Here is a 283,337-nt window from a genome sequence, read left to right as displayed (position 1 = left end):
CGCTCCTCGAGGAGCGCAGCGGTCGAGGGCGCGCGCGGAGGGGTGGCGCGCGGGTCTGGGAGGAGCGGGCAGGCTGGTGGGCTGGGCGGGCGGCAAGCGGCCGGGAGCGCGCGGTGGACTCGGCGGCGGCGAGTAGTTAGTTAGTTGTTGTTAGTCAGTGTCAGTTGCTCGGCGGCGACGGCCGCGATCACCAGGAAGGGAACGGGACGGGCGGCGATGGTGGTCACCGCAGGAGCGTGTGCGCCCCTCAGGTAACGGGAGCAGGGCTGTCCGCGTCCCCTCCGTTCCCTTCTCCTCACGCTCGGGTTGGTGGGATCGGGGTCGCCGCGGGGTGAGGGTGCTGACCTGGGGGAATCCAGGCAGGGCGGCGCCGTGGGGGCTCCGGCGGCCGGTGCGTCCTGCGGGGCGCGGGCTCTCAAGACCCGGCCACCCCCGCGCCCCGCCGGCGCCGCGCGCCCCCTCGCGCCCCCCCGCCGTCCCAGCCCCCTCCCGCGGCGGCGGCGGCGGCCCCGGTAGTGCAGCGCCCCCCAGAGGAGGGAAAGTTGGGACCTGGCGGTGACGGACGCCCCCGGGCGCGGCTGGGAAGCTGCCGGGGAAAGTGAAGCCTGGAGGAGCTGGACTCGGTGAGGCTGGAGCAGGAAGAGCTTCTCTCGCTCCTGCGAAGTCTACACCATCATCCCGCTCCCAAACCCGGGAGGATCCGGCGCAGCCTCGCCAGCAGCTTCAGGACCCGGTGGCTTTTCGTCTGCTCACTTCACGCAGTGGCTGGTGAGCCCCTTTCATGAGGGCTTGCTGGGGGGTTTGAGTGGTTCGGTTGGTCAGTTTGTTTCTTCTTTGCCCTTCGGCTCGTCGATTCATGTAACTTTTCTCCTTCAAAGAGGACTTGCAGTCTGAACCGCGTCCACCCCGCTTCCCTTTCCACATCCTATGCACCATCGGTCGGAGAGCTTGATTTTGTTTTTTCCTCCTTTGGCTAAAGACTGCTGACAGCAACAGGAGAGAGGCTACCTCCCTTTAAATGTTACTTCTGCAATCCTTGTTTTTGGAGATCCAAGTTTAGGAAGCAGAAATGTGGAATGGAGTTATTGGAAGACTGGCATTGAAAGGATAGTGATGAGTTAGAGGAAAACTATGATTTCATCTTTATTGGCCTTACTATAGAAAACTGAATGCGTTTTTTCTTCTGCCTTTATTGAATGTGGTAAGATTATATGTTGAATTAAGTACTAGGAGGCTTACATAAAGGTCTATTTTTAGGTCAATGGGTGATGTACGTGAACAGCTTTTCACCTGAATTGAGATTGCTTCGAAGATTCTGTTCTGGGGCCTACCTACAGATTTTTTTTTTTTTTTTTTTTTTTTTTTTTTTTTGGTTCAGCCACAGCATTCTTTCTTTCTTTTTTTTTCCCTGATAAATGAAGTGATGTAGTAATAGGTATAGTCAGAGAACCCATATTGCTCTATGCAGTGTGAAAGTGAAAAAAAAAAACGTGAATTATCCACAAGGGTAAAACTTTCCAAGAGCAATCTTGGATACTCATTTCATGATGGCTTCTTTAATCTCAGAGCATTTCGAGATTGCTCAGTTCATTGCCTATACTAATTACTTTCCAAAGTGCTTGGCATTTCTTTTCTTTGGTGGCTCATTTAGTAAACTATAAAGGCAGGTATGGTACATTTTCTTTTGGTTTCAAAGATGGAAGTTAATAGCTTCAGTACAGAGATTAACAGTTAACAATGGAAAGAGAACTCATATCACTGCTAGTGAGTTTTGGCTATGACCAACTCAAACTATGCGAAAAAGCAAACATCCCTTTCCCATAGATGTCAAAGGGGAAGAGGAGAAAATATTTTATCATGTCTTTATTTTGGAGACTAACATGATCATAAAATGTTTGTGTGTGTCAGGAGGGAATGTCAGATTATTTTCTTTAAAGCTTTTTGATGCATGGTCCACCTCCTCTCAACTCCCCATGTAGGGGCTGACATTTATGTTTGGCTGATTTCCAGGGTTGGAAGAGAAGTGTTTTGGTGAAAGGAAAAGATAAGATTGCTTTAAACTGTTATAATACTATTACTATTCATTTTGCCCAGTGATAGTGCAGAGAAACTTCCAGGATGATGTTTGTACCCCATTAACATTCTGTCAGAATTCATTTTTAAGAGTCTAACTTGAGGCCCATAAAGAAATAATACCACTTCATAACTGTTTCCTAACTATCACATTAAAAAGTGTGTTCCAGAAATGCATTATATGTGTAGTCATATAAACATTTATCTTTGTACATTTATGGTAATGTAAATATTTAAGTCTAAGAACTTAAAAACTTTTATTTGCGTATTTGCATGCATGCTTTTCAATATCTAGCTGTGCCAACCATATTTGCCAAATAAGCATCAGCCATAAATTCATGCTTTGGCACATTTCATATAATATAACTCTTCTAAATTGCTCCATGGTGAAGCATCATGAGATTAGCATTTGCTTCATGAGAGAGATTTGTTGTTTTTAACTGTAATGATGTGCTGTTTAAATGGAACAGGTGCTGGGCTCTAGCTGTTTGTGTTGAAACCTGCCAAATCATACTCTTTTGTTGGATGGGTTGTTTAAGCAATTTAGGAATCAAACTGTGGCCCCTGGCATGCTAACTGTGAGTTCAAGGCTCCATATCACTGTTGCAAATCCCTAGTTTCACTGTAAGAGGCAGGTGCGTGTAATATGCTCTGTCATTTGCTGATTTCTTTATTAGGATTCCTACTTCTATACCCTATGCCCCAGTCCTTTTCTTACTAGATCTCCTGGTAAGTTTTAGGCTCCTTCCCTGTTGGTTGGTTTTCCTTGGAGAACAAGAAATTCTGTTAACTTCTAGACTAGGTATGTAGTTCTCATTTTTCTGACAAATGTTTGAGTGTACAGTGTTATTTATTTATTTATTTTATTTGCAAGGAGCTTAGAGTTTAGGAGAAGATAGTTGATAACCAGTACATTTTGGTGTGTTGTACATAGGTTCTCATGAATAGGAGCACAGAGGAGAGTACTGACTCAGACTTGGATTCTTGGTGGCGGGGAATGTCCTGGAATCTAGTGGGTTATCTGAGCTAATCTTGAATGATATATAAATTTGTTAGGTTCAGAAAGAGGGGAAGTACATTGTATACCAGTGTTGTCATATTGAAATACAAGCCACAAATATGTCACATGTATAATTTTAAAAAATTTAATAGCCACATTTTAAAAATAAAAAAATTAAAATTTAATTTTATAATATGATTTGACTTAATATATGAAAAACATTGCAATTTCAACATATAATCAAAATGAAACAGTGATAAAGACATATTTGGCATTCTGTTTTTAATACTACTACATTTTCAGAATCTGGTGTGTATTTTATACTTACAACACATTTCAGTTTGTGCTATCTGTATTCATGTATTCATGTGAACAGTACACCTTTAGAATGGGGCAAGTGAAATAATATGCCAAATCATTGTTTGGGAACCCTGTTTGAGTATTTTAACTTCATCCTGAAGGCTCCAAGGATTTAGTTTAAAAAAAAAGAAAAGAAAAGCCATGCTGTGAAACAATCAGATTTGTGTTTTACACATCATTTTGGCAGGGATGTTAAAGCTGGATTAGAGAGGGGCAAAACTAGAAGACCAGTTAGAAAGCTGTTCCTGGTGAGAGATGATGAGGGGTGTAGAGGAGGGGGTGGATGGATGAGAGATTTGAGGAGTATTATCAAGGAGATAGGATGATTAATCAGATTATAGAATTGAGAAAGATAGAAGATTTAGGATGAGTCCCACATGTAACTTGTGAACTGCTAGGTAGATGGGGCCAGCGATGGGAGAGAAGCCAACCATCTGTGCCAGACTGACCAAAGATGAAAAAAGGAAACAGATTTGTTGGAAACTGAGGGAGGAGAATATTTCAAGGACTAGGAGTGGTCAATACTGTATCCTGCTCTGAAAAGGACAAGTAAGATAAGGACTGAATAAAGTCTCTGAGACTTGGTGATTAAGATGTCTTAATATAACTTCCCCTGGAGCAGTTAGCTACATTGTAATGGCATTGAGGAGGTTGAAGAGTGAATGACAGCTGGAAGTGTAGCTAATTGAGAGGGATACAGTGTTTTCAAGAAAGGACTGCAAAGGGAAGTATAATGAGAGAAGGAGATGTGGTGGATTTGGGGAAGTTTGCTTTATTCTTTTTCTTTTTTAACTTAAAGTAAGAGGGTCTTGGGCATGCTTATACAGGGCTGAAAAGAACCAAAGAAGAGAAATTGAAGGAAGGAGGGAGGAAGAGAGTAAAAACAACTCACACATGAAAAAAAAAAAAAAGAATGAGAATGACAAGTGTATATATGTGTGTGAGTGAGTGATGAGGGGTGGGACGTGATTGGAGGCAAATAAGAGGGGCTGAAATCTAGAGCATGGGTAGAGAAATTGACCTTGAGGGGAAGGTAGTCTTACTTTTCAGTGAGCAGTAAAAAATAAGGTAACGATGGATAGTAGGATAAATAAGTTTGGAACTGATGAGCAGGAATGAGGAGTTGACATGTCTTCTATCATTTTTGATCATGTGCTAAGAAGGAAGGGAAGATGGTAGAATAAAGAGTATGTGAGTTTATAACAGCTTAGGAGGGAATGGCTTGGGGAGTGGAGAGGCAGACAGACACATGACTAGAAAACTGAAGAAGCATTGAAGAACTATTTGAGGTTTTAGACCTTGGATTTGTAGTGGTACCAGTTTGCATGGTTGTTTGATTTTCTCTAGCAGTGGTCAGTTTAAGTATATCTGAAGAAGCTATTTAATCCTAACAAGAACTCTGTTTTACTGTTCTGTCCTTGTGTGTAAGATGAACCTCTGGGATTCAAACCTTAGCGGTCAATTCCAGACCCCAGGCTATTATACACTGCTTTGCAGATGTCTGTCTGGTAGAGATACCTGAAATAGAATTGCTCAAGGGAATTAATAATATTGAGGATTCCGACTCTACTAAAGAACTGTGGAATTCAATTGGATCATGAGCAGAATAGCTGGAAAGGGTGATCTGATTGGGAGAAAATGAAGGATATGAAAGGCTGGAGGTCAGGGTGATGTTGAAGAGCCAGTGAGGAGGAGTAATAGTAATAGTTCCTACTTATGGAGTACCTGCAATATGCTATACCCTTGAATACCTTATTTCTCCTAATGCTAACTCTGCAATGTGCTGTTATCCTTATATTCTCCCATTAGTCATTCTCTTTTAATGAAGAAACTGAGGATTAGAGAGGTTAAATAACATGTTCGGAGACCCACACACTATCAAGTAATGGAACCAGGATCCAAAACCTATTCTTTATTCTCCAAATCATAGCCTTCTCAAGTAAGATATGATAGAAAATGTAGTAATGATGACAGATGATAGAAGGATACTGACATTTAATTTAAAATTTCCAAGGTTTATCAATTTAACAAATGTTTGTTGAGCACCAAATATGTGCCAGGTGTTGTTTTATTTGCAGAGGTTATAATAGTGAACCAAACAGACAAAATATGTTACTGTTATAATATAGTAGAAGGTGATAGTACTGCAGAGAAAAATAAAGCAAGGAAAGGGGACAGGAATGCCAAGGAGTATGTGTATTTATAAGAATGATGTCTGGGAAGGACTTGGGGAGAGTAAAGACTTGAAGGAGATAAGGGGTCACACTGTGTAGAAGAAACCTTTTGCATAGGTCCTGAAGCAGAAGCATACTTGCTGTATCCCCAGAATTTTAAGAGAATAGCGGGCCTGAACTGGAGTGAATAGGAGAAGAGTAGAACTAGATAAGGTCAGAGAAATAACTGGATCCAAATCATGTAGAACCTGTAGGCCATTGCAAGGACTTGAGTTTTTACTTTGTGAGACAGGAACTATTATAATAATGGCTTTGAGCAGAGGAATGACATGATATAGATTTATACTTTTAAAAACTTCATTTTTGAGCTAGGCATAGTGGTACATGCCTGTAATCCTAGCTACTTGGAGGCTGAGGCATAAGGATTACAAGTTTGAGGCCAGCCTGGGTAGCTTAATGAGACCCTGACTCAAAACACACACACACACAAACAGTGGAGGGTAGCTGGGATGTACCTAAGTGGTAGACCACTTGTCTAGCACACAGAAAATTCTGGGTTCAGTCCATGGTCCCTGTATCAGTGTGTCTCAACCTCAGCACTATTGAAATTTTGGATCAGATAATCCTTTGTTTTGGGACTTGTCAATGTATTGTAGGAGATAAGCAGCATTCCTGGATTCTATTCACTAGATGCCAGTGTCATCTCCCAACTATGACAGTCAGAAATATATCCAGACATTGTGGAGTCAAAATGCTCTCAGAAACTACTGCCGTATTCCCTTTACCTTTACCCTGTTTCCTCTAATGTTGACATACATAATTACAGCAAATTTATTATGCTAAGAAATTAACATTGGAACAATTCTTCAAGCAAATTTCAGATTTTAATTGCATTTCACTACTTTTTCCACTAATGTCCCTTTCCCATTCCATTACCCAAACCAGGCTACTACAATGCTTTAGTTGTTGGGTTTCCTTTGTCTCTTTCAATGTGATGCCACCACTGCTGCTGCTTCCTCCTCCTCCCCTGTCCCCTCCCCATTTCTTCATTCTTCCTCATCCTCCTTCCTTTTTTCTTCTCTTTTCTTCTCCTCTTCCTTTCTCCCTCCTTTTCCCCTTCTCCATTTTTTTTTTTTTTGTACTAGAGATTGAATCCAGAGGCATTCTACCACTGAGCCACATTCTCATCCTTTTTAAAATTTTGAGATAGGATCTTGCTAAGTTGTCATGTCTGTCCTGGAATTTGGAATCCTCCTGCCTCAGCCTCCCAAAGTCTGGGATTAGATGCATGTGCTATTAAATAACTTGGCTGGTCTTTTCTTTTAAAGAGTCTGGTCAGGTATTTTGCAGATGTTCTTCAAGTTAACTTTCCCTGATGCTTTCTCATTAGACCAGGGTTATAGATTTTGGGGAAGAAGACCACAGAGGTGAAGTGTACTTCTTATCACATCATATGAGAAGCACATGCTATCAAATAACAGGTCAACACTTTGTTAAGGTGATTTCTCCTCTGTATAAATTACTGTTTTTCCTTTACATACTCTGGTCATGAGAAGCACTTACTAAGTCCAGCCCACACTCCAGGGGAGGAGAATTAAACTTCACTTTCTGGAGGGAGGAGTATCAAAGAATTTGTGGACGTATATTAAAACTTCCACAGTAGTTGGTAAGTATTTGGGGAAAGCTACATTGAGACTTTGCCAGTGTCCTTTTTTCTGCCTAGTACTTGTAGCATTCATCAGTTGATCTTGCTTGCAGTAGTTATTGCTATAGTATTTTGAAGATACTTTTAAAATTTATCTTATTCATCATGTTTATTAATTGGAATTCTTCTATAAGGAAGGGTTGTTCTTCATCTGTTCAATCATTTTTATCAGTTCAAGTTCTTGGGTACTTGTTTTATTCTTAGGGTTATAATTTTATACCATCTTTATTTACTTATTTATTGTGTATTGGGGATTTAATCCAAGGGTGCTTAACCACTGAGTCACATTCCCAGTCCTTTTTATTTTTTTATTTAGAGACAGGGTTTCACCATGTTTCTTAGGGCCTCTCTAAATATCTAAGGCTGGCTTTAAACTTGCACTCCTCCTGCCTCAGCCTTCTGAGTTATTGGGATTACAAGCATGCACCACTGCACCTGGCTATCATTATTTATTTTGTTGCTCAGATTATTTTGACTTTGTCCATTGGGAGCTCTTAGATTCTGTGTTCTTTTGATATGCTCCTATCCTTTGCATAGGTAGGTGTATACTTCTTTACTCTCTGGCACTGCTAGATGCTTCAGGCTCATCTTGTTCTTTCCCCAGTCCTAGAATCAGTTATTTCTTTAGGGAACCTGGTTCTTTTTATTGGAGAATGGTATTTTGAAGCCATGTTCTGAGTGCTATGCGTGGTCCTTGCTACTGCAGTATCACTGCTTTTTCTCAGTGAACAGAACTACAGAGAAAAACATCAAATTATATATATTATATATAATACACACACACACACACACACATGCATGTACACACACATCTGTATTTATTTCTGTATATAAAAATATGCATTCATGCTGATATCTCTTACTCTAACTTATGTATGTTTTGATCCAGGTAGGTTTGCTGATAGATTGGGTATGGAATATTAAAAGGTTTCATACAAAGTTACTCTAACCATCATTCTACCCTCTGTCCTGCTTATAAATGTATCAACCCTTATAACCCAACAATTCACATGATTACTTCTACTAATATTAACTTTAGCAATAATGTGATTTATTTTAGCACTAGCACAAACAAATTGAGCTCCTTTTGACCTAACAGAAGGAGATCAGAACTCATATCAGGATTCAAAGGAGAATATGCTGCAGGTCCATTCACCCTAAATTTTATAGCTGATTATACCAACTTTATCATAATAAATGCTTTAATGACAACCCTATGTATAGGCACACTCCTTAACCCACCAATCCCTGAAACTTACATTCAGGTTTGCTCTCAAAACCCTAGTCCTTACTTCAGCATTCCTGTGAATTTGAGCATCATATCCATGATTCCGATATGACCAACTCATGCATCTATTGTGAAAAAATTTTTTACCTCTAAACTAGCCTTATGCATATCACATTTCCCTATCTATTATTATAGCTTGTGTACCTCCTCAAACCTAAAGAAATATGTCTGATAAAAGAGTTACTTTGATAGAGTAAATAATAGAGGTTTAAATCCTCTTGTTTCTAGAACTATAGGAATTGAACCTAACCATGAGAATCCAGAATTCTCCGTGCTACTTTGTACACCATTTCCTATTAGTAAGGTCAGCTAAATAAACTGTCAAGCACATACCCCGAAAATGTTGGTTTATATCCTTCTTTGTGGTCTCTTTTTGTTTATTTAAGCAACTGGAAGGATGGAGTTGACATTGGTTCAGGCTAGAGCAGTTTCTGAGAGAGTTCAAGAGTTCTGTTCCAGGCTGATTAAGTTTTTGAGATGCCTAATAGACATGCTATAGAGATGTCAAATCAGCAGTTGAATATATGAATCTAGAATTCAGAGGCGAATGGTCTAGGCTGGATACATTTGGGACTTGTCAGTGTACAGATCACTTGAGGGATGAGTGTAGCTAAGAGAAGAGATTTAAGAACTGACACATGGGCATGCTTGTAATCCTAGCAACTCAGGAGGCCGAGGCAGGAGGATCTCATGTTCAAAGGCCAGCCTCAGTAACTGAGTGAGGGCCTAAGCAACTTAAGGAGACCCTGTCTTAAAATATAATAATACGGGCTGGGAATGTGACTCAGTGGTTAAGCTAAGCTCCTGTTCAATCCCCAATACCAAAAAAATTTAAAAAACCCAAAAAATAAAAAACCACTGACCCCATGGGTCATTCTGTTCAGAGAGATGAGGAGCAGTTGTGCATAATGATAAGAACTGGATGGAGTTCTAGGGTGGATTTCATATTTATCATTAATCAATACTTATTCAGTGCTTATTATTTGCAAGATACTGAGCTATGTTTAGGGTTAACATTGCTCCTTTCCTTTACACATTTGAAATCTAGGATGAGGCAAATCACAGAGTTAAGAAGAATAGTGGAAGAAGGGAAATACCAGATAATGATACAAATATAAAGTACTAGTGAAGCTTGCAAGAAGACATAGACATAAGAAATGATGAGCTCAACCATGGCGCCAGTAAAATTTAAACACTGACAAACGTATATGTTAGCCAAGAAACATTTCAGGGTTTCATGTATACACTAGTTAAGTATCAACCAGCTAAAGTTCCTCCATATTTTGACCTTGGCTTCTTAGGTTGCTTCTGTTCTTGCTCCTTTTCCCTTATAAGGTCTTGGGTTGATAATTATCCCTGGTTATCAATTGGACTACTCGAACTGAATAGGAGTGTTTCTGTTGCACTTTTTAACTTTTGGCTCTCTAATGCCTTTTCACAGTCAGTAGGATTTGATTTAAGACAGGATACAATCAAATATTGCCATGTAAAATCTAGCAGTAGTGACCTTACCATCCATTGTCTGTGAATGTACTTATGTTAAATTTAAATTTATTTTTTAATTTTAAAAAACTACTTCTTTTGCAGTATACCTTTTAGACATTAACATTTATCATTTGGTTATTAAAGTTCAATCCAAAATATAATTTAAAATTTTTTAAAGTAATTTAAATATGTAACTTAGTAAACCGAGGTTTTAGTGACACATTTAGATTTTAGTTCCTTTGTACTAAAAATGGGTAGGTTTTCTTTGCCAGCTGCTAAGAAGTAGTATAGCATGAGGCAGGCAAATAGCACCTATCTAGTAATTACTTAGGTGTCAGTTACTCTTCAGGAACTGTAAGAAAAATAAGGGGTTTATGTACTTTGTAGGATAGGGGTCAGATAATCACAGTATTCCATTTTTCAATGCTATCCCTGAGTGGTTGGCAAAGCTGTTATCCATGCTTATGTTCCAGAGTGTTGAATTTATTAGTTGTGAGAAACCTGTGCATATTTATTTGCTGAATGGGATGAGCCTTTGTGTTGAGTGCAAAGATTGTGTGTTAGCTTGGTCCCTGTTGCATAGTAGATACTCATGTTTGCTGAGTGAAGGAATCGCTTAAGATACTTGACCCTTATAAAATAGAACTTGAAGATTTATTTAACGTTTTCAAGAAAGCATAAGATACTAAAAACTTTAGTTGTCTAAGTCAGGGAAAAATAAAATACATCTGTGTGGTAATATCTTTATTTTAGATTAAGCCAAATACTACTACTCTGTAAAAACATGATTACTATCTTTTGAGTAGCTCATAAACTTACCCTCCAGGAATAGTCAAGAATTCTAATTTCAGGAGTCAAACTGCCAGATTTGAATCCCGACTCAGCTATTTACAACTTGTGTGACCTTAAGTTAGTTTTAAAACTGTGCTTCAGTTTTCTCATTTGTAAATGGGGGTAATACTTACATGTATACTATATGGGTTTGTAAGGTAAAATTAGAATATCATGCACATAAACATAAATGTTTGATATACTAGTGTTAATTTAAACTGTTACTCTAAAAGTGCTGAGAGACTCGTACCTTTATAGTTTTTTCCTAGAAAATATATATGTTGAATGTTAATTAAGGAAAAGAAATCCCTTTGTGAACAAGAAAAAACACTGATAGGAAGTATACAGTATATTTATAAATCACATGTTGGAATTGTTTTGTCTTCATTTTCCCTCTTACTTGTTTAGTTTCTCCCTTCTCTCTCTGTTTTCCCCCTTCTTTCTTGCAGTTCTTAAGGATTAGACCCAGGGCCTTGTGTATACTAGGCAAGCACTCTACCACTAAGCTACACCCCAGCTCATTGTTTAGCACATTTTTATTAAATGCTTCACTGTGAGCTCTCATGAGCATATTACTTTCTGAGAGTAAGTGTAGCATTGTGGTTAAGAGCATGGCTTTTGAACCCAGGCTGTCTGGGTTTGAATCTCGTATCTGTCACTTACAAGCTGTATTATGTTGGGGAAGTTATTGTTTTTTCTTTACCTCAGTTTTCTTATCTATAAAATGGGGATAATGAAAGTATTTACCCTGAGCATTTTTAATGAGATGATATTTGAGAAGTGCTTAGAATGATGTCTGAAGCATTGTGGAATTTTTTTCTTTTTTTTCTTTCCATATTTTAAAAATTGATGCATCATAGTTGCACGAAATGGGATTTGTTGTTACATATTCGTAATGCACACAACTATAACAATTTGGCCAGTATCACTTCCCAGTGTGATATATAAAGGATTGTAGAAATATTACATTTAAAAATAAGTGAAAGTTTATAGTTTTCTAGTATTATTTACACTTTCAACAGGAGCACATTGTTTAGAGTTAGGGCCCCCGGTCTTAATTTTCAAAGTAGATTTGGTTACTTTTCTTATTATAAGGTAAGATGCCATGGTATAAGTCTTAAATAATGAGTTGAATATTTCAAATGGTGAAAAACTCACAGGTGTGTAACAGTATTTTTGGATTTTATTTGAGTATGCAGTAGGTGTAATTGTGGGAGTTTGTGTGAAGATTTAAGGTATTAGAGAAGCTGTAGAAAGTATTTTCCTAATGCCATTTCTCTCCTTTACTTGAAAAAGTATTTTTTTCAGCAGTATCTCTAGACTATTTTTTATCATTTGCTTTTTGGGGACTTACCACATGCACAGTGCTAAACCTCACAACTAAATATTTCAAGTAATATTTCAAGTAAACTGCTAGATCTTAATTCAACCTTTGATCCTGAAATTGAAAGAGCCATTGGTTCCCAGATTCAGTGAGGAAGTGAGTACACTTTAAATGAGAGGGAAAGAGATGAAACCCGTTGTTTTGATAACCTTATTTTTCTTTCTCTACAGTGTAAGAGCAAATTTAAATTGTTTCTTTAAACTACTTTCTATTCAAATGCAACTTGTGGAATGAGCATTTGTGAATATGTAATCCCATCATCAGTAGCATAGAAATAGTCTTTAGGTACAATAGTTTCTAATTTAGGAGCTGAACTTTTGAGTTCTTTAATTTTTTTTTTGGGTACTGGGGATCGAACCCAGGGCCTTGTGTTTGCTAGGTGAGCACTCTACCAACTGAGCTATATCCCCAGCCCCGAGTTCTTTAATTTTTGTCTTTTTTTTTAAACTGGGTGTTGAACCCAGGGTTTTTGCAAATGGGAGGCAGACGCTTTGCCTCTGAGCTACATCCCGGCCGTTGAGTTCTTTAATTTTATTTCACGTTTTTTATTGAATATATACAAATAAAATTTGAAGCCTATTATAATGCAACTTCTAGTTCTCTTGTCAATTTTGCATTCCAGATGTCTAGCAAAAAATCTTGTCATCTGGGAAAGGATATATTTTGTCTTCTATAAAAGGCAACTACAGAGCTTTACAAATGAACAAATGCTTATCTTCTCTTATCTTCTATAGGTCTGCATGATCTGGTTTTTTATGGACTTGCTGTCTGACTAGTACACTGGGTCCTTCTGTACACAATGACTTAACTTCCAGTTTTCTCTGTCCTTTTTGGTTGAAGATCTCGAGTGTAGTTTGACATATATTATACCATGCATCTTTAAACAATTTTTTATGATAGGAATAAGTTAACTTTTATAGTAGGGAGTATATGTAAGTTAAAATGAAAAAATATGTTCTACCATTCAGAGGTAAATAGTACTAATAATTGGTTCCTTTTAATTTATTTATTTATGTGTGTATATACATTTCAAAATATCTAATTGATATTATACTAAATATAGTAGGGACATAGTTTATCTGCCAGTTAATGATCAGTGCAGTAAGCTAGTCACACTGTTAGAGACATGCAGAAAATTGACTGGCAGAAGAGACAGCAGATTCATGCTCATTGTAGGAGATGCTCTTCATTTAGAGAAGTTGGTATTTCTCTTTTTTCATACTACTAAACTACATTTGATTAGCATATTTGAAGTAACTCCCACTTGTCAATACTCTGATGAAACCTGCCTTTTCTTACAATATAGCTTGGGTTTTTGCTGTATCATTAAAAGAAATCCTCCCTCCCTGCTCCACGATCACTCTAATGCATTGAGAACTGTCTACCACATAGTATATATTATTAGAGTATGCCTTTCATAGTTTCAAAGAATTGCTAATCTCTAGTGCTATTTAATAGAAATAATGCAAGCCAAATATATAATTTAAAGTTTTCTAGTGGCCACGTTTCAAAAAGAAAAAAATAGGCAAAGATAATTTTCATGGTACATTTTTTTAATCTTACACAAAATGTTATCGTTGCAACATGTGATCAATATGAACAATTATCCAAATGCTTTACATTTTTTTCTATGTCTTCAAAATCTTGTGTATATTTTCTAATTACAGCACATCTTAGTCCACACTAGCTACATTTTAACTACTAAGTAACTACATGTAGTTACTAAGAGCACAGTTCTAGAACATGTAATTTCTAGTATAAGATGCAATAAAACATCATTTTGCAGGTACTATGGGGGGTTATGGTGAGAAAACAGCAAAATCAAGTTGCCCTATGAAGACTGAGCACTCATTTTTTGTCTCATGAGATTATAAACCTTTGTCTTAATAAAATTACATATTTCTGTATTTATAGACCTTCATGTCACACAATAGTGTTAAATTTGTAGTAGTTTAATTATCAGAACAGTCAATAAAATCAAATGTATTTTGGAAATCTAAGAGTTCACAAATATACCTTGTGGTTTAAGACCCGAGGACAAAAAAATGTTATCCTTCCTTGGAGAGATTTTTTTTGTTGTTTTATTTAATTATACATGACAGCAGAATGCATTTCAATTCATTGTACACAAATGAAGTACAACTTTTCATTTCTCTGTACATGGTGTAGAGTCACACCATTCGTGCAATCATACATGTTCATAGGATAATGATGTCCGTCTCATTCCATCATCTTTCTTACCCCCACCCCCGCCCTATTATGTGTCAGCATCCACTTATCAGAGAAAACATTTGGCCTTTGGTTTTTTGGGATTGGCTTATTTTGCTTAGCATGATATTCTCCAACTCCATCCATTTACCTGCAGATGCCATAATTATATTATTCTTTAAGGCTGACTAATACTCTATTGTGTATATATACCACAGTTTCTTTATCCATTCATCTGTTGAAGGGTACCGAGGTTGGTTCCACAGTTTAGCTATTATGAATTGAGCTGTTATAAACATTGATGTGGCTGTATCAATGTAGTATGCTGATTTTAAGTCCTTTGGGAGTGAGCACTCATTCAGCCCAAGGAGTGGGATAGCTGGGTCAAATGGTGGTTGGAGAGAATATGAGTAATAACACACACACACACACACATACACACATACACACAATACACTAAGAAATTTGTGGCAAGATCATAAAAATCTCAAGATTAATGATGTAGACTAAATATTTATAGTTTAATAGGAGATTATTGAAAAAGCTTTGCCTTTAATTTAGTTTGTGGTCATGTGAAGTAATTCCTTAACATCTCTAAGCTTTATTTTGTTCTGTAAGATGGAGATAATCATGCTTTTTCCTTAATATAGTTTCAATTATGAAATGAGATGAATGGAAACTAAAGGGATATTTTACTTATCTTTATGTCCCTAGGACTTAATATAAGGCCTGACTTATGGAAACTACATAAATACTGAATTCAAAAGCTGACTATGTATAAAAGAATTTTCTAAGCTAAAAGAGCAACCAGTGAAAGCTATTATGTTTATTGTACTATACTTGTTTAAATTTTTTTAAGAATACAATATATTTTATTAATAGCAAACATATTGTGTAAGAGATTTTTCTTTTTTAAAAATTTTTAAATTTTATTTGTTCTAATTAGTTGTACATCACAGTAGAGTGCATTTATACATTTTGATAGATCATACATAAATAGAGTGTAATCTCTCATTTTTCTAATTTTACATAATATTGCGGGATCACATCGGTAATGCAGTCATATATGTTCTTGAGTTCTTGTTTAAATTCTTTACCTTTACTGGAATATAAGAACTCTTTGCATCAAACACCATTACCCTATGTAAATGTATGTTACACAAATGGTATGCCTTTACTCCATGTACAAACAGAGAAACAACATGTATCCTATTTGTTTACAATAAAAATAAATTAAAAAAAGAACTCTTTGATAATTATTTGCCCATGTAATCAATAAATAAGATTGTCTGTCATAGTAGTATTTTTACTTACCATTAGTATTTTGTGTGTCACATCTTGGCTGTAAATAAATGTTTCTAAAAATGTTATATTTATCTTATTTTAAAAGATGTTTAGTACTTAAATGATTTATTTGTTTATTTATTTTTGGTACTGGGGATTGAACCCTGGAGCATATAACCCATATAATGAGCCACATCCTCAGTCCTTTTTATTTTGACGCAGGATCTTACTAAATTGTTGAGGGCCTCACCAAGTTGCTGAGACAGGCCTCAAACTTGTGATCCTACTGTCTCAGCCTCCTGAGTCACTGGGATTACAGGTATGCACCAGTGCACCCAGCATAACACTTAAATGTTTCTACGTCTGTTTAAATGATTAAAATTCTTTTGTTAAATGACTCTACTTCTGTTTAAACAGTTAAAATCTTTTTTGTTGGTAGTGGGAGATAGACTTGACTGCTTTCATTGTACTCAATCTTTATCACTTTAAAAATTAGCAGTATTTGAAAGACAAAATGTTGTAGGCAAAGTAGCAATATTTTAATTGACAGAATATAGCTCTAGTAATCAGAAAAGAACCCAAGTAAAAATAAAAATGACTTTTTTTATTTCTATAATAATGAGAGAAGCTCCATCTTTTTTCTCTGTAAGGTATCAGTACTTCATAAGTGCTTACAGTAAAAGTAAAACAAAATCATAATGCAAGAGCAAATAATGTTCACCCAGAACAGCATTTCAAAGTGATCTTCATGAAAACACTAGCTTTTTCTAGCATCAGCTATGAATTTCTGTAACTGCCCACTCACTGAGTCATCTGTAGCAATTGAATATTTGGATATTTCCCATTTGTTAGGTTTGCTTTATAAAGTAAGTAAACCTCATATAAAAGCTGTGTGAAAGTATGCTTTATTGTTTCCTGGGAGTAAGTGAGGAACTTAAGGGGAGTTGAATGTGTTCAGTGTACTAGGACACCATTAACTAAACCATATACTCTAGGAGTAGTTGGCACAGTTTCCCATTTTTGTGATATTTCCTTTTCTACCTACAACCCAGACCTTTTAATATTTTTCAGTATTTGCGACAGAAAATCAGACTAATCTTTATATTTTTGTTGTCTTCTCTTTTTCCCAACATTTTTTTTAATTGATGCATTATGGTTGTACATACTGATGGGAATTGTTGTTACATACTCATACATGCACACTTTTGTCTTTCTTGACAGTAAATACTAAAAGTGTCAGTATGAGGAAATATAGCACATATTACTAAAAAAGGTATATGCAGTGACAATGTATACCACTTGACCAAATTAAAAACAAATAAGATGTTGATGGAATAGAATGACTGGCCTCACTTAAAGGAAGAGAAGAGGGAACTTATTTCTTCTTGTTGATTTTGCCTTCCTTGGTCTTCTTTTCTCCCTGATGGTTAGCATTACTGAAAATACTCTGCTTGTTTTGATCCCATTTTGAATTTCGCTGTTTGTCACTGGGCTCAGGCACAAGGGAAAGAGGATTGAAATCTTGTCCTTTTTCCTTAATTCTGCTGCTTTTGTATCCTGCGTCTGTTCATCCGTAGCAAAGAAAATACTAATAATAGTTGGTTAAAGCAAGTTGCTCCTGATGACTACTTATTGTAATCTAGTTCTAAATAATATTTATTAGTAGACTTTTTAAACTCCAATCCAAATCAGCAAAACCTCCCTAGGAAAGTAAAACTGGCACCTTTGGTATATACCAAATCATAACTAATTATAGTACATGCAATTTGACAGTATGCTCATTATTAATATGTGGTTCTTTCATGTCAGTTTGATGAGAAGTTCAAATAAACAATAATCTATGAAAAATAAAAAAGACATGTTCTTTTTTATTGGGGAATTTATTTGAGCCATGAGTTACAACTTTTGTGTTGAATTTTTTAAGAAAAAAGAAGGGAATATGATTTTAGTTACATAAGTACTTCTCATACCCGTAACAGTCATATTATGTACATACTAGTATAGGTTGACTGTCATGGTGTTTGGTCCTTGGGTATCCAGGAAATTGTTGAGAGAAAAGAATATATTCTTAAGTTTTAGTGCTAATGTTGAGCCACTGGTTAATTTGCCAGTCAGTTGAACTTTTAGGAGGAGTGGAAATGTTGTGTATAGCAAAATTTCTCTCCAAGGAAGAAAAAAAGAGTTGTTCATATATATGATGATGATTTTGGAAGCAGTAGTGTGAGAATATTTTTGTGAATGTTTAAAACACACTTATTATGAATGAGTTATAAGGTACATATGAAAGCTGGTATCCAGCCTAGTTCCAATGGCTTATGAGTTTTGACAGTATAAGACTTTTTTCTTCTGACCTACTCCTTTTAAAATTAAAAAGAAGCTGGAAGCTGGGCATGGTGGTGCATGCCTGTTGTTCTATTAAAAGGAAGGCTGAGACAGAATGATCCCAAGTTTGAGGCCAGCTTCAGCAACTTTGCAAGATCCTCAGCAATTTAGTGAGACCCTATCTCAAAATAAAAAGGACTGGGGATGTGGCTCAGTGATCGTTAGTTTAAAAAAAAAAATCTAAATTCATTCCAACACTTAGAATAGTGCCAGGTATTTAACAGTCTTGTAAATATTATTGAATCAATGATTCAAATCCCTGCCCAGAAGACTTTGTAAATCTTTAGTGCACAGATCTTGTTTTAGAGCAAGGGATGATATTCTTATTTTGATATAAAACTATGTTGATTCTGTATACTCTAGCACTAGTATCACAGGATTAAACTGCCTCATAATCAGTATCACTCGCAAGGGTTACTAAGATGATTTCTACTGCTAAGCTTACCCAGAGATAAGGAGAGACACTGTAAATGAAGTCTTCTGAGCCTGCGGGCAATTAGGGTATCCAAGATCCCTGTTGGCTTTAAACCTAAATCCTGGTGGGTAGAGTAGACCCTTACAGTCCCAGGAAGCCTTTTTAACTTATCCTAGAGAGGCAAAAGTTCTTATCTTTGTGATTGTGGCATCTTGCAAGAAGTTGCTGAAAGTCCCAGGGTACCTATCTACTGGGTCATGTCCCAGGGAAAATCTAGAGACAGTTTATTGTCCTGTTTAAAAGTCAGAGATCTGCAACGAGACTTCGTTGTTGGGATCTTGGCACTGCCATTTCCCTTATTTGTAGTCTTCAGCAAATCACTTGTTTTTAAGTTACCTCATCTGTAAAATGGAAATAAAATAGTACATTATTAATAGTATCATTTTTGAATTAATGTAGGCAAAGGGCTTAGAAGACAGTAGTATTGTTCAATAATGTTAATATTTACTTAGTTGATAAAAATTCATACCTATTTTTCTCATTTCCATTTTAATATGCTTCCCTGAGAAAGATGAGGAGATACAGAGAAGCAGCCAGTACTCTGGGAATTCCATGCAGGCTTACCTGTGACCATGGAGGTATGTTGAGCACATGATGGAACACAGCATCGGCTTCTGATGCCCTCATCCATCACCATATGTCAGGTAGAAAATAGGTGGAGGGCCTTTGCTCTGGAGAGCTCAAATTATTCCCCAAACAGGCCATATTCAACTTGGCAGTGTGATGATTTTTAATAAAAAATTCTAGAATTGGAACTATGAGATGTAACCCTTTCTTCTACCTCCTTCTTGCTTTTGCTTGTACTGTTGAGTGAATTTGATGCTGTACTTCCCACACAGATACCCAAATAGCTCTGCCTGCTGAAATATTAGGTGTCTTACTTGTTAGCACATAACCTGTTGCTGTGTTATTGGATGTTTGAAATCTTCACTATTATTTGGGTTTGAATCCTAGATCTGCCAAGCTTCAGTTTTTTCATTTGTCAAATTGGACAAAGGAATCCACTTCCTCGCATGGTTAATAGGATTAATAATGATTACAAAACAGCATGGTGCCTGGCATATAATAAGTCTCAAGTATTATAAAGTTAATATACCTATCTTCATCATCATCAAAATTGTTATCCTGTTTCAAGTGAGTGATGAAATATAAACTACACTAACCCTCATTTCCGCTTGGAACTGTGAGTCTTGTAGCAGTTTCCCACTTGAAATATATTGTAACCTTCCTATTGCTGTCAAGATTCTACTACCTTCTAGGGTATACAGGATTGCCAGAACACAGTGAACATTGAGATTTGGCTTTCCTGGCCTTGTATTCCAGTTCCTCTCTGCCCAAATGTTGTATTCCAGATTTCCATTACCCACTCTCCTTAAGGCCTCCCTCCTCCAGTAAAATTGGAATGCAATTTATACTCTGTTCTTAGATTGAGAACAGAATTACGAAGTACCTTTAGTGCTCTTGCTAGCAAAGTTCTAAACTGGCCTTTAAGCTCATTACTCATAATAGCATACAAAATTTCATGTATAACCATTAGTTACCAAATCACTGTTCACAAGTTATCACAGATTTGTTATGTTTTTTCCTTTAATTTGAAAAATATCCCTGCATAACAGGGTGGTATTATCTTCCATTTATGAATGAGGAAATTGAGGGTCAGATAGGTTAAATAACTTGCCTAATATTGCACCGCTATTCAGTGATTTACTCCTTGGCTTTTGCCTTAAAATTAAAAAGTTGAATCATGGGCCATAAGTGTAGCTCAGTGATACAGTGCTTGTCTAGCATGCATGAAACCCTGGGTTTGGACCTAGCACCATAGAAAAATACTAGGCCCAAAATTTTCCTGAAAAACTTATAAATGATATTACTAAATAAAAGGAATAGGCAAAATAAGGTTAACAGGTAGAAAGAAGGTGTGAAGAAGGTTAAATTGACAAGAATGGGCCAATTATAAAAAAAATGGAAACAGCAGAAAATACCATTCAACACCTTTGATATTGAAAACATTCATAGAAGACCTGTTTGATGGGGCACCCCCACCCCTGGGGTGTGAACTTTGTTAATTTTGAGACTCAGAATTCATACTGAAACTATATCTAAAAGAGAAGATGAAGAGGATATTAGCAGCGGAAAGAGAAATATAAAAATAGAAATGTTATGTATATTTAACAGAAAACAATAATCAAGGACTGGCATGTAACTCAGTGGCAAAGTGTCTGCCTTGCATTCACAAAGCCTTCGGTTCAACCCCAATTCAAAAAAACAAGATGAGGTATTAAGGATATATGTGCTAAGTGGTGGTTTAATGTAGATATAGTTCAAAGAAAGTTAATTGCAAGTATCTTTGATGCAGAGAGAAGATTCAGATAAGCATCCTGGAGTTTGTTGCCATAGTATTAAATTATATCTTTCTAGAAATGTGATCCCAGTGTGAAGCTTCCATCTTTTATTTGGAATGTTCAAGCAAGGGGCAAGGAGGCAAACACTAAGTAATTATTTCAACTATCTAAGGAAGTGTTCAGATATGAATTTCATGAGCTGCGTGTTAGCATGTCTTATCTGTTACTCTGAAACTTTAGTTTTTATCCAAGAAGTCCACCTGGGTGGACTTTAACATTTCACATGTTTAAACCCCAGCAAGAGGCACAAACACTGCACCTTCAATTTACCTATGATCCAGCTGCATATACCTACAATACTTTTAAAATATACTCACTTGCTAACATGCACTTCAACAGGATAAAACTGGCCTTATCTCCCTTCTCCATCCACCAGCTGTCCTCTAACTTCTGGGCTTGTTGAGGAGGCCATCACCCATGTAGTTGCCCAGGAACCAAAATATTGAGATCTTTTTTTTTTCCTTCACAGTACTGGGGACCTAATTCAGGGCCTCTCACATGGGAGGTAAGCATTCTATCCCCGAGCTATGCCTCTAGCCCCTGAAATAATTTTTGATTTGTTGACCCTTTCATAATCTAGCCAAGTCTGGTAGTTCTTCCTTTGGAATATATTTGTTTCTTTCTCTTCATTACTACTATTTTATTTTATTTTATTTTTTCTGTAGAGGAAAAGAAAATTATTGCTTGTTTTTTGAGAATTCTCATAAGCCTTCCCAAGTAATTTTTTAAGACATTTGTCTGTGTAGGTCCTTTTCATTTGTTTAATTTACCTATTTCATCTCAGCTTTGCTACTAGATGTTGCACTGGAGAATTTAGTCCTTATGAGAGCCATAGTGCAGATCTTCTAGAAGAAGAGATCATACTTATTAGTCAGGGTTGGCATAAAAAGAGTTGAAAACATCAGCTGTTAACAGGTAATAAAATCACTTTCCATGTGTGATTGTTTTGAATTTGAGCAACAAATCTATCTGTTTTGCCTTAAACAGAAGGTAAGATATGTTTGAAGATAAATATTTGTAACCTACTATCAGAGGATTCCTACCCTACAAAATTATTTTAGGTGCAAGCTAATTGTGTTTATACCTGGACATTGAAAACCCATTTTCCAAGAGCGTGGTAAAGCATTTGATAACTCACTATTATAAGTGTGTGTGTGTGTGTGTGTGTGTGAAGGAAGAGGGGGTTTTATAAATCATATAACTTAAGTGGAAAAGATCATTATAAGGTCCTAGTGGCAGGTTTCTTGTAGGGTATAGCAGCATGGAGGAGATAATTTCTGATGGAGGTTTATGTTGAGAGCACAGAAACACTTTAGAAGAGCATTAGGAATGTTTCCACATTTATGCCTGCATTTTGTTCAGATTTAACAGGTTTACTATATATTGTTCAAATACATTCTTTAATGTATTTAAAGGAGCTTTGATAAGAGGATCCCTCTCCATCTGCTGATTTCCCATGTACTTCTGTTGTACAGCAACCTATGTATGGCTTTTCATTTGAGGTGGTCTGTAAATGTGGTGCTGAGTTTGCAGTTCAGTAGGAATCTAGACCAAGTGGTCTGTGGTGGAAAAGTCATCTTGCACCTGGACTAACATGATTGATGACTAACCTTGGGACAAGGAGAGAACTACACTTCTCTCTTGGCTTTATTTTTCACTTTGTAAAATAAGAGAGTTAGACCAAAGACCCTTTTAGCTGTGAAACTGTCATTCTATGATGCCACCCAAATCCCTTCTAAGCTATTTTGTTTCATAATCATTTTCTTTTCTCTGATGGGTGTGGGCAAAGCCTGCTAATGTGTTCTGGGGTCTAGGTAAACTTTTTCCCTCCGTTTGAAGTTAGATGACCTAAACAGGTATTGAACTTACAACAATAGTGTCATTAGGTTTGTGTTTCCAATGGCACTTTAACAATAGAGCAGGGTCATTTCTAAACTAAAAATCTATTAAAATGCAAATGTCGATAAAGAAGGCTGAACGCTTTGTTTTACACAAAACCATTCTTAAGAATACCTCTGATGCTGATTCTAATAATAAGCAGAATGCAATAGTTGAGAGCATACTTGCTGGAGTTGCACTATCTGGATCTATATCTGTCTCTGCCATTGCTAGTTTTGTGACCTTAAGCAAGTTATAATAGTAGTCCCAACCTACTAGGTTTTCTGAGGAATATATGTCTGGCCTATAGTTTTGTATGTGTTTAGCTGCTATTCTTAATTACTTTTACATTCCAGGGGTCAGACCCTCCTAAGATATCTTATTTAATTGTCATAATAATTCTATGAAAGTAGTTCCATTGTAATCTTCACAAAGAGATTGAGTGTCTGAAAAAAAAAAAAAAGACTCCTTTGCTAGATAGATCTATTTTCTTAACTTTGGAGAGAGAAAATTGTAACATATAATAATTGCAATGATGGTAACAACTTGAGCATCCATATTACTCCCTTTATTCTCAATATTTATTCAATGTCTAAGTATACAACATTTTAATCTGGAATTTAATCCTTGGTTTTATCACTTAAAAATTCAAAAATGGCTTTGCAGTCAAAAAATGTTATTGAAGATGTAATACTAGTTTTTTTTTTTATTTACAAAACTTTGAAGTGCATTCATTTTAACCACCTCTAGCCATTTTTTTCCCCACTTGAAAGTCTTTTGGTAGAAACAATGGTACACAAATAGGTTTCTGTAATTACTCAGCCTCTTTATGACAATACTATACTTATTGCTGAGTAACAGTAGGGTGGTGCTGGGTCTAGACATATTACATTTTGAGTCCCAGAAGGTTTTTGCTTCACCTAAGTGGTTGAGTCAACTCTACTTGGTTTAGTAATTCAGGAAGCTATCTTATTCATGAGATCCAAGTAGTATAAATATTAAAAAGTTAATTACATATAAGAATCTTTAATAAATTCAGTAGCACTGTCACTATCATAGATAAACAGTGAAGACAATGATAAGGGATGATAATGTTTCTATGAAAATAAAAGCAGTGATTTGAAATATCACAACTATTAAGGGCCACTCTCATAGTTGTTTCCAAAATGGCAAAATTTTGTCCTTGGTGTATGTTTAACAGGTTTTGTTTAATGTATTATTAATTTGTTCAGCTATATGTGCAGATTTTTAGCTTTTTTGTATATTTGAAAATGATAAATGGAAAATGCAGTACCATTCAAGGGAGGAAATGCTTAATACTTAAAGAGCTACTTGCCAAATCACATTTTGGGTTCAGTTTCTATTTTTAACTGACATACTGCCTTAAGTTTGCCAAAACCTGGTTGCATTTGGAAGGAAAATGGCATTGTTGCTATTTCTTCTGCATGAGAACATGTAAAACAGGTGGCTAGCAGCAGGGAGAGAGTGAAGGTAAAGGACAAAAATATAGTATGTTGTGAGCTTGTTTTTTTGTACTGAATTTCAAGTCTACTTAATATTGCTTTTGTTTATTCTGATCTGTTGAATACCTAATTTATTTTCTACATTTCATACCCTCCCTCAAGAAGGGAAATTTCATTGAATTACAATTAGTATTGAATTTACTAACATTTTTATTATCGATGTTAATTATTTTGTTAAAATTTTACATTTTGATTCAAGTTGATTAGTGTTTTTATATGCAATCTGTATTTTACAATGTTTAATTCTAAGTATGTTCCTATAAATGTATGTTCCTATAAATGTTTGATTTTAGAGCTGAAGTAACTGATTGAAGGTGTACCAAGTGGCTTAGAAAATGTTTTAAGGTAGTGAATTTTCACTTAATGAAATTTTGGTCTTAAAAAATAGAAAAGTTTAGACTGAGTGTAGTTGCACATGCCTATAATCCCAGCAACTCAAGAGACTGTGGCAGGAGGATTCCAGTTCAAGGTCAGCCTTGGCAACTTAGCAAGGCTCTAAGCAATTTAGGCAGACCCTATCTCAAAATAATAAATAAAAAGACCTGAGAATATGACTCAGTGGCTAAGAACTTCTGAGTTCAATCTACAGTACCAAAAAAAAAAAAAAAAAAAAAAAATTGACCAAAGTCATTTTAAAAGGCAAAAGAAGTATTTTATATTTTATCTTAGATTGCATTTATATGCTTTTATTAGAACCATTGATTTGGTAGTATCCTATTAAGTATTATAAAAATGGTTGTATATGGGACATTTGGGGGCTGTAACTGGCTGTGGTGGTTGTTTTGTTTAAAGCTGACTTTTGTTTTTCACACTACTTGTATGAGGACACCGTGCAACTCCCAATATGATCCCTTGTAGAAGAGTTTTGAACAGGGTTCTGAAAAGTACGATTATCAGATTTTGATATATCCTTTAACAGTTATCTAAAAAGATTCACGAAAAATGGAACTGAATGTTCTGTGATTATTTTTTCTCAAGGCAGGTTTTCCCTATTACAATGTGAATAGCATTCTCTATTTAAAATAATATAAACTGATTTCATATTTCAACTTTTTGATCATTCAGAAATTGGCATATGAATGTATTTTCCAAATAAAATAAACATTTAAAATTTTTTAAAAATTTGTTTTAGCAGCATTATGAATATTCATAAATGTTCATTTTGGAGGTCAGATGAATCCATTGGAGTTCTATATGGGAAAAATTTCCTGTATATTTAATATTAGTTGGATTCACTTTTAAGAAGCTAATAGCTACAATCCAAATGTGCTTTAAACTGTAAGGTTTATAGGAAGAATACTTAGCTGTCTTAGATAAAATAGAAGAAAAATAAGAGAAAAACAGCTGTGCTATAGGAAGAATATAGAATTGGAAACCAGTGATAATTTTGATGCCTATAAAATGATTGACACTCATTAGTTTTGGAATTGACAACACCCTTTGAGAAGTTTGATAGAGTTTTGTATAAAGGAGGAACCTTTGTTAAACTTGGTGAGGGTTTCTCAGAGGAAAGATGTTAGACATTTCTGAAAGAAGAACTTGAGCTTAACCTACCAGACATGTAAAGAAGAAGAGTAATCTGTGAAGAAAAATGTAATGAACTGGAAGGTCTGGGGGTGTGAGATGGTGTTGAATACTGGAGATATGTAGATATTCAGTAGAAATAGCTGGTGAATGAGGGAGTGGAAAGTGGTATGGTAAAGGATGAAGTTGGAAAGGATTATTGGGTTTCAAATATTGAAGACCTTATATTCCAAGACTATTGAGTCAGAACTTTGCCCTAATAGTGGCAGGGAGATCTTGAAGGAAGCTTGGGTTGTATCCTCTTTGATTTATTAGGTGTGTCTTTGTTAACCTTTTTTTTTTTTTTTTTGTGGTGCTGGGGGGATTGTACCCAGGGCCTCATGCTTGACAGGCAAGCACTCTACCAACTGAACTATTTCCCCAGCCCTGTTAGCCATTTTTGATCCACTAAGAGCAAACAAACTTCTGGGTTTTTTTTTTTTTTTTTGTTGTTGTTATATTAAAAATTTTTTTTAAATATATATAAGGCAAAGAATATATGGAGATTATCTTAAAGCTCTGACATTAGGAGTTTAAAACTCTTCACTTTGATTTTGGTTTCATTAACTACTTTTGGCATCTAATCTCATTCAGTCTCTCTTACAGATCAGATAAAATTATGTTCTTAGACCTTTGTTTTTCTCCTGGCCCTTTTTATCAAGGTGTGGGTAGGGTGTAGGGGTGGAGGTGGGAGTGCCCAGGGAAGGTAGGTAAACAAGCAAGCCGATTGTCATCAAAGCAGCAATAATAGCTAAATGAGTTCTTCTTAAATTGCTCCTCCTAGGGCATGTTGGGAGAAAATGCCAGGAGAGTGTTATAATTGAAAAGGATGATTTCCTGGTGGTTGAATTTCAGGCATTCTGTAATCTGGGTAGAGGAAGATGAACCTTTATCTCACATGTGAATTTTTAAGACCCCTTTTCTGCCATTAGGCAAATTAGAAAAATAATTACTGTACTTGTGCCCACCTGTTTCCAGGATAAACTCAGTTTGTAATAGAAGATTGTTGGTAATGTCAGATTCAGCTCATCTTTATATAATTCTTAAAGCCACTGCATTATTCTTTATGGACTAATCATCACATCAGGTTGACTTGGTTACCTTGCTTCTATTGTCTACCAACTGTAGTACTCGAGTATTTTTGTGATATTATCAATCTTCTTAAAACATTGTTTTTTCAACATGTGGCTCCCTTTTTGTGGTTCCAAAAAAATGTCTGGGAAATTCTCTGTGACTAAGGGGAGACAGGGAGACTGGGGATGCGCTTGGTAATTTAATCTGATCAATAAGGCAAATTATATTATTAATTTGTATAATCTAAAAAAACCCTTTTTTTAATTTGGCAACTATCATCCACTTTGAGGTTATCTAAGGAAGTCCCTTGTGAAAGACTGTAATTTGGTAGTTATAGCTTGGTGAAAGTAGCGTACCACAGTTTCTTACAACATACCTTTCTATCTGCCATTGTACTAGTATGGGGATGCCTGTCTTTGAGAAAAAAATTGTTAATTATTTTCTCTTATCTATTTGATGGAGGACTATATATGTGATAAATCAATAGAATAAAAAGGGAACTTGCTTTCAAAATCAGTCGTGTCTTACCTCCCAACATTGTTCTGGTCAGCATCACCATTCAGTGTTCAGAGAGTTGATGTTTTTGCTGAAGTGGTGATTCTAATTGTCTGGCAGATTTTCAGGTTCACACGGGGCATGACCTAACCATCAATCAGACCTATGAGCTTTCCCAGTCTGTGACAAGGGCTGCTGTGCTGTTGACCAATACTAACTCTCAGGCTATTATTTATTTGGCTTTTTTTTTTTCTTTTTGGTGAGGGAAAGGGGATGAAAATATTCTTGAAAAGTTAGTATTGTTAAAGAACATAACAAAGTGGAACTAGAAAGAAAACAAGACAAAGTGCTGAGGTTTTTTTTTTTTTTCTCTTTTGTTTTAAACCAACATTTAAATTGAGGAAATGCAATTATTCAGTAAAGATAACTGAGTAATTGTTAAGGAAGAAAAACCTGGCTTTTAGAACTTGAAAAGACAGGGCTGGTGGTTATCCTAATTAAGGATTGCAAAGTAGCATTTTGGATAGGATAGAATGAATTCATGGATCTATATGAGATTGGTTGAAATAGGTACCATTAAAGTGAAATAGCATTTGGTTTTGTTATCCCCTAGTTAAGTGCTGTTCTAAGTGTAAAAGTTTCCTTTTATAAGAACTTCTGCCACCTTTCCAAGCTGATCAAACCTGGTTAAGAAGGTTCTAGATCCAGCCAGTCCTCTCAAGGGTCTCTTGGTGTGGTCTAATGTTGATGAGTCCCTGCTTCAGCAGTGAACAGTTCAATCATGGCTCTTGGACACACTCTTACAACATGCCCAGTAAACCCACCTGCCTATGTTGGATGTAGGGAATCTTATCCTAGTATGTCCAGTTTGAATATGACTTCCCTTCACACGTGCTATTCTTCCCAGAGGGTACAGAATTGTAAGTAGGAGGGTGTTTGATAAGTGTTATTTTTGTTAAGTTGTACAAAACTTGGGACATGTATATATTTCTAGATAGTTTCTTCAGTTTCTCCTTAATACTTGAAATGTTTTGCATTTAATTTTCATGGAGGTCTTCAGAAGTGACTCACATTCTATCATGACTTTTAGTTTTGTGGAGAATGCTAATCAGTGACCTCTCCAAAGAACTGCTAGAAAATTGTACTCGTTATAGGAAGATTTATGAACACCCCCAAATTCTTGAGTTTCCATTTTTATATACATGATGCTCACTACTTTTGTTTCATTGGAGAAATGTTTGTATTTCCTCAGGTTTTCAGCATTATTTTAGGTTGCCTTTTTCCTTCTTTCTTGTAACCTAACTGAACAGAGTTAATTCATTACCAATATAATTTGTAATCCCACTGGAGAGGACTGCAGTGCTTTTAGGCAAGTACCATTTAAACTGGTAGAACTCTTTAAAAACAAACCAATTAAAGACAGGCTCAACTGAGCTACAGTTGTTTCTCGCAGATCAAGGAAAAGATGAGGTGGGGAAAGCAGAATCCTTTGACTTTAACAGTCCATCTCAGCAAACATGTTTCTGCTTGACTAAAGACATGCCGATTACCTCTTTTCTGTGAATAGTACGTGAATGAATCAACAGAATTCTTCTTGGTAGTAGAGATTGAGGGTCTTTATGTAGTTTAACCCAGACTTGGTCTTCAGGATCATTTCATATGCATCTTGATTTATTTGTGTCCAGTTTAGTTTTTGACATGTTTATTTCCTGGGGCCAGGCAGAATTGGAAATGTAATTATTAAAAGAATTTATTTATTTCACAAGTATGCAATAGTATTAGCATTCCACAAACTACTAAGACATAAAATTTATTGTTATGAGCTTTTAGTGCATAGTAAAGTTAGAAGTGCATTAGTGTCAGCAAAGGAAATGACTGTCTTATTTTTCATTAACTTTAAAATGTAACAAACTAATTAAATGTGATTTGTAATTGTGTAAAGAATAGCTTAAAATTTCAAGATTCCTGGCAGCTGGACCACTGAATTCCTTACTCTGTAAGAAATAATTAACCTTTGCTCATGCCTTACATTGTCCATATCTGTCAAAGAAAGGTAGATCATCTTTTAATAATTTGCTAAAGAAATGAGATGCTTTATAAACTCATTATGTGGCTGGCCTTTTCCCAAATGAAATAAGAATTACAAATTATTTGCTTAATTTTTATGGATTGTACATAGTGTTGCTACAGAATCAGTACATTCCTCAGAAGCTTATTGTTTTAGGAAATACGGCAGGCAGACACGTTTTTCTTTTTAAACTCATACCTAAAATAATAGCGTATTCAAATTATAGGGTAGGTGTTTGGTGTAGTGGAAGGAAGAGGTCAGTTTGTCTCATCTTGCCCAGCCTGAAAGATATTGTTGTGCTAGGTGGGGGAAGAAAGATAGATACTATGTATAGTGCCCAGAGTTGAACCCAGGGACTTGTGCATGCTAGGTACTTTATCACTGAGCTATATCCCAGCCCCACTAAGTTTTATGCGTTCAAGTAAAAAGATTTGGGTTGTAAAGTGATTTTTGAATCAGGTGATACAGTAAATATGTGGGAGGTTATTCTAGTGTTCACAAACAAAACGAGAGTGGAAATAATGGTTTTTGGAGGCTTTTTTTTTTTTTTTTTTAATAGGTAGAAAATAACTCATGTAAAAAGACCTTTAAGAAAAATTTTGGGTTCTGGGAAGTAACTTAGTGGTAAGCACTTGCTTAGTATGCACAAGGACCTGGGTTCAGTCCCCAGCACTCCAGAACAAAGCAAAATTCTTTGCAAATAGTTTGCAGATGTAGAAGGATTGAAAATATTTCTAGAAAGAGGCTTTTCAGGATAACAGAGGATGTCATTTTTGATATAAGACCCTTACTTAGGAAAGTAGTAGTTTCTTTGGACACGATATGAGAAGGAGATTTCTCCCAGGGCAAGTGAATTCAGAAGGACTGTTTGTTTCAAAATAATTATCGTATTATTGAACATTTAATTTTTAAATTATAAAGATAACTTAAACTCTGATTTTACATAGTCAGTATATTCCTGTGATTAGAAAATTCTATCATGGTGTTCTATTTATAATTAATATATCAAGTAAAACTAATTAGAAGTAACTGAAGCCCCTAGCAAAATCTGTAATTAGACATGCCATTTATAATTAACTGACTCTTCTTATTATTGCCTTTTCCTCTCCATTTGAATTAATCACTTGTGTTCATCCTGGGTGATACCTGTCTCCCTCACCAAGATGCTAATCACTGTGGTATTGTTATGGAGACTATGGTTTCATAGGAACTTTATATTTTTAAATTAATTAATTAATTTTCTTTTGTTGGTGATTGAACCCTGTAGTGCTTTACCACTGAGCTACATCCCCACCCCTTTTTATATTTTTTCTTTCTTTCTTTCTTTCTTTCTTTTTTTTGTGGTGCTGGGGATTGAATCCAGGGCCTTGTGCTTGTGAAGCAAACACTCTACCAACTGATCTATATCCCCAGCCCTGCTTTTTCTTTTTTATTTGGAGACAGGGTCTCTAAATTGCTGTAGCTGACCTTGAATTTGCAATCCTTCTGTCTTAGGCTCTGAGTTGCTGGGATTACAGGTATCTGTAAGCCTGGCCACAGGAAGTTTCTTTTTAAACTGTTTAAAAACAAACAAACAAACAAACAAAAAACCTTGAGTTATATGCTCTATATTGAAGATTTTTGTCCACATTACCAAAGTAAGTACTTAGTTTATCAGAGGCTGAAGGCAAACAGAAAATAGGTAGAATTGACCATTTTTCTTCTTTAGTACTTAAGGACCTGAATTAATCTTTTCAATCTGATTATCGGTATCATTTTTGAAAGCATACTATTGACCTTGGGCCATTGATAGAGTATGTCCTCAGTTATTTTGACGAAGAGCTTAAGGTCTACTCTAAGTTAGATATTTTCCTGTACTTTGGATACAAAGAAGCTCAAGTGATAATTTACCAGTCAGTACAACACAGGTACCAACTAATCAAGATGGCAAAGCAATGGATTAGTATCTTAAAGGACCTCTCTATTCTTTATTCCGTGCCATGCTTTCCTATTAGTTGCTGGATTATGCTGGTGGTGGGAGATTGGGCCATGAGCAGGTACCTTAGGGCTGGTGGAGTTTGAGGCAATGACAGTTAACCAGACTACATTACACAAATATTTCAGTACTTCAGTACAGTTTTCAGTATGTGTTGGTGTGTTAGCTCTGCCAAGAGGTGTTAAGTCACTTCCTGCAGAGAGCTTACAGGTCTCTCTAAGAAGCAGTTATAATGCATTTTAAGAAGTACTTAATGAAAGTATGAAAAAGCACATAGGGCAAGAATTATTTGAGTCTTTTTTTTTTTTTTTTTTAAACCAGGTACGACTTACATGAGTGGAAATTTGCCAGGCAGATTTGGGGAGATACTAAATAAGGACAGTTTGAGAAAACAGGATTTGCAAAGTCATAGGAGCATAAGAGTGCATAGGAGATTCAGAGATTAATAAGTAGGAGCAGTACAAGATGAAGATTTCTTTTTTTTAACACTTGCTTTTTAGGATGAATGAATATATATTAAGATCTCATTTGTCCTTTGAAATTGTTCTATTTTGGATAGAAAACTGTTGGACCTATATCTAAATTATTTAGACATGGGAAAAGAAGGAGGTTGTATAGGAATTTGTTATAGTTTAAGGGTATACTAAACATTGATAGAGCAAGAATGCAATTAAAACCTCTCTTCTGATTCACTGAAAGGCTTCTAATGAGCAAACACAGATTCAAACAGATTGAAGATGGTAGTTTTTTTAATGACATAAAACTGTTGCCATGGGGTTTTTTGGCTGACATCATGAAACTAATTTTGCTTAATGGCTATGGAGGCCTACAAATTCAAATGTGCAGAAAATGCAGTAAATTACTGGCCTGTCAGATTCTGGTTGCCTGTCATTTTTATCTGAATAGCAGCCTTTGTTTCCAGACTGTCAGGAGCAAGTTATGTGGACCCCTTCAAGGTTGTATTTGTACATGCTTGAATAATTCAATTCAAAGCCATCTAAATATAGCAAATTGACAACAGTGAAACAATGCATCTTTTTATATTCTTTACTTATGGAATCAGGAAACACATCTATGGATGTCTCTTCTCATTTTGGAGAGCTCTTAAGACATGTCAAGCATTTTTAGTGGTATAAATTCTGGTTTTATTGCCAGAATTGATGACTCACACCTTTGAAATATATCAGAGTCATATGGAGAGCAGAGAAAACATTTTCTCTATGACTTTTCAACCCAATGAATGATTCCTAGCACCCACTTTGTGCTAGGAATTGTGTGGAATAGAAAGGTGAACAAGTAGCATTTTTATGGGTATCAAACTGTGATTTTTCCTCCTTTAGGTTATATTTAGTAAAAATGACTTTGTGTGTACATGCTGTGTAGTGTTAAAAGCTATAGTAAAGATTCTAGATACTTGTTAACAGGTTGTTTCAAAGGTGGTTTTGAAATAGTAATCATTTAATTTTTTGATGACCTCATTTTATAACTCTTTCAATTAATGTTACTTATCTCCTACTCTTCTACTCTTTAATTATTGCTCTGAATAATTAAAAAAGAATATTTTCAGTGACATGTATATCATTCCAATATTATTAACTCATCAGTTATTTAGATGGCATCTACTAGACCCTAGATTTGGAATAAACAAAATATCAACCATTGCTATCCATGGAATAAAAGTACACAGCAAAAGGAAATCAAAATAACAATGCTTAATGTTATCAAAATAACAAAATTCAACCTTAAATGCACAGAATTTATATTTGGTTTTGTGGGTGTATTGTGTTTTTATGTTTACAAAGGCTATCTGAAAACTTATGCAGGAATAGACCATTTGCTTTGAATATTGATTACCTAATTAGCATATTTAAATCTCTGGGTTTTCATGACTTCTTATTCTGTATCATGAGTGATCAAGGGAGTTTAGGAATTAAAGTGTTCTGGGGCTGGGGCTGTAACTCAGTGGTAGAATGCATGGAGACCCTGGGTTCAAGCCCTAGCATCAAAAGAAGGGGAATTATGGACATTTGTATGTCTTTCCATCACATGATGAGAACCAATCTAGAGAAACAAAAAGGCCCTGAGAAGCCCTGTCATAACAAATTGTTCTTTTTTTTTTGGGTGCTGGGGATCGAACCCAGGGCCTTGTGCTTACAAGGCAAGCACTCTACCGACTGAGCTATCTCCCCAGCCCCCAAATTGTTCTTTTAGTATCCTTGATCATTCCATTTTCACTGCCTGAAAGCCCCTTTTTCTTCTCTCTGTCCTTTAATTACTTACTCAAAGACTGCCCAAAGCCATTCCTAAACATTTTCTCCAGAGGTAACATTTTACTTCTGGAATTTTTATAATTTTGTTTGTTACATCTGAGAATATTTTCTATATTTTTGTGTGTACCTGAGTTATGTTTTCTATTGTATTATAATTTTCTCAGTCTCTCTCTCTCTCTCTTTCTCTTTTCCCCTTTGGTACTGGGAATTGAACCCAGGACTTTACCACTGAGCGATATCCTTCAGTCCTTGTTATTTTGAGGCAGGGTTTCACTAAATTGCTGAGGGTCTTGATCAGTTGCTGAGGTGGACCTTGAACTTGTGATCCTCCCACCTTAGGCCTCCTGAGTTATAGGGATTACAGGTGTGCCTTGGATTATAAATTTCTTGAAGGTATCATGGATGTTGAGTTGAACCATGAAGAATGGTAAGAATTTGAATAGGTGGAAAACTTGTCCATAGGCGGGAAACTGCGTAAACCACAGTTCTTATGATAAAAAGAACAAGATGCCAAATAGAATTTTTTTGGTTATCTTAAAGAAACAGAAGTGAAATAGAGGGTGATGAAGTTGGGAAAATAAGAAATTACTGTTTTTGTTTATTTTTTTGGTACTGAGCTACATCCCTAACCCTTTTAAAAATTTCTTATAGAGACAGGGTCTTGCTAAGTTACTTAGGGCCTTACTAAATTGCTGAGACTGATTTGCTGAGATTACAGGTATGCACCACCATGCCTGGCCAGCTCACTTTGTTAAGCCAATTAGTTCTGTTTAGGAAGGGCTCAGTAGAGAATTGGAGCAGAGAGCACTTGTTCTACCATACCTCCCTTTTATTGTTATATTACTCCACTAGAGGAGAACAGTACCAATATCATGATGGGATGTAAAGTGCCAGTTCTAATATACTATGATGCCTGTGGTACACTTTTAAATCTCCAGAATTGAGCCATCACTACAACCTGTTTCATCTGTTTATGAATTATTTAGTTAGAGGTCAGTAAACTTTTTGTAAAGGACCAGATAGTAAATATTTGAAGTTTTGTGGCCACAGAATGCCTCTGTTGCATATTCTTATTTATTTGTTTACAACCTTTAAAAAATAAAGCGTTCTTAGCTCAAGGGCCAGACGAAAACGTTCCATGAACTGGATTTGGTCTCCAAAATGTAGTTCCATTCCTGATTTAGTTGACTGGGGTAGTTATTACTGAGCTTAAAACTTCTAGAATTTAGAAATCAAGACTGGTTTGATGATGGTGTTTTCCCATCTGCCTGTATTTTCATTGTCTACTCACAGGTTATATTTTCTATGGTCAAGAAGCTAATAGTTTGTAATGCGGATGCTGACTCACAATGTGATGGGGAGTGGAGGTTCACTGGATTGTGGGGGGAATTGGGAGAAGGGAGTGGGGAATGGAAAAGACAATAGAATGAATTGGACATAACTCTTCTATGTTTATGTATGAATACACTACCAGTGTAACTACACATCATGTACAACCACAAAAAAGGGAAATTATACTCCATGTATGTATGATATGTCAACATTCTGTCACATATAACTAAAAAGAACAAATAAAAAAGTAAAGATAAAGAAACTAATAGTTACTGAGAATTCTCCATTCTCTTTCCTACAATCTTGATAGTTTTGTGTTTCAGGTTGTCTTCCATTTCTAAATGCTTTGAAAACTTTCTGATGTCTGAAACTATTTTACTCCTCTTTACTAACTATATACTCATTAACGAATTGTTCTTGAGGATCTTAATGGTTATTATAAATAACATACTTTATTTGTATTTTATTATAAATTATGAACAATTTAATACCTTTTTATGACAACAAGAGTTCAAATATTAGGCTTGAGAAAAAACAACATATAAACTGTGATTTAATCTCAGTGCTCATTGGTTTAAACACATTTCTGGATTAGATGCTCCTATATGTTCTCTTGTTTTTGCTTTACATATATTCTCTGTAATCAAGGAGGTATTTCAGATTTTTTTTATCGTTCAATTTATATTGTAAACAAATGGGGTACAAAGTGTTTCTCCGGTTGTACATGAAGTAGAGGCGTACCATTTGTGTAATCATACATTTACATAGGGTAATGGTGTTTGATTCATTCTGTTATTTTTCCCTTCCCCCCCACCCCTCCCACCCCTCCCACCCCTCTTTTCCCTCTATACCGTTCCTCCTTCCTCCATTCTTGGCTCCCTCCCACCCCCGTTATGTATCATCATCCGCTTATCAGCAAGATCATTCGTCCTTTGGTTTATTGAGATTTGCTTATCTCACTTAGCATAATATTCTCCAATTTCATCCATGTGCCTGAGAATGCCATAATTTTACTATTCTTTATGTCTGAGTAATATTCCATTGTATGTATATACCACAGTTTCTTTATCCATTCATCAATTGAGGGGCATCTAGATTCACAATCTAGGTTCCACAATCTGGTTATTGTGAATTGAGCAGCTATGAACATTGGTGTGGCTGCATCACTGTAGTATGCTGATTTTAGGTCCTTTGGGTATAGACCTAGGAGTGGAATAGCTGGGTCAAATGGTGATTCCATTCCAAGTTTTCTAAGGAATCTCCACACTGCTTTCCAGAGTGGCTGCACTAATTTGCAATCCTACCAGCAATGTATGAGTTTACCTTTTTCCCACATCCTCACCAACACCTATTATTGCTTGTATTCTTGATAATCTCCATTCTAACTGGGGTGAGATGGAATCTTAGGGTAGTTTTGATTTGCATTTCTTTTATTACTAGAGATGTTGAACACTTTTTCATATATCTGTTGATTGCTTGTAGATCTTCTTCTGTGAAGTGTCTATTCATTTCCTTAGCCCTTTTGTTGATTGGGTTATTTGTATTCTTGGTGTAAAGTTTTTTGAGTTCTTTATATATTCTGGAAATTAGTGCTCTATATTTCAGATTTTTCTGTCATGAGAAGTTTCAGCTGCATACAGGAATCCCCAATACACACTACCTTCAGCACTAAAATATGCACAATCATAAATGCACATACACACTTGTACACATCTGTACTGTTACATACAGGAAAACATAACACTCTTACACATACAGATACATACACAAATAAACACTACACACATACAGACATACACATGTTCCAGTATCGTGACTTGCAATGCTCACTGCTGAAACTAGTCTTTTCTATACCGTGTCCTTCTTCATTGATTAGTTTGTTAATTGCATTTATCTATATTTCTATTTGATTAACGTAACACTTCTTGCTTCTCTTTGTTTAATGGTTTTATTGTCATTTTTATTGCATTCTGCATTTCATTTATTTTTTCTGTAATTTCTTAGAGTTTTAAATCCTTCAGCCATTTTTACAGTCATAAAAGCTTTTAATCCTTTAAGTAAGCAAACACTCCAAACTCACAAAAATTTTAAATGAATAATCAATGCATATCATCCTTGTAAACACATTTTCACATTTGCAGTACATTCAAAATATGTGATATGTATTCAGTGTTAAACACTGGAAATTTTAAGCTTATTTTCAGGAAGATTAGGTAAACAAATAATCATTAATGCAAACAGATCTTATAAATAGTCACAACTTACCTGTCATTTTTTTGGCATAAAAAGTATAAACAAACAGATGTGGTTTACAGGTGATTGGTGGTGCTTGCACATGCACTGGTTACAGATGCAAGCTGAACTTTGGGGGAAACACATCCAAGTGTAGAGGCATCCTTCTTTCTCTGAGCTACACCCTTAGACCTTTTTATTTATTTTGAGACAGGGCCTTGCTAAATTTTCTAGGCTGGCCTTTAATTTGAGTTCCTTCTGCTTAGGCCTCCTGAGTAGCTGGATTATAGGTGTGTGCTGCCAAGTGTTGATAGAACTTGAATTTTTTAAGGTTCTTGTTGCATATTGCAAAATTGCTTTCTAGAAAAATTTTACCAGTTTATGCTATCATAAGTAGTGTGCAAAGATGCCTGTTATATTATGTTGTTATAATAGTATCATATTACATTATCATTTGTAGCCGCCATTATAGTCTAGATTATGCTGTAGTTACAGTCTTGAAAGACTCTGTGGCTTAATACAATAAAACTTATTTCTTGTTTATGCTATATGTCTAATGTATATCATTGGAAGTCTCACTTTTCCAGAGTCATTTATTTAATCATCCTCACCAGAAGTTCCATCTCATCACTTGCATATATAACCACTGTAGCAGTGGGTAGTTCTTCCAGCTATGTACTGGTTCTTGAAGATATTTTTAGAAATGTCTCATAGCTACACATATTTCAGTAATTAAAACAGGTAATGTAGCCATACCTAACTTGAAAGAAGGCAGCAAATTACGATCCTGCCATGAGTCTGGCAAAGAGAAAAAAATGTACTAATGACTTAACATCTTATTTTTAAAGTAACTCCAATTTCATTGATGAAATGATAGTTCATTTTAATTTTTTTTGCTAATGTAGAGAAACATTTTTTATATTTATTAGATGTTTGTTTTATTTAACTTTCCCTTTTACTTAGGCTTTATAAATATGTGCTATTGGTTTACTGTTACAGTTCCAGATTTTTAAATTTTATATTTTTTTGTGGGAGTGGGTGGTCAGGGTAGTGATATTATAGGGAGTGCAGACTTTTAGAAAATAATTTGTTGAGCTAGTAAAAGAAGTTGACTTTTTTCTCCTTTAATGTACTGTATATTTTGATGTATTTCAAGAATTGTCGTTAATATTTAATAATCAAAGTTAAATCCCAGCAGAAGTTGTTAATTCTCAATATTCTAAAGATTTCTAAAGAGCAACTTAAACACAAAAATTTGGGAGTAAACAATCAAGTTAGAATTCTTCTATTGGAAGAATTAAATTACTCAGTCAGATTTAGTTGTATTGACTACATCTTATTTTTTTTCTTCTTTAATTCAGGTATCTGCCTAAACTGGAACTTATGCTGTAGACATTTCTTTGTGGTTTGTCTAAGGTGAGATACTTTATGGATGCATTTGCATTTTAAAATATATTTTATAATAAGAAAGAATTGTTTCTGAAAAATTTAAGGCAACACCAAATGTCTTTACCTTTGAGTGTTTTAATAGGAATCATATATTTATAATAAAGCTACATATATAGTGTGCTTACTCTTTCTTTGTGGGGCATTTTTCTGAAAGAAATAAAACTGGTACTAGCAATAAAATACTTTTGAGTGTATTTTTCCATAGTTTTTATACCAAAAAATGGAGTCACACTGATGTTCTCTGACACACTTGAGAAAGATGTTGGCCTTATGATTTTATAGTCTTGAAGACAAATCCTTGATTAATTAATCATAGATTAAAACAGAACTGCTTTTAATAGGCCAGTAGGTAAGAGTTTTCTCTACTTTCTTGGACTTGATTATTTCTATAATTCCCTCTATTTGTGGGGCTTATGTAATAAAGATATATCCATTAGTATGTTAATAGTTGCTTTCTATAGAAAGGTTCCCTTCTATTGAAAGCTTCTATAAATAGCATTCTGCTATGAAGGTAAGGTTATAGCCCTGTCCCTATTCTTACCTGTCTTAATGCAAGTTTTCTTTATTTTTTAAATTCCTCTTTTAAAAAAATTTTAGATGGGCGATTTTAAGTTTCTCTTTTGGTATTTCCACCTGAGTCCAGCTGCTCTCTTAACTATTCTTGTCATTGTCAGTGGGTGTTTTTTTCCCTTAAAGATAAATGTCAGCACAGAAATTCAGTATTCAGAATCATTCAATATCTCTACATGGCTTAACGGATGATTTACAAACTCTTTTATAGAACATTATAATTTTTTCCCATTGTTTCATCTTACTACTGCCCGAGGCATGATTGTTCAATTCATATGATACCTTTACTGAGAAATAATTTACATACCATAAAATCACCCATTTAAAGTATACCATTTAGTGGTTTTTATTGTATTTACAGAGATGTGCAACCATTACTACAATCTAATTTTGGAATATTTTCATCATTCTTAAAAGTACTCATTTAGTAGTCACTACTCATCTCCCCTCACCCCCTGCCTCTATCACCTATTAATCTACTTGCTGTCTTTATAGGACAAATGAAATTGTACAATATATGGGTCTTCTGTGACTTATCTTTCACATAGCAAAAAGTTTTTTAAGGTTCATCCATGTTGTAGCATTTTTCAATAATTCATTACTTTTTATTACTGAATAATATTCCATTTTCTGTGACTGGAGTTGAAGTGGAGAAAGAGCTGAACTTCTAGGTATCTGGGTAGTCAGTTTTAAGAAAAGGGCAAAAATGAAAGTAATAGTCAAGCCTTTAATCATTTACTGCATTAGGATAGGAGGTTAAGCCTGAGAAAATGTAGGCTCCCTGAGGTTGGGGTGGTCTCACTGCTGAGGAAGCCTCCAACAAAAGTTTCCTGCCTTTTATGGATCCAGGGACAAGGTGAATGGGCTAGGAGTGGGAAAGTCCAGAGTCAGTCTGGGGAGAATAACTTCCGTATTTCCTAACCTCAGGCTGGGGATATAACTCAGCTGGTAGAGTGCTTGTCTCACATTTACAAGGTTTGGGGTTCAATCCCCAAAACCATTAAAAAAAAATTTTTTTTTTCCTGGCCTCTTCAAAGGGCCTGAGGAAAGGCCTCAGCCAAAGGCCATGAAGAGCTTTCTGGATGAAGTCACCTGGGCTAGGAAAATGCTGAAATGTTTAATTAAGAGCATGGTGAGCTGGGGCCCAAGTCTTTATGTGTTGCTACACACTGGCTGTGTCAAGTCTGGTCAGGAGAACCTGCTACCCCTGTGAAGCCTTTAAATTGTAAATTGTTTATGGTTGGGCTGGAAAAAACATGCATAGGTATTTTTATGGCGAGGAGCTGGACTTGATATATACAGGCCATATTTTATTTTCCAAAATTCGTTAGTTAGTGGACATTGGGTTGCTTGCATTTTTTGGCTATTATGAAAGTTTTCTATGAATATATGATTATGTGTAAGTTTTCATGTGGATGTATTGTGCTGTTTTTTCCTGAGGTAAGTGATGACCCTGTTTTCAGGTGTTTCCTATTTTCAACAGTGCCACAAGAAACATTCTTCTATATGACTCTTGCAGTACATGTGAAAGAGATTCTCTTGGGTATTTATACCTGTGAATGTAATTGCTGGGTCATAGGGTAGTAATGTTAAGCTTAAATAGATAAAATAAAATTTATTTTCAGGAGTTGTATCATTTTACCGTCCTACCTTCAATGTATAAGAAATCCTGTTGTTCTACAGTCCCTCCAATATGTGATATTTTTTAGACTTTTTAATTTTGCTAATTGAACAATACAAAGTTGTATCTATTGTGATCTTTTAAGACAAACTTAAAAAAACTGAGGTGTAATTTCTGATTTACAATAAAATGCAAATCTTAAATATATAGTTCAGTGACTTTTGATAAATGCTTATACTCATGAAATCCACTCCCCTATTAAACTTTAGAACATTTTTTTACTTCTTAAGTTCCCTTGGACTCCTTGATATTCTTTTCTCTTACCACAGGGAACTACCAAAGGGTTTTTGTCACTTTTAAAATTGGGGTGTTGACTTGCTTAGAAGCATTCTTTATACATTCTGGGTATGAGTCTCATGTCAGTACAATATTGAATAGAAATGGTAGGGCAAACATTTTTGGCTTGCTCCTGATTTTAGGGGATACATTTTCAGTTTTTCACAGTGAAACCTAATGTTATCCTCAGATTAATGATGCTTTTATTGCTGAGAGGTGTCTTTCCCCCCTCACATAAAAAGATAATGTTGAATTCTAAGTGTGGTGTTAAAGGATAATTTTTAGGAGAGGGTATGATCATGATTCTCTTATAGATAAGAAATGAGCACTTGTCAACCCTTTTAAGATGTTAAAACCATTTTGGAGTAAAATATAAACAGCTATTCATTTATGTGCAATAAAGGAATGGTGAAATAAAATTTTCAAATAAGTACAAAACTAGCCTCTCTACTGGACAAATACCAATTTTATTCCATTGGACACAACTAATTTGCTTTCTGTAGACAAGAATAATTTGCATTATTACTAGTGTTCTCCATCTTATAGAATTGAAAGTTTGAAAGATGGAAGTAGTGGATGCTTGAACTAGGGCTAGTCTTTTTTTCTTTTTAAGTTCACTTCAAAGGCGTTTACTATTTTTCCTGAAAAGTATGGTCTCTCTTTAAACTTCCCTGATCCCTAGTGATATTGAATGTTTTTTGTGTATTTATTGGTTTAATGTATGTATTGTGTGTGAAATGTCTCTTGTCTTTTGTATACTTTCCATGTTTTTCTTGGTGTGTGTTAATGATTTATATGTTTTTGATAATGCATTATAGATTGTATGTATTATGAACATTTTTCCTGGTTTATAACTTGTATTTTCTCTTTCTTTTGATGGGGTGGTACTGGGATTGAACCCAGGAGTGCTTTACCCCTGAGACTTTATCTCCTTTCTATTTTTCATTTTGAAACAGGGTCTCACTAAGTTGCCAGGACTGGCCTCAAACTTGTGATCCTCCTGCCTCAGGCTCCCGAGTCACTGGGATTATGGGCATGTGGTACCATCACACCTGGCCAAGGTGTTTTTAAAATGAACAAATGACTTTTAGTTTTAACAAGTCAAATTTATCTTAAGAAATGTTTTTGACTGGGGTTGTGGCTCAGTGGTAGAGTGCTTGCCTGGCACGTGTGAGGCCCTGGGTTTGAGCGCAGCATCTCATATAAGTAAATAAATAAAATAAAGGTTTATTGACAACTAAAAAAATATTTTAAAAAATGTTTTGTTTATTTTTTTACTCAAGGTAAAAGATACTCTTTTTTCCATTAAGCTTTTTAAAGTTGTCATGCATTAAAGACCTTAATCTATCTGGTATTGATTTTTTTCATGTGGTACGATATTAGTATTCAGTTTAACTTTTTGTTTGAGATGAGTAACTTATGTTACTTATGTTATGTAACTTATGTTACTCAGGCTGTACTTGAACTCTTGGACTCAAGTCTCAGCCTCCTGAGTAACTGGGACTGTAGGCAGGTGCTGCTGTGCCTGGCCCAAATTTCACTTAAAAAAAAAATACATCTTTTGCTCTGGAGATGGCCCACATTCTGCCTTGAATGTGTCTGTGCTTTTGTAAATAAACCCCATCTCTTAAAAAATATATATAGATGTTATGGACTAAATGTTTGAGTCCCTGAAAGTTCATATGTTTAAGCTCTAACTCTTAGTGTGATAATATTTGGAGATGGGGCCTTTGGAAGACAACTAGGGTTAGGTGAGATCATGAAGATGGGGCCTGGTCCAGTGGCATTCATTCTCTTATAAGAAGAGACACCAGGGAGCTTGCTTTCCTTCTTTCCCTCCCATGAGTGGACACAGTGAGAAGGTGGCCATCTGCAAGCCAGAAAGAGAGCCTTCACTAAAAACTGACCATGCTGTCTCCTTATCTTGTACATTTTGCCTTCAGAAATGTAGGAAAATGTATTTCTGTGTTTAAGCCACACTCTATGGTATTTTGTTATGATAGCCCAAGCAGACTAATATGTCTTGTTTTACATTTATCCTTTGGTATTTGATGTTTTATTTGTTAGACACTGCTTGTGTAGAGAGTCAGGAACAAGAATTAGAGAACCCAGGCTTCGGACAGCTTACATCAAAATGCCTTACCCCACACAGGATTACCCCAGATCACTTTAAAACTTTCTTTTGAGGAAAAAGCTGCTTTATGAGGAGGCACTCCTCAGATTATGGTTACAAAAATCTGGGGTTTGTATTGGAGGAGAGAGGGATGTAAAGCAGCAGTCAGGAAAGATTAGTGTGTAGCCAGCTCTTTTATTCAGCTCCTAATTTTCCTGAAGATTCAAAAAGACCAGACATTTGAGTAATGTACATATGTGTCCAGCTTGTATACACATGGGTGCTGAGATACAAGAGAAGCAAAACAACTTCAGCAGTTCTTTTTCTGACTTGTTATTCCAGGGTGTTGGCTGGGCTGGCTCTTGCCTCAGGCCCAAACCACCGTCTCACACATAGCATATCAACATGGATCCTGGATGCCCTAGCACTCTCTCATAGTTCTGTCTTTTCGTGTATATTTTCTGCAGGGCAAATAGTCTAGGAGGGAATCAGCAATTTTGCTAATTTAGCATCTTTGAAGGAAATAGAACCAGTGTAAACTTTTTGTCTACCTTCTTAAAGACTTCCTTTATCTAATTACAGGTAGCTATTCTGGTCCCCAAAATGGGTGGGTTCAAGACTTCTCAGATATGTGTGAGATCTGTAAAACGTTTTCCTCTATGGAGGTTGTATAGAGTATTGCCTGACTTTATTAGCAAAAGATTCTATGCAATCTTTGTAACTAACTATCCAATGGTGCTTCACTGAAGTTCATTCAGCCAGAGTTGACTTTTTGGATAAGTGGAGTCAAAAGCTCCTCAAGATGTTCTGACTTGGTCAGTTCTAAGAGGGTCTCTGACTTAACGTGGCTCCTCTTTTGCTTGGTAATGTTCCTTTAACTTCAAACTCTGGACAGTTATTCTCGCCCAGAATGGCCCATGAATTTTAAGTCTTTCATGTAAATTTGTATTCTACTTAAAATAGGCATATTAGTACTCTATTAAATATTTGAAATTGTTTACATCAAGAAAACTTGCTGTTTCAGGAGAAGTACTGTATTTATTGTTGCTTTGTGTATTGCCTCTCATACCTCTGCCTCCTCCGGAGAATCAGTCTATCACACCATGCTCTTTTTCCATCATAAATTTTTTTGTTGTACTTATGTATTTTCTTTTGGCTGTGTGTTTCTAGAGGAAAGATAGTTCCTATTTCTCATTTATTTTGCCACAGAGTAGATGCTCTGTAGTTCTTGTATTAAATTAATGCATAGAAAAGTACTTAATGTTCATTGTAGGAGATATTGCATACTAGGTCAAAAAAAAAAAGTCTGTACTCCTAACGATCATGGGTATGAGTCTTATAATTTTTTTATATGGTTGGGATAAATGGTATGTGGCGGCAATTTGTAAGAAGGGCCAGATCACAAAGTACCTACATATGAGCTATGTCAGGGGGTTTAATTGTTTATTTTTTATAAGATGAGGTCTTACTTTGTTGCCAAGGTTGGCCTTGAACTCCTAGGCCTGGGGAATCTTTTTCTGGGTTATCTCACAGTGTTACTGGACTGGCTTTTGCCTCTGACCCAAACCACCATTTTACATATACCATATCAACATGGATCCTAGATGCCTCAGTAATTTTTCGTAGTTCTATTTTTCTTGTGTACTTTCTCCAGGGCCAGTAGTCTAGGAGGGTCCAAATAGTCTAGACTATAGGAACACCCAGTTGTCAAAGGGTTTTTAAATTTTTTGTTGTTTTGACGGTGCTTGAATTTGAATCTGACTCTATTACTGAGTTACATCCCCAGCCACTTTTTTCCCTTCTTTTCTACATTTTTCATTGGTACATTATAGTTGTACATAATGATGGGATTTTTTGTTACATATTCGTACATACACAAAATATAACAATATAATTTGACCATTATTACTCCCCAGCCCTTTTAGTTTTATTTTGATGCAGACTCTCACTAAGTTGCCCAGGCTGGCCTTGAATTTGGTGATCCTCCTGCCTCAGCCTCCTTAGTAGCTGGGGTTGCAGGTGTATGCATTACCACACCCAGCTATTAAAGGGTTTTGATAGAGTTATTGAGTGATCTTAAGCAGAGGATTAAAATGGCTATTTATTTTAGGATGGTTTTTATAGTAGAATGAAAGATATTTTGGAAGCTGGGTGTGATGATGCTTGCCTATAAACTCAGCTACTTGGGAAGCTAAGGCAGGAAAATCACAAGTTTGAGGTCAACCTGGGCAACTTAGTGAGACCCTGTCTGAAGAAAAGGGGGGTGAGCTATGGATATAGCTCAGTGTTAGAGCACCCTTGGGTTCAATTCTCAGTACCATCAAAAAAAAAAAAAAGTTATTTTGCGATGGAGAGATCATTCAGAAGACTACGTAGTCCAGGCAAGAAATAACTTGAAGAGGACTAGACTCCAGAGAAGTACAGACTCTGATAGAATCTGTAGAAATTGATCATTGATTAGATCTTGCTGTGGAAAAGGGAGGAAAGAAGCAGAAATCAAGGATGATTCCCAAGTTGGGCATTTGAGTGAATAGTGGGGCTATTGATTTCCAGCACATGTTTAGGTATAGAAAGAACTATAGGGTAGAAGATAGGATTTTGAAATGTTTAGTTTGAGTTTTCTCTGACCTGGTCAAGTGGAGATGTATAGATATGTCTGCAGTCCTTAGAGGGAGGTAGAGGAGAGAGAGAGAGAGATTGAGTTTAATAGAATTTCAGGAGTGGTTAAAGAAAGATTTGGATCAATTTTGAGGACAAACATCTCTGGGGACATCTAGACTTAGTGGATGTGTACAGGAAAGGGCACTGGGAAAAAGATCAGGAAGAAGAAACCACAAGAGAAACTGTTAGCAAAGGATTTCACAACAGCAGCCTTGGCTTCATCTCTACCTTGAGACCAGACTTTCCGTTTTGCATCCTGTATTTGATCTCTGTCCTCGGACCTTTTCTTACTGAGCATTCTGCTGGGAGAGATTGTAGATGAGAAATAGTTTATTTTTGAATCCAGAAATTGCTGGCTTTTTTTTTTTTATTTCCTCTAAATTCTGCTTGAAAACAAGTACTTCATTTTTTAGGTCATCTCCATTTGCCCCTTTTACTTTACATGTAAAAGAAACCAGTTGACTCTTTGGACATTTTGCTTGGAAATTACCTTAGTTAGAAGTAACAGTTTATTTTCAACATTTTCTGTTTTCTGTCTTACTATAGGCAGTGGTTTTGCTAGGTTTTTTGCAATTTTATAACAAGGGTCTTCTTTTTTCCAGCTTCTGAGATAACATTTTACTTGCTCTTGAGTCCTTTCCAATAGCCTCCTCAAGGCTCATTGGGCTCTTGTTAGTGAGATCCTCCAGGCCCTTCCATCTTGTACCCACAATCCTGTCTTGAAACTAGTGTTACAAGTTTTAAGTTTTTGTTATGTCAGCACCCCAGTTTTATGTACCATATTCTATTCTGGCAGCTGTTGCTGTGTAACAAGCCACCCTAAACCTAGTACCAGAACCTGCATGTCTTCTCCTGGCTTTGTCGTGGAAGTCAGTCAGTGTCATTTCCATCACCTTCCCTTGGTCATAACAAGTAAATGTCAACCTGGATACATGGAGAAGGGACTTAGACTTCTCATGTTTATGGGGGAGTGGTAAATTCACATTATAGAAGATTATGTGAAATTGAAAATATTTTTGCAGCATCTTTGAAAAATAGTCTGTCACGGATGGATAGAATAAAATGTATAGGATTGCAAAAGAAACCCATTATATTAAAATATTGTTATAAATTAATTATAATCAAGTAGTATAGGCTTATTTAACATAATATACAAGTTATAGTGGCAGTCCTAAAATCTATTAGTAATTTAGAGGTTGGAGAAAATAATTTATTTTCCCATCAAGGTTTTTCTCCTAAATTCTATCCACAGATTCAATGGCCTCTGGACTAAAAACCCTTATGTTAGTGTAATTGTGTTAGCAGAAGTCATATTGCTGCGGACTGGGGAGTGTATTTGCATGAGGAAAGGAGGGTGAGAAGGCAGAGCCTAACAGGGAGGCCACCATAGAGTAAATTCAACATACAAGCATTTATTTTCCTTTCAAGATAAGGGTTTGTTTTTGTTTTTTTTAGATAGATACTAAATGTGTTTATGTAATGAGGGAAAGAACCAATGAAGAAATTTGAATATTTAGGAAAGGTAAAGGGCATTTGATGTTTCTGAGAAGGCAGAAGAGAGTCTAGTCTGGAGGCTAGGTGAAAGCATTTATCTTGGACAGGAGGAGAGGCCAGAGGAAAGGCTTAGGTAATGGAAGGATGTTTGTGAGTGCTATTCATTTATTAGGTCATGTGGCATTCTGAGAAAAATGTAGGCATAATACATTTCAACACAGGAGCAAGGGAGATCAGGACAAGTAGAGAACATTGAAGCAGAGTGCTGGACAATATGAAACTGTTGGGAAGGGAATGGGGTGGGGAGGAAAAGAAATAATGAAATAGGGGACCAAAAAAGTAATATATGTAAGTGATTGGGTGATTGGATGTAGAAGACAAGCTTTTCCTAGTTTGTAGTTTTTGGTTTTTGTTTTTAATGCCTTCCTTAGACCAACTATTTTCCTTCCCATGAATATTGATACAAAGAACAGTGGAATGAAAATAAAATGTATTTATATATTTTGACTTCTGCCTTTTTAGATTTAGCTTTTTCTGAGTGTCTTTTTAGCATACATGACTAATACTTGGAATGCCATTGCCACAAAAAAATGTAAAAACATTGGAGCTTCTTTTTCTTAGCTATTTGGGTTGATACTGAAAAGCACTACCTATGTTTGTTGCTTCCACACTTACAACCGGATGGAAATTGGCCACAAAGTCTTCATAGTTTTCTTTGTCATTAACCAACAGATGCCTGCTACAGTGTTTTTTTGCTCACTGTAATGTGAGGGCAGTGCATCTGTGTATGCTAATGAGAAGAGTAGTATGATACAGTCACTCTTTTTTTTAAATAATAAATAACTGCCTTTGGGCCACACATTGATCTTGTACTACATGATCTGATTTTTTTTAAAAAAGGTTTTTTTTTAGTTGTAGGTGGACACAGTACCTTTATTTTGTTTATTTTTATGTGGTGCTGAGGATTGAACCCAGTGCATCACACATGCTAGGCAAGTGCTCCACCACTGAACCCTCTGGTTTGTTTTTAATCAAGCTGTTATTAGCATCTGGCAAATCTAACATCAAATTGCTTCAACTGTCTAATGCATTAATTCTGACTTTGCTGTGTCTCATATAATGCAGATACTTTTTATCTGTCAAAGAATTGTTTCATATCTTCTTGAAATGTTAACAAATTTTAAACTGCAGGTCACTACTATAAATCATAGATGACCTTAGGTGTCTAGGCACAAATAATAATTATGCACATATATGATATGAAATTGTTAACTCTTAAAATATGTATATATTTTAAAATTTTTAATTAAAATATATTATTTTAAATTGTGGTTAAATGTCCAAGCTCTCTCCACAGTCCCCATCTCTCCCCAGCAGCTGTCCCCATCTCCTCTTTAGGCTTAGCAGTATACGTGCCTTCCTGAGAACTTGTCCTGGGAGAGGACTCAGGGTCATTTGAGCAGGAAGTCCTATGTGTCTGGACAGTCTCTAGACGTGAGATGCACCGAGGCATTTCCTATTGGCCTTTTGCACTCTTCACCACTTTGGGAGAGGTGTGGCTACAGGAGGACCAATTCTTATTGCCTTGATCTAAGAATAGTAGTGATTTTAATAATCTTTTAATGGGTCCTCCAGACTTAATTGCCCCAAACTTTATTCTTTCCAGTCTGTTGTTCTATTGTATGGCTGGAAATATTTCTCTAAAACTCTTGCTCAAAAAGTTTCAGTGCTTCACAATTTTCATGGAGATTTAGGTTCAAACTTCCTCACATGGCCTTTTAAAAAATAACTTATTTTATTTTATTTGTTCTAATTAGTTGTACATTACAGTAGAATGCATTTATACATTTTGATAGATGATACATAAATAGAGTGTGATCTCATTTTTCTGATTATACATATTGCAGGATCACATCGGTCATGTAGTCATACATGTACATGAGGTAATAATGTCTGTTTCACTCTACTATCATTCCTTCCCCCATACCCCTTCCCCTCCCTTCACTCCCCTCTACCTAATATAAAGTAACTCTATTCTTTCCTATCCCTCCCCTTATTGTGAATTAAGGATGAAAAAGCAAGCAGTGGTCAGGACAAGGCACAAAGGACCCACAAGACCTTTTAAAGGTCCTTTGTGCCTTGTTGTGACCACTGCTTGCTTTTTCATCCTTATCTGTTTTTTGAACTCTGTTGTTACTATGCCTGGTACTCTTTCCCACCTCTTCAACTTTGCACACAAATATTAATTAGATGTGTATTTTCTTGATGACATTTAAATGCATGACCTGTCTTATAAGTATGACTATTATTTAAATGCTTTATTGTTCACTTGGCTCATCTCCACTTGAATCCATTAAATCAGTTTCCCAGCCTACCTATCCCTTCAGCTGCATAGTAATGCAGTATTTGTAACGTAATTATTATTTGAAAGTGAATCATCTTAAGTACGAAGAACTGATTGACCTATTTGCAGAAGGGTTAGCTTGAAAATGAAAGAAAAGAACAACTTAAAGGATTGTTAAATATGTGAGTAATGATAGAAATAATAGGTTACTTGATTATGATAAAATATCAGCAACTCAATAACCCAGCTATCTATCCTATCATGAAATAATCTGTGTACAAACAGAATAAAAATAATTTTTGTTATCTTGTTCTAAGCCAACATTAATTAATTTTAGTTTGGGAACTTTGTTAAAAAACTTGTCTTTGGAAACTGAATTCACTTTTACTATGAACGTTTTTATTTGAGAAACTGATTCTGTTAAATATGGCATGGATATATATCTTTGTATATGACTGGAAAATTATTAACTGAATAAAAGAACGACACTTGCTAAGGCATCCTTTTTTATATTAGCCAAATTACGAGTAAGAATGGCTTTCAATCTGTTTTAAGAGATAAAGTATTGGGTTGGGGGGTGTGGCTCAGTGGTAGAGAGCTTGCCTAGCACATGTGAGGCATATGTGAGGAACTGGGTTCAATTCTCAGCACCAAATAAAAATAAATAAATAATGTATATAGGAGATATATATATAAGATATATATATATATATGAGATACAATATTGTCATAAGTTTTAGTCATTGTTCTAGTCAAGCTGGCTAGTGTTAGTGCCTTAGGTTTTTCTCACAAGTCAAATGAAGAATCTTATTGTAAAGATCAATTGGATTTTATTTATGAAAGTGCTTTATAAAGGTGTACCACATGTAGATGTAAAGCAAGATTTTTGTCCTTTTGCTGCCAACTTTTTAACTCTAGGATGGTGACTTCACTCCCTGAGATTTTGTGTATAGGTAGGTACTATTTACATTGTGTTCAGCTCTTACAATCTATGATCAGTTATTATTTTTACTTTTTTTCTTTCATCTGCTTACCTTCATTCCCCTTGCTGATGTTATTATCAATAGTAAGGCTGGATTCATTCATTTGCACCTATTTTATTTAATTTTTATAAGGGCAGAGAGTATTAGCCTCATTTTACTGATAAGGAAAACTGAGACTAAGGGAGGTTACACAGTTAATTATTGCTAGAGGTAGGATTCCAATTCAGGTTTCTGATGCCAAGATTCCTTTTTTGAAAAGCATGTGCCCAAAGTAAAGACACATTGCCATATACCTCAATTAAAGGAAGCTTTTGTTCTTTGTTGTTTTCCCTTTGCTTTTTAAAAAATCTCTGGACTATCTGAAATATGTAGGTCAAGTAAGGATTAAGACAAACACATCCAGAAATATTAATTTATTTCCTATTGAAAGCCTCAGACACCTCCTTGTCCAGGCATGCCAACCTTAGATATTGACCTTACTTAGAACACCTTGCTTTTGGTATGATTGACAGTGCTGATTTAGCTAGGACTCTGATGCTGATCCTTTCTGATTTAAAAACCTCTGTCCTGGTGCCATTTTTTAAAACTCATATTTCTCTTTTTTTCTGTTGAAAGTTTCCTATCGTCATTATTTGTCTAAAAATGAGTTCCCATGACTAGATCATTGGTCATAGTTTAATTTTTTTTCCCCAAGCGATGAAATTTGAAATGGCTGTGGCACTTTGAGATCTCATTTGCTGCCCTTCTTGAAAACACTCAAGTGTACAAAACTGCAGCCATGTTTTCCTTTTCTCTGAATATATCAAGTTAATTGTGGCTATAGGGTCTTCTACTACTTACTTGTCCCTTTGTGGGGAATGGTCTTCCCCCAGCCTACTGGTTTGCTAAATTCTTTTTCCTCCTTGTCTCCTTCCTCCTTCTCCCCACCTTCTCCTCTTCCTCCTCCTCCTTTCCTTCCTTTTTTTTTTTTTAAATGTTTTTTTAGTTGTCAATGGATCTTTTATTTATTTTTATGTGGTGTTGAGTATCAAACCCAGGGCCTCACACATGCCAGGCGAGCTCTTTACCACCAATGTACAACGCCAGCCCCTCCTTCCTTTTCATTTTCCTCTTCCTCTTTCTTCATGGTACTGGCAATTGAACCCAGAGGCACTCTTATCACTGAACTACATCCCCAGTCCCCTTGTATTTTTTATTTTGTGACAGAGTCTTACTAAGTTGCCCAGGCTGGCTTTGAACTTGTGATCCTCAGCATCCTGACTGTTCTCTATTACTATTTCTAGTTACTATTTCTCATTTAAGTCTCAGCATAAATGTTCCCTTCACAAAGAGATTTTGCAACCCTCTTAGTTACATGACTGTTTTGTTTTCTTCTTAGCACCTAAATCACTAATTGATATTTATTTCTCATTCATCTCCAGTGGGGAAAAGGACAATCTGTCTTGTTTACTGCTGAATCTCCAGAACTTAGAACAGTGTTCACCATAATAGGCATTCCATTTTTGTTGAGTAACCAAATGAATGAAAACTTTTTCTATTGGCTACTCTTTTTTTTTTTTTTGCGGTACTAGGGATTGAACCCAGGGCCTTGTGCTTGCCAGGCAAGCACTCTACCAACTGAGCTATACCCCCAGCCCTATTGACTACTCTTAAAAATTTTTTTTGTTCTTTTTTTTTCTTTTCCCCCGCCCCTTTTTGGTAAGTCAGGAAGGTACAGTTAATGTTTTTGCAACTTTTATGTATTTTTGATATTTTTCTTTTTCTTTGCTGTTCTATGTCCTAGTAGAATTCTTTTGGAGGAAGGGGAAAACTTCGTAATTGCAAACTCTTGAGATATGACTATTTTAATCTATCTACTGCTTGCCAGATAGGTGCCAGAGCTGGTACGTCTAGTCATAGAAGCAGTTAACAGGTAGGAAAGCTGGCTCCTAACAACTGTTTCAGACCTGCTTGAGTTGGGTTCTCCCCCAAGGGACTGTTACTGTCTACCTAGGAAAATGAAATTGCCTTTCCATAAATATTTTTCTGTAAAGCAGAAACAAATTCTAGGTTTATAAAATGAATTAAGAGTGTGTCAACAGAATAGAGCAGAGTAATGACCTGCTGCTGCAATTTGAATTCAAGTCAAGGTAGCAATGTTTATTTTCAGAAGAGATAACATTGAAATGGTGGCACTTTTAGTTGTATTGAAATGACTTTATTATGCTGGAAGGGTAGATTTAATAACTTACCAGTATTGTTGAGGAAAGCGATGGTTGTATAAAATATAATTCTGACCCTCAAAGCTTTGGTTTATGTGATAGTCCTTGAGTCCTTGCTTCTTTAATTCACTTTATGGAATGGGGCAAGCATTTTTGAATAAATGCTACTCGATTTCTTTTCTATTTCATTCTTCCACTTGTTAATTCATTCAGTATGGATTGTTTTCAACCATGATAGACCTTAACCATGGTTATGTGCCATGATCAGTGTATACACAAAGGCTTTTAAAAACGGATTTAAATAAGTTTTATATTAATACTCTATCAGTTCTGGGTTGTATATTGATATGCATTAATGATATCAAATGTGGTATTGGTTTTCCTTGATCCTTTCTGGTAAGTCTTATTTGATGTGATTTCCAGTCTGAGCTAGTCATGAAATGTGTTTTCTTTGAAAGTTGCCTTCTAATTAGTATCCTCTTCTTTAGAACCTCTGGCCTTTCGTAAAACTCAGAGAATTTGTGTCATTAAATTCTGCTTTAAGCATTTTGTTATAAAAATTAAGAGAAGCTCCATGCAAAATGAGGATATTAACTTTTTGAATGAATGAGAGATGCCTTAGAAAACTCAGGTTGTTTAATGAAGAACAAAAATCACATAATCACCTCAATTGATTCCAGAAAAATATTATACAAGATTTAACACTCTTTCATGATAAAACAGTCAACAAAGTAGCAATAGAAGAGAACTACCTTAAATAATGAAGACCATTTATGAAAAGCCACAGCTAACCTTACACTCAATGTGAAGAATTGTAAGTTTTTCTTTTAACATTAAGAACAAAGCAAGAATACCCATTCTTGCAACTTCTGTTTAACACAGTATTGGAAGTGCTAGCCAGAGCAATTAGCAAAAGAAAAAAAAAAAGTTATCCAAACTGGAAAAGAAAAAGTAAAATTATCTGTTTGTAGATGAGATGATCTTATATGTCAAAAACCCTAAAGATTACACCAAAAAATTGTTAGAACTAATAAATTCAGCAAAGTTCACAAATACAAAATCAACTCACAAAAATTAGTTACATTTCTATATGCTAACAATGATCAGTCCAAAAAGGAAATTAAAACAATTTCATCAAAAAGAATAATTACTAACAAACAAATTTGACCATGGAGGCCAAAAATGTAATGAAAATTACAATGCTTGTTGAAAGAAATTAAAGAAGACATAAGTAAATGGAGACACATATTTACAGATTCAAAGACATAACATTAAGATACTACCCAAAGCAATTTATAGATTCCATAACTTTCAAAATCCCAATAACTTCATTGTAGAAGCAGAAAGATTTATCCTAAAATTCATATGGAATCTCAATGGGTCCCAAATAGTCAAAACAATACTGAAAAAGGTAAAGTTGGAGACCTCGCACTTTGTTATTTCAAAACTTATGACAAAACTGTGGTAATACACATAATGACAAACTTATAGACCAGAGGAATAGAAGATCCCAGGAATAAGCCTTTTCACATATAGTCAACTGTTTTTCAAAAAGGGTGGCAAAACCATTCAATGGGGAAAGGACAGTTTATTTTTAACATATGACTCTGGAAAAACTGGATATCCTTAAGCAAAAAAGCAAAATTGAATCCTTATACTTTATGTAAAAATTAGTTCAACATGAATCGAAGACCTACATTTAAGAGGTAAACTTATAAAACTCTTAGAAGAAAATGTAGGTGAAAACCAACCTCATGACATTAGGTTTGGCAGTTACTTTTTGACACCCAAAACACAGGCAATAAAAGATAAAATGAATGTATGGGACTTAATCAAAATTAAAACTTTGGTTAGTCAAAGGTCACCATCAGTGGAGTTAAAAGGCAACTTATAAAATGGGAGGAGATATTTGCAAATCATATACCTGATAAGGAATTGTTATCCAGAATATATAAAAAATTTAGCCTACATGTTCATATGACTTAACATTAGCCTATAGTCAGGCATAGTCATCTACCACAAAGCCTATTTTATAATAGTGTTGAATATCTCAGACACACAGATGGGTGTTTCATAGACATCATGGGATGTGAAAATACAATGTCCAAAAGATGCTGGCCACACAGTACTCTGTAGAGTATTGGTTATGTACCCTGGTAATCCTGTTGCTGACTGGGAGCTGTGATTCACTGCCACTGCCCAAAGTCATCAGAGAGTAGTATCATACTATATATTGATAGTCTGAGAAATGATCAAAATTATAAATCTGCTTTCTATTAAATGTAGATCACTTTTTCCTTACCATAAAATCAAAAAATTATATGTCAAACCATCGTAAGTTGGGGATTGTCTGTATTACCTGTATTTCTGCGACTTGCCTTATTTAAATCTCAGAATTATTATTATTATTTTTTTTTATTTTTTTGTGCTACTGGGGATTGAACTCAGGGCCTTGTGCTTTCGAGGCAAGCACTCTACCAGATGAGCTATCTCCCAAGCCCCAGAATTATTTTTGAAATTTAGAGAATTTTTTTCATAAGGCAAGAATATATATATGTATATATTTTTATGTATGATTCTTTTTTAATTTTTTTTATTGTAAACATTTGTTTACAACTTGTACAACTTGGTACAACTTATTTCTCTGTACATGAAGTAGAAGCATACCATTTGTGTAATCATACATTTACATAGGGTAATGATGTTTGATTCATTGTTATTTTTTCCTCCCCACACCCCTCCCACTGCTCTTTTCTCTCTATACAATCCCTCCTTCCTCCATGCTTGCCTCCTTCCCACCCCCCCCCATTATGTATCATCATCTGCTTATCAGCAAGATCATTCATCCTTTGGTTTTTTGAGATTTGCTTAATCTCACTTAGCATGGTATTCTCCAATTTCATCCATTTGCCTGCAAATGCCATAATTTTACTATTCTTTATGTCTGAGTAATATTCCATTGTATATATATATACCACAGTTTCTTTATCCATTCATCAATTGAGGGGCATCTAGGTTGGTCCACAATCTGGCCATTGTGAATTGAGCAGCTATGAACATTGATGTGGCTGCATCACTGTAGTATGCTGATTTTAGGTCCTTTGGGTATAGGCCGAGGAGTGGGATAGCTGGGTCAAATGTTGGTTCCATTCCAAGTTTTCTAAGGAAGAATATATATTTTAAAGCAACTTAATCTTAATTAATTTATTATAAGTGTTAATTTTATGTTTGCACAGATATTTAGGTTTCCTAATTTAGCTTAGATAGACATTCCATTGTCTTCTGGAATCTACTATGATTTAGTTCTGACCTGATGATTTTAAATTTGTAGGGAGTGTTTTTTTTTTTGTTTTTTTTTTAAGAGGTTTACTAAATTGATTATTAAGAGTTATTTTTTGTTTTAGGAATTTCTTTTTGGTAGGAATTTTTAGATGCACACATAATTGAGGTTAATTTTGTAGTGTTCCTCTTAAGGATACTCAACAGAAGTTAGAAAGGCTTAGTTATTTAAAATATGCTACTAGTTGGAGAGCATACCTTTTATTGATTTCTTTCTGGGTCTTCTTTTCAAGTTACAGATTTTCTTAATTATAGGCATCAGTTTCTGAAAGAGCACACATAAGTTTAATAAGCTGATCTGTATGATTCAAGATGGGGTAAAGCTGTTGTTTTCCTTCCTCAGTATAATGAAAGTGACTTAATTTTGCTTGGGATAGAGAAGGTTGAGCCTAATTATTTATGCTGATGAATTCAAGAAATTTCATCTGGGAAAAGCAGAAGCTGTCAGATCTTTGCAGAATTTTCTGTGTCCTAAATTAAATCTGTACTATACAGGATTGCAGTCTTCAGAGAAGACTCCTTCCATTGTCTGCTGTGTTAATTGTGTATGCTCACTTGTCACTGCTGATTTGATTATCATTGCTCATTTTATATCCTTTGGAGTGTAGTTTGAGTCAAGTAGCAAAACAATAACAAAGCAAAACAAATACCCCCAAACCCTTGAATTTCTACTGTTTTACACATTTGAAAAATAATGTCCTCCCTCTTCTCCCAAGATCATTTATTATAGGTTCCAGAAAACTATGTAATGGCACTTCCTATCCAGAATATTTTTCAATGAACACCTGGAAATTTTTCTTATATTTTAAAGCATCATTGACAAATTCATTTGTAATTTAATGAGAACAGATTAATATGCCAAGGGAATTGATTTTTAAGACCTGACTCTTCCTGCTTAGCTCTGTTGGATCAAATGCTAGAGTGGTTTCTTCCCCATCTCCCTCAAGGATGCATGTTCCAGATTTTTCTTCCCCCATTCCTTCTAGTGAGACTGTTTTCACAACTGTGCTATAATAAAAGGGTTACTGATAAATGATGTTTTCTTCCTACTGAGTTTTCTAGAATTCACTTTTTGCATGATGCCATGTTTTTTTTTTTTGTTTTTGTTTTTGTTTTTTTCCCACGCAAGAGACTTTATTAAGCAGACAGGCAGAGTGCCTCCCTGCAGGGTGAGAGAGAGAGAGAGAAAGAGAGAGAGAGAGAGAGAGAGAGTGCAAGAGTGAGAAGAGAGAGAGTGAAAGCAAGGAGGAGAGACAATGCCATGGTTTTAAGATGTCATTTCTTTCACAAGAATTAGTCCATCTATGGTAAAGGTCTTGTAACATGGTCCATAAGGCAAGTGTATAAGTTAAAAATTGAGCTGGTGTAGAACCTCTGTGCAAGACTATATTTAATCTATATCTTTTCTCCTGTTTGGGATTTTGTGTTCAGGATCTATATATGCCAGAATGATGTTCTCATATTAATCTCAGGATGTGCTACAGACCTATTAATTTCAAACAAGTCATCACATTCTCTCTAGGCAGGTAGTTACTTTATTGATTATGATCTTTAGTGATTATTCTTCCTTATTTTAAAATAAATATTCACTGAGGTTTTCTCAAATAAATGACATATTATTCTTGGCTTCTTTAAAAATAAGGTATATTGCTGGGCACAGTCGCTCATGCCTGTAATCCCAGCAGCTCCGGAGGCTGAGGCAGGAGGATCACGAGTTCAAAGCCAACTTCAGCAAAAGTGGAGTGCTAAGCAACTCAGTGAGACCCAATCTCTGGGATGGGGAGTGAGAGAATGGAGGAACTTTAGATCATGTAGAAGGAAATAAGATGGAGGGGGGTATGAAAAATGGAATGAGACATACATCATTACCCTAGGTACATGTATGATTACACTAATGGTATGAATCTACATTGTGTACAACCATAGAAACGAATGATGTACCCCATTTGTGTACAATGAATCAAAATGCAGTCTGTAAAAAATTTTAAAAAATAATTAATTAAAAAAAATAAAATACAAAAATAGGGCTGGGGATGTGGATCAGTGGTCAAATGCCCCTGAGTTCAGTTCCCAGTACACCCCCCAAAAACTTTATTAATTTTTTCTTAGCATACCTAGAAGATTCTTTTTATAAATGGAGTTTTTATGACTATATTATCTTGCCCAATTGAATTTATTTGGCCTTTTTTTACTCCCCTATCTGCTTCCCCAACTGTAGGGGTAAAATATAACCATACCTCTTACCTAAGGTAAGTCTTACCTAAGGCAACCTAAGGGCCAGACTGACCTCTTCATTGATTATTTTGTTGTCTTTTTTCTCTCATTTTTCTATCTTCACTTAATGTTGCTCTCTCCCATAAGCATATACTCTTATCTAATTTTTTGTCTTTGGATTTTGTGTGCATCTGGAAAATACATTGTGTTTCCTGTGCATATAAGTTTATAATTTGCATAAAGGCCTCCAATTGTACACCCTATTTTCTTTTTTCAATTCAGTCCCATGTTTAAATGATCTATCCCTGCTGCTGTATACAATTCTGTTAATTCTGACTGCTATAGAAGAATGTATCATGTGCTTGCTTTTATCTATATATACTGTGTATCCATCTTATTCATAAACTCTCCTACACATGGCTAAGTATATTCAACTCCATGTACCATTAAAAATACTGTGGTAGAGGCTGGTGATATAGCTCAGTTGGTAGAGTGCCTGCCTCACATATACAAGGTCCTGGGTTCAATTCACAACACTACACAAAAGAAAAAAAAAAAAAAGAAAAATACTCTGACAATTGTATTCTCTTTATCTTATGATGATAAATATTCAAGAATGTGATTGGTAGATTGTTGGGTGTCTTATAAAGTTCTCTTAAGTGTTGCCAGATATTTCTTTAGAATAGCTAGTTTATTCTCCTTTGAAATACTTGAGGATTCAGTCTCTATTTTTCATGTAAGCAGCTGGGCAACCAAATTAGACTGAAGAGTTTATTTTATAGATATGATTAACAAATTATCAAATTGTTTGTTTATTAATAAAATAAAATCAGAGTACTGTACATTATAATTAACTCTTTACTCATAAGGAGCGCATATATTGAAACTACCTATAAAGAGTGCTATTTGGTGAGAGAATATGAGGTTGAGCCCTCATGGCCAAATAACTGCCCACCAGCCTTGTGGACATTTTAGCTCTGCAAGCTGTGAATGATTTGATTCTTTGTGCCCACTAAGGTCCTTGGAAACGCAAACATGAATGAGGCTGATTCTCTACCCCTGAAGCTCTGTGGTTGTAGGATAAGTGGTTGTAAGACTTGTGTTCATTTGCCCTTTCAGGAGACTTCTTTACTTTGTTTCTGAGAAGTTGACCCTTGCTATGCAGTCTTTCATGACAACCTTCCTTAAGTCACTGTTTTTCTTCCTATTTTGCTTTCTAAAATTAAAACACATAGGGACATGGGCCTATTATGTGACATGGGTCACATGGGATCCTGAATGGTCACAGGAGTTACATCATCGTAACTAACATGGTAAGGATTCCTCAGAAAGGAGTATTGTTAGTATAGCATTTGTTTCTTGAAGTGTGCTGATTGGAGTGGGAGGGAAGGCATGTTGGTAAATACCTTTGAATTGGCAAAATGGAAATTGGAAAATATTACTCAAAACATGGAATAATCAAAATTAATAAGCAATATGCATACAGATAAATAGGTATAGATATGTAGATAAGAGTATAGATAATAGTGTTGGGCAAAATAGAAGAATAAATGTAGTATCCAATCTTTACATATCTAAATTCCCACTAAAAAGACTAATAGATGATTTGGGGGTGGTGGTGGTGGAAATCCTTCATATGCATTTGAAATTAAAACTGATGGTACTTATGCCAGAAAGCCCAGGATAATTTTTATTAGGCAGCATTGCCAATGGGCCTATAATGAAAGAAGTAATTGGGGGCACGTCTCATGAGAACCTTTCTAAGAATCCTTATTTGGGCGGGTGGTTGTACAAGGCATAGCACTTAAACTTCTCTCTTGCCTCTCAGACCAGAAGCATCGATATTTTGCAAAAAGTGTTCATAATCCAGAGTTTGCTCATAGTACCTCCCTAGAAGAAGCCTGTTCATGTAAGTGGTTTAGTCACCAAGCTCCCACTTCACAACATCTTTGCCTCAAACACTTCAGGTTGCATCTCAGCTAGCAATCTGTTAAGGTTTTTGTTGTCAAAAAGATTCCGTCATTAAAGCTGTGAAAGCTGGATGTCAGTAATGAAAAGGGAGCAAGATGATAGGATTCTGAATGCAGGGAAAACATAGTCCCTAAATTAAAATTTATGCATGCAGTGAATAGCAAATTAGAAAACTACAGAAAGAAGAACTTATGAAATCTTTTCCTGACTACAAAGGGAAAAGATGGGTAAATGAAAGTAATGAGAAAAGAAGACAAAAGGAAGATAGGTTAGGCGATATGATGTCAAATAGTAGGAATATCAGAAAGAAACAGAACACATGCATTGTTCAAAGAAACAATAGAAGGGATTGGGGGTGTGGCTCAGCGGAAGAATGCTTGCCTAGCATGCGTGAGGCATTGGGTTGGATCCTTAGCACCACATATAAATAAATAAAATAAAGATCCATTGACAACGAAAAAGAAAGGAAGGAAGGAAGAAGATAAAGAAGGAAAGAAAAGAAAGAAAAAGAAACAATAGAAGAAAACATTGCTGACCTGAAATTAATACAAAGAGAAACATGAAAACATTTCCTACTGGACTTTTAAAAATTGAAGGCATTTTTGCTACAGACAGTATGAAAGGAACTGAATTGTCAAAGGCACAGAGAGAGCGAACCAACTCATAAGTTCTCCCATGAAAGAGCACACTACCTAGGTCATGGGAACAGATACCAAATAAATCAGTGTGTATGGTCCACTCTGAGAAACAAGAGCAAGCCAGCACAACAAAGTAGAAAGTTGGCAAGGAGGGAAGGCTTGGAATAAAGGATAGCCAGGACTAAGAGACTGCATGATGGAGGACAGTCCTTACAAAAGGTAAGGTGGGATTATTGTTATTCACAGATGATATTATCTACCTAAAAATCTTATGGAAATTACCTTGAAACCTATTTGAAGTAATATTAAGTTATGTAGTTGGTTACAATCTAAATATCTAAAATCAGTAATTTTATTCAGTATTCAAGCAATACATAATTAGATACTATAATGAAAAAAAACCCCTAAGTATTTTGAAAGAAACAAAGTACAGATATTAATTTTTTAAAAAAACATAATTTTACAGCAGAACATAAAGATACTTGAGTAGAGAGATCAAACATATTTCTGAAAAGGAAGATCCATTCTTATATGAATTTTTCCTTACTCTGAATTTAATACAATTAAGTGAAAATCCTAATTAACTTTTTTGATTCAGAGGTGGGATAGAATAGAGAATTTTAATAAAATTTGTCTGAAATAGATCTAGAATAAGTTTAAAAGAATATCATAGAAAAATTATCAGAGCCGTGCAAGAAGTCATTTAGCCAGTATTGCCTGCCTGAAATCCCAGTGACTTGGCAGACTGAGGCAGGAGGATTACAAGTTTGAAGCCAGCATCTCTAACTCAGGGAAACCCTGTCTCAAAATAAAAAATAAAAAGGACTGAGGATTAATAGTTCAGTAGAAGAATGATCGTGAACCTAATTTCCAGTACTATCAGAAAAAAAGAGACATATTCAAATTTATACAAGTGTATATAAAGACACTTATGATAATATGCATATATATTTTGTCATTTATTTAGAAACACCTAAATATTCAAAATAGAAAATAGATTGAATATACTAAAGTATGTATCTAAAATAGGATGCTATGCAACAGTTAGGGATGCTTTACCAGATAATAGTAAATGATAAGAATTGAGTTTAAGTTTTAAATACACTCCGATCTCAATTACTCATGAAGTCATTCAGACATTCACACAAGAATAATTAGTCCCCCACATCAGGCATTAGAACCCACATTAGGACCTAGAGATACAGGTACAGTGTAGGGGGAGAAAAATGGGCCATTTGCTTATCTTTGCAGAAATTAACATTGTAGAACTTATGTTCTCCTTGGTAGAGATGTAACAATAAACAATTTGTCAATTGGTGATAAGTACTATGGAGAAAAATATAACAGAGTAAGGGTGCTAAAGTGCGCTTAGTGAGGGTAAAGGGGAAGATTAGTATTTTATATAAGGTTGATCAGAGAAGTCTCTGAAAAAGGAAATTTGATTAGAGATTTAAAAGAAGGTGGGGAGGACGAAAGTAATGTTGATTTCTGGGGGAAGTGTATTCCTTGTGGAGGGAACTGTGTTCCAGCAGGAGCATGATGTCAGCTTAGCTCATGCAGATTAAGCTGAGCATGTGTGTAAGAAATAGAGAAAGCTGAGTGGAAGTTGGGGGCTTAACCTGGAGAGCCTTTCTGGCCATCATAAGCACTTTAGCCTTTACTTTCTGATGAAAAGAGAAGCCATTGTAGAATATTGAGGAGAATAATGAAATATAATATTTAAAAAGATTGTTTTGGCTCTTTGGGATAGAATAGACTGGAGAAGAGCAGGAATGAAAGCATAGAGATAGGAGGCCTTTATAATAACTCTAAGAGATAATGGTAGCTTGGACCAATTAGTAGTAGTTTGATTCTGGATTTGTACCTCCTACAACAAATCTTTAGTTGAGGAAATTACGTTAACCTGTCAGTAGTTATCAACATGGTGGCAGGTATCTCTCTTTGGTATCATTACTGCTGATTTGTCTTTTCTTTATGCAGGCCAGTATTTTTCAAATTCTCTATAATTATTTTAAAATAAAAATATTAAAAGTAACTTCTACTTTAACTGTATTTTCCTGATTTCAAACTATTCAATGCACTTAAAAATTTAACAATTGTTTCTTTTGTGTGTGTTATGCATTTCCACTCCTTAATTCATAGGTTGAATCAGCCCAACCCTTAGATTAGAACCAAAATGTAGTTGACTGACAAGTGGAATTAAGGAAGGAAATCATACTTTTTTTTTTCAAGCTAAGGAAGACTGTATCCAGCATTTTCCCTACAATCTTTGTTTTCTATTATAAAAGTCAACTGTACAAATCTGGTTTGTTACATCATTGATATATTTGGTACTATAAAGATACATGTTGACTGAAGTATTCTGTTGTACTTACCCTCATCACTAATGCAGAATAACTCAGTGATAAAAAACTGTGCAGTATAGTTTAACAGAATGTTCATTCACGTCAGGTCCTTCTTATTAATGAAGAAGAGTTATTTTGTTGATTTCCTGAAAATCATTTGTATGTGTCAATAGAATGTACTAATGTTTCTCTCCTCTTACTTATCCTTCTGATTTTCTTGATAATATCAAATAGTAAAACACTTATAAACCAGTTTACTCTTCCTTAGGTGGGAAGTGCCGTGGTCCAAAATGTGTTGGCTGGCAGAGTAGGGGTGGCAGGAAAAATCAGGCTGGAATTCAGATGTGGCTAAAGACAATCTGGAATTGATTCAGTTCCTAAACAACAATAAAAACGAAGTTCCTTCATTATTTGGAATCATAACTTGAATAGTCTTTGTCAAGAATAATAACCCTTGCTTTGTTTATGAGTGTTTATATCTCTAACATTAGCTAGAAAGTGGAGATTCTTTGAGTTTTTGCTCTGAGGAGAACCTTTCCAAGTGATTTGTGAGTGCATTGGCCAAGATAAAATTTTGCCTCTAGTATTATGCCTATTACTTTGTCCTGTTTCCCTTATTTTATATTTTAGATTTGTCTCACTGAACAGAACCTTTGGTGATTTTGTTACAGTTTTAAGGTAATTTTTATAAAGGGCACTTTGATGGTGAGTGAAAAGAATGTCACTTCTCTAAATTTAGTTTGCATGAATCAGATCTTCAGTTGAGGTCTTGTTTCTTTCATTCTTTTTGAAGATGTTTATTGTGCAACTTTATGGTATATTCAAAATATGTAATTGTGCCAGAAACCCTGCAGGATCCCTGTGTATATTTTGTCTTTATTCCTTACAATTGGATAAGGTAGATATACTTTTTTTTGTTCATCGAAGAGGAAATTGAACATTGTTTAGGAAAGCGTTTTAAAAATGTGTATGTACTAATGGACCAATCAGTGGATTAAAGTCCTTGTGGTATATTGTAAAGTGATCTTTTGCCATGTTACTGGAGAGGGAAGGTTCCATTATCAGATTAGAGTCATTTCCCTTGGGACTGCAGAATAGTGGTTGTAAAGAAACTGTGAGGGAGTTGAGCCGTTGTTTGTGACGTTGTTTGTGACGTTAAAGCATTCTTGAAATTGGTGTGAACTGTTGCTGTTTGCTGATGCTGTGACCAAGGTGTGTGTTTCTCTTTCTTTTTCAATAATGTTCTTATCAGTTTGATTCTTAAATTGTCAAAGCATTAGTACTTTCCTTCATTTTAATCATTTTATCTTTGGCTTTTGTAATGTTGTATTTTTTTCTTAAACAGGTTTTTGAGTTCTGATCATATCAAAAGAAAAATCCATCATTTGTATGAATTTTATTTTTTACTCTTGGTATGGTGTTTTAGTTATTTAGAATTCACATAAAAGAATCCAAGAATAATCCAAACCTAGTTTTTTCTTTTCTGTTAAATAGGAATATTTAGTTATGGTCTTAGTGTACTTTATTATAAAAATAATTTGCATAATGCTCCACTAATGCTTAAATTAAAATTGGCCAGTGTCACATATATGTTGCAAAAAGAAATTTGTTTCATAATTATGTGTTCTTTATGTGAAATATGAATGATAAGGAAATATAGAAAAATGTTTAGAATATGTTAGAGCCAAGTTTGAGTTTTTATCTTATTGGCATAGGAATTTAAAATGAGACATTGGATTACTTCTTTATTTTTTTTTTTATTTATTTATTTTTATTTTTTTACATTTACATAGGGTAATGATGTTTATTTTATTTTTCCCCTCCCCCCACCCCTCCCACCCCTCTTTTCCCTCTACACAGTCCTTCTTTCCTTCATTCTTGCCGCTCTCCTTAGCCTAACTCTAAACCTAACCCTAAACCTAATGCTAGCCCCTCCCACCCCCCATTATATGTCCTCATCCGCTTATCAGCGAGATCATTCGTCCTTTAGTTTTTTGAGATTGGCTTATCTCACTTAGCATGATATTCTCCAATTTTGACCATTTGCCTACAAATGCCATAATTTTATCATTCTTCATTGCGGAGTAATATTCCATTGTATAAATATGCCACAGTTTCTTTATCCATTCATCAACTGAAGGGCATCTAGGTTGGTTCCACAATCTGGCTATGGTGAATTGAGCAGCAATGAACATTGATGTGGCTGTATCTCTGTAGTATGCTGATTTTAAGTCCTTTGGGTATAGGCCAAGGAGTGGGATAGCTGGGTCAAATGGTGTTTCCATTCCAAGCTTTCTGAGGAATCTCCACACTGCTTTCCAGAGTGGCTGCACTAATTTGCAACCCCACCAGCAATGTATGAGTGTTCTTTTTTCACCACATCCTCGCCAACACCTATTGTTGCTTGTATTCTTGATAATCGCCATTCTAATTGGGGTGAGATGAAATCTTAGGGTAGTTTTGATTTGCATTTCCCTTATTACTAGGGATGTTGAACATTTTTTCATATATCTGTTGATTACTTGTACATCTTCTTCTGTGAAGTGTCTGTTCATTTCCTTAGCCCATTTGTTGATTGGATTATTTGTATTCTTGGTGTAGAGTTTTTTGAGTTCTTTATATATTCTGGAAATTAGCGCTCTATCTGAGTTATGGTTGGCAAAGATATTCTCCCACTCTGTAGGCTCTCTCTTCACATTTCTGATAGTTTCCTTTGCTGAGAGAAAGCTTTTAAGTTTGAATCTATCCCAGTTGTTGATTCTTGCTTTTATTTCTTGTGCTATGGGAGTCCTGTTAAGGAAATCTGATCCTGAGCCAACAAGTTGAAGATTTGGACCTACATTTCTTCTATAAGATGCAGGGTCTCTTGTCTGATTCCGAGGTCCTTGATCCATTTTGAGTTGAGTTTTGTGTAGGGTGAGAGATAGGGGTTTAATTTCATTCTATTGCATATGGTTTTCCAGTTTTCCCAGCACCATTTGTTGAAGAGGCTATCTTTTCTCCATTGCATATTGTTGGAACCTTTGTCTAGTATGAGAAAATTGTATTTATTTGGATTTGTGTCCATGTCCTCTATTCTGTACCATTGATCTACCTGTCTATTTTGGTACCAATACCATGCCGTTTTTGTTATTATTGCTTTGTAGTAGAGTTGAAGATCTGGTATTGCAATACCCCCTGCTTCGCTCTTGCTACTGAGGATTGCTTTAGCTATTCTAGGTTTTTTATTCTTCCAGATGAATTTCATAATTGCTTGCTCTATTTCTGCAAGGTACATCTTTGGGATTTTAATTGGAATTGCATTGAATCTGTATAGCACTTTAGGTAGTATAGCCATTTTGACAATATTAATTCTTCCTATCCAGGAACATGGGAGATCTTTCCATCTTCTAAGGTTTTCTTGAATTTCTTTCTTTAGTGTTCTGTAGTTCTCATTGTAGAGGTCTTTCACCTCTTTTGTGAGATTGATTCCCAAGTATTTTATTTTTTTCGATGCTATTGTGAATGGGGTAGTTTTCCTAATTTCTCTTTCTGAAGATTCATCACTTATGTATAAAAATGCATTGGATTTATGAGCATTGATCTTGTAACCTGCTACTTTACTGAATTCACTTATGAGTTCTAAAAGTTTTCTGGTGGAATTTCCAGGTTCCTCTAAATATATAATCATGTCATCAGCGAACAGGGATAGTTTGAGTTCTTCTTTTCCTATTCGTATCCCTTTAATTTCTTTGGTTTGTCTGATTGCTCTGGCTAGAGTCTCAAGGACGATGTCGAATAGAAGCGGTGAAAGAGGGCATCCCTGCCTTGTTCCAGTTTTTAGGGGGAACGCTTTCAGTTTTTCACCATTTAGAATGATATTAGCCATGGGCTTAGCGTAGATTGCCTTTATAATGTTTAGGAATGTTCCCACTACCCCAATTTTTTCTAGTGTTTTCAGCATGAAGGGATGCTGTATTTTATCAAATGCTTTTTCTGCATCTATTGAAATAATCATGTGATTCTTAACTTTAAGTCTGTTGATATGGTGAATGACATTTATTGATTTCCGAATGTTGAACCAACCTTGCATCCCTGGGATAAAACCCACTTGATCGTGGTGCACTATCTTTTTAATATATATTTGTATGCGATTTGCTAAAATTTTGTTGAGAATTTTTGCATCAATATTCATTAAGGATATTGGTCTGAAATTTTCTTTCCTCGATGTGTCTCTGTCTGGTTTAGGTATCAGGGTGATATTGGCTTCATAGAATGAGTTTGGGAGGGTTCCCTCCTCTTCTATTTCATGGAATAGTTTGAGGAGTATTGGAATGAGCTCTTCTTTAAAGGTTTTGTAGAACTCGGCTGAGAACCCATCTGGTCCTGGACTTTTCTTTGTTGGTAGGCTTTTGATGACCTCTTCTATTTCATTGCTTGAAATTGGTTTATTTAAGTTGTGTATGTCCTCCTCGTTCAGTTTAGGTAGTTCATATGTCTCTAGAAATTTGTTGATGTCTTCGAGGTTTTCTGTTTTGTTGGAGTATAGATTTTCGAAATAGCTTCTAATTATGTTTTGTATTTCACTTGTGTCTGTTGTGATGTTTCCTTGTTCATTCCGAATTTTAGTAATTTGAGTTTTCTCCCTCTTTCTCTTTGTTAGTGTGGCTAAGGGTTTATCAATTTTATTTATTTTTTCAAAGAACCAACTATTTATTTTGTTAATTTTTCCAATTGTTTCTTTTGTTTCGATTTCGTTGCTTTCGGCTCTGATTTTAACTATTTCCTGTCTTCTACTACTTTTGGTATTGGTCTGCTCTTCTTTTTCTAGTGCTTTGAGCTGTAGTGTTAAGTCGTTTATTTGTTGATTTCTACTTCTTTTTTTGAATGCACCCCATGAAATAAATCTTCCTCTAAGTACTGCTTTCATAGTGTCCCAGAGATTTTGATATGATGTGTCTTTGTTCTCGTTTACTTCTAAGAATTTTTTTATTTCCCTCCTGATGTCTTCTGTTATCCATTCATCATATAATAGTGTATTATTTAGTCTCCAGGTATTGGAGAAGTTTCTGTTTTTTATTCTGTCATTTATTTCTAATTTCAATCCATTATGATCTGATAGAGTACAAGGTAGTATCTCTATCTTCTTGTATTTGCTAACAGTAGCTTTGTGGCATAAAATATGGTCTATTTTAGAGAAGGATCCATGTGCTGCTGAGAAGAAAGTGTATTCGTTCTTTGTTGTATGGTATATTCTATATATGTCCGTTAAGTCTAAATTGCTGATTGTGTTGTTGAGATCTATAGTTTCTTTATTCAATTTTTGTTTGGACGATCTATCCAGTGGTGAGAGAGGTGTGTTAAAATCGCCTAGTATTATTGTGTTGTGGTCTATTTGAATTCTGTAATTGAGAAGGATTTGTTTGACGTACGTGGATGAGCCAATGTTCGGGGCATAGATATTTATGATTGTTATGTCTTGCTGATTTATGCTTCCCTTAAGCAGCATGTAATGTCCTTCTTTATCCCTTCTGATTAGTTTTGGTTTGAAGTCCACATTATCTGAGATGAGGATGGATACTCCAGCTTTTTTGCTGTGTCCGTGTGCATGGTATGTTTTTCCCCATCCTTTCACCTTTAGTCTATGGGTGTCTCTTTCTATGAGGTGAGTCTCTTGCAGGCAGCATATTGTTGGATTTTTCTTTTTAATCCAATCTGCCAGTCTGTGTCTTTTGATTGATGAATTCAGGCCATTAACATTCAGGGTTATTATTGTGATATGATTTGTATTCCCAGTCAATTGACTCATATTTGTTTTTGACATGATTTGGTTTCTCCTTTATTTGGCTATTCCTTTAGGCTAGCGCCTCCTGTTGCTGATTTGCATCGTTGTTTTTCATCTCTTCCTCATGGAATATTTTGCTGAGAATGTTCTGTAATGCTGGCTTTCTTTTTGTAAATTCCTTTAGCTTTTGTTTATCATGGAAGGATCTTATTTCATCGTCAAATTTGAAGCTAAGTTTTGCTGGGTATAAGATTCTTGGTTGGCATCCGTTTTCTTTCAGCGCTTGAAAAATGTTGTTCCAGGCCCTTCTAGCTTTTAGGGTCTGGATTGAAAAATCTGCTGATATTCTTATTGGTTTCCCTCTGAATGTAATTTGATTCTTTTCTCTCGCGGCCTTTAAAATTCTGTCTTTATTTTGTATGTTAGGTATTTTCATAATAATGTGCCTTGGTGTGGGTCTGTTGTAATTTTGTATGTTTGGAGTTCTATAAGCCTCTTGTACTTGGTTTTCCATTTCATTCTTCAGATTCGGGAAATTTTCTGTTATTATTTCATTGAATAGATTGTTCATTCCTTTGGTTTGTTTCTCTAAGCCTTCCTCAATCCCAATAATTCTTAAATTTGGCCTTTTCATGATATCCCATAATTCTTGTAGATTCTGTTCATGATTTCTTACCATCTTTTCTGTTTGGCCAACTTTGCTTTCAAGATTAAATAATTTGTCTTCAATGTCTGAGGTTCTGTCTTCCAGGTGTTCTATCCTATTGGTTATGCTTTCTATGGAGTTTTTAACTTGGTTTATTGTTTCCTTCATTTCAAGTATTTCAGTTTGTTTTTTTTTTCAGTATCTCTAACTCTTTATTGAAATGATCTCTTGCTTCCCGTATTTGGTCTTTTAACTGTTGATTGGTGCGATCATTTAATGCCTGCATTTGCTCTTTCATCTCCTCCTTCAATGCCTGCATTTGCTCTTTCATCTCCTCATTAGCTTCCCTGATCGTTTTAATTAAGTACATTCTGAACTCCCTTTCTGACATTTCTTCTGCTGTGCTGTCATTGGGTTTTATTGATCTAGGTTTGTTTGGGACATTTTCTTCCCTTGTTTTCTCATATTGGTCATTTGTCAGTGGGACCCTGAGATATTGCAGTTTTCCGCTACTGGCTTATAGTGTCCCGGTAGATTTCCAGTGTATCACCTCCCAGCCTTCAGTAGCCTGATGTCTTGGAGGAATCTGATAAAGCAGCTCATCCGAAGAAAACTGCCCCTAGCCCCCTACTGGTTCCACGGTTTGGAACTGGCTCTGTGCGGAAATGCTCTCACTGTGGGCCTGCGCCGTGCAGCTGGCCGTGTGGGAGGAGCCCACTGCCGGAGTGTGGAAGGCTACCTTGGGAAGACTCTAGCTGCCCTGCCCGGCTCCAATAAGCCACCTCTATCTGGGCCTGCCACCCGGGCCGAGCTTTACCCAGTGGGCAGACTCACCTGTGGCTCTATTTCAGTCCGAGTCTCTCAATGCCTCCCCTTCTTAACTCCTGGGTTCTGGAGCGACTAGGGGTGCAGTCTCCCTCTAGGCCGCCATCTTGGATCGGCCCGTGAAGAGAGCCTGCAGCCGGAGTGGGCAGAGCCGCCTGAAGAGGTCTCTGGCTGCCCTGCCCTAATCCCAGAGGCTGCTTGCTGATCCCGGCTCTCCGCTGGTTCGTTGCCGGAGTACGCTGCGCTGCAGTGGCTCCGGGACTCGGAGCTTGTTCTGGTCAGAAAGGCTCTCACTAGCGGGCCAGTTCTGTTCGGAGAACCTGGAGAAGCTGGCTGTGTGGGCGGGGCCCACCGCCGGAGTGCGCAGGGCTGCCTGTGAATGACTCTAGCTGCCCTGCCCGGCTCCGATAAGCCACCTCTATCTGGGCCTGCCACCCGGGCCGAGCTTTACCCAGTGGGCAGACTCACCCGTGGCTCTATTTCAGTCCGAGTCTCTCAATGCCTCCCCTTCTTAACTCCAGGGTTCTGGAGCGACTGGGGGTGCAGTCTCCCTCTAGGCCGCCATCTTGGATCGCCGGATTACTTCTTTAACTGACTGGTTTCAGTTTATATGTATTTACCTTTGCCCCAATGATGATTTACTTCATTTAGAATCAGTCTGATGAGTACAGAGACCAAGTTAATCTAACATCCAAATATTTGATTCTGTATTTATTAACATATCACTATATTATAATACATCATGCTGGTAATAGTTTGGGAATGCTTTCGTTATTTTTCAGTTTCTAAAATCTGCATTGATTATTTTGTTTTTCACAGTACAGTTTGTCTAGTGACATTAATTACTGTGGAAAACAGAGCCACATAAGAAATGCTTGGATTTTCTTTGTGTATTCTCCTCTTTATACTTAAATAATAGCCAAATTATTTTTTGATAAGATTTCTTGGATGTAGTTTGTTGTTGAATGTTTGCTTGAAGTAATAATAGTGATCCCAATTAGGATTGTTTTACTTTACTAAACTTAATTTCTAAAGATTTTCAAAATTTAGTATATGAAATAGCTTTTCTTCTATCTGCTTATGGTATGAGCTCATTTGCCACTAGTAATTTTTTATACATTTCACATGTCAAGCTGTTTCCTACATAGAATAATATTAAGAATATAGATTCTCATTCTCTGTTGGGAGAAAATGAGAGACTGGCAGTTTCAGAATCATCTTAACATCTTACTTAGGGAGTTGTCTTTCCACATAGCTGGATCCAGGAGCCAAGAATGATTTATTTATTTATTTTTCAAAAATTATTTATTTATTTATTTTTATTTATTACTTTGTAGAGATTACAAAGTAGAAACTCTCTGTGACAAAGGAAATATTCCTCCTATTCAGTTAATGCTGTCATGAGGTGGAACTGCAGATTGAAACAAGGAAAAGGAACCCTTGGAACAGAGCTTTATAACCACTTCATTAACGATAGGAGAAAATATAGATTAATTTTCATTCTTAGGAAATGGGCAGAACTGTTTTAAAGTGATTCTGGCATTTTTGCTTCTATTGGATATTTCTGTGCTTTTTTATTTCTCCTGATTTAAAGTTTCCATGTTTACCCTTCTGTTTGAAAGATTATAAAGATCTAAGGTGATGGTTTGTCATCACAGGATAGTAATTTGAAAGTGTTGATTATTGATGTTTTTGAGGGTCTTCTTTATCAAAGATAATAAACCACTAATGTTGGAGTTCTTGTGTCATTCATTAAAATCCAAAGATGAATCTGTGTTTCTGTGTGTGTGTGTGTGTAAGTAGGAGGGAGATGTTAAGTGCTTAAGGTACATGGGTAAAATCGCTTAACCAATGGAATAGTACTTTGCCTATGGTCTATATAGAATATTTTGAGGTCATATTTCTCTTCCAACTTAGAATGTTTAGTAAACAATTTGAAATTATGTAGGTTTAGATTTCTAAACTGCAGAAGTTAGTCAGTTGGGTGTAGTGGTACATGCCTGTAATCCCAGCAGCTCAGGAGGCTGAGGCAGAAGGATTACAAGTTCAAAGCTAGCCTCTCAACTTAAGAGTCCCTAAGCAATTTAGTGAGACCCTGTCTCAAAACATAAAAAGGGCTGGGGATGTAACTCAATGGTCAAATGCCTCTGGGTTCAATCCCGTTTTTTTAAAAAAAGAAACACATTAGATTTGTCTGCTGTTATAGTTTATTTTTAAATTACAGATTGTGCCAGTTCTCTCAATACATTCATGCTGTTACCTTAATTTGTGATTGGGTTTTTCTTTTTAGTCCATTCTTTCAAGCTAATCTAACATCATATAACGTAACTAAAATTTATGTTGATTATATTTCAGGATGAACCAAGTTCATGTCCAAGAATCTTAGTCACTGTGTGGGAGAGGCATTAAAAAGCAGAGGGTAGGACACAGCTGGATTTTCATATCCTAGTAAGAAAAATCATCATTCAATATACAAGCTAAGAAAATTTGATTTATATATATTATCGAGGGAAAGTAAATCCAAAGACCTCACAAACATCTTTTAAAAATCAGTTCCAAAATAGAAATGTAGCAGTTCTTCTTGGGAACATAAATTTGCCAAGAACATGTGGACTTTACAAGGAGGTTAACTACTTCTGACTTTTCAGTGCCCCTATCACTGTTCATAAAATTTATCCTTCCTATATGAAAGTGCTTGACAGCTCAGGTCCACCTGTTTTCCATAGTCACACTAAAGGAAGAGTTTTCAGAGAATATATAGTTTTTTATTTTTTATTTTATAAAAAATTTTACAATTTCAGTGATGATTGTCAGGAGAAAAATAAAATTATACTGTAAAGGCATAAGAATATTTTTGTTACAAAGAAGACATTTTGGTATTTATAATAAAACCTCATGTTGGCCCTGCTTTGTAGTTGATCTTTCACAATATTTTCCATTGGGAACAACTTCCCTTTTGCTAATGAATAAAGTAAATAAAGGAAGAATAAAGGATCATCCATAGCAATACTGCCAGAAATGGCAGTCAGTTTGCTCTGCTCTGATTGGGGTCATCTGTATATTTGGAATAGGAAGGTTATAACATTAAGACAGATAGCCTTCTGGGTTAGAAATAACTATTTGAGAGGGATTGACAATGCATAGCATTACAAAGATCCACATCCAGTATCTTTATTTCATATGTTGGGCAGTTAAAGTGGATGATATTATCTTTTCTTATTCCCTAAAGCATCTTAAAAAGTGAAATACTTCAAGAACTCTTTTATCTCTACGCTCTACGTCTATTAGCTAAAGTGCACTTTTCCATTAGTATCATGAGCTACTCCTAGAGTCCTCTGTGTATCCAACAAAAGTTTCTTGTGTGGTAGTTACAAACAGTTTTGTTTTCCCTTACTTTCTTTTATCTAGAAACTTTCAAAATCAGTGATTAATTCTGGTTATTTCAGAAACAATGATTGTAGTTACTTAATATACACATATTTTTCATTATATAAATATTTTCTTCAACAATTCCTTTTGAAATTAAAGGTGCTTGTAAATCACTCAAAAGATTCAAAGCCTTGAGTTTTACAAGTGTTTGCTGTATGCAAATGATTCTTTACCTTCCATTTACTAGAAATGCACTTGTCCACTTTTTCTGTAAGAGTAGAAGAGGGGCTAGAGATGCAGCTCATGGTAAAGCATGAGGCCCTGTGTTTGGATCCCCAGCATGGTCTTCCCCCACTCAAAAAAAAAAAAAAAAAAAAGTTTAGAAGGTGAATCTAATTTTATTAAGAGTGATGAAGTGCTAGTAGGTCATTAGATCAGAGTAGCTATTAAATTTCACAGTCTTACACCATAGTGATTATGATTTCTGTTGCAGCTGGAGGCAATCTTCTCTGGAACCTATTAGGTTATTAATCTTGGTTCTAGATCAAAGCTTGGTAAAGCTTTTCATTTTGAATTTGGGTTACTTATGCCATATATTTGCTGAATTCATAAAGGGGCTGTAAAATAAGTATTTAGTCCATTTTATGAATTATTGAGTGTGATATCCTTTTTAAGAAAATCCCTTTTAAGAAAATCATCTTTTCTGTTCAGAGCCCTTTGTTGGGGAGTTCTCTGCCTATGTGAGACCCCACTCTGTTTGGACAGCTCCTCTAAGAATTCTCTCCTATATTATACTGTGTACTATACTCTCCTATACTGTATACTAACCCTAACCTTCCCCATCCAGTTATTAGTCTGATTGAAACCCTAATATAAGGGGTTTCTTGGTAAGGGTAAATTATGAGATTTTAATTTTTTTATAAATATACATGTATTTTTGGTTGTAGGTGGACACAATAACTTTATTTTATTTTTATGTGATGCTGAGGCTTGAACCCAGTACCTCACACTTGGGAGGCAAGCGCTGTACCACTGAGTCACACCCCCAGTCTGAGCTTTTAATGTTTTTTATCCTGAAATTTTGCCCATTTAAAAACATCATATTTCAAAATAAATATTCACAGGAATGCCAAAATGCTAGTTTCCATCAGCACTCCCATTATTTTCCATCAATGGTAACATTGTACAACACTGTTTTGTATTAATAACAAAACCATGAAATTGACTTTGATATAATCCACAAAGCTTATTCAGATTTCACTATTTTTATACCTGAAGCCCCAACCCCACCCCATGGATGTAGTTCTACATCTGTAGATTTTCTAGAACTATCATAGATACAGAATTATTCCATACCCACAAGATCTCTCTCATAGTACCCTTTTATAGTAATCCTTAATCTTGTCCCCCATCATGCATGAATCCCTGGCAGCTACTACTCTGCTCTCCATTTCTGAAATATTTCTCATTTTGAGAATGCTCTATGAATGGAATCATGTAGTATATTAACCTTTGAACTTCTTTTTTCACCCACTGTACTTCCCTTGAGATCCACCCAAGTTGTTCAATGTATCAGTAGTTACGCTTTAAAAAAAAAAAATTACTGATATATTTCTTTCTTAAGGCCATAACAAATATTTGTCTATGAAAACATTTTAAATATTCTAAAATGATTAAAGTTGTAGAGCTATTTAACTTGAATTCACTTGTTACATAGTACATATGACATCTCAGCTTTGATAACTTGTTGCTGAACTGTTAGCTCTAATGAGAAGTGAGTGTAAGAGTCAGGAGGTGCCTTTCTTCTGTCTGCCTCTGACCAATACTGCGACCTCACACTCATCAGTCAAGTCTCTTTGTACCACTTCTTCTGTGGCTAGGGGTTTGTCTGCCTGGCAGGGTGATTGTAAGAATGAAATGATATGTAAAAGTCAAAATACAAATTTCTATGCTATGTTAAAAATAAATATGTAAGCTAGGCACGGTGGTGGCAAGCCTGTGATCCTAGTGACTTGGGAAGTTGAGGCAGGAGAATCAAGAGTTCAAAACCAGCCTCAATGACAGTGAGGTGCTAATCAGTGAGACCCTGTCTCTAAATAAAATACACAATAGGGCTGGGGATGTTGCTCAGTGGTCAAGTGTCCCTGTGTTCAATCCCTGGTACAAATAAATCAATATGTAAGTTACAAATTAAAAGGAAAATATACTGAAATGTTAGCTGTATTTGTATCTGATGTAATGAAGTTGACAATAAGAGATTTTTAAAAAAGAACTTGGTTTTATTTTTTAATTTTTCTATAATTAATACATATTTTATCTTTGTTTTTGCTTGTAAAAATAATGCATACTTATTAAAAATTGAAACATGGCAAATACATGCACTGGAAAGAGAAAATCTATGACCCCTCCCACCCAGAATTAACTACTATGAATTGTTTGTTGTATGTTCTATTTATTTTTGTATGTACAAAGATAGCTTTTACTGTTAATTATTGAAATAAAATTTAGGAATCTGCTGTGTACCTTGTTTTGCATTTGCTTCTTCACTAAGATACCTTAAACATTTTCCTGTAGCTATACATACTGTTTTAATAGCAATATAATTACTGCATGTCTATTCATTCACTTATTGACCATTCATCAAAGCCTGCTGTGTTGAAGGTACCATGTGAGAAACCTACAATGAATAGTGTATGATGCTGTGTTTTCGTGGAAAGACATACATTCATAATGATTCATTTTTGAATTATTTGATTACAAATGTGATCAACACTAGGAAAGAGCAGCATGGGGAGCTACACAATTGCCTGTCAGAAGGACTTAACCTGGATTGGGAAGCAGGGAAGATTTCCCAGAAAAAAATAAATTTGAGGTGAAATCTAAGGATGCCTGTGTGAATTAGGAAATGGATGATGAATGAGTTGTATATAGAGGAATAGATATGTACATATATGACTGGAAGGCAGCAGATCAAAATGATAAACATTATTTGTGGATGGTAGTACTGCACAAGTTTTTCTAAATTTATATTTTTTAATTTACCTACAGTGAACATGTACTTACCATTTAACTAAAATAAAAAGAAAAAATTATAAAACAACCTGTTGGATGTTTGCTTGCTCATGGAAGAAAACAAAATGGATAAAATATACCTTAAATTGGTAATACTCTGATGGTGTTACAGGTAGCTTTTGATTTTTTTGAAAACGGATTTTTTAAAAAGCAGTTTTAGATTTACAAAAAATGACTAAGGTGGCTGAGAGTTTCTCTCTCTCTCTCTCTCTCCCTCTCTCTCTCTCTCTCACACACACACACACACACACACACACACACACACACATCAGTTTCCCCTGTTAAAAACATCTTACATAGTATGGTGCATTTATTGCAGTTAATAAACCAATATTGATACATTATTATTAGCTGAGATCCATAGGTGATTCAAATTGCCTTAGTTTTCACCTGTATCCTTTTCTATTTCAGCCTCCCATCCAGGATGCCACATTAAATTTAGTTTCAGGTCTCCTTATGCTCATTTTGGCTGTGACAATTTCTAGATTTTTTTTTTCAAATGTCCTTGGTAGTTTTAAGGAGTACTGGTAAAATATGTTTGTAGGATATCTCTATTGGAATCTGTTGCTGGGGATTGAACCCAGGGCCTTGTGCATACCAAGCACACATTGTACCACTGAACTATACTTTTAGTCCCTCCCTTGAGAAAGTGAATAAATTATTAGGAATTCAGCAGAGGATATTTGTCTGTTCTCCCCCATTTATTTACTTAATCACATATATGTGATGTCACATTTGGTATGAATTCATGGAGCTTTATTTTATACTTTGGGTTTTAATCCAGTATTACTTCACTTTATTGTTCACATTGTTCCAGTTGTGGCCATTGAATGTTCTTTCATTTGCTTCCTGTACCCCTTTGACATATCCCATCAACAAGGTTTTCTGATATTATGTGTGTGTACTTGCTTTTAAGTATTTCTTTATTTCTTATCAGTATAAGATGTTCCAGGCACATTTATTTTCCATCATAACCCCATAAGGAGACATTTTTCTCAAGGAGTCCTTCTTTTTATTGGAAAATAGTGTTAGAAATCAAGATCTGGTGTTATTTTTTTTCTTACTATTCTGGTTTATTTCTTATTATTCATCTTCTTTTAAAAGACTTCTGTTAAACCAAATATAAATTCTGCCATGCCAAATATATGCTGAGTAATTTAATGTCCATTTCTAACTATTTAGTTCCTGCTCATCTTTCTCCTTTAGACATCTTTCAGGGTTGTCCTTGTGATGTACGTTAGCCAGGGAAATCTAATGCAAGTCTCCTGGAAGGACTTTTTTTCCATAATCAGAAGTCAAGGAGGAACCAGGAGTAGTGGTGCACACCTATAATCCCAGGGGTTTGGGAGGCTGAGGCAGGAGGATCTTAAGTTCAAAGCCAGCCTCAGCAACTTAGCAAGGCCCTAAGGAACTCAGTGAGAACCTATCTCTAAATAAAATACAAGAAAGGGCTGAGATGTGGCTCAGTGGTTAAGTGTCCCTGGATTCAATTCCTAGTACCTCCTCAAAGCGGGGATATAGCTCAGTGGTAAAGTCCCATCCCCATCCCGCCACCCCACCCCCTCGCCACTCCATTTCAATCTCTAGTATTAAAAAGAAAAAAGAAAAAAAAAAAAAAGGAGGATATCTTTGGACCCTTCATCTTCTTCCTGCCAGGAATATGGAATTAATGCCTGGAGGTTTTAGCTTGAGTTGTTCTGTGATGTCATTGCTGACCTGCACTTGAACCATCCCTAGTCTGCCCAACTCCAGACTTCTTGCTGCCCTGATCAAAGTAAACTGTGTTTAAACAATTGTTACCAGACTTCTCTGTAATTGTTGCCCAGTACTCTGTCTTAGCCAATTTAGATACCAACTTGGTTGATGGAATTACTGCTCATTTATTTACAAAACATTTGTTGAGGACCTGCTTAAGGTTCTATAAAATAGAGCACGAACAAAGAAACTCTACTGATATCACCTGTTCCCTCTGAACCCAGGTTTAATTGTGGTATACAGAATCAAATAATTATGAAACTATAATTAAAAATGTCATGTAGTAAATATTGTCATTTATTTCTCTTGTATTCCTTGTATCAACAAAAGATTTCACTGTTTGCTTAGTTCCAGAACAGATACTAGATTTTTCCTTTTCTCTGACTCTTCACATCCATTTGGTTTTCACCCCATTTTCCAACCTTATAAATATTTTTTGCCCAATTTTTTATTTCCATTGTTCCTCCACTCAATTTATGAGTTTTGACCCTCATAAATTTCTCATATAGTTTATACACTTTTACACATCTCATCTCCTAAAGATTCTTTCTAGAAGTCAGATTTAAAGTCTTTTCTTTCCTGTAAATTTTTGTATTAACTCCACATAGTCTGTAAAGTTAATTTTTTCTCTCTATCTCTTGAAAGCCCTTCAGGATCAGACCCTGCCTCTCCACCCAGCTCCATCTCGTGGTAATGTTCCTACACAAAACCCACTCCACCAGACACACCCTGACTTCATTCCAAACATTTAACAACTTCTGTCTTTGGTTTTCTGGGTCCTCATTTATCTCAAAACATTCCTTTAAGCCTGAAATTCTTACTATTTTCAATACCCTTTAGTTTTTAAGACTTGGAGTTTGTCTTTAGAAGACTTTCCTGAATTCTCAGCCTATCTCTTTGAAGAGCGCTGTATTCAACCTCTTATCACCCAGCTGTGGCAGTTATCATATTGGGAATACCTCTTGAATTCTTATATTTTTTTATCTGTGCTACCGCCACTTGCTGTTTTAGGCTGCCATTGTAACAATCTATTTCAGTGGTCTCTCTGCTCCTACTTCGATAACTTGTAAAATATTTTACTATTTTTATTTTTAATTGACACATAATTGTACATATTTGTGGGGGTACTGTGTGATAACGCTATACAAGTATAGTATGTATTGAACAAATGAGTAATTATCATTTCCCTCTTCTTAAATATTTATCATTTCTTAGCACATGCCTGTATTCTCAACTACATGGGAGACTCAAATTTGAGACCAACCTGGGCAATTATAGCAAAACCCTGCCTCAGAATGAAAGTTAAAAAGGGATGAAGATGTAGTTCAGTGGTCAAGCACTTAAATAGCATGCGGCAGGTCCCTGGGTTTGATCCCTAGTACTGCCTCCACCCCAAATCATTTATTTGTGTTGGGACACTTCAAACTCCTGTTTTTTTAGTTCTTTATAAAGTATATAAGGTATGTGAACTGTAATCACCCTGCTGTGCTGGAGAACATTAGAACTTACTTCTCCTGTTTGTACATCAGTACTCATTACCAGACTTCCCTCAATCCTTCCTTACCCTACTTTTCCTTAGTTCTAGAGATGATTATTCTACTCTCTATTTCTATGAAATCAACTTTGTTAGGTTCCACATATGAATGATATTATATAGTATTTTTCTCTCTTTGTGTGGGTTATTTCACTTAGCACAATGTTCTCTGATTCCATCTATGTTGCTGGAAATGACAGGATTTCATTCTTTTATGACTAAATAATATTCCATAAAATCTATTCTTTATATAGTATCAAGTTGTTTTTTCAAACACTGGATGGATCTGATCATTATAACCATGTGTTTAAAAACGGTCCTCTGGTTCCCTAAGAATATTGGGCTATAAACTGAAACCTAACATGGCCTATAATGCCCAGCATTAGGTTTGCTCCTGCTTATCTACTTCTTGAGCTTCAATTGTTTTCTTTTCATTCTTCAAATATATCATACTTCATGTCATCCCAGGGCCTTTTCACATGATATTCCCATCTGAAACATTCATCATTTAGATTTCATCCTTCACCTTCCAGCACTTCCTCAGAATATCCCTAACCCAGGTCTAGGTCAGGTTCCTTTTTAATGTAAGTCTCCCTCATCGTTTTTTTTTTTGTTTGTTTGTTTGTTTGTTTGTTTTTATTTTTTATTAGAGCTTTATAGTTACACATAGTAATTTGGTTCATCCTGACAAACTCATACATGCATGGAAATCTATTTCAGTTTATGACCCCCCCTTGCCATTCCCATTTTCTCTTCTGTCCTCCTCCCTTTCCCCTTTCTCTACTCTACTAGACTTCCTTTTATTTGTCTATTAACTTATATTTGATCCTCACCCTGTTTTTTTGCATAAACTTGTGAGGTTGAGCAAATTGGAGAGCATATAATTGCATTTATTTTTCAACCCTGATTATAGCTCTTATCTTTAAAAGTAGCTTTTCTGCATCTACCCTTTTAGAAATCTTTATTTATATACAGCAGCTCATTTCCCATTAGATCACTGTCCCTTCTGGAATTTATGGTCAATTCCTTAAATATGGCTCTTATCAGTGTCCTAGATTCCTTTGCTTAAAACTCTTTACAGTCCAACGCATTTTTCTCTCATACTTGTAGTTCTGGTTTCTTCATTCTGTTTTTAATGTTTTGGTAAAAAATCCCACAAGAGAATGCAATTATCACTTTGTTCAGAAAAGTTCTGAGTAATGTAAGCGCTGCTTAAATGTGTGCTACAACCAAACTAGGAACATAAGGGATTTGTAAAAGGAGAAACTCAGGGACCCCCAGACCCAAATCTTCCCTTTAGTTCTTTATGTAATTTCATGAACTCCTGAAAAACATACAGATTTTATTATAAGTTTAAACATGTATTACAAAATCATAGACTCAATGGTTTTAAAGAGACTTTAGATTCATTTAGTTTTAGTCCTGATTTCTCTGTTCAGTGTCACTTGATTTCTGAGTGTTCTTTATCACTATATATGTAAGAGATAGTTTTCCATACAAAGAACTGAAACCACTTTCCAACAGTTTTCATGCACTGGCTTTTGTTCTCCGCACTGTTTGAGGAATGATAGCTGACATATTTGAAGACAGCACCCCAAGCCCTCCTCCCTGAGTTGTTTTTCTCCCAGAAAAACTATACATATAGGCCTTGTTATCCTATATTATGGCCTGAAGTTCTTTTGTTATCCTATTTGAATATATAAAATGTTGAGTTTTTTGAATGTTTTGGATTATTTATCACTATGTCCCCTTTCCCATCAGTATAAGTAATAACAGTGAGGTTATATGAAGCAAGTTAATAGGTTTTATGGCAAATCAAAAATATACAAGATAAATTAGTTGAAGGAACCTAGAGATACTATTTGATATTTAGCTCATAGATCAGAAAAAGATATTTATCCAGTTTTTTTTTTTTAAATGTGTGTGTGTCAAAATGGGAGTGGGAATAGAGGACAGTGGGATGATAGAAACTAGTATAGGTGATGATTTATCTGCTCTGTGACCACTTCCTTCACTTTATTATATCATTTGGTACTAGTTACTGTTACTATCATTGATTAGCTGCTCATTTCATAAATACAGTTTTCAATATTTTGTCACCTTCCACATGTAGATTGTTATTGTTTAGCTGTAAAAAGGTGGATTTTTCTCCTTGCTGGAAAACACACTTTGTTATTAATGATAACTTGCAGTAGCTTTATGATCATTCTTCCTGTCTGTATGGAAGTACAGATCTATCATTTGCTGCTTGAATTAGGAGAGTCAAAAGTAGTGGTGACTGTTGAATTTTATGAACCATAAAACCTTAAGGATAATTTGTCAGCGATTTTTAAGGTTTTTCCTTTAACTTTTCTTTTATCTTACTCTGAGATAAATGAGACAAGATACATTCGTCTCTGGTAATGATATACACTGGTGCCCTTCTGCTCTTTTGTTACTCAGTTGCTGACATGCTCATATCAAATGAAAATTATAAAATGACTTTATAACTAAGTATTTTATTTCCAACGAAAAATTGGAAAGGAAATATTCTCCTCCTTTTACTTGATATTTGTGGTTTTACTCTTCTTTTGAAACTTAAACATTTCAACTAGAATTGTTATCTTTCCAAGGGACAGCTTTTTCTAGATTTTTTTTTTCTTTGATTTTGTCTTTTAAAATATAGAACTTTTGCATGATGTGATTTTGTTGACCCAGCTTTTCAATCCCCCCCACTACTATCCTCCTCATTATAACCTTTGTTGAAAGGTGCAGGCCAGAAAGGGTTCTTGTGTAACATAAATAAATATTTAATTTAGGGGTAATGCCAGCAGTACCAGAGTATCTGAAGTGAAACAGAGATGCTTAATCAGCCACAAAAGCTATTTACTGCTTCGTAAACTTCAGTGTTCAGGGTCACAAATATTATTACTATTCTAGGACTTCAGAAAAGCAATGAAATACGAAAATTGATTTTTCTACACTTATAGTATGGAAGGTTTTCCTTCCAGTAGAACTTGAAGTGAAGCTGATATTTGGGAGAAGCATACATAACTGAAATTTATTAACTGAAATGTGTTCTGAAGGGACTTAAATACAAATGAGGAGTATATTGAAAATGAAGCAAGGAAGAAAAGGCTTTGTCTCTAGAAAGTCTGAAGTTATACCTGTGAGTAAGTAGCAAAATACTGCCCTATATTTATTGAGCACCTACTGTGAACTTGGGCTAGTAGATGCATTCCATACATTAGCTTTGTTCTTTGTAGCCGTCATGTAAAATGAAGTGATTTCAGTTTTACACATGAGGATTTGGAGGCTGAGAGAGATTAAGTCACAAGGTATGCTTATTATGCCTGTGCTTTCCAGTGCTTCAAACTGTTTATTAGATGGAAGTTTACATTAAAATAGCCGTTTTATAGTCATTCTGCTAAATATCTGTTTGCATACTTGACAAGTTAAATTGTGCCATGTTCTTAAAATTTCAACCTTTTATTTATTTTCTGTTTAATAGGTATTAATGAGCTAGCATATTCCTAACACTTGGAAGTATTATGAGGGAGGTAACCAAATAAGAAGATCCAGTATTCCTCCTCAGGGTTTATAAATGAAATATTTCAGTCTTATTTGAGGGCAGAATCAGAGAGCAAGGTTCCATTTTCTAGTATTTTGTCAGACCTTTTCCAAATTGTTCCCCTTCTGTTGGGATGGGGAAGGGCATATGCAAGTTAAAATACACAATCCAAATACAAGGACCAGTGTGGAAAAAGGAGCTCATAATCTGGTTGAAATGCTTTGATTAAGATGAAATTGTGGGCTGGGGAGATAGCTCAGTCGGTAGAGTGCTTGCCTTGCATGCACAAGGCCCTGGGTTCGATCCCCAGCACTGCCAAAAAAAAAAAAAAAAAAAAGATGAAATTGTATACAGTGGGAACCTAGAAGTAGTTATTAGGAATGTCATGTCATCTAAGCCAAGGTAAAGGAAAACTGGTTTGCACAAAATATAAGGGAAGGATTTTATGATACTAACATATGCTTGAATCTTCAGATTGCTAACATAACTGTTTCCTTCATGATCTCTACTATGACTGTAGATCTTTTATTTTGGTAATATTTTCAAAAGGACCCTATGTTCTTTGAAAAAATGTCAGCATCAAGTGTTAAAAAGTTTGGATTGTTGATGCTTACTTAAGATACTTTACTGACCATCAGGTTCAGTTTCCTCATTTCACACATGAAACAGTTAAGGCCCAGATGGACCATGATATGCTTAATATCAGATACTGTAAGCATCAGGCCTGGGTGTGGCTTGGCTATTAATCATGATATCTATTCTAATGTCTAGTTGAAAAAGGCATGGAGAGGAGTAGTGGTTTAATAATAAAAATAATTTATATTTTTATTATTTTTCTTCATTGGCTGTGGGAGGGAAGTGATTGAGGAAATATGTAGTAATAGAAGTATCCAAGATAGAATATGGACAACAATTTACTTAAGTGGTGCATGTGGAACTTTTACTTCAGAAAATTCAGCTTTATAAAGTGAAATCACTTAATTTCTGAAGATATTTATAATGTATAATATAGTATGAAAACAGCAAATTTAATAAAAAGCCATATTGTGTGAGGCAATGGTGGCAATAAAATTTGTAAACTCAGATTTATTCGTACATTCTTTCTTTAACTGGCCTTTCAACTCAAGTGACATTGATGGGAAAGCATGAAGTTGTGGAGAGTTTGGAATTTGGTTGACTCTAATTATCATCACCTTGAAATTGAACCCTGGATGACAGAGGAAAACAACTGAGATGTAAGAAAATGCTAGAAAGACAAAATAACCTTCAACTAGTCTATAAAAGGAATAATGAAGTGGTTCAAAATATAAATGCCAAATTCTATCACAAAACCATATCCTGGGATTTTAAATCTCTGTTTTTTTCTCCCCTGAATCCAGAAATGCCCTTCAATTTCTAATGCTATTGGAAAGTATTTTATGTCTGTTGTTAGTGTTCTTCTGGTTGCCTCACACAGACTATAGAGTGCATACAGATAAACCAAATAATTTCTGAAAAGCAATGCAAATGATATAAAAATGAAAGAACACAAGGTATCTTCAGAATTCCAAACTTAAGTCCGAGAGTTTAGACTTGAAATATTTAAGAGGTCTTATTGATTCCTACTTTTACTCCCTTAAACTCTAACTAGTTGTTCTTCCGCCCTCACCTTTCTTAAAAATGCTCTGAAAAATTCAGGATCAGGACCAAAAAGAGAAATGGCTGAGCAAAAATGTGCATGTTAACTGCCATTATAAGGAGAGCAAAGTGGGTAGTGCCATATATACTTGCTGGTAAGCATAATCAACAGTAAATATAAAAAAAAAAAATTAAAGTGCATTATAAAAAGAAAAAAACAAGAAACAAAAACAGTAAATATAGAGTGAGAGCATAGGTTAGATTATTTCCAAGTTCCTTTCCTGTTCTAAAATTCCTGCCAGGGCCCTATTTCATAGTTCTTCCTGCTGTCTACCCATTTTCTATTTATTCTACTCTATCCATCAGTCATATTTCCAGAAAACTCAGTAGTAATTATTTCTTCTTTTGTCTTGTTCAAGAACTTTAATGACTCTTCATTACATGTAGATTTCAGTCCAAACTCTGTTTCTGAGTACCTTCCTAACCCTCTTTATGGGCTTTCTCCTCTGCCCACTTTTGTTTATTTAATATAATTCTACTTTGCTATGAGTATTCTCAATTGTTGCATACCCCAATAAAATTTTGTTAAGCAACATAACTTATTAGGAATTTAGTTTCTTTACCTTTATGTGGAAGATAATTAATGTCCCTTATGTATTTACTTAGTGATTTTCAATTTACATACCGTTTCCCCATATAGTTTCATTTTATCTTTCTAATTTATAGTAATGGGAAAGGAATTACACACACTGTACACAAAGTACCTATAAAAAAACCCTGGTCCAAATAGATGAGGTGATTTGTATATGACGGTTGTTCTCAAACTTTGTAATCTCAGGAAGTACCATTCCAGTAGTACCCCACAAAAGAAATATTTAGGAGGAAATCTAATAGAATATTTACAGAATCTATAGGTGGAACACTACAAAACACTGATAAAACAAAAATCAAAGATCAAAATAAATGTAGGGAGATATTGTGTTCATGGTTTGGAAACTCAATATTGTATATTAATTCTTTTCAGTTTGGTCTGTAGATTAAACACAGTCTTATTTAAAATCTCAGCAAATTATTTTATAGATGTCAACAACCTGATTCTAAAGTTTCTATGTACTGCAAAAGACCTAGTATAGCTCAGTATAATTCTGAAAAAAAATTAACAAAGTTAGAGTACCTGACTTCAAACTTACTATAAGGCAATAGTAATCAAGACTTTGTGGTATAGTGAAAGAATAATTTATAGATTAGTAGAACAGAATAGAAAGTCCAAAATAAATCCACACAAATATAGTCAACAGATATTTTTAGAAATATTTTTAGTTGTAGAGGGACACAATACCTTTATTTTATTTATTTATTTTTATGTGGTGCTGAGAATTGAACCCAGAGCTTCACACGTGCTAGGCAAGTGCGCTACTACTGAGGTACAACCCCAGCACTAGCCAACTAATTTTTAACAAAAGAGCAAATGGAGAATGGATAGTCTTTTCAATGGTGTTGAAACAAAAACAATTGGATGTCCATATGCAAAACAGACATAGATTTAACTTAGACATAGATTTTATAGTTTATATAATAATTCACTAAAAATGGATCATAGATATAAATGTGAAATGCAAAATTATGAAACCTATTTAAGAAAATGGGAAATCTATAAGTTCTTAGCTTTGGTGATGAATTTTAAAATACATTTATGCAAGGAAAAAATTGGTTATGTTGAGGCTTTTAGTTATAATTAAAACTTCTGCTCTGTGAAGGACAGTTAAGAAAATAAAGAAAAGCCATAGATAGGGGGAAAATATTTGCAAAACACCTATCTGATAAAGGATTTGAGTCCAAAATATACAAAGAACTCTTAAGACTCTACAAGAAGAAAACCCAGTTTAAAATAGGTGAAAGAAGGTTAGGGCTGTAGCTGAGTGGCAGAGAGCACTTGCCTAGCACCTTTGAGGAACTGGGTTCAATCCTCAGAACCTCATAAAAATAAGTAAAATAAAGGCATGCTGTCCATTTACAACTACAGAAAATTTTTAAAAAATGGGTGAAAGATCTGAAGAAACTGCTTCTTCAGAGAAGGTATAAAGGTGCCAAAGAAGCAGATAAAAAGACGTTCGATATAATATGTCATTAAGGAATCACAAATTAAAACAATAATGAAATACTAGATAACCACCTCTTAGAATGGCTAAAATCCAAAACACTGACATACCACATTTTGGTGAGAATGTGGAGCAATAGGATCTCTCATTCCATGTTGGCATGAGTGCAAAATGGCATAACCACTTTGCAAAATAGATTCTTCCCAAACTAAACATAGTATTATCATACACATAGCAGTCATGCTTCAAGGTAACTATTCAGCTAGTTTGAAAACTTATATTTCCATAAAACCCGCACACAAATGTTTATAGCAACTTTATTCATAATTACCCCAAACTTGGAAGCACCCAAGATGTCCTTGAGTAAGTTAATGGATAAACTGTAGTAGGTTAATGGTTAAACTGTGATATATCAATGCAATGGAATATTGTTTGGTACTAAAAAAGAAATGAGCTATAAAGCCTTGAAAAGACCTGGGGACGTCTCATATATAGTTTTTTTTTTTTTTTTAATTGTAGGCAGACACAAAATCTTTATTTTATTTTTATGTGGTGCTGAGGATCCAACTCCAGACCTCACACATGCTAGACAAGTGTTCCACCACTGAGTCACAACCCCAGGCCCCTGGGTAAGTCTTAAATGTGTATTTCTGAGTTAAAGGAGCCAGTCTGAAAAGGCTGTATGAATCCAATAATATGATATTTTGGAAAAGGCAAAATTAGGAGAATTGGTAAAAAGATAAATGGTTTCCAAGCACTCATGGGAACTGGTAGTTGGGGGTAGATTACAAAGGAGAAACAAGGGGCTTCTAAGAGTGGTGAGTATGAGACTGTAAGGGTAAATATAAGACATTAAGCCTTTGTCAAAACCATTAGAACTTTGTAGCAGAAAGTGGAACTTGATGTGTACAAATTTTTAAAAATTCATTTAGGAGGTCAGGGATTCCAGGATATAATGCAAAATGTGGGAAAAGAATTTAAGTATATCACAAATGTGAAGCAAACTTATTGAATGGGGTGTAGAAATAAGATGCTGTTCTAAGTAACTTTAGAAATGGGTGAAGTCTGTAAGATTGAATGTCAGAAAAAACTGTGTAAGCACTATACTAGATAAAGTTGTATCCTATGGGAGACAGGGTATGGGTTAATAATTCTGAAACTACTATACACGAGTAGTGGAATTGAACAGTTATGGAAGTGGATGGCAATTAATGGAAGCTAGATTTCTCACTGTTGTAAGAAGTTACAACAAGGAAAAGAGACTAAAATAATCCATATGGTAATGGATTAGAGTTGAAGAGAGTTGAAGACATTAGTAGGAACTCATGTTTAGCTTAATATATAGATATAGATAATTACATATAGAAATGTTTTCATGTTTATATATACAAGTTAATATACACATTTTAATCTCCTGTCAGCTGAGAGGGCAAGAAGCAATGAAACCCTAGTATAAATGACCACAACTAATGCTGGTTTCTAATACTTTTATCCAATATTAAGAATCATGGCTTCTTGGCGAAGTGACTCAGTCTAGCATTGGGACAGGAAATATACAAGATGAGCTTGGAGCATCTCCTAGTTCCAGAAATTAAGACACCCCCCCCCTGCCCCACACATATTGATTGGGATATGTCAAAGGAATAAAGATATTATCAAAAGATCTTCAATGATCAAGGCTGGAACAATTTGAGCAACAAAATAAAGTAGTATCGAGCTAAAATTCTAAGTGTAAATGTTCCCAAGTCTATACTATATAAACAAATGATTGATGTTGACCTTGGGAGGAATAGGCAAATCTCCAATGAAGAAAATGTCTAAATAATTTAGTTTTTCCACCCTCAAGAAGTGGGACATAACTCCTCATTCCTTAGTCAAGTAGCTTACAGTGACTTTTCTTCAAATAATACAGTACAGAAAGGGTAACATTACAATGGAAAAACCCAACACACTATCTCAAGCCAAATTATCAAGGTCAACATCAATAGTGATAAATTACATATCCTCAATATGATGAAAATAGCCCTTCATTTGTGTAATCTTCCTTTCTAGAACACATCCCAGTCTAATGAGAAACCAATTAAATCACAGTTTTACAAAATATCTGACCAATAATTCTCATAACTGTCAAGGTCATTAAAGTGGGTTGAATGACAACACTGCCCCCTCTGAAGATACTTACACATCCTAACCTCCAGAGCCTGTGAGGGGACCTTAGTTGGAAAAGGGTCTTTGTAGATAGATTTAGGTTAAGGATTTTGAGATGCAATTATTCTGGATTATCTAATAAGCTCCAAATACAATGGGAAATGTTCTTATAAGATGCAGAAAAGAAGATACACAGAGGAGAAGGCCATGTGAAGACCCCCAGAGATTAGAATGAGGCAGCTTCAAGTCAAGGGAGCCCTGTAACCATCAGGAACTAGAAGAGTCAAGGAATGATTCTCCCCTGGAGACTTCTGAGAGATTGCAGTCCTGCTGTTAACTTTACTTTGTAATTTTGTGTCCTCTTCAACTGTATGAGAATGACTTTTTGTTTCCTTTTTTCTGTTTTCTTTTTTTATTTTTATAGACTGCATTTTGATTCATTGTACACAAATGTGGTACAACTTTTTGTTTCAATGGTTGTACATGATGTAGATTCACACCATTCATGTAATCATACGTGTACATAGGGTAATGATGTCTGCCTCCTTCCACTATCTTTTCTATCCCTGCCTCCTCCCCCATCTCATTTCCCTCTACACAATCCAAAGTTGACTTTTTGTTTTCTAAGCCATTGAATTTTTGGTGATTTGTTAATAGTAGCCACAGGAAACTAATACAGTTATCAAAATCAAAAAAGGTCTGAGAAACCATCACAATCAAGAGTAGCCTAAGAAGAGAGAGTGTAATTACCAAATGTAATGTGATGTCCTGGCTAGGATCCAGAAACTGAAAAAGGACATTAGGGGAAAACTGATGATATTTAAATAAAACATGGGTTTTAGTTAGCAATAATGTGTTTATGTTGGCTAATTAATTGTGACAAAGATATCCAATCAATATAAGATGTTAATGGGGGAAACTGTGTATGAGACACAACCCCTGTACTATCTGCACAATTGTACATCTAAAATAAAGTGTATATTTTAAAAAGAAAAGGAAAATGCACTCTTCCTCAGAATAAAATAAACCCAGAATATTCTACCTCCAGAAAGGGAGGATCTCCTTCTTTGACAGTTGTGTGGTAGGCAAAGTTTACATGTTAACGGTACTTCTCTCTTTCTTAAAATGAGCCTGGCTAGGCAAGGTGGTGAATGCCTTTAATCCCAGAAGCTTGGGAGGCTGAGGATTGCAAGTTCAAAGCTAACCCCAGCAACTTTGTGAAGCCCTGAGCAACTTAGCGAGACCCTGTCTCAAAATGAAAAATAAAAAAGGGCTGAGGATGTGGCTCAATGGCTAAATGGCCCTGGTTCAATCCCCAGTACCCTCTCCACGCACCCCCCAAAGCCTTGCCATTCATTAAGAAAACAAAATCAGTGTAAAGACCATTAGTGTAAGCAATCCATTCTTAATATTAACAAAGTAGCCCTTTGGGTTTCTTAAGTACTCTCCTCCTTAAATAATTCTAAAAGTTGTGAGGTGGGACCTGAAAGTAGGTGTCTGTGTTAGCTCCTTGGAGAAGTGGCTGATTCCAGGACTGGGGCAGGGAAAGAATAGGACAAGATGTGCTGGACAAATCTTCCTATACCAGGAAGCAAGGAAGATTTCAAAGAAGGAAGGACTTATATCTAAAGAACACAGAAGCCTCCTTGAAGGGGCACTCATTGGCCAATTCTTGGAACAGTTTGAGCATCAAACTAAATAGTTACATTGTCAAAGTATAGATCATTGAATAAAATAGGAGTCTTTGAGTCCATATTGATATAAAAATTAATGGGGAGAAGAAAAGGAATAATGGAATTAGAAAAATTATCATTTGGAAACAATTGTAATCAGTTTATCCATGAAATTTAAGTAGATATTAAAATTAGTTGGTAAATGTTTGAGGAACAAGACACTTGCAGAGTCTTATCTTCTCACAATATACCAATTATGAAAGAAGAAAAAGGAATTTTGCTGAGAGAAAACCTGACAGATACCACAATCAGGTGATGAGAGATGCCATTAATAGTAACAAGACAAAATACAATCATATATTTGTAAAAGGACGCAGTGAGAGGAACATAGTGTCATTTCTGCGATACTTTTGCCTGAAAATGCATAACCAAAATCTAATCTTGAAGAAACGTTAGAGAGTTCCAGGTTGAAGTTACTTAACCTGTAACCTTCAAATTTGTAAAGATTATGAAAGTCAAGGGAAATTTTAAGATGATAAATGCAACCTGACCAGATCCTTTTGCTACAGAAGACATTAGTGGGATAATTGGTGAAACTCATAGGGGAATATAGATTATAGGATAGTAATGCAGTATTGTTAATTTGTTGATTTTGATGGTTATGTCTTGGTTATTTGGGAGACTATCTTTACTGGAAGAATTACAAACCTAAGACTGTCCAGTGGTTCAGGATTAAAAAAATTCTTCATACTTTGTATGAAATCTTCATACTCTTAAACTTTTTGTAAACTTAAAATTATTTTGAAAGTTTTTAATAAAAACCATTGTGACTTGGGATACAAAGGGGAATTCATTTAATATCTCTGATGAAGAAAGATCCTAGAACTTGAGGAAAATTGGAGACATTAAAGGGTAATAATAAGACAATACAAAAATCAATTCTAGAAGAAAGAGATTGTAGGATGAATTTTTGTAAGAAAAAAATTCATAATTTTTGAAATTTGGTATTGGGTAAGTTTTGGTAGTTACAGTTTTTTGTTGGCCTACTGCATTGCCAAGGGTGGAAAAAGAAGTTTAGCTCCCTGTTGGGTCCCACTGGCATGGCGGAACAGGAGGGGTAGAGGAGAAGGGAAAGTGAGGCACCAGCAAGCACAACCTTATACCCTCTTGTTGTGCTGAGGTGCTGCTCAATGGGTCAGAGGTTTAGCTTCCAGTAGACCCTGCTAACACCAGAGAAATTTGTAGAAGGGGCAATTCTTTGGAGGCATGAAGGAATTTGATTTTGTTAACTGACGATGCCAATAATGAAAAAAAGGAAGAAATTCTGAGCCGAGTGTAGTGTTGCATGCATGTAACCCCTGTGACTTGGGAGACTGAGGTGAGAGGATTCCAAGTTCAAAGGCCAGCCTCAGCAATTTAGGAAAGCCCTAAGTGATTCAGACCCTATTGCAGAATAAAAAATAAAAGGGGTGGGGATATGGCTCAGTGGTTAAGTGCCTAAGGATTAAATACCTGGTGTCAAAAAAAAAAAATATGTGTATAATCTTTAGGAAAAAGTTCAAACATAACATTTCCCTACTCTAAACTATGATCCCTCATATATCATGGCAAATAGATTCTTTACACAGTTTGAATTTGGTGTTTTATAAAGAATAATTTGTAAAGGACCATTTTATCTGTTACATTCCATCTGGCAATGAAGAGTCTAGGTAAGACGTGGTTAAGAAGAGTTATTGAAGGAAAGATAGTAGATAGACTGAGACAGTATTACCCTACGTATATGTATGATTACATGAATGGTGTGAATCTACATTGTGTACCACCATAGAAATGAAAAGTTGTCCCCCATTTGTATATAATGAATCAAAATGCAGTCTGTAAAAATAAAAAAAAAATTAATAAATAAAAAAAATAAAGAACAGTTATTGGGTCTCCTCAAAGTTGGAATTAAGGTTGCCAAACAGGAGACATAGGGCATTTTTCATTAATAATAAGTATAATTTTAAAAAGTATAGAGGGCATATTGTTTACTGTAACTTGACATAAAGTATTGTGACATTATTATTTTTTCCTTCATACTAGAAAAACTGCTGAAAATTTATGGTCTCTCCTAATTACTATTAAACCTTGAATATATCCTGGCTCCATATTAGTTTTGTTCAGCTAAAATTAAAGATGGGTAGCATCTCTGACAAATAGGAACAGTACTGTTATTAAACTGTTTTTAAATGGCTGAGTTTTCATTGAAAGTAGAAAGCCTAAAACATAACAATAAAAATAAAACTATCTCTTTAAAATCATGTAATGAACAATGTCTTAATATTTTAAAAATATGGTCCTTATGTTCTTATGTTCTTTGGATGATTGAAGAAACAAAGTACCTAGAGCACAGTAGATTCAATAAATATTTGTCATGAAATAAATGTCAAATAATAGAAAGATTGACATTAATTTCTCTTAGAGAGAAAATTAACTGTCTTACCTGTGTTATTCAATTTTCATTCTCACTGGAGAGTTTGGGTTGTGATAGAAATGGAGTATGCTCACATTAATCCTACACTAAAATCACATAGAGGGGAGAGAACCTAACCTATTCTTTAAACAGTCTGATCAATTTCCTTTTTCTTTGCCACAATTAAAAAAAGTAGCATGCAATGTAGTTGCAGTGATCACTGCCATTTTAAAAGGGACTCTTAAAATCTAGGAGCATTTGAAAAACTGTTACTATATCCACTATCTGCAAGTGACTGGTTGCAAAGTAGAGAGTGATTGACATGATATATTGCCTAGTTTACATTTTTGGTTCATAAGAGAAATCCTTTCCAACTCAGAGATTTTTTTTTTATATTGTTAAATTTCCCAAGGATGCTGGAAAAATGCAAAATTCTACCTATTTATAGCAGAATTCCTCCCCTGCAATCAATTTTCTTTTTACTCAAACTAACCTCCCCAGCCCCATCCCAAGCCAATATTATGAGAAGACTGGTACATCTGAACTTCTAAGACATAAAATCTTTTTGCAGTCTCCCAAACCAGGTGCATGGGTATCTTAGTTACAGGAAATGATGGTTGCTTCAAGTCATGTTAATACTTTCTTATAGGAGATGAAATATAGCAAAATAATTCAGTGTAAAAAGTGAATAAGACATGACAAAGACGTTTTTCATTTTCCAAGGGAAAAACTCCTTTATCTTCAGAGTTCGATCATTCAAGTGCCCAAAGAAGAAGCAGCAGCAAATACTCCTCTGCTTCATTTGTTGTTAGGGATTCTTTGTGATTTTTAGTTCTACTACCTGATTTAATTATTCTGTAATGTTCAGGTTTGTGATTACAAAAGATATGTATACAAAACCTTAAAAGAAATCTGTACTCTTTCATAAATATTATTTTTATTTAAAGGTGTAGAAGAGAAATCATGGACTGTTTCTTAATAAATCAGCAACTACAGGATTTTAAAAAATATCTGAACCAAAGGTCATTATCAGGTTACAATTTACAGAGCTTGAATTTTTAGAACCCAGTGCATTTTGTAGTTAGTAAAGCAGTGACATTGGTCCTTTTGAGGTAAAAACCTAGTAGGTTTTTTCCCATTCTCTTTTCAGATTTCATGTGCCTACAGAGTTTAAAGAGTTATGGGAACATATTACTGTGCTAAGAGAATCCCCTGTGAGAAATACTTTCACCTGCTTGATCAGCACTATTGACAAGGCAGAGCTGTTTTGTCAGCTCAAGTGACACATGCTTTAGGGAGGAAGCAGTCACAGGTGTTAGTAACACGTGCTTTGCTGTACTGCTAGCACAAGTTTATAAGAAAATACACTTTTAAAATGTTCAGCTTTAGAGTAAGTTTGAAATTGAAATATTTCACTTCTCTTAACTGTTAAAAGCAGTGAAAATGTTGATTTTAGGTAGATGCTGTGAAGCATGTGCATTTTTCTGTGAATGGCAGTAGTACTTCCCCCATGGCATCCATTAAGTCAGCTGCTCCAGGGAGTATTTCACATTCTGTGTCTCTTGAGACTTAATTTTAGCAAATACAAATCATCTAAACTCTTCCAAATTTAATTTGATATCCTAACAGGGAATGACAGTGAAATAGTCTGGACCTTTCAGATCTTCATTTTTTACAGTTGATTACTTCTGATTAAGTTCAATTTTGGTCATTTTAGACTAAGCTGGAATTTTGATCTTTGATGTCATAATATGACAGTGATTGATCTCCTGGGGTATTATTTATGCTGCAGTACTTGGTACTTGAGCCAGGGTTCAAAGTCTGTGCATGTGTGTGTGTGTGAGAGTGTGTTCCTTCCTTCTTTATATTTTTCTAATATTTTCAATTTTAAGAAGAAAAAATTCAACCCTTTGAACATGAGGCCTTCCAATAGCTATCAAAGTTAATAGTAATCTGTTAAAAGGTAAACTTATTTTTCTCTACCATTTCAAATCTTTACCTGAGAAGGATAACTTGTGTACCAAAAAGCATGGCAGTCTTAACTCATTCTCTAGTGGTCCACTGGTTTTATCTTGCTCTGTCTCCCTCTTCCCCTCCCTCCCTCTATGTACATATGTTATGTGTATATGTGTCTAGTAGTAGGGATTAAATACCACTGAGTGTATCCCCAGCCCTTTTACATTTTTATTTTGAGTCAGGGTCTCACTAAGTTGCTGAGGCTAGTCTGAAACTTGCCATCCTCCTGCCTCAACTTCTCAAGTTGCTTCCTTCTCTCATCTTAGATTTTGTATGTGTGTGGTGCTAGCAATCCGCCCAGGGCCTCACATCTGATAGATAAGCACCATATCACTGAGCTATATCCCTAGCCACTCTTCTTAGTTTTTAATGAGATAAAATAAAAATGTTTCAAAAACTATGTCTTTAAACTAATGTACTTTTTCTATATGCAAAATTAAATATTTTAAAACTCCTTATGATGTGTTACTTACAACTTTTAATTTTATAAATGCTGACACATTGACAAGTAATTTGCTGCTTATTTGAGGTACCCCAAATTATCTTTGTAGGAAAAACTTTCACTGTTTAACTTTTAGCTGATGAAGCTATGAACACAGGTAGAACAGGAAGAGAAATTTTCTCCTCCTGCTAAAAACCAAAAATCTCTATAGTTGAAACTGGATAGCTATTGCTAAAAAACATAAACTCATTCTTACCATGCTGACAATTTTTACTTCTTGTTGGAATTGATGCCCTTCTTGTATCCATAACTGTAAGATAAGTCTGATCCTCTTTCAGTTGTGTCTATGGCCTCATGATGCTTTATGTGGTGCTGTGCTCTAATTTACCAGCTTACAGTCTTAAGGCAGTATTTTGCATGGAGAATGGTTTCTGCTTAAATGAATTAGAATATGGTGAGTCTTTAATAATAAGGTTAAGGTTGTTGAATGTCTGAGAAATTAGGGTTAATTAAATGGACTTGACAGAAGATCATGTTCTTCTTGAAAGCATCTGTTGTCTCCAGGAAAAGTGAAGATGCATCAGTTCTCACTATAATATTCCATAGAGATTTTATTGACTTGGAACTGTCATTTTTTTCTTCCTTAGTATTAGTTAGTTGCTGTTTCATGTCATACATACTGTGCTTATTTTAATATAATACTCTTTTGGATCAAGAAATATACAGCTTAGTTAATTTTTTTTTTTTTTTTTTTTTTTTGAGTACCTGGAATTGAACTAAGGGGCACTCGACTACCGAGCCACATCCCTAGCCCCACCTCCTTCTTTTTTTTTAAAATATTTTGTTTAGAGACAGGGTCTCACTGAGTTGCTTAGTGCCTTTGCTGTTGCTGGGACTGGTTTGAACTCCTGATCCTCCTGCCTCAGCCTTCTAAGTCGCTGGAATTACAGGCGTGCCCCATTGCCCAGCTAAGTTAATATTTGCTGAACAGACCATTCAGGTTTCATTTTTAGAAATACTTTTGACTACCAGTATGGTTTGTTCATTTGAGTCATAAGGTCATCCTGAAGGTTACTCTTTGTAAGTTCAATCAAGGATTGTAAAGCCAGAGGAAAACTAATATTTAATGCTCCTACTCTTTGATGTATCATTTGATTTAACTCAGAAATTACTTTAAGCTGGGTGTGGTGGTGCACACCTGTAATCCCAGCAGCTTGGGAGGCTGAGACAGGAGGATTTTGAATTCAAAGCCAGCCTCAGCAACAGTGAGGCACTAAGCAACTAATGAGACCCTGTCTCTAAATACAATACAAAAAATAGGGCTGGGGATGTGGCTTAGTGGTTGAGTGCCCCTGAGTTCAATCCCCAGGACCGAAAGAGAAAGAGAGAGAGAGAGAGAGAGAGAAATACTTTAGGATCTTGGCTTGCTTTAGTACTGTTGAATCATTTGGTAGTACTTATTAATTAATGAATTGGGACTTGACATCACTGTTCTCTGTTAACCTCTTTTGTTTTTCATATCCTGCTTCAAATTGTGTATATCCTATAAATGCCACAAGATACCTGCTTTATTTTATAAGGCATTTTTTTTTTTTTTTTTTTTTAGTGAAGTGTAAGTATTAGTTTCTGATAGCAATGTAACAACACAGATCAAGACCAAAACCTCATTTAACCATGAACTAATGTCCAGCATCGTAGGAGGTATTGATAGTGTTTAATTATTTGTGTGCCAGATGCCCTGTACATACTATAAGATTGTAGGCTTTGTTGTAGTACTTCATAGGGCAATCATGTTTATAATATTTTATACATTTCAATGTATATTCATATCATTTGTGTTTCCTTTATTCTCAGAACAGCCTTGGAAAGCAAACAACCACTGTCTTCTAGGCAAATGAATTCAGCAAGATTTTTTTGCTTAGAAAAAAAAATTAGTCCTTTTGATTCCTTGGTAGTGTTCTGTCTGGTACTATACAGAGAAAGCAGTTATCACGTATCATATTTCATGATAACGTAAGGAAAAAAGAAAATTAGGAAAGCAGAATTTTTATATTATTACTTCAGTTTCCTTTATGAAACTCATATATTCAGTAGATACAAAGTACCTCTCTATGTATATGTGTAGGTACCCTATTGGTTGCTAAAGAACAAAAACAATCTCAGCCCTTAAGGCTGCGAGTCCATCAAGACACTGTTGCCTTGCTCAACAGATGTGGACATTGTGATATAAGCCAAGTTTAAAGAAGGCATTGTTAAAAGGCCATTTCTTTTTCCTCTAAGAGAGTAATTGTGTGACTGCCACTGTCCTTTGTTCTGCTGTGATTACAAAGGTAATGCCTGCATCTATGGCAAGCAGCCTTAAGTACCAAATCAACACACTTGGATGAGCAAAAAGAGAGAGCCATGGACTTAATAACCCCCCTGAGCCTTTGTACCAAATCTTAGAGTACCTATCTCTTGTTATCTTGTATGGGGAAAAATGTAGTGCCCTATTTATTTTTGCCACATATAAATCTGACTTTTAGTTCATTGTAGTCTGTCTTGCTTGAATTTTTTAAAAATTTTATAATGGAAATTTAGTATACACTAGAGTACATAATGGTATAATGAATCCATATCACCCAACTCTAATAATAATCAGCACTTAGCCAATCTGTAAGGAAAGAAGTACATTCTTGTACTTTATCTCTTAGTCATTATAACTAAATTTAAGTAACTCTGTAACAGAATTGTGTGAAAATACTGAGGAAGCACAGGGAAGAAGGGACTAAGTGGGTCTGTGATGGAAGCTATAAGGAAAGACTTCACAGAGGAAGTAACACCTGCAGAAGTTTTAAGGGCAAATAGAGAATAGAAAAAAGAGTATTCCTAGTAGAAGGACTAACATGGTAAAAGACCCTTTAAAAGCATGGAATATCCCAGAAATGGGAAGTGGATTACTGTGGCTGGAATACATTTTATTAGGGACAGGTGTTTGGAGATGAACATACAAAGGTAGCTTGGTACCAAATCATGAATGCACATACATACCATACCAAGAAATTTAAGCTAAAATATGGGTACCGGGAAATGAGGAGTGTGGTTAGGTTTGGGTTGTAGAAAGAAAATACTGATGGTAATGCAGCCTGTGATTTTGGAATATTGGATAGAGAGGGAAGATGGTAAACTGTGCCAGTGGTCCAAGTGGTAGTAGGACCCTTGGTGATAACTTGGGAAAGGGAGATAACTTCTGATTATTCATAGGCATACACAGAGAGTCAGAAAATTTGAGTCACCAACACGGCGTATTCTCAGCCAAGGTTGAACTAAGCCTTCTGCTTGAGATCTCATACTATAAACAAGTGTCTTTTTACAGTCTTCTTAAGTCTTGTTTTCACCCTGTTTTGTGCTTTATGTTGGTGATTTTGCTGTATAAGATGGCCTCTAAGTGTTGTGCTGAAATGCCATGTAGTGTTCTGAAGTGCAAGAAGCCTAGGAGATATTTATTGAGGAAATATGTATATTACGTAATAAGTTTTGCTCATTACTGAATTAGACTCTTGGCTGTGAGTTCATTGTTAATCATTAGCAATATATTAATTATGATGTCTTTAATCAGAAATTTTCATAAAACTAGGTTACATATTGATTGGTTGTTGATAATGTTGTGGTCAGAGACGAAGGAATCTAGTTCCCTATTTCCCCTTTCCCAAAGTCAGTGACTCAGTATTTACTAATTCAGTGTTTGTGGCAACTTAATAGAATATAACTACTACAAATAATGAGAATTGACTGTATATAAAATTTACTACTTTTTTATCAGTAATCCTTATATTTGTACATTGCAGCCATTAGTTCTAATTTATACTTGAGATTATGATCATAAGAAATATATAATTCAGTAAAAAATCAATGCATACAAGATGAAAACAGTTTGCTGTTTTAGATCAGACCGATGATTGCATATTCCCCAAGTTGGAGGGTTTTTCATAAATAGAGTATTGAAGAAATATAGGTGACGTTGACTGATGGCATCTAAATGATCATCTACAGCACACTCGAGCATAACATGGTTGTCAGGATTATATTGGTGGACTGCCAGTTTCTTTATGCTTGATGGTTATTCTCTTTAGCAAGACTGTAATATTATCAGGCCCTCTTCTCTTAGAGTAAAATTTTTATAATGGTATTTATGTGTGAGGAGATTTCATAATCGAAGACTGGTGTGTATGCATTCATATCTGTCAATTTGCTTGAATGCAACAGCTTAAAAGCATTTTTTAGCCTCTCATTCACAAATATTGGTTTATATCGGTGGAGGTGTTTTAAAATGACAGGTATTGTGTAAGAACGAGAATTACTCATACCTTCTGACATATCTATGTTATAAAAATTAACATTCAGCTTTGTTACTTACATTTTATGTTCTGCAAACCTGAAAGCAAAGAATTGGCATTCACAGAATCAAGGACAAGAAGACACAAAAACCCATGCAATGACTTTTAGACTCCAAAGTGATCCTGTGCTTGTTAGCATTGTCTATTTTCCAATTGCCTTTCCTCTTTGTGTAGAAGATGTGCCGTGGGTATTATACAGGCATACAGTTAAATGTTTAACATAAAAATGATACAAACCTACATTTAGAGGTGCTTCAATTTCAATTGGCTGATTTATTTGCCTGCATAGCCTTCTGACTTGATCCTCTTTGATTCTGTGGCCTTCTAAGTAAGGTACGAGGGCATATACTTTCTGTTTTTATATCAAGTTGCAGATTTTATGCCATTAAGAGTGGTTATGACATCTTTCGTTTTCTCTCTTTATTTTTGGTAAATAGCCTCAATCTCCACTCTTCATATGGAAGTAACCCATAGATTTATTATTATTCTGTATTGTGGCTAGTGTATTTAAGTTTAAGGATTGATACTCTTTAATTATACTGCATTCAGATCAAAAATTTTTTTATTGTAAACAAATGGGATAGATCTTGTATCTTTGTATATGAAGTAGAGGCATACCATTTGTGTAATCATACGTTTACCTAGGGTCAAATTACTTGCAGTTGTAAGTCCTCTGTAAATTGAACATTAAGTGTTCTATCTCTCCATGTGTATATCTACCACTGAGCTATATACCCAGTCCTTGCTTACTATATTTTTATTTACTATATTTTATTTACTATATTTTTATTTTCCCTGCTGATTTAGAGCTCCCTAATTTTGTAATATTACTGATTATTTTGTAAGATTTATCAGCCCTTAACTTACCTGAGTCTGTTACCTTTTTCCAATGTAAAGTTCTCCATTAAGTACAAATTAAGTGGGAATACCTTGTGCCTATGAGAATGCAGGGGTTGACTAAAAGATGGAAATCTTTCTTTAAATTAATATATTTCAAATGAAAGTGCAGGGTATTGTCCAGTTGGCAACTATACCATATAGTTTCAGAGAAGATTCTTTGGAAGTCTTTGGTGAGCTATTAGTTTTGATTCTTAATCTCTTTATAAGGGTAGCAACATATTTGAGTTTGTATTTGCTGTTTACTATCCCTCCAGGCCTTGTCACACATGTCTCCTTTGCTTCTTCTGAATGTGTTCATTTCCATTTCCATTTTACTCTATTTCCTCTCTTCAATAATCTGTACATAATTACTCCTTGGATACCCCAGACCAAGACGTTTTATCTAGTGAAACTTACTAAACACCATCTAGTTTCCCTTCTCACTGGCTTTATATGTATAAATTATATGCTGATTTGTCACTAGTGTGTTTAGTTTCATATTTATTCAGATTAACAAATATCTCCTGAGTGTGTGTTGCAATGATGTGTGAACTTAGTGAGGTAGAGAATACGCTTTGGTCAGGATTTCCAGAGGAAGTGATCCTGGGCCTGAAGTTTAAAGAACAAGTAACAATTTCCCGTGTGTGGAAGGAGTATAAGGATATACTAGCAAAGAGGACAGCTTGAGAATATATAAGACTGACAGTTCAATATGGCTGTGGTATGATGAAACAGGAGATAGGAAATGAAACTGAAGAGAGAGGTACAGACCAGCTCATTGAGGAATTTATATGTCATACTTGAACATTTATTCTATAAATGAACTTAGACTTTATTCTGTGAGAGGTTGCCATTGAAGGTTTTGACATATGAGGGTTTGACACTTGATATGGCAGAATTTTCATGTTTAAGCCAATCATTTTGGCAGTAGTATAGTAAATAAATTTGAGATAGGATAAGAGTAGCAATGGTGTGTGACAAAATACCTGAAAAGTCAACTTAAAGGAGCAAAGATTTTACTTTGGCTTGCGATTTTAGAGGTTTCGGTTGTTGGTGGGCTGGCTCCATTGTTGTGGGCCTGGGTGAGGCAGAGCATCATGGCAGAGAGGGCACTTTATAGCGAGCTGCTTGCCTCATGGCCATTGGGAAGCAAAAAGAGAGGAAGAGGCTGGAAACAAAATATTTCCAGGGGAACCCCTCTGTGACCTACTTCTGTCAAGTGGGCCCCACCTCCTACACTTTCCACCACCTCCCAATAATGCCATCGAATTATGAATCCTTCTATGAATTAATCCACTGATAAGTGTAGAGCCCTTATAATCCATTTACCTTCCCAAAGGCCCCACCTCTGAACACTGCTGCATTGGGGAACAAACCTCCAATACATGAACCTCTGGTGGACATTCCAGATCCAAATTATAACAGATGAGCAGATGAATTAAATTGCTGACTTTGTTGTATTGGAAGATAATAACCTGGATTGGATACTGATAATAGAGATGGAGTTGAGGAAGTGGACTGGCAGTGCTTACAGTAGAAGGCAATACATATTGAAGGTGGTTGGCAAAATGTGAGATGATTGCCAAAGTTTTGACTTGCATGGGCAAGTGGTTGTGGGTGTTGCTAGTTAAGAGTAATAGACTTTACAAAATGTGAGCAGCTCCGTGTTTGCTTACGGTGTCTTCATATGGAAACATCTGACAAGTGGATATAGGGTCTGAGGCTCACATGAAGGGTCAGGATTGGGGTTATTGCAGTCCTGGTGGGAGCACAGACTATGTGTTTTGTATGAAGTAGGCAAAACACTGAACCCTAAAAAGAAAAAGGAGTAAGAGGAACCCAAGAAGGAAACTGAAAAAGAAAAAAGCTCAGTGTCTTTAATTACTTGTCAAAGGAGAGCAACTTTATCCTTCTTATATGATTACTAATATCTTGAGAATGTGATATTAAATAGTATTAAGTAATAGATATACAATAACTGTCTAAGTTTGACATTTATTTTGTTCAGCCAGAAAACATTGTATTCACTTCAAGATTTTATTTCATGTTTCTTCAATTCTATAACTTGATTAGAACTATTTTTTAATTCATACAATTTCTTTCTTTTTTTTTTTTTTGTGGTACTGGGGATCGAACTCAGGTCCTTGTGCTTGCTTGCAAGGCAAGCACTCTTAACAGTTGAGCTATCTCCCCAGCCCCATACAATTTCTTGAGCACTTACTATGTACTAGGCACTGTGTTAAACTTTATTCATGTTATCTCATTTTATTCTTAAAATAATCTTGCAAGGATAGGTTTTATTATTTCCATTCGTATTTGAAGAACCAGAGGATAAGAAAGATTAAGGACTTAATCAACTTTTTCACACATCTGTGTAACTCCAAAATTTATTCTCTTAATCACTGATGATCTATTTGTTTAGACCAGTACAAAAACAAAAAATCCAAACCAAAACAAAACAGTTTAAATTCTAATATTCTAGTTCCATTGTGAAAATTACTCTGACCCCAAAGCACTGAATTATACTGAATTCTGTGTTGTCAGTCTCATGTGGATTGCATGGTGTTTGGATACGTTTCTGTTCTTAAATACAGTGAGGCCTTACTATTCTTTTCATCTTCCTGGGTCAGTCTGTCTTCATTTTTCTCCCAGCAGTTTGTCACAGATGATTCCTAAATTGCCTGCTTGTCTCTAAAATCCTTTAAGTCTATACATTTTAAAAAATTCAAGAACACAAGTTACTAACAGGTTTTACAGATCCACAGGGTATATGACTAGGTTTAATGACTACACTAATTTTTTTTTTTTAATTTTCATAGTTTGGTATTCACCCTCCACCCAAAAAGTTGAGAAATATGGGTCCAGAAGTATTTACTACAGCACTTCATGCAATCCCTGGGTAGTTAAGTCATCTTTAACAGAGGTATTGTCATTCTCTGTGTGTGTGTGTGTGGCACTGGAGATTAACCCAGGACCTAGCACATGGTGGGCAAGTGCTATACCATTGAGCTGTATCCCTAGCCCAGAAAGTAATTTTTTGAAGTAAAGAACAAATTTATTTATTATTAAAGGATAGTTACTTTTTTGGTTACTTAAACCTATTATGTTTTCTATTATATTAACCAACTAAAACACCTATTGGTTATTTTATTGATTAAAAACAAAACCTATCAAATAGAATAAAAGTTTGATTCTGTCATATGATGAATTTAAAAATGCTCTGTTTTAAAGAGTGATTCAAATGTCCTTCACTAATATATATTCCCCACTTTGCATCTTTCTATAGGAAAAGAATATTTGAGTGTCATTCTTAAAGAAAGAAAAGAAAGCAAGGATATAATGCCTAGAATTGGAGCCAGTTAAACTAGGTTTGTATGTTTTATTTCCCTAATGTAACATATTTCTTCTACACTTGTATCCCTTTTATCAACTTCCTGAATTATTCCAGTAGCAAATCTTCTCATTTTGAACCTTGCCATAGTAGTATGGAAGAGATAAAGAAGACATGCCCTTTCGAAGTATTTGCACTGCAACTGTGAATATGAAAGACAGAAGGATGAAAAACCTAAATAATATTCTCATTTTAAGATGAGAAATTTTAAGTTTAAAAGCTTGTAGACAGGAGTTGGGGTTGTGGCTCAGTGGTAGAGTGCTTGCCTAGCACGTTTGAGACCCTGGGTTTGCTCCTCAGCACCACATAAAAAGATAAATAAATAAAATAAAGATATTGTGTCCATCTACAACTAATAATAATAATAAGAGCTTATAGACAGTGAAGCGGGGATTCAGTCTCAGATGTGTTGTCTCCAAACCACATTTACTTTCTAAAAAAGTCCCTTGTTTTATTTAGGTTTAGTTCATTTTACAACTATTGATTACTTATATGTATTTCCCTTAAGGAAGCTTTCTGAGAAAATAAAAGGGAAAATCATACACAATTCTCCTAAAGTTTAGAAGATTAGATAAAGGAACTAACATTTGTAAGTACTTTCTGTGTACCAGACACTATTGTAAGGCCTTAACTGAAATAACTCATGTGATTCACAATAGCCTGGTGATGTTCTTGGTACTATCCTTCTTCTTTAAAATAGAAGTAAGTAAATTGCCCAAAGTAACAAAAGGAGAATTGAAGTCCTTTATTAAGAAAGATTATATAGGGTTTCTATCATGCCTATTAACTTAAAATTTAATATCACACAAACCAAACAAACAGCTAGACTGTTTAGTCCAAGCATGCTTGACTGTTAGTGTCATTTGGAAACATTCTTCCAATTTGACAATTAGTAGTTGAATCATCTCACCAAAATAGTTACATACATTTTCTTAATAAGCCTTTCATTGTAACCAGTCATTAAAGCTACATGATCCTAAGAAGAGAGATTTAAAATTCACAGAATAATGAGTATAACAGACATAGCTACAGATGAGAGGAATGACTTTGAGGTGGGAGTCATGTCTAAGTCCTTTTGTCTCCCTGCTTCCTTGCTGACTTATATGCTCTACAGGTCTCTTACCTTGTGTTCACACACGATTTTTTTTTTTTTTTTTTTAAGATGGGAGAGGTGGCAGGGGAGAGTTGGTGCAGTGTAATTGTACATAATGGTAGGATTCATTGTTACATACATGTACATGCCTATCATTTTATATACCTCAAATATAAATATCAAATAATTTTTAGAGATATCTAGAGATATTTTAGTTGAATGCTTGTATGACAGATGAGGGAAGTGAGACCCTCACATTTGTAGGGTAGTTTAAACATTTCAAAGATTTCTCACATATATTAACAAACCTCACCACACTTTGGTGGCTTAAATATTATTTTCATTGTACACATGACCAAATTGAATTGGCTCAGGGTCCCACAGCTGGGCTTAATTGAGTGAATCTGTAACTCTCAACCTAAAGTTTCCCATGTTTTCTTGCTTTAGAGAACTAATTACACCTTTGTGATGCAGTCTTATTATGTGAAGAAATGAGAGTACAGTGTTTCATAAAACAAATCTAAGCAGGAGAAGTAAATGTTTCCTCTGTGAAAGTAGTAATGGCTACAACAGAAGAAATAGCAGAAACAAAGAAGTCAGGAAGGGGCAGAAACTAGGGCCTATGTGTTAATTTAATATTTGTTTTCATTTATTCCTGGATTAAGAATAAGTATAATTGACTTTTTTAAAAAAAACTTTATTTTATTTATTTATTTTTCTATGTGGTTTTGAGGATTGAATCCAGTGCTTCACAAGTGCTAGGCGAGTGCTATTCTGCTGAGCTACAACCCAGCCCATAACAGAGTTTTAATACCCTTGTATTTATCAATAGCTTTTGAGTTGCTTTATCCTTAGCAAAATATTCAAGGAGATCATACTTTTTATAATGAAATATTTATAAATTATAGTTGAATTAAGGAGAATTTAAAACAGTTAATTCAAAAGGATGCCCTAAAAAATAATGAATAAATAAGTATGAGAAACTAAACTTTACACAAAATTGTTACATTGCCTTTATTGACTTGGGTTTTCCTCCAGTTGTGGAGATATTACTTAGAAACAGTATTTGTCTCCATGCCCTTGATCTTGCTGGGCAGAACAAATTGCTTAACCTTGCTAAGTTTCTGTAAATGATATTCTTTTCAATCAGAAAGAAAAGTATCTTAAAATTGGTATGTGGACATAAGCAGTTTTTCTTTTAGTTTTAATATCCGGGTTGTCCTTCCTTTAAAAAAGAATTGATTTTCTAGATTATGTGATACAATGGTTCTTTCTCTGCAAATATGAAAATTTGATCTTTTAAAGAATCTCTACTTTTTATTCTGTATTTTTTAAGATGATAAACTAAAAATATTCTATAGAACTAAAAAATGAAAGGAGGCTTTCCAAGATGGCTCTAATCAAATAAGAGAAACAATAAAGGATAGAGTTGTAAAACAAAATTTGAAAGCAACATGATAAGATTTGACTTAAAGAAGAAAAATTATCAAACAGAGAAACAAGATGTATACCATTTGTTTACAATAAAAATGAATTAAGAAAAACGAAGAAAAATTATGTCCTTCCTGAAGTCCATTTTTAAGAGTCCTTTTTGAGATTCTCTTGCCCAACTAGTAATGTTCTTTCCACAAGCTCTGCCCTGCAGAGCCCAGTCTGGCGTCCTACTCCCATTCTCATTCCATCACAGATCCTTGGAATTCAGGAAAATTATGTTTGATACAGACTTGTATAGAGCTGGTTTTCAGTTCTCACTTTGCATTTGACCTCAAAACACGTACAAGGGGTTTTTTTTAGCCATTGCTTTATGGCACTTTAAAGTAAAAATACGAAAACGCCACTACACAGCAGTTAGTTTTTAGTTTTCATTTTGAAATTAGTTTAAACAGTTTCATTATTATTATATCTACTGTAAATATGATTAGGTTCTGCTTCCCAAGCTCTGTAGTCAGTTTTAAGGACTACTGTTAGCGACTCATTGGCCAGTTGTGATTTAGTGATCTTAATAAAGTTGTGACTTTTAGCAGAGGGCTTAGAGTTTTTAAAGATGACTGAGTTTTTTTCTGTAATTTGTGTTTTCCTTGTTTGGCTTGAGTATTAAAGAATTCTTCATTAGAGTCAGCTGCAAGCCAGTCATGTTTGTAGGCTGCTGTCTCACTCATATTTAAAACATTCCCTTGGTACATGTGTGCCATCTATATGCCCTGTGATTCAGAAGGCATGATTTTAATACACAGTCTTTTAATTTCTTAAACTACTTATTTCTATAAAGAAATTACTGAAATATTTAACTTTTGATTTTATCTCATTGACAAATCCGCTAGTATTAAACAAAGTGATTTACCTGGAGTATTGTTATGGGTTTATTTCTCTGTGCTAGGGTACTTTCTACAAGTGATTTCATTTCCTAATAGATATATGGAAATTTGAGGAACTCTCATATCCTTTTTTTTGTCAAGTTCAGTAAATCTCAGGTTGACAATATGGGAAACATAGAGATGTTGACTTCTGTGTATATAGGTGTATGCATGTTTCTATGTGAGCTGAACACCCGGAAATGAAATAAATTTATTCAATTACAGCTTCCTTCCTGAAAAGGTTAAAGTTTAACATGGTGATGGAGAAATCTTGATTAGTTTTTCTCTTTCAGATGTATCACTACTTAACAATGAAATGATTAAATGTTGCTCAGAACTTCACTCTGTATCTTAGTACTATATTTGAAAGAATAAAATGGGTTGGTTTGTATACATGACAATAGAATGACTTTATGCACTTTGATATATCATACATAAATTTATTGTACATGTTGTAGAATCACAAAAGTCATGCAGTCATATATGTACATATGGTAATCATGTCTCTTTCATTCTACTCTCTTTCCTCTCTTCATATCCCCTCCCCTCCCATCACTCCCCTCTACCTAATCTAAAGTAACTCTATTATTCCCTATTGCACCCACCCCTTTATTGTGAATTAGCATCCATATATCAGAGAAAACATTCGGCCTTTGGCTTTTGGCGATTGACTTATTTCACTTGGCATGATACTCTCCAACTCTATCCATTTACTGGCAAATGCCATAATTTCATTCTTATTTATGACTGAATAATATTCCATTGTGTGTATGTACCACATTTTCTTTATCCATTCATCTGTTAAAGGGCACCTAGGTTGATTCCATAGTTTAGCTATTATGAATTGAACTGCTATAAACATTGAAGTGGTCATGTCACTGTAATATGCTGATTTTAATTTCTTTGGGTATTAATCGAGGAGTGGGATAGCTAGGTCAAATGGTGGTTCCATTCCAAGTTTTCTGAGGAATCTCCATACTGCTTTCCACAGTGGTTGCACCAATTTGCAGTTCTATCAGCAATGTACGAGTGTACCTTTTACCCCACGTCCTTGCCAACATTTATTGTTGCCTGTATTCTTGATAATTGCCATTCTGACTAGAGTGAGATGAAATCTTAGAGTTGTTTTGATTTACTTTTCTCTAATTGCTAGAGATGTTGAATATTTTTTCATGTATTTGTTGATCAGTTGTATTTCTTCTTGTGTGAAGTGTCTGTTCAGTTCCTTAGCCCATTTATTGATTGGCTTCTTTGTGTTTTTGGTGTTAAGTTTTTTGAGTTCTTTATATATCCTAGAGATTAATGCTTTACCTGAGGAGCATGTAGTAAAGATTTTCTCCCAATCTGTAGGATCTCACTTCACATTATTGATTGTTTCTTTTGCTGAGAAGAAGCTTTTTAGTTTGAATCCATCCCATTTATTGATCCTTGATTTTGCTTCTTATGCTTTAGGGGTCTTGTTAAGGAAGTTAGATCCTAGGCCAATATGGTGAAGATTCAGGTCTACATTTTCTTCTATTAGGTACAGGGTCTCTGTTCTAGTGCATAACTCTTTGATCCACTTTGAGTTGAGTTTTGTGCAGGTTGAGAGATAGAGGTTTAATTTCATTTTGTTACATGTGTGTGGCTTACATTTATAAGATCAGTACATCACTATTTGACCTATTTATTGAATCTGTCAAAGAAAAGTATCAAGCAAATATAAATATTCAAAATATTAATTAAATATTTTCTTAGCACATGTATACATATATGTGTGTGTATGTCACCTTTATTTTTCTTATTTTTTAAGGTGAGAAGCCTGAATAATTTTCATAAGTATTCAAAAATCATCCTGCTGGATGAAATTGAGAATATTATTGAAATAATTATTTGCTTCGGGCCTTAAATCTATCTCCAAAATATAAAAACAAACAACAACAAAATTCAAAGGCAACTTTCTTTGAAAAAGGAATGAATTTGTTCTTAAAATGGTATGAACTGACTTACTAGCATTGCTTGTTCTTACATATAAATGGAACATTGTAATGTAATATTTGATAGTCCAAGATGTTAATCTGCAGATCTTCTGTAGGAATAGTGAAAGATTGCAAAAGAATTAGGGAGTCTAGATTGTCCAGACATTTGATTGTGTTGAGTGAATAGTAAAAATGATTTTCTCATCTCCAGTAATATAAATATCATGTCTTATAAAATTAAAAATCACATTCATCATTTTGCTAGCAGGAATGCTGGTTCACAGACTTTTTAAATAGCAAACTATAGAGAAAATCTGATGTTGTAAAGGGGGTAGAAAGCTTATATACTCTTTACTGTGTGAGACTTGATTATTCTGAAGAGGAGAGACTACTTTCCAAAGATCATCTGTTCAAAGTAAGGTAAGCTGTTCAGAGCCCTTAAAGAGAAGACATAAAACTAATGACAGAGAATATTGGAAACCAGTCATACTGCCTGAAGCCAAGTTTATAGAATCCACTTGAGTGCATAGAAATGTATTGTTTATTTTTGAGATAAAAATTCGACAGACATGTGGAAGATAAATAGGTTTTAGAATAGGAAGAGGCTTCAGAATCATTTGATTATCCCCTTTCATTTCACACAGAGAAATCAAGGGTGAGAGGATGAATTACTTATTTGGCATCATATAGATAATATCAGAAGTAAGACTAATATTCTTTACTTTTCTTTGAAATAATTCATTGAAGTTAGAACTTCAAGAATTGTGATGGAAAATGATTTTTATTATTGCTATTAATATTTAAAATTTAAGTTTGTGAGCCAGGTGTGGTGACGCATGTCTGTAATCCCAGCGACTTGGGAGTCTGAGGGAGGAAGATTGCAAATTTGAGGGAGACTAAACAACTTACTAGAGACCCTGTCCCAAGATAAAAAGTAAAAAGAGCTGGAGATGTGGCTCAGTGGTAAAACACCTCTGGAATCAATCCCCAGGACCAAAATAATAATAATAATAATAATAATAATAATAGGAATAGCAATAATAATAATAATAAATAAATTCTGTGAGCTTTAACACATGCACAGATTCATGTAACTGCCACTGCAAACAAGGGACAAATAGTCCCATTGCCCCCAGAAAACTCCTTCAGGCTTTTCCATTTGTGCTAAAAACCTCTCCCTAAACTTCACCTGAGGTACTTGCTGATCTGAATGCCACCACTAAGGTTTTACCTACCCCAACATATTGTATAAATGGAAGTATTTAGTAAGTACTCTTTGGAGTGTAACTTTTTCTCTCAAGTTAGCATTTTTGAGATTCATCCAGGTTTGTGTAAATTGCTGAGTAGTATTCCATTCTATCACAATTTGCTTATTTACTGGTTAATGAGCATTTGGTTGTTTCTAGTTTAAGAATTTTTTTAAAGAGCACAACAAAATTAAGAGAAAATTAAGACATCCCTGTCCCTTTAAGTATATAGCCTCCCCCACTAATAATATCCCCCACCAGAGTGGTACCTTTGTTGTAATTGATAAAACTACATCGAGACACTACAGTCTCCCAAAGTCCATACTTTACATTAGGATTTAATCCTGGTGGGTTTGGATAATGGTACACCATTAAGAGTATCATACCGAGTTTTTCACTGGCCTAAAAATCCTGTGTTCTGACTATTCTTTTCCCTCTCTTCAATTTCTGGTAATCCACTGGTCTTTTTACTGTTTACATAGTTTTGCCTTTTTCTGAATGTCATTCATTTAGAATCATACAATATGTAGTCTATTCAGTTTGACTTCCTGTTTACAGGTTTTAGCTATTATGAATAAAAATGCTAAGATTTTATTTTTTTAGCGAAAAGGAAAAAACTTACAGATAGCAGAGACCTGATAGAATGTTCCTAAAGAATTCACAAAGTTAACTCACTTTTTAAACTTTTTAAGATAATTATAAATTCACAGGAAGTTGCAAACATAGTACAAAGAAATCCATTCACCCAGTTTCTTTTATTTTTTATGTCTTACATAGCTATAGAACAATATCAAAACCAGAAAACTGATATTAGTGTAAAAAGAGTATATAGTTCTATGTAATCTATATAATAACTGTAGTAACTATAATAACTGTAACTGTATTTATGTTACAGAATTATTCTTCACTGTAATATTATTTCACAAGCTACTGGGAATTAAAACCAGGGGCACTCTTCTACTGAGTTAATCCCCAGACTTTTTTTTTTTTTTTTTTTTTTGGGGGGTGCTTTACAAGGCAAGCACTCTACCGACTCATCTATCTCCCCAGCCACCCCCCCCCTTTTTTTTTTTGGAGACATTGTCTTACCAATTGGCTGAGGCTGGCTTTGAACTTGTGTTTCTTCTGTCTTAGCCTCCCAAGTAACTGGTATTACAGGCCTGCAATACCTCCACTGGCAGGCTACATCTATGTTTATAGTAGTGCCCCCCCCCCCCAACCCTATCCACAGAGGTTATTGCCCAGCACCCATAGTGGATGCCTAAAACTGTGGAAAGTACTGAACTGAGTATATATCATATTTTGTTCTTATCGTAGATTGTAGCAATATCAGTAAATGACTTTTTTTTTCTTTTCTTTATGTAATTGAGACTTCCCGCTTTTCATTGAGGAAAGCAGTTTGTAGCTACTCTGGTATATCTGAATTACTAGTGTCACTACTATTCCCTGTCTCTTCTTTATCCCTTACATTGGTGATTTCTATCTTCTCCTGTTCAGTCTACCTAGAGGTTTATCAGTTTTATTAATGTTTTTTCAAAGAACCAGTTGGTGCCTTCATTGATTTTTCTCTGTTTTTCAGGTGTCTATTTTATTGATTTCTTTGTTATTTTGTTACTGTCCACTTGCTTAGGCTTAATTTACTCTCCCTCCTGCCCCTAGTTTGTATGGTAGAAGCTTAGATAATTGCCTTTAGGCCTTTTATTCCCTAATAAAAACAGAAAACTCTAAATGTGCTCAAAGCATCTTTTTAGCATCATCTTACAAATTTTTATATGTTGAGGTTTTTTATTTGACTTAAAATATTTTCTGCTTTTATCTGTACATTATTTTGGAATATATTGTTTGATTTCTTCAGGAACTTTTCAGTTATGTTACTGGTCTCTAATTCCATTGCCACAGGAGAATGCACTGTGTATAGTTCCAATTCTTTTAATTTGTAAAGACTTATTCCTGGTTCAGCAGATTGTTTGTCTTGAACAATGTTTCTTGAGCATTGAAAAAAATTATTTTTTGCTACTGTGGATTGGAGTGCTCTATAAATCTCAGTTTAGCAGCTCACATCTTCTTTGTCTGTGCTTTTGGTGTATCTGTTCTTTCAATTACTGAGAGAAGAATGTCTATCTCCAGCTGTAATTGTGTGTGTATCTCCCATCATTTCTGTCAGTTTTTGCTTCATGTATTTTGTGTCTAAGATGTATCCATACATATTTAGAATTGTTCCATCTTCTGAATGAATTAACCTCCCGTCACTACGGCATGTCTTTTATTCTGTTTGATAATATTCTTTGCTTTGTCTTCTACCTTACTTAGTATAAATACAGCTTTTCCAACTTTCTTAATATTTCAGTTTTCTATCCTCTATTAAACTATTTCCTTATTTTTAGTGAGCAATTGTTATAGACAGCATATATTTGGGTCTTGCTTACTTATATGTCTTTTTTAAATTTTTAGATTCAAGATATTTTATTAACAGCTACTACAAACAGTAAAATAGCTCAGTTAGATTACCAATTACAAAATCAACATACAAAAATCAGTAGTTTACATATATTCAAATAATCTTTTGGAAGATTTCATGCAAGAAAATATTTCATATATTAATATGGTTGTCAATAAAAATGTGAGACCTATTAAAAATAAAATAAAATGCCACTGAAGCAAAAAAAAAAATAGCCTTCCTACAAATAGAAGAACCATATTATTGTGTAAATTAATTTGTAAGTTGAACATAATCTCAGTGAAAACTTAACAGTTTTAAGCTATATCACCTGATGCTAAATTTAATGAAGCAAATAAACACAGAAGTAGGACCAGCACTAAAACACATTAAGGCATTTTTAAAGGCCTCAATAATTTAAGAGTATCATACTGGTCTATTAGCAAAACAGAATGCCCAGATGTAAGTACACTCAGATACATATAGAAATTGATCGTCTAAAGAGAACATCATCTCACATCACTGGGAAAAAGTAGTCAATAAACATTATAGGGATAAGTAAAGTAATATCCCTGCCCTACCTCATATACCATGATAAATTCCATATGTACCAAAGATATTTTTTAATTAACACAACCATTAAATGAAGAAAACTTGAAAATTTTTTCTTTACAAATCTGGAGTTAGCAAGAACTATCTAAACTTTCATGACTCAGAATCCCCAAGTCAAAATTGTTTCACTGGTGCTTTTTGTTACATAAAAATCAATTTTTTATGGAAAGAAGCATCATACACAAACTTTTTTAAAAAAGACAACTAAGGGAGATATTTACAGCTCATATCATGAAGAACTATCTTTCCTAACATGTAAATTGACAAAATCATTACCCTTTGAAACACAGAAAAAAGGAAATAAAATTTGCTTTTAATAAACAATAAGATAGTTAATTTCACTCATTAAAAAAGAGAAATGTAGATTAAAACTGCAGGTGAAATACCGTTTTCTCTCTCTCCATTGGCAAAAATCCAAAGTTAGCCAACATACTCAGGACTCTGGAGGGGAAAGCATTTTTTCATGCATTCTGACAGCGGTGTGTTAAAGTCACCCAGAATTATTGTATTGTGGTCTATCTGATTCCTGTAACTGAGAAGGATTTGTTTGATATACATAGATGTGTTGTTGTTTGGGGCATAAATATTCTTGATTGTTATGTCTTCCTGATTTATGTTTCCCTTAAGCAGTATGAAATGTCCTTCTTTATCCCTTCTGACTAACTTTGACTTGAAGTCCACTTTATCTGATATAAGAATGTCAACCTCCACTTTTTTACTGAGTCCGGTGCGTGGTATGTTTTTTTACCATCCTTTCACCTTTAGTCTGTGGATGTCTTTTCCTATGAGATGGGTCTCTTGAAGACAGCATATTGTTGGGTCTTGCTTTTTAATTCAATCTGCCAGTCTATGTCTTTTGATTGAGGAGTTTAGGCCATTAACATTCAGGATTATTATTGAATTATTGATTATTATCTCTGAAACCATGAGTCCCAAATACACTTTTCTTCCTCTAAGTTGTTCTCTTTGGGTATTTTGGTCACAACAATGAAAACTGACAAAAACAATGTGATTGACTGAAAAAGTGAAAGTGTGTTTATTGTATGATTTGTAGAGATACCTGAAATGCTAACATGTTTTGTGAATTTTCTTTTTTTTTTTTTTTTTTTTTTTTTTTTTTTTTTTTTTGGGTGCTGGGGATCGAACCCAGGGCCTTGTGCTTACAAGGCAAGCACTCTACCAACTGAGCTATCTCCCCAGCCCCTTTGTGAATTTTCAAAAAAGAATAGTGAGATAATTTTACCCATTGATTTCACCTCAGATCTACTTTTTCTTTGAGTATTTAGCTATATTCCAGTTGTGCAGAAGTAATTTTAGAAATGATAGATCTATTGATACTTTTAATTTTTTCTTTTATTTTATCTTACAGACAAGTTAAAAGAATAGTACAGATAATTTTTCCAAATTATTTATGAGTATTTTAGTAACATTGTACCCTTTTAACTCTAAATATTTTAGAACATATTTTGTACAAAGACATTATCATACATAGCCAAGATAATGTGATAAAAATCAGGAATTCAACATTGATAGGTTACTGCTGTCTAATGAACAGCCCTATTCAAATTATGCCAGTTGTTCTGTCATTCAGTAGTGGAAATTTCCAGTGAAAGGGGAGCCTCAAAATCTGCGTGTGTGTGTGTGTGTGTGTGTGTGTGTGTGTGTGTATTCCTTTCAGTTCCTTAGCTGACTCCTAACTTCACATGTAATAGAGAGAACTTCATCGAATCTACTGGAAAATAGCATCTGCAATGGGAAGTTGTTGAGCTGATATTTCTGATCAAGTTTGGAGTTTAAAGTCCTACCAAGATAAAGGGTTGTATAAAAACACATCAGGGTTTCTACTGAAATTTCAGAAAGGTTCTGCCTTACAAGTAAAGACTGTGTCCAAGGTTTAAGAGATTTGTTTCAGGACTAATGGCAAAACTGAAATGTACTGTACATAACAAAGTGTAGAACTAAGCATCCAGAAGTTTAAGATATCAGCCAGTATTTATTTTAACTGTATATTAGTAGTGAAATCAACATTCCTCAAAGAAAGATAAAACACAGAGTGTCTACAGTATATCAACCATATTGTCTAGCATACGATGAAAAATGATTATGCAATTGGAAAAAAAAAAGTTACCTGTACTTAAGAGAAAAAGAAGTTGGTACAGATGTTGGAGTTAGCAGGCAATAATCAAAAATAAGTTATTATAAATATTGTTAAGGAACTTAAAGAGAAAAGGGGACATAATGAATAAAAATAGTTTATCTACAGAGAGAAGTAGAAACTTTTTAAAAAGAATAACAAATCATATTATAGAACTGAAAATATAATACCTAAAATGAAAAGTGGGTATGCAGATGCGAAATAGCAGAAGAAAAGGACATTGAACTTGATAACAAATCATTTTGAATGTTCTACCTAAAAGAAAGAGAGAGAGAGAGAGAGAGATTTCAAAAAAGAAGACTAGGTCATTGAAAAACAACTTGGAAGATAACATTAGAACTTCTGTATATTGGAATCCCAGAGGAGAAGAAAGTGGGAAGGAAAAAATAAAAAAAAAGATTTTTGAAGAAATTAGGGCTTAAAATTTCTCAAGTTTGGTAAAAAAACTTACAAAACCCAGTAACTCAGTGAACTCCAAGTAGAATTAATGAAAAGAAAAACAAATCTAGATAGTCATTATGCTATTGAAAAACCAAAGAGAAAACTTAGAAAACAAAAGAATATTTGCATTTCCTCATATTTGGTGTTAAATGCAAATTGGTGCTGTTTTTTTTTTTTCCCCCTCCCCTACAGGGTATTGAACCCAAGGCACTCTACCACTGAACTCCATCCTTAGCCCTTAGTGAGACAGGGTATCACTAAGTTTCTGCGCAGGGTTGGGGGGTCTCATTAAGTTGCGGGGCTGGCCTCAAGCTTGTTATCCTCCCCACTAAACCTTCTGAGTCACTTTGATTACACATGGGATCCAATTTTGAACACTTCTATCTTGGTGCCCAACAATCAGAAATAGTAAATAAATTTTAGTGACTTTTAGAATTTGTTGAATTTTAAGCCAAATTGTATACTTGAGTCTAAACTCAAACTGCTAAGTGGCAGGTGAAATATTTGTACCTGTCGATAACTACTTTCATATGTTACACAGGCCATATCAAAGTTGTACTTTATGACTTTCAGAATGATATATTTCAGATGAAGTACAGTTTAATGATTTGTCATTCAATTAATATCCATATGCTTCTAGCAAAATAATTCTACAAGGACAATCAAATGAAGTCTTAGAAAATCTCAAGTATCTTATGCTTTTTTGGTTCTTGTAAGTTATGTGATTCCTAGTTCTCAAGTGCGTGAGGCCCTATCTGTGTGTTCACCTAAGTAAAAAAGTTACTTCGTAATAAATTAATCAATTACAACTATTGGATGAGGGTCAAATTAGGAATATTCCAAAAGGAAAGAAAGATATCCAATACACTAGAAAATAATTTAGCTATATACATATACATATATGTGTATAATTTTTTTTCTCTTGCAGTAAGAATGTAATTTAAGGAATGAGAGACAAGGAAGAAAGACCATTCATCTTGGAAAGATCCCAAGCACTTTGAAATTTTGAAGGAATGTAATACTAGCTGCTAAAATCACCAGAATGGATGAAGTTCTTCAAATTTAAATGGTAACCAGAATTCTGCTATTATAGTGTGTTTCCACTAAGAATTTTAGATGGCTTGGAAAGATTTCTTTTTAAGTTTAAAGTTAGTTTGTCTTAAAAATTCAAAACTGTACATAAAGCTGATTGTTTTATAACTTAATATTATCAGGCTTTATTTTGGTCCTTAGTGTTTGTTTAAAAGAATTATTTTTACCCCAGCTTAACTGGAACTTACTTGGAAATGAATAGGCATATAATGGACTTACATTTGTAAGTTCATTTTTCACAAAATATTTTTTCTTTTGTAGAAATAAACCAAGCAACATAAGTAGTAGTTATTTTTATGTATAAAAAAGGATATTTGGTCTTTTCTGAGTTTTATTTCATGTTATTTTTAGTTTCCCTACTTGACATATGGTCTCTTTTTCTCCTTTCATATCTGACATCTTATTTCATCTTTATTTTCTCCTTTTCTCTTTTATACCCTAGAAGAAAATAAAATCAGCCTGTAGGAATTGAGTTACAAAAAAAAAAATGTTTAGTATATATATATATTTATACTTAGAAAACATATACCAAGAATGAAAAAAAAAGGATCCAGAATAGAAAAGGACAGAGAAATTAGAAAAGATTATAAAATTTTTCATCTCATAAAATTGCAAGGACTGTTAGATTTCAAGTACAGTGGAAAGCAATTATTTACAAATTTAAGATTATTAGTCTTCTTAAATCTTCTTGATCTTAGGTCAAATCATTTCAGTGCATGTTTCTGTATAGATTCAAATATCTGCAATTTTTAAATGGCATCCTAGTACACAATTTTGTCTTTTACTCATTGGCTATTGTTAATTTAATTTTGAAGAATAATCACTTGTTTGCTTGAGTCACTATATATTAGTAGTGAACAGGTATAACTGACTAACACTAGTTCCTTGCTGTGAATGCTGAAGATATGAGAAGTCAAGTCACAGCATCATGTAGTAGTCCTAATGATTCTAAGGAATATAGGACTTGTTTTAAGGAAACAATTCAAGTTCATTAAGTGTAATCCAGGATAAACATATACCAAGAATGAATGTTCTACTTACTCTTCCCTGTAGTAACATTAACCTTGATAAAAATATCAGTGATTTAAAGAAAAAAATTCTCCACTTGTAGGCTAAACCTCTATTTACAGCATAATTAGAGCTTTTCTTTGATTTTATCATAGTCACATAGTCATATTCAGCCTTTTTTCAATGTCCAGTAAATTCTTCCTAGTCCTCAACCATTAAAACAAAAAAACAAAACAGTAGCTGGGTGTGATGGCATAAGTCTAAAACCCCATTGACTCAGGAGGTTGAGGCAGGAGGATCATGAGTCTGAGCCTCAGCAATTTAGTGAGGCCCTAAGCACCTTAACAAGGCCCTGTTTTAAAATTAAAAAATGAAAGGTAAAAAGGACTGAGGATATAACTCAGTGATAAAGTATCCCTGGTCCAATCTCCAGTACTGTGAAAATTTTTTTCTTTTAAATAAATTCAAGAAAGCAAATTTTGAAATACAGCAGAAATTAAAGCACTAAGTGTTCCTTTGTTAAGGTGTAATAATATATAGAAAGCCACCAAAATTCCTTGTCTTCTCCTTTAATTACCTAAGTTTACTCATTTAATTATATCTGCTTTATAATCTTGTATAATCAGTTTCATTGTAGAACTAAAACCAAACAATATTGTCAGAATTTTTATTGGGATGCATTTACCATACTTTATAAATTGCCTAATCCCACTTAAATTCATGTCTTTGGTGATTTTGGTTACTGTGGATAGGATCATTGAAATTCATAGAAAGCATGACAGTATTTTTCTAATGCTTAATTTCCACTTTTTTTTTTAACCTCTGAATTTGTTTTCAGGGTTATGTTATCAAAGGACTGACTAGACTAGGATTTCACCTCTCTACAAAATAAAACAAAAGAACTATGTTGATTCTACTACCTATAATAGTTCAGAAGTCATGTAACACATCCATGAGGTACATAGAGTCCTTCTATCTTTACACATTATTTTTCTGGCTCCATTTAAGCTAAGTGTCTCCAGAATCCCAAATCTCTGCCTTTGAAGAGGGAATAGAATTTTAGTGGTGTAATTCACAGAATTTCTAACTTGTACAACTAGAAACTTTCAAATTGCACGAGCTATCATGGCCACTTTGAAGAAGTTAAAATTTAAAGGATAGCATTTTAGCTAAGTAACACTAAGGTTAAGTCAAATACCTAGTTTTATTTAAGTTCATTTCATTAACTGTATAATCTATGACCCTTGTGAATGTGAGCATATTTTTGCAGGCAAAAAGACCACTGAACAATTTGATCTCTCTCTAGAATAAACTCAGAAAGTTTGATAGGGCTTTTAAAGCATTCATTACATTATCTTAATGTAGGAAAACAGTACTTATGGGGGGAAGCCTATGTGTAATTTGCCCAGACAGAGCTGACTTTAAAGTAATAGTAATTAATCTGTGTTGAATGTCAACCATGTGCCAAGTATTGAGATTAGCTTTTAATATGCTGTCTTAGTCCATTTGGGCTACTGTAATAAAAATACTTTAAACTGGACGACTTAAAAACAACAGAAATTATTTCTCACAGTTTTGGAGCCTGGGAAGTCCAAGATGAAGGCATTGGCACATTTAGTGTTTAGTGAGGGCCTCCTTCCTGACTCATAAATGGTGTCTTTTCTCTGTGTCCTCACATGGCAGAAAGGGTAAATTAGGTTTCTGGGGTTTCTTTAATAAAGGCACCAATCCCATTCATGAAAAATTTACCCCTATGACCCAACAACCTACCAAAGACTTCACGCCCAAATGCTAACAATCAACATAGGAATTGAAGGGCAGGGCACAGACATTTTATTGCATTTGCATTATCTTTAAGCCTCACAATTCTGTTTGACATAGGTCTTATTATTAAAAATATCCATTTAACATGAGGAAACTGATTCTCAAAGAAGCTAAGTAATTGCCTAACATCAAGAGGCTAATTGGAGGTGGGGCTCGATCTGACTACAAAGCCTAATATCTTAACCAGCAATTTGTTTCTGTTCTAGCTTACAAAGACTTAAACAGAACCTGTTGAAATTGTTTCTTCTTCATATAGTGAAAATAGGGCGAAGGTCTTTTTATTAGCAGTATTCTTCTTGTAACTCTGAAATTATGCTCCCTCAAGATGTATGTTTCTTCTGCATCATCAATTTTGTTTCATCGATAATTTGATTTTTTTTTTTTTTTATACCAGAGATTGAACTCAGAGGCACTTAACCACTGAGCCACATCCCCAGCCCTATTTTCTATTTTAGAGACAGGGTCTCACTGAGTTGCTTAGTGCCTCACTTTTGCTGAGGCTGACTTTGAACTCTCCATCCTCCTGCCTCAGTTTCCTGAGCCACTGGGATTACAGGTGTGTGCCAGCACACAGGGCTTTGGTTATGTTCTTAATGCATTAGCATTAAGGAAAGGTATAATCATGAAACATTAATTTGACTGTTTAAAAAGATAATTTACCACTATGTAAAGTTAAGTTACTTGAAGATAAAAATGGTAGTCCCCACATGTTATTTAAGATAAAGACACAGGAAAAAGAGAATAAGATATGGATGAGGAAAAAATACAAACAGAATTTTACACTTCTCTGCCTTCCCTTGAAATCTTATTTACCTTTCTCCTTTCTCTTTATTCCTAGAAAAATTTCCAATGTTTTTCAATCTCAGAAGGTGATACTACCATTCAGAGAGCAGTTAATCCTAATGATAAAAATCAATTCAGAGACCAGTTAATCCCAATGGCAAAGATTTTCTTTTCAATTTATATATAGTCCCTTTGAAATAGGTACTTCTTATTCTATTAATTGTAGAAAATTAAGTATAGTAACACCAAGATTCAACATAGTAAATCTTTCTGTTGATATGCCAGTTTAACTCAGTTCCTGAACTCCCACCAAGACTTTTTGTAGATATATTGATATGTCTATATTTATTATGTTTATATATTTATGATAATGCATATATATATATAATTATTCTAAAATGCATAGCCAAGGGATTTAGAATCAGTAATTTTGAAAGAAAGAATAACATAGAATCACTTTACCTATTACAAGACATCATGTAGCCTCAGTAATAAAGATTGATATTGTCAGTGGGATAGATATATAAATTAATGGATTAGAATGGATAACCCAAAAATAGCCCTGTACAAGTATAACCAGCTGATTTAGTTTCACAGAAGTATAAAGGCAGTTCCAGGAAGGCTATCTATTCAACATATGTGCAGGAAAAATCAAATACTAATAGGCAAACAAAAAACCCTCAAGATAAGTTTCACACCTTATATAAAAATTAACTTATAATTGGACCTAGAATTAAATGGAAAAGGTAAAAGTATAGAACTTTAGAAGAAAACATAAGAAAAGTCTTTATGGCTTTGGGCTTGGTAAATAATAATTAGATATGATACCAAAGCATAATCTACAAGTGTTGTCAGCCTTCCATTATTATAACAAAATATCAGAGATAATCAACTGAAAAAGAGGGAAGTTTTATGTTGGCTCACAGTTTGGGAGATTTCAGTCCATGGTCACTTGGCCCTGTTGCTTTGGGGCCTGTCAAGGCTGTAAATCATGATGGGGAGTAGTATGGTGGAACAAGCTGCTCATCTCAGGGTGACCAGGAGACAAAAGACAGAGAGGAATAGGAAGTGCCTGAGTCCCACAGTCCTCTTATAGGGCACATCCCCAGTGACTTAAGACTTCGCAGTAAACCCTACTTCTTAAAGTTTCCACCACCTCCCAATAATGCCAAGCTGAAAACTAAGCTTTTAACACATGGGTCATTGTAGAAATTTAAGATCCAAACCATAGCACCATAAAAGGAAAAAAAAAAAAAAAAGTCAGTAAGTTAGTTAGGCTTCATGAAACTTAAAACTTTTGATCTCCAAAATAAACCTATTAAGGGTGGATTCTGGGAAGATGGCAGAGTAGGAAGTATCAGGAATCTGACTCATGTATAGGCAACAATTGTACGAGTAAAATCTATATAAGCAATTATTTTGGGACTCTCAAGCATATTAAAGGCTTACAACATTCAGGGGAACATTTGGAAGATAAATTGTGTTTGATTTTCAATTTCAGCTTTTAGAACAGTAGCAGCTCTCCACCCTCCACAACCACCCCAGCCCAGTGACAGGTAACCATGCATGTATTTCCAGAGCAGCTTACACACAGCTTACAGGGTAGGTCAAAGGCACCTTCTGCTCTACATATAAAGAATCTATTCACTTAATCATGCTTCTCATAACAGAGGTCAAGAAAAAGAAGCAAGTACTTCTTCCCATCATTTCAAGTCCCCTACCCTCCCCTCTAGCTGAAGTACTTTGAAGGAGTTTAGAGGACCAATAGACTTTTTTCTCCCTTTTATTTCTCTCTTTCCCCCCTTTTGTAATCCAAACATTAAGCACTAAGACATGTAAAATCAAATGCATAAATGCAGAAAGTTAGAAAGTAACCATGTATGTTCAGGGAAAGGTTCAGGCTCAGCAAGATCTGACATTTACACTTCAGACTGGTATTTGCCGTAAAGATTGTCTGCAATTAAAACAGCAAACCCTGGGAAAGGGGGATTCCTGAGAGACTAGTTGTATTAGTCAGTTTTCCATCACTATAGTTAATACTTGACAAAGGCTACTCATTAACGAAAGAGAGGTTTATTTTTGCTAATTATTCTGGAGATTCGAGTCCAAGATCAGGCACCTCCCACTAGCTCTACCTCTTAAAGAATCACAGGACTTCCCAGTCCTGCCAGTATGGGAACAAATTTTACATATGGACCTTTGGGAGACACTCATTCAAACCATAGCTTCTGCCCATGGCCTCCATTCTCACAGTGCAAAGTACATTCACTCTATTCCCAGGAGCCCCAGAGTTAACCATTGCAGCATTGCACAAAATCCGAGTTCAAAGTTTCTTTCAAGCTGGATGTGGTAGCATACTTGTAATTCCAGTGATTCAGTAGACTGAGGCAGAAGGATCACAAGTTCCTCAACAAGTCTCAGCACATAGTGAGACCTTGTTTCAAAATAAAAAGGACTTACAGATGTAACTCAGTGGTAGTGCATCCCAGGATTCAATCCCAAGTACCAAGAAAAGAAAAAAAAAAAGAAAAAAAAAAAAGGCATATGAAGAAATAACTCCACTTTGTTTTCTGTATGATTTAAGAGTTCAGTATGTTTTAAAACATTAATATGAAAACTAATATTACAACTTTGGTCTAAAACTCCTCATTTTGCATTCTACAATTTTTAAGAGACTAATTTATTTAAAAGAATTATTAGTTGGTGTGTTGGGGTACACAGTTTATAAAGATAAATTTTTTTAGCCTTGACAATCAAGGAAAGTGGAACTTAAGCTATCAAGGAGCAGAGGTTTCATGTGTTATTGAAGTTAAGATGGCATAAATTCAAATTAGAGTGCCATAATTTTAGGATGTTAAATGTAATCATATGATAACCACAAAGAATAGCTTTAAGAATATGAACAAATGGAATTTAACAGTAAGGCAAGAAATAGAAATAAAGGCATATAAATTAGAACTGAAAAATAGTAAAATTTCTCTGCAGATAATATAATCTTAGATGCAGAAAACACTAAGGATTCCATAAAAATAAAAACAAAACCTTGCTGGAATTAATAAATTATTTCAACAAAGTATCAGGATATAAAGTCAATACACATATCAGTTGCATTTCTATACGCTAAGAACTTAAACAATCTGGAAAGGAAAAGATAATTTCATTTATAATAGTATGAAAAGAATAAGATACATAAACATTGAAATCTCTTTTTTTTGAATATATAATGCATGTTTATTTTCTAGCAACCACTTTAAAAATGCAAAGAAACGTGAAATTAATTAGTGAATAGGGTGGATTTCCTGGTGTCCCCAAATCTCATCATTCAAAATGTAATTTATTTAAACATACACAAAATATCAATCCAATAAGTGACACTAACCACAGTTCCAATGGTCAGTAGTCACATGTGGCTAGTGACAATCGTATTGCAGAGAACGGCTGTAGGACGAAAACTGCATGTTTCATACTATGCATAAACTTCAACATAAATAAATGTTGTAGAGAAATGAAAACTTTGTATCTGAACTCTGGCTCTTCTTAGCTGGGTGACTTTAAGGAAGTTACTTAACTTTTTTGAAATCTTAAAATACTGCTGAGAGAAATTAAAGACTTATATAAATGGAGGTAAATTCCATGTTCATGGGTTGAAAGGCTTATATTTTTAAGATGTCAGTACTACATGAAGTGATTTATAGATTCAATGTGATCTTTCTCAAAATCCTACTGATTTTTTTTTCTAGAATTAGGAAAAGTTATTCTAATACTCATATGCAATCTCAGGAGACCTTAAATAGTCAAAACAATCTTGACAAAGAATAACATTGGAAGAGTTATACTTCCTGATTTTAGAATGTACTGCAAAGATAGATGATAATCAAGACAGTGTGTTACTACTGTAAAGCCAGACCAGTGAAATATAATCATGGACACAAAATAAACCCTCACATATATGATGAAATTATTTTTGAAAGGGTGCTGATACCATTCAATGGGGAAAGGACAAATTGTAAAGGGAAAACTGGATTTCCAATACAAAGAACAAAGTTGTACTCTTAACCTAATACCATAAACAGAAATTAACTGAAAATGGATAAAAGACCTAAACGTAAGGCCTACCAACTATAAACTCTTAGAAGAATACTTAGGGCCAAAGCTTCATGACATTGGATTTGACAATCATTTCTTGGCTATGACAGCAAAGATATAAGAAACATAAGAAATAGACAAATTGGATTTCATGAAAAATTTTGAAATTGTATATCAAAAGACACTATCAACCTAGTAAAAAGGAAACCCACAGGATGTGGTAAAATATCCCTGGGTTCAATCTCCAGTGCCAATAAATAAATAAAACCCACAAAATGAGAAAAATATTTGTAAATCATGTATCTGATAAGCAATTAATATCCTAAATATATAGGGAACTTGTAAAACTCAACAACACAAAGCAGATACCTGCTTCAAAAATGGGAAAATGAGTTGAATACATGTTTCTCCAAAGAATATGTACAGATATAAGCACAAAAGAAGATTATCTCATCATTAGGAAAATGAAGATCAAAATTACACTGGATACCACTTGTCACTCATTAGGATGACTGCTATCAATAATAAAAAAAAAAATAACCAATGATGAGGATGTGAGGAAATGGGAACCCTTGTGCACTATTGGTAGAAATGTAAAATGGAAGCACTGCTGTGGAAAACAAGGAAGTTCTTCAGAAAATGAATAGAATTACCATATGACTTGCCAGGCCGTTCCACCTCTGGTGGAACTCTAAAGTGGTACTCTGGTACTCTAAAGAATCAACAGTAGGATCGCGAAGAAATATCTGTACATTTATATTCATAGCAGCATTATTCACAATAGCTAACTTGTAGAAGGAACCTAAGTGTCCACTGATGGATGAATAAATAAGCAAAATGTGGTATATAAATTTGTTGAAGTACTGTTCAGCTCGAGAAAAGAAGGAAACTATGACATCCTATAATATGAATGAACCTTGAGAACATTTTTCTCATTGAAATAAACCACACACAAAAAGACAAATATTGTATGATTCTAATTATGTGGCATACTTAAAATAGTGAAAATCATAGACACATAAAGTAGAATAGTGGTTACCAGGGACTGGAGGAAAGGGGAAATTGGAATTATTAAAGGGTTATTAAGTCACTTTTATAAAATGAAAGTTCTAGAGATGGATGGTGGTAAGATTGCACAGCCTAGTAAATACATATATTCCCACTGAACTGTATACTTAAAAATAGTTAAGATGGTAAATATGTTGTGTTAGTTTTACTTCAATATTTTAAAACTTGGGGAAAATAGGTGTGTGTGTGTGTGTGTGTGTGTGTGTGTGTGTGTGTGTGTGTGTTTTAAATGAGGATGACTGGGGTGAGGAGATTTACCAAAATGTCAATAGTAGTTCTGAGTAGTGAGTCTTTGGTCAATTTTATATTCTTCATTCTGTTAAGGAATTTTCAAAAGTTTTGTAGCCAGCTTGCATTAAAATCAGAAAATTAATGTTATTTTTATTTCAAAGGCAATGTATGTGTATATAGATATTGATATATCATAGAAGAATAGGTGATATTCTCTAGTCAGTAGTGGAGATATGCTGTTGTGTTGGGGTTTTGTTCTTGCTAAGCATTATACCACTGTTAAATCTGTATTGTATTTTGGAAGAATGTGATTCCATTATTCTTTAGTTTTCAAATGCATTTTTAAGACTTGTTGGAAAACAATTATTTCTGTGAGCTTATATCTACTCTAATGTCAGATTTTTAAAATTGGTTACTGTTGAGATAATTGCAGCAGAAATATTCTGTGATAGAGTAAATGACCAAAAAATGAACGTATCATGTGGCAGAAATTCTCTTTCCACACTTGTGTTGCCAGTAAGACAATACTGCTGTGTAGTAAGATTCCAATCATTTTATGTGTTTGAGTTCACCTCTGAAAACACTATGAGGAGATGACCCAGAAAGAGGATGTTTAGCTGGACAATTCTGTTTTGTTTTGTTTTTGGGCTTTTTTTGTTTGTTTGTTTGTTTTTTGAGGTGCTGTGGATTGAACCCAGGGTCTTGTGCTTGCTGTTTTGTTTTTTAAAAGAAATAGTTTCACCTAGGACGTGGCCATGGACTGAGTGATGATGGAAGAAGAAATAAGGACCTGTAACAGTTGTGATGGAGAAAAAGAATATGGTGCCAAGAACACATTCTTACTCCTCAGTTCAACTATAATTAGCAATGAATGTTTTAAATGCAATCACTACACGTGAGTGATTGCAGAACATAATAAATGCAGATACTCTCCTTGTTTCTGTTTCTAGATAGGAAGTTCACTCACTGTGTTCTTAAAACAATGAAAAACTAGAAATCTGAAAAAGTCCTTTAATTCTGAAGTAATTGTCATCATGTGCTAGCAACAAAATAGTGGAGGAAAAAAATAGTTTTATCATTCTGTCTTACACCTTTTGAAGATTAACAATTCTGGTATATGGTCACAGGAAAATTTTGATCTAAAAATGCCAAATAAAAACGAAAGCAAACTTCAACACTAAAGAAATTTAGTCTTCTTGAGTCAGGCCCAGCTTTTGTTTCCTTCCATTAGTCTGACTTGTAAAAAAGGAAGGAAAACAAAACTATTCTTGTGCGATAGCACACTGATGATATATTGTGGCCATTGTATGCCTTGTGTGTACCAGGTGTGTTTGGTGTGGGGACTGTTAAAGGAAACAAGACACAGATTCTTTGTTTAGATGCAAAAGGGGGAAATGTACAGTCAGTACCTCTATTTCCAGATATATTTCTTGACTAGTATTTCTTCTCCACTCCATTGTACATCTGCCAAGAATGGAAAATCCCCAGGACTCTTAGACTCTTACACATTCTACCCAAATCATCAGGCAAGATTTCAACAAACAAACCAAAAAAGCTACCAACCACAGTAAGATACCACTTCATACTCATGAGGATGGCTATAACAGCAGTTGGGGGTCAGGAAAAGAAGTGTTAGTAAGTATACAGAGAAATTGGAGCCTCATTTATTGCTGTTGGATATGTGAAATATTTCAGTCATTGTGAAAAAGTTTGCTGGTTCCTCAAAAAGTTAAAACATAGAATTATCATATAATAGTTTCTAATCTAGGTATACACCCAAAAGTGGTGAAAACAGGGTCTCAGACAGATATTTGTACACAAGTGTTTATAGCAGCACTGTTCACAGTAGCCAAAAGGTAGGAACAGTCATCAGCAGATGAATGGATAAATCAGTTGTGGTAAATCAGCAAGAGAAAAATGTCTGAAAAACTCCCAGATATTTAGAAATAAAATAAGCAACACACTTCTAAATGGCATATAGGTCAAAGTGTAACTCAGAAGGGAAATTTTAAAATATTTTAATTTAATGAAAATGAAATCATAGCATATCAAAAATTCTGGAATGCTGCTGAAGCTTAATTAGAAAAGAAAAAGGTACTCAAATTAACTTAAGCTTTTACTTTGTGAAAGCAGAAAAAGTTGAACAAATTAAACCAAAATAAACATAAGAAAGGAATTAAAAACAGAATCATTGGAATGGAAAACAGAAGTGGAGAAATTAAATGTAACCAAGAGTTTGTTCTTGAGAAGATGAATAAGTTAATAACCCTTTAACTGGGCAGATAAGGAAAACAAAGAATTCTTAAATTACTTTGTTAGTAATTCATAAATTAATAATGTTAGGGATAGGGATGGGGAGATAGCTCAGTCGGTAGAGTGCTTGCCTTGCAAGCACAAGGCCCTGGGTTTGATCCCCAGCACCAAAAAAAAAAAAATAATAATGTTAGGGATAAATGGGGAACATTACCACAGTTCTTATAGCTATGAAAAGGACACGAAGGAAATAATATTAACAAAATATTATCCCCATAAATTTAAAACCTTAAGTGGAAAAATTTCTTGATAGAGTCCAGCTGCAGAAGCTAAGTCAAGAAAAAATAGGTAACCTGAATAGTCTTGTATGCATTAAAGAAATTGAAATTGGAATTTAAAACTTTCCATTAAAGAAAACTCCAGGCCCAGGTGCCTTCCACTGGCAAATACAATCAATGAATGTTTAATGAAGAAATAATATCAATTCTATGCAAACTCTGCCAACAAATGAAAGAAGACAGAATTCTCCCAATTCATTTAATGAAGTCATTGTTATAATATCAAAACAAGTAAAATAGGTTACCAGAAAGAAAACTAAAGACATAGACACAAAAATCCTCAAGAAAATATTAGCCAGTCAAAACTAGTAATATGTGAAAATGATAATATAGTATGTCTAAATTTAATTTATTCTGAGAATACAAGGTGGTTTTAATGTTTAGAATGAATTGGTGCAATTCTCCATATCAAAAAGTTAAATGGACAGGATCCTGTATGATTATCTCAATAACTAGATACTGCATCAATCCATAATAAAGATATCTCAGCAAACTAGGAATAGAAGGAATTTTCTCAACCTGGTAAAGGGCAGATATAAATATTCCATGAATAACATCTTACTTGAGGATGCAAGAATGACAAAAGGCCAGAAAAGTAAATAAAAGGAATGCAGATTGAACAGGAAGAAATGAAGTTCTCTGTATTTACAAATTGAATTACTTTCTATGCAGAAAATCTCAAAATCTACAAAAAAAAAAAAAAAAAAAAGAAACCCTCCTTGAACTGAAAACTGAGCTAGCAAGGTCACATGATTCAAAATCACTATAAAAATTAATCATATTTCTGTATTCTATTAATTAGAAATTGAAATTATAAAAAGCACTATTTACAATAGCACTATGAAACATGAAATACTTAGGTCTGAATCAAACAATATGTGCAATATCTATGGTAAAAACCTACAAAACACTGACAAAAGTAATCAAAGATCCTAATAAATAAAGACACTGTGTTCAGTGGTAAAAAAATCCCTGTCAAGAACTTAGTAGGATTTTTTTAAGTAGTCAGCAAGTTGATTCTAAAATCTATTTGGAATGATGAAGGAAATAGAAAAGGGGAAAGAAATAAATAGAAATGAAGTTGAGGACTCTACTACCTGACTCAAGAACTACTTAAAAATCTGCAGTTATCAAATAGTGTATTACTGCTTTAAAAAAATAGCTGCATATATCTATGGGAAAGAATAAACCATCTAAAAACTAAACACACCATCAGTTGAATTTTCACAAAAGTGCTAAGGTAATCCAATGGGGGAAAAAATTGGCCTTTCCAACAAATGAAAAGTTACGCATCCATTTAAAAGCAAAAAGAAAGCAAAGATCCTTGGCCCATAGGTTGGCATAAACCTTGGAGATAAGTGAAAAAAGAAAAAAAAAGATGGGAAGAGATTCACTTCGTACAAGTAGGAAAATAACAATTGCTTAGTGAATTGAAGCAAGGAAATTGAAGCAAAGGAAATATTGGAATTAATTAAATCTTTTGACTGAAGAACATCATATATTTTATAATTTTTTTTCACTAGCTTATTAAGCATCATATTGTTCATAGAGTATTTTGTTAGATTGGGGGGCATTGAAAGTCCTGTTGAGGGAATCACATATAAATAATAACAAAATAAGTGTTAAGTGCTACCTTATTAGTACCAAGAGAAACCAGTGGAGGGAGCAGCAAGGACCAAGAGCTGAAGTATTCTGAGCAGTAAATAATATTAATTGATACAGTGCCCCTTTTAAACTGAGAAATTATTGTTAATTTGATAGCTAAAATCCAGTATGGGATCTCTTCCATCTGTTGCAGCTTTAATCTGTGATGGTTATCTCAGACTCAAAGAATAGACAAAGCAATGGAACCTTATGTGGTTTCCTTTTACCTTTCCTTTTTGCTGTTTCTTGCTTTGTCTTAAAATGAGTAGTCTTTCTCTTGCCCTAGACCTAGCCATTTTGTATAGTCTATTACACAAAGAAATCAACCAAAGATTTTTTTTTCAAAAAGTTTCAAAATTGTAGGATCGAAAGTTATTTTTCCCCCATAAAGGAGTCTCCATACTCCATGCACCCACCTCCAGTGGGTTTCTAATGCACATTTGTCATCTCTTTGAAGGATTACCCATTGCAACATGTTCTCACACTTTCCTTAAGTACTCTTATTCTCCTCCAGTCTTCTATCACATAGCAAGAGCGTTGGTGGAAATTGCTCTTCCATAAAAAGAACTATGCCACCTACTCTTCAAATGCTGATTAAGAAATCATTGATCGATTTTTTTCCCTTGGGAATAAATGAGGCTTTCCCCTGAGAGTGGAAAAAATGAAATAATGGGATGTAAAGAATGAAGATGACTCTGTGTTATGAGGAAAATGTTTATGCAGTTGCCATGGAAACAACATGTAGTCATTCAAAACAGGAGCTTATATCTCAGTATTTGTCAAATATAAATAAGATACGGTTTGCATTTATTCTCTTTCTTGGCCTAAATTTAGTCTGACACATATGGTTATGTAAAATATGCTCCTGCTTTAGTATATTTGCTTAATGCTTGCAGGAATCTAGCAATACATGGGCTGCTATGATTTAAAATCATATGCTTGAGTCATAGAAATAAAATTAGGAAGCAACTCTCAGCAAAGAATTTCTAAAAACAAATGACAGTATATTCACAGTGCCCACTGCTGGGCTCTCCTGTGACTTTCATAATTAACAGAACTTAATTTTTTTAATTGAAATGTATTACAGTGTTAGACATAATTGGTACAAGCTAATTCTTTGTAAGTGATGTCAAATGCAGAAAATACATAGTTTGATAGTTTATTCTTATTTAATGCGTGTGATTTCATTTCTCAAGTGGAATAAGGCACAATAGACCATGTTTTTGTATGGTTACTAGATTTTTCTGTCACAAAACATCAGTTGCCTTCAATTTCTTACTTTATAAGTGAGGCATGATAGAAATCTTGAGAGGACAGACACACATGAGTTTTGAGGATTTGGAAAATTTGACAAATATATTCAGAGCTTGCACTTTCATCAGTAACTAATTCCAAAGATAATATAGAAAATGCAAACCTTGCACACTGCTATTGCCTTTTAATGGGGACACTAAGTGGAACAATAGGAGAATCTAAAAACAATTAGAATAGGCTTCTTTCTTGGAAAACTGTTCTACTTAATTCCAGTACCTTATTCATTTATGCCAACTTTGTTAGCCATTTCATAGCTCATCAGTTTATCACCCTATGTATTTTCTCTTTTCTTAGATTTCCATAAAGACTTTCAGTGAGCAGATAGCCTAGAGGCATAATGTCTTTTTAAAGCAGTAATTGCTTATAGTCCAATAAATGTAACAGTAATTTAATGAGATTACACACAGATTAAACTGTAGGAAAAGGCTAAGACTTTTATAGAGCAGATAAATTTTAAGTCAGAGTTGAAAGGTTAAAGATTTTTCTATTTTTGATGATATTAAAAATTTTAAAGATATGTATGCTCTTTAATCCAAAAATTTTATTTCCAAGAATTTATCTTAAGGAAATAAAGATATATGTGAAGATTGTGGAGAATGTTTACTAATCCCTGTTTATAATAGAGAAATATTGAAATGGATAAATAATTTTAAGATAAATACAGAAAATGAAAGTAAGTAGCCATTTAAAACAGTGTTATAGAGGAATATTTACTGATTTAAAATATTTGTGATGTTCAATAAAAAAAAACAAATTTGATTGAAATTATATTAAATCTATAGATCAGTTTAGGGAAAATATGCATCATTACTATGTTGGGTCTTTTAAACAAAGAACACTATATGTTTCTCCATTTACTTAGGCTTGACTTTTTTTTAACTAGTGTTTTATATTTCTCAGCATACAGCTCCTGTACCTGGTTTTTTTTTTTTTTTTTTTTTAGATTTATATACAGCAGTTTTTCTTATTTTCTTTTTTGAGATAATCTGAAAGATATTTTTAAATTTGCAGTTTTCATTAATATATTGCTTGTATATAGAGATGCAGTTGATTTTTTTTATGTCAACCTGGTATCTTACAATCTTCAAAAAATAATCTTTAAAAAAATCTTTAAAATTATTTTGTAGATTTTTTTGGGATTTTTTGTGTGCATAATCATGCCATATATAAATGGCACAGTTTCATTTCTTCCTTTCCAATCCATATATCTTTTATTTCTTTTTCTTGCCTTTTTACACTTTCTAAAACATTTGGGATATGTAGAACAGGAAACATATGAGTGTAGGCCTCCCTACCTTGTTACCTTCTTTGCAGAAAAACAGTCAGTGTTTCATAATTATATGATGCTACCTATAGATCTTTTTTTGAAGATGCCCTTGAATCATGTGGAAGAATTTCCCTTCTACTCCTAGTTTGCTGAGCATTTTCATTATGATGGATGTTGGCTTTCATGAAACAAATTTTCTGTATCAATTGTTGCAATCACGTGGATTTTCTTCTTTGAGCTGTTAATAGGTTTATTTTTTAACATTGAACTTCTATTCCTGAGGTGAACCCCACTTGGTTGTATATGTTATTCTTTTTACATACTTCTGGAAAATCTCAGGGGATTTTTGTGCTTATGATGTAGGGATATTGGTCTATAGTTTTGATTAACTGATATTTTATGTTCATTTACTTGGTTTGGGCATCAGGGTAAAGCAGATCTCATAAAATACAAGTATTTCTTATTTGATTTCTGGGATAGATTATCCAGAATTAGTGTAATTACTTCTTTAAATGTTTGATAGAATTTGCCAGTGAAACCATCTAGTCCTAGAAATTGCATATAATAGGGTTAAAAGGGAGAGAGGTTATTTGGTTTGGTTGGCTTTTAAATTCTTTTAGTGCAAAGATTTATTTATTTTTAGAGTAGTTTTAAGTTCACTGTAAAGTTAAAAGTGAAGTACAGAGATTTCCCATGTACTCTCTACCCCCACCCATGCACAACGTCCATCATTATTGACATCTCTGTCAGATTGGTATATTTTTTATAATCGATGAGCCTATATTGATACATCATAATCACTCAAAGTTCATAGTTTAGGGATTTGCTCTTGATGAAGAATATTCTGTGGGTTTGGACAAGTGTGTAAGAAATAGCCAGCTGGGCATGGTGGCACACGCCTGTAGTTTCAGCAGCTCAAGAAACTGAGGCAGGAGGATTGAAAGTTCAAAGCTAGCCTCAGCAACTTAGTGAAACCCTAAGCAACTTAGCAAGACCCTATTTCAAAAAGGGGGGAGGGACTGGGGATGTGGCCTCTGTTCTCTACTCTTCAAATTTCCCTTCTCTTCAATCCCTGGAAATCATTGATATTTTTACTGTTTGCATGATTTGGCCTTCTCCAGAATGTCTTATATTTGGAATCATATAATATGTAGCCTTTGCAGGTTGGCTTCCTTCACTTAGCATAATATGCATTTAAGTTTTCTCCACATCTTTCCATGGCTTGATAGCTGTTTTTTTTTTAATGCTAAGTAATATTCCATTACTTAGATATACTCTAGTTTATCCATTAACCTATTGAGAGACATCTGTGGTTGCGCCCATGTTTTGGCAGTTATGGATAAAATTACTATAAATATTCATGTTCAAGTTTTTGTGTGTACATCAGTTTTTTGTTTTTGTTTGTTTATTTTTGCTTTATGCAGTACTGGGGGATTTTATGCAGTACCAAGGGCCTCATGCATGTTAGGCAAGTACTTTAACTACTGAGCTATACCCCTCACTCCTGGACATTAGTTTTCAACTCTTTTGGGAGCATGATTGCTGGGTCATATGGTAAGAATATATTTAGGTTTTTAAGAATCTGCCAAACTATCTTTCAATATGACTATACCATTTTGCATTCCCACCGTAATGAATAAAAGTTGTTGCTGTATATCCTTGCCAGCATTTGTTCTTTTATCATTAAGAACTTTGGCCATTCTAATAAGTATGTAGTGGTATCTTATTATTTTATTTTGCATTTCCTTGGTATCATCTGATTCAGAGCATCTTTTGAATAATGCTTACTTTTGTATTATCTTTGGTGAGGTATATATTAGGGTTTTGGTTCACTTTTTAATCAGATTGTTTTATTGTTGAGAGTTAAGAGTTTTTTGTATATTTTGGATAGTGGTCCTTTTTCTGATATGTCTTTTGCAGATATTTTTCTACCATTGTGTGTCTGTGTTCTTATTCTCTTCACAGTGTGTTTTGTTGAACAGGAGTTTTTAATTTTTAATGAAGACCAGTTTATCAGTACTTTCTGCAATTAATCATATCTTTAGTGTCATAATCTAATAAGTCATCATCAAACCCAAAGTTAACTAGACTTTCTGCAGTGTTTGTTGCCTTCTAGATGTTTTATAGTTTTGCATTTTACAGTTAGATCTGAATCATTTTGACTTATTTTTTGTGTGAAGTGTCTAAGGTTTCTGTCTAGATTCACTCTTCTGCATGGGGATATACAATTATTCTAGCATCTTTTTGTTGAAAACAATATATTTTCTCCATTGTATTCCTTTCTCTCCTTTCCTAAAGATCACTTTACTATATATTTGTGGGTCTTTTTCTGGGTTTCCAATTCTGTTCTGTTGATTTTTTTTTTTTTTTTTTTTTTTTTGGCTAGTACCACATTATCTTGATTATTGTAGTTTTGTAAGTCTCACTGTCTGATAATGTCAGTACTTGAACTTTATTCTTCTTCAATATTATATTAGTTTTTCTGGATCTTTTGCTTCTTCAAATAAACATATTATGATTTAAATCTTAAATGTCTCCCAAGGTGCTAAAGCCTTGGTCTCTGGAGCTAGTGGCACTTTTGGGAAATGGTAGAAACTTTAGGAGGTGGGACATATTTGGAGAAAGTAGGTCACTAGGGGCATGCCCTTGAAGGGTGTCTCTTTGTCCTGCAACCCCTTCCCATCTGCTTCCCAGCCATGAAGTGAACACCTCTGATCAACCATGTGCTCCCCATCATGATATTCTGTCTTGGCAAAGGAGCAAAACAACGGAACCAAGTGACCATGAACTGAAACTTCTGAAATCATGAGCAAAAAGAAATCTTTTCTCCTTTAAATTGATTCCTGCAGGTATTTTGTCACAGTGATGAAAATGATGAAAAGTTGACCAAAACAGAACTGTAGAATTCATTTGACAAAATCCACAATTTAACGTGGGATTTTGATTGGGAAGACTTCACATCTTAACAATGTTGAATCTTTCTATTCATAAATATGGAATATCCATTTAGTTCTTTGATTTCTTTTCTCAGTGTTTTGTGATTTTCCTGATATAGATCTTATACATATTTTGTTAGACTTATACCCAAGTATTTAATTTTTAGAGCTACTGATATAAATGGTTGTGATTCTCTGTATCTGCCTTTCTCTCCAGTTTTGCAGGCAGCATTTTGCCCTGAGACCTCACTTCTCTTACACGTCTGAGAAGTTATTGATTTTCCAGTTAGTCCAACCTTTTACCTGTCAGGGCAGCTCTTCACCAGTTGATCTGGAAACTGTAACCTCTTGTGAAGGGTCTATAACTACAAAACTATTTCTTTCATAGCAATAGTGCTATTTAATTTGTCTAGTCCACCTTGGGTGAATTTAGGTAATTAGCAATTTTAATGAATTGAACTTTTATCCAGTTTGTCAAATTTAAGTAAGGTTTTTTTTGTTTTTCTGTCTTCTACTTTGTTGTTGTGTCTGCCTGTATCTTATTGTTTTCTTTCTTCTGTTTGTTTTGAGTTGTCATTTTCTCATCAAATTTTAAAAGTTCCTTATATGTTCTGAATATTAATCTGTTATTGGGTACATAATTTGCAAATACTTTCTATTTCTGTTGTCTTTTTACTTTCATAATAGTGTCTTTTGAGCATCAAAATGTTAATTCAGTGGAGTCTTGCATATAGACTTTATTGTGCCATTGCCAGACTCAAGGTCATAAAGCTTTCCCCTGTGTTTTCTTCTAAAAATTTTGTAGTTTTCATTACATTTGTAACTTTGATCCATTTTTAGTTAATCCTTGTATATGGTGTGAAGGTGAGCTCCAACTCTTTTGTGTGTGCTTATCTAATTACTGCACCATTGTATGTTGATAAAAACTGCACTTTCTCCCAGTAAACGGACTTGGCATCCTTGTTGAAACCTTGTTGACTGTAAATGTGTATATTTATTTTTGGAGTCTAAGTTCTCTTCCATATGTCTATCCTTCTGCCTGTGCCATACTGTTTTGATTACTGTAGCATTGCAATTAAGTTTGGAATTTAAGCATGAGCCTTCCAACTTTCAATTTTTTTAAAAAGATTGTTTTGGTTTTTCAGGATTCCTGGATATTCAATATGCATTTTGCAGTGGACTTGTCAATTTCTATATAAAGGCAATTACAATTATTTTTTTTAGGGATTAAATCCAGGGCCTTGTGCATGCTCAGCAAGCAGACGCTCTACCACTGAACTACATATACAGCCCTAGCAACTGCAATTTTGATAGAAATTTCGTTGACTCACAAGATCAGCTTAGAGTATGGTTATCTCAATAATATTGTCTTCCTATCCGTGAGCATAGGATTTTTTTATTTATTTAGTTTCCTTTAATGTCTTTCATTACTGTTTTGTAGCTTTTTAAAATTTACATTAAATGTATTTTAACTGATGCATAGAACATAAATTATACATATTAATAGGATAGCATATAATGTTTCAATACATGTATACATGTGTAAACATAGTAAACATATCTAGCTCCTCTAACGTTTATCACTACTTTATGGAGAAAACACTAAAAATCCTTCCTTCTAACTTTTTTATATGTACCATATACAATTGTTATCTATAGTCACCTTATGGTGCAATAACACACCAGAACTTCTTATTACTATCCAGTTGCAACTTAGTAAATATTGATCAGCCTTTCTCCATCCCTCCCTCCCACCTACTCTCCCCAGCCTCCCTATTCTAAATGTCTACTAGATCAACTTTTTTAGATTCCACATGCAAGTGAGATCATGTAGGATTTGTCTTTCTACCTAGCTTATTTCACTTAATATAGTTCCAGTTCCTTCCATCTTCTACCAAATGGCAGGATTTTATTTTTTAAGGCCTAATAGTATTCCATTGTATATTTTTATACTACATTTTCTTTTTGTATTCTTCAAGTAGACACTTGGCTATTGTGAATAGTGCTGCAATAAATGTTAGAGTGCAGGTGTCTTTTCAACATTCTGATTTCATTTCCTTTGGATATATACCCAGGGAGGAATGACTGGATCATATGTTGGTTCTGTTTTTAATTTTTTGAGGAACTTTCATACTCTTTTCCATAATAACTATGCTGATTTACATTCTTACTACCAGTGTGCCAGGATTCACTTTTCTCCAGCACTTGTTAACTTCTGTCTTTTTGGTAATAGCCATTTTACTGGAGTGAGATGATATCTCACTGTCGTTTTAATTTACATTTCCCTCATTCTTAGTGATGTCAAGTATTTTTTCATACTAGCCTCTGTATGTCTTCTTTTGAGAAATGTGTGTTTAGATCCATTGCTGATATTTTAACTGGGGATATTTGGTTTTTTGCTATTGAGTTTTTGGAGTTCTTATATGTTCTGGATGTTAACCCCTTCTCAGCTGTATAGTTTACAAATATTTTTCCCATTCTGTGAGTTGTCTCTGTACATAAGCTTTTTAATGTGATTAGGTGATTGTTTTGTAGTTTTTAGTGTATAGTCTTGCATCCTCTTGGTTAAATTTATTCCAAAGCAATTTATTTTTTTTGATACTAGTGTAAATGGAATTGTTTTCTTCTTTTTCTTTTCAGGTTGCTCATTGATAGTGGATAGACAGTCAACTGATTTTTTATTGTCGTTGACCTTTTTTTTGGTATGGGGGGTACCTGGGATTGAACTTGGGCATTCAACCACTGAGCCACATCCCCAGCCCTTTTTTGTATTTCATTTAGAGACAGGATTTCACTGAGTTACTTAGCACCTCAGTGTTGCTGAGGTTGGCTTTGAACTTGCCATCCTCCTGCCTCAGCCTCCCAAGCCCCTGGGATTACAGTCATGTGCTACTGCACTCAGCTTTTTTGTTGATCTTGTATCCTGAATCTTTGTTCAATTCATTTATTAACTCTAATGTTTCTTGTGTATATGTGAATTCTCTATGATTTTCTGTGAGATCATATAATGCACAAATAAGGATATTTTCCTTCTTCCTTTCCCATTTGAATGCCTTTTATTTTTTTCTTCCCTAATTTGCTGTGACTAGAATATCCAGGACTGCATTGAATTGAAGTGGTAAAGTGGGAGTCCTGATCTCATTCCTGATCTTATAGAGGAAGTTTTAGTCTTTCATTATTTGGTATAATAGCTGTGCATCATGCATTTCACTGACACCCTTAAGCTATGAGAGTTCCACTTACTCCACATCCTTTCCATCCTTTGATATTGTTATACTTTATCATTTTAGCCATCATAGTTGGTGCGAACTGATATCTAATTGGGATTTTAATTTGCATGTCACTGATGACTAATGACATCAAACACTTTTCTGTGTGCTTGTTGGCCACAGAATTTGTTTTTGAGGGGTTCTTTTACATTGAAAGTCAATGCTAGATCATTTATCATGAAAATGTATATTGAATGCAGATGGAGTCAAGGCCCTTAGTGTTTGTTTAGTTTAGACCCATAAGTTGTTCTTGTCAGTTTTACAATTATTACTGCTATGGATTGACTTTTATAATAGAGATTTGAAAAATGAAGTCTTATTATGTAATGTATATGCTTAATAGTAATTTATAAGCACTTAAATGGTTGTTTTGTTTGTTCTTTTTTTTTTTTTTTTTTTTTGGTACTAAGGATTGAACCCAGGGGCATTTACCACTGAATTACAGCCCCAATTCCTTTTATTTTTTCATTTGAAGACAGAGTTTTGCTAAGTTGCTGAGGCTGGACTCAAACTTGCCATCCTCCTGCTTTAACCTCCCTAGTCACTGGGATTATAGGCATGTGCCATGGCACCTGGCTCACCTAAGTGTTGGAGAAAATGTTTTTGCTACTGTTGAAATGATAAAGTATTAGGGTTGTATTTAGAAATGAATTAAAACTTTTTTAAAGAATTCAGTTGATACTGTTTATCAAGAAACTGTATTTTACCAAGTGGCATACTGATGATTCTGAATGATATAAACAATAAAGATCTGAGCATTTACTTGTCAGCAAGTGGGTCTTACTTGTGTTTTGCTAATGATCTAAGCATCCCTAGAAATGAAGCTGTATCCAGCTGGATGTGATTAGGGTTGGATTATTTCATGGATGGGAGACACTGAAATTTCTTCAATTCCTGGGATCCTCATCTTTCTAGTTATTCTGCTCATTTCCTGCAATTTTAAAAGTGCTGGTCTATTTCTCTCTAAATATTCAAATGAATACAAACAAATATAATCAGTTTGCTATTGTTTTCACTTTCTGATTTGGAAATGAAGTATTGAAGAATGATTCAGAATTCTTATGATAGTCTATAGATTGACCTTTGTCAAATGTATTGAAATAAGAATGAAAAAAAAAAAAAAAAAACCCAGGAGATACCATAAAATGTGACAGAAAAACTCCATAAATCTCAGTCACACTCAGTTTGGAATAGCTGGTAATGACAGTTCCTATAATTTGGAATTAAATTTTAGTCATTGTAAGATTTTAGCATATGAAGGAATGTCCTGTTTTATTTGATGTCCTCTTTTAATATCATATTATTTGTCTACTTACTCATATGTGACTTTAGAAGAACTAACTTTAATAAGTATTTGCTATCTGCCTTACCAGCTGCTAGTCTCTCTTCTTATAGTCTCTCTAGTCTTCATCACAATCTTGGAAATTCAATTCCAATTGAAGAAACTAAGGCTCAAGGAACTCAAGAAACTAAGACTCTTCTCTAAGGTCACAGAGCTTAGTAAGTGGTGATTTTAACTCAAATTTATATAATCCCCAAACCTGCAGGTTTTCTACTGTGCTAGTGTTTCTTACCCTAGTCCAATTAAAATAAAATTTCTGAGCTTAGATGATATTTGAGCAGTTGCTCAAGTCAGTAATATGTAACTACTCTTCGAACCACTGGATAAATATTCCATGCTTACTATTTGAGATCACACTTCAGTAGAAAGAATAGTATAGTAAAAGCACACATTTTCCTTTACAAGTATGAGCAATATTGTCCATTTCTCTTTGCCAAAGCATATCTGTTTGAAACTCTGGTATAAGATGGTACACTGAGAACATACTGCAACCTCCCTTTACTACACATTCCTAAAAATAATCTTCCATTCCTCCTCCAAAGAATATGTAGTATGAAACATAACTGTTAAGGAAACAAAAAGCAAAATGGGCCAAAACCCATGAATAACCCCAGAAAAAGGAACCAGAATGCAGATGAGAACTACAAAGTATGCATAGAAGTGGAATGTTATAAAAGTTATGAGTGACTAAAGGGGTACTTCATGTTTAGCCTGCTGGACAAGCAGATGTGTGAATCTGCCTCTCCCTGCCATTATTTTTTCCTTGCTGTTTAAGGTGCAAAAACAGGAATGTTGTTGTCAATATCCAAAAAGGACAGGAAACACCCAATGGCACATTTTGCCCCCCCTCTTAATGCTGCTATACTTACAATCAGTCATAGACTAATAAGATATTTCTAAAGTCCAAACAAAAATAAACTCACAACCTATAATCACAAACTATTTGAAGAAAACTTAATAGGAATGAGGAGGACATCAAACTATACAAACAGAAAAACTAACACCCAGGATCAAGACTTAATAAAGAAAGCAGATCAGGATTAAAGAATTCTCAAAGATGTGCAAAATGACACTGTATTCCTTGTAAAAGAATTGAGGGGTTTTTGAAATGAACAGTTCAAAAAGACAGAATAACTAGGAAGCAAAAAGAGTAAGTTGAGTGACATTGAAAATAGGAAAGAAAGAGTGGTAGTCCTATGATTATATTGATAATTATACTTTTCACAACAGTATTAGAGCAAAAAGACAGTAGAATAGTATCTTCAAAATTATTGAGAAAACTAATTTTGATCCTAGAGTTCAGTACCTGCCCAAATTATATGTATAAATATATATATTTGAATAGAGCAATTAACACACTTGATTTAATAGATAGATATACAGAGACAAACATTTATTTCAAACATAGGAGACATTCACAAATTTTATCAGATATTAATAACATCTAAACAAATTTTAAAATTATACAGTCATGTTTACAGACCACATAGGTTAAACAAGAAATTTAAAAAAATAAAAGCCCTTCTAATTTCTAGGAATAAGATAAAAATTGAATTAATCAACATTTTAGAAATTAACGATACCAAGACCCCCACACATCAAAAGCTGTGGGGATGTTGTTGAAATTTACTCAAGGAAAATTATCATTTTAGTTCATTTATTAGAATATTAGAGAAATTTAAACTTAATCATTTCATAACCCTTTTATTTAACCTTACAGAAATATTGTAGGATTAGTAATCTCTTCTGATGAAAGAAACACATTCTCTTAAAAGTGTTTTCATACTTTTACAAGTGTTAACTTTTTCTTTCTGTTCAACTAAGTAAAATTCTACTTATTTTTTAATTATATTCATAGTATTATGTAGATATGTGGTCTATATATTAAATCAGCTTATTAATTGCTATATTGAAACATACATATACATATATATGTATATTTTTCCCACTTCGTCTCTTTGTTCTGTAACTTTCTCAAGAAGAGATGCAAAAATCTCCCACTATGGTAATGGTTTTTATCAATTTTTTTTGTTTTCTTTTTTGCAGGTCTTGGGGTTGAACCCAGGGCCTTGCTCATGCCAGGCAAGTGCTCTACCACTGAGCTACATCCCCAGTCCCACGTTGTGTGTGTGTGTGTGTGTGTCAATAGCTTTTTTTCTTTATGTCAAAATTTCATTTTTTAAAAATTCTTTTCTACAATTTCAGTATCTCTGCAATTCTATCTATATTCTCCCATTTATCTCCACATATACCTGGATGTAGAGAATGATACTCAACCAATGTTAATATTTTATTTCTGAATACTAGAATATTGGTTAATTTGTTATATCAACTATTTTGTATTCCTTTTGTTTGAGACAGTGTCTCATTTTGTTGCCCATACTGGCTTATCAGATGCCTGGGCTCAAGGGATTCTCCCATCAAAACCGTGAGCCACTGCAGTTATTTTGTGTTGTTATATATTATATTCTCATTTTATAAATTTAGATTTTTTGCTTAAATAAAATAAGTGAATTAAATAGTTGCATTAAAGATTTGAGAATGTTAAAACAGTGATGAAAATAAAGAACCAAACTAAAAAAGGATAAAAGTAGAAATCTAATAGCAATGTAGATTAAAGATATGTTAGCAAAAGATAAATAAAATTGATAAATGTTCACAAGTCTGAAAAAGAAAATATACTAATCAATTATTAGAAATTAAAAAGGAAGGACTGGGGCTGTAGCTCAATGGTGCAGTGCTTGCCTTGCACATGTGAGGCACTGGGTTCAATCCTCAGCACCGCATAAAAATAAAGATATTGTGTCCATCTACACAATTAAAAAATATTTTTTAAAAAAGGAAGCATGACTAAAATTACCAAGATTTGTAAAATAACAACTCTGGACAAGTTTATACTAATAAATGTGAAAGCCTAGACATAAATGGGTAATTTTCAGGAAAATATGGTTTATTCAGATTGCCACAAGGAAACCTAACAACCCTTAATTATCTAGTAATTATGAGAAAGAACTGAAGAGAAGTTTAAAATTGTGTGCCTACAATGGCATAGGTTTTTATAAACTTGCATCATGTTTAAAAAAAAATATAGGATCCTACCCAGTTTGCTTTATGATGCTAATGTAACATTAATACCAAAATCAGAGAAATGCATATGGAAAAAAAAGAAGGACAAGGAGAAGAAGAACAAAGGAAAGAAGAAAAACTATGAGTCTTTTTCACTTATGGTGATAAGACTCAAAATCATAAATAAAATATTAGCAAATTGTGTCCACCAATGTATTGTTTACGGAGAATTTATCCTAGGAATGAAAGTGTGGTTTTGAGCATTATAAAATCTATTTGTGTAATTTACCATTAGTTATTAAAGATAAAATTATGCAATCATCTCAGTAATGCACCTAAAATGCATTCAGTAAAATGCAACAGTATGGTTTTGGCATAGAGAAAAATGTCTAGATCAATAGAACAGAGTAAACATTCTGAGACTGGCCTGAGTACATCTAACAAATAAAGTGAATAATAATGTGGTATTTAGAATCAATATTTAAGAATGGACTACCCAATAAATGGTGTGCATTCAAAAAATCTCTCACACCATTCATAAAAACATGTTCTAAAGATAATAAAAATCCAAATATAAAAAATGCTTTTAAATGTTAGAAAAAAGTATTATTTATGACCATGAGGTATAAGGAAGACCTTCTTATGTGAGATATCAAGCTCAAAATTCATGAAAATTTTAATTGATAAATTTAGATATACCAAAATAAAAAAAAACTTTCTTATGACAAGATAACCTTTAATAAGTTAAAAATGTAAGTGCCACCAGACTTTAAAAACTATTTTCATTGGATCAAAGAAAGTATTTATTTATATCTACCTGTAATGAGAAAAGCAAAGTAAGGGAGGAAAATGGGGATAGAATATAAATAAGGAATTCATAGAAAAGAAAGAAATTATTAAGTATTGGGAAAGATACTTAATCTCACTAATAGTCCGAGATCGGTGAGTTTTAAAAACAATAAAATTGTTCTAATGTACCAGATTAGAAGATGTATTTTAAGTTGATCTATCTAGTGTGAGCAAGAGTTTGTTGGAGATAAATTTTACTTGCCTCCTAATTCCACTGCAATATTCTTTGTACTCCATGATTATTGTTCAGGTAAAGGAAAAACATGAGCCAAAACTTAAAGGCAAGTCAGTACATATCATATTTAGGGAATGGTTATATAGTTCTTCAAGATTAGAGATTGGTTGAAGGGACTGAGAGATACAACTAAAAAGGTAAGTTGAGTTAAAATAATGGAGAGTTTTGAATATCCTAACAATTAGGTTTTTATCCATGAATGTTGAGGTTCTATCAAAGGTTTCTGATCTGTGTGATGAGTGGTTTAGAAGGAGAGACATTTGGAGCAGGAAAACCAGTTAGATGTCAGAGGCAGTTGTTTAAATATGACCTAAAACTAGTGAATGTAAACTTGTCAAAGAGAAGGCAGGGACAAAAAGCATGGAAGCAGAGTTGACCTGGAATACAGAATGTGACATCAGGCACTTAAAAGGGACTATTTCCAGCTTGCCCTGTTTAAATTTGAGATCTATATTAGAGTTAGAATAGTAAGATTTAACTGATGGACTGGATTAGAGGAGAGGCACTGAGAGTGAGAAAGAAGAATAAAAAATTACTCCTAGTTTTTCTTTGGGCAAGTAGATGAATGGTGGTATCTTTCACTGGAATAGGAAGACTGCATGTAAAGATACTGGATGCCAGTAGTTGTTTTGAGACCGTGTTAAGTATGAGATGCCTCTTAGTCAAGAAGGCAGTTGCATAAAGGAAGCTAGAATTCAAAAAAAAGGTATGGTCTAGAGATGAAATTTGAGGGGAACAAGAATGTAAATTCCAAAGCCATAGGACTGGACAAAGTCAGGGAGAAAGAATGGAAAAAGAAGAAGGGAAAAGGCTAAGGAACGTTCATGGTCACTTCAACATTGAGAAATCTAGTATTCAAGAAGCCAGTGAAACATAATGAGAAGGAGGTGGCCAGTGATGGAGAAAGAAAACCAAAAGAGTAAGGTGTCCCAGAAGTTCGAGAAGGACGTATTCCAGGAAGGACAGGCTGGCTTTGGGGGAAATGCAGTCCTTGGTGACCTTAACTCACAGAGTTTCAGCAAACCGATAGAAACAAGTTCCAGGATGGAGTGGATTGAGAAGAAAAATGGATGGGGAGTAATTGAAAGTAATCTTTTAAAGTATTTTTGCTCTGGAAGGTAACTGCACAAATGCAGTGGTACCTAGAGGGGAACATGAGTACAAGGAGATTATGATACATTCACATGCCAATGGGAATTATCTGGAATGAAGAAATCAGTGATGCTGAACAGAAAAGAGGTATTGCAGGAACAGTCCTTGAGAAGTCACAAGTAAATGGGATCCTGGCCAGAAGTTGTGTTAGTCAACTTTCTGTTGCTGTGACAAAATACCAGATATAAACAACTTCAAGGAGGAAAAATTTATTTTGGCTCATAGTTTCAGAGGTTTCAGTCCATGATCTGCTGGTTTGGGGCCTGTGGCAAAGCAGTACATCACAGTGGGGAGTACATGGTGAAGTAAAGCTGCTAATCTTATGGTGTGTGGAAAGCAAATAAAAAGAAATGGGACCTGGGTCTTAATATCCCCTTCAAGGGCATGCCACTAAGTGACTTAACTTCTTCCAACTGGGCCCCACCTGTCAAATGTTCCACTAGCTCCCATAGCTCCACAGGCGTGATCAAGCCTATATATAGCACATAGCTTTTGGGAGACATGTAAGGTTCAAGCCATAATAGAAGGATTGACTTTATAAAGGAACAGTGAACACTTCTTCCATTGTCAAGCTAGAGAAGACAAAGTGTGTGAGAGTACACTGTTAGGTTGATAAAATTCCTGGGAAGATGAGATAAAATTCATCTGGATGGATCTATTTTCCCACTAAAGTATGAGGAAAGGTTATCAGTAGTTAAGTCACATGGGGAAGGGATGTTGAATAGAGAAGACAAGTAAATTTGTTAAATTGTTATAAATTGGCAAAGTAAGTATATAAAAAGAAATGACTGGATTGTGTGTCTGACAGTGTTAAATCCCCATTTGAGATTTGTGGCAATAGATTTTAAATGATCACAGTTGGCACAGTTGTGTGGTTTGTCCATGCACTGTTCATCTGCTCAGAAGCAGACTTAGGGTAAGCGGACAGTTGAGTTGTCATTTTACAAGCAGAGGGAAGAAGGAGCAAGAGAGTGTCTTCAACTTGGAAAACATAATTATTTGTAGGAATTTAGTCTGGGTAAAGAGGAAGGATAAGAATAATGATTAAAGTGATAAGGGCAGTGATTTTATCTTGCTGAGATCCAAGAATTGTTGAAGGAATTGTATTCTAAGCGAGTATACCAGGTAAATCTGATACATGTGGGCTAATATCTGTTTTCATTCAAATTTCACATGTGTCTGTTTAAACACAGGTAGATGTGGATATAAGAAAATGAATTTGAGTATATAGGAAACTATTGATCATCAAGACTGTACCAAACAAAGGAAATGGATATAGCAATTGTTCTATTATAGGTTTAGCTTTTAAAACATTAAATGAACAACTCTTGTATTACACCTGCGTGCATTACAATTTTTCTGCAGTTATATTGCTCAAATAGATAATCCATTTCTGACATTTTTTAATCTATAGCATATATTTTAATTTGACTATTTTATGCAAGTGTGAAAGTTATTCTATAAAAATGTTTTACTAAAAGAAAATTTCTGATTTTTCAGTTTAATTTGGGCAGTTTATCAAACAAGATGTCATCTTCAACTTCCTCTGTTATACCTAATTTTATATTTGAAGCATGTTCTCAATGGAACTTTGTCTTTAATTTTAGCTGCCTCCATTTACTTGGAAAGCCATTATGGTTTCCTGTATTAAATTAGTTCTGTACCTTAGAAGACTTGAGGAAAAGTGGACTGAGTAGAATAAACCATTTAGATTCTTTTTCATTGAAACTTACATGTAGCTTTTCACACAGTTTATTTCTAAGCTTCATTGAAAAAAAAAGTCATGAAATTAGTGGGGCCAATTGCAGTTTTTCAAACCATTGAATTTATATTATGAGAAGGGGTAGAATGTTTTCCCCAAAATCTATTCTCAATTAGTAATAGCTGTTTTATAATGAATTTGGTGGGAATTTTTTTCAAGTAACTTATATCATTGTAGATTTACAGTAATGATTAGATTCCTTTGAATAGGAACCTTGGGATTATTGCGTGTATTGTTGATGCTTTTTCTGGGAATTTAAATCAATTTCTAAATATTATATATGAGCAATCTGGGCTGGACTTACAGTGAATACAAACAAAGCACATAACAAAGTACCAGATCTTAGTTTTCTTTTTTTTGGTGGTACTGGGGATTGAACTCAGGGCCTTGTACTTGCAAAGCAAGCACTCTACCAGCTGAGCTGTCTCCCCAACCCTTAGTTTTCTTGTTTATATTTTGCTTTTCATTTTATACTAATATTGCATGCCATCAACCAAATTATGCTTCTGACTGTTTTATAAACTGTATTATATACTTTGTTTCTATCTTTTCTATGCTATTTCTCTTCCAGCTTCTTTCCAGTTCTGAGTAATCTTCCCTCAGTAAGAGTCCTCTCCAGTGCGCCACCTATATGGCATCTTTGCAGATACCTTCTTCACCCATGATAAGTACCCTATAATGGTACTTATAATGTTGTGTCCTGTTTAAATGTTGATATATTTTATATTATTCTCTCCCTTACTTAAAAATTACTCAAGAGCAATATCTTATTTTAATAATTTGTGTATACTATGCTATACCAGGCAAATAGTAGTCACAAAATAATACATTAAATTTAATGATCAGAAACAGCTAAAGAAAAAGAAGGTATGACAAAAATGGTCAAGAGTAAGAAAACAGATAATGATAGTGATAATGATCAGTTATTGAAGAAAATAGAATTTTGCATTGAGCCTCATACATGGGGATACTAAAGTAAAACCAATCAGAGTAGGGGCTATGAGAATAATAAATACCATTTTAAAATGGCAGTTTTCTTTTAAATAGTTTGATATCAGAGGAGATTGGACATTCTTTTTGTGCCCTCCCTTCATCCATTATAATAGAGTTATACTTTATTTTGTTTTGTGAATGCAATATTCTTTTCACACCACAAATGTACTAGAAACAAAAACATATCTAGTCCAGAAAAATTCTTGAATGTTCTTAGAGTAAGGATGTCTCTGTAGGTAATAACTAGCCACAGTATGAAAGATAGTAAACATCAAGGAAGTATTCTGCCCAATAGTCTTTTTAAGTGTAGTATAAAGGACTTAAGAAAGGTATATCTCATTTGGGACCCTGGAGATTGTTTTCTTTTCCAGCTGCTTGGCAGCTGATCTTTGTTAAGTACTCTAGACTCTCTTGGAATGGTTTTCTAAGGACTGCCTGTTTCAGAATGAGGAAGTAGGTTCTGAAGGGTTGCTAGAATGAGAATCTTTGGAATAATTTGATCATAAAAGGCTGTGCTTTCTAAGTCGTGAGTCATATCCTGAGTCAGAGAGAAGCCTCACACGTATTCCCTTCCGCAGACCCAAGTTGCCTAGAGGGGAGTACAACTGTTTAGACTATCAAATGAAGGACCTGGAACCAGGGCTAACCTCTGCCGTTGGACCTACGTTGTTCTTTGGCTTTCAGGGACCCACAAAAATGTTTTAATGTCTTTTAAAATCAGAAGAAAAATATCATTTAGTATTGAACAAAATGTTTTAAAATCAGAAGAAAAATATCATTTAATGTTGAACAAAGCGTTTTAATGTGTGACATTAACATATTTGTCTTCATACCAAAGCAATCAAAATGAAATTTTTAAATCTTTTTTCTGGAGGTAGACAAAAGTGTCCAAACACAAAAATGCCATTAATGGGGTCCTGCCTGAGACTTATTCATCCTCTTAGGGTTGGTATTAGACTGTGAACTTCTGGGCAGATGTGAGGTATTTTAATCCAGTTCTCTCTCTCTGCACCTCAGTGTCTTTATCTGTATGACGAGGAGTTTGGATCAGGGAACCTGGTAAGGTCTATGTAGGTCAGACTTTCTTTTTTAAAAATTTAAAAAAAAATTGTCATCATAAATGGACAGTATGCCTTTTATTTTATTTATTTATTTTTATGCAGTGCTAAGGATTGAACCTAGTACCTCACACTCGCTAGGCAAGTGTTCTGCCACTGAGCTATATATAACCCCAGCCACCAAAGTCAGACTTTCTTAAAAGAAGTTATGTATCAGAAGCTCTGGCCAAGTTCCAGGCTAAAACAGATTATCTAACATTGTGAACTTAGGTCTGTAATAACCTGTATAGACACAGAATCAGCCTGCTCACCCTCTACACAAGATCAGAAATGCTACATCAGGAATATGATAGAATAATGTAACTGGAAAAAGATTTGAGGTAGTACAATGCCTTGTATATTGTAACTGCCCAACATATATTGATGGAATGGGTAAAATAATGATGTATATAGAACATTAGCTTATTTTCTGCATCAAGAGAGAAATATATTTACTAGAAAAACTATTAAACTAGGAGAGGGTTTTTTTTTCCTTATTTATTCTTCACAGAAAAATACCATAAAATATTTTGGAAATGGTTATATCTCAAAGTGTTTAAATTTCATTTCTACAAATGAAAGATTAAGCCTAGAGGTCTTTAAATTATGTTTTCTACTTATTTATGTAGTTTTACTTTTCTCTAATACAAAATATGTGCTATATGACTATATTAGAGCAATAGTTCTCTTCTTCTGCCTGTAAATTGTCTATTTTTGATTGTCTATGTGCTTTTGCATCACTTTTACTACCCCAACCCTCTTATCTGCTTAGGGATTTTATACTGATGGAAAATGGGAAGATTTAGTGGTTACCCGCAAAATCTATAGTTTGAAAGAAATTTGTTGAAAAACAAGCACAGTCATATGCCACATAATGATGTTTCTGACAGTAACAGACTGCATATATGGCAGTGGTTCCATAAGATTATATTGCCTAGTGATGTCCTGACCTTCTCAGTTTGTGGACCACTCTGTGCACCTAACAACACATTTCTGAAGGTGCAGCCCTGTCATTAAACCATGTATGCCTGTATTACAAAATGACAAAGAAATTGCTTCTAGATTGTCCTGTTTTTCTTTATTCAATCTAGTACACATTCTCAGGCTGAAGATGTAGTTCAGAGGTAGTGAACATGCCTGGCATGAGCTAGACCCTGGGTTCATTCCCCAGTACTGAAACAATAACAACAACAACAACAAAAACCTTCTCCCCTTTTGGTATACTTTAGGAACACCTGTACTGCTTCTTAAACATAAGGGTGTTTTAGCTCCATCTCAGACCTGCTGCCTTAGGACTTATGGGGATATGGTCCATTTGTCTGTATTTTGAAAAAGATCTCAGATGATTGTGAGAAGCACTAATGGTTGAGAACTACTGCAGTGTAGTAAAATAGAAACGCAGGCTCTGAAGTTATATATATCTGGATCCAGAGTTCAGATCTGCAATGATCTATATGTATGATCCAGACCTAAGTCAAGGGTACAGGTCAAATTACTTAATCTCTCTGAGCTTCATTTTCCTTGCTATAAATAGGAATGGCAATATTTTATAAAGTAGTGGGGGGGATTAAAGGAGATAGTAAATGAAAAGTACTTGTCATACATTAAGTGGCAACTATTGTTATTCCAGTAGAATGAAGTCTTCCTCAGTTTTCATCTTGAGGTGTTTCTCAGAAATCCTTTTTCTACATCCAAAAGAATATTCATGTATAACTTCCTTAAGGTACCTTTATATATTTTTTAATTTTATTATATTTATTTACATATATATATAAATACACACACTTTTTTAATGTGGTGCTGAGGATCAAATCCAGTGCCTCACATGCGCTAGGCAAGTGCTCCACCACTGAGCCACAATCCCTCCCTTCAAGATACCTTTTAATTAGAGTGATTTACTTTGGGCATTGAACTTTCCTCAGGTTTACATTTGGACTACTCAGAATATAGTGGCAGAGAAAGTACGAGGCCTCTTGGTCTTCAGTTCTTTAGTGTCTTCCGAGTAGCTGATTATTTCTGGAGCCAGTTTCAAACTTATTCTTTGTCTTATTTTAAAAACAGGTATATTGATGTATCATGAACTTGGGACAAAACTTGCTAGTTGCAAAACCATAAAACAATGGATTTTTGTCAATGAAAGAAGATATGAATGCCTAATTATCCATCATCATATGCTTATGTGGTCAATCACTGGATTTGTAAATGACAGTGTTTCAGGTTTCTTTATAAACATCTCAGATCAAAGACAGGTTTCATTTTGTTTTACTTGAAATATCTTCAGAATATTTAACTAGCAGTGTAATGAAAAAAAAAAAAAACCCACAAGAGAAAAGGAGAAGAAAGAACTACTGTTCTGTTTCCCAGTAATGGTCTTTCCTGTCTGTATAACTTTACCCACATAGCCTTTTGTTTTCAGTTGCTACAAACTTTACAGAATTGAAATGAAAGTGTTGGTTTCTTTTTTCTTAAAGATTGATTGAATACTTAAAGCATAATGCTAGACACAAGTATTTAATTTACATGATCCTTGCCTAGCATTTATCAAGACCATAAATGGCTTAATTTTCTCATGAAATGGGCATTCACATTATCTTCTTATCAAAGAAACTTTTTAAATTCACTTTGTTGGGTTTCATCACAGAGTACAGTGAGTATACTAAATATAAACTTTGCAAGATTATATGTAATCTCCAACATCATGCTTGATGTAGACCCTCTATTTCTTTTATTTCTAGGATTGCCATTTATGTAAATTTCACACACACACACGCACAGACTGAGCATCCCAAATCCAAAATCTTCAGTACTCCAAAATTTAAAATTTTTTGAGAACTGACAATATACCATAAGAAGAAAATTCTATGCCTTGAAACTTTGTTTCATGTATAAAATTATTTAAAATATGGTATAAAATTGCCTTCAGCCTATAAGATATAAATATGAAGCATAAATGAATTTTGTATTTAAACTTGGGTTGCATCCCCAAGTTACCTCATTATACATATGTAAATATTCCAAAGTCCAAACCAATCTAAAATTCAAAATTCTTTCATTCTGAAGTATTTTAGGTAAGAGATGCTTAACCTGCATGTGTATATATTTTTCTCTCTACCTCAGATTGCAGCATTGCATATTTGTGGGTCAGAACACTTTCTAGGAAAATCGATGCCACCACTGTTTTTAAGTAGAAACTACAATAGACAAGTATATAACTAGATGGAAACAATTTTAGTGACCTGTATCTTAAGAGATCTTTTGACTCCAAGAAGTTGGAATCTTGGCGTTATGGTTTATCTGCATAACCATGTTAGTATAACACTAGTCAGTGAATTATATTATTAAGTGTCTACTATGGCAAGCTCCATGTTAACATACAAACAAAAAGTGTGTTTGAATAATGTAGGTGAAAAATTATCAGGAGAATGCAATTGCAAGGTAATAGTCACACACTAACAGGGGCAATGTAGTGTGATGCTCTAGAGCTCAAACTCTAGAATCAGATCAGCAGACCTGAAATCTAACTCTTCTAACTCTGTGATCCTGGGAGAGTTACTTCAAAGAATTTCCATTTTCTCATCTATAAAATAAATATAATCATTGATTTGAAGTGTAGAAAATTTTGCAACCCAAAAGCTAAGAAATTTGGATTTGATATAGTGAAAAATAGGGAACCACTGTAAATTTTTGAACAGTGGTTTGAAATTTCATCATGTAAGCTATATGAAGAACATGACTGCATATGGATGGAGTATGAGGGTATAGTGGCAGAGATACCAGCTGGGAGTCTACCAGAGCAATCTAGACGGGAAAGGTGCAACTATGGAAATGGAAAGAGATGGTTGAGACCAAAAGGGAAAAAAAATCACTATGAAAAAGAAATCATCCACATTTCATGATGGTTTGGATATTTTAAAACATCCCTCTCCCAACAGAAGGCATCATTTAGCAAAAAATCTTAGAAAATGCTGGTGTGGCAACTCAGTGAAAGTCTTCTATAAATGTTGTCAGAAATTATAAACTCTTGGGACTCCAGCTGGTAATGTGTCCATTTACTTAGAGCTTCCTTTGCCCCTTTGTACACTAGAGCACAACAGGAAATATTGGCTTATCCCTGTAGGAAGTATCTCTATAGGAGATGCTTACTGAATGAATGCTTTTGTTTAGAACTAATTGACCCTTCTTAAAACAGCATTTTTTAGAACTTACTCAATTAGGCAGACTTTACCCATATGATAAGTCAGAGACAAATCAAGGTCAGAGTCGTATTTGAGAAGAAAAGCACAGAAGGAAGGCACTATTATACAAAAGAACAACGTATCCCTAAAAAGTAGGCAATTAAGAAAATGTTATTATAATTTGAACTTTGAATTGCATCACTGATCCTTTTCCTGTATTATGTTAGCAGGCTAAACCAGTCTTTATTCAGTCCTTTTTGTAATGGAGTGTAAGAATGTTCATAAATTGGAAAAGAGTCTGGAATTAGAAACCAGAAAGTATCCCCAGTCTCTTGATCTACTTTAAATTCATATCAGTGATAAATCAAGAAAATGACTTAAAATTGGTTTTTGAGAATTCTCTTAAGACATAACTGAAGAAATGGACTTTAATTCAGAAATAGTCTTCATTGTTGTTCCATGAGTGTTTGATGTAAACAAATAAGTAAAACCAAGAAATCTCTGAAGTGAGACTCTTATTTTCTTTTTAAAATTAACACATTGAATAGCTGGGTAGGAATCTGAAGCAGGAGGACCACAAGTTCAAGGCCAGCCTCTGCAATTTAGTAAGACCCTCTCTCAAAAAATAGAAAGGGCCAGGGATATAACTCAGTGGTAGAGCACTCCTGGGTTCAATCCCCAGTACCCTAAAAATAAACACACACATTGTCATCTTATCAGATAAGTTCCAGCAGATCTTTTTTGTTGTTGTTGTTTTTAAATTTTTTTTCAATTTGTTCAAATTAGTTATATGTGACAACATTTTGACACATCATACATAGATGAAATATAACTTCTCATTCTTCTGGTTGTACATGATGTAGAGTTACACCAGTCATGTAATCATATATGCACATACAGCAATAATGTCCCATTCATTCTACTATCATTCCTACTCCCATATCCATTTCCTTCCCTTCACTCCCCCTCCGTCTAATCCAAAGTACCTCTATTCTTCCATAGAACTCCCCTTATTGTGAATTAGTGTCTGCATATCAGAGAAAACACTTAGCCTTTGGTTCTTTGGGATTAGCTTATTTCACTTAGCATGATATTCTCCAACTTCATCCATTTAACAGCAAATGCCATAATTTCATTCTTCTTTAAGGCTGAGTAATATTCCATTGTGTATTTATACCACAATTTCTTTGTCCATTCATCTGTTGAAGGGCATCTAGGTTGGTTCCATAGTTCAGCTCTTGTGAATTGAGCTGCTATGAACATTGATGTGACTTCATCACTGTAGTATGCTGATTTAAAATCCTTTAGGTATAAACTGAGTGGGATAACTGGATCAAATGGTGGTTCCAAGTTTTCTGAGGAATTGCCATACTGCTTTCCAAAGTGGTTGTGCCAATTTGCAGAAAAATGTTCCCCACATCCTCACTACCATAATATTGTCAGCAGATCATTCTTTAAGTATCTGGCAGAGTTACTGTTTTCAGTGAAGAAAGGAATATGTCTAGTTTTGTTTTAGTTTATATAACTGAATAGTGGTAATATCAATTAACAGATTTAAATAAGTATTCTATGAGAAAATGCATTACTACTCTTCCTACTGGTCTTCTTTGAGTAGTGACTCCCAATATGAGAGAAGTTACTTTCAGAAGATCTTTTGTCTTGACACAAGAATTCATAATTCCCTTCTGTTTGCTAAATATTAAAGACCACTGCAGACATCAAAAACAAAACAAACAAAAATGTGTTTTGTGAAGTAGTATCCAGGTCACTTGCTTTGGAAGTTAAATCCTAAGGAAAACCTTGCTTATAAGTGCATTTCATCCCCATGGAACTTATCTTGGCTCTCATCACTCTAAAGCAAAATTCTGTGAAGGTGTGTGCTGCTGTTCTTCTGTTGATACTCAGAAGGTAAAAATAAGGTAGTGAAAGGCACACGGTAAAACCAGGTCCTCTATAGGTTGAATTGAAAAAATGAAAATGAGGTAGTGAAAGGCACAAGGTAAAATCAGGTTCTTTACAGGTTGAATTGAAAGAATGGAGTAATGACTTCAAAGTTTGCTACAAAAGTAAAAGTAACTATTAACAATTTACAGTATTAATCAAATGATGAAAATGCATAAAATATTTTGTTTCCGAAAGCTTTGTTGGCTGTAGGATAATTTCTACCTCTTTATACCAGTTTTGGCAATCATTTAATCACAATTAGCTTCGTTATTATTGGACCTGGGTATGTAGCTCAAGTGGTAGAGTGCTTAGCATATACAAGGGCCTGGGCTCAATCCCCAGCATCAAAAAAGAAAAGAGAGATTACTTCTCAAACTTTCTTGTACATACTGAACCATACTAATTCAGTAGTTCTAAAATGGGACCTGAGACACTGCTTTCCTTTTCCTTTTTTTTGCAGTACTAGGGATTAAATTTAGGGGTACTCTACCAACGAACTGCACCCTCAGCACCCCCACCTTTTTTTTTTTTTTTTTTTTTTTTTAAGAAACAGGATCTCACTAAATTGCTGAGACTGGCCTCAAACTTGTGATCCTTTTGCCTCAGTCTCACAAAATGCTGGGATTACAGGCAAGTGCCATCATGTCCTGTGAGACACTGCAGTTCTAACAAGCTCACATGCTTACAGGTGTCACTGATGCTATATATAGTGGATTATATTTTTTTAATAATTTTTTTTTTAGTCGTAGAAGGACACAATACCTTTATTTTATTTATTTATTTTTATGTGGTATTAAGGATTGAACCCAGTGCCTCACGCATGCTAGGCAAGTGCTCTACTACTGAGCTACAGCCCCAGCCTCTAGCGGGGTATATTTTGAGTAGCAAATCTAAATGGTTGTTCTTGTTACTTGTAGCACCTGTCTCCTTACTCTGACTTTTTTGCCTATAAGATTATCTCTGTGTACCGTTTACTTTGCCACTTTAAACTGTTTTATAATGCTTATTCTTTCTTGGCAAAGAAAATTGCCTCTGAAAGACACATCTTTTATTAGTGGAAACTCCATACTTTGTTTCAGGGCTTATAGTGGTATGCCCCAGAAGAGCCTTTTGTTGCTTCTCTTTGCAAAATATTGACTCACAAAGACCAGTTGATTAACAGAGATTTTCCCATTTGACCAGGCTTAACTCTGAAACATGGGTTTTATAGTAGGACCTGGACTGTGTGACCTTGGGCAAGTTACTTAATTTCTTTGACTTTTAGTTTCTTAGTCTGAAGTAAAAATAAAATGAAAAATTTCTTAATAAAATGCTAATGTTGTTGGAATAATTAGTGATTGCAACAATTTATATTTAACACCTGGTATAGTATACTGCATCCCTACAGTATAATAGGAATTTAACAGTTAATAGTTAAGTATTGTTGCCAGTGAATGGAATAAAGCAAGCATTAAAAACTATTTAATTTTTGCTATGTCAGGCATTTCATTAGCAATGTAGTTAGTTGCTAATTAACAGAGGAAAAAAATTGTGAATTGTTTTCTCTGAAAGAAAGTTTTTATTTTTACTTTATGTTTTTGCTCTATTTTATTTTTCAAAAAAAATTCATTTGATTACTTTGGAAGACTAAGAGTCACATCACCTTTCTTTCCATTAAAACCCTTGTGATTCAAAAGAGATTAAATTTTAGAATCTCAACTTTATTTTTTAAAAGGAAAATTAATTCCATTCTATCCTAACTCACCTGAATTTTTTAGGCCAAATAGTGGCATTGTTGCTGTATATTTTTCCTGAGTACTTTAGTATAGAGGAGAATCATCAGGAACAACACAGCTGGTACCTTGAGGAACATGACATAAAATTGGCATTACATGTAAGCTTATGAAAGCCAACAGTTGTTTGGTTACTAATCTTTTCAGACAGAGCCTTTGATTTGGCCTCAAACTACTTCAAGTTATCATACAAGTATTTTTATTTGCTGCCAAAATCCTTCACAAAACTTCTAGTGCATTCTGAAATGCAAGGATAAGAGGCTATAATGGTTTTTTTATTCCCTTTACTCCCTCACATTAGATAGTTTTCTTATAGTGGGCTTAAAATGTTTGCTCAGTTAGATGCTGCATAACAGAGATTCTTTCTAATAGCACATGTGTTCCAGGATAACCTATTAGCTATATTATATCAATGAGAACTCTAGCTGATAGGGTATTCATCTGTAAGAAAATATTCTCTCAGTACCCCTGGGCTTAGCAGTGCAGATCCTCACTATCATTTGTCTCACTTCAAAGCTAATTGAAATCAGCCAGCCTATGTCTCAAAATATCCTACACATATTACCAACCATCTGGCTGCTCACAAATGATGAAGACATTTAATATAAAACCTGGTTAATGCACTACCTTCTCACCTCTAGAGAACAAATCTTGCCTAGGACACACATAGTCTTACTTTAATATCAGTCTGTAACGGGGCAGTCATTTGGGTCCCCAAACTCATAACAATTTGGTATAATCCTTCCCAAGTGACTGACCATGTGATAGATATTCAGAATGATCTTTACCAGGCTCGTTCAGAATGACAGTGACAGAGCAGAAGATTCATATGTGACCGTCAGATCTAGAATATCTAGAGTACATTGCATGTGGGTAAATAGCATATGCAACTGTTTTTAGTAACTTGGTGTTATTTTCTCTGATTCTATAAAAATAGATATTGAATGAAATATATGTCTATGGTAGGAAATTTGAAAAATAAACATTTTCACTTAACATTTTGTTGTTATTAGTGTTTAATTCTTTAAACATTAGGTACATGTGTATTTTTAGCAAAATTGGGATTATTCTATAAGTAGTTTTTAATCTTCTTTTTAAACCTAGTAATATTTTACAAAATTTTTTTTAATACTAGGAATTGAATTTGGGGTGCTCAACCACTGACCTACATCCTCAGCCCTTTTTATGTATTTTTAAATTTTGAGACAGGGTCTCTCTAACTTGCTGAGGCTGGCCTTGAATTTGTAATCCTTTCGCCTCGGCCTCCTGAGTCTATGGGATTACAGGAGTGTGCCACTGTATCTGGTGAAAATTTTTCATTTATGTAATCGTCCCTACTTTATTAGCTGTTATTGTATACCATCTTAAGTTAAGCTGTTCCCTAGTGTGGGAGATTGAGGTCATCTCTCTTTTGCCTATCGTAACTAACACTGTTGGAACATTAGTAGAAACTTAACTGTGCATATAGATTAATCATTGAGCAGATTATTGCTTTTCTTAAAGATAAATTTTTAGAAATTAATTACAAGATCAAAAGACATAATGTTTAATGTGCTTTTGTTTGCTTTTATTTTGTTTCATTGTATGTTTTGGGAATAGGTTCACACATATTGCTTTATCCTTGAAAAAAATCACATTCTTTTTGTACATTCCTTAGAATGTGTAGAATAGTCCACTGCCTAACCAACAGTTAAGTGTGAACTATTTTTTCACATTTTAGAACAATTTAACAGATGGTTAACTGGTTTCTCACTATTGTTTTAATTTCAAATTCTATTTGTAAGGTAGAGTACTGATAAAACAAAAATCATTTTTGCTAAGATGTTTAGGGTATATTTCTCATATACCTGTTAGTCGTAACCATACATTAATAAAAGGGACATCTTCCTTAATCCAGTAACATGTTCTAGGTGATAATGTCTTTATTACAGGGGTTTGAGGTCTCTCCAGAGGCAGTGGAAACCTCTACTTGGAACTCCCAGGCCCTTGATACTTTACAGAAAAGAATTTAAGGACACATCAGATTTTAGCAAAGAGGAAGAACTTTATTAAAAAGGGAATGGTGTATAGCGCTTTTGGTAGTATGACCATTTTGACAATATTAATTCTGCCTATCCAATAACATGGAAGATCTTTCCATCTTCTAAGGTTTTCTTTAATTTCTTTCTTTAGTGTTTTGTAATTCTCATTGTAGAGGTCTTTCACCTCTTTTGTTAGATTGATTCCCAAGTATTTTATTTTCTTTGAGGCTATTGTGAATGGGGTAGTTTTCCTAATTTCTCTTTCAGAGGATTCATCACATTTTAACAAATAAAAATGCATTAGATTTATGAGTGTTGGTTTTATATCCTGCTACTTTACTGAATTCATTTTTGAGTTCTATAAGTTTTCTGGTGGAATTTTTTTTCTCCTCTAAATATAGAATCATGTCATCGGTAAATAGTGATAGTTTGAGTTCTTCCTTTCCTGTTCATATCCCTTTAATTTCTTTGGTCTGTCTAATTTCTCTGGCTAGTACTTCAAGCACAATATTGAATAGAAGTGGTGAAAGAGAGCATCCCTGCCTTGTTCCAGTTTTTATGGGGAATGCTTTCAGTTTTTCTCCATTTAGAATGATGTTGGCCCTGGGCTTAGCATAGATAGCCTTTACAATGTAGCATAGTACGTTCCTACTATCCCTGTTTTTTCTAGTGTTTTGAACATGAAAGGGTGCTGTATTTAATCAAATGCTTTTTCTGCTCTATTGAAATAATCATATGATTCTTAACTTTAAGTCTTTGATGTGATGAATTACATTTATTGATTTATGGCTGTTGAACCAACCTTGCATCCCTGGGATGAACCCCACTTGATCATGGTGCACTATCTTTTAAATACATTTTTGTATGTGATTTGCCAGTATTTTTTAAAGATTTTTTATGTCTATGTTCATTAGGGATATTGGTCTGAAATTTTCTTTCCTCGATGTGTCTTTGTCTGGTTTTGGTATCTGCTATTAGCTTCATAGAATAAGTTTGGAAGAGTTCCCTCCTTTTCTATTTCATGGAATACTTTGAGAAGTATTGGAGTGAGTTCTTCTTTGAAGGTCTTGTAGAACTCAGCTATCAATCCATCTGGTCCTGGACTTTTCTTGGTTGGTAGGTGCCAAAATCGACAGATCTGTGGTACAAAATAGAGGACACAGAGACAAACCCACATAAATGCAGTTATCTCAGACAAAGGTGTCAAAAACATACAAGGGAGAAAATATAGCAAATGGTGCTGGGAAAACTGGAAATCCATATGCAGCAAAATGAAACTAAACCCCTATCTCCCACCCTGCACAAAACTCAACTCAAAATGAATCAAGGACCTCGGAATTAGAACAGAGACCCTGCACCTAACAGAAGAAAAAGTAGGTCCAAATCTTCATCATGACCTTAAAATGACTCCCAAAGCACAAGAAATAAAAACAGGAATCAATAATTGGGATAGATTCAAACTAAAAAGCTTTTTCTCAGCAAAGGAAACAATCAACAATGTGAAGAAAGAGCCTACAGAGTGGGAGAAAAACTTTTCCACACACACTTCAGATAGAGCACTAATCTCCAGACTCTATAAAGAACTCAAAAAACTTTACCCCAAGAATAAAAATAACCCAGTCAACAAATGGGCTAAGGAAATTAGTAGACACTTAACAGAAGGAGATCTACAAGCAATCAACAGATATATGAAAATATGTTCAACATCTCTAGTAATAAGAGAAACGCAAAGCAAAACTACCCTGAGATTTTATCTCACCCCAATTAGAATGGCGATTATCAAGAATACAAGCAACAATAGGTGCTGGCGAGGATGTGGGGAGAAAGGTACACTCATACATTGCTGGTGGGGTTTCAAATTGGGGCAGCCACTCTGGAAAGTAGTATGGGATTCCTTAGAAAACTTGGAATGGAACCACCATTCACTCAGCTGACCCACTCCTTTGCCTATACCCAAAGGACTTAAAATCAGCATACTACAGTGATGCAGCCACATTAATGTTTACAGCTGCTTAATTCACAATAGCTAGATTGTGGAACCAACTTATATGCCCTTCAATAGATGAATGGATAAAGACACTGTGGTTTATATACACAGTGGAATATTATTCAGCCACAAAGAAGAATAAAATTATGGCATTTGCAGTCAAATGGAAGAAGTTGGAGAATATCATGCTAAGTGAGATAAACCAGTCCCAGAAAACCAAAGGAGGAATGATCTCGCTGATAAGTGGATGGTGATACATAATGGGGCGTGGGAGGGAGGAGGGACTTTATAGAGGGAAAAGAGGGGTGGGAGGGATGGGGGGAAAGGAAAAAAACAGAATGAGACAAACATCATTACCCTATGTACGTGTACAATTATGCAAATGGTGTGACTCTACTTCGTGTACAACCAGAGAAATGAAAGTAGTACCCCATTTGTGTATAATGAATCAAAATTTAAATAAATAAAAGGGAATGGTGAAGATATGCATTCTCAGAACAGAATGAAATCTCCAGATCTCCAGAATGAAATCTACCTCCAGGGCTTAAGGTCGGAATCCTTATTAGCTTACATGATTAAGTAGAATGTGCATGATCCAAAGGGTCTGGACTTTTCTCAGAATTAGGAAGTATTAAGCAAGATCATGTTTCCCCATTAGGGGGTCTGGTCTGGCGCAAAGCTTTCAGCCCACATCAGTGTCTCTGCTGGTCAGGTGGTGAGTTTGACAGTCAGACCAGAGAGTCATGGTCCAATCAAATGTTAGCCCCTAGATTCACAGGGGTAATGATCTCTTTCTACCCTTAAGCTCATTTGTCCAACTTATGGCTCAGGAGTCCAGGAGTCACCCATTCCGTATTCCAAAAGGGACATTCTCCTTTACAGATTCTTTTTTTTTTTTCCTTTTCCCCAAATTTCTATCTCAGTAATAAGCAGTAGGATTATAGCTTTTTAATGACTTTACGTTTGTTATGCTTCCTTGACACTTCTGAGTAAAAGTTGAACTTTTTAAACCAAATCTCTCTTCATAGTACATTTTTATTAACCATATCTTTAAAAACCAAACAATTTTACCAAGCTCTCCATCATCTTTTACCAAATTTCTCATGAAGAATTTCTATTGCCAGTATTTTCACTGAAGAACATTTCTTTTACCCATTTATCTTACTAGCTAATCATGGCCATCTCTTCCTATTCTACCACAAGCCTTTATTTTTTCCTTCTGTGGCCATTCTTGGTAGTTAAACTCAGGACCCCCATCCTCCTTTGAAAAACAAAAATCCAATTACATTTTGCTCTTGTCATACTTAAATGCTAACCTCTGAGAATGTATTAATTTTGTAGAGAAGAGAAGGAATGTTGATATCTACATTCTTCTCAATATGTAAGAAAAATATTTACATGAATCAAAAAATTATTTAACAGAATAATAAAAGGATTGCCTATTAATAAATGAATTTAGTATATAAAATTAGGGTAGTTTAAAATTATAGTAGAACCACTGAATTAAGACTCTTAATTGGTTAACGAGGGTAAAGTACTTTGAAGATAATGAGCACTCTTTAAGTGTTATATATTGTTTTTGATAGAGCTTTATTCTTTGTGGTAATGATGGCTTGTAAGTCATTTTCACGTTTTTAGTATCTTAACCAAAAAAATTTTAGTCCTTTTCTGGTCTTCACAGTCCAGACCCTTTGTTGTGTAAGAGAACTGTGGAGAATGTAGCATGGAGAGCCCTATAATTAGGTTTGCATTAATGGCACCTTTGTCCTCAACTTATTTACCAAGTAGATTTGGCAGATAAGATTGGTTTTAATTTCTTGCATGTATAAGATGTAGCTCTTATAATAAAGAGCACTTATTTTAAGGTACCTGATGTTAGAGCCCTTAGAGCCACAATCTATAATTGCACTCACCAAACAAACCAGTTTCATACATACAAAGAAATAATATTACATTGATTTATTTTTATGATAGCTCTCACTATTAAATAGTGGGTATATTTCCTGCCTAATAATAGTAAATTTTAATATTTTTGTCATAATTCAGATTGTTGAAGGATTTCAGGATCATCAATCAGTCATTTGCTGAATCAGTTCCATTGCCTTCTTTCTATTCCCTCTGCCACTAACCTCATTACTCCCACCTGCACTTCTGGAACTGCCTACTTGTTAATATCCCTACCTCCAGTCATTCTCTATATTGCAGTTCATTTTATATAGTGTACACAGATTTATCTTAATCTAAAATATAGATATGATTATATTATTCTGCTTAAAATATATTTAATTGACCATATTTCTAAATCTAGCTGTCATTTAACAATTTACATTATTTGAGCCTACCCTAGCATTACAGCATTATTTCCCATCTCACTGTATTTCACTGTTCATGATTTCTTACTTTCAGAGCTTTCCTTAACTAACCTAGGTTGTCCTCTACTCCTCTCTTCTTAGCACCCCACACTCAGAGCCCTGGACTAAATGCAGTCTGTGCTTTGTTAAATGGGTGGCAGTGGGTCATATGGGAAAATCTGTAGCCTTTCTGGTCTAGTGAACCAGAAAAGAGAAACTGGAAAATTGCGAATGCGGCCTACAAGAAAAAGAGCCAGTTGGGAAATCCTCAGTTTTTTGTCTAACTTATCACTGACTAACTCTTGAACCATACATGCTCAGAATAGACTCAGAGCAGTCCGAATAAAAACAAAACATCTGCTGCATGAGAAGTATGTTTGCACTCAGGTCTTAGTCAAGAAAATCATCTACTGAAACAAAGGAAACACTACCCACTAGAGAAAAATAACAGAATCATGAATCTCCACAACTCAGCGTACAATCCAAAATTACTTGCTCTCCAAAGAACGAAGAAAATGGAACACATTTCTCAGCTGAAAGATGATCAATTGATTCCAACCCTAAGATGAACCAGATGTTGGAATTAACAAACAAGAGTTTTAACATAACTTATAGATAATGTCAGTGAAGCAAAACAAGACATGTTTTCAATGCCTGAAAATCTCAGTAGAAAAATGAAGTCTTAGCAGGGAAATAGAAACAATAAAAAGCAAAGGAACATTCTAGAATTGAAAAATACTGTTTCTGGAATGAAAAAGTCAGTAGATGAACTTAATAGTTGAGTTGCGCAACAGAGGAAGGAATAAGTGATCTCAAAAGGATCAATATTAATTTTCCAAATTGAAAACAAGAAGGAAGAAAGATTGGAGGTGTCTGGGGAATGAACAGACACTCAGAGATCTATTAGATGACATTTGACCTGCAGTTGGAATGCCAAAAAGAGAGGAATAAAAGAATGGAGCAAAAAGAATATCTGAGTGACTAATAGTTGAAAATTCCCCAAATCTGGTAAAAGACAACAGTTTGCAAACACAAAATGCTAAACTAAACCAAGCCAAATAAACACAAGAAAGCCCTTACCAAGCCACCTCGTGGTCAGAATGTTGAAAAACAAAATAGCAACAAGAGAAAAATGACATGTTACCTGTGAAAGAATAGCAATCAGCTTAATGATTGATTGACTTCACTTCAGAAACCTTGAAGGACTGAAGAGAGAAGAACGGCATCTTCAAAATGCTGAAAGAAAAACTGATGCCCTGGACCTGTAGGCCTAGTGAAAGTATTGTTCAAGAATGGAGACAAAATAAAGACATTTTTACATAAAATAAAGCAAAGAGAATTTGCTACCATAGATCTTATCTGCAAGAAATGCTAAAGAAAGCTCTTCAGGCCAAAGATAAATGATTCTAGTAGTGAAATTCAATCTTTAGTGAAGAATGAAGAACATCAGAAATGCTATGTGTAAGTCAAGGGCATCCCCCCCCTTTTAACCTTTTTCCTCTTAATTTCTTTATAGACTATAACCATTTAAAAATTACAACATTATCTTGTGGAGTTTATGCTGTGTGTATGGAAAAGAAGGCATGTGGACCTATAAGATACAAATCTTTATTTTATGTGAAATAGACCGTTATTAACTATATATATGTAGTTAATATTTAGTGTATATATACATACATGTGTGTGTATTTATATCCATCCATCCTAGGGACAACTATTATAAAAAAAAATGCAAAATATAATAGAAATCTAACAGGAAAATTAAACAAATTCAACAGGAACATATAACAAACAATGTGTGCCTGATATTAGAGCTTCAAAATACATGAAGCAAAAATTGACAGAATTAAAGGGCAAAACAGTTTTACAATCATAGTTGATTTAACACCATCCACTTGTCAATCCAATAGATACATAGATTATCCTAATAACATTTTCAGCCTCCTAGCCTTAATTGATATTCATAGAACATTACAACAAACAATGGCAGAATACACATGCAAGTGCACATGGTACATTTACCAGAATATGCTATAGTCTGCCTCCACTTCTTGGCAGCCAAAAAAAAAAAAACAACCTCAGATTTTAAAAGATTAGAACCATACAGAGTTTATTTTCTGACCACAATGAAGTTAAATCAACAGGATAATCAAAAACACACCTGTAAATTATCGTTGGGTCAGAAGAAATTATAAGAATTATAAAATATCTTAAACTGATAATGAAAATGCAACATTGAGATTTGTAGGATGCTGCAAAATTTGTACCTGGAGAGATATCAGTAGCTTTAAATGTCTGTATTTTAGAAGAAGAAAGGTCTCAAATCAATGTCTAATTGATAAGCAGATCCTAAAATTTATATTGAAATGCCAAAGAACTAGAAAAACCAAAACAACATTGAAAAAGACAACAAAGTTGGAGGACTTAAACCACTTGCTCTGTAAGGCTACAGTAATCAAAAGTGTAGAGAGAGACAAATAGATCCAATAGAAAAGAACAGGGTATCCAGAAATAGACACACTCCTGCATCATCTGTTTGTTTTAAATAAATGTGCCAGGTTAATTCAATGGGCAAAACATAATCTTTTCAACAAATGGTTCTGGAAACCATGTTGCTATGTGTAAAAAAAAGAGAGAGAGAAAGAAAGAAGAAAGGAAATCAATCTCTGCTTTTACCTCTCACTGTATACAAAAATTAACTCAAGTGGATCATACATCTCAATCTAAGAGTGCATTACTGCTCTTAAGTTTGCTGAAAAGTTCTAAATCAAACTCAGTAAGTACCACATCTTTTTAAAATACAAAAAAAAAAAAACCTGTATGCTATCAAATCAATAATCTGAGCCAGAGATCAATAAATTATGTTACTGCGGGCCAAACCCAGCCTGCCTCTTTGTTTTTAGAAATAGAGGTGGGGGATGACAAGCCAGTGGGAAGGAAGGGTATGCTGTCATGCTCATCTGTTTACATATCAACTGTGGCTGAATTCACACCACAGTGACAGGGCTGGGTATGGAGATAACTAGCCCTACAAAACCTGTGCTGAGTATCCAGCTTTTTCCAGAAAATGTTTGCCAAACTCTAAACTTTTAGTTTTAAGAAACTAAAAAAGAAAAAGTTCAATGCAAAGCAAATAGAAAGAAGGAAATAAAAATAAATTACTTTGAGGGGGAAGAAAAAAATGAAATAAAAGACTGGGTCTTTGAAGGAAAAAAATTAATGAGAGAAGATATAAGTTATCAATATTGAATAAAAAAGGGACATCATTTCAAACCCTTCTGATATTAAAAGCATAATAAAGGAATACAGTCCCTGCTTACAGCAGTTCATTTACAATTTTTCAATTTTAAGATGATGTAAAAGCAATACATATTCAGTAGAAACTGTACTCCAGTTTTTGAATTTTGATCTTTTCCCAGGCTAGCAACAGTTCAGTACAATACTTTTCATGATATTTAGTGGGAGCAGATCAAGTGCAAAGGGGCACAGGGTTGTTGTTTTTATCTGAGTGAGGAAACTCTCATATCTTCCGTGATGTGTTGGTTGCACAGTTGTGTACAAATAACAAAAATCAAACTATACACTTGAAATTCGTGGATTGTATTATATGTAAATGATGCCTTAATAAACAAGGGGAAAATAAATCCTGTTCATCCTTTAAGCCTAGGTTTATGCCACCTATTGATAAGAGCTTCCTTTTATTTTTTTCTACCAGAAGCAATGTTCCATTTCTCACAACTCCCAGAATTCTCTATTCTATATCTTAGGCTGCTACTTATCATTTTCTGTTTTGTCGTTTTGTTTGTGTATTTTCATTCCTCTACTTGTGTCATTTTTTTGAGTGTAGGAAACATTTCTAATTTACCCTGGTTTCCCCAAAGCCTGATTTTTACATATCTTGCTATTTCTTTGCTCTCAAAAGCATGGATAGAAAGAACATCATTCCAGTTGATGAAGGGTTCGAGTTAATTGAATTTCAGTTTTTTTCTGACTGCAAAAAATGTACTACTTTAGAAATACAAAGAGCATAGGGAATTGTGATCACTTAGAATTTCCTTCATCCAAATAAATAATTTTCTTTCTACCCCAGAAGCCAAGCTTCTGTGTTCCTTTAAAAAGTTTGATTTTTGCTGTCAGTGAACTTTAGGAGTTATCTCTTGCATGTAAGGGACATTGGGTAAATAATTCAGACTGGGGTCTTGCAAAAGAGTTAGGTATTTTCTCTGATTATATGTGTTCTCCATATGATTTTTTATTTAAAAAAAAACAGGCTCATGACATTTAAATGGGGATCGAACTCAGGGCCTTGTGCTTGCGAGGCAAGCACTCTACCAGCTGAGCTATCTCCCCAGCCCCAGTTGATGACTTTTTGATAGGATCTATCTTTCTATCTTATCTTTCTATCTTTGTGGTACTGGGTATTAAACCCAGGACCTTGCACATTCTAGGCACACACTGTACCACTGAACTACATATGTAGCCCTTTTTTTAACTTTTTAAAAATTATTTAATTTACTTATTTAAGTTATTTTTAAAAAGGGTTCAGTAAATTGCCCAACCTGGCTTTGAACTTGTGATCCTCCTGCCTCAGACTCCCAGGTAGTTGTTAGCATTACAGGTATACACCACTATACTCAGCTTCACAGGATTTTTGAGATAGCATTGCCCTGGTTTGTTGCTTACATTTGATCTACAAACAAGTATAGAGTTTACTGAAGACAGCAAGTAGCTATGCCAAATATACCAAAGAGGTCATTGCATCTGAAGACACTATAAAATAGAAAAAATAATGAAAAGAACCTTGGAGACTGAAAACCAGAGCAGAAGTCCCAGTTCTGCTGCCCAATAGTTCTAATGATGTAACCTTGGAGAGAATGTTTTATCTTCTCAGACATTCATTTCTTTATCTCTAAAAATGGAAATGCAAAGTCTTTTTTCATACATTTATTTTAAAAATTCAGGGCAGGGATTATAATTCAGTGGTAGAGTACAAGGATCTGGGTTTAAACCCCAGCACTGAAAAAATAAACAAAAATGCAATGGTTATATATTTTAGTTCCTGGAATATCTTCATACCTAATAATTATTAGTTTTTCCCCATTTCTCGGTCATAAGAAAATCGTAAGTCTTATAAAAGATATAATCTTGCTTAGAATGAGGACCTAAGTAAATAAAAATGAATAAATATTTTGTGTAAACACTAGAAAAAGAACATTTTATATTATTTTTAATTATCAATTTTCAGTACAAATTATGATCAAACATGTTTTACAGTAGTTTTATTGAATAATGATGATAGCAATAGTAATTCATTATTTTGCTTGACATTTGTATGCTAAGTAATTTTGTTGTTATTAAGTCAACATTTTTTAGCCAAAATTGAAATCACCTCCATGATATTTTTGTGGAGCCACAGAACCTGCACTACACAGAATTTCATCCATTTTTAATATTATATGATACATTAAACCATAGTATTCCTTTAGTTCTTTTTTTTACCATGTACTCAGTAGCACTCAATTATGCTATGTGATCTGTGTAATAGAGATTGTTATTATTGCTAATCCCCATATGATAGGTGGAAACTAAAGTTCAGAGGTATAAATAACTGGCCCAAAGACACATAGGCAGGATGTCAAAACTGAGATTGAATCCAGTGTATTTATTTCCTATTGCTGCTATAACAAACTGTCACAGATTTAGTAGTTTAAAACAAACACAGATTTATTATCTCACAGTTCTGAAGGTCAGAAATCTGAAATAAGTTGGGCCTTATTTCAAGCTAGTATCAAGATAATAATTTCACAGGTTTGGGGATTTAGGGTGTGGACATCTTTAGAGATCATTATTCTGCCTCCCATACCCAGTAAAAGAAAAAAATTTTTCCATTTTGTCCTCAGCATCTTAAAGAATGAACTAGTTATCGTCATCCCATTGTGCAGATAAAGGATCCTAGGTAGAAAGAGTCTGTGACTTTGCCTGAGTTTTGTAACTAGTTAGCCTGAGGGGATCTTTTAAGTTCCAGAAAACTTTCTACCAGATCATACTTCCATAACATTTTTATCAGTATTAGACATTTGATGCTAATATAGGTATATTGCCTTCATGTCTCCAGATAATCAAACTTGAATTCAACCCAAATTAGACTTGATTCAATGTGCTTGCCATCTGTTAGCTTGTTTGATAGTTTCTGGTATAAAAGACATCTCTTCTTGAAGGGTAAAGAAATAAGCTTAGGATAAAATGGATGCAGTGTCTTGATTTTAATCAAGTATTTTGAAAATCTCTTGTTGTTAGTGTTTTAACTCAATAGTTTAAGGTTTGTGGAAATCTTGGACATATAGATATATTCTGTCTTATACATCAAACAATTTTCAAATTTTCTATTAAAAAGACATAAAAGGGTTATCTTAGACTAGATATTTTTTAAGATCTACTTCCAATTTCTTTTTCTTTTATAATTTCTCAACACTTACTTCCTGTCTTTCCATTGTACCAGTAAGTAACTGAATATATACTATAAATTTACTTGTTAGTCTGTAGACCTTTAGGTCTTTTCTTCAAAAATGGTAGCTATAGAGAGAAAATAGTCCTTCAGAATGAATAATAGTTAAAAGGAACCCTTTAGATAACCTGTATAGCTGCTATACAATGTAGTAGTAAAGGCAGTAAAAGACTTGTACTATTCTTTAGTAATTGCTTATGACTTCTTGTTTTTTTCTAAGGCCATTCCTTCAGTTTTTCACCAGTTAGTGCTTCATAGTCAGATGTTTCAGAATCCATCATTTTTATTGTTTTATTTTAAATAGGAGGATTTTTGTTTGTTTGTTATTTTCCTAGCTTTGCTTCCTGGTGGTGGAGGACAGGGTTTTTCACTATACTTCTTTACCTAGAAATCACATTTACTCTAGTTAATATAAGTGTCTCAACTAAGAAGAGCTACTGGTCGCTTTAGCCAAGTACAGAGTAGAATGGGATGTGCTGAGATCAGACCAAAGAAGCCATGTGATGGTTGCCAAAGAGTTTAGAAGCAGCATAATTTAACAGAGTTGTGTGGAGCTTTTTAGTGAGTCAAGCTTAAGTTCAAATCCCAGTGTATCCACTTAAGGCATTAGGCAAGGATTTCAGTACCTTCAATCTTTCATTTCATCATTTGTTAAAAGGCAACATATTGTAATATAATATATTAAAATGAACATTTAAACACACTGTATGAAAACAACAGACCAGAAGGAGAGCAGAGTTTGTTTGACATTGGATTTTCTCCCCAACTCTGATTAAAGTCTCAGGGGAAGAAGGTTCACTTAGAGCCTTCTACCTTTTATCATAGTAGCACAGATCCATTTTTAGCTCAACCTGATCCCAGGCCTACACTGAGCCTGAAGCTGAGGAGGGACAGTGTGAGAGTCTTGAAAGGAAAATTAAAAACGTAAGCAGAAATGGAAAATAACAGTGCTCTTTGTTAGAAACCCTCCATAAACCCTACATGTTCTCTTCTAACAGCCAGACCACTACTCAGGGAATCCCTGTTAAGGACCCCTGCTGTTGAAGAAAGGACTCCCCTTTGCCTAGTCAATCATTCATTCAGTACCTGTTTAGAATTAAAATCTCTTTTAAAATTCCAAATTCAAGATGTGTATGTGTTTTCTTGTATATACCCAGATAATTTTACTAGTTTAGCCATGGAAATTATTCATGCTAACCAGTAAGCTTTTTCTATAAGCATCAGATAAATAGGTGCTCTTGATTTTTTTTTTTTTTAAATCACAGCCTTTATTTCTTAGAGCAGTTTTAGATTCACTGTAAAATTGAAAGTACAGATTTTCTATATACCTCCTAATCCCACCCCCAAACACACCATCTCCCCCACTATCAACACTCCACACTAGTGTGGAACATTTGTTACTGCCAGTGAACCAACAATGGCATGTTATCAGTGGAAGTCCACAGTTTACATTAGAGTCTAATCTTTGTGTTATATATTCTATGAATTGACATGTACAATGACGTGTATTTGTCATTATAGTATCATACAGACTATTTTCAGTGGTCTAAAATTGCCCTATGCTCTGCCTTTTTATTCCTCTCACTGATCTTTCTACTATCTCCATCATTTTGCATTTTCCAGAATATCATGTACTTTTAATCACACAAGCTATAACCCTTTCAGATAGACTTCTTCCACTTAATAAGGCACATCTAAGGTTCTTCCATGTCTTTTCTTTGCATAATTACTTAATTTTTTATTCCCATTGTATGGCTACTATGGTTTGAATAGGGTTTTTCAACACCAAAATTCATGTTGAAATTTGGTTGCCAATATTGTTAGGAGGTGACTAGACTAGTTCTCAAGGGAACAGGTCTTTTGTTTGATTGGTTTTTGGTACTGAGAAGTGAACCCAGGGTCTCTCTACCACCGAGCTACATCCCTAGCCCTTATTTGTTTGTTTGTTTTTTTAAAGGTTTTTCTTCTTCTTCTTTTTTAATTGGCTAAGAACCTTTATTTTATTTATTTATATGTGGTGCTGAGAATCAAACCCCGTTGCCTCACACCTGCTAGGCAAGTGCTCTGCCACTGAACCACAACCCCAGCCCTATTTGTTTATTTTTATTTCGCTAAGTTGCTTAAGTCCCCACTAATTTGCTGAGGTTGGCCTCAAATTTGCAATCCTCCTTCCTCAGTCTCCCAAGTTGTGTGCCACCGTGCCTGACTGAGACTAGTGTTTTATGAGTGTACATTGTTATAAAGTGGATCAGCTCCTTTGTGCCATCCCTCACTTCTATATGCATCTGCTTGTCACTTGCACATATTCCTGTCATGTGTTGTGTCTGTCATGTTATGACATAGCTTGAAGTTCTCACCAAACACAGCCACCCAATCCTGAACTTCCTGTCTCCAGAACCTGAAGTGGAATAAACCTCTATTCTTTTTAAATTATCCAGTCTTAGGTATTCTGCTATAACAATAGAAAATGGACCAGACAATGACTGTAGCACAGTTTATTTATCCATTTACCTTTCAAAGGACATCTTATTTACTTTAAGTTTTGGCAATTATGAATAAAGCTACTGTTAACATTTGTGTGCAGGTTTTGCCTAGACATAAGTTTTCAAGTCCTTTGGGCAAATACCAAGGATTGATGGATTTTATGTTAAGAGAATGTTTCTTTTTTTTTTTTTTAATAAACTGCCTTTCAATGTGACTGTGCATTTTTGCATTTGCAACAGTGATGAATGAGAGTTTCTGTTGCTTCATATCCTTGCCTAGCATTTGACTTTGTTGGTGTTTTGGATTTTAGCCATTCTAATAGGTGTATAATGCTGTCTTACTCTTTTAGTTTGTAATACCCCAATGACACATGATGTAGCATCTTTTCATATGCTTATTTGCCATCAGTACATCTTCTTTATCATCTCTCCAGATCTTTTGCTCATTTTAAAATTGGATTGTTTTCTGATGTTCAGAGTTACAAGTTCTTTGTAAATTTTGGATAATAGTCCTTTATCACATAAGTCTTTTGCAAATATATTCCACCAATATGTGACTTACATTCTAATTTTCTTCATAGTATCCTTCATTGAGCAGGAGTTTTTAAATTTAATGAAGTCCAGTCTGTCAGTTCTTTTGTGAATTGTTTTAGTGTCATATCTAATAAGTTATCACCAAATCCAAGGTTAACTAGATTTTCTCCTGTGTTAGCTTCTAGATGTAAAGTTTGGCATTTTATGTTTAGGTTTTTTTTTTACCTTATTTTTTTGGTGGGGTTCTTTTTATCTTTTTTGGAACTGGTGGTCGAACCCAAGGCTTTGCAAATGCAAGGCAGACACTTTGCCACTGAGATACATCCCAGCCCACATTTAGGTTTGTGACTCATTTTGTGTTGATTTTTGTGAAGATTGTAAGGTCTGTGTTTAGAGGAGATTTTTGTTGTTTTTGTTTGTTTGTTTTGTATGTGAATGTAGTTATTCTAATACTATATGTAGAATAGAGTGTACTCTCTCACTGTGTAACCTTTGCCCCTTTGTCAAAGATCAATTGACTATATTTGTATGAATCTATTTCTGGACCCTATTGCCTTCCATTGATCTGTTTGTCTATTGTTTTGCCAATACTGCACTGTCTCACTGTCTTATAGTAACTTGATGTCTGGTTAATGTCAGTTCTACAATTTTGTTCTTCAGAATTGCATTTGTTCTTCTGGGTTGTGTTCCTAGGAATTCCATAGATTATGCTGTGTAATACAAGAATAAAACTTCATCCTTATATTCTGTTTTAGCTACACATCTAAGGAATAATATAAGGAATTTTTTTTTCCTGTTCTATGGATCAAACCCATGGTCTCATACAAGCTAGGCAGGCAAGTGCTGAGCTATATCCCAAGCCCCAGTGTAAGAGGAGGGGAGGTTGGTGATTTCTTAATTTTCATAACTACAGTTCCCCAGCTTTCTTTCATCCCCGCGTGTTATGTATATTTTATTTTTTTAATTTGTTCTTTTAGATATACATGACAGTAGATTATATTTTGGCATTACACATACATGGAGAATAACCATTCTTGTGGTTGTACATGATGTGGAGTTACCTGGTTGTGTATTCAAATACAAGATAGGAAAGTTATGTCGGATTCATCCTACTGTCTTTCCTATGCCCATCCCCCTCTCTTCCCTTTATTCCCCTTTGTCTAATCCAGTGAACTTCTGTTCTTCCCACCTCCCACCCCTTATTGTGTGTTAGCATCTGCAAATCAGAGAGAAAATTTGGCCCTTAGTTTTTTGGGATTGGTTTATTTGACTTAGCATGGTTTGCCTCTAGTTCCATCCATTTACTGGCAGATGCCATCATTTCATTCTTCTTTATGACTGAGTAATATTCCATGGTGTGTATATATCACAATTTCTTTATCCATTCATCTGTTAAGGGGCACCTAGGTTGGTACCATAGCTTAACTCTTGTGAACTGAGCAGCTATAAACATTGATGTGGCTGTGTCATGGTAATATGCTAATTTTAAGTCCTTTGGATATAAACCTAGGAGTGGGATACTGGATCAAATGGTGGTGCCATTCCAAGTTTTCTGAGGAATCTTCATACTGCTTTCCAGAGTAATTGCTGTTGTGTATATTTTAAAAACTGCTGCTCAAAGTATGATCTGTGGCCTCAGACCTACTGAATTAGGATCTACATGTGTACAGTATGCACAGGTACTTTGTAAGCATATTAAAATTTCAGAAGCCCACCACTAAAAACAGCATATTTTATGTAACTGTGAATATGACATCATAACTTCATTTTATTTTCTTTTTTTAATAATTTGAAAGTCACCTCACAATTTGAAAACTGCATTCAGCATCTGAAAGATTTTTCTTTCTTCATTTATTCTGAGAATCTGCTCATTTCTGAACTTCTGGTTAGATAATTATAGACAAGTGGTAAAACTGAATAAAGGGCATTCTCAATAGAAACTTTCATGTTAACAGGTGATTGTTTCATGCTTGAAAGATTTTCAGTAGGGTTTAATATGTTTCATGTCTTCTGCTTTATATTGAAATTGTTCAATTTTTTTCTTTTCGTACTGCTCCTTTTGACCAACTTTAGACAGTTATCACAAATAGAATCCTACAACTTACCTTTGGAGTAACATATTTGACAAATGCTCTTATTGTTTTTGAAGTCAGAGAGGCCTGGGTTCTTGTATTAACTCCACTGTAGTGTGATTAGAACAATTTGATGGGGTGACATATTTAGTTTTTGGTACAGTGATACTACGTCAGCAAATGTTGGGGTTTTTCCTTGCCTCCAACCCTCAAAAGTCAAATTAAATTTCCTATCTATACCCATACTGTGATGTCAGCTTTTGTTGTTATCAATTATGTTGATGCTAATAAATATTTAGTATTCTCCTCAGATTTACATATCCAGCAGCAAATGTAAGAAGTTTAATTCAAGCGACTCAAGATTATTGTTACTGATTTCAGGTAACGGCCTCTTAAACAGAGATTTCACCACACTGTCTTTTATAAGATCTATATATTAACCCCAAATTTTATTGTATAAATTGATAAACCTTTCATGTTTTAGCACTACCACTTCCCCATTCCAGACATCATCTTTTTTTTTTTCTGAAAGAAATGATCAGTTCTGCCTTCCTTTGATCAGTCAAGGCTCTTTCTAATGTTGAAAGTACTGCATGAAGTGTAGCATATTCTAAATATTGTCTTTTCATCATTTTTGGTGTGTCATCAGGGAAAAACTAATTCAGAATCTGTTTTTATATTAATTTATTCATGGCCCCCTTCCAAGGGATTTCAGGCACCTTAGAAGTAGCCTGACATTTAGCCAAAGGCATAAATGACTAATTCAGAGTTGTATCTTAAAGACAGAAGCAGAAGTAGAATCCCTAACTCTGTTAGACGTCATACTTAGACCACACTGTCTCCCTTTGTGCAACTGATTCATCTGCTTTTTGTCAAACTTGGTATTTATTTTTGACTCTGATGTTGTTCCAAATCAGGCTAGGATCTAATATTAATGCAGTCTTCTGGGTAGAGCTGCCTGTAACCTAAGAGTGGGTGCTGTGCTCTTTTTCATGTAACTATTCACATTAAGCTATTCACAACCTCTGTGTTCAAGACGCATCATGTTTTCTGGGTTTTTTTGACTAGATGTGTGGGGTAGTGATCAATTGTGCTTTTCAAAAATAAAGGATTGTTTTTCAGAATAGTTTGAAAGTTGTCTTAGTCTACTTATGTTGTTATAAATCATCGCTTTCCATTCAACTAGTCAGGGTTCTAAGTTTTCCAGCTTGATTCTTTTAGATGTTTGAGTTAAGAATTATGGCTAGGGCTGGGGAGATAGCTCAGTTGGTAGAGTGCTTGCCTTGCAAGCCCAAGGCCATGGGTTCAATCCCCAGCACCACATCAAAAAAAAAAAGAAAAAAAAAATGCCTAAAAAAAAAAAAAAAAAAGAATTATGGCTAGCTTTTTGTTGTTGTTTTTTGCTTTTTATTTTTTTTTTCTTTTGCTTTGCTGGGGCTGGAACCCAGGATCTCATTAGGGTTAGTTTTGATTTCTTGTCTTAGTGGGTTTTATGCTACCTCAGAACATGTAACTTATAAGAACCTACTTGCATGCTGAATAATCTACCTCAGAATATTATTTTGTTTAAGGAAGGGAGCATAGAAACAATTTTATAAATAATAGAAATCTACCAAAAATTATCAAACCAAAGTAATAGAAATTCTCAAAAGATTATTCAACCATTGCAGAGAGACATCGCAATGAAATTGTTCAGTTATTTTGGTCTTTTAATTATGTCCAAATTAATTAAGTTCTTTTGAATAATACATAAATTCTACCTCTTATTTTTAGGCAAAAGTTCAGCGCAAGTAATAAAAAAAAATCACTCTTGCCACTAGGGACGCTTTTTCTGGTCTATAACTTCAAATTTTGTTGTTTCTATTATTGGTTTACCCTTCCCTAAAGATTCTTTGGGTAATACTCTGATTTTAAGCAATAACCATTGTCATACATCATAAACAAGCACAGATTTTTCAGAATTTTGTCCTCTAGGCTTATTTTAGAAGGTAAAATATATTGTCTTATATGTTAAAGTTATGCTGCCAAATCACATTTTCTACCACAATCTGAAAATTCTCCAAAGTAATCATGTTTAGTTGTATCTTCAGTTAGGTTTCCCTTTGAGTTGGTTTTTGAAAGAGTGAATAGAAAATTCACCACTATCTGTTATTATCTGGGGGAGAAAACCAATATGTGTCACTGCTTGCCATGTACAGGACAACATGCTTGTCTCATGACACTCCTTTCTTCTCTGCCATCCATGTTTTGTCTGTGCTTGCTGCCTCCTTACTGAATCAACCTCTTGATTTTCAGTGCTTTCAACAAATTAGAAACCATTGTTTCCTATTAATCTACACAGGCTTGGGCAGCTTTCTACTATTAGAATGTGTTTGAAATTGTGGTGATCCAAAATAATATAAAATAGAAGAGTATAAAAAGCTGAGAAAACAAATGACTTCTAGGATTTCTTTTTCTTCCGAAAAGACTGACTAGTAGTATTTTGAGACCTACCAATACATTATACCTTTCTTTCCAATGCTAATAATATTTGAGAAAAATCAGAGCCTGGCAACCTGTCATGCAGGATCCCATTTGCACTATTTTATACCTACAGCTAGCAGTGCTCAGGCTTTCACTGCCTGACAGACAAATTGCCGAGGAAGGAAGTCGGATCAAGGGCCCCATTTGATCTGTCCCTCACCTATTGTCCCTTTAACAAATAACCTTGATGAGTTTGTAAGATCTTCTCTTTAGGAGAGAAACTACAGACCCAATATTTAACTGACTCTTGCTTACGAAGGTTAAATAGATTATAGAGGGATAGCAGGGCTTACAGCTGCTTAGCATGAAATATCGAGTGATCCAGAGGGAGACGCAAGAATGATGGTATTGCTGCTGCAAATAATTGCAGGAGATACTTGTGAGTATTGCACAGTAAATCTGCACTTTCCATGGGCACACATTTGAGGGGAAGCTTCCTCAGGATGGAGCATCGGCAACACATGTCTAATAGGTGCATTCATTTTAATATGCTCATTCATTGAATAGTCCTGATTAATTAGTACATGTCACCATCTGGTACTTAGTGAGACTATTCATTTTTAAAATGTTGAAATTGCAGGGAATGGTGCACACCAATTAAAATCCTTTTAACGGGATTGTGTTGGTATAAAGTATACGTGTAGGAGGACTTCATTGGCATTCAGTATGCATCTAAGGGTACACACATCAGCCTGAAGTCAATTAGAACAAAGGAAGTCAAGAAGGGGAAAATGAAGGAAGAGCTGTCCTTTTTCTGAATGTCTGTTCACGGACTAGGCTTTCTGTGTTTATCTGTTTTTCCTCTCACTTGTCTTGATTGTCCTCTTGCCTTTTATTTATGGGTCCCCTTTCTTTATCGCTCAACCTCCATTTTTCTATATCCTTTTTTGTTGTGGTTCTCCACTTCCTTATTGCCTCCCAACCCACCGTTTTCCCAGTCACAGATAAAGACCAGAGAGTCGGATAAATAACATTATGTAACGATGAGTAAAATCTTAGCTCTCTCTGTGTTTTAAGAGAATGAGTTCTAGTTGGTCAAATTTTCTGCATAACTGGGGGCTTGAAATGTTTAAGCATTAAAATATTTTCAATTACAATAACCATTTGGTGCCACATAACCTGATTTTTTTTAAATGTAGACTTGAATGTAAGGTGCTTTTTTCCCTCCTTCTGTCTACTCTTATCTAAATATCTAATAAATATTTATTTTATACTTAGATAATTTTTTAAGTAATAAAACCATTTTTATGGAAAACCTTCCAAAATGCATTTCACACTTTTGTTGTTTTCATCCCTTGCTAAATACAGAACACTGAATGTAGTTTAACATTTTCTTGATATCTTGCTATATTAGTGCCAACATCAAACACATTGCTATTCTTGAATATCATGATGCCCTTAAAAGACATAGGGCTGTTTTTCCCACAGTGAAATACTTTTTGAGTTCTTAAGTTTGATTTTTGTTTTTTTGTTTTTTTTCTTCCCCTTTGCTGTCAGAGTCACTTGTCACTTGCCACTTCTTGTCTGAAAGGCTGATGTCTCCTAAGTTATTTTGGTCTATGAAACAAGATAGCAAAGCATCATTTATTCATCTGTTCAAGAAATATATAGTGCCAATACTGAATAAGAAATGTGTCCTGCCTTTGAGGAGACTAGTTAGGGGAGAGAATACACAAATAGCCATAAATGCCATGTGATATGAATTTGAGGAAAGGGGCAGTTAATTCTAAGAGGAGGATGTGAGACTTCACAGGGGAGCTGACATCTGACTGGAGTTTCAAAAGATCTGTAGATTTTATGTATGTATGTAGTACTGAGAGTTGAATCCAGGGTCTAGCACATGATAAGCAAGCATGCTATCACTGAGCTATACCACTAGCCTTATAACTGTAGAATTTTGAACAATAATTATATGAGTGATTCGTATCCCCAGCATGGTGGGAAAAGGGAAAAAAAATAATGATTATATGAGTGAACATGTAAGAGATGATGCTGTAAAAATAATAGAAAGGCAGTATCAAACCACAAAGAGCATTACATTTTATTCTAAGGAATTCAAATGTATTACATATTACATAGACAAATGAGAACTACTAATGGTTTTATGAAGAGGCAAAGTAGTAATGAGCTCCATGTTAGAGGAATTAGGAGATAACAATTCATTCTTCCTGTATTTCAAAGAACAGTGAAATCCAGAACTCAAATTATGGCTTGAAGGGTCAAAGAGGGAGTATAGACTAGAAAGATAAGACCTGGAAATTGGATGTAGCATGAGAAGGATCAAGAGGAGTCAAAGTTGACCAAGCCTGAATGCCTAGCAGTGTTGTAATACCATTCATGTTACAGAAACCAGGAGAAAGTCGAATATATTTTGGAGGAAAAATAATTAGTTCTGTTTGGAGAGGTCTAGCTGGCAGCTAGAAGTCTCAAAGCTTCAGAAGAAAGGAGCAGAAAGTATAGGCCATAGAAGTTATTTCACCCTTAAGTATTTGGGAATATATAAGATCGTAGAAGAGAATGGTTAGAAAGTCTTTTTAAAAGGGCAATCATGGAAAGGACATTTTTGAAAGAGCAGTGCAACACATGTAGCTCCACTCAATATTTCTTATCTCTGTGGGTTCATAGTAAGTGGATGGGGGTATACAAATAAGGCAGCATGAGAGGGAGCTATAACTTACCATATTATAAGTAGAGCATTCCCTTTATTCCATGTGAACAACATGAATAAAACTAATGTGATTAAATTTATATGGAAATAAGAGTAAGAGTCTATAAATGAAACCTGAGAGGTACTTTCCTATTTTGTCTAATTTTTAGCTGTGTCCTGAATAGGTGATCTTGCTGGATAACTATTTCCATACAGAAAAATTGTTTATTATACATGAGAAATATTTTTAATTGTTTGATGTTATTAAAGGACTCATTGCAATTTCATTTGTTCCATTGTTAAATTTGTTTAATTCAAAATGGTATTTTAACCCAGATTTGCATCTATATAATGTTTAAAGTAGATTGCAAATTTGGGGGGAAAAGAAGATGTATATTACATATCTTTATTTCATGATTGCTTTTATAATATGAAGAGTTAAGGTATTCATTTAAAAAGAAGATAAGAACCATAAAGCCTAGACTGTTTGAGTAACTTCTGTATGCAGTTTACATAAGCTTACATATGTAGTTAGTGATGGCCTGAGTGTTACTCATTTGTACCTCTGAGGGTTCTCCTAGTTGGTGGATTGTTACAATAGAATGGAATTGCCACTTATACTCCAGCCACCACAAGGACCAGGAACCCAGGGCAGTTCTTCAGGAATGGCTGGCATCCCAGCTGTCACTTTCCGTTTTGAGAGGCCTTGGCTGTCCTCAGTAGTCCAGTGATGTAGACACAGGCATGTTAGTTTCACCTGTGAAAATGAAGACCCAACATACTTTAATTGGGGATTAATTAAACTTTTCCTCTATCAGAGTGTGGTCTCCTTTTATATTATTATCCAGTAACTCCCCAGAATCCAAGCTTCTGCTGCTTTCTTGAGGCCAGCCTTCAAAAAAGGGCTGGAAACCTGTGGCTTGTGCTCATTTCCATCTCGTGTGTTTGAATCCTCTGACCAGTCTCCATCCTTCATGCTCCATCAATGGTCCCATCACTTCAGTTTCTCAGCCCAAGACTTATTTTTCTGTCTTTGTTCTGTAATAAAATAAAGCTATAGAGGATTGTCACTTTACCATTTTCACTTTTTCCCCCATCCACTTTAGCATCCTGTGTCTTTTATATTGATCTCACCAAACCATTTGCATTCAAAGTTGAGAATCAAGTTTATGAAAGGATAGTGATTACAGATACAGATACTTGTAAATGGAAAGAATCTTTAATACATACTTGGTTTTAGAATATATTTGCTGTTGCCATTCAGATATCAGTTGTTGTTGTTTTCCCATAATTCTCTATAGTTAATTTGGCCCAATTGATGCTAGCTTGGTTGTATACACTTCAGGATGCCTCTGGGAAAATCATCCTGGGGTTTGTTTTTGTTTTTGTTTTTGTTCTTAATGTGGTACTGAGGATCCAACCCAATGCCTCACACATGGTAAGCAAGCACTCTACCACTGAGCCACAACCCCAGCCCCTCATCCTGGATTTTGACCTAGAGAGATCCCCAGGGTCATCTTCAGTCCTTCTTCCCCAGTGTCCCTCTGATTAATAAACCTTATCCATTTGGCCTCTCAAATCAACCCCTGCCTGTTAATTCCCATTACCACTGCTTTAGTTCTGGGCCTTATCTGGTTTAGTATTATAATAGTTGAACCAACCACATTCTCACCTTGCCTCCTCTCAGTGTATCCTTTCCATTTCCACCTGAATTCTTAAAGCGCAAGTTGTATCACATTACCCTGTTGCTCACCAACTCTCTCCCTGTATCATGTGACACAAGTCCAAGATGGAATGCTAAAGTTTCTTTGCAAGGCAGTTGCTCAGAACTTGGAGTACAGTTTTCCCTGTAGAAGCAGGTGGTAAATAGGTTTGTAAGACAGCTGAAACTAATTCAAACCATCCATAATCACTAAAGCCTAACCAGCATAGCTAAGAGTGTTTCCATAGAAATAGCTTCCCAAATTCCCAGTTGGTATGTCAAGATGGAGTATGGAAAAGTATAGTGGGGATTGGAAGAGATCACTCCCCTTCCTGTCTTCCACTAGATACAGAAATTTAATAACAGTGTAGAGAAATATTGTTTATTAACTGCTTTCTATAAATCAGCCTCTGAGTTAGGCACTTTATACATTTTATTTTAATTCATCTTCATAACAACTCTGTAAAATAGTTATAATCCTTCAGTGGATGCTTAGTAAATTAATAATGTAATAAGATCACAAGAGGAATGTTTTACCTGACAAAATATTGTTTTTAAGCACTACTTTTCAAACTTTAGTAATTTATAGCCTCCTTTTAATTAGAAAAAAATAATAACTGTGGTCTTAGTATTGACATACATTATTTTAATTTTAGTTAAATACAAATGTAGAATTAAGTATGAATTCTTATATTTCTCATTTACTTCAAAACCTAAACAATTTTAAAAGTTAAGTACCAAAAAAAATTATAAAATGAATGAAATGCAGATTAACAATAATATAGCATGATAGGTGATATTTTACTAAAACTAAATTGCTACTCAACAATGTGCATATGTAACTGCCTGTCACCCCAGTTTACTTTGCAGCTTTCATTACCATTGACTCTCTTCTTAGGCCATATTTCTTTCTAGGATATCGACAACCCAAGATTGATACAGTACACAGAGATTGCATCATGATATCATTTGGGTCTTCACTTGGTGAGATTGAATCATTTACATATAAAGTCAGCCTCTTTCTTTTCTCACTATCCCTTATACTAAAGTAGTGTGCTTAATGCCAGCTTAGACTAGGAAGACAAATGTATATGTGGGCCTGGAAATCACATTACTATGCTTAGTTAATAAATAGTCTTTGCAGTGATCCAGCATATGCTTATATTAATTTATTTTAGATGTAGACTTTACTTTCAGCTTAATATTAAGCTGTTTTGGAGAACTCTTAAACCCTTGAAAATTTATTCTAGATCCCAGTTTGAGAAATACTCTTTTAATGCATTTTAAAACCATTATGTATTTATAACCAATATAAAAATAATTCCTGCCTATTTATTAGAACAGGTCCTCCAAATACCTCTACCAGAAAAGACTAGTTGGTTATGGTAGTTCCTTGAAGCAACAAATCTATATTTCTTCAAAGTATTGCATAATTCAGACATTCATTAATTTAGAAGTACTTTTCCCCTTTTAAAGTCTAAATTATTACAGTACTGTTGTTTACTCTTTTCTGTAGCTGGGGAAAGTAAAATTTAGTTTAATTGGAAAGAGAATACCTTCTACCAAAGGTACAAATCACACCAACATATCCAAAAATGCAGAGATTTACAATTAAATTTTTCTCTTTGATGTTGTTGCTATAAACATTTTTCGGAATTTTTTCTGATTGTTCTGGATTTTTCTCAGAACAATCAACTATTTTTGTATTTCTCTTTCCTTCCCAGTTTCCTTTTCTTACTTTTCTTCCCTATGAATCTTGCACTGCCCTCATTTACATCTCAATCAGCTATGATTCCTTAATTTAGCCTTCAGTCTAAACTTTCTTTGACAACTTTCTTCTGAGGTTGGGGGCATTGGAGAGGAAGAACAGCAAGATGACTTCCAGCAGTGTCTCACCTCGCACTCTCAACCAGTTATTTCAGGAACCCCTCCAAGTCATGTTGGCCCAATTCAGACTGAATTGGATGAAAGATCGTGCTTAATTTGCCACATATTATTCACTTTCTCAATTTCCTCAATACTCTGAAGCACAAAAAGCACAACTGTGGGGCAGCTCCTAGCATAGTGTGAATCTGTCGGTTCACCCCTGGCTTGTTCTACAGTCAGCATGTGGAACCTGCCTTACTGAAAGCTGAGTTGAGGAAGGCATGGGTGTGCCTCATTCTAACCCTTTCTTCATTCATACTAGATTTACTCTGGTGGGCAGTACTGATGTACTGAGTGGACCATCTTTTGGTTGTTGCCATACTTATATCTAAAGAAGCCTTCAAATGTCAGGAATAGAGCTACCATTTATGCCATCCTGACTGCCATTTACTAGCTGAGTGACCTTGGGCAAGTCCCAGTTTCTTCATCTGTAAAGTTAGACTAATGATAGTGTGTATATTACAGGGTTTTTTGAAAACTAAGAGTTTTATGAATAAATTGTTTCAAATAGTGCCTGGTACCTATTAGAATTATTTTTCAGCAAGTACTTATTTAGTATCCAATATGTTTCAGTCAGTCCAAGAAATAAAGAGATGAAAAAGATATTGCCCTGCCTTGAAAGGATTCACATAATTGTAATGCAAGGTGATATTATAATAAAGGTATTTAGGGAATCAGGAAAAATTTCATCACAGAGGTAAGATTTGAACTGGATCATGAAGGATAAACAGTTTTACCAGCTGGAACAGCATTAGAAGAAACACATTCCCAGAAAAAGAAACACCATAAACAAAATAAAACCATGAAAAACCATGGGGTCCTTGGTTATTAGATAACATTTTAAACTTTTCTCTGATGTTTACCTTCTTAAGTAGGGATCTGAGATGTGTTTAGGGAACATTTTGGAATTTATAATCTTATAACTAGTTATTACTAACTATATAATAATAAAGAGTAGTATCCATACTATTTAACTGGTTCCTCAGAGTTTAAAATTCAAAAGATGAGCTGGGAACTAAGCAGCACTTCTGTGCCATGGTGCCTTTGCTGTTGCACAATTCTTACCCTGAGGTGACTACCATGTGACAGGAACAGTAAATTGTTACAGAAAACTCTGTGGTTAGAGCAGTTGGAATTGGATGGGCTTTGGCCTTTTAAAAGAGCCTTAAAGTTTTCAAAATTAAGCAGGTCTTACTTTGGTTTCTTCTTTACACAAGAGAACGTCATGTCTTAAGATCTTGTGTGTTCTCGTGATAGGAGTTGTGATTTTTTTTCCTAGTCAGATCTCAAATTAAGACATTTCCTTCTACCCATGGAATGTTCATTTGTGTACCAAATTAAAGTTGTGTTTTATCTCCTGCAAAACCTCTTCCTGCAGCTTTGCTTTCACTTCCTCTCCCCACCCTTTTAGTCATATACTGAAGGGTTTGGCAACTGGTGGAGGTGTCAGGTCAGCAATTTTCACTGTGGAAGAAGGAAAGTTTGGGAACAATGACGTGAGGATTGTCACATTTTCCTTTGCCTTTTTATATAAATGACCCACACATTCCATTACAAAAGCCTAATGAGAACCTTGGCTTATAAATTTTACCCTAGTATCCTGGAGATGAACTAATGTGTTGGATGACATATGGGGGATAGTTCCTCAATGAGTGTCCTTAAAAGCCCATGAACAGCAGTGAGGATCCTTGACTCTGCCTCTGTGGTAAAGTGACAGATTTTATGGAGAGAGAGATTGGCCTTCGGGAGTTACAGGATTGGAAAAGGCGCTTAGCAGTCCATTCCCTGTCCTCCTTTATTATGAACAGATTCTCCTCGTGTGCCTGCAGGGAATGCTCTCTGTGTGGTGTTTAATAGACCACCTGCACACCCCCTTTTCACTGCCAGGAATTGTATTCTAGCTTGAGGAGCTCCAACTTTCTGCTGGCTGGTTTATTTCACAATCGAAATTCAGTGTGGGTTTGGTTGTCTCATATCAAATCTGCCTGAAACTTTTGGACTAGAAGCAAACTAATTATTATTGTATAGCAGCAGAGAGAGTAAAAACCAGTAATAGGTTCTTAAAAGGCTGTCACAACTTGAAGTGAAATAGGCTACTCTTGAACAGCTTTATCTTTAGCCTCAAGGGCTTTGGTCCTGAAAACTGTCAAATATGAAATAGGATTTTAGATCGTGGAGTCCTGGCTAGCTTCTAGGGGCACTTTAGCCCTTAAACTCTTCCTTAGACCATTTCATCTGGAGGATTTGCTTTAAGATTATAAAGAATATGAAAGCAAATGAGCTTTTCTTATCAAACATTCTATTTGGGTGCTCTGTATCAGACCTGTTCTAGCAAATAAGTGGAGGACATCAGCACAGACTGTTAGGTTTTCTTGTTTAAGTGCCTCAGGAGACATTTTTTATTTCTCAAGCATAACGTTGGTAACTAGAGTTTTCCCTTTGGGGAGTGTCAGTTTTGAGTAGCAAAAGCTGCTAGTTATTATTGATTGCCACTGAAGTCATTTCACAGTGGCTGCAAGCCCAAGGATTGCTCTTTGGGCTGACCTGCATCTGGTACAGCTTCTCTTGCTAAAAGCCTGTTATAAGTTAAAATAGTTTTGACAGTGTTTTCAAGTGCATATCTTTGTCTCCAAACATAATTAGTGTTTAAAATGAAGCCCTTAAAGTTTAGGCTTTGTGGCTTAGACAGCAGCTCCATCTGGTGCTTGCAAAAGGTGTATGTTTGTTTCATCTCTTTGATTTCATGGCAGCATGAGCGCAGATGTACCCTGAACTTGTAAAGGAATGTCAACTCCAACATGGGTTTCTGAACTTGTAAAGGAATGTCAACCCAACATGGGTTTCTGTTGCACACAGCTCTGACATAAGTTAATTGTGTTCCTGGTGAATTTCATTTGGCAATTCTGTTGATAATGTGATAGCTACTAGTCAACTCAACAACCATCTTTTGACTGAATTAACTTATACTTGAAGTGGGGAATTATTTTTCCATATTTATCAGTCTTGGGAAAAGAAAATATGCTACTTCAAAGAAAAACCTAATCCCTCTGTTATCAGGGGCAGGTTTAACTTGATTAACAAGATGTTGTATTTAGTGCCATATAGTATTAAATAGAGGCAATATTTTTAAGAAATTTTTGATGACTGGTAGGAATGATTCAGACTGCTACTAGAAGTTATGTCTGAATATTAGAATTACATGTGGTTTGTTTTCTTTGTTTTTCTGAATTTCCACAGTAAGCATACATAACACAAGAAAAAAAATAAAACAAAAGAAAAAATAATTTGAAAACCAAACATACTACAGGTAGTAGCTATAGCCTTATATCCCAATTCTGGATCTCTCATTCACTGTGTAAACTTAGGAAAGTCACTTTCTCTTCAGGGCTTTAGATCCTTCGTCCATAAAACAAAAGGACTGAGCTAGGGTCCTACTTAGCATTAACAGTCTGAGATTTGTGGTTGTCCCCTCTTTTTCCTGTCCTGTCAGCCTCTGCCATCTCCTGTGTCTTTTCCCAGTATTATTCAACAGTATCTAGTTTCTCCCATCTTAAAATGAGGAAATGCTTTCTGGACCCCCATACTTCCAGCTCTTTCTTTCTTCATCTTTCTACCTAAACTGTTCCAAAAAGTTATCCACCATCGCTATGTCACCTCACTCTTCAACTCACTGCAGTCTGGTTTCCATTCCACCACTGCACCAGAAAGTGCAGTTCACACTCAGGTCACTGATGAGCTCACGTTGCCAAGTCTAGTGGGACATGTAAGTTCTCATTTTCCATTACCTCTCAGCAGCAATTGAAATAGTTGCCTTTTCCCTTCTTAATGATATTTCCTCCTCTGGCTTCTGTCTCTTCACAACTTGGCTGTTATTTTTCTGTTTTGCAGGGAATTATCCTCATCTTCCTGATTTACACACCAAGACCACCCTTCCAACTCCTTCTCTGTCTTCTTTTAGGCCTAGGTATTTCTTTACTAGTAATTCTCAAAAAGACAAGAACCATAGAATTCTCTTCTGTGTTCCAGGACTCCTGACTTCACCTGCCTATTTTATTCTGTGTAGGCTCACAAAGTGTGAATTCTTCCCCTCAAAGTCATACATCCTCCATTGCTCTCTATCTCGGTAAACCATTCCACACATCACTGGAATAAACCCAAAATCTTAACACTTCTTATTTGCTCCAAAATCCAGTCGTTCCTTCATCTGTCTTTCTCTGCCTTCCCTGATGCCACATCCTAATCCAGATTCTCATCCAAACTTCATTTGCCCAAATCAGCCCCTTAAACAGTCTCCTCGCCACCCATTCTGTTTTCCAAAGTCTGTTTTCTACCCAGAAGCTAAAACTGATTTTTGTAAATTAGCTTTGTTGAAGCTTAGTTTACATACAATAAAATTCACTTTTTTATTTTACAGTTCTATAAGTTTTGGCAGATGGGTGCAGTTATAATACCACCATCATATAATATTTAGATTGTTTCCAGTTTCTGTCTGTTTTAGTGAAAACTAACATTTTCGTTTATCTTGGGTAAATATTTAGGAGTGTGATTACTAGGTTCCAAGGCAAGTTTATGTTTAACCTTATAAGAAACTGCCAAACTGTTTCCCAAGTGCTTGAACCTTCGAATTCCCATTGGCAATATACAGTAGGAGAGTTTCAATTGTTCCGTGTTCTGACTGGCATGAGTCAGTTTTTATTTTTGTTTTAATTTTATTTTAATCATTCCAATAAATGCATAATGGTAACTCATTATAGTTTTGGTTTGCATTTCCTTGTTGCTGAGGATACTTAGAATCTTTCATATATTTTATGTATGCCATATATCTTTGGTAAAGTGCTCAAATCTTTTAACAGATTTTTGTTGGGTATGCTTTTTTTGTTGAGTTTTAAAAGTCCTTTATATATTCTAGATACAAAGTCCTTTGTCAAATAAAATGTATTTTGCAAAAAATTTCTCATCTGTGGCCTGTCTTCATTCTTTTCTTGGTATCTTTGTCAGAATTTTTGATTTTTCAAGTTCAGATTTTTGCTTTGTTCTTTCATACTCACAGTGCTGTATCTTAAAACTCTTTGCCTAACTTAAGATTGTAATGATTTTCTCCTTCATTTTCTTCTGAATTTTTTAGCTTTATGTTTTATACTTAGGTCTGTGATTCTTTTTGAGTTAAATTTTATGTGTGATATGAGGTATAGATCAAGGTTCATTTTGTTGCCTGTATATATCTAATTATTCAACACCATTTAATTTAAACCACTGCAGTCCTGTGTAAGAAGACTATCTTTTTAACTTTTTTGTATTCCCATTTATCTTTTTAATCTTTTTTTAAATTTTTTTTATTTTTTACAGACTGCATTTTGATTCATTGTACACAAATGGGGTATATCATTTTGTTTCTATGGTTGTACATAATGTAGATTCATACCATTCGTGTAATCGTATCATGTACTCTTAGGGTAATGATGTCTGTCTCATTCCACGATTTTTCATACCCCACCTCCCTCTCATTTCCTTCTACATAATCTAAAGTTCCTCCATTCTTCTCTCACTCCCCACCCCCTACACCCCCATTATATATCATCATCCACTTTTTTCAAAAGTCAGTTACTATACTTATGTGGGTATATTTCTGAACTCTATTCTCTATTCTTTTCTGATTTATGTTAGGGATTAGCAGCAAAGTTTTTCTATAAAGGACCAGATAGAGTAAATATTTTATATTTTGCAGACCAAAAAACACAATGAAAGATGTTATTTAGGTGCTTGCGTAATAAGAGAAAATACAAATTTCTACCGATTTTTGATGGAATTTAACAACATAATGATATATTCTAAGCTAATTAAGAAGAATGGGATTCTTTGGGGGAAGATAAATAACATTTTGCTTAATTAGGGTTCAAGGTTAGTGTTTCCTCTTATTCAAATTGATTTTAAAATGTTCATCTATTAGTGCATATCTGTAATGAAATCTTTCATGTTTTAGCTTTGATAAATGTCTTTTTACACAGATGGTACAGGTACCAGTGGAAACCCTGGAATTTGTGAAGTGCCAAAAGCACTGCAAATTAGTCACTGTCATAACTATTCAATTCTCCATTGTAGCACAAAAACAGCCAGAGACAAAATGTGAACAAATGAGTGTGATTGTGTTCTAATAGAGCTTTATTTGTAAGCACTGAAATTTGAATTTCATATGATTTTCACTGGTCATGAAATATTATTCTTTTGATTTTTTTTCAACTATTTAAACACAAAAGAATTCTTAGCATCATGACAGAAGTGTTTGGTGGAAGACAGCAGCCACCAAGAAGTAGCAGAAGAAAGTAGCTCACAACATGGCCACCAAGAAATAGAGTTTGTTCACCAAGGACAAAATATACACCCCAAAGGCATGCCCCCCCAGTGACCCACTTCCTCCAGCTACAACCTACCTGCCCATATTTACTACCCTGTTAATCCATTCAAGTGTATTAATGCCCTGAGTAGGTTAAAACTTTAATAACTTAATCGTTTCACCTTTAATCTTTCTTGCACTTTCTCACACATGAATTTTTGGGGCACACTTTACCTAAACCATAACAGCAGCTGTGAAAGGTAAGGAGCTTGGATTGCATCCTGTAACTCAGAGGTTCTAACACTTCACTGGAGAACTTGTTAAAATTTCAGAATCGTTGATTTTTTCCCCCAAAAGATTGACTTAAGTAGATCTACAGTGATTCCCTAGGTGAACTAGCACCCCCCAGTGTGCACACTGACATTCAAGAGCCAGTGCATCAATGGTCACAGAATAGTTTTTAAGCTGGTTAATATGATGACTGGAGTAGCATTTTAGGAAGTTAAATCCGATAGTAGTGTAAAATAATGGAATCACCTGAGATTAAAATGCAAATTCTGATTTATTAGGTCTGGAATTGGGTCTCATTACTAACAAATTCCCAGGTGAGACTGTACTGCTTACCCGAGATCCACATTTTAAGTAGCAAAGGAAATAAAGACTGTATTCAAATGGGTGAGACTACACAGCATGGAGATTAGTTAATAACTTATCACATTTATCTAGGCAAGAGATAGTAAGTATCTGAACTACTAGTAGTGTGTGATAATGGCAGGAATGGGTTCCAGTAAAATGTAATAAAATAAGATCAACAAGTTAAAATTGACATGACTAACTTAGGGAGTTTAGTAAGGATTGGAGTTAGGAGTAGGAAGAAAGATGTCAAAGATGATCAGAAGGTTGGACTTTTAACTGTCTAGGTGGATGATGATGACATTAGCTATAATATAAGATAAAGAAAGGACTTGGGATATGGAGGAGGACTTGTTAGAGGAGATAAATTACTTGGAGTTGAGAGATAAGGTAGCCAGAGGATTCATTTTGAATGCCTTGAATTCAAAGAGTCTACGAAATAACTAAAATTTCAAGGGGTATTGAAAGAAGAGGAACCCATAAAAGACTAAGAAATATTAGAGAGATTGATAATAGAATGAGCAATATCAAAGGCATTTTCAGGTGGTTGGAGATGTAGCTATGCGGTAGACCACTTGGCCTCAGTTGGATCTCTAGCAATGCAAACACACACACACACACACAATTTCCAAAAGAGGAATGCCATATCATTGCCACAGAGATATCAAACCAGAGATTATATTTGGTTCGAAAACAGTACAGAGTTCTATTAAGAGGCTTACTTTCTAAGATGCAGATTGGCTAAAAGGATATTTATGAAGCCCCCAAATTAGCTCATCTCTCAATCTTTTAATTTAAGGAAAAGTTAAAGAACAAACCAGTTTTTTCAAGTCATTCATAATGTTAAGCCTCTTAGTACCTTTTTCATTCAGATTATTTTTCCCTTTTTCCTCCACAGATTGATCATACTTAGAAGAGCTACTGTAATAATATAGGGGAGGTGAAAACTAACAGATGAACGTTTTGCTATGCACTGAAAGAAAAGCATTGTCTGTGAAGTTCTAATTTTAAAAATGTCTGCTTGTAACACCTTCACTGAACACGTTTGGAAACCTGGTGAATGCAAGAATTGCTTTAAACCTAAAAGCTTGCACCAACTCCCCCCGGACTCTGAGAAGGCACCCACCACCCATGGCAATGTGAAAACTAATGCCAACCACAGTAATAACCACCGCGTCAGGAACACCGGAAATTTCCGGCCTCCTGTGGCTAAAAAACCCACTATAGCTGTGAAGCCCACTATGATGGTGGCAGATGGGCAAAGTGTGTGTGCTGAGCTTAACATCCAAGAACACTGTGAGAACAAACCTGTTATCGTGGGGTGGAACCGAAACAGGACTGCCTTGAGTCAGAAACCACTTAACAATAATAATGAAGATGATATTGAAGGATTTAGCCATGTTCCTAAGCCTTATGGCAATAATGATAGTGCAAAGAAGATATCAAATAACAATAATGGTCTAACTGAAGTGTTAAAAGAGATAGCAGGTTTGGATACCAACCCTCAGATTAGAGGAAATGAAACAAATTCCAGAGAAACATTCTTAGGAAGAATAAATGATTGCTACAAACGATCATTGGAAAGAAAGCTTCCTCCAAGTTGCATGATAGGTGGCATCAAGGATACTCAGGGCAAACATGTTAGTTTGAGTGGGAGCACAGAAGTCATCAGTAATGAAGGGGGCCGGTTCTGCTACCCAGAGTTCTCTAGTGGTGAGGAGAGTGAGGAAGATGTACTTTTCAGTAACATGGAGGAGGAGCATGAAAGCTGGGATGAGAGTGATGAAGAGCTACTGGCCATGGAGATTCGCATGAGGGGTCAACCCCGCTTTGCTAACTTTAGAGCAAACACTTTGTCTCCTGTTCGATTCTTCGTGGACAAAAAATGGAATACCATCCCCCTACGAAATAAGTCACTCCAGAGAATCTGTGCTGTGGACTATGATGACAGCTATGATGAAATCCTGAATGGTTACGAGGAAAATTCTGTAGTCTCCTATGGTCAAGGAAGCATTCAGAGCATGGTGTCATCTGACTCCACATCACCAGATTCTTCTTTAACAGAAGAATCTCGTTCTGAGACAGCCAGTAGTTTATCCCAGAAGATTTGTAATGGGGGGCTATCTCCTAGTAATCCAGGAGAGTCTAAGGACATGAAGGAAATTGAACCCAATAATGAAAGCCTTCCTGGTAATAATCTGGAGAAGGAATCATCACAAGCTTCCAAAAGCTCAGTAAAAGTTCCAGAGACCCACAAAGCAGTCCTTGCTCTCCGATTAGAGGAGAAGGATGGCAAGATAGCTGTGCAAACTGAGAAACAAGAAAGTAAAGCCTCTACAGATATTGCTGGGCAAGCAGTAACCATAAACCTCGTCCCTGTAGAAGAGCAAGCAAAGCCCTACCGAGTTGTAAATCTGGAACAGCCATTGTGCAAGCCATATACTGTCGTAGATGTGTCAGCAGCCATGGCCAGTGAGCACCTCGAGGGCCCTGTTAATAGCCCGAAGACAAAAAGCTCATCTTCTACTCCAAACTCCCCAGTGTCTTCACCTGCATTGACACCGGGACAGATAAGTGCCCATTTCCAAAAATCTAGTGCAATCCGATACCAGGAAGTGTGGACTTCCAGCACCAGTCCACGACAAAAGATCCCTAAAGTGGAATTAATTACTGGTGGAACTGGACCAAATATCCCGCTAAGGAAAAACTGTCACAAGTCAGCACCTACTTCACCCACAGCTACAAACATTTCCTCTAAAACCATCCCTGTTAAGTCACCTAATTTGTCTGAAATAAAATTTAATAGTTACAACAACGCTGGTATGCCACCTTTTCCAATTATTATTCATGACGAACCAACTTATGCTCGGAGTTCCAAAAATGCTATTAAAGTTCCCATTGTTATTAATCCAAATGCATATGACAATCTAGCCATCTACAAAAGTTTTCTGGGAACTAGTGGAGAACTCTCAGTCAAGGAAAAAACCACAAGTGTAATAAGCCATACTTATGAAGAAATAGAAAGTGAAAACAAAGTATCTGATGCCACTAGCAAACCTACTGAATGTCCCCAAGCCAAAGGGTTTTCAAATAGCACAGAACGTAAAAGGGGCTCAGTGGCTCAGAAGGTTCAGGAGTTTAACAACTGCCTCAACAGAGGTCAGTCTTCCCCACAGAGAAGTTACAGTTCCAGCCACAGCTCCCCAACAAAAATCCAGAGAACCACTCAAGAACCTGTGGCCAAAACAGAAGTCACACAGGAACCTCAGCTGGTGGACAACAGTGGCAGCGCCAGGGAAAAAGCAAGCATAGTGCTTTCCCAGATTGTGGCTGCTATCCAACCCCCCCAGTCTCCTCCAGAAACACCTCAGTCTGGCCCCAAGCCTTGTAGTGTGGAAGAACTTTACGCCATCCCTCCAGATGCTGGTGCTGCAAAGAGTACACCTAAGAGTACACCAGTGCGACCCAAGTCTCTCTTCACATCTCAGCCTAGTGGTGAAGCTGAAGCACCTTTGACCACAGAAAGTTCTACCACTAAAGTACAGAAAGACCCATTCTCAAAGCCAGTCGCCTCCCCTCCTTCTAAATTAGTGAGCAGCCCTCAAAGTGAGCCACCACCTCCGTTTCCCCCACCACGCTCTACTTCTTCCCCTTACCATGCAAGTAACCTTTTGCAGAGGCATTTTACCAACTGGACAAAGCCAACCAGCCCTACCAGATCAACAGAAGCTGAATCAGTCTTGCACCCTGAAGGTAGTAGGCGGGCAGCTGATGCAAAGCCTAAACGCTGGATCTCATTTAAAAGCTTCTTCCGCCGCCGGAAAACAGATGAGGAAGATGACAAAGAGAAAGAACGAGAGAAAGGGAAACTGGTGGGCCTTGATGGCACAGTCATCCACATGCTGCCTCCTCCTCCAGTTCAGCGCCATCACTGGTTCACAGAGGCAAAAGGAGAGTCCAGTGAGAAGCCAGCCATTGTCTTCATGTACAGGTGTGACCCTGCCCAGGACCAGCTCAGTGTGGATCAAAGTAAGGCCAGGGCTGACCAGGCAGCAGTCACAGAAAAGGGTAGAACAGAAGATCCATTACTACGGGACTCAGAAAAGAAGAAAAGTAGTCATTCTTCTCCATCACAGATTCCTGATAAGGTTCACAGGTATGTAAAATAGACTGGCAGAATATGGGAATTTTTTAAACACATTTTCAGGTGCTAAGTTTTTTATATCTTTTAAGATTGCATAAGAGCCATTCCTTTTTGTAAGTAGCACTCTGTGGCCATCATCCATCTTTATAACTGCATTCCAAAATTAGAATATTATTGAAGTGTTCTTATTGCACTGAACAAGGTTTATGGCCCTGGATCTCTAGCTAAAATAGCCTGCTCCTTTCTAGTGAATACGGAGGGACTTTAACAACAACAACAAAAAAATCCATAGCACCATAACAGAAATAAATAATACATTGTTCTGAATTGCTGTAGTGGTGTGAGGAAGAAACAAAGTCAAATGAATGCTCTTTCCTTCACTGTAAATGAAATAAAACTGTATAAGCATTTCTGTTTGGCTTTCATTGAGGCATTATTTCTTTATGCATTACTTTATTTTAAGGGAATATTTGTTTTTTTTTTTTTTTATTGCTGCCTCTTTCTGTATTCCTTTCAAATGTTGTGGAAAAAGAGGGGAGCAAGAACAAATAGTTTACAGATATTTAACATGTAGGAGAAACAGGAGTAGGTTATTGAGGTTGAGACCCTGTGGTGTAACCCTAAATCTGGCTAGGCAGATTGTATGCTCATGAGTTCTCTAGGCATTGGTTTGTTTTATTAACTTAATTTTTCATTGATCTCCTATTCTGTGTATGACATGTTTCAAATATTTTCCTCAAATCCTTATAAAACCCCATAAGGATTCTTTAAGAACCCTATAACTGGTTCTTCAGATAAGGAGAAAATCAGAGAAGTTAAGAACTGGTCAGAATTGTACATCTAGTACTTGTCAGAGCTGAAATTTAAACTCTGATATGTGTCATTCTACACAGAATGTTTCCTTTCTGAAGTGTGTTGCATTATTAATGAACACAGATCAAATAAAGGGCCAAGGATATGGGTCAGTGGTAGAGTGCTTGCCTAGCTTTCATGGGGTCCTGGGTTCCATCACCAGCACCCCGCCACCACCACCGCCCACACACACAAACCAAACAAAATTGTTCTGTTTTGGCTTGTGATCATTCACGTAAACATTTATAGTCAGGAGGTTTTTCTTTCTCATTTGTATTATAAACAAAATTAATTAACTACCAATAAATAAGGAGGTTTATTCCAGGTTTTTGACAAATAGGGATATGCCCTGAGTATTTCATTCTTCTGATTCTGAGTTTTTCTCCCTACTTATATAGAGGCAGATAATAAACCATCTCTACCTGGCCTGATTTTTTCTCTGCAAAGACATCAACCTCTGATTATTGGGGCAAATTCTCTTACCAGTTTTTCTTTAGAAAAGTATAAATAAAAATGAAGTGAACAGTTAATGCCTTTACTTTTCCTAGCAAAATGCTAAGAAGTTTATATGTATTATTCATTAAAATTAACTGTTTACATAGCTCCAAATAAGTGGTCAAAATAATAGCAAGCCCATTTTCCTTAAATCTGTGTAATAACAAAGTAACTAGAATAGTGGTAATATATTCCTTAAAAGAATAGTTTTATTATTGGTAGTGGAAAGTCATAGTCCATCTTTACATACTTAGTGATAAAATGTTATAAGCCAGTAGCAATAAAATGCATGTACTACAGGTTTCTGTTTTATTTAGAAAAGAAGCAATTTAAAAGCACTTGGTTAGAGTTACCTAGGAGGGAATGACAGATGACCTTGCAGATCAATAAACAGCTTTCCTCCTAATTAAGTACTGCTGTGGTGGACGTGTTCACACCTTGGGAGGCAGAGCCAAGGAATGATTTGGCCTCTCTTGTGAGGATGTGATCTCTCCTTGGGCTACATTCTACTATATGTGGACTTGAAGGCAGCCCAGACTCTGGGCATGGCAGATCCCTTTACTATACAGCTTATATTTTCACAGATTTTGTTATACACTGACCAGTCATATCTTAAAAAATTTATCAACTCTTTATAGGTAACATCATGAATCCAAATGACACAGTCGATTTGGACCTTGATGCCTAAATTTGACCATGTTTCATAATTATCTGGAGGGCTATCGAAACAGATTGCTGAACCCCACCCCCAGAGTTTCTGGGGTGGGTCCTGATACTTTGCATTTCCAACAGGTTCCTGGATGAGGCTGATGCTGCTGGTCCTTGGGCCATATTTTAGAACCAGTGGTCTCATCTCCATTCTAAAGATAACATTGCTGTAGTCTAAGTAAAGCCATTATTGAAATATTAAGCTCTTCTTAGGGGCACACTGAAAATTTCTCATTTCATAATGTACAGAGTAAGAAGAAAAAGAAGTATTCAATAAACTATTTTTAACATTATGAAAAGCTTAATACATGATTATGCATATTGAAAAATATACACCATTTGCTTTTTAAATAATTACCTAATTTGCTTGGATATGCCATTGGTTTTTACTTCTAGCAACTTTGAGAGGAAAAACATTACAATCAAATGTCAACATTTGTGTTTCTGGCTTGATGGCAGTGTGATCATTAAATTACCATCCCACGGCTGGGAACACACTGCTGAAAGAAATGAAAATATGGTTTTTCTATAAGTAAATGAAGATTCCAAATCTAAACTGTCATAAGGAATAAAGAATGAAAAAATACTGTGCTGACGGCCAGACCCCAGGTTCTGAAAGATGACTTTATAGAGCCTTTAATTATGGAATTAGATTATTTCTAATTTCATTTATTAGACTATTCAGAAAACATAAGTTGAGTATATTCCTGGAACAAATAGGGAAAAGGACACTGCTAAAATAATGGACTTGGGTTTGATGTTAGCCTCGACTATCCATCTGGGCCTTCACTGAATAGGATTATAATAATACCTATCATATAGAATTGATTTGAAGATTTCATGAGAAAACATACAGTAGGCTTAACACAAGGTCTGGCACATATGGATGCTTTAAGAGTACTAGGTCCTCTGCCCTCTGTGCAATAAATGTTAAATGTACAGAGTGGTACAAAAGCACAACATACAAAGGGATTAAATCAGCTTAAAACAGCATTCTCAAAAAGGAAATTGAAATAGGATTTTGCCAGCTGGTTGGGAAAGACATTATAGGCAAAAGGAACAGTATGTGCAAAGTCACAGAGATGAAGATGGCAGACAGAAGCAGAATATGTGACTGGAAAAGGATAATGAATAGTCTAGAGAATCAAAAGCAAGCTGAACTCATGGAAGGAGAGCAAGTGTGGGTTTGGGATACAGTGGGAAAAGAGGAGGGTACAAGGTTTCAGCTAGAATGAGTATGTTTTAGTGATCTATCGCACAGCTTGGTAACCATGTTAATGTAATGTATACTTAAACATTGCTGAGTTTATTTTAAACCTCCTCACCACAAAAGAATAAGAAGATGAGATGACAAATATACTAATTAGTTTAATCTTTCTACAATGCATACGTATATCAATGTATACATATATATCACATTGCACTCTATAAATATATACATAATCATTATTTGTCAAAAAAACATTTTTAAAAAATAGTCCAATGGTTCTTAAAGTATGGTCCACGTAAGGTCAAATGGTGATCATGCAAAATTTTCTATTTTCGTAATAACACTGCCAGAGTTGGGGTCTTGAATGTCAATGAAAGGCCCATTTGTTAAAGGCCGGATTACCTATTGGTACATATTCTATGTGATAGGTATTATTATAATATTGGGTGGTCCTATTGGGAGATGGTGGAAGCTTTAGGAGGTGGGGCCTAGTAGAAGGAAGTTAGGTTACTGAAGGTATGTCCTTGCAGGGAATATTGGAACCCCAGCACCCTCCTCTCTTCCTCTCTCTCTCAGCTTCCTGGCCACCATAAGGTAAGAAGTTTCCTTTGCTACCTGCTCCCTGTCATGATGTACTACCTTGCCAAAGGCCCAAAGGCAGTGGTGCCAAGTAACCATGAACTGAAACTTCTGAAACCAAAACAAACCTTTTCTCCTTGTAAGTTGATTATCTCAGGTATTTTGTCACCATAATAAAAAGCTAATTAACCCAAATACTAAGACATTTGTTTTTTTCACCATGGGTTAAATGACTTACACCTTAGCACAAATTAAAGCCATCACATGATATTGTACTAGGAGTTTAAGGGGAATAAAGAGTTTCATTTAAAAGTGCCCTTGATGAAGTAGTAAATTTTATTAAATCTCAACCTTTGAGTATCTGTCTTCTCAAAAATTTTTCATGATGAAACAGGAAGTAGATATAGAGTACTTCATCTACATACATAGTCTGATGGTTGCCCTAACAAAAATTACTTGTGAAATAGTTTGTGTTGCAAAGGTTGAGTTAGGAAACTTAATTAGCGCTCTTTCATAGACCACCTTGAAGGAACAACCAGCAGATCAACTCATTATTCAAATGAGTGCTTGGCAGATATTTTCTTAAAAGTGAACATAGTAAGCCTGTTACTGCCCAGGAAAACAACTGACAATATTTGTTGCCAATAATAAAATTCAAACTTTCAAACAAAAATGAGAACTTCTTTTCAACACTTGAAAAGTTGAGTTTATTTTTTTAAAAGATGATGTTGAATTTGATATGAAATGACCCAATTATAAAAGTCTGGGATAAGGACTCTAATGAGCGCACATGAGGTCAAAGAAAAGAACAACTAGTATACATTTACATGTCTTATGGTTCACCATAAAGTTTAAATAACTGAGTTTAAATTAATTGTGAACAGTTTCAGAAGCTCCATCTCTAATTGTTCAATTAGCAAAAAAAAAAAATTGGCTCCAAATTTCAACAAAGAATATAGGATTATTCTGTACATGTCTAGTTATCATGGCCAGCTCACCTGACCTTATACTAAAGCAGTGGCCCTGAGTTGTTTTCCAAAACTTGGATAACAAAGCAGGTGCATCTAATTACTAAATTTTGCGCATTTTGAGAAAGTATTTTGTGCAAGCTATAAAGCCGTCTGTAAATCTTCAGGGTTATGTCCATTACTAAGAAAAAAAAAAAAATTGGTACTGGGAATTGAACCCAGAAGCACTTTATCTCTGAACTACATCCTGGACACTTTTAAAATTTTAAGACAGGGTCTCACTAAGTTGGTGAGGTTAGCCTTGAACTTGTGACCCTCCTGCCTCTGCCTCCAGAGTCACTGGAATTACAGGTGTGTAACACCATGCCCCACTGAGATTCACTTTTAAAACATAGAAAAATATATTCTATTATGTTAGAGTTATTCTGTGTTTTGTATCTTAAAGACATAAACCAACCTGAGAAGCTCTTTCCACTCCCCCCCTCATTTTTCAAATCTAAGTGTAGACATTAGACCACCAGTAAGTATGATCTACAAGAGTCAAAAAAATGAGAACTTTTTTAAAACTTTTAACACTGTGACCATGACAGCTTCCTAATAGTTAAGTATTTTTCCCATGAAATTGTTGGTGGAATTAGCAAGAGGGTTTTAAAATATTATTTAATATAATGGTGTCCACATTTAGAGGATATGCATAACTGAGTAAATTAGCAATTTCCAAATGATCCCCTGCATAATAATACAGAATTACACATGAGTTAAGGATTCATTCAAACTGCAAGTTAGACCAGTGGACTTTTTAAAAAATATTTTTTAGTTGTCAGTGGATCTTCTATTTTATTTATTTATATGTGGTGCTGAGTATCAAACCCAGGGCCTCACATGTGCCAGGCAAGCACTCTACCACTAAGCCACAACTCCAGCCCCTAGACCAGTGGATTTTAACATAACTAAATACAAAAAGTTCAGTAATATGATTTCAGATTCCACATGGCAGCTAGCCTTTAAGAAATTACCACTTATTGCTCTGGTATAGTAGCAAAGAATATCCATAGTTATCTAAATGGCTATTAAAATACTTCTCCCTTCCACACCTATAAATCTGGATGAAACAGATTTTTTGCAAATTCTGTATGTAATCAAAGCAATCTGTCATGGCAAATGAAATGCAGAAGCAAATATGAGAATTTGGCTGTCTTCTATTAAGTCAGATGTTAAAGAGATCTGAAAATATTTTAAAAGTTTTTTTTTTAATGAATTAACTTTTTAAACTTTCTGAGTTTATATTTCTTATAAATGTCAATAGGTATTACCCATACAAACAAGAGTGCTATGGTTCTTGATTTTTAAGAGCTTTACACTCTGAGACCAGAAAGTTTAAGAACTGCTGGGACAGGCTGTCTAGAGCCCTACATGATAGGCCTTTATCTTTTTTATCTTTTAGATTTTGTGGTAGAAACAGTTTTTAAGTGGAAAAGCACATTTTTTTTAAAATAAAATCTTTTCTAGCAATAGTACTGAGTGGACTAGAGGGTAAGATCCTTTCGTTCGATTTTTGGTTCCGGAACATATCCTTATGCATCATTTCTATCAAGCTAGTTTGCATCAAGGGAAGTTAATCTGATGGTTAGTTTGGTCCATGACCAGCTGGAAATTTCTCAGCTATCATTTTTAGAATGATACGTTCCTACCTGCCTCCCATCTTTGCAACTCTTTGGTGCCCACAACATGGGGAATAATATTGCATAGTGAGAAAAATGCAAGCAATGGAATCAGAGATTTGAATTCTGATTTTACCACTGAGTAGCTGACTTTCACCTTGACTTCTGTAAAGCATCTAGCACAATATCTAGCAATAGGGGTTGCCTTCTTTACAAAATTCTGCTTTAGGAACCAGAACTTAAGATCATTCCTGCTTAATGTATTGCCCCCTGTGATCAATTCTGAGAATAGCCACATGCTCTTTCTGAAGCATAAATCCAGTCATACCTCCATACCATAGAAAGACCCCTACATATGTGACATCTGCCTGTCCGTCTAATCTTACCTTCTTTCTCATGGAACGTCCTGTTATTCTGGCACTCTTGCCTTCTGAATGCCTTATATATGCCTTTTATATAATGTTGACCTTGGAATCAGTCCTACAGAATTACCTTTTAGTACAGACCATCTTAAAATGGATCATTTTATTTTTATTTTAAACATTTTGTGATAGAAAATTTTAAACATATATGAAAATAGATTAATATAAAGTACCATTTACCACAGAATCGTACTTAAATACTCACCAATTTATAGCCAATCTTGTTTCATCTGTACCCCAACCACTTCCATCATTGTTTTAAGCAAATCCAGACATTGTTTTATTTGTAAATATTTCAGTATGTAGCTCTAAAAGATAAGCTTTTTCAAAAAAAAAAAAACAACCATATACCAAAAAGGGTTCTTTTAGTCTTAATGGCTAACCCCTAGGTAAGCACCACAAAGTATGAAATTTTTAAATATTGTATACATTCTGACTCCTAAATTTATATCTCCATCTTCAATCTCTTCTTCACAATGCATGTGCAACTTATCACTTGATATCTATACTTAATATGAGCATTTCAAATGAAACATGTCTGAGACAGCTTGATTTTTCTCTGCAGCTCTGTTCCATCCTGTCTTCCCTTCTTGGCAGATGACCCATGAGTCATCTATTTGCTTATGCTAGAGTCTTCCTTCCCATCTTTCTAACATCCAAAATATCAAGTCCTATTGATTGAATATACAAAATATATCCCACATCTATCTACTTCTCTCCATCTCTGCTTCTGTCACCCTGGTCCATGCTTCATCTTTCATCTGGTTTACTAAAGTATTTTCCTAATCCCTTTGCCTAATCTCTTGCCCCTTGTCTTTTTAAAATATCTTAAAGGCAAATCCCATTGTTTCAACACAGTGAAAAAAGTTCCTACATAATAGGACATATACCTACCAGTTTAACCTAATTATTTCTTTCTTGCTCATGAACGTCTGAAAATACTAACTTGCTTTCTGTTCCTCAGACATGCCAAACATAACCATTCTTTAGGCCATTTTTTTAAGCTGTTCTCTGTATTTAGAATGCTTCCTTCAGATCTTTGCATGATTCCTTTGGTTCCTTGTCATTCAACCTTCAATTTAAATGTCACCTTAGAAAATTCTTCACTGACCTCCCACTCTAAAGAAACTCCCTCATCCTGTCACTGTCACATCATCCTTTTTATTATTTTAGATTTATCCACATTTTCATAATTTTTGAAACTACTTCTTCATTTCACTCTTTACCTCTTCCACTGATTAGTCATTTATTTGCATATTAATACAGTGTTCAGAAATAAATTCTGTGTCCAAATTATGACCTTCGATGTTAGAATATCGTGAAACACAAATTTCCTAGTTTAGACACTTGGTTCCACCCTTATAGAAATAATTTTTTCATAATTAATAGACAAAATCTTTTACCAAACACATAACGGGTCCTTAAAATTTTAGTTCAAACAAAATTCTTTTCTAATGAGGAAAAAAAAAATCTAATCTAGTGATTAAGAAAATAACATTCCAGCCAAAGTAGAGACTACCATTTGTCAACTGAATGGCATCTTGGTCTTCAGATGACATTTCTAACTCTACCACCTCTGGACATCATGCTCTTTTTAGCAGGTACTCTGGGATTCCATGTAAATCACATTCCTTTAAGACTCCCAGAACCATCTCAGAAATCCAGCTATGTCTAGCACAGCAGGAATTCTGCCCAAACCCCAAACAACTTCTGATTGGACAGTCAGGTTGGATTTGACACACCTTTGCACCCTTTGGAATGCTATTCATCTGTATAAACTTTCCTTTATATTTCCAAAGCCTTCTTGATCTTCTCAGAGACTTAGGGCTAAACTGCGTCTCAGTAATCCAGGAGTCAACCCTGGGAGCATTCTAATTCACTCCAGTGTTCAAGATTATAGACAAAGAGTTGATTAACTATAGTTGATGGGCTAAATCCAAACTGACACCTGTTTTTTAGGTGATAAAGTATTGTAAAATAACCACACTCATCTTTCACATGTTGTTTATGACGAGTTTTGATTGGATATACAAAATATATCCCACATCTATCTACTTCTCTTCATTATTATGATAAGGTAGAATAGTTGCAATACAGACCATACATCCCACAAAGCCTAAAATGCTTGTCTTTACAGAAAACATTTGCTGACCCTTGGACTAAGCTCTAATACCAGATTTGTCTGTGGTTTTCAGGTATGCTGGTGGTCAACAGACATTCCAGGCAAACTCTAGAAAGGCTTGGTACTTAACTGAAGTAACCAGTGCCTGGATCTCATAATATACTTGTGTGTATGCATAATATACACATAGTATGGAAAAAGAAAATCCAGTACTTGTTAGACTATGGTAAAATATGCTGTCCTTTCTGGAAAATTCAGTTGGAAGTTTGGTTTTAATATTATGCTCTAGTTATACCTTACTTTGCATTATTTCTACTTCTTACTAAGAGAATTCTATCAAAGTCATCTCTTCAAATTTAGGACAGTATGGCCCCTAAAGATCAAATTCCTGCTTCTCATAAAGGAAAAACAATGGGACAGAAGCTCCAAGTAGCTACTTGCTCCCCTGATCAGATGTTCTTTTGCTCTAAAGAAACTTCTGGACTATCAGAATGCATAAAGATCATACCTACATTTGTTGGACATATTTTTCCTAGAGTTAGATTACATCTTTGCTGTTGAATTTTTAAATAATCTTGTAGAGGAAACTGATAATTATCTTATTTCATCCTAATCACAGAGTGATGCAGAATGGTTAAGAGTATGTGCACCATGATGGGCATGTCTTCAGACAGCTTTATGTTTCTTTTCCTTTTGGGGATCCAAAAAGTAGTAAACTGACTTGCTTGTAATTTCCTAATGAATAGATTCAAAACTGAAGAATCAAACTGAGAACTCCCCACTTGGATCAGTTTTATATGCTTGCTCCCTAATGAATCTGAAGTTAAATAACAGTACTTGTGTAACTCTTACACTTTCCCACCTATTATCAGAGCTGTCCTAACAGCTCTGACTGTGCATCCTTCCTATTAGATAAGGAATTGAGAGAGACAGGATCATTAATACTCCCAGGGCCACTCTGCAAGTAGGTACAAAGTCAAATTGTGACTTCAGGGGCAGTTAGGACCCCTAAGTGGTTTTTGTTGCACTATTGGTGGTGATTATTGAGTCTGTTAGTGTCTTCTTTGCCATCTATTAAAGTCAACCTGAGCATAGCCAGGCACATCTGTGACCACTAAGGGCCACAGTGATGTGTACTGATTCATTGACCTGTCAAGTAGTCTCCAAGTACCATTGGCACAATTGTTCATTCTCTTGAAAGCACTCTGTGTGAATGTCCTAATTAATACCTACTCCTATAAATGTCACTATACCCAGTTTACAGATAAATAATGGGAGACATGGACGGAGTAACATTGGTGGCAGAGCTAAAATTAAATTTGAGTTTCTAATTTCTAGGCATGTCTTTAGACCTCTAGGCACAGTTTCAGTAAGTGATTATTTAATATAACTGCAGTAGAGTATTGATTAGAGTCATCAGGTGATATTTAAAGATTTAATTCCAGGACAGATAGTTTATTCTCATGTAGTATCTCTAGAACAATGATCTCTTAATATCAGAAAAAGTTTCACTTTAAAAAATAATAATAATAATAATAATAATACCTATGGCACACTGATCATTTCGCTATCAACACCTCTAATTTTCACAAGGTGAAATAGTCTTAAGAATCAACTAGCTGGTTTTTCTCTGCATCTGGTATATGATTAAAGCTCCACTCAACATCTGGAAAGATATCCTATTCATCTCTCTTCCTTGTGGAAGGAGAGTTCCCCAGTCCCATTTGCTTGTTCTATACTGAAACCTCTTCTAATCCCTTTTTCCAGTGGTGGTACACGCAAAAATTCTTCTGGGTGGAATGTAGAAACAGATCTTGATGACTTCCCCCTGTACCTTGCTTCCCCAATGTCACCTAGTTTGATTTAGCCAAAACCACTTACTAGGTGCTTTCTGTAATACCCAGTCTCCTACATGGGTGTTCTGAGAAGGAAGCGCCCTAGGATAGGAAGATATCATGGATAGTAGAGGATGGGAATAATCTTTGAAGACTGACTGAGTTTAGAATTGATGGGCTTACCTGATGCCCAGATTGTGTCCTGGAAAGTTTGAAATAAGGGTGAAAACATATGTGTAGCCCTGTTGAGAAGGACCTATAGACCCTTCTGGGTGGCCATGAAGATCTATGGATGCTGTGAAACACAGGAATTGCAGATCAAAAGAGGCATTTCAGGAAGAGGACCTTGGCAGGATGGGTAGAAGGTACAGGCATTGTGGTTCCTTTTCTGGTAGCAGCTTTTAGTCACAGAGGCCTGTCCTTCATGCTCACCTTTGTCCTCTTTTGATAGAATAACTGAAACATTACTGCATGCTGGGACACTTACTGCTGGTATCTCAGATGTTGTTTCTTACTTTTAGAGTAGTCTTCAGCCAGCCAGAACTTATAACAAAAATCATAAATGTCATGCTAGGTCAAATCTTCATTTCCTAACATTTTGTGAGTGCAATAATTGTATTCTAAGAATAAACCTCAAAAGGTCACTAATGGTTCCAAAGTCTTACTCCATTACTCCCTCATTTTTGTTGTTGTTGTCTATTATGAATTTCCCATCAGCCTATTTAAATTATTCTATTTCCCCATTTCTGCTTGTATCACTTCTGAGGAATGATGTTCCATTACTTGAAATGTTCCTACTCACTTTTCATACCTTGTTCCCTCTGTACTTATTGCCCTTTTCACTCTGGAAGAAGGAGGCAATGAAAGTAGTTTCTTGGTGTGTAGTCCTAGAACCAGCTACTTCAGGAGCTCCTGGGGCAGACAAATGCCAATTCCTGGGTCATACCCCTGCACTGTTAAATCTGTTCCTAGAGGTGAGAACTGAGAATCTGCATGTTAAACAAGCTTCCCAGGTTAATATCAGGTATGTTAACGTTTGATAACCATTGATGTGTTCATTTAAAATATAGACTTTAAAGTTACCCAGACCTGAGTTTAAATCTTGCTTATGCCACTTATTAGCTGTGTCATTTTGAACAAATTAATTGAACTCTGTCTATCAGTTTCTTCATCTATAAACTAAGAGGCAGAATCTGTAGCTCTTTAGAAGTCAGACTCTACAGCTAATGTGTAGTATTTGCATCTCAGCTCCACAGTTACTAGCTGCTTTACCCAAGGCAAGTGACTAAACCTGTCTGGGTAATAATTTCTTCATTTGTAAAATACAGATAATTACCTGCCTAGTAGGTTGTTATAAGACTTAGCTGAATTTATGTAAAGAGTTTCAAAAAAGGAAAAGGATTACTCCCAGGGTACCTTTGACAATGTCTGGTGCCATTTTTGGTTGTCACAACTGGGGACACAGTCAGTGGTTCCAATGTCTAGTGGATAGAGGCAAAAAATGCTGGTAATGCCCCACTATGTGGACAGCCCTCTACAACAAAGAATAATCTGGCCCAAAATGTCTGCAGTACCACTTTTGAGAAACATGGCTTAGAACAGGCACATAATAAGCACTATGTAAATTTTTACATATTATTATCACTATTATGGGAATAACAAGCCTTCCTTAGAGTGTTATTCTTAGAAGATATATGTTTAAGTACAATGCCTAGCACTCAGTAAATATAGAGGTGGTGGTAGAGGTGATTATTATTAGGAAGTCCTATTTGCAAACGTTCTAAACTAGAATATTTTCTATTTAAAGAAATTATTTTGCAGTGTAAATAATGACTTTTTGGTTTGTTTTAGGATTTTGCAAAGTAGAACACATCTGTTATCATTATCATATTTCAATCTCAGATACACCCTTTTCAAAGACTTTTACTTCTTTGACATCATAATTAAGCATTTATTGAGTCTCTACAATATGCCAAGCTTGCTTTCTGCCACCAGTATGCTAGAAAAAACATGGGCATTAGAACTTGATAGTATCAGATCACATCCCTACACTATCATCCAAGTACTATTTATTTAACTTCTTTCAATCTCAGCTTTCTCATCTGTAAAATGAGAATAATTGCATCAACTTCTTGGGGTATTTTTTTGTGAAATAAATGGAAAAGTGCACAGCTTGTTCAGAATTGATCAGGAGTATGTTCTGAGTACTTTTAGGTCCCATTCCTTTCCTGCAGCCATTCCCTCAAGGAGCCTGCCATAGTTTTGGAGAGGTAAATGTACATGCACATCTCCCTGATTCTGACTCAAAGGATAGAGGGAGGTAAAACAAGTGTGGGAAAAGGTGTACTTGCTTCTCCAGTGCTTTTGGACATATGGGGAAAGTTTAGGACTCCTTAGCCTGAACTAACAAGGGGTTAGTCCCCTTGGTAAGGCCTGTGGATATTTTCTTCTAAGATCTTGCTTTATGGAGAAATGTCCATTAATATCTCATCACATTCTTCAGAAGTGAGCCAAGGCTGAAATGGATTGCCGAGGAGCTACTTCTGTGCCTCCCTGATTGAGAATGACAACCTTATTTTATGGCTCTTTTTTAAAATTAATTTATCTTTTCTGTTAATTTGCACAGATGCCATCTGACTTTGTATTTCACAGGACTTTAAAACTGTAATTTTTCTTAGCATTATGAGGATGACAGTGATTTACAGTGGCCTATGTTTTTATCTGCTTTACTGTCATGAAGTCTGGTGCCATGAAGACATTTTTAAATTTGCTATTCTCATCTGTTTTTTAAAAAAGTGGATCTGAGCAGTGTTAGAAAATTAGAGTCTATTCAAGACCTTGCACATGGCTGCCAGTCTTCCCTGTGCCAAGACCAAGCCACTTTATTCACATCAGTAAGAGCTACCTCTGTTTTTCTAGATTTATGTTAGACATATTACCAGGAACTCATCAGATCTCAGTTAAAGGTTAATCTCAGTTCAGGATGAGAAGTTTGACGTTTTCATTTAAAGACTACAGAAGGCTTAGTGGAAAATTGGAGATGCTAGATAGTGATCAGTGGACACAACACTTTTCTACCTGAGAATGCCAATGATTGGAAAGTATAGCAAAACCAAGCTGATGACCTGGAAACCAAGATAGGATTAAAAAATGTCACATTGGCAGGGGGTCCTAGAGGTAGAGAGACAAAAAGAGAGAGTTTTTTTTTTTTTTTTCTCCTTTCCAACAGATTACAAAGGTGTGGGATTTGATAACTTTGAGCTCTCCTTGTGTGTTGATATAGATCCATCTCATTTCTACAAAAGTCTATCATCTCCAGCAACCCAAGATATATGCAGCTCAGGAGTCCAGTAACAAAACCATGAAATTTTGTTTCTCAAGTACTTTGGTCTGATTTTTAGGGATATAGGGAGGTTTTAAAAGTCACATATTTGCTTATTGGTGGTCTTGGGCATGTATAGATAGATGTAGCTGCTGAAGAGAGCTGGCAAATGATAATCCAAAATTCCATCTGCCCCAGTGGCACATGCCTGTAATCCCAATGTCTTGGGAGGCTGAGACAGGAAGATCACAAGTTCAAGGTCCATCTAAGCAACTTAGCAAGACCCTTTCTCAAAATAAAAATTAAAAAGACATGGGGATATAGTTCAGTGAAACCCCTGGGTTCAATTCCCAGTACCAGGAAAGAAAAAAAAAAAAAAAAAAAAAAAAAAAAAAAAACAAATACCATTTGCCCCAAGCAGCAGATGGTCTGTGTAGAAGTCTGCTTTCATTTACTGTCCCTTCTGAAGCTCAATCAAGGTGGTTGAATTTGAAGATAAAGTTGAACTGAAATTGTGGAAATATTTGGATACATAAAAGTCTTTAATCTGTTCTAATGTGGAATTTGACTTGCCTTTTTAAAATGTACATGACAGACACTTAACAGAAATTTTACAAAAATCTGTCTTAAACAAATTTACCAGGAAAAAAAAAAAAAGGATTATTTCATTTGATGGTGCAATGATTAATCCTACCACCTGGGTAAGCCAAGTGAGCTTCCCACAGGAGATTGCTTCTGTAGCTTTGAATTATGTATGAATATTGCAGACTGATGAGATATAACCTTCCAAAGGATTCATTTACATAACAGACAAATCTGTAATACTGTTACTGTTTCCTTTGAACACCTTACACTCATTCCACATGTTCAGAAAGATGTTGTCTTTGTGGAGATTATTACATGGTTTTTAAGTATGAGGTCAGACATACAAAATTGCAATTAAAAACTGGTCATTAAAATTCACTGAAGAGTTTAAAGTACAGTCATCCCTCAGTATATGCTGTGTATCAGTTCCAGGATCCCCCATGAATACCAAAATTCTTAGATTCTTGAGTCCCTTATGTAAAAGAGTGTGGCATTTACATATACCTACACTTATCCTCTTGTAGACTTAAATCATCTCTTGATTATTTATAATAATATAATACAGTGTGAATGCTGTATAAATAGCATTATACTGTTTTGTTTAGGGAATAATGACAAGGAGAGAAAAAATCCATTCATGATCAGTATAGACCCAAGCTTTTGTTGTTGTTATTTTGTTTTGTTAATGTTTTCATTGTATGGTTGGTTGAATTTGAAGATGTGGAACCCAAGGATATAGAGGGCTTACTGTACAGTCAAATGTATGTTGTTTTTCATTAGGAAAATAGAATGATTGCTGAGGGGCTAGGCAAAGAGTAGGCTAAGTTAGGGTTTAGGGTTTAACTCAACCTGAAAATTAAGAACCTAGATATCAAAACACTGTAGTTGTTACAGACTTTCCACCTTGCATTATAGGACTAAGGATTATTTCAACTTGATTTATTTATTTATTTATTTATTTATTTACTTATTTAATTTTTTTTTATTTTTTTTATTTATTTATTTATTTTTTTTTTGGTGCTGGGGATAGAACCCAGGGCCCTGTGCTTACAAGGCAAGCACTCTACCGACTGAGCTATCTCCCCAACCCTCAACTTGAATTTAAATAGTAGAGCTATAAAAGCTTTAACTTCCTCTTCGTGGACCATTTATCACTCAACAGATTTGTTTTATAGTAATGAATATTAAATGGTACTTACCCTGGAAAAAAAATCTGGTTATCCTGGTCATTATTTTAATTTTCATTTAAAGAATTTTTTGCCATCTAACCCATGGATGAAATGCATTTTCCATTCTTCCATTTCTCCTTTCTGATGGTGTCAAGTTTGTTTAGAAGATAAAAGTATTAGGGAAGTAAAACCCAAGTCTGATTCTCACTTTGGTGGTGTTTTCACCAGAACATTAAACATTTCCCAGTGAAATGGTGGTGCAACACTTTTTTTGGAGATAAAACCAGTGTTTGTGAAGTATCATTTAGTATTTGGGTTTTCTGGGCTGATGTCTGAAGAGAAAACAAAATCAATGGTCAAAAATTAAATTCCCTTATAAAATTAATATGGCTAATGATAACTTAATAGTAAGACCTTACCTTCTTTTCTCTTCCTAAATGATTTCTCTGTTTACGTGGTTTACACATGGGAACTAAGTCATTCTTCTGTGATGTTATTTTCAGCCCTTTTTCATTTTGTAGTTTTAGCATGTTACCATACCTAAGTATGAATTCTCAGAACCTCTCCCTTTTCCTCCGTTATTATTGTAATGATACAAAGAGCTGTTCTTCCTTCAAGCATTAAGACATGACATATCATTGTGATGTATTTTTTAAAAATTCTTACTTCTATTTGACATTGCTGTAACTGTAAGTGCAGATTAAACATTTTACCATCCATTTGCAAATCACATGATTTTACTTTTATCAACTCTTTGTATATTCTTTGTAGTTGACAATTATTTTAATTGATGACTTAATATCCTAGTACATTTATTTAAAATGTTTGTCTAAAAACTAATCTTCATCTGGAATGTAGGCTGTGCTACCCTGATCCTCAAAGAGTTAACAAAAACTAGCTTTCACTTTGCTTAGCTCCCTAGAGGTAATTTGGCACATTTCCCAGACCAAACCCCTAAGGTAAAGGTCAAGGTGCAGTGGATGTTAAGGTGCAGAATTCAAGGCTCTTCTTATAGCCTGCCCCACTTGTAGCTCTGCAGATCGTGGTGGACTCTGGTTTATCAGAGTTTCAGAACATGATTAAAAAAGTCTCAAGAAGACCCTGTGAAATTTGTCCTTAATGGGGAATTGTGTGAGTGAGTACAGTGGGTGAGTCTTTGATATTTCATGTTTTTTACCACCTGTGTTTTGCTTTGCTAAGGCCTTCAGAGCACAGATCTGTGTTATATATATGTGGAGCAGGTCCGGGGAATTCCTCATAGGCTAACAGCAGCTACTCTTTCAGGAGTTTTCACAGTAACTGAACTTCCTGGAAAGTAGCCCATTGCCTGGGAGGAAAACAGACTTGTGAGAATGGAGTCATGGCATCTGAAGATTTTACCAACAGTTTCGACACATGCAAAGGAGAACTTTCTTGTTAGTAATAATCAGGAGGTTGGGGAAAGAAAGAAAAATAAGAGCAAGGTTGCAAAAATCAGGAACCCCAAAACAGCTGTTTAGGAAATCTCTAAAGATGACTTTAAAACTGGAAGAGAATGTCTGGAGCTTTAACAATTTTCCTCCCAAAGAAGGGCTGGTATTTTAAATTTGAAATTAGAATGGGTTTATATTAACTTGGCCAGCAAAGAATATTTGCTCTCTCCTGAAGCTGTTGATAACTACTCAGTGAATATACAGTCTTGATGCTAAGTGATGCCTGAGAATGTCTTGAAGTGTTCCTTTGCTTTACCTTTGCTAATGCATGAGAGTGGAGCCCCCTTGTTACCTTGATGTATATGATATTCTGTATTATGACATACCTGCTTTGTGTGGAGTACCTTTTTTGTATTGATGACCTAAGACAGCCCATTGAGAAGAGACAGCATGCTTTCCCATGCAAGGCCTCCTTTATACAGACTACCTTATTGACTGTGGTGGAGTGATTCCTTCCACTTACCACTGTCCATAAGAGCTGGATCCCATAATGGAACTTCCAGTTCATTGCCTACTGCCAGTGTAGAGAGACCTCTGGTTCTACCAGCTTTGAAAGAATACTTTTGAAGTTGAATACCCAGCAGACTTCAAGTTTATTTTTCTGTTCATGCATATACATAATTTTCATAATGAAATATTGATAAGGAGGTAATCCTTCTCCTTCAGATCTGCTCCCTTAAATCTGCAGGCAATATATGTTCTGATGATACATGGTCAACAAACTACCTCTTTTAAAGAAACTAGTAAATGTCACCATCACTCATTGCCAATGGAAAATCCAGAAATAACATGCAGTAGTATATAAGATGTTTCTTTTCCTTCTTTCTCTTGGCTCACAAAGAAATCAAGAATAAGAGCTAATGAGTGTGATAGTCTAGGAATATTTTTTCAGAAACCTTTGAAGATGCCTGATTTTTAATTTATTTCATTGACCAACCCTTTTGGTACCAGGTATTCATCTCGGAGGCACTTGACCACTGAGCCACATCCCTGGCTCTGTTGTGGATATTTTGTATTTTATTTAGAGACAAGTTGTTACTGAGTTGCTTAGTCTCAGTTGCTGAGACTGACTTTGAACTCACAATCCTCCTGTCTCAGCCTCTGCAGCTGCTGGGATTACAGGCATGCGCATGGCTTCCACTAGCTTTTAGTGAAAGCTTGATTCCCTTGTATTCATAGCAATAGAACTGGCATAGTTCTGGCAGTTGGGGAGTGGGAAGAATGGGAAAAGGTAGCTATATAAGTAAAGAGCAATGATAAAACAAGACTGGTCATACTGGTTTGTGGCCAGAAGGATGCTTCAGATTCATTTTAATAGATGAGATTATCTAGAATGAAGAACTTTCTTTTCCATCTGCCTTCCCTGCTGCATGCATATTAGCAAAGAATGATGCTTCTGTCCTCCCAGCAATAAGACCTTCCTGGCCTCAGTTTACCTACCAAAACAGTTGCTTCAATTTCTAATTTGGATAGTCTAATTTCAATTTATCCCTGGTCCTTTATTAAGTACTTGAGTAAATACTTTAATGCATACTATATCCTAAGTAAAGAAAATACTATAAAGTATTTGTTATTTACTGTAGTATTAGCATACTACATATAGTATAATAAATAGTAAATAGGCTGTTTTAATAACTATTTCAGTATAGTTTTCTTTAACTAAATAAGCTCTGCCTCACCATTGCTCCTTCCTACCTTGAAAAAAAAAATACCCTACTCCTTGCCTGTTATTATCTAGCTCTCTCTGAGTTTATCATATCTCCTCTACCAAACTGGATTCTCAATATGGATGAATCATGGCAAATAAAGTAACAGACAGGATGTAGCACTATTTTTGTGTTCAGACAAGTATATTGTTGTGACTGTAGGACTATTTACGTTTATGGGAAGTATATGTCTTCCATAAGTCTAAATTTTAACAGAACTCTTGAATACCAGTGTGACAGGTGGTCTGATTTGTTTCAGTCACATGACACATGAAGTGACAGAAGAATTTTCTCCACGGGATCCAAGAACTGTTGTCAAACAGGATGGTGGGAGCCGCACCTCAGTCACACCAGCACTGCCCGCCCCTGACCTGGAAAGGGAAGAGGAAAAAGAAGACACTTCAGATCCTGTGGACCTGAACCCCTGTAGTGCAACATACAGCAACTTAGGTAAGTACAAATTACATAAATAGTATTTAAACTTTACCTTTGGATGTACTAGACAGATGTTCTGTTTTTCATGAGAGGTGATTTTTATTGCTCCATGGAGAAAAACTGGACCATTGGAGTTAATAAGTTTTAACTCACATCAGGAAAAAAAAAGTTCTAGTGTTTACCAGGCTTTGTATTATACACCTGCTAATATGAACCCTGTGCCATGTGCTAAAGATACTAAAATGGTCCTTGCCTTGAGGCATTCACATGGGGACAAAAAAGTGAACTTATTAATGAATTTGGTATAATGTGATAAATGCAATTATAGAGATACATATAAGATATGTTTTATATTACATGGGGAAGGGTATCAAAAGATGCCTTCCTGGAAATAATTCCTGAACTGACTTAACTGGTTGACAGAAGGGAAGAAAGTATTCCAACCAGAGGCAATAATATAAGCAAAATAGTTTGATGCATGTGGGTACCATAACCATTTAGTGTTGCTGAAATGTGAGGTGAAGAGTTAGATAGTATCATGCGTGTCAGTCTAAAACCTTTGACTCTTTGCTGTTTGTGATAGGGAACCATCAAAGGGTTTTAAACAGAGTTCTAATATGATTAGATTTGTGTTTTAAAAGTCTTCTCTGCCGTCTGCTCTATGCAAATGTATCCTGTGATAGCAGGAAAGCTGGTAGTGAGATACTACTGCAGAACTGCAGAAAAACATGAGCAAAGGAGGCCTCAACTAAGATAGTGGGTAGGGGAATGATGAACAGATCTGTGGGCTATTTAAGCAGTAAAATATATAAACAATATATAAAGTTGGATGATGTGAAGAGTCTGTGATGTATCTCAGATTTCTGACTTGGATCAAGCTGACTGGAGGAAGTAAGATCCCTATCATTGAAGGTATTTAGGCAGAGACTGATGGGCCATCTCTCAGAGTTGCTGTGAAGGAGAATGCTGCACTACAAGAGAGCTGAGCTAAATTATTCAGAGTTCCTGCCAATGCAAAGATTCTTCAATTCTATGATCCTCTTCACTCTTCTTCCTTGAATGCCCAGTGAGTTCTGATCTCTCTTTCCCTTGAATGTCACACTATTCCCTTCTTTCTGAAAAACAAAGCCCAGGGCAGGATACAGATTGCACAGTGCTCTTCTCCTGTGAAGTCAGGAGAATATTATACACAGATCACTAGCAAGATTCTTAAGCACAGACCAATCCTTGAACCCCGTTTGAAAACAGCTGGCATATGTCATTGAAGTGTTCTTCCACCAAGTTTCTTATGTCCTTTCTTCTTTGTCTTTTTCCTCCATCAGAAGATCAGCTAGTGTACTTGGAAGTTAGGTAGTCCTTAAGAAGGCCAAAAGGTTGAACCAACCCTTTCTCCTTTTGGGAAAGTCAGTCATAACAACCCAAATGCAATTGAAAATACATCCTATAAGGAAAAGACTTCCATTATAAAGTTCCAGAAACATTACATATGATTTGGGAGTAGGGGAAAATATATTATAATTTACCCAAGCAACCATTCTGGATACCATTTTCCAGTTTGAATAGATTTTTTTAGTCAAGTAGCTTATTGAATTTTTCTCATTCTTTTATATTTTATGAAGCACATTACAAGATGAAAGTTTTACTGTTTTCTTACTATATGCCCTCAGCATGATATATTAGGAATTATATTCTAGATACTCTTAATACACCAAAATTTCTTTCATGATGTTCTCAGGAAAATATAGACTTCTTACTAATTGTAAGACATTTTATGGCATCTCTTTTTAAATTTTCATTAACTAAAATTAATCTAAAGTGATTATTTTATCTCATTGTCTTCTCAGTTACAAAGATGAAAAATTAGAGCATTACCTCCTTGAATATTCTCAGTACCTATACATATTATCTCATTCAATCCTCACAATTACCTAGAATTATTATTCTCATCTTTCAGAAGAGGAGATTGAAGCACAGAACCTTGCCCAAAGCTACAGAAGCAGTAAGGATTGAACCAAGATTGGAACCTCGGTTAGAACCACTAGACTATAATACTCTTAATAATTAAATTCTTATAAAGGACTAAAGGACATAAGGGACTGTGACTGTCTATTTACTTATTTTTTAAAGTTATTTTTCAGATACTACATTTAAGATTTTAAGACAGCTGGGCATAGTGATGCACACCTGTAATTCCAGCAGCTTGGGAGGCTGAGGCAGGAGGATCAGAAGTTCAAAGTCAGCCTCAGCAACTTAGCAAAACCTTGTCTCAAAATAAAAAATAAAAAAATGGACTGAGGATGTGGTTCAATGTTAAGCACCCGGGTTCAATCCCTGGTATGAAAATAAAAAATATTTTTAAAAAACAATTATGGTTATACTTAGAGTGCAAAAATACAAGGTTATAGATACCCTATCAGAAAGGTAGTTTTCTTTCTACCTGTTGTTTTACTTTTTAAAGTATGTGATGCCCATAAAATGTTAACCAGTTTTCCTTAAATGCTTAAGTGGTTATATACTCTGATACACAGTTAGTTGCCTATTTGGAAAGGCAGTTACTCCCTCAGTTCTACAAGCTGAGAGGTTTTTTTTTGTTTTTTAATTTATTTTGTTGTTATTTTTCCTAAGTACTTTTCAGGGCATTTGGAACTTGCCTTTTGTAATACTTTCAACAAATCATTTGCATGCAGTTTGTTGTTAGTGGTGTTGTGTTAATATTTTTTTAGTTGCCAATAGACCTTTATTTATTTGTTTGTTTATATGCAGTGCTGAGAATCAAACACAGGCTCTCACACATGCCAGGCAAGCGCTCTACCTCTGAACCACAACCCTAGCCCTGCATGCAGTTTTAAACCACACCTTTTGAGTACATTTTTATAATTTTAAAGCTCTGGTAATTTTTTTTAAAAATTGATGTGTTTGGGGGAAGTGGTCACAGAGATGATAAACCCTCTAGAACACACCCCCAGTGACCCACCTCTTCTAGCCATACCCTACCTGCCAATAGTTACCATCCATTCCATTCAAACTAGGATGGACTGTTTAGGTTACAACTCTATAATCCAATCATTTTACCTCTGCACATTCCTGCATGAACACGGGAGCTTTGGTGTATACCACATGTTCAAACCATAACACCAAGAAAATCCCTGTGTTCTGCACATGTATCACACAGTGGCAGACCTTTTGCCATACCAGTTAAGGATGAAAGCCTGATTAACAGACTTGAGATGAAGAGAAAAAGAAACAGCACTGGTGTGTTTAAAAACTGAAAGGAAGCAAAAACCTCTCAATGTAACAGCCTTTGATCCTTTTACATATTCCAGAATTATGTCATAAAAAAACTTTCTTTTCTCCTTTTTTTTCAATAAGGCAGGAGATGGGTGGAAAAATATGGAAGAAACTAAGACTGTGTTTATTTTTGAAAAATTACACTATAAAGTGCCTTAGAAAGCAGTGTAATATAGCAAGAAAAAAAGATGGGTTGGGAGGGGTCAGAGAGATTCTAGTTCATATCACAGATGTGTCATTACCCACCTGCATGATTGTGGGCCAGTTTTTAAAATCCCTGAGCTTCAATTTCCTCATCTGAAATGAGGAATGGTATCATCTGCTTTGTAGAGCTGATAGTAGAAGTACTTCGTACACAGATGTCCTTAATAATTGTGAAGCTTCTTTATCCCTGCCCCCAAATTATACCCCTCTTTCTACTTTAAAAATGTTGGATGTGCCAGGCACAGTGGCTCACACCTGTTATCCCAGGCTGGAGGATCACAAGTTCAACTCCAGCCTCAGCAACTTAGTGAGGCCCTAAGCAACTCAGTGAGACCCTAAGCAACTCAGTGAGACCCTGTCTCTAAATAAGATATTTTTAAAAAGGACTGGGAATGTGGCTCAGTGGTCAAGTGCCCCTGAGTTCAATGCCCAGTACCAAAAAAAAAAAATATATATATATATATATAGATATATAGATATATACACACACACACATACATATATAGGTATATATATTGTATGTGCTGGCCAGAAAAGTTAGAAGGAAATGAAAAGGATTAAAAATGCTTATTTGATGGTGTCAAATTAATAGGACAACAAAAATCCAGAGTATTGTAGGCTGCCTGCACAACTGATGACTGAAGATATGAAAAACAGAACAAGCTACAGGATGCCAGAGTGGCTAACAGTGACCAGAGAAGAAATGACAAATATCTAGTCCCTCAATATCTGCCCATCATAGCAAAACAAAGAGACATGGTTTGGATTTGTTTTGTAGTTCCCACATTTCTTGTATAGTTCTGAAAACTAAGTTAAAAAACAAAACAAAAAACTCATTTGGAAACTGGGCACAGTGGTACACACCTGTAAAGCTTGGGAGGTTGAGGCAGGAGGATTGTGAGTTCACAGCCAGCCTCAGCAACTTAGTGAGGCCCTGTCTCTAAATAAAATATTTTAAAAGGGATAGGGATGTGGCTCAATGGTAAAGCACCCCTAGGTCTGATCCCCAGTACCAAAAAACAACAACAACAACCAAAAAATAAAAAATAAAAAAACCTCAGCTAGAATAGGCCTTAAAGACCCTCCTTCAGAAGCTCCCAGTAGACCTTTAAGACAGTTTTTTTATGCCACTGTAGTGCAATATGAGCTGTTATTGAACCATTCTCACAGAAATCTACTGACTTAGGCAACCATAATTTGTCTTTGACCTTAGAAGTCATACTCCAGAACTAATCTGATGCCACTTTTCCTTTTCTCGACATAAATAAAGCAAAGTTTATTTGTTCATAATCATATTAGGTTTTAGAACTGCACTATCCAATATAATCACTAGCCACATCTGGCTATTTAAATATGTTTATTAAAATATAAATAAAAATTCAGTTTTTCAGTCTCACAGACGTTTTAAGTGCCCAGTAGCCACATATGACTAGTAGCTGTTATACTGGGCAGTGCAGCTATAAAACATTTGCAGCTGTCACAGAAAGTTCTATTGGACAGCACTGCTTTAAAGAATCATAATTTGGAAGACTTATATGGTCTTATATGTTACATAAAAATCACACTGGTCCTTAGGCAACTTGACAACTCCTTTGAAGGTTGCCTCTTAAAGAGTGATGACTTTACTCTGGGTAGTGGTCATATGAGACCAGTGAACAAACTCTGACCTGCAATACCTTAGTCCTCCCCAAACTGGATTTTAGAGAGTATCAGTCATCCAAAATGAGTTTCCAAAGAAATGATAGAATATTTTTGTCTTTATCAGACCTTCAACGTTTTCCCTTGTTTCTTATATCTAGAAGAAAGATCACTGGCTGTTTTTTATGTGGCGTATCTGACTACCTTATCAGCATGCTAAAATCAGGAGCATGTAATGAGTTCTACTCTGTTGGAAATAAGTTGGTGACTTTAGCTGTCCTTCATTCACTTCATCACTAAGTACTCTGTAAGTTATTTTTTTAAAAGATCTATCAAGTCTCCCTCTACTTGACAGATTTTTTGACTTGTTCCTCTTTCTGTATCCCTACAACCTAGAACATTATCTAAAACACATAGGAGGTGCTAAGAATATATTTGAATAAATGAGCTAAAAATGACTTATATTTAACTTTTTGAAGATTCTCAGATGAGGGAAATCTGACTCCCCAGGAAAATTCATGTAGGAAAATTTCAGGTTATAGTTTATGCGCTCCATTAATCAGATGACTTTTTTTTTTTCCTAATGAGATACTTAATATTTGAGTTTCCCTAATTAAGGAATTATATGTCCCCACAAGAAACTATCCACATTTCTCATTTTACTTATTTGATCATGTCTTTAGCACTGCACCCTTCTAACTCTGAAAGAAAACACCAAACAACATTCTGTCTCCAGAATATATATATATACTTTAAAGAATGTCATTACATTACTGGCCTTCGTGTTGTAATTATGGAATGATGTCATTATAAATGCCAGCTTTTAAAAAGTCATTCTGAAGAGTATATCACCATTCATTCACTCAACAAATAATTATTGAAAAGACATTATTCCACACACTGCAGAGTTAATTATTTAACCAAAGATTAAATAATTGCACAGTTCTAGATTATCTGAATGTTTAAAAAAAAAACTGAGGTTGACAACTTTGAACATTTGTTCAAGCATTTGTTGTACTTCCTAAAATTGTAATTATTTCTATTTTAGAAGAAATCATAGCCTGTGTCTCTAAGTTATCTGCATTAACATTTAAAAATAGTTTCCCGTATCCTGGAATTAGTTGGCAGAGGTGCAATATTCATATTACATGGATAACTTACCCCCAAATAAATAATCTGTTTTTGGAGTTTTCACTAGTGGGACCATACAAACATTGAATCTTTCAGCTGCTACACCACTGACATTCTTTAAAGTGGTCTTTCTATTCATTTGAAGCTAAGTCCTAAGTGATCTTTAGCCGTCAGCTTTGTTTTACTGTTTTACATGAAGTTGATGTCCTTTGTGGCTTGCCCATCATTGATTATGTTTAACTGTAGTAGGGCCCAGCACCCCAATAATGCCCAGATAGATTAAGACCATTCCTCCTAAGCTTCTGATGCCTGCTTCCAGGGGATGATGCAGTGAGTGCTGGGTTCATCTAGGAGAGGCCCCATTCATCTGACAAGGCTGGTGTGCAGTGGTAGTATATAATTTTATATATCTATAAACTGCAGTGCATATTTCCCTGTTTGGAGGTGATCATCTCTTCTTTTGTTCTCTCCTTTTCTGTTCTTTTCTACATTACTTGTCTTTAAGTCCTGGGGAAAAAATCAGAAGTAAAGATTAAAATTACAATTTAGGAAGATATGTTCCATTTATTGGGACTTCAACACTTTCGTTTAGCAAACATTTGTTGAACACCATCTCCCCAGCACCAAAATCCTGGCAATAGTAGTGCAGCCTTCAAGGATTCCTGGTCTCTGGGAGGGACAGACATAGCCTGGACTCTTAGGAGTCCCTGTGGTAGTTGCCATATATTTAAAAGTTTAATGAAAGTCTCTACCTGGAGGAGTCTGGGAATGGGTCACAAATAGTGCATCTTTTCCCTATAGGAAATAGAGAGTGAAGAATTTGAATAAAGGCATAATCAGGATTTTTAAAAGATCCAATCTGGGAGGTACTTGTGGAATGATTAGAGGCAAGAAGGTTGACCAGAAAACCATGCTATTCTTATTTTGTTGGAATAAGGAACTACCTGTGGTCAGAGGTGCTCCTGTCCAAATGGATCATCAATAAGGGCCTTTAATCCCTAGGATTTTATGACCATCATGTTATGTGGTCATAAGCATTTGTTTTGGTTTGTTCTTGGCATGTCTTCAGATTTACCTCTCTGTAGATTGCTGTAATGAGGTACTTATTATTTTGAGTTTTTCAGCATGTAATCATCTTTAAAATTTATAGATACTTTTCTTCTTTCTTTTGTATTTATTGTGTCAATCCTTACATAATAAGAACCCCATATCAATCATTCTCTTTCTGGAGAGGTTTTAAACACCATTTTGAATTAATGGCATTAAATTATTCTTTCATCCATCTTTCATCATTTATTTTTTGAAATCTCATATAAGGCCTTATCTGTCTGAAAACATTTTTAAGTGGAATGTAAAGAGGTAAAGTACAAAAACTCAAAAAGAAGAAAGTACGTTTTGAGTGTGATAAAGTCAAACTTATTTATCCAAAAGGGTTATTTTACCATATAGCAAGACAAGATTTAGAAAATAAATCTATTTTTTTCTATTTAGAGAGCTGGTATGCCACAAGAATGTAGAGTATGTAATGTTATATCAGGCCACTGAAAACTGAACTTTGTGTCTGGTCCCAGAGGCTTGAGAGGAATGTACAGGATTAAAAGTTTAAAATAAAAACAGCTAAGATACCAAACTTTTAAAACATTGACCCAGATGATTGGAATTTAGTTAGGAGAACTTAACTTTCTTGGAGTAAAAAAACCTAAAAATACAAAGCACTTTTAGACTTAAGAGAATGGCTTGGCCTGTTTGCATGGGTGTGGACTGTTTGTGGTTTCATTTGGAACACATACATTTCTGATTCTCATGTGGAAATCTCCTTAGCTCCCGGGAGATCATGTGCTACAATTTGGGAAGAGAAGCTATATTAATTTTCTCTCTTTCCTTGCTATCTTAATTATCCATTTCCATTTTGGAATTATGTCTAGTTTTGTTGAGATTCTGTCCTCAGTCCAGCAACCATTTCCAATACATGGGCTTTGTGTCTCACACCACACCAGTTCTGAGAGGATGTAAAAAACAAATGCTGTAATAGATCAAAAAGGGCTAAAAGAACATGGGAAGAAGTGATGGCTCCCAATTTGAGGTCAGGAAGTAGAGAATAAGGAAGGATTCAGTGGAAAAGCATCATTGAGGTGGGCCAAAAACAGAACACCTTTGCTAAGGAAAAAATGTAAAAATAAAAACAGGGAGCATATTAAAACAACAGGAAACGGGTAATTCACGTGGAAGTGTCAATGAGAAATAGTGGTAGATAAAACAAAGAGCCTGACCAACTTCTTGAGGAGTTTGAACTTTATTCTGTAGGTGGTAGAAAATTGCATGATCAACTCTCTTCCACCCCCACTGATAAGCACTAAAGAGTTGCTGATGTAACAGACCTCATCTCTTTTGCCACTTCTAAGGTAATGAAAGAAAAAAAAAAAAAAAAGCACATTTGGAATCCTCTGTTTTCCCACATCTATAGTTATTTTTGTTTGCTCTAATTTGGAGAAATGGGTAGAAAATGGCAACCCATATAACCTCTTCTAGGTGCACATTGGAATGGGCAGAAATAGGTTTCTGTTTCTAGTGTTTTGGTTATTTACTCCATTCCAGTCTCAAGTTGTTGGTCCCAGTTGTATAAATGAGACACAGTCCATGCCCCTGTTGAACAGCCCAGTAGGGAATTCAGGTAGGGACTCAAGGCAAGTGGTATAAGTGCTTAGAGAGAACACTTCACAGGACATGTCTGAAGTTCCCAGGAAGGAGAGGTCAATTTGGAGGAGTAGAGTAAGAAACACTCCCCAGAGCATAAAGTTTGAAGATGAGAGGAGGGCTGAGGGGTGCAACTCAGTGATAGAACACCTACCTACCATGTGTGAGGCCCTGGGTTCAATTCCCCCAGCACTCGGGGGAAAATAAGAAGAATAGAAAACTATTCCTGGAAGAGGATCAGCATGAGCAAAAAGACACAAAGTATAAAGGAAGCTGAAGTAGCCAAGAGTGCTGGGAAAACTGCAAGCTAACTTAGGATGGGAGAGGAAATGCTGTAAGAGAAACAAGTACACCAGGGCCTGGTCATGAAGAGCTTGCTTGCTGTGCTTGAAGATTTGGATTTGATCTTGAGAACAGGATTGTTTAGCCAGAGGAGTACCATGATCAGATTTGCTATTTGAAAAAAAATCTCCTAGTAGCTAGAGAGGTGAGGGAGGCAAAACAGGAGAGTATGACAATAGAAGACTGTCACAGTAGTCAGAGAAGGATGATCAGGGGCTGAGCTGGTGTAATTCACTGCTTCTAACATTCTCCATGGCACTTTATCCCTGAAAGGTCTGGATCAGCAACTGAAAAATGAGGGCTTGTTACAAAGCATATTTCTATCACCTTGTAAATAAATCATGGTTCTGAGTTCTCACTTTAGCAGAGGAAATATAGGACTGGGGCAGCTTGGGGAAGGAGGCCTCTGCATTACAGAAGAGTTCAGTGAATGCCATGCCCCTACCTCATAGGTGATGTTAAAGGTACAGAGGAATGGGAAGATATGACTGAAAACTCAATTTATGGTAGTTTCTAAGAAAGGATTGTTGATTTGCTAAATTGAAATGTATTTACATTCCATACAATTCACCTTGTTAGAGGGTAGAATTTAGTGAGTTTTAGTATATTCTTAGAATTTTGCAACCATCACCACTCTCTAATTCCAGAACATTTTCATTGCCCCAAACAGAAACCCATTACCAGTCACTACCCCATTTTCTCCTTTCATTCTCTGATAACCTCTGTCTCTGTCTGTCTCTATGGCTTTATAGAGGAATCATACAGTATGTAGTCATTTCTGACTACTTTCTTTCAGTTAGCATAATTATTTCAAGGTTCATCCTTATATCATATATCAGTACTTCATTCTTCTTCATAGTGGAGTAATAGTGGTATGGCTATACCGCATTTCATTTATTCATTCATCAGGCAATGGACATTAGGGTTGTTTTCAGTTTGGGATTATTGTGAATAATAGTGCTATAGACATTCATATACAAGTTTTTGTGTGGACATATTTTCATTTCTTTTAGATTTACCCACAGGAGTAGAAATGCTAGTTCATGTGTTGATTCTGTTTATCTTTTTGAGACATTACCAGACTGTTTTCCAAAGTAAGTGTACCATTTTGGATTCCTACTAGCAATGTATGAGCTTTTGAATTTTTCCATATTCTCACCAACAGTCATCTGGATTTTTTATTATAGCAATCCTAGTGGATGTGAAGTGGCATCATTGTGGTCATGGTTTACGTTTACTTAATAAGTAATGATGCTGAACATCTTCCTATGCACTTATTGACCATTTACATATCTTCTTTGGAGAAATGTCTATGTAAATTTTTTAACCATTTTTTAATTGGGCTATTCATCTCTTTATAAGAGTACGTTATATATTCTGGGTCAAGTCCTTACCAGATATCCAATTTGAACATATGTTCTCCCGTTCTTTGAATTGTCTTTTCACTATCTTGAAAGTATCCTTTTAAACATACATATTTTAAATTTTTAATGACTTTCACTATATCATTTTTTTCTTTTGTCACTTATGCTTTAGGCATTATATTTAAGAAAACACTGCCTAACCCAGGGTCACAAAGATTTATTCCTGTTTTGTTTAAAGAGTTTTATTGGACTGGCACATAGCTCTGTAGTCTAGTGCCTACCTAACATGCATAAGGCCCTAGGTTCCATCTCCAGCACTGCAAATCATCATAATAAAACAGTTTAATTTTTTTAACTTATGTTTAAATCTTTGATACATTTTGATTTATTTTGAGTATTGTATGAGCGAGGAGTCTAATTTCATTCTTTTGCATGGGAATATCCAGTTGTTCCAGATCATTTGTTGAAAAGACTGTTCTTTCCCCATTGAATTGTTTTGGTAACCTTGTAAAAAAAATCAAGTATCCATTAATACCAGAGTTCATGTCTGACCTTTTAAATCTATTTCATTCATCTATACTGTTTTTCTATACTTATGGTAGTACCACATAGTCTTGATTATTATAGTTTTGTAATAAGTTTTGAAATTAGAAAGTATGAATTCTCCAACTTTGATCTCTCTCACAATATTTTTGGTACTCTTAACTCCCTTGTATTTCTGCACAAATTTTAGGATTGGCCTCTCAATTTCTGCAAGAAATCCAACTGAGATTTTGATAGATATTACATTAAGTCTGTAGATCAATTTGGGGAATATTCCTGCCTTAACAATATCAAGCTTCTAGTTCATGAGCATAAATAAATTGCATTAATTAGTCAATTTAATAATATGACTTATTTTTAATAACATGACAAATTTCATTGAGTTCTTTTTATTTTTTCAATAGTGTTTTATGGTTTTCAGTGTATAGTCTTGTTTTGTTAATTTATTCTGAAATTTTGGGGGTTTGTTTTGTTTTGTTGTTTTGTTTGGTTTGGTGTGGTACCAGGGATTGAACCAGGGGCATTTAACCACTGAACCATATCCCCAGCCCTTTTTATGTTTTTATTTTGAGACAGGGCCTCACTAAGTTGCTGAGGCTGGCTTTGAGCTTGCGATTGTCCTGCCTCAGCCTCCCAAGTTGCTGGAATTACAGGCATTTGCCACTGCACCTGTATTCTTTTTGATGATACTGCAAATAGAATTGTCTTTATTTTTGGATTGTTCATTGCTAGTATACAGAAATGCAATTGATTTTTATATATTGGTCTTATATTTTGCAATCTTGCTAAACTGGTATATTAATTCTTTTTTTTTTATTTTTTATTATTGCAGATGGACAGCATGCCTTTATTGTATTTGTTTATTTTTATGTGGTGCTAAGTATCGAACCCAGTGCCTCACACATGCTAGGCAAGCACTCTGCCACTGAGCTACAGCCCCAGCCCCCTGGTATATTAATTCCAATATTTTTTTTTTAATTTTTGACTTTTTGTTGGTACTTTTTTTGTATTGTTTTTATGGATTTCTTAGGCTTTTCAATATACAAGATCTGTGAGTAGATATAGTTTTACTTCCTTTTTTCAATTCAGTGTTTTTAATTTTTTCTTTCCTAATTTCCCCAGTTAGAAGCTCAAGTATGATGTTAATATACATGGTAAGAAAAGAAATCTTGCCTTGTTCCTCACATTAGGTGGAAACAACCAGTTTTTTTGTCATTAAGTATGATGTTAGCTCCTGATTTCTGCCTCTTTTGAGGTGATCATATGCGGCATTTTTCCCCATTCTGTTAGCATTGTGTAGAACATTGGTTAATTTTCAGGTGTTAACCAACCTTGCATTCCTTAGATAAATCCCACCTTGTCATGGTGTGTGATACTTTTAAAACATTGCTAGATTCAGTTTGCTCGTTTATCATGAGGATTTTTTCAACTGTATTCATAAAAGCTATTGATCTCTAATTTTTTTCATTATGTCTTTATCTGGTTTGATTATCTAGGTAATATTGGTCCCATAGAATTTAAGGTAGAAAGTGTTTTTTTTTTTTTTTTTTGAGGTTGCATAGGATTTCTGTTAATACCTCTTTAAAATATGGTAGAATACATCTAGTCCTGGATTTTTCTTTGTGGGAATTTTTTATTTTATTTATTTGTTTACTTAATGATTTTTGTGGTGCTTGGGATAGAACCCAGAGACCATTGCATGCTAGGCAGGCATTCTACTACTGAGCCATATCATCAGCCTAAAAGTTGTAAATTAGTAATTCAATTTCTTTCCTTGTTATAGATACCTATAGAATTTTATTACTTTTTCAACCTAAATATTTATTTTTTCAGTCATTTAAAATGAAATATTTATTGAATATCTTTTATATCTGGACCCTGTTCTTGGTACAGAGGATTTAACACTGAATAAAATAAACAAAAGCCCTGACCCTATTGAAGGTTTGAGTTCTCATATTCTTTCTCACTCTCATGTTATCTTTATATACATATTTTTGTTTGTTTATATTTAAAGTAATTCTGTTCCTTGTAAAAATATTGCTACATGCCATTGGTAGAGAATGAAGATCCTTAGGTTTGCTGTGTGTATTGCAATAGTTTATTTAAACTCTTAGGTATTGTTGAAAAATGTCAAATGTGTAAGAAATGTAATATATTATTATTATTGTTAAAATCACATTTTATATTGGTGCTTACCCTTGATATTTCTTCAAGGACATGATTATAACAAAACAATCCACCACCCCTGTTATCATCTGTAGAACTACTCATCACCTTCTACTCTTGGGTGATCATCAGTAGAAGCATGTATTAGTTTCCTAGTGCCACTGTAAAAGAAGTATCTGATGGTGACCATCATTCCTAGGTATTCCTTTGCTGGCGGCTGCATTACTCTAGTCTCTGCCTCACTCATCACATGGCATTCTCTCTTTTGGTTTTTTTTTTTTTTTTTCCTCTTCATGCACATGGTGTTTTTTTATTATGCATACACCAGTCATTTTAACATGATTACCTTAGCAAAGACTTTATTTCTTTTTCTTTTGAACCAGGAATTGAACCCAGGGTTTTTAACTACTAAGCCACATCTCCAACCTTTTTTTATTTTTCATTTTGAAACAGAGTCTCTCTAAGTTGCTTAGGGCCTTGCTAAATCACTGAGGCTGGAGCAATTTGTGATTCTCCTGCCTCAGCTTCTTGAGTCACTGGGATAACAGGTGTGTACCACCACAACTGGTGACAAAGAATCTATTTCTATATAAGATCAGGTTCACAGGCTAGGACCTCAACATATCTTTTGGGGGGGACATAATTCAATCCATAACAAGTCATTATACTCTTAACTCTTGAGATCTTGAGTATAGGCCTCATTTTAATACCATGACTAATTTTTAAGAGCTTTTATGGAAGTTTCATGGTGTATCTCCCAGTCTTTAAAAAACAATATCCTCTTTACATTTTACAATAAACCCTGAAGGTATCTTCAAACCCACACATGTGTCTTATCTTTATGTTGGAAACTAAGCAGAGATGATATTGATTGAATTATGTACCCCCCCCAAAAAAAAAGATATGTTGAGGTCCTAAATCCTGGTACCTGTAAACATGATCTTATTTGGAAATAGAGTGTTGGTGTAATTAAGTTGACATGAGGTCATTAGGATGGACTCTAATCCCATGACTGTTGTCCACATAAGAAGAAAAAAAAAATAACATTCAAACACAGAGACAAAACACAGAGAACATTGTGTGGTGGTCTGTAACTAGGGCTCATAAAAGATATTCAAAAGCAGCATCTCTCAAATCACAGTGTATATGCCCCTGAAATATAAACAGTCACATAAAAGTTTGTGAATGACTATTTCAAATGGCACTTAACTCCTCATATGCTGTTCCCTGACCATAAATCACAGGAATCTTTATATAGACCAGTTTAAACAATGTGAAAAGCTGTCTCTGTAGTGAAATAAAATAATATGGCTTATGCAATTGTATTCATATGTGTTTAAAAAATACTATGTACGTGACCTGTTGTATACACGTATGTATATGTATAATGGCAAGTTACATGCATTATAAATTGGAACAATGTTAAAAAAAAAAAAAAAACAGGATAGCATCTTCTGAGCCCCTGTCTAGTGGTCCCATTGCTAGTTTCAATTCTGTTTTCGATAATGCCCCCAAGTATTTTCTTGATCCACAAATGGTGTCATCTCTATTCTGTCACAATATAAATGTTTTTGAATATTTGTCCTTCCTTAATATTCTGGTGTAGTAAATTATAGCACTCTTGGGGGCAGGACTAGAGAATCTGAATTGTTTTTTGAAAACAAAGCCCATTACCCAAACTACTGTCCTGTTTTTCTAGCAGAGAAATGCTGAGACATTATTCAAATTTGTTGCTCCCACCAAGTCTTAGACTCATACCTTCATTGTTCAGTTGTTCATTCTTCCATTGCTTTCCCATTTTGAATGACAGCATTGGATAATTCTTACATCCGCAATGGCTACCTCACTCATTTCCACTCAAGTTTCAATTATTAAATGAGTCTGAAAACTGCTTACTTATTCTCTTTTCTTCTTTCTTTTGAAATAACACAGGGCAATCTAGAGCAGCCATGATACCTCCCAAGCATCCACGGCAGCCCAAGGGAGCTTTGGATGATGCCATTTCCTTTGGAGGAAAAACAGACCAAGAAGCACCAAATGCTTCCCAACCCACACCACCCCCACTGCCAAAGAAAATGATCATAAGAGCTAATACAGAGCCAATCTCCAAAGACATCCAGAAAACCATGGAAAGTAGTCTTTGTGTCATGGCCAATCCCACCTATGATATCGACCCCAATTGGGATGCCAGCAGTGCTGGTTCTTCCATTAGCTATGAACTCAAAGGACTGGACATTGAGTCTTATGACTCCTTGGAGAGACCTTTGCACAAGGAGAGACCCATCCCTTCAGCATCAAACAGCATCTCCAGCTTAACCACTCTCAGTATTAAGGACAGATTTTCCAACAGCATGGAATCCCTGTCCAGCCGACGTGGTCCCTCTTGCAGACAGAGTCGAGGCATGCAGAAGCCACAGAGACAAGCACTTTATCGAGGACTTGAAAATCGGGAGGAAGTGGTGGGTAAAATCCGAAACCTTCATACAGATGCCTTGAAGAAACTGGCTATTAAATGTGAAGACCTCTTTATGGCTGGACAGAAAGATCAACTTCGTTTTGGGGTAGACAGCTGGTCAGACTTTAGGCTAACCAGTGACAAGCCAAGTTGTGAAGCAGGTGATGCAGTTTACTACACTGCCTCCTATGCAAAAGATCCACTGAATAACTATGCAGTTAAGGTAAGAAAATATTACAATTATTAATTATTAATTAAACATTTTAATTAATAAGATTAAATATTTTAATAGCCAACACTGTTCTTGGGATGAAACTATTCTTTCTCCTTTCTTTCCTCTAATTCCTCCATTCCACAAAAGTCACTACACATCTACCTTACAGAGGATGCTCTGTTTTTTTTTTTTTTTTATTGGTTCATTGTAATTATACATAATAATGAGATTTGTTGTTAAATATTCATACAGACACACAATATAACAATATAATGTTATATTATATTGGTCAGTTTTATCCCCAGTACCTCACCTTTCCCTCCCACAGGGAGGCTTATTTATTATTTAGAAGAGAAAACAGACGTGTAAAGAGATACTACATGCTAAGTTAGAGGCACACAAGAATTTTGTGGGAGCCTTGGAAGGACTTTAACTCAGACTCTAGAAGTCAGGGAAGTCTTCTTAAAGGAAGTAGTCCTTGAGCTGTAACTGCTTACAGTAGCTCCCTATAAAAACGAGGTCTGCTATGTGCCTTCTACTCCATGTTTCTGTCTTCATTCCCTACCAAGAGACCTTTATCTACCTCAGCTCTGTAACTCCTCTGCTTGCCAGAGAAACGTTTTTATAGAGGGAGATAACTAATATGTGTTGATGTGCCAGGAACTTTGTTTTATAATCTTCACATCAACTTTATGAGGTTAACATCTTTTTTCCATTTGATATAAAAAGAAAATGGAGCTGAGAGAGGTCAACTAACCTGCTTAGGGTCACACAGCTATCAAGTAGTAAGTGGAAAATTTTTTTAAAAGGGTCTTTTTTTTTAATAATGTTATTGTATTTTTATACCTTTATTTTATTTATTTACTTTTATGTGGTACTGAGGCTTGAACCCAGTGCCTCACACATGCTAGGGAAGCACTCTACCACAGAGCTATAACCACAGCCCCAGTAGAACTGGAATTTAAACACAGATATCTCTTGACTCCATAACGTATGCTTTTTCCATTGTGTCACTTATTAACTTCTTACATGTATACCACCCATTCCAGACAATTCACTGCCTTAAGATGTCCAGAATACTTGACATCAAGAATTCTTGCCCAGTTAGATTCACTGTAACACTAAGCCATGTTTTGTCACTATAATAAACATGACATGAGCTGTGATCCTGGCTCTGCCATTTAGTAGCTTTGCCAATAATAGCACCTATCATACAGGGCTATTGTTTGGTTAAAAGAGATTAAAATGTTCCTGATGAGTAGTCATTTCTTTTACTACCATTAGCTTCTTCCCTTCTTTAAGAGAATAACAATCTTTGGTCCTCAATTTCCCCTTTTTTAAGGTTTATATTAATAATCCCTATGGGGTTGAGGTGAGGATCAAGTAAGATAATGCAGATGAAAAGGTTTTGAAAAACACAAAGCTCTATATAAATTTAAGGTAATATTCTCCATTCCCATAGTTCCTTTTTACTGATTCTATTCACTGGTTCAAAACCAATTAACATATCTAAATGGCTTTTACATGTTAATTTGGCTTAGAAAGTCCAGATGGTATCTTGGTAAATTAATGGGTAAGGTAAACAATCAGCCTTACCTGTCTATCAAGACATAATGTACGTTTGGACCAGATCCTCAGTTGGCTGCTCTGCATTTGTAGCATCTACACTTATTGACCATCTTGTGGTGCTAGCAGTGACCTTACAGGGTCCAGCCTATACTTTTAAAATTAAACCATGGGCAAACTGCAGAGAAGGAATCTGGCTCCTGTTAATTTATTATTATTGAGTCTAAAAGAGCATTTTGAGATTCTGTGTAGTACTCAAGAGCAGTTACATCAATTGGGGTTATGGTGCCTTATCTACCTTGAGTCTTTATTGCTACAAGATCACCAGCGCAGAATGAGTACTTATTTCAGAAAGGGGCACTGAACTATCTGTTCTTTCAAAACAATTGAGAAGTAAGGCTTGACTAACTTTATGTATTATTACCATGCAATCTTGTCTCTTTCCTAAATCAATGGTCTGGTATTGATTTCTTTGCTTGTAATGATGCAAAGGCAATCTCAAAAGAACAGGTGGCAAGTGATTATATACTGGGAGTTGTTGGCAGGTTTGAGAAAGGATGTTTTACACTAAATGCTGAATATAAATGTCTCTTTGAAGACCCCTGTGTGTTTCTAGAGGTGCCCAATTTATTGTACAATCTTAGAGTAATAAACTATGAGAATGTTGAGAACCCTCCTTTTGCAGAGATAAGCAAAAGAGACCAGCAGTCAACCCATATGAAACAACTGTTTCTACTGATTGCCTTCTTAAAATATCCTTCTTAAAATATACTATCAGAAATTAGAATAGGCTAATAGATGTGTCTCTCTCTTAAAATGTTGCAAAAGGAAGTCAGTGCTAGAATTTAGCAATCCGAAAGTCAAGGGATACTACTGTACCCCTACCAATCCACTGCAGTTATAGAGTACAAAAATATTTATTTTGTGCATTATCTTATTTTCTCAGACTGCCATAACAATACCATAAACTGGAGACTTAAGCCACAGAAATGTTTTTTCTCACATTTTCATAGGCTGGAAAGTCTGAGATCAAGGTTTCAGCTTATTTGGTTTCTGGTGAGGGCTCTTCCTGGCTTTCTGTGTCTTCACATGATTGGAAGAGAGAGAGCAAGAGGAAACAAATGCTCTTGTCTGGTATTTCTTTTAAGGACACCAGTCCTATTGTAGCTAGGCCTGTATAGTCAACTTTCTCACTGTTGTGACTTAAAGACCTGACAGGAACAATTAGAGGAAGAAAAGTTTATTTTGGGTTTCATAAGTCTCAGTCCACAGATGGCTGACTCCATTCCTTAGACCTGAGGTAAGTTTATGCAGAATATCATAGCCAAAGAGTGTGGCAGAGGAAAGCAGCTGGGGACTTGGCACCAGGAAGCAGAGAGCCAGGGTGGGGTGGGAGAGTGCTCCACTCTTCGGGGACAGAATATATACCTGAAAGGCATACCCCCAGTGACCCACCTCCTCCAACTACACCCTATCTGCCTGTTTACCATCCAGTTAATACCTATCAAGGGATTGAGGCACTGATTAGGTTAAGGCTCTCATAACCAATCATTTTACTGTAATTTTTTTTTTTTTTTTTTGACAGTGCTGGGGATTGAACCCAGGGCCTTGAGCTTGCGAGGCAAGCACTCTACCAACTGAGCTAAATCCCCAGTCCTAAATTTTTTTGCATTGTCTCACACATGAGCTTTTGTAGAATACCTCCTATCTAAACCATAACAAGGCCCTAACCTTAGGACTTCTTTTAACCTTAATTACCGCTTTGTAGGCCCTATCTCCAGATACAGTCACATTGAGGTTTAGAGCTTCAACATATGAATTGGAGGGGGGGAACACCATAAAGTCCATCACATTCTGTCATGAATTCTCTCAAATTCATGTAAATACATATTATCATGTGCAAAATACATTCCAACAACCTCAAAAGTCTATTTCAGAATCAACTCTAAAGTCCCATAGTGTAGACATATTCCAAAAGGGAGAAATCAGAAGGACAGAAGGAAGGAGTGGTGGATCCCAAAGAAACAAAATCTAGCAAGTCAATTTCCATTAAACCTTAAGACTGGAGAATAATCCTCCTAAGTTTTATATTCTGGACCCAGTGGGGTGGCAGCATCAACCCCATGGCTCTGCAAGATGACTCCACCCCTGAGATGCTGCTCACAATCATCCCGGCCTTCTAAATCTAGAGAAGCAACCTCACCTTTGAAGCCTAAGAGGAAACAGTCTTGCCCACTGAACCTGTGGTGGGAAGAGCTGCCTGATGTCTCTTTATCACCTTTGGGGTCATTCTTCCCTTTCCCTAAAGAATAGTGCATCTTCAGAGCCAAGCAGCTCCATGTTGCAATCCTATAGAATCCAAGGAGTCTGGCAGCCTTCTTTCATTCCATCCTACTTTCTCCTGTTGGCGTAAACTGCAGTGTCTTTTCTAATATAATCCCATCCCTATTCCTGGCTTCTGCTGAGATGGCTGGTTAAATCTGTGAGTCTCACTCATGATCTCTTTATCAAATCGTCATTTAGCCACACCCTTAGTGTTCTGTAAAGAATGAGCTTTCACATTTTATTTAATTCCTTCTTCAATTCATCTTTCTCCTTTCCCATTTTACTATAAGCTGTCAGGAGGAACCAGACTACTTCTTCAACACTTGTCTTAGAAATCTCTTCAGCCAAAAATCCAATTTTGCCTCTTGCAAGTTCTATCTTCCACAAAACACTTTTACATGGTGGGGTCAAGTTCTTTGCCTCTTCATGAAAAGAATCACCTTTCTTCTAGCTCCTCATCTCCATCAGAGACCTCACCAGAATTGCCCTTAACATCCATATTTATAGCAATTATCTGCTCATGGTTATCCAGGCGTTTCTTAGCATGCATCTCAAAATTCTCCTAGCCTCTCCCAACTACCAAGGCTGCTTCTACATTTTTAAGTTAGTATGCTGGCGCCCCCCACCCCCCAACAGTATCAAAATCTCAGTCTTAGTCTGCTCAGGCTACCATTTTAAAGGTACCGTACACTGAATAACTTAAACCCCAGAAATGTATCTTCTCATGTTCTGGAGGATGGAAAGCCCAAGATCAAAGTTGTGGCTGACTGAGGTACTGGTGAGGACTCTCTTCCTGGCTTATAGATTGCCACCTTTTCACTGCATCCTGACATCACAGAGACAGCAAGCAGCTCTCTTCTTAAACCAACACTATTTCTGTCATATCAGGGTTTCCTCATGACCTCGTTTAGCCTTTCTTACCTCCTTATTGACCCTGTCTCCAAATACAGTCATAGTGGAGATTAGGGCTTTAATGTAGTAATGGGGGCAAGGAGAAAAACACTTCAGTCCATACCAAGTGTTGTATTCATTATAAAGGAAGTGGTTTTCACTCAGGACTTTTACTAGATTTGAAAGTTTTCCTGTTTATTCTAGGTTTTATTCAACATGAATAACTTTATTATTTGTATTGGTCTTAAACTAAAAGGCACTAAAGAATAGAATAAAGAGCATTGGAGTCATCTGACCTGGGTTCAAATTCTGATCCTCTCTCGGTATTCTTAACACAGGTTATATAACTTCTCTGGGTTTTTGCATCAATGGAAACTGACTGCCCTACCTACCTCATAAGACTGTGATAATACACATGTTTATGTAGTAAAACTGCTTTTATAAGCTAAAGTACCTGTAAAATATAATAATGTATTATTATTATTATTAACAGTAATGGAAAATTACTGCTCCACATTCTTTAGTTCACTATTATTCTTTAATATTGGGCATTAGCCTGAGCATATTTAGATAGGTTCTACACTTATTTTCTTTCTCATTACTTCAAAGATGTAAGCATCTTCTTAAAATTATTAGAGAAGGCTACAAAATGTAACAGCCTCAAGAATTTCAGTGCTGCCAAAAATTGGAAACAATTAAGTCCCTGATATTAAGGAAACAATTTAATCAATTGTAGCACATCAGCAATGGAATGTTTGTAGCCATTAAAAGTGGTAATTATGAAGACTATATAAAATGAAAAACGTTTGTTGTAAAATGTCATAGAACACCAAGTAGTATGATCATAACTTTTTAAAAATTGACCTATAAAATGGTAATATGCAAATAATTCCTATATTAGAGTGGTGGTAATTATAGGTGATTTTGATTTTGTTTAAAAATGATGTCACAGTATCTTTTCAGTGAAAGAAAACAAAAGCATTAGAGCTTTTGGATCATTCACACTGAGTTTCTTTAAGGCACAGGTTTCCTCAGTTATTCATCTCAGTAGTCATATCCCCTAGCATAAATTATAAATAGCTCCTATTTCATGCTCCTCGGCTTTTGCACACACTGATTCCTCTGTCTGGACTGCCCTACTCCTGGGAGGCAGTCTGATACAATGAGGAACTTCTGTATTGTGAGCTGCAGATGACCTATTTCAGAATTACCTGAGGGATCCTCATTAAAAGTGTAATTTCCATACCTATAGAATTGGAATTACTGGCAGTGAAGCCTGGGAAACTGCATTTGTAACAGGCCCTCAGGTGGTTCCCACATACAAAATTTGAAGACTTTTGACATAGTGGTTAAGAATTAAACTTTTTTTTATTTTTCTTTTATTTTTAAGTAGTTGGTAGACCTTTATTTTATTTATATGTGGTGTTGAAAATTGAACCCAGTACCTCACACATGCTAGGCAAGTGCTCTACCACTAAGCTACAGCCCCAGCCCAACAATTAGGTTTTTAAGTCAGACAGAACTGGCTTAAATGTGTTGCTTAGCCACATATTAGCTGTTACTTTGACCTGCTTACTTGCCATTTGTAATTCCAGTGTCTTATCTATAAAATGGAAAATAATACTTCATTCGTCTTAGAGCCACTGTATAAAAAAATTATAGGAGTTAATATATACACAGTGGTGGATATAGTGTATATAGTGCTCAGAGCATCATTTGGCACAAAGTGAAAAAATAAGGAAATGATAGTTATTTTTTCCTCCATTCTCTTCTCATATACCTAGAAAGTTCTTATCAGTTCTTAAGAAATCCAGCTGTGGTCGCCTGTGAACAGGCTGATAGCTCCTTCCTGTATACCCACAGATAATTGGTGGATTTCTCTATCATTGGTCTGTCATGATAAGTTGTACAATTCAGCAGTACTACCATCATACAATTACAGGAGCTGCTTCTCCTTCCTATTATTGAATTTGACCTTCTCCATGATGGGGATCATGGCTTATTAATCCATATATCCTTAGCATCTAATACAATATCATGTACATTGTGGGCATTTGAAGAATATGTTTTAGCCTTTCAAAAAAACATTTACTATACAAAATATTATGGTATTTGTCTGGGTTTATAGATGTACATGAAAAGTCAAAGACCTTGCCCTCAAGGAGCTTTGCCTCCTGGTTGGGGAGATAAAAACAACTTTCAAACAAGACAGATCATACTGAAGGGTCAGAGTAGTGTAGAGGGATATAAAGATGAATGATATAAAGATGAATGAAAATTAATGGATAAAGTAGTCATTAATGTTTATCTCCAGGCTGATAAGAAAGGACCTCTCAAAGCCATTTTACACTATTCTTTGTGGCAAATACAGTACATGGAGAGAATAGTGGAAAATTAGACTGTGGAAATCTTGGGGACTAGCTAGGTGCAGTGATGCACACCTGTAACCGTAGCAACTTGGGAAGCTGAGGCAATAGGATTGCAAGTTCAAGGCTAGCCACAGCAACTTAGCTAGGTCCTAAGCAATTTAACGAGACCCTGTCTCAAATTAAAAATAAAGCCAGGCCCAATAGCATATACCTGTAATCCCAGCAATTCAGGAGGCTGAGGCAAGAGCATCCCAATTTCAAAGCCAGCCTCAGCAATTTAGTGAGGCCCTAAGTAACTCAGTGAGACCCTGTGTCTACATAAAATATAAAAAGGGACTGAGGATGTGGCTCAGCTGTCAAGCGCCCCTGAGCTCAAAACCTGGTATCAAAAATAAATTTAAAAAAAGGGCTGGGGACATAGCTCAGTATTAAAGTGCTCCTGGGTTCAATACCCAATATCCACCCTCAAGAGAAAAAAAAGGCTACCAAAGTTGGAGGCTTTGAATTATGAGGTCAAGAGGTTAGACTAACTGGGCATGGTGGTGCATGCCTGTAATCCCAGCTACTCTAGAAAATGAGGTAGTAGAATTGCAAGTTTGAGGCCAGCCTGGCCAGCCCAGCCTGGACAACTTAGCAAGACCCTGTAGCAAAAAATAAAAAGGGTTAGGGGGATATAGCTCAGTAGTAGGGCACTTCTGGATTCACCCCCAGTATTGCAAAAATATGTTTTATATTTTATAATTAAAAATTAAAAATAAATAAAGGTTAGATTTCATTTTGTATTTCGTAGGAACCCATTAAAGATTTTGACTTTTCTTTCTTTCTTTTTTTTTTTTTTTTTTTTGCTTTGTTTCTGTGGTGCTGTGGATCAAACACAGGGCTTCACACACACTAAGCAAGTGTTCTACCACTGAACTAAGCCCAGCCCCATGCTAAGGATTTTTAAAGAAGATAACACAAAATCAATAATTTTGGAAGAAAACTGTGGTAGAAGAAGCTGAACAACTTGAAACAGGGAAATTAGTCATTATGCTATTGCAATATCCAGATAAATAATAATGAGACTCTGAAGTAGAAGAAAGGAAGAGGCAGGGTGGCTCAAGAGCTGAGAAAGGCAGTAGACCATGTCTAGTGAGTGACTGAATGTGGGATGAGAGCAGCATTGCTAAAATTTCAAGGTAGAACAATCCCAAGAGGATGGTGATGCCACCAACTAAAATATGAATCAGATAAAAAGAACAGAAAGAAGAGCTCTCTATGGAGCATAGAAATGGGTCAGCCAAGTTGAGAGAAGCCCAATAGCCAGATAAAACTTTAAATTGGTATTCAGAAGAGAGAACAAGTCTAGAAATATGGTTTCCTAGTCCTAACTAACTTTATTGAGTTCAAACAATGGAATAGGCGAAATGTAGTAGAAGCATCTGTAAAGTGGGGAAAAAGCCTACACATCTATCTAAGCGACCCCAAGCAGGAGCAGTTGGAAAGGCAGTAGTAAAGGACAGGGTCCCACAGGCCCCCACGTCCATGGTTATAGAGGACTTGAACAGAAAGAGGATTCAGAAGAAGTCAAGAGTTCAATCTCTGGCAATTCTCAAGAAAATATAGTCTCAATAATAGAATGGATATCTAAGCAGAGAAGGGGAAAAGAGAATGGGGAGGCCATGAAGGCAGTGAACATGGCCTCCTTTTTAAAGTATTTTAGTGAAGGAAAGGCCAAATTGATTCCCAAACACTATTTTACCTTCAACTTCTATTTCTGTCTTGTCCACGTCTTCTTTTATCCTCTCATCACCGTTTGGCAAACCACCACCCAGCAGATTAGACCGTCTGTCTCTGTGGGCTGCTCGCTGGCTGGCCTCCAGCCCTTAACTTCCCTGCTTTCTAAATAAAACTGAACATAAACTTAAGCATGAACTTAACTTTCCTGTTCTCTAAATAAAATCTACCTTGCTTATTTCTCCCTTTCAAAGAATCTTACCAGCCACTGACCAAACCCATAATCCTCACAGTAAACAAGTCAACTTTAGAACGGCCTTCACCATTCTACATAGGAAGAAACTGAGACCAGAGGCACTTTTGCACAGGAACAGCAGCTTCATGGCAGGCTGCCTCCTAACTGCTTGGTAAAATCTTTCCTGTTAATCACAACTGACCCTGCTGTGCCTCGGTGTTGTTCCTGGATGGATAAATGACAGCAAGCAGGGTGGACACTTGCTAAAATTATGGCCCAGTCTCCCTGAGATCTGCCCCCCTGCCAAACCCCCACTTCTCTCATGAGATCATTTTTTAACAAATGCTGCCATGAGAGACCACATAATAAATTTGGATAAAGTTACATTGTAGAAGATGCTAAAAGTATCATCTAAGTAAAAAGTATAACTTTCTGGGAATTTTTTTCCCCCAACAGTTCCAAATTGTAGTAGTAGGTATCTTTTCCTTTAAAAGTAGTCCAGGTCTTTGTTCTCTAGGATAGGGCCCACAAAGCTCAGTGAAGATACGCACTTCCCTATTAAAAGAGTGGGGCTACTTGCTTTCTCCCAGCTACACCAGAATCTTGTTAAAAAAGCTATAATAAAGTAGAGGTGAACTGTAGAGACAAGCATCTTTTATTGCATTTTTGACTCCAGAGTCTCCATTTATCTCATTTGGGTGGATGCTGAGAAAGCAAGACACTAAATGAAAAAGCATTAACAGGAATAACTGTGACTGGTAAAAATTTACAACTAGTTCAAACTGTCTACACAGGCAATTAATTACTGGCTTAGTGGTAAGGAAAAACTAAATGGGAAACCACTTCCACTTTCATAATTCAGCACAAACATGCCCAACATTGAACCTTTACAGAAAGCAATTGATCAACAGCCAACTGCCTATATGCGTAGCCATCCTAGGTTAATGTCCACTCCATTTCATGACTCAGTGCAGACAGAGGTGCCAAAGAGTCTCAGCTGGAAACTGGTTTATTAAGGAGAGATTTGGGGTGCTCAGTTAACTTGGAATCAAAATGAATTGTCTTGTAGGAAAAGGGAGCTGTGCATTTAATTAATGAGATGAAAGGACATTGAATTATAAATTGTGATTCAAATTAACTGAATTTCTATTCTGGGTCCTGAGCTGGTTAGTGAGCTACTCTGTGCCTCAGTTTCTCTTGTGTGAAAGTACTAAGGCATCGTCTGTCAGCCTAAATAACTGGCTCAAGAATAAAAGTGGTTTTCTTTTGATCACATGCTTAGAGAGTGAAAAGATTCGATGAATACAAGTCACAAATAAAATGATAAAATTTTATACAATTGCCTTCTTGAATTTCTCTTGTGGGTTCCAAGATGGGTTTCTTGAGCATGAGAACATTTTTGCAGCAATTCAAGCTATAAAATACCTCACCTACCTGATAGGTCTCAGAGCAGCTTCCTATGGTCTAGAGTCCGGAGTAATTTGGGCCTAGATTGCATTTATATATTAAACACTTAATCCTTTTTTAATGTAGTTGTAACAGCATTGACCATGTAGGGGTCTTACCTGTAGAGTTGCAAGTAAAGCAGTACTCCCTCCAGGAAGATCAAGAAGTGAATGTGAATCAGTAATGAGCCCATACTCTTAGAGTGAGGTTATATCAAATACTGGGTATCAGTTTAGAAGGTTTTCATTCTGCACACTCCCCTGTTCACGTTTGTGTTTTTGTGTAACGGAACAGAATAGCACAGATGGTCTAATGTGTGTGATTGTCAGTATTTCTCATTTTTGTGTCTTTACAATTCATTTTGTACAATATCCATGTCACTTAAGGTTCACTGAGGCACTGTAAAATGCCCAGTATGAGATGGAAATGAGGTTCTCTGCTGATAAAGTGGAAGTAGGCTGAAGGCACACTGGGCCCATAATAGAAAAATAAAAGCTAATATAGACCAGTCTTGAAGAGCCCTGTATTTTGTAATTATTGCTTTCTTTGGGGGAAAGGAGAGAAAATTGAATGGAATGATGAGTCATGTTGTTTTGTATAGTTTTTGTGCTGTGCAAAATCAGTGAGCCCCTGGACTCTGCAGACAGCCTTCGTTGATCCAGTTTTACCCAGTTGTGTAGTCAGGTCACTCATGAGTGTTTGTTATTCAGATTGTTTGCCATTGCCCCTTCCCCATTACCTTGCCAAATTCCATTTGTTTCATAAAAACTGTTCATATAATCTAGCTGCTCTGAGTAAATAAACCATATGGCTGGACCAGATGTATCCGTTTCTTAGCGTTTTGTATAGACATGCACCATGTGCCTTGTCCTGTGTTAGAATCTAAAAATACAAATGTCTGCTCTTAAGGTAACAGTGTGCTAACTCCAATAAGAGAGACAGAGAAGTAACACAGAAAGGGGCTCTAGAGTATTTAGCATTTTCTCTAACAGAAGAAACACCTGAGAAGAGCGTGAACAAAAAACTTGGAATCAGATGAATCTCTTAGGTGAAGAGGGGGAGGAGTAGAAATGAGGGGCTGGCTGCAAGTGGTTTAGTATGTTAAGTGCAAGTGGAAAAGAGGTGGGAAGGAAGGCTAAAACTGAATGTGAGGCCAGGAGCTTTATCCTGTGAAGATAATGGAAGGAAGTTTAAATAGGCAAGTGATAACATGTGCAAGGCATATTTGAGGGCAATCAGATGAGAGGTTGGGAGACCCATTAAAAAACTTTTGTGGTAGTTGAGGCAAGTGATGGGGTAAACTAGAGATGGAAGGTCAGCAGTATTGTACCACATGCTGTCTTTTCCTTCCTTGCTGCTTGTAATGCAGCTTTGTAGAACTTTATAAAAGTTAGCTGTCTAGGTTAAGGTTCTTATTACAAACATAAATGCTTGATAATGGCAAATTTGTCTCAAAGGTATGCAGAACAGTTGGCATGAGCAACACAGAAAATAATCCTCTGAACTGAAATAAATGTTTGAAATGAAACTTTTTAGGTTGTGTGTAAGGAACCATCGTCAAGCTCTATTTCCCTGCTCAGATCAGGCTTGTGTAAGTGTCATGTGCTTTGACCTGGCTCTAAGAAGGTCTCAGGAGAGAGTAATTTGGCTCTGATTCTGGAAACATGGTGTTGCGTTTTGTTTTGTTTTCCCATTGCCCAACAAATGATCATCGTTGGTTAAAGTGTCCCCTCCACTGTATTTGGGAATCTTGTCAGATTGCTTAGGGATGCTGTGCCTTACTGGTAGAAGTACTGAGGAACCCTCAGATACTTGTGAATGCTCTTTTGGTAAGAACAAGTATTTCTCCTTTCTCTTCTGTGTTCTCACTGATCTTCATGAATGCAAATAAGTGTCAAGTTTCTCCTTGAGCCGCCATTTTTGCAACAGTACATTATTCACATGGGACGAGGGGTGAACCTATCAACTGCTGACTGTTCCTTTTGATGTTCCTCTGACTCCTCTGAAGAGTGGCTCCAGCAGGCGAGGTCACCATGACCAGGATGGGCTTCTTGTCCTGTTCATGCTCTTCATGTGCAGTGTTCCCTTTGCATGAATTCACCATCATCACCTTCATAGAACCAACATTTTTCCAGAAGGAGGCCCCATGGTTTATTTTACAAGAAGATTCACCCTTCCCCAGAGAGAGCCTAGTTTTGTTTCCCTGCAGCTCACAAGTAAATGAGGCCTGGATGTTGATATTGCAGCTCCCTCTAGTGTCTCTGTGGTTCAGGCTAACATAGTGTTTTTCTTCCCTTTCAGAGAATGTAGACAAGAACAGAATCTGCCAAAGCAGACAGCATTTAAGTAGGTTTTTCCACACCTAGTTAAATATAAGGTCATTTTTCTTCCATTAGAAAAAGGAACCTTGGTCTGGGGTTGTAGCTCAGTGGCAGAACACTTGCCTAGCATGCATGAGACCCTGGGTTCAATCTCCAGCTCCCCAGCAACACATACACGCACACACACTCACACACAAAGAAAAAGAACAACAACAACTCTGGAGGCTGAGGCAGGAGGAATGCGCGTCCAAAGCCAGCCTCAGCAACTTAGCAAGGCCCTAAGCAACTCAGCGAGACCCTATCTCTAATAAAATATTAAAAAGGGATGGGAATGTGGTGGTTAAGCACCCTTGGGTTTGATCCATGGTGTCAAAAAAATAAGAAGAAAAGGGATTCTTAAATGAAGATATGAAATCATTTTAACTCTTGCCTTATCCCTATTTTTAAACTGAGGGGAGCCTAGGAGTTCTATGGAAATCATTCTGTTTGGAAAGTGGAATCTTTATTGAGATTTCTCTGTTACAATCCATCTACCCTTTATAAGGAAAGAATGTGAATTCCTTTCAAGAAAGATAAATGAAAATGAGAAGCCAGGAAGAAGTTACTTTGATCCCTGGTAGAGAAAATATTGGGTAAGAAAAAAACTGGCAATAAGAACCCTGTCCATTTGTTCCAGAAAGAGTGGCTTGTTTTCTGAAATAACTTTTGGACTAGAAATTTATCATCTGAAGTCAGGGTCTTTTTGAGTTTTTTTTTTTTTTTTTAACTAAAGGAGTCAAGTTATTAATATTTGAAAAATGACTACTATGTGATGCATAGAATAATATAATTCTCCTACCTAAATTAACATCATCGCAAGCCCCATAATAAAGATTTATGATCTACTCATCGTGTGAAATGCTATTATGGAAATCTCCATAGGTCTGTGTTTGGGTTGTAACTGGTTTCATGGTTATGAACCAATTAAAAGCCCAAGTGTTTTCCTCTCTTTTACACTCCAGTCTTGTCCCATTTTCTTTTGCCCTTAAACTAGAGCCACCCATTATTCTTCAGCCTGTCTGTGTATTGTAAAAATGAAGAGATAAGGAAGTGCTGCCTACTCAGGTTGGCTATCTAGGCAGACCATTTTCCTTCAGAGCATCCAACATGGTAGAACAATTTATCATTTCTTCTTTGTAAATCACTTTGATCCTTTATCTCAAGTTGATCATTGAAGCTGAACATAAATTCTGGTTGTAGTATCCATGTTCTTATCTATACCCAGAGCTCTGGAGGACCTTATAAAAATGTGTATGTCTGTGTTCACATGTATCTAATAAAATTAGAATATCACAATCAGAATATCTTCTCTGCTTCTGATGTTAAATTACCAGGTAATAAGTTCTCTTCAGTGTGACTTGGCATAATAAAAACTACAAACTTGATCAAACCATTCTTCCTCTTAGTCTGAGGTTGTCCTCATTTGGACTAGATCTATGCTGGTTTTAACTTGGTAGGACTGACCTTGGCACAGATGTGTTGACCTTAACAGTTGCTCATAAACTTGTCCTCTATCAAACCCATGGTTAGAGAGTCTCACTGCTATAACAAGTGACTCTCAGGACTCTTTTTCTCTTTAAAAAATACATGAAGATTCTATAAGATTGCATCACTTTTAACATTTGCCAATTGTATAAGTCATTATCAGTGTTATATTTGTACAACTTGTAGTATGCAGATAGATGTACCCTACACACTTGATCCCATGTAAGGTTCACAACTGCCCTGTGAGGTAAGTTTTAGTATTCTTTATATTATTCTCTTTTTTAGGGAGATTGAGACCCAGAGAAGCTAAGTGAACATGCCCAAAGTTACACAGCTAGTGCCAAGTCACCTAAGTCCTTGATGAGTGTTCTTTCAGCAACGTGACACCTGGAGTTTAACTTTCGGTATCATTCAACTAAACTAAGTGGTATTTGATAGACTTTTCAAAGACTGAGAAGTTGGAACCCTTGAACTTTCATTCCAAAAGGCAATGTGATATTGAGTAAATTATTTAAACTGGCCATGAGGTTAATGGTGTCATGTGCCAGATCCAACTCCTATACAACTAAATTATGATGAGTATAGAATTTTTAAATACCTGGTGACACATAAATATGAAATATCGCCAATAGTACATTATAGAAAGAATTCATGTGATTGATGAACATATAGGATTATGTATTACACGGCATGTGCTTTAAGAGCTTTCTAAAGACAGTATTTTCTGAAACATGTGATTGAACTTGAACTCCCCCTTGGAGACATCCATTTCAAGATCAGAAGTTTGCTTAAAAAAAAAGAAATGTTTCATATAAAGCATTTCTCAAACTCATCAGGTAGGTGGTAGAAGACTTGAAGGAACTTCCTTTCTGATCTCTGGATAGATCTGTACATACTTATTTCCATAGCACTGACTGGTGATATCAAGTCTTAAATATAATGAGTCTAGTAAATAAGAAGGAGATGTTCTTATCTTCTGAGACTTATTTGCCTTTCCTTTCTTTTTAATATCTGTCCGAATAGAAATCAGAGCATGCTGCTTCTCAAACTGGGGACCCATCTGCATCCTCCTAAGAAAATGTACATTTTTCTTTTTAAGTAAAAATGACTAGAAAATCCTTTTGTTAAAAATTTGCTCCTTTTCTGTATTACTCTTAGAAACAGGCAGTGTACACACTACAGAGAGTGCTTATTGCTGGGAGGCTTTGGTATCTGAAATTCAGTGTTGTCCTGCTAAGAAGGAAGAGATGAGCATGCACTGTGAGCAGGGTCGTAAGGGAACTCCTGACCAGGCTATGATAGCCTGTGAACTAGCAGGAGAGACTGTCTTCCATGATCAACCTCTCTCTCTCTCAATCCATTTGGGGGGTGATTTTACTTACTTTTTGCTTTTCTAGTCTTTGAGACTAAAAATACTTATTACAGTATATAAGACTCTTGGCTGATGTTTTCGATCAAAAAACTCTGCCTTGATCCATAACCACTTGGTAAAGTTCTTTTTCAAAGGACTTTTTGCCTGAATATTGGGCATTGAATGAGGCATGATTAGATAAAGTATAAAACTCAGAATCCTACCATTGAAAGTACAAGGTCAGACCAGTGACTCTCTCAACTCTTTGCCCCTACCCCACCAATGAACTATGAGTGCCAGAGTTGTGACCATGACAGTGACATTCACTGAAAAGGTAAGAGAGCCTGATTTACAGGGCCAACAGTTTGTCACATTTCTAACCAATGAGAAATTAACACAAAGGATGATAGGTCATAAAATAAGGTATCCTGGCCTACATTTAGAGCCATCTGTTGGCCTGCTTTGTAAATCTGGGCTGTAAACCACTATGAAAAATAGGTAAAAAATTATATGTTTGTTAATAGTGGAAAGAGCAGGGTTTGGCATTAGATAGACTTGGGCACACAAATTGGTAACTCTGGGTAAGCATACCTCTCTCTTCGAACGTGTTCCTTTTCTTTGTGTTAAAAACATTCAAAATCCATTATTCTAGCTTTTTTGAAATATCTAGTACCTTATCTATAGTCTCCTTACTGGCAGGGGAACGCCTGACCCAATTAAGTATTCTTAGTACCCATTGACCACATTTCTCCATGTCTCCCTCTCTCTCCTCTCCTCTCCCCAGCCTCTGGTAACCACTGTTCTCTCAACTTAGGTTAGATCATTCTTTTTAGATTCCACATATAAGTGAGATCATGCAGTTGTCTTTCTGTGCCTGGCTTATTTTACTTAAATAACGATCTCAGTTCCATCCAAGTTGTCACAAATGACAGAATTGTGTTCTTTTTTATGTAGGTACACCACATTTCCTTTTCATTCATCAGTTGATGGACACCTAAGTTTCCATTCCTTGGCTATTGTGAATAGTGCTACAGTGAACATGGGAATACAGATGTTCCTTTAACATTATTGATTTCATTTTCAGATATATACCCTGGAGTGGGATTGCTAAATTATATGGTGGCTCTACTTTTAATTATTTGAGGACACTCCATACTGTTTTCCATAATGATTGTACTCATCTACCTTCCCAGCAACAGTCGGGTTCCCTTATTTCCATAATCTCACCAACACTTATCTTTTGTCTTTTTGATAATAGCCATTCATTCTAACAGGAGTGAGGTGATACTGTGGTTTGATTTGCCTTTCCCTGATGATTAGTGATGTTGAATGTTTTTTTCATATATCTTGTCCATTTGTATGTCTTCTTTTGAAAAATGCCTATTTAAGTCTGTTGCCCATTTTTAAATTGGATTACTTGGTGGATTGTTTTTGTTGTTTATTTAAGTTTTAATTTTATTTATTTTTGCTCTTAGGTTGTTGCATTCCTTATATATGCTGGATATTTGCCACTTGTCAGATACATTGTTTGCAAATGTTTTCTCCCATTCCATAGGTTGTCTCTTCACTCTGTTTTTTTCCTTTGCTGTGTAGAAGTATTTTAGTTTAAAATAATCCCATTTGTCTGTTGTTCCTTTTGTTGCCTGTGCTTTTGGAATCTTTTCAAACTATTGTTGCCCCTTTGAAAATCTTGAGGAATTTCCCCTGTGTTTTCTTCAAGTAGTTTCATAGTTCAGGCCTTATATTTAAGTCTTTCATTCATTTTAAGTTGATTTTGGTAACTGATGAGAGATAGGGGTCTAGTTTCATTCTTCTGCATGTGGATGCCCAATTTTCCCAGCATCAAGAAAGAGATCCTCAGCCTACTTTGAAGGGTCAGTGTGAGGACTGGAGATAGTAGAGCAAAGTACAGGCTTGTGTGTAGACGGCCATGAGAAAATGTTACTACCATTATTACCGTCACTCAGCATGGAATTTCTAAGACCTTTTCTGAAGACTCCACTATTTGACTGTTCCTAACCAAGTTAAACCTTCCAAGTTAATCCTCTTTAGTGCATCATAAGTCTGGTTATGAAAGGGTAGGTCTCAAATTATGTTATTTGCTTTCTTTTTCAGATCTGTAAGAGCAAAGCTAAAGAATCTCAGCAGTATTATCATAGCTTGGCTGTTCGGCAAAGTCTGGCTGTTCATTTTAACATCCAGCAGGACTGTGGGCATTTCCTTGCTGAAGTCCCTAATCGTCTGCTTCCCTGGGAGGATCCCAATGCCCCTGAAACGACAGAGGATGAATTGGAAGAGAGCGAAGAAGAGGTGAAGGGAGAAACTAATGGGAAAAACCCAGAGGCCTGCTCTGAAACAGAGTCATCTCAGAAAGATAGCCGGGCAGTCCCAAGCAGGAAGCAGAGAAGCCACGTTGTGGTCATCACCAGAGAGGTTCCCCATCTCACTGTGGCTGATTTTGTGAGAGACTCTCTGGCCCATCATGGTAAATGCCCTGACTTGTATGAGAGGCAAGTGTGTCTGCTGCTCTTACAGCTGTGCTCTGGCCTTGAGCACCTCAAGCCCTACCATGTCACTCACTGCGACCTACGCCTAGAGAACCTGCTGCTTGTCCACCACCAGCCTGGGGGAGCCACCCAGGCCCTGGGTCTGCAGAGCCCAGCCCCACCTCATCTTTTCCCATGAGGCTTATTGTGAGCAACTTCTCTCAGGCCAAGCAGAAGAGCCATCTGGTGGACCCCGAGATCCTCCGGGACCAGTCCCGCCTTGCCCCTGAGATTATAACGGCCACCCAATATAAAAAGTGTGATGAGTTCCAGACAGGCATCCTCATCTACGAGATGCTGCACCTGCCCAACCCCTTTGATGAGAACCCAGAGCTGAAGGAGAGGGAGTACACTCACGCAGACCTGCCTCGCATCCCTCTCCGCTCCCCCTATTCCCGGGGCCTGCAGCAGCTGGCCAGTTGCCTCCTGAATCCCAACCCTTCTGAGCGCATCCTCATTTCCGACGCCAAAGGCATCCTCCAGTGTCTGCTCTGGGGCCCTCGTGAAGATCTCTTCCAGACGTTCACCGCCTCCCCAAGCCTAGTGCAGAGGAACACCCTGCTCCAAAACTGGCTGGACATCAAGCGAACGCTGCTGATGATCAAGTTTGCTGAGAAGGCCCTGGATAGGGAGGCAGGGATCAGCCTTGAGGATTGGCTTTGTGCTCAGTATCTAGCCTTTGCCACTACAGACTCGCTTGGTTGTATTGTGAAAATCCTGCAACACCGTTAATGTGGCCTGGATACTGCTTTTACTACATTTCCACCTTCTTCATGTTCCCCCTGTACTGCCCCATCCTAGTACTTCAAAGAAAGGAGAGAGACAAACCTTCCATCCCTGTCCATAAACAGATGGGTGCATCAGAAGGCTATCACAACTCCAGATCAAGTGAGAAACTGAGTCTGTTTTCACTTTACAAAAATTCAACTGCACAGACATGTAGTCTCCTTCCCTTGGAACACTTTTCATCCTAGTAGTCCCCCAAATGCAGGTAAAAAATGAAAATGCACCTCTTTGAAGGGACAACTCCTGTGGTGTGAACTCAGTGAACTGTACCCAGCTCCTCCATAATTCTGAAGATCACCTGTCTTTCTATAAACAAGTATTCTCACTAGCAATAGCCAGACGTAACCAACCTCTGCCATCATCCCGTAAATCTCACAACAGACTCCTTCTTCCTTTAGGCCTATCAATAACTGAGTCTTTGTCAGGCAGACTTGCATCCTTAGTATCAGGCCAGTTGTGGTTACCGGGGACTGTATCTTTGTTCCAGCAGACAGTAGAAAGAAAAGGAGCAATCCCTACACTTTAGGTCATAGACCCATTTTCATTTCTATTATCAATAAGTGTGTGTACTGCACGGAGGACAGCTCTAACAGCCTCCTTCTGCTCTCACTGCTGATTCTCCTTCACCTCTGCTCAGACCCCACTTGCTAATGAAGTTTGTGTTTATCAGCCACTTGCAGCCCATTACAGAGCTGACCCAAGGTGTTGTCACCAGTGCCTCAGCAGGGTGGAACACAGTTCAGAGCTTTTAAATAGCTGGCAGGACACGAGGAAATCTCCTCGCATGTGCAATTCTCCAGGGTCACCAGGGAACAGAGTTTAAAGTACTACTCTTTGATTACTGTCAGGGCTGTCAGCGTTGGTAGCCAGGGATGGCAGTGCCTGGATCAGAGTTTTCCCCCCGAGCAGTAATTGGCCGGCTTCCTTCTATCAGTAGCCAGTGTTAACTAGTCGACCAAATGCTGTAGACAACAGCCTTGAATGAAATGGCTGTCAGCTTAGCTCTAAGATTTCCTTAGATGGCACTGTGAGGCTGACTACCTAGATGACCAGAAGGCAGGGGACAGGGAGAAGGCCACTGATGAGATGCTGACCTCTTCCAGAAAGACTTCCTTCTGGTGTAAGTGGCACATAGTTCCCAGGACTCTCAAATGACTCTGGAGGACAGCTTCACACGAAGACTGATTGCTGAGGTGGGTGGCTGAGAGCTGCTGGCTGTGCTTCTCCGTGGATGTATGTGCAATCTTTGTATCTGTATTTTAGCTGTATATTACAGTGTCTATGTTGCAACCTCACCTGAAGCGAGATCTACAGAAGCCTTTCCCTTCTTCCCTCAGCACATATTTGTGAGAAGACAAATGTTCCTTCCACCTGAGTGTGCGTGTGTATGTGTGTGTGTGCGCGCTTGATGTATTCAGAACTGTGAGTATTTGTTTACTTCAACCTTGAAATCCCAAGAGTCACTCAAACAGCATGAGTGTGTGTACAGGTGTGTGCTTGTGTATGTGTGTGTGCACACACGTGCTGGAATTAGAAGCCAGGCCTCTGGGAAAGCAGCTTATGTGGCAGGGTTGACAGGAGCATTCTGTGCACTTAGGTGGCAAGAGAGCCCAGGGCCCTCATCCACCAGCGCAGTTTTCTTAAAGCCGAGACTGATTGTGCAGTATTACTTAGATGGCATATTAGTGGCCTTGGAAATTTCTAAACTTTTAACATTTCTAACAGCCTTTCATGTGATTCGCCTGTCAAAGAGGATCAAGAAAGGAGAAGAATGTATTTTATTGTGCTTTTTTTTTTTTTTTAAGAGAATGACATGTGAGGCTCCACATGGAGGATATCCTTGTCCTCCTGGCAAGAGGGCTGGTGGGCCCACAAGAGAGTCTTGCCTAGGATGACCATGGAGTTGGCATGCCGCTGCAGGCCAGCAGTCCACTCCCTAAGTGTCCTGTGGCATGGCTGCACCTTGCCTGGCAGGCTGGCGTTTGGTTCATCTTAGCATAGCCCATGTGCACATAACTCCTTGCTTAATTATGCACTGAACTGGCAGCATAGACCACTGACCATGTCAGCCAGCACATTCCCTAACCACCCCCCTCAGTTTGTAAATTGAGACATACTTTCTCAATGTCACTCTCCTGGTGCCTTGCCCATGTAAATTTGAATGTTGACTATTTAATGAGGTTACATATTTAATGCAGACTGTTCCCTGGTCCCTCTGTTTGTTCTGTCTCTGGGAGTCTTCGCCCTGCCGTTATGACTTGTGTTCAGCCTTCCCTTCCACTCCACAGTAGAACAAGCACGGACCCCCCACTACCGCCGTCTCACAGCACTGGTAACCACGCACCTCCTCGTACTGCACGTATTTAGTACTGTTTCTATGTCCATGTTTGTGAAGGGCAGAAGAGGAATGCCAGCTAGTCAGAGAAGGGCCTCAGGCTTCCCAGAGACAGGTGGCTACATTAATTTTCTCTGGGTGATGGCCAAAGAATGTGAGGGGGAGAGAAAGAGGGTGTTACAGGTCAGAACAGAATAGAGAAAAGAACTGCATTTCTAGGTAAGCAGTGTAGCAGATGATCCTCAGAATATTTTTCTAAAATAATTAAATTCAGTCATTCTAACACTATCATAAATATTTTACATTTCCATTTTAATTGTGGTAGGAGCTTTTAATTAATTCATCAACTGTAAAGAAATCCTACCCTCTGTACTGCACACACATTTAATATATATATAATATATTATATATTATATATAACTCATAATATATATTATATATATGAGTTTTGGATTGTGACTAGTATAGCACTTTAAGTTTTCTCAAGTAACATCAAGTTATTGTCTTCAATATTGATTAGAAATCTTTTTCTTTTCTGTTGAAGTCTATAGTATAGATCCTTTCATTCATGTTGAGAGTTTGAACAATTAAACCCATGTTGGAATTTTTCCTTAAGCCACATGAGCATGAACAATCTCTGACACATTTGGGTGCTAGAGAGAGAGGCCAGTGGCTAGAGCCAGAATGAATGTATCGCAGAGTGCCTTGTTAGAGTGGTAACCTAGTTTTGGAGGGAAAAGAAAGGGCCAAGGGTGTTCCACAGAAAGAGCTAGGCCAGCCCTCCTGTGCCAGCAGAGGAAGGTCCTTTTGGAATGTGCACGCGAACGTCATGCACAGAAACTGATCAGGAAGAACAAACGACAGCAATGAGAAAAAGAGCAGTTATAACCTGTGGAACGACGACGTGCGAATCACAGGTGAGGTCCACCAACCCCAAGATGGAGTTAGAGCTGTAAGCCAGGAGTATGGCAGTGAGTTTCGGGATTTGCCCCCAGAAGGTGAATTGGGTGAGGTGGAGGGGCACAAGCATCCCTCCTACCCACCTACTGATGTCAATGGGTGAAAAGAAGACACACCAGGATTTAGAGTCAGAGCACCTCCAGTGTCAGATTAGGCCTGTCGGCTTCCAAACTCAATAAATATATATGTGAACCCAGAAAACTCTAAGCCAAGACGTCTCAACCTCCAGGAATGTTAATGATATTTCTGGGAATAAAACTACCTAAAACTGTATTTTAAATTCTCCAATATTCTAAAATTTCCACAAAAGACTTTTGGGGCCCACTAGATATAAGGCCCAGAAAGACTGCAGCCCACTCTCCAAAGTTGAACTGTGACTACTTTGGAACTGGGAAGTAAGCAGACATTTAATTTTGCTGGTAACATGCAATTAGGATTTTCCCCTATCTTGGCAGTGATCTGGGAAAAAAATACTAGTCCCAGAAATTTGGATGGATTTAGGATCCCACACTGTATTTCAAGTGATTCTAGATGTACAAGTGTGAACATACTTGGAGAAAAGGACAAGAGGAACTTGACTCCCTGGGCCGACACTGGCATGCTTTTCATTCCCCTCACTAGTGGATAAAGATTGAAGATTCTGCCAGCCTAATAAGTGAACAGAATGGCTGCCCATGAACCTGGTTATTAGATTTACCTCATTGGAGCTCATATTCTCAAAGGCCCAAAGTGCTGTGCCAAGACATACCCAAGTGCTGCTCTTGCTGGAGTGTGCACCGAAGTCCAGCTGTCCGTGCTCACAGTGACATCACAGGGGGGCTTCCACAGACCAGAAAAGATGCCCTGGGGGAAGTCGGAGGAGGTGCAGTGCGAGACCCTAGACAGATTATACCAAAGAAATCAAGCTCTTTTATCCCGATGCTTCTCAGATGACGAGGTTAAGTTGTGACAGATGCCAGGGGAGGGAAATTCACGTACATTCCATGTCAGGGTATTCAGCTGATAAATAACCCATCCTTTAAAAAGCACCTATTTTTTTTAAGCAGTCCATTTTGTATATTAGAAGAAGATAATGAAGATGGTGGAAGCCTGGAGCAGACAGTGAAGTCCCTGGTATCTAGGGAGAAGCTCTTCCGGCCCTGTAGCACGGCTGTGGCTGTTGTCCTGACCTCAGCGTGGGAACTTCATATGATGCTGAGAGCTGAAGTTTTTTTGTTTTTGTTTTTTTAAGAGTATAGTTTCAATAGGTTTAAAGAACTCTTGGGAAATTTCTTAACATATTCTACCGTTTTTATAAACCTTCCTGCAGAGGTGTTTACCATTCAGCATCACCATCATTTAGTATTTATAAGTGCCCAGACTGTACAAGGTGCTATACAGCTGTTACACACCCCCACTCTGCAGCTGTTTGAAATTAGAATAGATGTTGCATCAGCCACTGCTGGAAGCTTTGCCCGCCTAGGTGGGCCACAGGGGCCTGCATTCCAACAGCCCTCCCACGCTCGCACGCTGAGAGCCTCCTAGTCTGTTCCTGCTTACCTCGCCCATCCCACCCACCCCCATGGATTTTTTTAATCAAGAAAGTTTCAGGGAATCAAGAAAAGTCAGAAAATTTTTTAACCTAGCAGAACTACAGAGTTATATATTTTGCTATGAATATTATTGTAGTACAGAAAATCCCCTTTGCCCATTAGTGTGTGTGCACACTCTGGATAACTTGAATATTGGACCAGCCCTGTGGCTTCAGGGTTGCGTTGCTAAAAGGTTAAACCACACTGCATCAGGAAGCCTGCTCCAGATACTACCTGGTTATCCCTTCCCTTACTGATTCTCAAGAGGATGGTGTGTGAACACACCGGGCTGGGATTTTCTGTTGATGTGCAGGGCATTTTGGCATGAGATGAAGGCAAAAGCAAGATGTCATCCATCTCAGTGATTTGAATCATGACAGTCCTCATTCCGATCTCTCTTTAATTCTCCATGGCATTGCCCACACTATATTTGAAAATCTTGTTTCTCTTACTCTTTGTAGAGCTTAACCTTCCTACTTTCATATTTTAGAGTTGTATTAATCGCAACAGGTCCCCTCAGTCATCAGTGGCGCCGCCCTTTGGTTTGCTGTGGTACTTTTGCTGTGTACTCTGTGACATCATGTTACTGTGTAAATAAATTCATTTTAATATACATTAAAAACCAGACTTTGAGCACTTATCCTTTAACTCTGCCACGCAGACATGCTAGGGACGGTTTGCACACATTTTTGTCTTGCCCCAGGATGGATACTTGTCCTTAAAACAGGAAATGGTAGCTATTAGTCACCATGCCCTCTGCCCTCTGCTTCCTCATCCCCTGCTGACATGGACTGCATTTTCTCTTCAGTCCCTCTCCAATCTGAGAAAACTAGGTTTCAACGAAAGTAGAGGCTTTCCGCTCGCCCCAGCCGTCAGAAGACTGCAGGTTTGCTATGTGAGGTCGCCCCCTACTGACCAGTCACCTGTAGGCCACCTGGGTTTGTACTGCATGTGAGAGGCTTGGTTAGCGGGATCTGGCTGCCTCTCCCAGTAGAAATCAGCTGTGCAGATCACATGAGCATGGGCAGGGCCTGCACAGCATCATCCACCAAATCCACACACGCCTTTAACCTGTTCCTTTGGTACACGGTCACACACTGGCTCCTCGCAAAGGCAGACAAGCTAATAGGCAGAAACTGCAGAGCAGAGAGAGGAGGCCACCTGGCTTAAGCAGGAAGATCCAGCCATCAGCAGTGGTAGCAACAGCTGTCACATAATTAGCATGGGTGAAAGTGCAAGGGTGTGCACTTTAAATTTAGACCACATTTGAGTGTTGTAACCTACAGTGGATGCTGCCTCCAACCCACCGTTTTCTGTTATTCTTCACTCACATGCAAGCACTCTGAAATTTGCAGACCCTGTTTTTAAGACATATTCCAGAAGAGTAGCTGCTAGACTCAAGTTTTGTGTTATTGAGGAGCAAAACCCATATTGCTGTGAACCTAAAAACTCTATTGCCTGGGCCCAGGAGGAAGGATCAGCAACAAAACTGACTGGACAATCCTGGGGACACAGGTTCTACCTGTTGGAGAAGAGCCTAGGGGACTGGCTGCACAACATGCAGGCTTCTGGGGGAAGGGAACTGCGGAGGTAGGCTGGGTGGTTCCAGAGAGGAGTTCACCAGGATGGGTGGGTACCTAAAACTGCATCAGGAGTAGCCACCCCAGGGCCCTGAAAGGATGTGGGCCAGGGCATGGTGGGACTCAGTTTGGGGTTGGCCTAGACAGACTCCAGGGGAGGTAGAACAGACCACAGGAAACCTGAGCTCCTCTTCAATGAGACCACTTTGTCCTAAGGGAAATGAGAAATCCTGTCCCATCCAGCACCACTGCCCTCCTGACTCTGGCGATGGACACCGACACTTGCGTGGCCTTTGGCATCACATGCCTGCAGTGACAGATTTCAACCCAACAAACAGATGATTTTCATTATTTTTTTTTGTTGTTGTTGTTTATTTGTTTTGTTGCTTTGGGTGCTGGATGTTTAACCCAGGGGCACTTTACCACTGAGCCACATCCCCAGGCCTTTCTGTTTTTTATTTTGAGACTGGGTCTCACTAAGTTGCTCAGGGCCTTGCTAAGTTGCTGAGGCTGGCCTTGAGTTTGAGATCCATCCTCCTGTTTTAGTTTCCACAGCCACTGAGATGATAGTCCTGCACCACCATGCCTGGCCACACAGAGATTCTTGATTTCTTTCCTACCTCAAATAAACTGGTACTGGGAGCTCCCCAAGTGCCTGGGGTTCTAAGTGTGCTCCCTCTGCTCCAGGAGCTTTTTGCCTGCTCTCCAAAGCCCATCAAATTATGCTTCCTTTCAAGTGAGCCTGTGCTCTGCGCATAAAGGAGCTTCATTAGTGCCTTAGGAGCCAAGAACTGCGGTTGGCAGATCACAAATTGTCGTTAAGAGCAGCTCAAGGCAATTACAGCTGAAACTTAAAAACTGATTTCATACTTGGTCGGGGGCAGCAGTGGGGAGTTGGCTCCAAGATTCAACTCTCAAATTGGCAAACCTCTAAGAGGAACAGGCTGCTTGGGCACAACCCAACTACCTGGAGATCCCAGATAACCCTCTGCACACACGAAGGCACACATTCCAAGGACTGCTCCCTTGCCCTCTGGAAGGTGTCTAGAAGCAGCCAGAGAGTGGTAGTGGTCCCCAGACTAGGTTTGGGAATCCAAGCAGTGGGGCTGGGGTGTAGCTCAGGGGTAGAGTGTGTGTGAAGCACTGGGTTCAATCCCCACCACTGCTATGATGATGATGATGATGATGATGATGATGATAGACATAAGTGGGACTCGGAGGACTTCTGTGGAATCCACCAGCAGGAATACCAGGGGCCTCCAAAGAAGGAACATTCCTGCCAAGAGGGGAGTGGCAGGACTCTGCCCTGGGGCAGCGCTCACTGCAGTACTGTCCCTAACCACCGTCACTCACCAGCCCACACTTGAGCAGGAGTCAGGGGGAGTCTCCCCCTCACCCAGCTGCCTTTTCTTACCCCACTCTCCAGCAGAGGTGGGTACATCTGACACTTGTCCAGCCCCAGCCCCTGCCACTCTCCATCTTGATCCAATCTGACTCTGTGGCCACATCTTGCCAGCCTTCCTGGCACTTGCCCCGTTGATGTCACCGATGCTTAGGCATCAGACTCTGCTGACCTCCCCTCTCAGGACCAGGGTCTGAGCTTCTCTGCCTCCTCCCCTGCCTCCTCTTGCTCTCTGGTTTCCTGAAGGGCAGGACAGCTGGCCTTATCCAAGCACCTCTGCTCCTGGCCAGGGTGCTGCTCCCGAGCCCCTAAGCTACAGTGAAACCCAAGCAGTGAGGAACTCCAAGCAAGCACTTCCCAGTCTCACCTCATTCAGCCACCCACCTGATGGCTCACTCTTCCTATTTTACAGATAAGGAAAATGAGGCCCAACTAAACAAAGCCAGGATTTGAACCTATACGTGTGTGACTTCTGGTGCAATGCTTTCTTTCACCCCATTCCTGCCATCTGTGCACAACAGGGCAAGGGTGAGGGGGGCAGGAGGACAGTAGGAGGTAGAAGGAGAACAGGGAGAGTGCTCTGGGGAAGGTCATGGGGACCCTGAGGAGGGGAGGCATTTTCTGCAGTTGTTCTTCGTATATTAAGTGCTACATGCTGGGGGCCTGATGGTGGCAGATCCTGCAGGAACTTCACCCCAAGTCCAACAAGAAAGGAGGACAGAGGGAGCACCCACTGGATGGGGTCCAGGGACGGAAGCAACTGCCCCTCTCTGTGCCTGGGGAAGAGTTTGGAGGAATGAGACCAGGGTTTGGAACAAATCGTTACTCCTGGAACCAGAGGCCTGTCTAATGGGCCAGATATTTACCCAGAAGATAAAGGCAAGCCCTCTGGAAGCCCGCGTTGGGTGTTGACATGATACCAAGCCCCATTTGTTCTGGAGCCCTGGACATGGACTCATGGGGGATGGCCCATGACTCTTCTCAGGACCCGCCCTCATGTTCTACACCAGGCTAGCCAAACCCTCCCTGCTTCCAAAGCCACAAACCTGGTTTGGAGGGATCTTGGGCAAAGGTCTTGACTTCCGTAACTTCACTCACCTCCTCTGTGGAAGGGACCTTGCCTCCCCATCCTAGGCCAGTTCTGGGAGTGTGAATCAGCATGGTTGTGCAAATGTGCTAGTCTCAGGTAAGAAGTGGAGCCCACCCAAGGCCTGCAGGAGACAGGGAAGGAGAGGGGGTTTGCACCAGTCCAGACTGGTCAGGGAAGAGGGGCGTCTACAGGAAAAGCTGTGACCTGGAAGAGGTAGTCTTTAAGGGGCTCCACCCCAGCATCGGTATGCTCCTAATTTTGCCCACTTTGTAGACCTCCAGGCAACCACTAGCCAGTTCTTCCTGCCTTGCAGAGTGGGCAAGGGTCCCTCCTTGGAACACCTATGTGCCCGAAGGGTCAAGCTCATCAGGGGCCTGTCTAAATGAGGAACTTCAGGGAGGTCAAAATGGACCCCAGGTAGAGCGTGTGGAGGAGCTGTGGGGAGGCTGGGGGCCAGGAGAGGCGCTCCTCTGAGGAATTTTATCCTCACTGCAGCCCTGTGAGATAGTTTCTAGAATTATGCCCATTTTACTGATGAGAAGACAAGCCAGAGAGATTTTGTCTGCCCAGGTCACTAGTAAGGGAGCTAGGGTTTGTGCTCAGTCAGTCTGACTCCACCTCCCAGTGACCTAGCACTCCAGCCATCCTCCCTCGCTCTCCTGCTGTCATCCCCAAATCATCAGTGGCTTCAGGGTGCCTAGTGAAGGACACCCAGTTGCACGGTCCTGCTGTCTGCTGACCAGATGCCCACAACAATCTCGGTCCTCCAGGCTGGCCTCTGTGCCACCCCCATCAAACACACCCTGAGATTCTCCACATTGACCCTGTCTTTTTTCTCCCTGTTCTTTGGGCCTGTTCAGCTGAGCAGCTTGTGGGCGACTCCCAACGGAAATGCTCCCTCACCCATCTGAACTCACCAACTCGCTCCCCAGACCCAGCTCCTTGCCTGAGGTTTACAAGTGTGCACCCCTCTCCCTGTGAGCCCCAGGGAGCCCCTGGCTTCAGCTGCTTTCCTCCATGTCTTACTCACATGTGTGAGGAAAGAAAAGGCAAGAACTGGCCTGGCTGCTCCTTTGTGCCTGGTTCTAGGCTGGACTCTCCCACCCAGGCCTCCTTTGATCCTCTCTATAGCCCTGTGACCCCCATTGTAAGGTGAGAAAACTGAAACTTAGAGGAGGTGAGGAATTGACCCAAGCCTGCACAGCTGGGAAGTGAGAGGGTTGAGATTCGAACCTAGGCCTGGCTGACCAGGGAGCCAATTCTCCTTCCCACCATTTCACAAGTCTTCAGCTTGTAGCTTGTTTTTGTTCCAGTGGGTGGGCTTGTGTCCTGTGAGCATTCACTCCTACTGTAACAATCTAGGGAACCCAGGTAGACTTCTCCACATGGGCAGAGAACACAGATGGGAAGAGAGTACCAGACGAGGAAGGGCCACCAGGTCCATCAGAGATCCATGGCTGCTTCTGTCAGGCTTCACTGACCTTCTGCAGACTGACCAGGCACTGGCACCAGCACGGGCCAGCTTAGGGACATTCCTTCTGGAGAGTCCCCTGAACACTTAACCTCCACAGCCAGCCCCCACAGGAGGGGTGGGGCTGACTCTGTCAAACAAGTCAACCCCAACCCCACCCACCCAGCAGGTGTCTGCCTGCTTCGCATCTTCCCAGGACTGCTTCTGGACAAAAATGGCAAACCAAGTGGCCAGCAGCCCTGTGAAAGAAAAACTGGGCACCTTTTTTCCCTTCCTTCCTTCCTTTCTGGAGGGGAGGACACACACACCCTGTCATGGCAATCAATCCGTTTGTAAGACCCTCAACTTATAGTTCCATGCTTGCACAAACACACCAAACAGACACCCACAACTGCAGGGTTACACTGTCTCATGAAAATGGTGACAGTAGTATGCTCCTTACTCTACAGGTAGCTTTTCTCACTAGACATCACATTTATTTTTTTCTTCCGTTCAATCTTTTAATATAAAAAGATGTACAAAAATGCAAAAGTGTGACAATGACAACATAGGAAATTCTGTGACTGAAAGTCCCCTTAAGTGCACTTTGGTGTACACATACCCAACCAAACAGATTCTGGCGTGGAAACACAAACTAACATAAACCAGAGCCACCAACGAGCGTCAGCACGTGTGTTCTCCATTGTGCCAGTCCCAGACCAGCAGCTGCTCCAGACGGTCAGTAACGAAAAGCACCGCACACTCCCAGGAGCAGCCTTCTCGCTCCCATGGACCAGCGCAAAGAAACCCAGCAGAAAAGGACCGCATATTTACATTTAGGATCTCCATTCACGAGGATTGTCACAATTCCACTAGAAGGAACAAATCCTCTAACTCTCTCCACCACATCTTTTTTCTCTAGCCAGTGTTGCCCTTGTTCAGAGAGACCTCGGTCATCAACAGCATTATTATCTCCTTTGGTTAAAAGCTTGACATTTTGCATTTCATGAATCTTCAGGACTCAGTGAAGTATAGGAATCTCTCTCCTATCCTAAAAACAGTTTATCCCGCTTGCATGGGATCTTCGACTGGATTTGTTCGAAAGAGCTCTCCTCTGTGGAGCGCAGGATCCCTGCTGCTGCTGAGCACCACTCAACTGACTTTCCCTTCCGGATGTTACTACCAGCCCTTTCCAGATCATTAGTGCCAAGGACACAACCATTCCAAAATGCAGGATGTGAAAATCAGCTGCCTCTTTTGGGGGGATGGGAATTACTGGGGATTGAACCAGGGGCACTTTACCACCCTGGGAGCTACATCCCCAGGCCTGGGTCACCACTCCTGGCTACAGCTGCCTCTTATTCCTCCCACACGCATCATCCAAAAATCGAGAGACAGCATGAGGGCCTGGTGAGCAGGACACTGGCAGCAGAGAGGCCCAATATGACCATAGGGAGGAACAGCTTGACATTACACTTCTTAAAAGGCAGCTTATCTCACTAAAAATAATACTATTATATAACATATATGTAAATTTTATTTCTATTTTTCTGGGCTTTCAGGCACATACTGACTGATGACTAAGAAATGAAATATCAAGAGCTACAAAACCCTCTTGAGAGCTATAAAAGGAGATGCGTGGATAGATGAACCCTCAAATTGTCTTCTCAAGTGTCTTAATGAAATTTGAGCTGAAAATATCAATGGATGTTTTTCTAAGATGAGAAACTACAAAATGGTTCTTAGAGTCCTTGGAAGAATGAGCAGATGAGAGAAACACAGAAATCCTGAAATTGAGAGAATATTGAAGCATATGAAAACACTGTGATTAATAAAACAGTGTGATGCAGGTACAAGAAAAAACAGGCCAGTATAACAGAATAGGTACCCTAAAAATGAAACTAGTATCAAGCAAAATGGAGTACAGGGTAAGAAGCACCTGTATGGTTTTTTGGATAAAACTTCCTTCCTTACAAGTGGCCCGCAGTTTGGGAAATAATTATTCTGCATACTGTAAGCCAATATAAATTCAAACAGATCAGAAAAAGTGTTACATGCCACAAAGGAAAGGAAAAAAAGGAAAGAGCCAAGTCAATATCTGTTTTATCCTTTGTCAAGAAAGGATTTTCTAAGCAAAAAGCAACGGGATGCATCTGAAAGGGAAAGATCAATAGGTTGGACTGAAGATAAACCTTTGTCCACTGAAAACATTAGAAACCAAACTGAAAAGTAAATAACCAGGAAAACTATTTCAACAAATAAAACAGACATGGGTTAAAATCCTGAGTTATGAAGAGCTTATACAAATCATTAGGAACATAAGACACTAATAGACAGAGAAGAGACAAATCACAGAAGAATCCAAAGGTTTAACCTTCCTAGAAAGAAGAGAAATGAATGAAAAACTGAGACGGCATAAAGGAAACTATTTTCTTTCTTTCTTCCTTTTTTTTTTTTTTTTTTTTTTTTTGGTACGGGGTATGCTTAACCACTGAGCCACATCTCCAGCCTTACTTATGTAATTATTTATTATTGATTTTTTGACAGTAGAATCCATTTTGATAAAATTTTTTCTTTTAATTTTGAGACAGGGTCTCGCTAAGTCGCTGAGGCTGCTTTGAACTTGTAATCCTCCTGCCTCAGTCTCCCAAGCTACTAGGATTACAGGTGTGTGCCACCATGCCCTAAGAAACCATTTTAATAGCTCTTTCTGGTTATAAAAGCAATGTCTGTTTATGGTAGACAATCTGGAGACTAAAACTGATCCACTAGGTCACCCTCCAGAGGTGACCACCACTAGAGTGCCCTTTGTATCCTGTGTGTTGTTCACTCTGTTCCTTTTTAATGAAGATCCTATTGCTGACTTCTCATTTCTTGCATATCAAACAAAGCTCTTTGTGAAGTTTTTCCCCAGTGCAGGTGACAGTGTATATTCAATGTCAGAACAACTAAATGGGATGGAAAGGGACTCAATTCCCCCTGTGCTGGGGCACCAGGCAAAGGCTGACTCCAGTGCTGATGGTATAGCCCATCTGGAAGAGTGCTTGACTAGCATGTGCAAGGGCCAGGTTCGAATCCCCAGCGCCCAGGGCAAGCAAAACAAAACAAAACAAAACACAAAGGCTAACCCCGGGGACACACGGATTTCGGATCTCCAAGGTCAAAGTGCCAGATTTGAGGGGAGAACCCAATGACTCATAGTGGGTCCAGTTATCCTGAGCTTGTACGGGGCCTCTCTACCCCAGGAGGCTGTCTGGGTTTGGACCCAGGGCCCACCTCTAGCTAACCGCGCATCCTCAGGCATATTGCTTTAATGGGAATTCCTTCCTCACAGGGTCATTGTCAGGATTAAAGGACATAGTCCAGCAAATGTTGACTGCCTGGAAGCAATAATGCTCAAATATTGTTAGCTCAAAAGGACAAACTCTGAGTGGGCATTTGCTTGCTGTGCTGATAACTGAACACCCCTGGAGGGATTTTTATGGAACAAAAGCACTGTGAATTCAAATCTCTACCTCATGAGAGTCAGAAAACTACTTACTGTTTTTAAATGGCAGTTTCTCCAGCTTTTCAAATACCCCCTGGCTGGACTTCAGAAAGCCCCGTTAACAGTCCTTGCTCTAAATACCTCCTACCTGGAGGAGGTATTTAGAGCAAGGACATCAGAGGCAGAAATGGGTCCAGGCCCCTGAACTCAAGCCCACCCTTCTTCCCTGGGTGATCTCCATCCTCTCCATCCCCAGCTGAGGTGAGTGGAGGCAGGAAGGGGGTCTGCAGTTGGAAGCCTGTGCGTTCCAGCCCTGGGCCTGTGTGCTCATTAGAGGCTCCCTGCGTCCCAGGCATCCCATTCCTCCTCCGAAAGGGGCTTGGCCTGGACAACACCCATCCTGCCGCCCTGCCCTGTGAACTGGCTGACCACCGGAGGACTGTTGTCACGGCTGCTCTCACAACACTGCCTTGGCATAATAAACGCTCCAGTCCAATGTGTTTTATTTTTGGGAAAGTCATTAAATTACTTTTGTGGAAATATTTTAATTGAATTAGATTGTTTTCTGATTGTAATAAATGTTAATTAATTGAGTGGGTCGGTTGTCCTTGGATCTAGCTGGCTTCTCTCCGTTTAATTAGGAGGTGAGTGTGGACTTATTTCTTTCTGTCATGGGTCTGTGGGTTAAATTTATCTTTTGTGCTAATAAAGTGATCAGGTGAATGTGGGGAGATTATTTCCTATACCTGAAATTTAATAGCTGTTTCACTCATAGAGCCAAGTGGAGCCCCTACTTGGCATCCTCAGGCGTGACCCAGATCTCCCACCTGAGCTTAATGAAGCTTCTCCATTTCTCTTGGGAAAAGAAAGAAAATTTTAGGTTTGCAAACATCCCTTTGTCTCTCAAGAATGCTAGTCACCTTTGGAGACAAAGTTGCTGCTTCCCACCTGCCCGGCTGACCTGAGAGGCAGGCAGCCTGCAAGGCAGCAGAGGCTCTCCCAAGCTTTCTGGCCACCTGGAGCAGGGAAGCAAATCCTGACAGTGTCTTCAAATAGAGATGTGGAAACTGCAGCCCAGAGAGGAAGTGGGCATGCCTGAGACCACACAGCATGGCCCTAGTGCAGTAGCACCTACACCCAGCAGTGTCTTCGACTAGCAACAAATTCACCTTGGGTCAAACCAACACTGACAGGAGCCAGACCCTGGGCTAGGTGTAAGGCAGAGGTCAGTCCAAGGTCAGTCCTCATGAAGGTTGCAAAAAGTGACAGTGATAGCTGTGTAAACTGGGTGACAACAGAGGGACACACACAATACAGAGGCAGTGTGAGGGGTCAGACACATTACCTTGGACCTGTGGGGAGGAAAGGCAATCTGGGAAGCTTTCTGAGAGGAGGTGTGTCTGCACTGGATTTCGAAGGGTAAGTAGAAGTTCCCCAGGTGAACAAAGTCTGGAGAAGGGTTTTCCAGACTGAGGCACCAATACATGCAAAGCCAAGATCATCCTAGCAAACACAGACAAGCAGGAGACTCTCAGCAGAGGTGGGCATGTTGAGGGTTGCACTGGAGTAAAGACACTTCTGGTTGCAGCAGCAGAGGAGGGTTCAGAGGGGAGATCTAGGGACAGAGAGAACCAGGTAAGAAAGGCTGGCCGACCCTCCAGCTCAGCCCATTGCCACAGAGATGGAACAGGGACAGATTCTGGAAACATTTAGAAGGTAAAGTCAACAGTTCCTGGCTTCCCTGGAGGTCAGGCCACTGAGGAGAGAGAGCTCAGGAGGCAGCAGGTGAGGAGGACGGAAGGGTGAGGCCGCTTCTTTCTCTCAGACAGCTCCTTTGCAACTGAATGGCTGTCTTCCCCTGGCAGGCAGAGCTGCGGGGCGCTAAGACTTGCAGTGGCAGCGACAGCCCAGTAGCTTCCATCCACCAGATACCTTAGCTTGAGCTTGGCCTGTGCAATGCATTTAACCTTCAGGACAGTCCTGTGACAAGGGTCCCCTGCCCCGCCTACCAGCGGGGAAACCCAGACCTGCAGACCCCGGGGACTCACCCAAGCTCACTAAACTTCTGAAGCGGGCGGTAGAAGCTCTCCCAGGCTTCTACTGGCGGCCCCTCTGACCCACCCCAAATAAACATGGGCTCCCCATCAAATGGGGCTTGACTCTACCCAAAATTATCCTTTGTAACCTGTAACAAGAGTCCAGGTTTCCCCCTGATAAATCAGAAGAGCTCCCCAGCGCTGAACATAAAGTGGGGAGCCTCGGCCTGGGCGGCTTGTCCCATCCTCACCCACACCAGCGCCCCTCCTTTCTGATGGGAGAAGGTGAGGAGTGTGGGCTGTCTTCTGTCCCGAAGGCTACGCAGTAACACACCTGCTCCCTGTGTGGTCCTGGGCAAGTCTTTTTCCTCTCCAGACCACAAATTGATCATGTCTGCATCAGTCCCTCCCGGGCTGCTGTGGGGCCCCTGGGAGCCACTTGTGGGACTTCAGGTACATCATGGTTGATGCCTGCTATCATTATGGCTGCCCCACTCTTGTCTTGACTGTCTACAGGTCAAGAAAATCTGAAGACACAGGGACACTATCAGAAAAGTGTCCTTGCAGGAAACACAGCCACTAGCCCCAGAAATTGGCCTCAGGACCTGCCACCCTGGAATCAAGCTTACTGCTTGTAGAGCCCCTTTCTTCAGCAGATCCCCAACCCTCCACAAGCCCCAGGTTCACCGGGAGCCCCAGAGAGGAACACCTTCCTCATCAGCACGTCCACCCTGCCAAGGCCTGGCAGGATCCTGTTCATCCTTTCCAGGCCTCCTCTAACCCAACATCTCCCTACCCCACTGGACTTCTCCCCACCAGTTTTCTGGGTACTGCCTGAGGGCACCTACCCCCACCCTGCCCCTGGGCGCTTGTCTGGTGCTGGAGAGTGCCCAGGACAGACCCACCTCTGGCTCACCCCGGGTCTCCCTGTGCCCTCTCTGGGCAGCTACAGCTGAGGATGGTGGATAGCTAGAGATAGAAAGGGGAGAAATTTGTCTCCCACTGCCACACACATGCATGATATCCAGCCCCAGACCCCATTTTGAGGCTACAGTTGGCCTTCTCTCTGGCTGTGCCTGTCTGGCTCTGGGACCTCTCCTCACTCTGCCCTGTCCCTCATTGTGCTGTCCCAGAAGCTCACCCAGCTCCTGAGCCATTCTGCTCTGCCCCACTCACTGGGACATACCCTAACTTCAGGGCAGGGGCTGGCACTAGACATGGTCCCATCCTGACCCTAGGAAAGCAAAAGTTGCATGATCTGAGAGCTGGGAATCTGCCTGCTTCAGAAGACTCCTACCAAATCCAGGGAGGAAGCAGCACTAGAACCTTCCAAGGAGGTCAGGAAAGCAGATCCTGAAAAGTAGGAGTAACTGCCCACTTCCCAGTGAGCACAGAGCAGGATCAACCAGTTCCCAATTGATAGGTTTCTTGCCACCCCCACCCCTTCTACTGCAGGATAGACCAGCTGTTGGTGCCAGATTAATGGCCACAATTAAAAGCAAAATGCCCTTGCTGTGGCCCGCTGTCCTCCCACACCTGTGAGCCCGGAGGCTGAGCTCTAAGCCCTGGGAACAGGAGATTTGTAATGAAATCAGACAGGCCTCTTAACCGCTGATGGTATCAGGGCCCAGGGGAGATGCAGACTTATTTCCTAATCTCCCATGAAGCATCTGTCAGCCCCACCACACGGCAATGTCATTCCTGCATGCAGCAAGGACCTTTCATGGGGCGGATTGTCAACTGCCTGCCTGGTGGCCTACCTGCCCCCAGCCCCTCATCCAGCCCCTTCCCCTCTCCTGGGCTCAGGCTGCACAAACTTTCTCTCTTTCCTTTCTCTCTCCCTTTCTCACACACACACACTTGCTCACTCGGATTCATTCATAAATTGCCTGCTGTGCCCAATTACAATGACAGAAGAAAGAAAAATAAGATCATCTCTTTAGCAGTGTTGGAAAGCAAAAGAGCATCATTGCTAAAGCAGTCATTTGAGGGATTTCTAGGAGCTGAGAAGCAGACGAGAACAGAAAAATGAGAAGTCCACCCAGGTGGCACAGCCCATGACCCCCCCTAGGTGGCACAGCCCATGACCCCCCCAGGTGGCACAGTCCATGACCCCCCCCAGGTGGCACAGTCCATGACCCCCCCCAGGTGGCACAGTCCATGACCCACCCAGGCAACATTGACCAACAGTTTCCCCATGAGGGCCCAGGGAGCTCCCCAGATCCGCAGCAGGGGTGAGCAAAGGGGCTGGAGAGGCCTTAGGAGCTGAACCTGCCAGCCACTGTCCCTAGGCTTTACTGGGTTGAGACTGCATGCTGATTCATCGAGGGGTGGGGGCAGCCCACTCAGGACCCCACAGCACCCATGGAGGGAAGCAGAGGAGAGCCTTGGTCTGGCAGGGACAACTCCTGCCCTGCCAGCAGCTTCTCCCAGCCCAGCCCTACACAGTGCTCTCAGTCTATTAGGAGCTGGAGGAGTAGGTGTGGGAAACGGGTGACAGGCCTGGACTCCACTATAGCAGTACCTGCAGACAGGCTGCCCACTACCCCACGTCTCTTGGGGCAGACAGTACACGGTGGCACCTGGGGTTTGAACAAGGAGTCCTACGGCTCCCGTCCCCACACAGTTATTGCTCTCAGTTTACGCCCTCAGAAGGGGACGCTTCCTGCCCACACCCACAAACCAGGTTCAAATCAGGTCAGGAAACCCTGGGTACCACAGCCTCTTTTTTGACATTCTTGATACATCTTAGCTTGTAAAGGCTCTCAGAAGTCTTGCAGTAACTTTTACTGTTTATTTACAATCAGTGCAGTTACAGGTCTTAAGTGTTCAGTGGAATAAATTTTGACAAAAGATTACACCCCAGAACTCACCTCTGCATCAAGACACAGACCTTTTCATCACCCCAGAAAGGTCCCTCATATTTTTTCCCCTTATCCCACCACCCAGAGATAACTACTTTATGACTTCTAAAGCCATGGACTAGTTCTGCCTGTTCTAAAGTTTCATATAAATGACTTCCCCTATGGTATGTGCTCTTGATGTCTGGCTTCTACTGCCAGAATATCTGGAAAATTCATCCATGTTATGATATGTGTTAATAGTTCATTATTGTTATTTTTTGGAGAGTACTGGGGATTTAACCCAGGAGCAATTTATCCTTAACTATATTCCCAGCTCTTTGTCTTTTTTATTTTGAGACAGGGCCTCACTAAGTTGTTGAGGCTGGCCTTGAACTTGTGATCTTCCTGCCTCAGCCTCCCAAGTCACTGGGATTACAGGCATGTGCCACTGCACCTGGCTCATTTTTTTTTTTTTTTTTAATTTGGGAGTATTCCATTGTCATTGTCATAATATATTTATTATAGTTTATCTGTTTTCCTGTGGTAAATATTTAAGTTTCCCCAATGTGGGCTACAAACAAGTTTGCTTTGTAAGCATGTTTCACGTTCTTCCTGGGTAGGTATACCTAAGAACAGAATTTGTAGATGTGTGCAAATTGCCAAACTGTTTTCCAAAGTGTGAGTGTACACTTCCCCAGCAATGTATGAGAGTTTCTGTTGTTCCTCATACTGTTATTTGGTGGTATTCCTATGAGAACTTGAACATCTTTTATTTAACTCAACATCTCCAAAACCTACTGAACCTCTATACTATTATTTTTTTGGTACTCCATTTTGACATTCCATGGAATTAGTGTGCTATGGAGCTTACTTTGGAGAATGAGGCTCTAGATCTTCATTTATTCATTTGTTTATTTATGGTAGCAAAGATTGAACCAGATATGATTAGACTTTGCCAAGACTAAGGAAAGGAAGACAATATAGTGCAGATCACTAGAAACAATAAAGGGGATGAACAATGGCAGAGACAGAAGAAACTGAATAGATGATAAGCAAATAATATGCATAATACAATGTCAAAAACTTTGGAAACTTAGGTAAAATAGGTATTATGGATAAAATAAATACATTTCTAGAAATATGTAAATTACTCAGTTGACTCACTAGGTGGTAGAAAATCTGAGTGGTTCAATAACCACAGAAGAAATTGAAGACTGCTCAGTCTAAACACAGAAACACATAAATACCTAAATGATTTAAAAGTAAAAACTGACAAACTCTCAAGGCACTGATGACCTTATTTCAAACTATGTAGAACATAAAGATGGAAGAGATCTTTGCCAGCATTCTGCCCCTGAGCCACATCTCGGGCCCATGCTCTTCACTATTAAACCAAATAACCCTCCTTCAGACAAGGTGCTCTTTGTTCCCACAAGGCTACCTCTGCTGCTTCAGAGGTCTGATATCCCAGGGAGCAGAGCTTTAAAAGGGGAGGCGAGGTGGCTCCACTTCACGGAATGGCCTTGCGTGTGCCAACCTGCCTCTGTATGAACGAGCTCAAAGGCAGGCATGGCACTGGCCAGAATGGCTGACTTGAACCAGTTCTGCTATGACTACAGTCTCCTGTGGCTCCCTGATTCATTTTGTCCCATTGTCTCAGGTGTGGACATCCATGACAACTTAAATTGAGCCATGAATGTTAACCTATTTCAATGCACCTGTGTTGCTGAAATAGCCACAGGATTGAAGATTTGGGACTTAATGGGATAATGTAAATTAAACACAATTAGAAGTTCAGTTCCTCAGTTGCTCCAGCCACATTGCAATGGTCAGTACCCACTTGAGGCTCCGTACTGGCTACCGCATCAGGCCGCACAGGGGTGGAACAGCTCCCTCATGGCAGAGAACTCCACTGGACGATCGTGAGTTAGACCCTTAGAGGGCAATGGGAGGCTACTGCAACAGGGCAGGAAGAAATGATGGCGGCTTCCAAGAACCCTCTGCTCAGTCTGCTAGGCCAGCTCTGTGCAAGGGCCAACAGGAAGGCAGGCACAACGAACACGCCAAGGCAGGACCACCAGGGCTCAGCTGTCCTGGGAATGATGGCCTTGTCCAGCCCACCTGTCAGGAACCCCAGTCAGCCTAGGAGTCGACGGAAGGCAAAGGGAATGTGGAACAACTGGCGAGGAGGATGGCCTCAAATTCTGCCAAGCCAAACCATGGAGCTCTGTGATCTCCTTCCTGCAGGTACATAGTTACATGTTTTAATGAACTTCTCTTGTTTACCCCTTTCGGCAACTATGGCATGCATTGTTTGTAAAATAGCGAGACAAGATTGAGACAGAATTAGAGAGGAAACGGACTTTACCCAGAAGCCCTGGGAGTGGTATAGAGCAAAGAGGTGGGGAGACTTCCAGTTCTCAGTCTGCAATTGCTTCATGGCACCAAGCACGGAGAGCAGGCTAAGCTGTCTGGACGTCTCTCTGCTTTGGCCCCCTGGAGTGCGGCTCTCCCATCCACCTTCCAATGCTAGTTTAAGTGGAGTTGGTTTCCATTGTTTGCAAAACGAAGCCTCTTGGCTGGTACCAAAATATAAATATTGAAAAGGACTAGACCGCATGGCTATTTGCTGATGACGTGTTTCTCTTCCTAGAAATTCTTTTTTTTTTTTCCTTTTGTTTCATGGTGCTAGGGATTGAACCCAAGACCTCATTCATTCTACACAAGGGCTTTACCACTGGACTACATCCCCGGTCTTTTTTTTTTTTTTTTAAATACAGAACATCCACTGATCTTTAATTGACTTGACAGCATCTGCATTATTAAAAGACAGGTAACAAAACTTGAGCTTATATTGAATTCGACAAACTAAGTTACATAGTATCTAGAATATTATATAAAAAATATCAACTGAGGGGGAAACAAAATGGCCACATGTAGATACTTCTGGCAAATGGGGAGCTATATCTGCAGGTCCAGAGTGTGTTGTGCATAAAAACAACCATGGAGAAAATGTGAAGAACTTACTTGGGTGAAATGTTTTTTTCTTTAGAGGGAAGTTTTTCTAGAAATTTCTAGAGAATCAATAAGAAAACAGAAAACATTAAAGAATTGACTGTAGTGACCAAATACAAAAACGCTCTCCTATTTATTGGCTTTACTCAGAATTTTTTTACATTTTTATGTGTTTATTTATTTATTTATTTATTTATTTATTTTTGTGGTGCTGGAGATTAAAACTGGGCCTCACACATGCCAGACAGGTGCTCTACCACTGAGCTACATACATCCCTAGCCTCCTGAAAGGAAATTCTTTAAATCCCATTTTTCAATGTAAAATAAAACCAGATGTAGACCAGCCTTTAGTACCAGACTGTCTTGTCCTGGAAGTGCTGAGCAGCCAGATGTGAGAGAGCAGTGAAGTCCGCTCTGGGAAGGTAGGATGCAGGCCTGTGTGAGTGGTTGGGGCTACAGGGCCAGGCTCATTCATTTTGGGAGATGCCTGCTGCTCCCCACTGTGTCCCAGTGTGCAGTGTCGGCTGTGCCCTCTGGTGAGAGGAGCAGGGCCTCACCCGCAGGAGGCCCGTGTGGCAGGACAGAGCCACAGGGACCAGGCACCAGAGGGGTCTCTTGTGAGTTGTGAGTGGGAGCCACCTGCAGGTAGCAACACACCCAAGTTTTGTGAGGCCCAAAGCTTGCATAAGTCAGAGGCCTTCCTTAGGGGAAGTCATAAAAATTATAAATGCAAAATTAGGTACAACACAAATACTTAGAATGAGAAAAGAAATCAAAACAACCCACAAATAAGAAAATCTGCCATACTACAAATATTGCAAAATCCCCCCAAATAGTATTATATATTTTTTACTTGGTCTTTTTAGATATACATGATAGTAGAATATATTCTGACATGTTATACATACATGCAGTACAACTTATTCTAATTAGGATCACATTCCTTTTTTTCTGCATTGGCTCAGATGTTCATTTTTTTAAATTTTTAAATTTATTTTAATTAGTTATACATGACAGTAGAATGCACTTTGATGCATCATATATAATGGGGTATAATTTCTAATTCTTCTGATTATGCGTTATGTTGAATCTCACCAGTCATATAGTTATATACATGTACAGGGTAATAACGTCTGATTCATTCTACTATCCTTCCTATCCCCATACCACCTCCTCTCCTTTCAATTCCTTCTACCTAATCTAAAGTAACTCTATTCTTCCCCAGCCCCACTCCATTGTGGATTAGTATCCGCATATCAGAGATAACATTTGACATCTGGTTTTTTGGAACTGGTTTATTTCACTTAGCATAATATTCTTCAGTTCCATCCATTTACTGGCAAATGCCATAATTTCATTCTTCTTTAAGGCTGAGTAATATTTATTCCATCGTGTGTGTGTCTATAAATATATACATATATATATACATATGTGTATATTATATATATCTCCCACATTTTTTAATCCATTCATCTGTTGAAGAGCACCTAGGTTGGTTCCATAGTTTAGCTATTGTGAATTGAGCTGCTGGAAACATTGGTGTGGCTGCATCAGTGTAGCATGCCTATTTTAAGTCCTTTGGGTATAAACTGAGGAGTGGGATGGCTGGGTCAAATGGTTATTAGGATCTTATTCTTGTGGTTGAAACTGATGTGGAGTTTTGTTGTTGATTATTCATATATAAACATAGGGAAGTTATGTCAAATATATTCCATTGTCAGCATTATATTTTTATCAAGTGCCTAATACATCTTGTAATATTTGTTTTTCATCTTAATTCTGGTGGTATACATTTTGGTCACCTCTTTCTATGACAGTACTTTTGTGCCATCAATTCCTATAAAAAGAATAGAAATATAATTCATTGCCTCCCCTAGTATCGTTAACCCATTTGTTATTTTATTAATGATGGTTTGGAAACTTCTTTCAATGTCGTGACTGTATGAATCAGCTTTTAGTTGCTATGACCAAAATATCTGACAAGAACAACTTAGAGGAGGAAAAGTTTATTTTGGGCTTACAGTGTCAGAGGTCTCAGTCCATGATTGGCCAACTCCATTGCAGAAACATCATGGTGGAAGGCATGGTGGAGGAAAACTGCTCTGCTCACGGCAGCCAGGAGGGATTGAGAGAGAGAAGGGAAAGGGGAAGGGGAAGGAGAAGGGAGGGAAAGGGAAGAGAGGAGAAAAGAGAGAAGAAAGGCCAGGGATAGATATAGTCCCCATGGTCACGCCACCAGTGATCTTCCTCCAACCATGCCCCATCTGCCTATGGTTACCATCCAGTAGTCCATTCGAATTATTAGTCCATCAGATGGATTAATCCACTGATAAGGCTTCAGCCCTCATTTTCTTAAAGCCCCACCTCTGAACTTTGCCACACTGGGGACAATGCTGTCAACACATGAACTTTGGGGGATAATCATAACAGTGACTTATTGATAAAGTCATATACACTTTAAGGATTGTTGTCAAATTGGGGGAAAACCTTTAACAAATTTCTTTATAAATGAGCTGTAAAGTTTCAGGGTGTTTCAAGTTTTCTTGTGTGAAGGACTAATCTTAAATACTCTGAATTGATGGTGCTCGTTAACTCGAGCAATTCAGATGCACTCCTAAATTGCTACTACATTGCTCTGAGCCACATAATTGTATAATAAAATTACTCTTATGTTACATACACTGTACTTATTGATGACAATGTGTGGGAGTTTTGTCACTAGAACACTTGTTTCTCCAGGCTGTCTCGTTGTGGTGGTGGCAATTTTGTGTGCCATTTCATTCGGAACTGCCAGACCTCATCAGGGCAAGATGCATCAGCGACACCAAGATGTGGTTCCATATATTGGAATGCATAAAGCGTCCAACTTCACACACACAGAAGTACTCCCTGTCAGTGGGAAATGCTGTAACACTCAAGCCCTACAGACACTGCAACTTTGATGAATTTCATTTCACCCGAATCCCATTTAAAAAAAAAAAACATCTGTGGTGCATACAATATGTATATAATGCATTGTTGCAGACATTCTTGACAGGAGAGACCTTTCATTTTGACAGGGCATCCATGACAGCGGAGTCCTATGTTCTGATAGTGGAAGGATTTCCCACAGACCTAGCTTCTAGCTCTGAGCATTTCAGGTCTTGTTTGTCCCCCACAAATTGCCAGTGCCGGACACTGACACATTCATATTTCAATATGGCCTCTGGGGCTGGGGATATAGCTCAGTTGGTAGAGTGTTTGCCTCGCAAGCACAAGGCCCTGGGTTCAATCCCTAGTACCGCAAAAAAAAAAAAAATAAATATGGCCTCTGGCCTGAGCCACCATATCATGGTGGGCGAGTGAGTGTGGTGGGTATTGGGGATGGGAGTATTATTCCTGGAAGCCTTTCCTACACCAGAACAGTTAGCAATGATTTAGCTGTAAACAGAAGGACTAAAAACCACATAAATATATCCCACTAAGCCAAGTAAGCATATCTTCAACTCAACTTGCTCTTAGCCAGATCCCCAAAATTCCCATGGCTATTCAACACAAGTGAAAATAGGTCAGAGAAGTTGGAGTGGAGGAGACAATGGTTTCTTACTTTTGTGAGTTTTACAGAATCATCATGACCAGGTAAATGCATGGCTGGGACTTCTTCCAGGGTGCTTGAGGGGACTTCGTCCATGGGCTTAACCAACAGCTCAGTACTTCCACCTTTGACCTGGACAACCAGGCGGGAGCCAAGGAGCCAGGGAACAGTCCCATGAATTCTCACCACAAAGCATGCTGTGGTTTCACACAAATACCCGCACACTCACTCTCTCATTTCCTACTACAACCTTGTCAGGCGAACGTTATCATTCCAGCCCACAGATAAAAAGTGGAGGCCCAGAGGGGAAGCACCCTTGGCAGGGTCACACAGTCGGCAGGGGCAGAGCCCGGCTCTGGTGTCGCAGTTTGGGGCTCAGCCCCACACCAAGGCCGCACTGCCTCATTTCCCCAGTCACCCTGACGTGGGGGCATTTATAGAGCGGTGGCCTGTGTGAGCCCCTCACGCCCACCCCCATGGGGTTCACTAGGTTCTTTTGCACTCATGAGTTTAGCTCACCTCCAAGGTGATCTGCAGGCAGCGTTACCCCACTTTCTGGCACAGGAAGTGAACTTGAAACCAGGTCTCTGCCCGGCTCAATACTCCTTTCACTGCACTTTGCTTCTTCTCCCTTCAGGGACAGAAGTGACCTCAGAGTATCATTTAGCCTAATCCCCCAGCTCCACAAAGGGGAGAGTGAGCATGGAAGGCAGGTCCCTCAGCAAGTCAGGACAAACTCCTGACCCCACTGTCAAGTTTGTCTCTCCACCTCCTCTCCTTCTTAGGTACCCAAGCACCTTCAATCTGCTCCCCATGGCTAGGGGTCTCCACTGGAGCCTGACCTCTGAGTGACCAGTCCAGCAACAGCCTGGCCAAGCAAACCAAGTACGATCTTCCTGTCCAACTCTTTTTCTTTGTGACTGTCTCTACCCTCAGCCCCTGCTGAAGAGGGGAGAGAAGGGTCTTCAGCAGGTGGCAAGGTGAAGCAAGAGAAGCCCAGACAGAAGCAAATGTACACAGAGCTCACTGGCAGAGGGACAGATGGACAGATGAGAGCCCAGGCCCCCAGAGGGGCTCACTGTCCTGTAGTATTCCAATCCCATGAGCCCTAGCAGTCCTGAGTCCTGGGTATTTTTCTGTCTTTACATTAACATTGAGAGCCATGAGTGGGTCTTCGTACCATTCAATTTAGCCTAATAGAACTTTTAAAAACAATTCATATGGTTCACAAGTCAAAACAAGAAGACATATTAGAAAGTCTCATTCTACCCCTGTCCCCAAACCCCCCCCTTTTTTTTGTAGTATCAGGGATTGAACCCAGGGGTACTTAACCACTGAACCACATTCCCCAGCCCTTCTTTATACTTTATGTACAGACAGGGTCTCACTGAGTTGCTTAGGGTCTCGCTAAGTGTTGAGGCTGATCCTCCTGCCTCAGCCTCCCAAGCCACTGGGATTATAGGCATGTGCCACAGTGACTTGTCTTCCATACCCCCTTTCTTAGTCCCCAGTAGATAACAATTTCTATTCATTCCTTGAATATCTTTCCCAGCATTTCTTGATGTAGGTATAAGAAAATATTCTTATCCCTCCACCCCCACCCAAAGGCAGCACGTATCTGTGCTCCTTGCACAAGAAGCGTTCAGCATGCCCTGCTCTTTTCACTTAGCTGTCTTGGAGCTCTTTCCAGATCGTGGAGTGATGCATTTTTAATTCCACTTAAATCATGATCTTCTGGGCTCCTTGCAATTGAGTTACTCATAGGCTAGGACCAGGTTTTGTTGGGAAACTTCAGTGTTTCCAAAATTCTGAAAGTCTCTTCATTGTCTTGACAGCAGTGCTCAGAGCGTGAAGTCTAATCTGCCATGAGCCGCGTGCTGCAGGGCCAGAGTGGGGGCTCTTTTGGGCCTGGGAGGTGAAGGAGAGAGGCCAAGTGAGCCTGTGCACCCATAAGGGCAAGATCCAAGGCAAGGGGACTTACTCCCCTCAGGGTTGAAACTCCAGAGAAAGAGAAGGGCCTTCACTGTGTAAACCCCATGTAAGTTGGGGGCATGTAAGGCAGAAGATTGTCTCCTGGGGAATCCCAGGGGTAAAAGGCACCCAATCAATTCATTGGAAGCATGTGGATCCTGCCAAGTGGGGAGCTGAGCCCAGAGGCTGGGTCACTTTATGCAACAAGATGAAAGAAAGAACAGGTCAGGAGATGATTCTGGACTCTGCTTGGGGAGAGCAGGAAGGCGTGAGGTTTTCACTGGTGCCAGGAGTCAGGAGTGCCTGGCCCAGGGCATGACCATGCAGGGAAAAGAAGCCATCGTCATCGTCCTTCCACAAGGCCCGCTGGCCCCTGCCACACTCTGCCCTGGGAAGCTCAGAAACGAGCGTCTTGACTAGCTCCAATCACACTGCTTTTTTTCCTCCTGCCCAGAAACCGCTCCACTCACTGAGTCAGTGGCTGTGAGAACATGAGGGCTGTCATGCCTCCCTGCCCCACCCCGCTCCTGCCTGTCCCCAGCTCTGCTGGGTGCCCTGTGGTCCCTGTTCTGGAAGGTCCTCCCTCACCCATGACCTCAGTCAGGACAGCCCCGAGGGCTGTGGGCCTGGAACAGGCAGCTTCCATTTCCCTGCCCACATCCAGTGCGGGGAGGCTTTCTGGCTCCCCTCCTGGAGCTTCAGGGACACACAGTCTGTCAAGGAGCCATGCCTTCACTGCCAGAACCTGGGGCAAGCCTTAGCAAACGGCCATGACGTCTGTAGCCCCAGCCCTCAGGCTTCCCAGGCTCTGGGCAGTGTCCTCTCACACCCTCCCGGTCCCTCCCCAGTATCCAGGGGCTCTCTTGGACTTGTCCTCAGGAATCACACCTCCTATCTGCTGCTTTCTCCTGTGTTCTCCTCTCCAGCACCCTGCTCTTGTGACCGTATTCCTGCTCCAGAGCTCACCTCCTTCACAATCCAACTCAAGGCCTTTCCTTGACTTTACAGCCTGGCTCCTGCATGTCCCTGACATTTTGCAACTGGCCCATCCTCTTTTAAGGAACTTCCAAGTGTCTCTCTTTTCTCCCGTTCCTCCTCTGCTTTTTCTTGCCCTAGATCTACTGCCCAGGTTATGGGACCATTCATTAGGGCCAGGACATCTTCCCACAGAGACATTTTTGCTTTAGTAATGCAGATCTGCTGAGATGGTGGCCAGTGGGTCCACATGCCTGAAAGCAGCAGCAACTTTACATGAGGACACACGCACTGCCTTCCTCCTCAGCTCAGCAGGTGACAGCACCTCTCCACTCCTTCCTTCCATCAGTGGACTCTCCCTGCAGCCTCCTGTCCGCCTGCACTGAGCTGGTAGAGTCACATGAGAGCAGGATGTCATCACTGCCCTCAAGGATCCCCCAATGTGCTGTCCCAAGCAAGGATAACTTGGCTCTGTCTTGTGACATTGCATCCCCTTTAGTAACCTTCAGGAGCATGCAGGCCTTAGCATGGCGGGGTACTTACAGTGTGTCCAGTGGGAGCTCCCTGCCGGAAGGAGCCACGTTGTTCAATATCAACAAACCATCACCAAAGGCCCTCCCATGTCCCGAGCACAGCATGTAGAGGCAGGAGAAACAATCCTTACTATACAGGTGTCCCCACCATCACAGGCCAAGCTGGCAAGTGAGGAATGTGCAGATGCTGTGGGGACCTGGAGAAGAGGACCGATGCACCTCGAGGAGGAGATCAGGAGGCCTTCTGGAGGTGGTGCTTGAACTGAGTCTCAAAGGATGGGCAGTCCTTCACAATAAGGAGGATGAGAGAGGACCTTCTAGACCAAAGGCTGGAGGGGAAGGAGGGGGTGGTCGTGTGGGGGAACTGGAAATAGTATGGCCAGAGTCTCCGTCAGGAACTTTCTTCAAAAACATTATTTACATAAAAAAAAAAAAAAGGAACCCTTGTACTCTGATGGTGGGAATGTAGATTGACACAGCCACTCTAAAAGACAATAAAGAGGTTCTTCCAAGAACTAAACATAGAATCACCATATAATCCAGCAATCCCACACTTGGGTATTTACCCAAAAGATTCAAAATCAGTGTGTCAAAGAGACATCTGTACTCCCTGTTCACTGCAGCATTATGTATAATAGCTAAGACATGGAAACAACTCAGCACCCGTAAGAGGAAGAACAGGTAAAGAAAATTCAGTGTGTACACAATGGAAGCCTTAAGAAAAGAAGACATTCTGTTATTTGTGACAACATGGATGGAACTGGAAAACATTATGACAGAAGCGAAAGAAGTCAAACACAGAAAGACAAATATGGCAAGGTCTCACTTATGTGTTGGATCTGGAATGACTCCAAAGGCTGGTGACTTGAAGACTTGGTTCCCAGTGCGGCAGTTCAGAGGCAGGGCTCTTGGGAAATGATAGGATCAAGAGGCTGCTCACCTCATGACAGCATTACTGGGAGGTGGTAGAAACTTAGGAGGTGCAGCCTAGTTGGAGGAAGTAGGGCGCTGGGGTCATGCCCTGTCACACTCTCTCTGTCTCTCTGCTTCCCAGCCATGAAGTGAACAGTTTTATTCTGCCATGGCCTTCTGCCATGAAGTACTGCCTCTCAACAGGCCCAGAAACAATGGAGGCAGCCAGTGAGGACTGAAATCTCTGAAACCGTGAGCCAAAATAATCCTCCCTCCTCTAAGTTGATTTCTCAGGGACTTTATCATGGTAACACAATGTGGAATCTAAAACAATTGAACTCATAGAAGCAGATGGTAGGATGGTGGTTGCAGGGGCTGGGGGATAGAGAGTGGGGGGATGGGTCAAATGGTACATGTAGGAATAAGGATTTTTTTGTTTTTTAAGATCTATTTTACAACCTGGAAGATAGAGCCAGTAGTTGAGTACTGTGCATTTCAAAGTCATTAAGAGAATAAAATCCAAATGTTCTTATCCCAAAAAAGTTAAATATTTGAGATGATGGATGTTAACCTGATTTAATAATTCCACATCATATTCAAAATCATAACTTCACTTTGTACCCCATAAATATATACAACCATAATTTGTCAATGTATAAATGGTGTCTGGAGAACAGCCCCTACTGTTATTTACTTCTCAAAAGAAAAACAACAAAAATGCAAAACAATTCTGAAAATCAAAACTGACAATCAATTTCCAGAATCTGAAAGGCATAACAACCACCTGCCCAAGCTTCCACAGGGAAAGAAAGTTATCCACTGATGTAAAAAGAAAGAAAGAAATACATTTTATTCTCCTGCCATTCATAGGCCCACATATCTAACAAATAGAAAATGAAAAGTCTGTCCCTTAGTGTCAGATATGCTGCTTTTTGAGTTAACCAGAACAATGTTCTTAAATTCCTGCCCTGTGTCCACCTTTCCACAACCACAAGAGGTTACAATCCCAGAATAACAAAAGGAGAACAAGTCAGGGAGACTGGGGCTGGCACTTATGTCCTGAAAGGTGGAGGATCTCAAGGTAATGCAGAGTTAGGAGCAGAGAGGAAAGGAGACCCTGGAATCATGAGCAAGTGGGTTCCAGTTTTTCACAGACTCCATTGATCCAGAATGGCAGAGACCTAAGTGATGGGAAGAGGGGACCCTCTCCTTTTACAGAGCAAGAAGCTAGCAAAAGAACAGCAAACTAAACCCAAGTAAAGTAGAAGGAAGGAATTAAAAAATAACTGAACTAGGGAAACAAAAAGAGCAAATCAATAAAGCCAACATAAACTCCGAGACGATGAGTAAAATAAGCCTTTCCAAAACAGAGATAAAGCACAAAAGCTATATTAGGAATAAAGAAGAAATTTGTAAGTATCCCATAGATAGTAATAAAAATAAAGAGATATTGTGGGAAAATTGATACCAATAAATTTGACAATTCACATGAAATTGAAAAACTCATTATAAACATAATTTATCAAAACTGACACCAAAAGCACTAGAAAGTATGAACAGTCCTATAATTGTTGGAGTTAATTCATTATTTAAAACTTTCATTCAAAGAAATTTTGTGGTTTTACTAGTAAGTGAATTTTCCTAACACCAAAGAATGAAGTAATTTAAATCTTATGCAAATTCTTCCAGGTGATGGAAAAAAAGAAAACGCACCCTATCTCATTTTATGAGGCCAGCATATGCTTAATACCCAAACCTACAAGAACTTCAAAAGAAAGAAAAATTGAAGGCTAATATTTTCCATGAACTTAGATATAAAAATCTGAGAGAAAATATTAGTGAATCAGATGCATTGATTTATACAAAGGATAATACATTACAAACAAGTTGGGTTTATTCTAGGAATAAAAGGCAATTTAACATTAGAAAAATCTACATAATTC

The 283,337-nt window shown here is 36.7% G+C and overlaps 1 protein-coding gene, 2 non-coding genes and 1 pseudogene across 3 annotated transcripts; 2 read left to right on the top strand and 2 right to left on the bottom strand.

Moving 5' to 3' along the window:
• Positions 1-52,591: 52,591 nt before the first annotated feature.
• Trnaa-ggc (transfer RNA alanine (anticodon GGC)) lies at positions 52,592-52,665 on the bottom strand. Its single transcript has one exon. It is a non-coding gene; the product is annotated as a tRNA-Ala (tRNA).
• A 35,885-nt stretch (positions 52,666-88,550) lies between these two features.
• Positions 88,551-257,142, top strand: Peak1 (pseudopodium enriched atypical kinase 1). The gene is given in 8 exon segments (XM_047539095.1): positions 88,551-88,600; positions 105,244-105,325; positions 118,574-118,714; positions 193,759-197,016; positions 216,370-216,560; positions 231,848-232,593; positions 250,444-250,975; positions 250,978-257,142. Coding segments are annotated over 5 exon segments (5,241 nt in total). The 5' UTR covers positions 88,551-88,600; positions 105,244-105,325; positions 118,574-118,714; positions 193,759-193,873; the 3' UTR covers positions 251,607-257,142.
• A 394-nt stretch (positions 257,143-257,536) lies between these two features.
• Positions 257,537-263,405, bottom strand: LOC124976351 (signal peptidase complex catalytic subunit SEC11A-like; annotated as a pseudogene).
• Positions 263,406-276,641: 13,236 nt separating this feature from the next.
• On the top strand, positions 276,642-276,715 carry Trnaa-cgc (transfer RNA alanine (anticodon CGC)). Its single transcript has one exon. It is a non-coding gene; the product is annotated as a tRNA-Ala (tRNA).
• Positions 276,716-283,337: the final 6,622 nt, after the last annotated feature.

The sequence above is a fragment of the Sciurus carolinensis genome, chromosome 2 (assembly GCF_902686445.1).
Source record: "Sciurus carolinensis chromosome 2, mSciCar1.2, whole genome shotgun sequence".
Lineage (NCBI taxonomy): Eukaryota > Metazoa > Chordata > Mammalia > Rodentia > Sciuridae > Sciurus > Sciurus carolinensis.
The sequence above is the reverse complement of the archived record's forward strand: the minus strand, read 5'-3'. Positions and strand labels throughout refer to the sequence as shown.